We start from the raw sequence: 283,708 nt of genomic DNA, 5'->3' as shown, positions 1-283,708 counted from the left end.
AGAATCAAAAGGGCCAACCATGAAAAGAACATATGCATATTGCTAGTAGTTTCAAAGGCATAGAAAAAAAACAGAGAGGCAAGCAGTAGAGTATAACAAAGCAAGAGCAAAACAAGCCAGGTTTCTTGAAGCCAATCGAAAAGAGAGAAAAAAATACACCACAAACACATCCAAAAAAAAGCAAGAAAAAGACAACAATAAACCTTCCAACCCATAGAGACTTACACTCAGCAACAGAGTAAGAAAAACAAGTCATAATATCAACAAAGCAACTATCCAACCAAAAACAAAAGTCTAGAAGAGCTCAATAAAGTTGTTGATAATAGATGCATAACACAAATTATGGTGCAAATACAACAAAGAGTGGAAAAAGGAACAAACCAAAAAACCAAAGCCAAGAGAGCAACATATAAAGTTTAAAGCGTAATGGAATGCAAGAAAAGGAAAAAATAAAGCTGGGCACCCTGCAAGCAACAAAAGAAACATATGCAAATTCCAAAATAAAATGACATTACACCTTTGTTAGGTCTTGCAGAAAGAACAAACATTAATGTAGAGGTTGTGCATGAAATGCACTGTGTTAGAAATGTTCAAAACAACCAAGCAAAAGGCCAGTATAAAAATCAGCTAACCTCAGTAGAAGTAAATAAAGTAACACCTAAAAAAATCCAATAGAAACTATCTAAACATAGATAACAAATGAGGTGATGGAGAAAAAAATATGATTAAACTGATGGTGCAATAATCGATGGCCAAAGAGAAACAAAAAAAATTAAAAATAAATTAGAAACCTCAAAACTTATCCCCAAGAAAAATCCTTCTCACAATGGCTCTCAAGAACTGACAATGTCACCACCTAAGAAACAATAGAGAAAAATCCAAAAACAACCCTCAAGAAAAAGTCCATCACATGCAGTGAGACAATGATAGGCATAATAAAATCACATGCTGAGAGTGTAAATCATAGTCTTAAACAAATATGATGTTATTCATGAAACAAATCACAACAGCTTTGCCAATGTTTAATAGAGATCCAATGTGAGGGAAAATGGGTGTTATTAATAATGTCATTGTCTCATTCATCTAATGCATAATGATTCGTAATTGACAGTAATAAAAGAGACAAAGCCAAAGAGAAGCTCTCCTTACAGCCCAACAAACTTGAGAAAACAGATGAAGAAAAGCCAGCCAAACCAGTCCTCACGTAGGATAGAAAAAAATAGCAGAGAAGCCAGGCCAATCTCCAATAAACTCAGCTGAACAACACCTTCCATGATGCTTAAAAGAACCCAAAAGTTGCAACACCCAACCCAGCTGTGTGAATCTTGAGAGAAACTGACCATGAAATGCAGAGACTGATCATCAAAAAAATACATTGAAAGGGTATGTTGACTCAAGGGACTATTCCAATCCATATCCCATGAATCTTGATGAACAAGATGTTTTATAGTGATTTACCTTTTCTGATAATAATATTATTTGACATACGTGAAAGGTCAAAAGATATTATATTTTTAGATTTGTCTATGATCAGATATACCAAACCCTCACATACTTCCTCCCTCTCTTAGAGAAAAACTAAACAAGTTCAACATTTTCCAACTTAAGTTTGGATTATTCAAATCTACAAACAATAGGTGTTATATTGTTGTCACCTATGTATTTACTGATGACGATGAACCGAAACTTATGGAGCCATCAACAATTCAACAACAAAACTGCTTGTAGCTCTATCTCACAATCATAAGAGAGCCCAACTACTCCACAACAAGTAAAACAAATAGCTCTTCTTCCATCATACACTCCACCAACAACCTCTCCCCTCAAGGGCGGAGCCTTTCACAAGGCTTAGGTGGGCTGTAGCCGAGGTAGGGGAAAAAAATATTCGAATGCTTGAATATTTATAATTATATTTTTTAAAACATTCTGAGTTCTTGAACATACCTTGTAATTGTCCTTTTTCACACCATATTTTCATATGCAAGGACATACTCTGATTAAATCATAATATAGTTTCAATTAGATTGCCAGATCACATGGCTACCACTTTTATGTTGCCAACATAACTCAAAACCCATTATTATTCTCCTCCATGAAATCAAAGGGAGTTTTTTTTTTTGTTTTTTCTAGCCACGATGTGGTAGGCATGTTACCAATCAAATGCCAAGCTAGGACTGCAACCTGCAACTTCAATGTATCATTGAAAGGCTTACCTTTAGAGTGAAGTATTGATTATTTTTTAAAATATTTCTTATTTAAAAATATATTAAAATAATATTTTTTTTATTTTTAAAAATTATTTTTGATATTAATATAGTATTGAAAAATATCAAAAAATAATTAAAAATATATTTTTAAAATATAAAAACAATGTGCTCTTAACTAAGACAGACAGGGGCATGAAATGGACTACAAGCTCTACTTCTCAGAGATTATCCTTATGCATAATATATACATTGCTTTGCTCATCGACTACAACTGGCATTAGTTGCAGTATCTGGAAATGAGATTTCTATTTGGTTATTTTTGTCAAAATTAACAATCATTATCAATCTTATTAGTGCTTCTCCCAAACATCATATCGAGTTACATGATGCTTAGGCTATAGAAATTGCACATATGGTAGCTACTAGAGAATGTGAAACTGGTATAGGGGCTAATCAAATCGGTAATTTACATCGAAGTGGAACTACTTGTTGGAGCTCTTATTTTGATTATATTTACAGCTTAATAGATATGTGTGGTACAACTATTATTGTGCTTGAAAGTATGGTTCAAGAAGGATCTTTCAACTCTATACGTGGAGAAACTTGTAGTTGTTTGATTGTGATGAAATCTTTTGAATTTATATTCATCTTATATTTGATGCATAAAATAATAGGGATTACTGATTTACTTTGTCGAGATTTGTAGCAAAAATCTCTTGACATCTTAAATGCAATGGATCTTGTATCAACTACTAAAGCATTGCTTTGAATTTTAAGAGATGCCAAATTTGATATTCTCCTTGCAAATGTGCAATCTGTTTGCACAAAATATGAGATTGACATACTACATATGAATGCTTTGTATAAAAAGGCTAGAGGTCATTCATGTCAACAAGGTTCAGTGACAGTTTATCAGCATTATCATTATGATATATTTTACTCAACAATAGATTTTCAATTGGAAGAATTAAATTCTAAATTCAGTGATGAAACAATGGAAGTCCTCGTACTTAGCTCTACTTTAGAACCTAAGGATAATTTTAAGTAATTTAAAGCTGATGCTATTTACAAGCGTTTGCTGAGAAGTTTTATCCTGAAGATTTCAATGAATAAAAGATGTATTGTTTGAGATCTCAGATAAAACATTATTAGATTGATGTGATTCATTATGAGAGATTTCAGAATATGTCTACCATTTCTGAATTATGTCAAGGATTAGCTTAAACAAATAAGTCGCAACACTATCATTCGATTGACAGGTTGATTTGTCTTGTTTTGACTTTGCTTGTTTCCACTGCCATTACAGAGCAGATATTTTCGGCTATGAAACATGTTAAAACTATACTTCTCAATAAAATGGAAGAGGTATTTTTAGTAGATTCTATGATGATTTACATTGAACGAGAGCTTGTAGATGAATTATATTCTACAAAATATCAAAGGGTGCAACTTTAAAAGTGTAATTTATTTTATTTTTATTTTGAATTTTATGTACTTTAAATTTTTTTATATTTTGTGTTATGTATTTAAATTAAAATTTTATTGCTAACTTGATAAATTTATATATCCGAGTTAATGATTGATTTTTAAAAATAATTTATGTGCATTTATATCATAGTCCAGGATAGGAAAAATTCCTGGCTCCACCTCTATCTCCCCTGCTTTCAATATCTTACCATGACAACCACATTAAACTTGTAAAAAGGACACTGACCTTTCGATCAGATTCCAAATAAAGGTATTTCTTCTTCATCATAACATCTTAGTCAAATTTTACACCTTTTCTGACTATTTAAACTATAACATCTATATACTGTGTTTTCCCTTTCACTGTTCTTCATTCATCTTAACCAACAATTTATTGCAGTAGATTATAATCCTCTTTTCTTCTTCTATACTTTTAATGTTCTTTAACATGTATCAATAATCAAAATTCAGATAATCTCAACTCACATTCATGCACAAATCACCAAACCAAGTTATATCACCATTTTACAACTTTAAAAGTTCTAAAATATCTATAGTTTTTTATATAATCATTTTTATTGATTGAGTGTTGATATTCTTTGAACTGGGAGGATATATACTTCATGTTTTTTAATAGCTTTTTTATATATATATATATCTTCATAAAAACAAGTTTTCTTTTTACTATGCCTCTTCCCTTTTTTGTTTCTTCTGGATCTGTCCCTGCATTTGAAAGTCAGAGAAGCTAAAATGTTTTTGATATTTAATGTCATGTTGTTAGACCTTGCAATGAGACAAGGCTATAAAGACCTTGCTAACTTTATAAAAGAATCAATCAAGTTTAAACTTATTAGAAAAATGTGTAACAAGTTCTTGCTAATGATATAGCAGAGATTTCATGGGTTGAAACTAGGCCATTTATTAGGGGGACAAAAAATAGAAAGACAACACTGACATGGTAAAGTTATCATTAATTAACATTCTTTTATTCTTATTTTTGTAGTGAAAATCTTTAGGAGATAAATATCAGTCCTCTTCCACTTGAGTAGTAGCAAGACACTAGCAGGAACATCTTTACCAGCAACTACTGAAAAAAATAATCCTAACAAAGAAACAGAAATGTTTCACACCCCTTTAAGAATAAGTAATCAGATTTCAAGAACATTCAATGTGTTGTATACTTTGTTCTTTTGACAAGAACTCATTCACCATCTACTCGACACCATTAAAAAAAAAAAGTTTCAAAATTAACCTACCACTCATAATTCTAAAATAAAATAAAAAAAAAAACCTAGCCAATTCAACAAATATACAATATTTGTGCTTTATATAAATACAACAATACTCGATAATTGTTCTTTTACGTATCACAAAAAATTAAACCTGCTAGGTTTCTTATTCTAAAACTACTTCACATAGTATACTTGACTTTTGCTTTTTGGTTACACGGTTAATGAATCCAAAGACTCCTCTGGCCTTTTACAAGGACACCAACCTACTAGACTTAATGAGCATTTGGAAATGCGGTCTAACTCAGATTTTTAAAAAAGTTAATTTTTTTGTTGTTAAAAATTATTATTTTTCATGTTTTTGGATCGTTTTGATATGCTGATCTCAAAAATAATTTTTTTTAAAAAAAACACACATTTTGATAATTTTTTAGTAAAAAGCACTTTGAAAAACAACTGCAACCACACTCCTAAGTAACCCTTGATCTACGAAGGGCTTTTGGTGAGTTTGTGTTTTTCTTTTGTCATTTGTTAATAGAAAAAAAAATCCATTTATCCTTAGGACAACTAGCAACTCTTAGAACCATTATTTTCAGACCCGGTTCGGTCCAAGACTCAGGTTCCTGGTTTTGACGGGATTACCAAGTCAATTTTTTTTATAATCAAAACGATATCATTTTAGTAAAAAAAAAAAAAATCAACGGATTGCAACCGGGTTTTTAACCGGGTCAACCAGGTCACATCGAGTTTTTTCTTCCTCTATTTTTTCTTCAAACTGGCCCAGTTCCAACCTCAGGTCGGCCAGGTTTAGAGTCGATCCATCAGGCCGAGCTGGATTTCAAAATTATGCTTAGAACTTCTTGTGTTTTTTATATTAACAAAAACTCTAAAATGTTTTCTAATGATAACATTGTCCTTTAAAATATATGTTATTTACACAACCACTTTACATGTTTCAAAATACAATCTCTTAGCCCGCACGCAGTGCCTGTAACCATTATTTGGAGGCTAAAAAGAAAAAACACTTATACCTGTTTTTTTGCACAATAAATAATGTTTTTTTTTTGTAAGAGAGTACTTGAGAAGTCTTATATTTACCATAATAACATAGCCCACTTTGAATATATACCTCGATTATATGTTTCGTTTATTATTTGGTGGCTCTAGACAATCCTTAGGGGTCGTAGAGACCAAGGAGACTCCTATTTAATTCTCTGACAATCTTCAGATGGAAGCGTCCATGCACGTCTTCCATGACCAGGCACAGGTTTGGTCTCCATCAAAAATTATAACACAACTACAAGCTGTTTCGTATTAACGTTACATTTATAGAAAATGGAGGCATGTGATAACAACAAATCAAAGACAGCCCTTTCCACTGCACATGATTGGAATCTCATTGAACATGTTTGTCATCTTTACAATGTTTTATATATTCATTGAGCTTGTAGAATATTCAATAAATCTCGAGAATTAATTATAGTGTATGAAAATTGACCCGAATACTTTGAATTATTAAAAAAAAAAAACATTTCCGGGCCTTCTTGAGATCTGTGTTGTGTGCAACACTATAGTCTTGCATGATAGATGTTTTTTTTTTAAATTAATGTTTTTAAATGTTTTTAAAATGTCTTAATTCGTTAATATTAAAAATAAATTATTAAATTATTAAATCCACATCTAATTACTAATTACTGGTGCAGTAATTACTTTGCTCTCGGATATCAAACCATGCCAAAGTATTTTAAAGGCATGGAACTTTCAAGGACATGAGATCGTTTGTTTCGTTATCGTCTTCTTGGAAGACTTGTGTGTGTTTGTATCATGTTTTTAGAATAATATAATATAATATATATTTTATTTATTTATTTGGGAGAGCCTCAATTTAGTCCTTAATTACTTCATTTGAGCTCTTAACCTTTTTTTTTCCTCTTTTCTTCAATAATCAATATAAACAATGTCGACATTCAAGAACAGGGATTTGAAGAGGATAAAAACGAATCCAACATCGCTTAACTTCTGCTTCTATTGGTTAAAATTTCCCAACGTTAAATAACATACTAGAGTAAAGTATTATCATACATATATATAAAAGATTTTAGCCTAGTTATAATACACGAGGACTCGAGGGGGTTTTGCTAGTGAAGAAAACCAGTTTTTTTTAAATAATATTATCTTAAATATTTTTTATTTTTATAAAAACTTGAATTTACCTGTATGAACTACCAACCACCAACTACCATCCAGAAAATCTGAGTTATGAGGTTGATGTACAGGAAGGAATTTTTCATGAATTTTTCACTATAAAAAACTGACTTGGAAATAGTTTGACGTGACACGCAAGAGTGTCAAAAATCATGCATCTTTAATTAGGTTTGTGTTTGCATTAATCGATTTGTTTTTTCATTCTGCGAGTATTTCACATTGTGGTTGGAAAATATTTTAAAAAAAAACTTAAAATTTTTATTTGTTTTAAATTAATATATTTTTTTATGTTTTTAGTAAATTTTATGTTTTATATTAAAAATATTTTTTAAAAATAAAAAAAAATAGAATTTTAATATATTTTAAAATAAAAAAGAATAATTAACACAATCCAAGCACTGTCAAATCCATTATGGGCAGTTGAAAAGGACCTGGACTAGGACTTCTCAGCTGAATTAGATGCATAAAAGAGACTTGCATCAAATTCTGGGACAAATCATTAATGTCGACGTCGATCTAGACGGTGACCGTGCGGTTTTTTTCAATGTTCTTTTATCAGTTTTTTTTGGTTGGAAAATAATATTTTTTTAAAAATAAATTTTAAGAAAAATAAATTCCAAAAAAGTATTTTTCAATATTTGATAGTGTAATAAAAAATAAGTTGAAAAACACTTTTTCTAGTGTTTGGTTATGTCATTAAAAATGAGCTGAAAATAACTTATTAATATTTTATTTTTCTCAAGTTTATTGAAATAATAAGGAACAAATCTTACAAATTAAAAAGTTGAATGAGAATGAAATTGAAAAAAAAATATATATAATTTCATAAATTATCTCAAATAAAATAAATAATAATCAAAATAATAGAGATTAAATCTAAAAAATTAAAAAAAATTAAAGATGAAGAAATTAAAATAATAATAATCAACATTTCATAAATTATTTCAAATAAAATAAGTAACAATCAAAAGAATGAGAATCAAATTTGATAGATAAAAAATTTCAATAAAAAAATGATAAGGAAAAAGCAAAATAGCAATTATAAAAATAAGAACCAAAATTAATATAAAAATAAAATTTTAAGAGATGAAATTAAAAAATAAATATTCAAAACAAAATATATATATATATATAGCAATCAAAAGTTTGAGAATCAAATTTGATATAATCAGAAAATAATGATATTTTTAAAATTTTCACAACTTCCGGAAAGTGTTTTCCCCTCAAATTTTTCAGGAAAACACTTTCCTGAAAACCAAGCCAAATTTTTCTTTTACTGGAAAGTGTTTTTTATTGACTAACTTTTCTAATGGCAACAAACACAAGAAAGTTTGGAAAGTGATTTTCCGGAAACCACTTTCCGGAAAAACAAAACACAGCTAAAGGGAAAAAAAAATACTTTCCTGAAAACCAAACCAAATTTTTCTTTGACTGAAATTGACTAGAAAATATTTTACTTTGACTAGAAAGTATTTTCCGTTGACTAACTTTTTTAATGACAAACAAACACAGGAAAGTTTATAAAATGGTTTCTCGGAACTACTTTTCAGGAAACAAACATGGCCTTAATTTTTTTTACTTAAAATAATCTTTTTATTTTTAATTTCAATACATTAAAGTTATAAAAAAAATACTAAAAAAACCAATTCAATATTTTTTCTACCTGCCCTGGGAACGGGAAGCCATCTTCTGCGTCTCTTAAAGCACCTCGCATATTAAATTATTGCGTATTATTTAGGAAGTATTATTTTTAGCATAGCTCGGTAATTGTGATTATTCTTTTTCATATCTAAAATTAGAGGAGAGCTTCCATCTATAATACCCGAAAAGGAAGTCAAAGATCAGTGGCGGCTGTTTCACCCAAAGAGGTAAAAAATCTGGTTTATCTGCCAGATGCAATGCCTGAAACATGATCAAGGCTCTGCCCAGCAGTCTTGTAGCAGAGCAAAAGAAACCACTACAGCCAGATCCAAAGATGAAAATCATGTTCCCCGCGACGGGGAGAATTATAATAATGGGATCATGGAACCAAAAAGGGTGGCCGTCAATTACCATAAAAGACAAAGCAGGCGCAGCAATGGCCGGAATGGTAAAACAGCTAGCCTTTTGCTGTGAATTCGAGGTTCGATCATATTGAGGAATGTATACTGGTTTGATGCAAGGTAACATCTCCACCATTAATTCCAACACGAAGAATTAATCTTTAGAAACCTCCCCGTGATTCGTGTAGATGCAAACAGTGAGTTCATCTTTAGAAACCTCCCCGTGATCAGTGTAGATGCAAACAGTGAGTTCATCTTTAGAAACCTCCCCGTGATCAGTGTAGATGCAAACAGTGAGTTCATCTTTAGAAACTTGGTCGCGTATGAAATATCATCGCATGCTAGCACCTGGGCAGGCTCTCCTCCCCGTTTCAAATGGAATATTTATGCAAATGTTACTGCTGTAAGATGAAGGTTTGATATGAAGTAGGATATATATTTCTCGATTAGATAAGATTGAATCAACAAGGAAAAGAGATGTTCTTGGTGGTGGGTATAAACTCAGTGTAGTCCCACCATGTCTTTTTCAGAAGAAGCAAGACCCTCCTTATTTGATGATGATGATGATGATCCAGCATCAAAAGAAGCCATGGAGTCATTAACTTCAACAGAACCCCTTGAAGAAACAAACAACCATGACTGGCAATCAAGAGGAAGAAGGAGAGTACTGTGGGGCTCTTTTTATAATTTAAATTAATTAATAATAATTTGGACTTTCCAAATTCTGCCCGTAATAACACAAGACAATAGTACCATCAGCCATGCAGGTTACGAGCGAAGTGAACACCAAACACACCCTTAGATTTGGGAAATCATGTAGCTATTTAATTATGAATTTTTTTTTCTGTAGCAGTTTTTTATTTCGTTTTTTTTTTCTGCCTTAGCCCTTTTTTTCCCTTTTTTTTTCTTTTGTTTTTTTTCTGGAGGACTTTTGTTCTTCTTAAACGCGTGGGGAAATGTAGCTTCCCCACGCCTTTTAATTATACTGTTAAAATAATAAATGAATTTAATGCCTTGATAAGTTTTTTTTAAAAATTTTTTACATATTTTCTTTTTTTTAGAATTATTTTTGTTGATTTTTTTTTTGCTATTGAGCTGGTTTGAAATTTTAGTTTTTTGGTTTTTTGTAGCTTTCCCCGCGTGTTTTTTTCTCGCTTTTTTTTACATGTTTTTTTTTTTCATTTTTTTCACCCAAAATTGAATTTTTTTTTAAACGTTTTCCTAGTCCTTTTATGATTTTGTGTTCGTTATTTAGTTTTTCCTTCTTTTTCAGTTATTGAAGTGATTAGTTGTCCGGAATTGAGTTGTTTTTCCAAAAATAATCGTTTTTTCAAGTCAAGAATTTCAATTACGAACAAAAAACACTACAAAATACATGTGTGCTTAACTCGAGTACTCCAAATGGAGAAAGCCACCTATAAAATATAAGAATATAAAACCTTCAAGAGTAATATTATAATATACAGAGACCTCTAGATCCAGAGGACCACTCTTTTAGCACCTATACACAATTAATGGCAGTTCCAAAATTCAATTCATCCTATCTTCCAAGTTAAAAATGCGTGAAGAAGAGACATAAAGAAAAAAAAAAAAGAATAAAAAGAGGGTTTAATGACGCTTTAATGGTTTCAATTTTTGACAAACACTAGATGAAACTTTTATAAAAAGGCTAAAAAAAAAAATTAAAAATGTAAAGATTAAATAAAATAATAATATATGATAATTTGGGATCAAAAAATAAAATTGAAAACAAATAAGATTTTTATAAAAAAGTTAGGGAAAAAATAAAACATGAAGTTAAATATAATATTATAAAAATATATATATATAACAACCTATAATTCTTAGGACGAAAGAGAGACAAGAAGAAGAAAAAAAAAAAAAAAAGGCCTCCCAACAATAAACCATCTCATTTCCATCAACATGAGCCATGCTATCAGGAAGAATATGCGACGTACGGTGCATCTAAAAACACATAAAAAGGGTATTTTCTGCCATTGGAAGTACCATTCTTTTTTCAATTAAAAAAATAAAATACCTACCAAAACAGAATGATAATCTTGCTTTAAAGGATCTTAGATTTACTCGGCAATATTGAACTTAAATGCAAAAACAGAGTATCAAACTGCTTCTTACACCACCCAATAGCGATAACACACAGAGCATCCGACATTAAAATTCTTACCTGCCTGAAAAAACGCCGTTGTCCTCCTTCCCAATATAAAGCTACCTAGCTAGCTGAGCCATTGCTACAAATACCATCCATCACACAAATATATCCCACCCTACTCTTCTCCCTCCGTCTGCCCTTGCTCCTCCGCCACCTCCCTCCATTGTTTTCTCCTCTTCAAACATGGTTTCTTGCAGGGAGGATCCAAATTTGGTCTATGACATTAAACTATTATCTGCTGCGCCGGGTCGTCTTACTGGTTCGGACGTGATTCACGAGCTCAGTGGCATGGACTTGGCCATGAAGCTTTCCTATCTAAAAGGTGTCTACTTTTTTAACAGCCAAGCATGCCAAGGATTGACCATCATGCAAATTAAGGGAAGCATGTTTTACTGGCTTAACGACTACTACACAGTTTGTGGCCGCTTCCAGCGAACGGAGGCCGGACGGCCATACATGAAATGTAATGACTGTGGTGTAAGGATTGTAGAGGCTCGGTGCAGCAAGACTGTCGATGAATGGCTAGAAACAAGGGATTGCTCTCTTGACAATCTTCTTATTTACCATTCACCTATCGGTCCTGAATTATTTTTCTCTCCTTCGCTTTACATGCAGGTAATTAATGTTTAACTCGTTTAATTATGTTAATCATGTTCATTTATCTCTTTATTTATTTATTATTTGGAATTGTGCTTAAGAAAAACGATCATTAATGTTATTTTTTAATAGACAAACAACACTAAATTCATCATTTATTTTTGTTCAATTTTGATTTGAGCTTTTTCTAAATATATTTCTTTAATATTTCAGTTTTTATTTGATCTTTTTAAAAAATAGTAATTAAGTGCTTTTTAATATATATATATATGAGCAAAAGCTCTTGGATTCTGGCTATGATTCCATGAGGTATACCTCATGGAAGTTATTGTGATTACCCAATTATATAATTATATAGTTTTTTGGTCTTCTAAGGTCTTTTCTTGTTTAAGGTAACCAAGTTCAAATGTGGAGGAATGTCCTTGGGCATAAGCTGGGCCCATATAATTGGAGATGTGTATTCAGCTTCAGAGTGCCTCAACTCCTGGGGCCAATTCCTGGCTGGTCTTAAGTCGTATGGGCCTTTGAAACTCACAAAATCACCCACTGGGCTTGCACATTCCAGGAGCCCATCTGTGGGTACCAAGGAACCCGTTTCTCTGAAACGGGTCGACCCGGTTGGTGACCTCTGGGTAACTGCCAATAACTGCCAAATGGAAACATTTTCATTCCATTTATCTGCTTCACAAGTATCTCAATTACACTCAAGAATCAGGGGTCAGAGTGGAATTGCCAAGATCCCGTTTTTCGAGTCGCTATGTGCTATAATGTGGCAATGCATAGCCAAAGCTAAAGATGGGCTCGAGCCTAAAGTTGTCACCCTCTGCAAGAAAGATCCCAGCAACCCTAAAGATGGGATTTTGAGCAACAGTCAAATTATAAGTTCAGTCAAGGCAGATTCCTCAGTTGTGGACGCAGATTTGAAAGAACTGGCCACGTTGCTGGTTGATCAAGCGACAGAGGAGAATAGCCAAATTGAAGAGGCGGTGGAAAAGGATAATGGAGTGTTTGATTACGTTGTGTACGGTGCAAATTTGACACTTGTGGATTTAGAAGAGGCTAATTTTTATGGACTGGAATGGAACGGACATAAACCAGAAGCTGTGCACTATAGCATCCAAGGTGTTGGAGATGAAGGAGCTGTTATGGTGCTTCCATGGCCGAAAGATTCAGGCACGGATGGCAACATTGGAAGGATCGTGGTGGTAACCCTGCCTGAAAATGAGGTGGTGAAGCTCAGATTTGAGCTGCGAAAAAATGGTCTGATTCTTGAAGATGACTACAAGGCTGATTAAAATATTGCCTGAAATCAGTAGTACTGTACTGTGTAGTAGTAGTGTTCAAGCTTTAGTTTATTAGGACCTGCATATTGTCTACTAATGCTATGCTTTGTCTCTCCAAATATAAATAAAATACGTAAAAAATTTACTTGGGTACTTTTGTTTTCTGAAAAATAATAAAATTATTTTTTAAATTTTCATGTGTTTGTTTATTATTAGAAAAGTTGGTTAACAGAAAACACTTTTCAGTTAAAGAAAAATTTAGCTTGATTTTCAGGAAAGTGTTTTTATTTTATTTTGGGTGGAAAACACTTTCTGAAAATTGTGAAAAATTTAAAAATGTCATATTATTTGTTAATTATATCAAATTTGATCTTCAAATTTTTTATTTCTATATATATTTTGTTTAAAATATTTGTTTTTCAATTTCATCCCTTAGAATTTAATTTTTATATTAATTTTGGTCCTCATTTTTGTAATGTTATTTGCTTTTTCCTTATCATTTTTTAATTGAAACTTTTTATCTATCAATTTGGTTCTCATTCTTTCCATTGTTACTTATTTTATTTGAAATAATTTATGAAATGTTAATTATTATTATTTTAATTTTTTTTAATTTTTTTATTTTTTAGATTTGATCTCTATTGTTTTGATTATTATTTATTTTATATGAAATAATTTATGAAATTATTATTTTTTTCAATTTTATTCTTATTCAATTTTTTTAATTTGTAAGATTTTTTCCTTATTATTTTAATAAACTTGAAAAAAATAAAACATTAATAAGTTATTTTTCAACTCATTTTTTCATAAGATAACAACACTAGAAAGTATTTTCTAACTTATTTTTTATTACACTATTAAATATTAAAATTTAATTCTTTTTTTTTTTAAATTTACTTTCTAAAAATAATTATTTTCTAGGAAAAACACACGAATCAGTAGAAAGTCTCGAAGTACTCAAGTTCATGTATCAGTAACTCCCTCGTCTTTTAGCTGGAATTAAGAGCTTTACGAGGATTACCCTCATGGATTAGGTTAAGGCAAGATCATTTTCTTGAGCTGGACTGTAACCCATCAAATTTGTTAAAGGCAATCCACCATCTTCAATCTCCATAATTTCTTAGTGGATTTTCTTTGAAAAATAATCATGCCTGCTTCCTCCAAGAAAATCAAAAAGGATAAATTAACAACTAGCTCAGTGATAAGAGCTTGGAATCAAGAGGTTTGCTCCCTCTGTGATCTCGGGTTCGAGCCCTGAATTGCTCATATGATGGCAACTGGAGATTAGTCGAGGTGCACACAAGCTGGTCCGGACACCCACGTTAAACTAAAAAAAAAAAAAAAAAAAAAGGATAAATTGACTTTATGGAAATATCTAGTGCAATTATTACGATTAACCACACGTCATGAAGCAACAAGCCTTCCGCACGCTGTTTGATACCACGGGTATATTTTAAAGTGTTTTTTAAGGTGACCGTATATTATTTTAATATTAATATATTAAAATAATAAAAAATAATTTTAAGACGAGAAAACAACTGCGCCTATGATGCAATCAACAGGAGAATGAAAGCACGGCACTCGCACAATAATTAATGATTATGTTAGTGTCTTGTGTCGTGTCTCTTTGAAAAAGTGTCAACCCATCATGAGCATATGCGAGCAATAAATTATAATGTTTTCATATATTATTAATTTAGAGTGTCAATCCCTCACCCAATGAATTGATTTATGACTTGATAACTCAAGCACTCAACTGGCCAAGCAAAACTTGAACATGATAAACTTAAGATTAAGAGCTAGCTTTACGTGTTAGATTTTGAATTTATATTTTAATAATTAAAGAGCTAGCTTTACGTGTTAGTATTTTTTTAAATAACATCATATTAAAAAAAATAAACTTGAATACACATAAAATCACGATAAATTGCATTGTTCTAGAAACGTAATTAATAAACTAAGTTGTAGCAACAAATGTTTAATGGGAAGACGCTATTATTGCGTAATTATCTACAATACAACTCATTAAGTATGCTTTTTTTTTTGTAATTAATTTTTTAACTATGTTTAAAAAGAATTTTAAAGGGCAACAAAACCCCGTCTTACTTTAGACTGCCAGCTACAAAACAACTCAACAAATGTTTGAAAAACACAAAGAAAGAAAGGAAAAGGTCTAAAGACTCGGCGTCGAATGGAATATGCCATATTTCATAGATAGATATTTGTTTAGATTGACTCGGTAACTTATTGATTAAAGTTTAGAGGACAGTGTATTTTATTTTAAAATATATTAAAATAATATTGTTTTTATGTTTTTAAAATTATTTTTTATATCACTATATTAAAATGATCTGAAAACATAAAAGATATATTAATTTAAAAAAAATTAAAATTTTTTAAAATCACTTTCTAACCACAATGCCCAACACTACATTAATCCGAAGTTAAATTTATTTATAAACTGAATAGAAATTTAATATGATAAATAAGGATGATTTGATAGATTAATTTGTAATATAATAAACTTAGATAAAACTTGATGAGGTTAATTTAAAAATATATATACTAATGGAGAAATTATTTGTTTATTTTATTTTTAATTTTTTTATCGTGGGCAACATATTTCATTAAAAAAAAAAAAAGGCATGGTTTTTGAGGTAATCTTGTCAAGCCCGAGTGCATGCAGCAACCTGAATATTAGTTTCCAATCAGAGAGAGAATCAAAAGGCATTTTAGATTCCTAGAAAGGATAATGTATCATGGAAGAGATGGCATGCTGATCTAGGTTGAATCAGTAAATGGGTCCCACTGTCGGCCCGAGGCTTGTTCTACAACTTGCCTTGAACATGTTGGGGCTTCTCTTTCCACCAAGTAGCTCAGATGTTTCAATCATGGCTTCCAACAATGGCCCACAAATCAACTCCAACCGCACCTACTTCAACTACATGTATAATCTTTTTTCTTTGGATTTGTTTTGGTGATTAAAGTATTATAATGGTTGTTTTTTAAAAGATTTTTTATTTAAAAATATATTAAAATAATAATATTTTAAAAAATATTTATTTTTTATATTAGCATATCAAAATAATTTAAAAATAAAAAAAAATTTAAATTTTACCAACTCCTATTTAAAATACAATACTAAACAGTGTTTAACTACCATAAAAACAAAAAATTTCGTATGACCCTAGCATTTCAAAGGAAAAGGGAAAATTTAAGACTTGGGTCATCAAGCCGGCCATGTTGAACAATTCCAAGTAATTTAGACTAAACTTAAAATGTAAGAAATTGACACATGCTAATTTGATGAAAAATATATATATATATATATAACAAATAAAAGGTCTCAAGTGAACTAACAATCAACTTGGATCAACAAATCAAACACATGATCTAAAACATGAAACATAGATAACCTCATAAATAAAAAAGCAAATACAAATGCCAACTAAAAAAATATTTGAAAATAAATGCTTTAAAAAAAAAATCAAAGTTAACTCGGGTTAATCTTTTAGATTGATAACCCGAGTCATGAGACCAAGGTGACAATGTTAAAAACTCGAAAAAATAAAGAAACAAGATTATTAATCAAACAAATATTGAGGGATGAAATTCAAAATTAAAATCAATAAAAAAACAATGCAAAACAAAACAAATAACAATTAAAATAATTACAAATAAATTTGACATAAAAATCAACTAAAATTAAACGTTTAGGGAAAAATTAAATGAAAATAAATACTAAGGAATGAAATTGAAAAAAAAAAAACAAATTGGCGTCAAACCAAATTGAGCCACTATACACACACTATTTAAAAAGAAAAAGGATGCCGAGACAAATCAAATAATATGATGTACATACGATAAAAATCATTATAATTAGCTTCATGCATCGCTTGAAGGCGGCTGATGCATGAAAAGCTCGACATTTGTTTTTTTATTTGATGGAAAAACAAAAATGCTTTTAAAAATAAACAATAATAACAACAACTAAAAAACCATTATAAAATTACAACCAAGCTTTTAAAACCAAGATTAAAAAATTAAATGTTAAGGGTAATGGAGTAACTAAATTGTTCATTGTAAAATACAATTACTATAAAACCCCTGAACCAAAGTTCTTATTTTTAACTTTTAATGTAAATACAGTAATTGCACTGTTATGATAAAAAAAAAAATTATATATATATATATATATATATATATAAAACATTGTTGCCCCAAATAAATATAGAATATCAAATTAATCATTTTACCCCTCAGAGAAGCTCATCTGAATTTTCAACCAAGGGTGAAAGAGTAACTCCACGATTATCTCCACATTAATCTTCCGACGACGAGGTTTAGGTTCTGTTTAATATTTTATTTTATTTACTAAGCGATCCTTATTTGAAACTTTTTTTATCCTTTTTTTTTAAAATTACATTTTAGTCGTAATAAAAAACTTTTTGCAATGATAAATCCTTGTATGACTACAATATTTTATTTGATACTTGTAATGTGACGAATCATTAAAATTGCAACAGTCCATTACATTAAAGCTTGAAAATTACACAACCAAATATAGAAATATTATTAATCATAGATTCACATGATTAATTGCATCTAAGATAAGTGTGAACTCGGTCAAAGGGAACCAGCAGGACTTCAGATAAGGATGCGGATCACTCTCCGGAGTCCGGCCAACATATATTTATCTATACCACTAATTATATATAAAATTAAATTTCCGAGGAAATCCGGGAGAAAGAATGGAAAACAAGTAATAAATCGAAGGAGCAACACGGAAGAAAACACTGAATCAAGATTCTTTGCCTATAATTTTTGCTAAGAAGAAAACACGAATAATATGTAGCCTCCAATGAAAGACAAGCTCAAGCTTCACCCATCCATGCATTTCAAAAGCATTCTCCACGAAACATTACAGCCATCATGTTTACATGAACTTCAGCACGCAGCAGACACAAAACACCAGAGAAATTAAAAGATAGGGGAAGGAGTAATGAAGTGAAAGAGAGATGCTTCAAAACTTAATATATTTCAGACACTAATTCTAGCTTCAGCGGCGGAGATAACACCAGTGAGCTTTATGTACATCGTAAAATGGGCAGTAAGTCATGGAAACAACTCTACAATTTCCGATCTCAGGTAACTGTTTGGTTAGCTGATATAACTTTATTGCTGCTTATGGCAATGCTAACCAGAAAGTTCTTGAATAAGCATCTTAATAAAGACAAGTATGGACTGAGTGTAACAAAACCTATCTAAAGTTCTTCAGGTAATCCTTCCCTGCGCCTCCTCATTCGAGCTGCCCATGACATGCTGCCGCCGCCGGCATCCTTGTTCATGCTTCTTCTCTTCAGCTCTGATAGCTGAGACTGCCAGCAATTCTTCCATTCACTTCTCCCTTCCATTTCCTGCTTGTGAAAAAAAACCCAGTAAACAACGAGTGATAGCATAGAACGACAGCCTAATTAGTACTTTATTACATCAGTGCCCAGTATCCGATGTACAGCTTCACTATCTACCAAAATCAAAGCGATCTAACCTTATTAAGATTCCAAATGTTTATTCAATCAAACAATGAAATTGAAGCACTTAAATACAAAAACAGAAATTCTCACGAGGATGGTAGTTGAGTGAAGATCTAAACAGAAAAGGATTGAAGAAATCTAAACTTAATTCTCTGATTCTTTACCAATCAATACTTTGTGAGAGTTTCTACTAAACTTTGTCAGCAACAACAATTGATTAAACACAGAAACAACATAATTTTAAAGTTCCCTCCTTTCTTATAGGCCAACAAGCACAAGCAACCCATAGTTAGACAAAAAAAAAAAAAACGCCATGAACCCAATCTGACAACATTTTTTTCCAAAAAGAAATCAATTTACCAAGATTGAACACGCCAAATTAGCCCCAAAAGAACCGATAATCTATCAAAAAAATTAAAAAGAAAAAGAAAATAAAAACCCCAGAGAATTCAAAAGGAAGAGAAAAAAAAATACTAACACGTACCCACTTCAAACCAGACCATAACAAAAAAAAAAAAAAAATCACTCTGAAATTTAAAAACCAAAAACCCACATCAAAATTATAACCAAAAATAATAATAAAAAAATACACAAAACTAACTGCATGCACAGATAAAATAAATATAAGAAAGAAAAAACTATACCTCGTCATTTTGATATGGATAACGTCTCCTAGCAGAGAAAGCTAAATGAAGACCTCTAGCCATATCACGATCATAAATCTCTTTCATTCTTGGATCCGATAAGGTCTCATAAGCCTCTTGAACCCGAATAAACCTCCGAGTATACTCTTCGACCCGACCCGGAGGTGAAACATCTGGATGGTACTTTCTTGCCAATTGCTTGTACGCTTGTTTTATCTCAGGAAATGTCCCGGTTTCGGGTATGCCCAGTAACTCATACAAGGTCATCTGACCCAATTCTGTGGTGATTTTTGCATTGATTGTGGTTTTGGTTTTGAATGACCCAATTGGGATTCTTGTAACGGGTTTAAACCGTAGAATTGGGCTCGACTCAGGCTTCAATGGTGATGGATAGAAGCGAGCGGCTTCGCTTCCTGGGATCATTAATCCATAGCAACGCATCTCTCTCTCCTACAAGCCTGTGTTTTGATATTTTACAAGAGAGATAGATTGTGGGTGGGTTTTTTATAGGTGAGTTTTATTTATTTATTATTATTATTTAAAAGGTTTTTTGGAGTAAATTATAACTTAGTCCCACTAGTCTAGTAAAAGGAACATAAGTCCTTCTGTTCTTAAAATTATATATTTAATATCTAATTTTCAATTATAATTTTAATTTAGTCGCTACTTTAGCTTCAAACTCTTCTCCAATTTGTTTTATCTTTTCAGAAATTGTTGCACACACTTGGCATCCCACTCCCCACTTTCAAATAAACATAGAATCCATCGCCACTATTATTTAGAGATTATACGAGAGTTCAAGATATAATACTTGGTATAATGAATCATTTCTCGTGCGCTATGAAAAATATAGATATGTTAATGGATTTCATTTGTTTTTATTTTTTAAATAATGTTATTTTCTATGTTAATTATAAATTAGTCTTTTTATATATAAAAATAATAATCTATTTTTTCTTCTTTGATCAAACTTCCTCAATTTGTCTACTTTTCTCTTTGTATTATTCTGTTTTTTTTTTTAAAAAAAAATTGAAATTAATAAAAAATACTAACTATATAGTTTTTGAAACCCAAAAGGACTCCCAACGGTTTGAGTTTTGCTTATGTTTGGAAATACTTAACATACAGTGGGCTCATGCATTGTATGTTTGTTGTATGGTATAAAGATTAAAAAAAAATGGATATTAAAAAATGAAACATTAAATTTAATGTGTAGATATGAACTTAATAAAAGAAAACCGATAGTGCCACCAACCTAAAAGGCTGTTTGCTAAATTGTGTTTCATGAATTTTTTTTATTTAAAAATAATTTTTTTATATTTTTATATATTGATGCTAAAAATAATTTAATTTAATTTTTTTTAATGTTTGCACATTGAATTGAAATAACAAGAACTTGCGTCGTCAAAAAAATATATTGTGTAACACGGGCACCCATAGTTAATTATTGGTTTAAATATTAAAATAAAGCTTATAGAATACAAATTGATGTGTCATATGATAAGCAGTGAAATACAAATTTGGAATATATTAAATAATTATTAAATCAAGTTAAAGTCTTATATGATTTGCATTGTCCACATAGCATAGACCTGTAAACCCTTTGGCCGTGTTTAGAAAGATTTTGGAGCCAGTAATTTAACCTCTTTTAATATAAATAAAATATGACAAAAGAAAACAACTACTGGTTAATCAAATGAAAAGTGATGAGCAACAATGTTGCGTGATAGCATTAAAGACCTAAAAAGTAAGAACTAGTTAATAAACATCTCTCCTTATTTGAATTAAGAAGAAAAATGTGAGTCATTACTTTCTACCATTACAACACATATATCTCCCCCCATCTTCTCTCTCTCTCTCTCTCTCTCTCTCTCTCTCTCTCTCTCTCTCTATATATATATATATATATATATATATATATATATATATATATATATTAAAAAGGATCAATATCAATTACAACAATATGATAATAGCAGATTACCAGCAAATTTTTGTAAAGATTGAATCCTAAGATTTCACTCTTCTTTATGCTTAAAATCTTAGCTACAGATGATTCAACACCCCCTAGTAATCGACAGGATTGTGATGCAACAGAATAAACCTGACAATATATAGTGTTTTAGTAAGCAAGTCAGCTAGATGGTCTTCATAAAAAGGAAACCTAAAGTTTCTTTTGAAGGACTTGGTGATTGGCAAAATAAAAAGCAATCTCAATGTATTTAGTTCTAACATGAAACACTAGATTATGATATATATGTGGCTATGATATTACCATGCCAAAATTTTGAATAGCTAGTTAATGTAATGTGTTGATCATGAGGTAAGGACTGGATCCATTGAATCCCAGTTGTTGTGTTTAAAAGGGCTTTGTATTCTAACTCAGTGCTACTACGAGCCATTGTCTGTTGTTATTTATAACTCCATGAAATGAGATTACAGCCATGAAAATTACAATATGCATCAACACTTATGTGATTGTCACTATCACCTGCCTAGTCTGCATCACTGAATCCATGAAGGGATTGTTTTGTTTATAGTGTAAGACCAAATGAAATTGTATGTTCATGATATCAAAGAATTATGTTCACTACTTTATGATGAGTATCCTTTAGTTGGTACATGAATTTACTAGCACAATAAACATTGTATTCAATATCTAGACTTGTAAATCCAAGATAATAGGGGGCTCCAACAATACTTTTGTAGAACGAAGGATCGTTGTAGTCATATTTGAATAAATAAGTGTTCGTAGACATGGGTGTTGCACATGATTTGGCCTTGTCCATGTTAACTTTCCTAAACAAGTTTATAATGTACTTTATTTGAGTAAGTAGTATATTTGGACCATGATATAAAGTTTCCACACCAAGAAAGAAGGATATAAGTCCTAAATCCTTTGTTGGAAAGACCATAGACAACATGAAAAGCAGTTGATCAATGACTATTGTGTTAGAGCCAGTAATAATGATATCATCGATATAAAAAAGAATGATGATATGAACTGTCTCGTGATGAAGAATGTATAGAGAGGCATCAACTTTAGAACTTACAAAACCCATAGTAATGACTTGATTTGTGAGTCTTGAAAACCAAGCTCTTGGGGCTTGCCAAAGACCATAAAGACTTCTTTTTAATTTATAAACATGATTGAATGAACTTTTATAGCTGTTTCGTATAAACATCTTCATGAAGAAATTCATGAAAAAAGGCATTATAAATGTTTAGCTGATGTAATTGTCATTGGTTGGATACTACAAGAGAGATAACCAAGCAAATTGTGCTTGGTTTAACTATTGGACTGGGTGTGTTTGTATAATCAACACCTTTTTCTTTATGGAAGCCTTTTGCAATAAGACGTGCCTTCAAATGCTTAATGCTTCTATTTATTCATCTTTTAACCCAAAAAAACTACTTGTTATCAACAAGATTATGATCTTGGTATGGTGGAACCAAGTCCCGGGTACCATTCTGAATGAGAGCATTGAACTTATTTATCATCATCTCATGCCAATGAGGATATTTTAAGGCTTTTGTGTTGCAAGTGGGTTCATAAGAAATGAAGGTTGTTTCATTAATAAGTACCTGACATATCCAACATAAGGTGTCTTTGGTTTAAGACTATTGGTTTGGGACCTTATGGTTATTCTACATGAAGTATAAATTATTGTGGTACTAGAAGTAGAACTTTGTGGGTCAACAACAAGAGATGAGTTTGAGGGAGCATGAAGCTTTGTAGTGTTTGTAACATCTACAAGATCACGTGTTATGGTTAAGTTATTTGGTAATTGATCAAATATATTAGGTGTTGCTCTAGGTGGAGAAAGTACAGTACTTGCATAATCAATTATAAAATACGTGTGTGTAGAACTTATAAATAATGGTAGGTAAAGTATGTCTGACAAGGAAGGGTAATTGGAGGAATCAAGTTTTGCATATGAAAATAGTGATTCATAAAAGACTATATGTCTAGAAACATTGATTTTTCATGTAGATAAGTCAAAACATTTATAAAACCTTGTTATGAGAAACTATAACCAACAAATATGAAATTTTAAAATAAAATTAATTTTATGATGATTGTATGGTTGTAGATTAGGCCAACAAGCACAACAAAAAACACACATGAAATAATAATTTGGTTTTTTTTATGTTAGGCCTTTTCAAAAGATGATTAATTCATCAAGACTTTTATAGGTAATCGATTGATAATGCATGTTGTTATTTGAAATACATCTTTCTAATATTGTTGTGAATGACTTGAGTGTGCTAATAAAGCATAACCTATTTTAATAATTTGACAATGATGTCTTTTAACAAAACCTATTTGTTCATAAGTATAAGGGCACGCAATATGATGATTAATTCTACAAGATTTGAAGTAATTCCTCATACAATAAAATTTATCACCCTAATTAGTTTGAATTGTTTTAATTTTGATATCAAAATATCTTTCAACATACTTTTAAATTAAAGAAAAATATTTTCAACTCTAGATAATGTGTTTAAATGGAAAAAGCCAAATGAACTTGGTGTAATAATCTAATAAGCACATATAGTAGTTGGATTTATAACTAGAAGTAACTACACTAGGTCTCATACTTCTGAAAAAATTTGTTGTAAAGGTTTGGTGGCATGATGAATAGACTTTTAAAAATGATAAATTATGGCTTTTAGCCCTTTCACAAATAGGGTAAAATCAACATGAATTTTATTTAAGTTCAATACTTGATTGGAAATATAAAATGAAACATGTTTTAATCTACAATGTCAATAAAAAAAACTAGAATACGAACACTAATGAATGCAAAACAAGAAAGTTATTGGAGAAGCTGTGAAAAGCAACACACCCCATATTTGGTGTGACCTTTATACATGACGTTCCCCAAGTAGTCCTTAATAATTGAGAAAGTGTCATGAAATTTAAAGTAAACATGATTATTATGAGTAAATTTTTTAATTGAGATCAGATTTTTTGTTATTTGAGGTGCGACAAGAGTGTTTTCAAGAATAAAAGATTTGGAAAAGGTTGATTAAGAGGTAATATCAATATGAGCGGTAAATAATCTTAAACCTTTACTAAATTGAATTTGATTAATGTCAATGTACTCTTTATCATGAATATAAAAGTTGTTGATATTGTTTGTTAGATGGTGTGTTGCTCCTAAATCAGGGTGTCATTATTAGGCAGATGAATGAGGTTGTGAATGAGCAGAAAGATGAGCTTGTGCATTGTAACGAGAAGGTGGTAGCTAGAAGAAAGGATAATAATTTTTATAGCATGTAGATGCACTATGTCCAGACTTGCTCATAACCGACTCTAGGTTGTAGAATTATAGGGTGAAACAATACCTCTTCCAAAACTATAAGATTAGTTGTTAGAATGATGCCCCCTACCATTTATTGAAAGGAAAAAAAATCCTCACTGCCATAATTTTCATAGGCGGATAAATGTTGAAAAGATATGGGTAAGCAGTGAGTAGTGTTGCATACATGCATCACAATTAAGTAACATAGAATAAACCTTTTTTTAATGTAAGTGAATCATCACGGGTAGATATTAAAGTTATAAGACAGTCATACTTTGGTCATAAACCATCAAGAATGTATGTGACGATATCATTAGATTTTAGAGGTTGTCTAGTAATGGCAAGGTTATCTGCAAGTTGTTTAATATTCATGAAATATTTAGTTATTGTCTTAATGGTTTTGCAGGATGTAAAGAGTTTAGACCATGTATAGATTGTTTGAGCTTTCGATTGAGATGAAAAGCAGTAGTAATGACCTGTTATACCTCGTAAGAAGTAGAGTAGTTGGCAATTGATTAGTACTTAAAAGTGCATGTTTATCAAGGTTTTATATCATCATTTTGCACTTGAAGTATCAATAACTCCTTAACTAAAGTATGTTTTATAATAACAAGTTTTGATATTATAAGATACCTTAATTTATGGTAAAATGCTCATTTTTAAATGCAGGACTATCACATAAATAAAAAGGATTGATTGATGAGTTTAAGCATTGAAAGTTAAAGGACAAAGAGATGGCCAAACTTAGAAAAGAGATGTCGGTGCAGTCCAAACCGGAACAGTGCTCGGTAATTGGATCATATCTGGAGCTCTAGATCTCGGATTTAGGTCCATTTTATATGGATGGAAAGGTAAAACATAGGCCTACAACTTTCATTTGGACACCAAGATCTAAGAAGGCCGTTTTCAAGTCCAAAATATAGGAACAACGAAGAAGTCCGAAGCTGTCCTGCAGCCCAGACACTATTTAGTGTTCAGCCCATATCTTGAGTTCTAGAAGTCCAAATGACCTCATCTTTTTTTTGTTGGAAAGCTGAGACAATTTCCTAGAACATTCCTGAGGATTCTGAGCAAATTATGATGTTAGCAATGACGTCTTGTTCAGACAAGAAGATAAGGATTGTTATCAAGTCAAGATATGGCCACCCACTCATCAATTAGTCAACAAAATCAATAGTTCCAAATTTTGGCCTATAAAAGGAGGCACTTACCATGTATTGAGGCATCTTGGTGTTCAGATCAAGATCATGCTCTTGCTTTCTCTCTTTGTATTGCTTATGTCTTGCTTTCATTAATATCAAGTTTATGCACTTCATTTCCTTTCCTTTGTCTAGTTAACTTCTTTCTCATTTATGTTCTTGTCTTGCTCATTTATGTTTCTTTCTTTTATTATGTCTAGCTAAGTTAATTATGTCAAGGTGAAAAGGGTACACTAATGGTGTAAGAACAAGTATAATATAAACTTAACATGGACCTTAACGTTGGATACTAACATGTTTTATATTTGTTATCTTGTTCACTTTAATACTTTGCTTGTTAAATGGTTAATCTAGATTTATGTTGTGTAACACTTGGTACAACAAATACTTGGCACTTTCATAGCCCATACTGTATGGTTTAACCGACACCTGAGCTATGAAAGGAACTTGATTTGTTGTTAACATAAGTTATAATCATGAATGCCTGCCAACATTTACAAGTATTAGCTTTATTCGAATAAGATAATTAATGTAATCATGTTAACAATTTATAATCTGATTGGAACCTCCTTTATGTGTGGTTTCCAATTGAGTAATAAGAGTTTATATTATACTTGTTTGAAGTACCATTAGTGGATCCTCTAACCTTGACATTTGTTTTTTATCATTGTTTAATCCTTACGTTAATCTTTTATCTCAAAGTTCTCATTAATTTCTTCATCTTCTGTTATTATTATTATTATCATTGTTATTATTATTATTATTTACATTCTGTTTATATTATATAATATATATCTTTGATCTTTTCATAAAGTCAGTATATAGGCTGGAAACCTGTGACCCGATCTTTAGATCATTCTCAGGTATAACAACGCCACGTACTGAGTATTATTATTGTTGTTGTTGTTGTTGTTGTTGTTGTTGTTGTTGTCTTGTTATTTATAATTTATACAATTAACCTTTCTGTGGTTCGACCCCGGTCTTGCCGGGTTATTTATTACTTCGACACTCCTGCACTTGGAAGAGACATCAAGCTTTTGGTCGTGTCAAGTTTTTGGCGCCGTTGCCGGGGAGGTAAATTCTTGTATAAATTATAATATTTAATTTATTTTCTCTTTTCACTTTTCATTTTATCTATTTTTGTTTCCTTTGTTTTGTTTTGTTTCTTTTTCTTCTATTTTCTTTTCTTGCTTTTATTCTCTTCTTACACGTGCATGAGAGTTTGGTCACGTACATTAAGTGGTAGACTTTGTAGGGTATCCTCATCATTTTCAGAAAATATGGCCGAAGAAGATAATCAATCACTTCATAATGAGAATAATGAGAATAACCGTATGAGAACACTTAGAGACCACATGAATCCCACAAGAACAAGTGCACCCTCATGCATAGTTTTCCCTCCTGATGCATCTCATTTTAATTTTAAGCCAGGCATTATTCAACTTTTACCATCTTTTCATGGCTTAGACTTAGAAAATCCATACTTGCATTTAAGGGAATTTGAGGAGGTCTGTAATACCTATAATGACTCAAATTGTAGCATGAACACCATTCGATTAAAGCTTTTTCCTTTTTCATTAAAAGATAAAGCTAAAACATGGCTACAAAATTTAAGACCAGGATCCATTCGTGCTTGGGATGATATGCAACAACAATTTTTAAAGAAGTTTTTTCCATCTCACAGAACAAACTCTTTCAAAAGACAAATCATCACTTTCACTCAAAAACCAGGAGAAACATTTTACCAATGTTGGGATAGGTATCGAGATTTGCTTAATACTTGCCCACATCATGGTTTTGAAACATGGAGATTGGTTTCACATTTTTATGAAGGTTTAACACCTAGAGATAGGCAAATGGTTGAATTGATGTGCAATGGAACTTTCGAAGACAAAGACCCTAATGAAGCAATGGAGTACCTAGACTTGCTAGCCGAAAATGCTCAAAATTGGGACACCACAGGTACTTATGAGGCACCAAGTAAAACTCAACCTCATACATCTAGTGGAGGTATGCACAACCTTAGGGAAGATCATGACCTTCAAGCCAAGTTTGCATCTTTAGCTAGAAAAGTCAAGGCACTAGAATTGAAAAAGAGTGGTCAATTAAAATCTGTTCAAGACATTGTATGTCAAATCTGTGAAACAAAGGAGCACTCAACAAATGATTGTCCAACTTTGCCTTCTTTCAAGGAATGCCTCCATGAACAAGCCCATGCTTTAAACAGTTTCCAAAGGCCCAACCATAACCCATACTCGCAAACATATAACCCTGGTTGGAGAAATCACCCAAATTTTAGTTGGAAGAGTGATAGCAACAATGCACAAACTTCACATCCACCGTTTCAAGCACACCATAATTTCCAAAATTCTCATGGATATGCACCTCCTTATGCTCCACCTCCTAGAAGAAATCTTGAGGACACATTGCATGCATTCATTGAAAAGCAGGAGACAATCAACACTCAACTTGCTCAAAGCATGACAGATTTTAAAGATGCTCTTGCAAAATTAACATCTGCTCTCAGTTTCCAAGAGAAAGGTAAGTTTCCTTCTCAACCACAGCAAAATCCAAAGGGGCAATACAATGCAAATGCAAGTGGTTCTGGAAGCCAACACATGGATCAAGTCAAATCAGTCATCACTCTTCGTAGTGGTAAGGTTATTGAAAAACCCATTCTTGAACCTTGTGAGAAAGATGATGAGTCTATCTCTGAGGGTAAGGAAGGGGTTGAACCTGAACATTACAAAGAGAAGGCTGATTCCTCGCCAGCACTTCCATTTCCTCATGCCATGACCAAACAAAGGAAAGTCAATCACAACTCTGAAATCTTTGAAATTTTCAAACAGGTAAGGATCAATATACCTTTGTTGGATGCTATTAAACAGGTTCCTTCATATGCTAAATTTTTGAAAGATTTGTGCACTGTGAAGAGAAAAACTGAATGTGAAAAAGAAAAGCCTTTTTAGCCGAACAAGCAAGTGCCATTCTTCAAAACAATAATGCTTTGAAATATAAAGACCCTGGTTGTCCTACAATTTCTTGCTTTATTGGAGAACATAAAATTGAAAGAGCCTTACTTGATCTTGGAGCTAGTGTGAATTTACTTCCATATTCAGTTTTTCAAAGTCTCAATCTAGGTGAGTTAAAACCAACTTCTGTAACTCTTTTACTCGCCGATAGATCTGTAAAAGTGCCTAGAGGAATAATTGAAGATGTGTTAGTACAAGTCGATAAATTCATTTATCCTGTGGATTTTATTGTCTTGGACACGCAACCTGTTGAAGCATGTAATTCATTTCCTATTATTTTAGGACGTCCGTTTCTTGCAACTTCTAATGCATTGATTAATTGTAGGAATGGACTCATGAAGTTATCTTTTGGAAACATGACATTAGAGATGAATATTTTTCAACGTTTGCAAGCAGCCTGGAGATGATAATGATTTACAAGAAGTAAATCATATTGAAGAATTAGTTCATGATCAACTTGAATCTACTTTGAGTAAAAATGAGTTGGATGAATATGAAGATTTGCAAATGATTTATTCTCAGGAAGAAATCACGGATGAAAAAGGCATCGAAAATATTGATGCCGATCTTTTGTCAAGAGTGACAACAGATTTTGATATCTGACATCACACCAATCGATGATTACTTTCCTGAAGAATCCTTACTTTCTCTCAGTTCAATGCCTTGGTTTGCTAAAAATATCAATTTTCTTGCAACAGGAGATTTGCCAGCTCACTGGAGTACCGAAGACAAAGGAAAGTTTTTGAACGAAGTGAAGAACTTTTACTTAGATGACCCTTACTTATTCAAAAATTGTCCTGATCAAATATTTCAAAAATGCATTCCCGACAATGAGGTAAGTAATGTCATTAAAACTTTGTCATTCTGAAGCATGTGGGAGTCAATTCTCATCAAGAGAGACGACTGCAAAAAATCTTACAAAATGGATTTTATTGGCTCACCATGTTCAAGGACACACATGCATTCTGCAAAACTTGTGAAAATTGTCAAAAAGTTGATACTGGTCAAAAAGTTTTGCTTTATAATTCTCAACTCCATTTATTTCCTGAAAAACTAAGATCAAGATGGAGCGGTCCATTTATTTTGAAACATGTGTATCCTTATGGGGCCCTTGATATTGAGAATCCAAAGAATGACAATGTTTTGAAGGTAAATGAACATCGTTTAAAAGCTTACTTTGATGAGTTTCCTAGTGAAAATGAATCCATTGGTTTGAATAATCTTATTGATAAAGGTTGATTATTTTGTTTTTCTCACTTTTTTTTTTTGTTGCTTTTTAGTGTGACTTTTGTTTGCTAGTCTCTCACCCCGGTCAAATGGCGGATAACGGTACTCCGTGACTCTTAAGTCGGTTCTTTTAGTTTCCCAAATAACTGATATTTGTATATATTTTTACAATTCTCTGCTCTTTCTCCCTTCTTTGAATATTTTCCCCAATTCTAATTTTAAAATGGACACCACTCTTGAAAAGTTGAAAAGGTATTTTCCCGCTCTGCCTCAGAATGCGATTACAAAAATTTACCGTGCTAGGTGTGCAAGATTGAGGTTGTTAATGAATCATGGAATTCCTGAAGATATCCGTTGGTTAATTGAAGCAAAGGTTCGATTATCAGGTGAGTCCTCCAATTCTTTCATTTCACACATGCCTGGAACAGGTAAAAGCACTTTTGCAAAGAAACGTCGTGCAAAACGACTGAAAGTCTGTCATCGATGTGCCAGATGGACTTGTAATGCGACATGTCGTTCTTTAGGAATGGTATCTGTAAACCGTGAAGATAAAATACAATTCATTAAGGATGGCCTGAGTAAGGGGTCTTTAGATAATCTTTTATTGACCCTTGAGACGCATCCTAGTGGAGATGTGCATCGTGTAATTCATGATTTATGGCCACAATTCCATAAAGAACATGATCGACTTAGTCTTGGGAATCTGACTAAAAAAGACCCTGTTTGCCAGTTTTTTAAGAAAAACTGGATGGGAAGCCTATCCCCGACCCATAGAGGGCGTTTAAGCCGTTCTTGGACGTAAAACCAAGGGAAGATGTGAGCCACAATCACAAACTACCTGTACATACACATGCTTTTTCAAAATAAATAATTAATAAAGAGAGAGAGAGAGAGAGAGAGTTTGTGAGACTACAGCTGGCCTACATATAGGTGGTATGATTGCATTTTCAATTTTCATCTATAAATCCTTCTCTTCCTTCCCTTCATTTCTACTCATCCCATACATTCATCAAATATAGAAGTGTGTAGAAATGGCAGGTTCCTCAAGTCATCACATAAAAAATATTTGTGTTTTCGGTGGATCCAGTTCTGGAAAAGAAAAAGAGTTTTTAGAATCAGCAAATCATCTTGGTCGGGTACTGGCTGAGAGAAAGATTCATTTAGTGTATGGGGGAGGCAGCCTTGGGTTAATGGGAGGTGTGTCAATGGCTGCATTTTTAGGAGGCAGTCAAGTTTTGGGGGTTGTCCCCAAAGCTTTAGCAACTGGGGACATCATTGGAAAAACAATTGGAGAGGAACTACAGGTCCCAACAATGTCTGACCGACTGAATACCATGTTTAACCATGCTGATGCCTTCATTGCCTTACCAGGTGGTCTGGGCACATTGGAAGAGATCTTTCATATTTCATCTTGGGCCCAACTGCACATTCACCATAAACCTATAGGTTTGTTAAATGTTAATGGTTTTTATGATAAGTTGTTGTCTTTCCTTGATCAAGCTGTGGAACAAGAATTTCTAACATCTTCGGCACGACGAATCATAATCTCTGCTGCTACTGCTGAACAATTGATTGACCAACTACAATCTTTCATCCCTGTCATTGATCCCTGCATGAGTCGTCTAGATTGGTCAACTAAGGAAAGCCGTAAAAAGCTTAGATTAGATTTGAGCCTTCATCTGTGAAAACTTGTGTCTTTTGGTTTTATTAATAGCATATTATTTTGTTTTGTTACTTCTTATGTTTGTTTAAGTGTATTTCAGGTTTGTCATTGTTCGTTGTTTCAGGTGATGTCTTCTATACTCTATCTTTCTACCTTCGAACATTGAGGACAATGTCTCGTTTTGGTTGGGGGGAGACGGTAGTCTTTCAAAAAAAAAAAAAAAAAAACTAACTTGCTAACTGTTTTTGCTATTATTAAAACCATTTGACAAAATTGTTATTAGGATGGCAGAGTATGGAATCAATTTTATTGACTCTAGAGACGCATCTTAGTAAGTTTCATTACCAAGGTCTATCATAATACTTCTTGAAATATTCAGGTTTACAAACTCTCACATTGTTATCACTTGATTCTGCTCATATACTCATTTAACAAGTATTATTAAACCTTCATTTTCACACACACACTTTAACATATGATTGTGGGTTGCACATTGGATTATTACAGTAATTATGTTCTTTTGTTGAAGGTAAACAACTAAGGGTAAAGGATAGTATATAATTTGCAAAAAAAAAAAAAAAAAAAAAAAAAAAGAAGAAGAAGAAGAAAAAGAAAAAAAAAAGATAGTATTGATGATAATAAAACGTGGATAAGTTTGGTTTCGTAGCCTCCATAACCTAAGCAATTAAGCCCGAAGGGGTGTTTTAACACCTAATACCCTAAAGTCAACTGACTTGGGAGCTATTGGCCCAAAGCTTGTTACATGGGTTAAGGAGAAAAGCTTAAGGGAATCAAACATTGCACTATCTACGTATTAGTATCTGCAACCCGAGTTGTTAAGCTCGTAGGGGTGTCTCAACACCTAATGCCCTAAGACCAACTGGTCTGGGAGTTACATGGGTTAAAGATACATTGTGTTTTAAGTTGTATGTGTATATAAATAAAAAGAAAAAAAAAATAATCCCAACCCAAGGAAGTTCACCTTAAACATTTGAACATAATATTGTTTTCTTCCAACAAAAGCCCCATCATCTATGTTTTCATTGAGCACACAAAAAGAAGGTTTATTAATATCTTGTTTAAGAAGTATGAAGTAGGAATATAAATTTAATGAGAGTTTGTTTATCTGGATAGATTGATGGAAGTTGAATGATGAATGCCTTGCTTTGTGGAACTTGCAAATTGTTTCTCTATTTTAACGCTTTAGATTACTAGGGACTAGTAATAAGCTGGTTGGGGGGTGTGATTAGTACTTAAAAGTGCATGTTTATCAAGGTTTTATATCATCATTTTGCACTTGAAGTATCAATAACTCCTTAACTAAAGTATGTTTTATAATAACAAGTTTGATATTATAAGATACCTTAATTTATGGTAAATGCTCATTTTAAATGCAGGACTATCACATAAATAAAAGGATTGATTGATGAGTTTAAGCATTGAAAGTTAAAGGACAAAGAGATGGCCAAACTTAGAAAAGAGATGTCGGTGCAGTCCAAACCGGAACAGTGCTCGGTAATTGGATCATATCTGGAGCTCTAGATCTCGGATTTAGGTCCATTTTATATGGATGGAAAGGTAAAACATAGGCCTACAACTTTCATTTGGACACCAAGATCTAAGAAGGCCGTTTTCAAGTTCAAAATATAGGAACAACGAAGAAGTCCGAAGCTGTCCTGCAGCCCAGACACTATTTAGTGTTCAGCCCATATCTTGAGTTCTAGAAGTCCAAATGACCTCATCTTTTTTTTGTTGGAAAGCTGAGACAATTTCCTAGAACATTCCTGAGGATTCTGAGCAAATTATGATGTTAGCAATGACGTCTTGTTCAGACAAGAAGATAAGGATTGTTATCAAGTCAAGATATGGCCACCCACTCATCAATTAGTCAACAAATCAATAGTTCCAAATTTTGGCCTATAAAAGGAGGCACTTACCATGTATTGAGGCATCTTGGTGTTCAGATCAAGATCATGCTCTTGCTTTCTCTCTTTGTATTGCTTATGTCTTGCTTTCATTAATATCAAGTTTATGCACTTCATTTCCTTTCCTTTGTCTAGTTAACTTCTTTCTCATTTATGTTCTTGTCTTGCTCATTTATGTTTCTTTCTTTTATTATGTCTAGCTAAGTTAATTATGTCAAGGTGAAAAGGGTACACTAATGGTGTAAGAACAAGTATAATATAAACTTAACATGGACCTTAACGTTGGATACTAACATGTTTTATATTTGTTATCTTGTTCACTTTAATACTTTGCTTGTTAAATGGTTAATCTAGATTTATGTTGTGTAACACTTGGTACAACAAATACTTGGCACTTTCATAGCCCATACTGTATGGTTTAACCGACACCTGAGCTATGAAAGGAACTTGATTTGTTGTTAACATAAGTTATAATCATGAATGCCTGCCAACATTTACAAGTATTAGCTTTATTCGAATAAGATAATTAATGTAATCATGTTAACAATTTATAATCTGATTGGAACCTCCTTTATGTGTGGTTTCCAATTGAGTAATAAGAGTTTATATTATACTTGTTTGAAGTACCATTAGTGGATCCTCTAACCTTGACATTTGTTTTTATCATTGTTTAATCCTTACGTTAATCTTTTATCTCAAAGTTCTCATTAATTTCTTCATCTTCTGTTATTATTATTATTATCATTGTTATTATTATTATTATTTACATTCTGTTTATATTTATATAATATATATCTTTGATCTTTTCATAAAGTCAGTATATAGGCTGGAAACCTGTGACCCGATCTTTAGATCATTCTCAGGTATAAACAACGCCACGTACTGAGTATTATTATTGTTGTTGTTGTTGTTGTTGTTGTTGTTGTTGTTGTCTTGTTATTTATAATTTATACAATTAACCTCTCTGTGGTTCGACCCCGGTCTTGCCGGGTTATTTATTACTTCGACACTCCTGCACTTGGGAAGAGACATCAAGCTTTTGGTCGTGTCAGCAATCTATGTAAAAACTTCATCATTTAGTGATGCATTGAGACAACTCAAGATTAAATTGTCCTAAGTTTCCTAAATATCAAATAATGGATTAGAGGATTGTGTTCCATTAGCAATAGTGATTTTGTTTTATGGTTGTTTAAGTGTATCATCTACATAGCCAAAAACCTTTTTGACCTTATGGGACCATGGTATCTTTCCAAACAAGATAATTTTAACAATTAAGTTTAGTGATTTTAAGGGATAAGTGGGATTGTAAAGAGGGAGTTAGTTTGTTTGAGCGCCAGATGATGTTAGGGTTGACATGATGAAGAAAAAGATATTGACGTTGATCTATGACTCTTATATCATATAAAATCTTATACAAAGTGATATAATGAAGATTTTCTCTTGTTACTTTCTAATATTACGATGGTATGTATATGTGTGTGTATTATACAAGAGATCAATATCAGTTACAACAATATAATGAATCAGATTTCAGTAAAGATCGAGTATAAGATTTCAATCTTCTTTTTTATGCATGATTATTATTTAAAAATGCATTTTTATCAAGGTTTTATATCATCATTTTACACTTAAAGTATCATTAACTCATTAACTAAAGTATGTTTTATAATAACAAGTCTGATAATATAAGATAGCTTTAATTTATGGTAAATGCTCATTTTAAATGCAGACATATCTCACAATTCAAAGGATTGATTTGTATGATTAATTATTGAAAGTGAAAGGATAAAGAAAAAGCTAAGCTTAGAAAAGAGATGCTCATTCAATTCAAATTGGAACATTATTCAGTCATTGGGCCATATCTAGAGCTATACATCTTAGATTTCAGTTTGGTTTATATGGCTAGAAAGCTAAGACATAGGCCTAAAACATTCATAAGAGTCCAAGACTCAATTCTGCCAATTGGAAGTCTAAATCTTAGCATCAAAAGAGAAGTCTGAATCTGTCCTGCAGCCCAGACACTGTTCAACCCCTATCTCGAGTTCTATTAACCCAAATGACCTTATTCTTATTTTGTTGGAAAGCTGAGATAATTTTCCAAAACTTTCATGAAGACTATCTATTCAAATTCTGATGTTAGTAATGACGTTTACTGCAAACATAAAGATAAGGATTGTTAGCAAGTCAAAAGGTGGCCACCCACTCAACAATTAGTCATCAAATCAATAGTTCTGAATTTTGGCCTATAAAAGGAGGCATTTGCCATGCATTTAGGCATCTTGGTTGTTTAGATCAAGATCTTGCTCTTGCTCTCTTTCTTTATATTTTGTAATGTTCAAGTTTTATTCCATATTATATTTTCCTTAATCTCTTGTTTATGCTTTTCATTTCCTTTACTATACTTATATAATTATGTTCTTATCTTGTTTATCTATGTTTCTCTTATTCATTATGTTTATCTAAGTTTATTATGTAAATGTGAAAAGGTTTCATTAATGGTGCTAGAATAGGTATAATATAAACTCAATATGGACTTCAATGTTTATATCCAAGAAAGTTTGTTATTAACATTTCTTATATTTTTATCTTAGTAATTCTTAATATCTTGCTTGTTAAATGGTAATCTAGATTTGTGTTTTATAATACTTGGTACAACAAATGCTTGGCACTTTCATAGCCAACCGTATGGTATAACCTACACCTGTGCTATGAAAGGAACTTGATTTGTTGTTAACATAAGTTAACATCATGAATTCCTGATTTAAAAGTTTGGTGTTGTTTAAATAAGATAATTAATATGATCATGTTAATAATTTATAATAAGCTATTAATGACAAATCATCCGATTGGAACCTCCTTTGTGTATGGTTTCTAGTTGAGTAATAAAAAAAGTTTATATTATACTTATTTGAAATACTATTAGTAGATCCTCTAACCTTGACAACTATTTTTATCATTGTTTAATCTTCACATGAATCTTACATCTTAAAATCCTCTTTAACTCATCATCACCATCATCATCTTGTTGTTGTTGTTGTTGTTTATAATTTATATAGTTAACCTCCATGTGGTTCAACCCTGATTTTGCCGGGTTATTTATTACTTTGACACTCCTGCACTTGGGAGAAGACATCAACTCTTTAATCGTGTCAAGTTTTTGGCGTCATTACTGGGGAGGTAAGTTTATTTATAAACTATTTTTTTTCACTTTTATTGTTTTTCTATTTTTTTTTCTTTGTTTCTTCTTTTTCTTTCCTTCTACATTTGCATGAGAATTTGGTCATGTACATTAAGTGGTATAACCTACACCTGTGATATGAAAATACCAAGTATTTGTTATACCAAGTGTTATACAACACAAATCTAGATTAACCATTTAACAAGCAATGTATTAAGAATTAATAAATAAAAATGATAAGACATGTTAATAGCAAGTTGTTTAGGATATAAGCATTGAAGTCTTGACATAATAAACTTAGCTAGACATAATAAAGAAAAGAAACATAAATAAACAAGATAAAAATATAAATAAGATATAAGTTAACTAAATATAGTAAAGGAAATGAAAAGCATACACATAAAATGAAAATAAAGATTACAAAATACAAAGAAAGACAGTGATCTTGATCTGAACATCAAGATGCCTAAATGTATGGCAAATGCAGCCTTTTATAGGCCAAATTTCGGAACTATTGATTTGATGACTAATTGTTGAATGGGTGGCTACCTCTTGACTTAGTAACAATCCTTATGTTATTATTTGTAGAAAACATCATCGCTAACATCAAAATTTGAACAAATAGTCTCATGAAAATTCTGGAAAATTGTCTCAGCTTTCCAGCAAAACAAGAATGAGGTCATTTGGACTTCTAGAACTCGAGATATAGGCTAAACACTGAAAAGTGTCTAGGCTGCAGGACAAATTCAGACTTCTCTTTTGATGCTAAGATTTGGACTTCCAAATGGCAGAATTGAGTATTGAACTCTACATGAATGTTTTAAGCCTATGTCTAAGCTTTCTAGCCATATAAATCAAATTGAAATCCAAGATCTATAGCTCCAGATATGACCCAATGATTGAACAGTGTTCCAGTTTGAATTGAATCAGCATCTCTTTGTCTTTTTAATTTCAGTAGTTAAACTCATCAATCAATCCTTTGATTTATGTGATAGGTCTACATTTAAAATGAACATTTATCATAAATTAAAGATATCTTATATTATCACTTGTTATTATAAAACATGCTCTAGTTAAGAAGTTATTAATACTTCAAGTGCAAAATGATGATATAAAACCTTAATAAAAATGCACTTTTAAGTTCTAATCAGAGAGAGAGAGAGAGAGACTCCAGCTAGCCTACATATTTGTGGTATTTTCAAGTTCTCATCTATAAAGTCTTTTCTTCCTTCCCTTCATTTTTATTCAACCCATACATTCAACATATATAAAAGTGTGTAGAAATGGCAAGTTCCTCATGTTATCAAATAAAAAATATTTATGTTTTTGATGGATCCAGTCCTGGAAAAGAAAATGAGTTTTTAGAATCAGCAAATCATCTTGGTCAGCTACTAGCTAAGAGAAAGATTCATTTAGTGTATGGAGGGGCAACCTTGGGTTAATGGGGATGTGTCAAAAGCTGTATTTTTAGGAGGCAGACGAGTTTTGGAGGTCGTCCCCAAAACTTTAGCAAAAGAGAACATCATAAGAAAAACAATTAGAGAGGAACCACAGGTCCCCACAAAGTCTGATTGAATAAATACAATGTTTAACCATACTGACCCTTTTATTGCCTTACCAGGTAAGTTGGGCATATTGAAAAAGATCTTTTGTCGATTCTATTCAACTAATTTTGTTTTTCTTTGTATTCTTATTTTTTATGAAATTTTTTATTGTTAAAAATCTTTTGTTGATTCTATTTAACTAATTTTGTTAAATCCTATAATACTTGTCTAAAATTTATAAGTTGACTCCAGACAAATTAATTTTTAAAATCTAATAAGTTGAATTAAAAAATATATTAAATTAAAACAAAAAAATCGATTTAAACATGATAAGTTAAACTTTAAAAATTATTAAAAAAAATTAATTTGATTTGATTAAATAATCTAATAACCAAATTTTTTATTTGAAAAAATAAAAAAAAAGGTTTTCAAACCGGTATGACGGAAGCTTTTCAATAAAGCAGTGGGAGCCATGCAACAAGAAAGTCACCTTAATTAATTTCTGTTGTCTAACACGAGAGAGGCGAGTCAATATAAATGATAGATAAAGTTATTTATCACTTGACCAAATATTAGAACATGGGGCGGAGAAAGTTTTCTCCACGTGGTACGATGGGCGGTTTAAAATTATAATAACGGTAATGATTTAAAATATTTTTTATTTAAAAATATATTAAAATAATTTTTTTATTTTTTTAAAAATTATTTATAATATTAACATATCAAAATAATCTAAATATATAAAAAATATATATTTTAAACAAGAATAATTTTAAAAATACAGTTTCACCCTTATTCCTAAACATCTTGAAAATTATAGCTCATATTTTCACGTTATAACTTGAAAAATAGTCATGTTAAATATCATATTTATTACCATAAAATATAATTTTTTAGAGTAAATTTTAATAAAAATATATATATTCAAATGATTTATTTTAATTTTATTTTTCTCATTAGTATTTCAAAGTTATAAAAAAATTTGAAAATTATGTATTAAAACAAACACTACCTGTCTTCCACTTATATTAATCTAATTATTTATTATAGCCTAATTATTTTTTATTTCAAACTTTTGTCAAACTATATAATTATATATTTAGATTGGTTTTGCTTTTTAGTTTTAAAAAGGCTTTTGAAATAAATAAATAAATAAACATTTGTTTCAAGTTTTGTTTTTGTATTTTATCATTTTAATTTGTTGATGTCAAAAATAATTTTTAAAAAATAAAATATATATTATTTTAATACATTTTCAAATAAAAAACACTTTAAAAAATAACCAGCATGTACTCCCAAATACCCCCCCTTAATTGATATTGATATCTCCTCCATTCAAAAAAAATTTGACCTCTTTGATGTAATAAAAAAAAACTGAAAAACTTATATTTATTATGATAAAAATAAGAAAATTAGTTTTCTTGTTGCTGTAAAGGGAAATTGTTGATCATAAGCATGGTTATGCAAATAAGAAATAAATTATGGAAAATTGAAGTTTAGATTGTCATTTGTATAAGCACACATTCTTTAATATTTTTAATAAAATAAAAATAAAAATATCAATTGGAAAGAAATCATTTAACACAGGCTGCATGTAATTGACTAAATTTATAAAATTTGAAATTACAATTGAATAATCAACACAGACATAAAGATTTTTTTTCAAAAAAGGATTTCGCCAAATAAAGTCATTTTTTTAATTAGGACTAATTTAATATTTTATTCCCTTTTAACTTAATTAAGACTCTTCTAAGCCTTTTGAAACCTATAATATGTAGGTATTCTATTTATAATGAAGTTTCGATGACTAAGATTTGCATAATTGTTTTTTTTCTGAATGGTGGATGCTCATAATATACATAACATCATATGCATTGATCTGAATTTAAGATCATTGGCCTTATTATTTTTTTAGGGCAATTAAAATTATGCATGAAATAAAGAGGATGGATAATTATTTATTCATTTATTTAAATAATTATTTGATCTTGCATAATCCTATATAATCCTATTAGTTGAATCGAGATAGGTTAATCTGAGAAATTTATGTCTAAAATATAATCAATCTAGATTTTAAGTTATTTTGAGAAAGAACTCTTACATGATAAATTTCAGTTGTAATATGATTAACTAAGCTAGCTTGAATTGTAATGTAGTTAATTATTTTAATAAAAATGATTAGTTGAAGATGATTTAGTAATTTAATAACTATTTTTTTTATAAAAAAAAAAAAAAAGAAGATAAGTTTTCAAACAGGCATAAAGAGGCGGCGAGTCGGTACAAATTATAGAAAAACTTGTATATCACATGGCCAGTGATTAGAACATACAGTGGAGGACCTACTTTCCTTTTCATGCTTTAGAAATGAATTCGGGCTGGGAGTGCTTTTTAAAAAATTTTGAAAATTTTTTATTTTTTATTTTGCTTTAAATTAATATGTTTTTGATATTTTTAAATCATTTTGATGTGAAATAATTTTTAAAAAATAAAAAAATATTATTAACATATTTTTTTAAATAAAAAATATTTTTAAAAAACAATTACAATTATATTTTCAAACATCATCGGATACGCTTGGAGATTTGTCATGTCACACCGATCTCGACATGGCTATATGATTCCAGCTCAGTCGACATGATTTTATATTCAGTAGTTCGCTCCACGGCTCCATTCCCTCGCTAGCAGGATGCCAGCAGTGATGCAGCTGGGAGGTGGGGCTGAAAAGTACACAGCTGGGTCATGAGTTGGCTAGTTGAATCACCGGAGTTTTACCAGGTTAATTCTTATCTTGTTTTTAATATTTTTTAATGTTAGTGTTTAGAGTAATTTTAATATATCTTAATTAATTCTATGAACCTTGAAATTATTTACCATGTAAATTTTTAATAATTTTAAAAAAATTCAAACTCATAATAATTAAAAAACAAATAAAAAACCTAACAAGTTAATATATCTCAAAGCCCTGCAACTTGCCACCTTCACCGTTCAAAAAGAGAGGGGGCAAAAAACTTCTTGCTAGCCCACCAAGGCCTTGTGCTCTTGAAAATAATGTCGTTGTTTTTTACGAAGAAAATGATGTTTTTGAAAGGGGAAAAGGGGACAGATTTAGCGAGTGAGCCAATATAGAGAAACAAGATGAGTAAAAAAAATAAAAAAAAAATTGTTAACCCTCTGCACTGAAAGGTCAAGTCAGCTTTAATTTTTCAAGAAAATGATTCCATGTCTATCTTATAGGCTTATTATTATTTTGAAAGCGTTTGGAAATATAAACTAATCATATTTTAAAAAAAAAATTAATTATTTTTTTTATATTTTGAATCATTTTTAATGTGCTAATCTTAAAAATATTTTAAAAAAATATATATATTATTTTAATATATTTTAACATAAAAAACACTTTAAAATACAATAATAACCACACTCCTAAATATATCCTTTTAATAGCCTCAGGTTTTAGTGAATCAAATATAATAATTATAAGTAGAAATTACTGGCATATATAAAATAATTCATCCTATCCAATCTGACTCGTCAAATCTTGTCTCTGCCTGCTGTTTTCTTGGTGTAGGTTTGTGATTGCTATAGAGGGCATCCAAATTATCCTCCGTATTTCCAACGATTGGCCTGGGCTCACATAAACTACTCTCCTGCAATATATTCATTTTCACTTTCAATTGTGCTTCAGATTTATAAATCTTATTAATTAAATCCGAAACGTTTCCTATATCTTTTAATCATATCCTTTTATCCAGGGTCAATATTTTCGTATAGTTTTCATTTAAAAAATAACCACATTAAATTTTTTAAACCAAGTAAAAGAAGCTGTTGAGAGAGAAAAAATCAACTATCTTTCTTATTTTTATTTGAATCAGTTCGATCGATTTATTTGGTTTCAACCTTCTAAAATTAAAACATGACCAAACCGAATTGTTTTTAAATCTTTCTAATTGATTTTTTTTTCATATTTTTTTTTTTGTTTTCTCGATTTTCAATTAGCTTTGAAACGTTTTTCAAAAACTAATTCAAACGTTCTCAAGCAAGTTTCTTTGTTATAATGTTCATCAATATTACTGTCAAGGTCTTACCAAACCTAATCTTTATCTTTAGAAAGACCTCTGATTACAAGGTCATGTTAAGGGGGGGGTGGGCCTTGGGAGAGCTACAGAGTATAATAATATAACACACAGTCAGGTTCAGCTGGCCATGTTTGGTGCTTAACCTGGATCATTACAGTGAAACGAAAGAGAGTTTTCGAAAAAGACTGCAATGACCCGTTTGGTACCCTTCTCTTTCTGTAGACACTTTAGTTCTGCCTTCACTCTATTCACCCTCCTCAAAATTGGAGGAATTAGGCCTTTATTTGTGATACTGCACCTTTTTTTCTTAAAAAAAAAAAAAAATTCTAGCGGTTTGGGTGATTCACCCACTCCGACACACCTCAAACTGTCCAATACCTGCCTCTAAACACAACTCAATATATTTTTTCAAGTTCGAAAGAATCACACACCACCTACTTGCATGCACACCTTGTGCACTACAAAATTTCTGTGTAGGAATGGCACTCACCTGCATACCTACTCGTGCAGAACGGAAGCACCCAACCTCTTCGAGCGTGCTTGATATTGTGATAGCGATTGCTTTTCAAATAGCTTTTCGTGCTGAAATACATGCCAATAATATTTTTTTATTTTTTAAAAATTATTTTTAACATCAGCACATCAAAACGATTCAAAAGGTACAAACCGCACTTAATTTTAGCAAAAAATTAAAATTTACTAAAACACAGGTTGCAACGCAGAAACAAACGGTCCCTTCATCAATAGCACAATAACGAGCACTACAAATCAATGATGAGAATCAACCTCTCCACCAGCAATATTTATTTCCTTCTGCTTATAATAAGATCGTTCTTCATCATTATTTTACGCATCACAAAGTATTTGCAACATCACTTTCCACGTTTCATGTTTCATGAGGTAAGATGACGGAAAAAAAGTATATAAATACTTCTAGTCACCAGATAAGACATTTAAGGTAAATTCACGTCATTTAAATTTATTCAAGAGCTTCACACTAGTTCATTCAATAATCACAAACTCATCATTATCTTCATTATATTTCTCTTTTCTGTACATTATTTATCTTTTATATTTACTAAAACATTTTTTATTTCAACAAGGAGCTTGTTTTCTAGGGACAACGAAAACTAGAGGAAAAAAATTCGTCGCCCTTTTTTAGCCAAGTGAATTAATGTGTCCTAAGAAAGAATTTGTCGCCCTTTTTTAGCCAAGTGTTTTAATGGTAAATGCACATTTACAAGTAAATCCCTGACATTTCCCCTCTAAATTTTGCATTATTTTCTGGTCCCTCGTAATGAATAGAGTTGGTTAAACATGTCTCCTTCAGTGCAGATAAGGCAGTGGAACACGACCCGGAAGAAGGCAATGCTTGTTGATAGCTTGATGCTGCTCCACTCTTTTGCTTTGGCATTGCCATACAAGGGAGAGATGGCTTGGAAGAGACAAGCATCGGTGAAGCTTTATCATGAGACAGAACCCATCCTGACAGATGAATAGAAATTACCTGTAAAAAAGAAATCTGCATTCCGCCAAAAAATTTAGTCAGCCAATCTGCTCACGCACAACACTGTGCAACTGCCGCTATGCATCCAAGCAACTCTGGTTTCACTTGACCTCAAAAACAGCTTCACTAACGCAGACACACCTTTGGAAGGAGGAAAGAAAGGGAGGAGAAGAGGAGGAGGAAGAAGAAGAAGAAGGAAAAGGAATAAGGCACCAGGTTTTAAAACATATTATTACAGTTACACAAGTATTGACTTCAGACAGGTGCATCCAATTGAGTTATCAACAACAGTCCCAAAATTCCATGACTGGTGGAAGGCTTAACAGATAGGTGGTCTCTACTGACTGCATACCTTCATTTACATCAGTAAATATCAACAATCCTGTCATTGATCTCGGCAGCTCCAATGGAAACATCACATATAACCTGCATGTATTTGGGGTATGACCGCCCACCACACCATCAAACATAAATAAATGCTTAACCTATTATCAACCTATCTACCACATACACTATAAGTTCACACCTTGAACAATGATGAAAGGAGATGAAAACTGTAAATGGAAATAGCATTAAATCATGTAGGTTGGGTATGAACACCAGAACTACAGTAAGGTTTCATTTTATCATTCGCCGGTCATGCTTATGATCCAAAAAACACTAATATAGCAGGTTCACTAGTTAAATGCCACAGCAATTATGTAATAAGACATTACTTTATACCACTCCATCAAAGGACCTAAGACCAAAGATGTATATGAAATCATATATATATATATATATATATATATATATCACGCAAAATTTAAAAGAAGCAAGAAGAAAGATAACTGAGAATAGATATAATTCCTCAAATAAACATTTTTATCAAAAAAAAAAGTCCACAGTTAGCAATAGAGGTAGTAATAGTCCAACATACATCTAGCAGTAATAGAAGCTTGCTAGAAAGATTGAATGGTTGATGCAGATGACAGCAGAACACCGTTTGAAACATATAATCCTTATCATGAGTCAGCTCGGGCCTTAAAGACTCTAGTTCCAACATGTTACAAGTGAACCTGCAAAAGATAAACAAACACAAAGTGCTCATATTTACGAGGAGCCAAAGCTGGCAGAAAAATCCAACAACCAAAGAACATTTTAAAAATCTTCTATAAGAATCGCCCATCATGCAAGCAAAGGCTGATTCTGCAGGATTTAAGTTCATGCATCTCTGCGAGCTTCTCAGATTGGATCTTCTCAGATTGAAGCATGGCACAAGCACAGCCGCCTATGAAATACAGCTTCTCTACCTAGCCTTCTAGGCTCTGCTGTCTGTCCTCAAGAATTAACCTCGGTTCTCTAACGGTCTTCAAATTCTGTAAACCAGGCAAACGATCTAAGCTAATTAAAGGTCAACAACAACATTGAAATTTTTTTTTTTTTCTCACAATGGTAATCATTACCATTCCAGTTCAGCTGGGGGATGCTCAGCTTTCAGTAACAATGGTTCTTCATTGCTTAAATTCAGCACACATATGCCCCCCATTACCATGTCTTCCACCTGTTCCTTTGAATCACAATCTTTACATTTATCTTTGTCTGTAAAACAATTTTCTTCCTCATTGGCATCTTCTGTTTTGTCCAATGTATGCTCATGACGAATTTCATTTTCTTCTCTTTTTATCTCCTCATCATTTGAGTGGCGCTTGTGTTCTGCGGATTTTGATCTAGAGTGCCTCCTACGTTTTGATTTATTTTCCTCTGAACTTCTTGGAGATCTGATATGTTTATCTTCAGCTGATACTGACCTTCGTCTACTGCAGTGCTTAGACTTTTCATCTTTATTTTCATCTATCCTGTGATTGGAACGCCGCTTGCCTTCTGGAGATATTGGCCTGGAGTGCCGTCTGTGCTTTGACTTGCTCTCATCCCTACCTTTTGGGGATGACCTACTTCTTCTGTGATGATTTGACTCAGCAGATATTGACCTAGACCGCACTCTATCTCGATGCTTTGTTTTTTTATCCCTGCTTTCATTTCCTCTCTCCTTGTAACAGTGCCTATCATCAACAGATTTTGACCTGGACCTCCTATCACGATGCTTCAGCCTCCTATCCTCAGTTTTGTCCACTTTCTCATAATGGCGTTTAACTTCCACAGATTTTGACCTGGACCGGCTTCTGTGATTCAATTCATCTTCATCTGAACTTCTATGGGATGGCCTCCTGCCATGGTGTTTAAGCTCCACAGATAATGACCTAGATCTCCTCTCGTGTTGCTTTGACTTTTTATCTAGGATTTCATTCACTCTGTCATTGGACTCTTCCACAGATTTAGACCTAGAGCGTGAGTGCCTTCTGTATCTAAGTTTGCTATCTGAGATATTCCTTCGGGATAACCGACGTCCCCCATGACTCCTAGGTGATCTTGAACCACTGTCTGCTGCTTTTCTTGATCTTTGAACTGAGCTTTCTTGGCGACGTTTTGGCGAGCCTGAATCATCTCTGTAGGACTTTCTTGTTTGAGGGCTTGCACTCCTGCTTCTACTTCTCCTTGAAACAGGTGAATGACGACCACGTGATCTATCCGAATCCTGCCTTCTCATTCTATCAACAATATCTCTACTATCTCTATATGATCGCCTTCCATAGTTATACCTTGAGTGATAGCGAAATCTCAAGGGAGACCTGGATCTACGGTCTCTATTGCGGCGAGATGGAGGTGAGTAAGAAGGTGACTTCAACCTTCTTTGATAATTAATTGGTGATCTGGACTTGGATCTAGACCTTGCTCGAGGTGGGGATGGTGACCTGCAAGAGGCAGTAAACTCATCAGTGGAGAAAAAAATCATGGAATATATCCTTCAAGTTTTAATTAGGGTTACCTAGTTTGTTTATCAAGCAAATTGAAAACAATCATCACACACAATCATCAAACGATTCTCATAATTCCATGCTTAAGTGAAAAAAGATACAAAGGTTTGCGTTTATTAACAAAAACCTAAACAAGAAGGAGAAGTTGTTAATGTAGCTCCAGGAACACATCACTATTCATGGAAATCATGATTTGATGAAATTGCCCCTAGCCCAAAAAGCCTTCACACTAAACATTGGAGGCAATGTGGTCTTTCACTGTGATATAATTGTTGCAGGGTTAGGTTAGTAAATTCATTTTTTTGCATGGTAAATTTACTAATTACCCCTACAATAAAAAAAAATACAATGCCTTTCAATCAGGAGGGTTATAGTCTTTTCAATTATTTTTGAAATAGTTAAATTACTTTGCTAATCATGAAGACATAATCAACATAACTCTCTCATAAGGATTTTTGTCTCCTTTATCATTGGTTTTATTGTTAATTTGAAGGTTACTCAAGGGCATTATTGTAGTTGATGATCATATATTAAATATTTATTAAAAATAAATCATATGCACGCTCTAGTGAATGGATAGCCATTGTGCCCTTTGAGCGGCACGTGTGGGCTTGTCCAACCACTAAACACCAATTTCCATGATGGGGTGGCACGTGCACTAAAGGTGCCTCTGGTTTGGCATATGCAACAACCATTTATTTTTATTTTTATTTTTATTTTTCTCTTTCTCTTTCTCTTTCTCTTTCTCTTTCTCTTCCTCTAGTTTGACATCAACCCCTACAAAAAATCATACCAACCCTTACAATTTATGTTTCTTTCACACTTGGTCATTGTTATTTTATTACTATTTTTTAAAATTTTGAATAATCTATTAAATAACAAATGTTTTTCAATTTCACCCATTGTTTTTTTATTGCAATTTACTTTGCTTGGGATTATTTTTTGGATTGTTTTTCTTTTATAATTTCATCTTTCTTAGGTTTTTTTTTCTATTAATTTTTTTCCCTATTTTTTTTATTGCTATCTTTTTTGCTTTGACAAGTTTTTTATATTGATATTTTTTACATGATTTCATCCTTCAAAATTAAATTGATTAGGGGTTAAGCTTCTTGATTGAACCCGAGTCCAGGATTTCACAAGTTGTGAATTTTGTAGAAATTACTCAGGATTAGAACAGATTTAAAAGGATCACTCGGGCTTACTTGATTTTTCCTCTTTTTTTAAGCTTTATGTTTTCTTATTTTCATCTTTTTTTCTTCTTTGTTATTTTGTACAGTTTGCATTATATGAGGTTAGTCTCAAGTTCATGACCAGAGTTATTGATTTCAAAATTTAACGCGGGTTGACCTTTTTTTGTCCTTTATAAAAATTGATTTATTATAATTTCATCCTTCAACATTTTATTTATTAGAAATTAGTCTTCATACTTTTTTTCCTTTTCTTTCTATTAGGTTATCTCGGTCTTGTGTCTATGGTCACGAGGTTAGTAGGTTAATTCGAGTTAGCTCATGTTTTTTTCCATTGCTTTTTTTGAATTGAAGTTCTCTTTTTATTTTCATCCTTCATCATTAAGCTTGTCATTAGGTTGTTAGATAATTAAACTTCATTATTCTATTCAGTTTGCTTTTAAACACAGTTACTCTAGTATCATGACCGAGTCAAGGATTTTGCATCTTGACCTGAGTGGGCTCGAATTGAGTTTTTTCAACCTTTTTTTACTTATATTTTCTTCTTGATTTTCATCCTCCAACATTTTATTTGCTAGAGATGGAGCACCAACTTTCTCATTTTTATTTTTCTTTCTATTAAGTTATCATGTTCTCATTTGATTTATTAGGAAAATTGATCTTTGAACTTTTTTTCCTACTTTTCTTTCTACAAGGTTATCTCAATCTTATATTCACGATCGCAGAATTTGCGAGCTAACTTGGTTTAACTAGTTTTTTTGTTTCTTTTTTTTTTAATTTTTTTTTCAATTTTGTCCTTCAACATTAGATTGTTTGATTCTCTAAATGGGCTTAGGTTGAGTTCTTTTTATTATTTTTTTTGTTGTTATTTTTTTTTCAATTTCTTTATTATGGTTGCCTTTTTTATTCATATTGTTTAAATTACCAATTGAACTGACTCGTGTCTTGGATTTATTTTCCTTGGCATTTTTTTTAACATCAGAAAAAAAATTGATTGGCCTGCGACAGAGTGCAAGCCACTAATCTAGTTAAATAACTATTGCAATAGCAATTGATAAGCAACCAATTGGTCCTTCATCAACTCAAGCAACTTAGTTCTGACAAAAGATTTCATGAAGGCTAATGGATAAGGATATGGATACGGATATGGATGGAGAGAAAGAAAGAAAGCCATGGTAGTACAAGATCATACTAAGACAACCTTGTGCTCCTTTCTTGTACCATGTATCTCAAATAAAAAAGAGAAAGGAGAGGGAGAACCATAGCAAATAAAAACAACAGGTAATCTAACTCATGAACCTCATATGGAAGACTCGTTGCAGTATTTATGTATTCAAAATCTTAATGTAAGGCAAAACCAAAGAATATTGATACAAACTATCAACAAATTATCATCGTTGACCTACTTTAAAAGAAAGCAAGAGACAGGGTGACGTACTTGGTTTCTGCTTTTGTTTCCTCTTCTCCAATGATAAGCCCATCAGCTTTTAACTTCTTACTTATTTCTGCAGCTCTAGCTGCTGCTAACTCTGTTGCAGACTTCATTGATGCAGCTTTGTTAGCTGCCTGCTGCGCAGTCATAGTTTGTTGCATAATCAAAGCCTGTTGAAATTGCATCTGTTGCATGGCAACAGCTTGCTGCATCATCATCGGTAGAGAAGATGAAGCAAGTGAAGAATTCGAAAGAGGTTTCTGAGGAAGAGATTTAGCCATCTCAACATTCAAAGGCCGACCCCCAACATCCATGTTGTTCAAGGCCAAAGCAGCAGTTGCTTCTTCAGGTTTCGAGTATTCTATGTAAGCAGAGTGTTTTGAATCGGCAATGGCACATTCAACAACTGTGCCACAAAAACTAAACAGCTGTTTCAGCTGTTCCACTGTCAGAAGCGGGCTGAGATTACTAACATGGAGTGTTTTCTTCAGTGCATCCTCCTTCCGAGCTTTGTCAGGCGAGCCTGGCAAGAGGATAAATGCTCAGCAGTAAGAACTTTGGACAAAAATGAAAGGAAAAAAAATACTTAAACCAAAGCACGGCATAAGTAAAATCAATAACTTAAGTAATGGGAAAGAAAAGGATCCATAAAAGCTATCTGATACATGCATGAGCAGCTAATAAGAAGAAAAAAAAAAGGATACCAGATGAATCTTTGGCTGACTGAGCTTGTGCTTGCACCTGAGCAGCATGAGCTTGAAGAGCTTTGGCAGCAACAATAGCCTGAGCAGCAGCCATTGCAGCTGCCGAAGGCGCCATAGGCGCATGACTAAGAGTCCCCATTGTAGTTGTTGGGGCTAACAAAGTCATGAGTAAACTGTGTGGAGGGTGGCCCAACTTGCAATCCATTTTTGCACACCGGCCATAGAGGTACTCTCGACAAACTTCCCCAAGTGATGCTCCAACTCCAGGCAAAATCGCACCACCTGAAGCACCTGAAGCAATGCCTGGAGTCATTCCTAGGAATGCAGGGAATGCCCCTGAAACACTGGCTGAGTAATTTGGCATGTTGGGCATGGTCTGATTCACAAGGTTTGGAAACGTAGTTGTAGGAGCCATACCCAGCAAACCTCCAGTTGAAGTGCCTGTTAACATGACAACAATTTAATACCTAAAAGTGTTAAAGAAGAATAGAACGAATAAATGTACAAAGAACAAGTCGGAGACAATTTGAGGATAAATTGGATGGTGAGGAAACACGACTGATACAAACAGTTTTCCTCGATCTCAAAATTATTAGAGACCGTTTAACCATGAAAATCATCCTCAATTAACTTTTCTTACTTTAACAAACCACAAAAGAAAATATCCCCATAATTCCTACACTTCCATGCAAAAGAAATTGCACATGCCCATATGCATAAATAAACCAAATAAAGATAGGTAACAAACATCAGGAACACATTATCATAATTGATTAACAGTTAAGATTTTCAAAATTTTCCAAAGTATCAAAACAGTATGACTCCAGTTTAAACTAACCCCCTCCCCCAAAACGTACAAAAGGATCAAGACACCACATACTCAAAAAATTGCAGAAATGAACAACAAGAACAAACAACACCGAGAATAGCCCATATGTTAGTGCCATCTACATGCTGCCGATAAGGGTGTTGAAATGATAGACAAATACCTATAAACAAACTCATTACTGCAATCAACATTACCAGGCACTGTATAACTAACAAAAAAAACACAAAATTCCATAGCCGTAAATATATACACCTGCACTGAAGAACACAGGGAAAGGACTCCCCATAATAGCTTTCCCATTACACTCAATAGTAACCATATAATTCCCTCTTTTCGGCACCACATACGAAACCGTGTAAGTCCCGTCTCCCATATCCTTCACAACCCCATCCTGCTCCGTTCCCCCAACTCCCACTCCTGGCGAAACCCTAACCCTAATCACCGCGCCTCCGTTCGGGACTTTCCTCCCGTCCGCATCCTTAGTAACAACCACAAACGTAGCTGGTGCACACGCGGTCCCACCAGCAATGCCAGCACCTGCCGCCGTGCACTTCCCGGGGTCAACTGGTCCCACTGGCTTATTAGCCAAATCTTTCTCCGCGTCTTCCTCCTCGGAATCCGAATCGACAGCTTTTTCACCCTTATCTGATAATACTTTGAATGTCGCGTCGAATGCGGCTTTTGCTGCCGCGGTGTTTTCTGCCTCGCTTTTTAGTTTCGCTTCCTCTGCTTGCTTCATCCATATTGGTTTGGCAGCTGAATTATTGGTGGTGGTGACGGCGGCAGTAGTGGTTGTGGAGTTGTTTCGATCCGTCATCGTAAGACCCTAATTTTGCCTGGAGGCGAGAATTTGGGTTTTTTAGGGACCGATTGGTGATAGCGTTGATGAGAGCAAGGGGAAAGGGAAAGTTAGTAGTTGTTGTTTTTTATCTTGGAAGAGAACTAGATATTTACCCACTTTACGCCGCAGTTCCGATAACATCCTTTTTTTTATTTTATTTGATGTTAATTGATGCATTTATATTTTTAAAAGGAAAAAAATAATGTTAAATAAAAAAATAAAATGTTTAGTAGTAAAAAAAATAAAAATAAAAAATATTGTTAATTTATTAAGTTTGGTTTCAAGTCATTTGATCAAAATTAAAAAAAAAATAAAATTCAATTTTAAACTAATAAAATGTTGAATAATAAAATTAAAAAAAATAAATTAAATATATAAAATGATAAAAAATATATATATATAACAATTATAAACCATAAAAAAGCTTGAGTTTGCTAAGTCAACTTGTCAATCCATGAGTTAAATTATGAAATCAAAATAACTAGATATATAAAAATAAAAAAAATAAAAAAACTCACAAGACCCGTTTTAAAAAACCAATGTTGAATTATTAAACAAGAAAATATAAGTCCAAAAAAAAAGATGTCAACCCTTTGTTGTGGATCATTTGATTATAAACATCACATATAAAAATATCATCTAGGTCAATTTTTTATATATCAAAATATTAAAATTTTAATTTTAAAAAAAATCAATAAAACAAAAAGATCCAAAAAAAACTGTAATTAAAAGTCAAAAAAAAATATATGAGCCCACATTGGTTAACCTATCAAACACGCGTATCGGGTCATGACATTAAAATAACCCTGTAAAATAGAAAAAAAAAACATCGATTATAGTTTTTAAAAAATCAACGTCAAATAATGAAATTAAAAAAAATAATGTGAACTCGTGCTAACTTGCATAACTTGTGACCCGAGTCATTTTGATCATAAGCATCAAAAAATAAATAAAGAAACATGAAGCTTACATCTTAACAAGTAAAATGGCAAAATATGAAATTGAAAAAAAAATCAATCATAAAAAAAATATTTTAAATAAAAAAAATGAGAATTAAAATAATGAAAATCAAATTTTTAAAAAGAGAGATAGAAAGAAAAGGGGATGGATAATTTCGAATTGAATGGTTAAATTGAAAAAAAAAATAAACTTCGCAAGAAGAATGAGGAAATAAATTAAAAAATATATATATAATAGATTAAAAATCTTGATTAAATGATGAAATTAAAAAATAATTAAAAATTTACAAAAGAGAAAAAAAAATTCAGGAGCAAATTTGAAAAAACTAAAAATTAAAAAATTAGATTGAAGAATGAATCTAAAAAAAAAAAAAATTTGCTAAAAAACCAAGAACAAAGAAATAAAAATAAAAAGAATGGAATTATTACTTGGATATCCCAAACTAAAGGACTACCCTCAAATTTTAAATGCCAAGTGTGGATTTGGAGGGAGGAGAAAAGCCTGGGGGGGTCTTGACGCCAAACTCCATGGCCTTTGGCCACACACACCACCTCTATGAGGAGGCAATGCTAAGAATAATCAAACATCGCCATATAAAGCAACGTTTGACCATTGATAGGCTCCACACGCATTGATATGTCCAAAGTATGCATAAACAACTTCTTTCAATGATATTCTTATATATTTAAATTACATAATTGCCCATGCACATAACCTAAAAATTACAAAAAATTTGAGCACAAATATAAGAATGTCCCTTAACATAAATTTTAGAAAATCCAAACCTAATAGCATGAACGTGATTCTACTACTCATAAAATGGAAGAAAAAAAAAACGTTTGATTTTATAAGGGTGCGAGAGTGGAATTTTAAATATAAGGGTGTAAGGGTTATTTTACTGTGCATCATAAAATAAAAAAGATGTTATTGCCCTTTTAATTTTTTTTTATAACAAGTAGAATATTTTGAAATTACTAAATTACTCCCAACAACAATCGTTTTTTGGTTTTGTTTTCAAGGGCAAAATAGATTTTTTATCCTAAAGTTTGAATAAGCCATTCATTTCATTCACCTTTTCACTTTGGTGTCATGCTTTTCGATCTTGTCCTTCCTTGTCAATCTTATCAGGTAAATCTATTAAATATCTATGTAAATAGGTAAAAAAAGAGTCATTGACAATATTAGAATCGAAACTAAAAAAAATAAAAGGATAGATATATGTTAAGATATTTGATATTGTAATATGAGATATTCACCTTGTTGTGTCTATTAAATTTGTTTTTTTAAATTATTTTTCATTCAATCAAACAACAATATAAATAAAAACACGCATGAAGCTTATTTAATAAAATACCATGTAAGGTGGCACATTATGATTTTTTTAAAATTTTAAAATACGAAGTTCGTGCATATAAAATATAAAAAACAATTTAGACGAATCAAAATAATATCTTGAAAAGTTAAATATACATAAAACATTTTAGGAAAACTCAATCAAAAATGCTAAATAATCAAAATAAAAAAATCACAAATGAGGAATATTAACTAAAACATAAATTTAAACATTATTTTTAAAAATACATATGAAAAAAGGTATCAATTAAAATAAAAATCAAAATTAGAATAGGAAAATAGAAAAAAGACATTAATAGTCTAGGTGATGCAGAAGCATTTAAAAAAAAAACAACTTTAGTTACAAGCCTGATCAAGTTTAATGTTCGTTCTATTTGAATTAAATGATAAAAAAGGCAACAATAATAAAAAGGATAATTTTTTTTATAAGAACAAAGTTCACAATGGCTTGGGGAAAAATTCTTGTAGGTATTAAATTGAATAAAAAAAAGTAAAAGAACAACAATTTAAGTTAACATGGTAGATATATATCTGTGTAATGGGGGGAAACTAACCACAATTGACCTGTAAAACTTATGTCCTAATTCATGAGACTATGATAACCTAATAGAAAAGAAATTGAAGATAATCATATAATTATATTAAAAAAAAATTACGTAGAATGATGAAATTGAAAAAGAAAATAAACATAAAAAGGTACAAATCCGCATTAATTTTTCAAACTCATAACCTAGATCATTAGATCATAAATGTCATAAATGGAAAAACACGAAGCCTAATCCTTAAGAAAACAAATATTGAAAGATGAAACAAAGAAAAAATCAATCACATAAAATGATATAAAACAAACAATTTTAATTAAAAGAACGAGGGTGAAAATTGAAATAAAAAATAAATTAGAGGGAAACAAAATTTTTATAAGTGGAGGGTTGAATTGGAAAAAAAATAACTTTAATAGAAGGAAAATAAAATACAAAAAATGAGGTCCAAATTAAAAAAATCAATACACCATAAGCTTTGATTAAATAATAAAATTAAAAATCAATAAAACTTTAATAAAAAAGGACCAATTAAAAAACACTAAAAATAAAAGAATAAAGACTGAATTAAAAAAATAATAAATGAAAAATAGTAATTAAGGAATTAAATTGAAAACAAGCAAAATTTTTATAAAAATTCAATAAATTAAGTTAAAAATAAAAAAACAAGAATTAAAACTAAAACAATAAAATATACTTTTTCAAGGAGGAAAAAGAAGAAAAGAAATGAAAAACAAATACAAGCGATAAAATAAACATCTTTTACCACCATGCCAAAAGTACTTTTATTATTCATTTAAAAGTGAAATTACCACAAAACCCTTGGGCAAAAAGTTGTTTTTGTTTTTGTTTTTTTATGTGAAAGGTTATTTTAGCAATTCTTATGTACAAAAAACTGCATAAAAAATCTGTACCTAATGAGTTTTTAAAAGATATTTGTGTCCTTTAAAAATATAAAAATACCCCAGCCTTTTTTTAGAGGGGTAAAATAGAAAACATTGCGAATATAATTTTTAAACCTAGTTTGATATAAGGGTAATATTCTGGGTTTTAACGAGGTCACTTAGGTTGATTTTTTTTAAAAAATTAAAATGACTTCATTTTAATTAAAAAATAAAAAATCAATAAATTGAAACCAGATTTTTAATTAGGTTTTGCCGAGTCAATCGGATGACATCAAGTTTTTATTTTTTAATTTTTTTTCCAACTCAATCTGGATTTATCTTCAAGATGACTAGGTTCCAAGTTAACCTTGGACTGAATTTCAAATCTATAATCTTGAAATCACACCGTGCACATCCTCTATTTTTCCCACACGTTTAACGTTTCTTTTGTTAATATAATTATATTTGAAGAGTGGAAAAAGGAAGGCACAACCATTGTGTCCACCGAGACAATCACTTTTTGTGAAAGGTTGGATTTTAAAATTTGAAAATGATAAAAACCTCTTTCAAATGTAAGAAAACATTACATAAATCTTATTTTATATTTATAGTACTCTTAATTACTATTAAGAAACATAAATGTAGAAAGAGAATAAAAAGGGGACACGATTATAAAATTACTATTTCGGTTTCTCTAACCAGTCCAGCCCAGACAATTAACCCAGCCCAATATCAAGACCAAGCCTAAGCCCAAGAAAAGCCCATCAAAACAAAATATAAATACTTCAAATTATTTATATATTTTCAATCTAACCGCTAGTGCTCAACTGTTTTACACTTCTTTCTTAAACCCTAACAACTAAATTGGTAAAACCCTGATACCTCTGCAACAATTCACAGGGCAGACAGTCTCACCACGCAAATTTGAACCGTTCACAGGCAGGCAGTCTCACCATGGCGACGCCGTCTCATGCTCGGGCGGTTAAGTCGCTCAACAAATCCCCGGGTCTCCATGGCCGCCGTTTTGTAGTAAGGCTTTCGCTCTCTCTCCCCACAACGCACGATCTCAATAATTTTTTTTTACTTAGTTTCTTCATCTTTTCGGTTCTTAATGTGATTTATTCCTTTTTTCTTGATATTGTTTTTAAATTTCTGTTGTTGCAGTTCAAGACATTCTCACAGAGAATTGAAGAAATTGAAATTGATGTTTATTCAAGTCTTAATAAAATTAAGTCTGCCCCATCAGAGGGCTCCACTTTTCTGCGGGACTGCCTTATCGAATTTAGGGTATGCGACCCGACCTCGTGTTTGCTAGTTTCTTTTTATATATATTTTTTTAATTTTTCTTTCGGAAGTTTGCTTTTAGAAAGATGAGTGCGGTGAGTGGGGAGCTGTGTAATTAGTGGAATTATGATTTTTGTCTTGAAACATTCGTATAGAGAAGCAATTCTACTTATAGTTTGTGTCATCACAATTCAGGAATTAAATACAGCAGAAGATTTCATCTCATTTTACGAGGAGATGATGCCCTTTGTGCAAACATTACCTTTGGTGATATTACACAAAGAAACCATTTTTTCGCAACTTCTTTCTAGATTACAAGTGAAAGCACGGCTATCAGTTGAAGCGATTCTCAGGTATAAAGCAAACCTGTTTTATTGAATTGTTATATGTTTTTTCATATATAAAAAGCCTAATTGAAGTTTGTAAATGCTACCAAGGAAAAAAAAATGCTTTCAGATTTTTTTTATGAATTTTACCGTGGGTGTTAGATTCTGCCTTTTGGTTGTGGTGTAATTTTTCTCAAGGAAGAAAATGCTATCAAATGCGTGTTAAGTTTTTTTACTTGGAAATATAGTAATGTTTATTTACTATCTTCCACATGGGGATTACTGGTGAGTTAGTACTAAGGCATTGTTAATGGGTCCGGTTATTATTTGTGAGGGATGTAGGTTGTATGTAGGTGGTGTTATACTGGGGTGTATCTGCAGATAGTAATTGTAAAATCCAAAATATGCGGGAATAATGCTTACTGACTTTTACTCAAGTCTTACTTAGCTGGTCATTTCCCGCTAAGTTTTTGATATAAATGTGTGTTTGTAGTCAAAGATACCCACTCTGTAACAGGAAGGAAATTAGCTCATTCGTTGTTGTTCAAAAGAATGTCCTACTTCTTTTCAGAAATAGAAGATGATCAATTATGGAGTAGGTCAAACAAGCTTTCTCAGCTTCTCAATTATGGTTGTTCCACATTCCATGCTGTTGTTTAAAATGATTATTTAATCATGCGACCTGCCATTAAATCTTTGAGTAATTTGGAAACCAGTTCCATGGAGAAAAGAACTGTCCAAATTCTAATTTTATTTTTATTTCTTTGAACTTTGACCTTCTTTTCTTCTACTTTATGCAGTCTGAAATAAAATAATCCTTTTTTATGTACAGGTTGATTGCAGCTTTATGTAGGGATCTTCCTGATGACTTTGTCTCGTGAGTTCCTGCCCTTTATTTCTATCTGTCCTTGATTTCCTGTCTTCGATAATCAGAATTAGGCTTCACATATTATGAAACATACCAACCCTTGCAATAAAAAAAAGAAAAGAAACTGGTGAAAGGATGGTCTAATGTTGTACATTTATGAAGGATGCCGAAGCAGTTGAACAATACAAACTTAGGTGATGAATTTTCCACCCACCTCTCTTGCACAAGAAACAATAAAAATGCCTTTATTGTGATGCAATGTTGAGAATGAAGAGTTGCGCTATGCATTGGGTAGACGAGGCAAAGGATAAAGTTGGTTATCATGCACTAAGATTTTTGTTAGGTGGAATATCTTATTAGAGAGAATTGATTGTCTTTTTCCTTTTCTTTTGTGCGTTTGGGGGGGGGGGGGTAGCATTGAAAGATGTATTAAAATCATATATCTATGTCTTCTGCCTTTTGCTCTCCTTTTCCACTGCATTTAAAGTCTCTGGTTATTTCCTCAGGCTAGTATGTATTTTACACTTTGAAGTTAGGTCTTGCTTTGTGTATTTTCATTTAATAGCTTCCTATATGCTTTAGTTGTGAAAACATCTAGCACTCTTTAATTGATTATCTGTAACCAAAATTATGTTGCAGCGTTACTTGATTTGTATGTTTTCGGCCATGACGAGTACAAGTTGATTAATCTCTGGTGCTCAGTCGCTTCTTAAACTTTTATCTCTAAGCTCTCTTAGCTTTCTCCCCTCTAGTTTTCTACCTTTTTGGGTATTTGGATAGCCAAAGAAGGCTTTAAATGGCCACATATTATACTAATTTTTCCCCTTGTTTTAGTGGAATAGAGCTGCAGATTGCTAAATAGATCCCCATTTAATTTTGATTGTTTGTTTTGCCTTAGTGGACACCCACTGTTTTCCATCTTTATACGTTGTTTAGTCATGTCTGTTGTATGATTTGTTACATGTGCATATTTTTTGTCTACCTAGCTTTCTACCGAGGATTGTTGATTCATTGGTGTCTCTCCTCAAAAGTGGTGCTGATAGGGAGCCAGATATCATCGAGCAGGTCTAGCCTTGGTTTCTTTGTAGTTAATTTGTGAGTTCCATTTTTATAGGACTATCTAGCTTGACATTTATCCCTAAACATTTGATCTTTGTTTTGCAGATTTTCGTGGCATGGTCATATATTCTGATGTATTTGCAAAAATCACTTTTGGAAAACAATAGGCTTGTAGATGTGCTCAAGTGAGTACCATTTTTGCTATTTTGATTTGTTCTGGTAAATGAAGAGCTTGTAGTTATTTTGCAGGAATTTTTGTTGTTTTGTTGGCGGATAAAAAACCAATCTTATTGTGAGGAACTTTTGATGCTGAGCATTGACAAATTTCAGGAAACTAGACTGGAGATTTTAAGTGTATTTCTTGTGCGAGTGTGTTTCTTATATGTTTAACATTATTTTTTGGCAGGCTAACAGTAAAATTAAGATATTACCCTAAGGAGTATGTCCAAGAATTTATGGCAGCAACAACATCATTATTGCTGAGAAATGCTTCTGAGGGGCAGCTTAGGAAAGGTATACCCTACTGTAATTTATTGAACCAGTCCCTTGCATGATCAATCTGTTTCTATTTTCCAATCTTAATGAAAAAGGATAAGAAAATCCCTGTCTTACATGTTTATAAGCAAAGTGTGATTCTCCTGTTTACACATGATGCATTACTGAATTCATTTTTCCATTTTGTTCAAGCGTTATTTTTTATTTTTCACTGAACAAATTGTTCTCTGGCAGATTGTCTGCTTTATATCTTTTGTCACAAACTCAATTAAAGCCTAAAATCCTAGTTGAAGACCAACTACTGTGTAAACTTGCAGAATCTTGGCTGATCTTTTATCATTTTGCAAAATAACAAATCTATGGGCTGAGAACACCAAATACTCCTTTCCTATTGCCATTTGGACTTTGGACAATTATGGATGGGCACTGATTATACTTAGAAGCTCAATAAGGAATGAATTGTATATTTATCAGTAGATCAATCTACTTGGGACATGGTACGATAACTTAATTTTTTTGGAAAGAAAAGTTTTTATTGCATGATTTTCTGACGTGGTTATGGAGGGTATGTGGTAGAGAAGGATGTTTCTGTGCTCTTTCTCATCATCTTTTTTATTTTCTTGTTCTTCCTTTGATCAAAACTTGGTTGAGGTAAAGGCTGCGTATAAATGTATTTGTGTTTATGATTTAAAAAGATTGTTGTTTATTTTTGTTTTTTGAGGACAACTATTGTCTTTTTTTGTATCTTTATTTTTTCCTAACTCTTTTAAAATCTTATTCTTTGTTTAAAAGGAATTGGAAAAAAAGTAATTGCATTCTGTTTTTAGGTTCCAGCTCATTAGTTATGAGTAAATGAACTCAAATTCTTGGCCTGGTGGTTCTTTGGACTCTCTTGTGTTGAATTTGAGTTCCTATTAAACTTAATGATGTGAATATCTATTTACAGGTATTGCAAAGGTCATTCTTGAGGTTGTCAAGAAACCATTACCTGTGAAAAATTATGGCGCCAGCACTTTGCTTTATTTTGTTATGAGAGGAACCATGTCAAGGCCTTATTCAAGACCGGATCGAGTACTGCAGCAGTTGACAAGCCAAAAAATATTCAGCATTGGTGATGAGTGTGATCAAGGCAAGTTCTTACACTAAGACATGGTCTGATATTGATCATTTATGGCTCTATTTCTTACCATTTTATTGCTTCTTTCTAAACCACTAAGATATAAACTTGAAGTTCTTTGATTTCAAGTTTTAAAGGTGAAAGAGAAAAGAAACGCCCCCCCCCCCCCCAATTGAAATTTATAAGCCATCTTGCACATCATTCGTGGAAATCTTGCTTCAGTTACCAGCTGATTTGTGTTTTGAGAAAATCAGTCCAGATATCAAAGAGTTATGCTCTATGGTTTATTAAATTACATCACACAAGAAATTTTTTCTCCTGAAGAATTTGACATTACAGTTATTCTTTTCATGTGGTTTCATTCTTTTATGCTTCCCATGTAGTTAATTAGCACCAAATGTCTGTGCACCTCTAGAAATGTCTCTGCCTCACATTTACCGAGACACAAGAAAAAGCATACTCCGAGGTTAGATGTTACGTGTTTGTATTTGTTCCTTCGTGTGTGTGTGCATGTTTATATATACACATCTCTGATAGGGGAGAGGATGGTTCAAGGGGCTAGGACTTGTGAGAAAATATTAATGTTTTTTCTTCAATGACAGAAGTCATATCCTCTGAAGTATTCTTCAAAACTCGATGGAGAATCAGATATCCTTAAGGAAAATAAACCAAAACAAAGAAAAGGAATAAAGGAGCTTAATGCTTCTGAATATCAGTTAGTGATTAAGGAAACACCCATAAAAGCACCTGAAGCATGGCACTTCAGGGGAGAAGGAAACCTATCCTATCCCATAACAATTGTCTGGTAGTGTTCTGGTTCCTCAAAGCTCCAGCATTTCTCTCTAATTAAGTGCACCAAATGACAGCTTTGGTGGTGCAAAACCATAATCTTTTAACTCTTCCCTCCTCCCAAAACCCACAGACAACAAAAAGTCCAATAATCAATTTACCCGTTCATTGATGATAATTTTTTTGGGCACCACTGTCCAGATGAAGGCTTGACTTTGGTGGGAACATTGACTGTGAAATAAAGATTACTTTAGGAATGTCAAAATGGGAATAACATTGGTTCCTTCAGACAGTGATCTGTGGCAATACTAACAATCAATTAACCCGTTCATTTATATCCAAGCCAAAAGAAAAAGGACAATTAATTTCGTTTATTTTTTTTACATCAGAGCTATATTCTGTAGTAAACTAGTTTTCAGTTTTCTTGTAGGGATCAAAATAATATTGGATTTACAAGAGCAGGATTACACATTTAATTAAAACCATAAGATTGATTTAAAGGTGCTACTTATGATGGTCATCTTTTTGACTTCTCATCTTTTGATCCAAAGTAGCACAAGTCAGCTGCCTCCAAGAGAAAAAAAATTGAAGCGCAAGGTTCTGATGGATTGAGCTGTATGAAGATTGGTTGAAATTTTAAGATACACCCTGATATCTAAACTTTTCATTTAGTGGTAATTCTGACCTGCAATGCATATTCTTCTTCCCTTAATTAATTTTTCTGTGGTAGTTTGATGCTTTGATATTTCTTCATTTTAATGGATGATCTCCTAAACTGGTGGTGCTTTCGTGTGCTCCCACAAATTTTCTTTTTGTCTGAATGTCACTGATGGGGAGAGAAAGACAGCAATGGGAATTATTATTTGACTATTTAGGAACTTTAATTGTCCCATCTCAATTTGCAGGCTCTAACACTGTTGATGAAGTTCTAACTACAACCCTTCAACGTTTATGTGAGGAGCTAGAACCAAAGGAATTAGATTTTTTATGGAATAGCCTATATCAGAAAATAGACTACTATGCAATCAATGATCACTTGCCGTATCTAAGTCGCTTTTTGTCACTGCTTATATCAAGCACCCAAATTAATGATGGCCACAAAGTTTCTGGTAAGTGATAATTTTGGTAAAGGTTATCGATTCCTTAATTGACCCACTAAGTTGTTATCTGCACTTGTTTTCATATAACTCTTGCATTGTGATCTTAAACTGCCTCGATGTTGAACAGATTACCAATCTATGCTTGAATGTGTGAAAAACCTTTTTGAGAGGTTTATCATTCCTTGTGTTGCTTTGAAGGGAGAAAACCATTTCTCTGAAGTTATTGATAAGGTTCTACAATTATTGCTATGCACTCTTGATGGGCTCAAGAGTTCCAATGATATGGCTACCATCTCGCATTGTTTGTTGCAATGGGCTCCTGCATTCAAGTTGAGGAATTCAAGGTATTGTCTGCCATGAAATAGTTTAATTTTTTGTGTCATCCATATAGTCCCTGTGTTCCTTTTCTACTGGCTTATGTTTGGGCTTGGGTTTTCAGCATTTTGACCTTCTTAAGTGAGCTAATGAAGAGAGACCCGTGCATACTATATGAATTCAGAGCTAATATCTTGAGGTAAGATTCATATTTACAGTTGATTTTGGGATGCCCCCAGTGGTCTGTAGTTCGAATGCACAGTCTCTGACATTTTCTTTTGGGTTTTCAGTGCGATGAATGATTTAATAGAAACCTCACAGAAAGAGATTGTATTTCTGCTTTTGACTTTCTGTGAGAAACTGCAAATGGATCCTCTTAGATCCAACTTTTTAGATGGTTCACCTGAAGGACGATATTCAAGGATTACTGGTTTTCTGCAACAGACAGTGCGCTTCTGGCTGGCTGTGATTGATAATATCGTTAATGGAAATGGCTCAGTTACTCCTATTGAAAGGGGTGAGTTGACTCTGCTGTGGCAAGTTGTCTGCTGCTATCCTTACATGATGGACCTTCAAGAAATTCCATCCTTGTTAATGGATCTGATAGACGCACTTGATCGGCTTTTTATAATTGAGGCTGGTAAAACTCTTATCTCTATGTTTCAAGCTTAATGAACTTTTAAGTTCCTGCCATGCTTTGCTACATTTATTTTCAAGAACGGGTTGTATATGTTATACTTGCATTCTATTGAGCCTGACCTTCGTTTGAGTCCTGCACTGAGAGTTTCTTTTTATGTTATTGATCAAATGTCAAAAGTGTGTTTGGTGTGATATTTCTTGTTATTTATGAATACATTATTTTCCTGATTGAGTTTGTAGCTTAGTATTATGAAAAGCCTTTTCTCTTTGTTGCAAATGGCATTTACTGCTCTAAAGATCAAAGGAAGCTGTTTTAATATCATAGTCCTATATACACATTTTTGACTGCTGGATAAAGCATGTTATCTTTTATCCAAAGGAGGTAATGTAGTAGGCAATATTGTGAAGTTATAAAATATTTTGAAATAAAACTATTAAATGTGATCTCAAAAGTTATCATTGTTGTTGAGCATACAGATCCAACAAGTTTAGGCAGCTAGGCAGCCACAAAGAATCTCTTGCTTCAGTGTCTGTTTTTGCTACAAATTCTGCTTCATGCATGTTTTATCAATCTGTAATTCTGTACTGCCCAATTATACAAGAAAGGTATAATTGTGCATGACCCTACATAAGTTAAGACATGAGCTCTAAGGAATCAAATTTGTGCTGGTTAGCGGGAGAGACAGTGGAACTGTTAATATCCAGCTGTTTCTTGATTCTTAAAGATAGCAAATTGCTTTTCAGCGTGCATTTTTATCCATTTTCAGCCAGGAAATTGAAGCTAGAATGAAGAGCATTAAATGGAGGTGGTTGTTAAAATGTTGTAACTAATTGGCATAATATGCTTGTCAGCTTGTTTCATCATGTATATTTTCTTTTGCGTGAATCTAGGTTATTTATATTATTTTCTTTCAGAAAATATTGCAGGTTTTCCTAAACATACTTGGCAAAGCTTAATTGGTGCTTCTTTAAGTTCCTATTACAAATGCAGTAAAAAGTTTGAGCTTGAAGAAACAAGCAAAGTTCTGCGTCTTGCAAAAACGTACAAGTCATCCTCGCAAGTATTGTCTGCTGTTGCTGATTATTTGGACCATGTGCATGGGTAGGTTGATTTGTTTGATATTTGTTTTTCTTTTCTAAGTCACCGTTCTACTTGGATCTTGAATACCTATTGTTTGTTTGAAAACTGTGCACTTCTATGACATTTTGCTATCATTAATATTTTAGGTCACCACTGGAAGCAGACACCAGCCATAAAACATATCATCCCGAGTTTGAAGGGAAGAAGGCTGTGGATGCATTTGATGTATTTGCTGATAATTTGTGCAATCCTGACAAGGGGATTCGCGCTCCGACTCTAAGAATTTTGTGTCACTATGAACCTCAAGGTTGTCAAATGTCAGCTATAGACCAGCCACCTGAGAAGAAAATGAAAACAGAATTTTCTGAGACATGCCCCGAGGATAGTCAGAGCATTGATGTATGTATATCTAAGGTCTTGCCACTCATTATTTGACTACCTGCTCTAATTCTCTGGCAACTGCTGTTTGAACTTACAGGTTCTTCAACTTCTTCTCTCGATTGAAGCAACTACACTTTCAATATCTACCAGTAGGAAAGTTGTCCTATTGATCTCTAGAATACAGATGGGGCTTTCTGCTGGAAGAATAGCTGAGGCTTATATACCCATTTTGTTGAGTGGAATGATTGGCATCTTCCATAACCGTTTTAGTTATCAATGGGCTTCGGCATCTGAATGCCTCGCAGTTCTAATTGGCAAGCATGTTGCCCTTGCATGGGACAAATTTGTTTGTTATCTTGAGCATTGCCAATCTGTATTTCATATGTTTCATGATAAACCTGGAGGAAGTGCTGAATTGTCTGACCAGTCCAGTGGTATGTGATATGATTTTCTCTTTTATGCTTATTTATAAATGCTTTTTCCCTGTGTTTATTAATCCTTATTTTCCCTTTAAGAAAACACTTGTCCTCAAGGGGAAAATCCAGTGGTAAGTAATGTATTTTGTAGCCCAAAATTGTGTTATCCCAAGGCCCGTTGGTCTCTCGGTGAACCAAAAAGGAATTGTATTGATAGATGTTTATCTTAACTCCTGTGTCATACGATGCCCTTGGTTAGGGCTTTCAACTTGTCAGTGGTGCAGGTTTTTCCCTTTTCTATTGTGAGTTTCTTTTCAGTTGTCAGAACAGGATATGCTGGTTCTTTTATAGCTCATATGTTTCTGGGTAATACCCCTGGTGTATTTTATCCTTGATTTACCTAGTAAAATGGAAAAATAGAATTTTTTTTTACAATGATAAGACAGGTGATTATTGAGCCTAGTCCTCTTGCTAATTTTGTAGTTATGTTATCACTCTGAAAATCTGATAATTCTCTTGCTTATTCTCAGACTTGGCTGAGTGTTCATTTGTCACTCCTGTATCTGATAGCACACCATGTGCCACTGTTCTATCTTCATTGCTTCAAACTCTGCAAAAAATTCCCTCTGTTGCTGAATCTCGTTCTCGACAAATAATACCTTTGTTCTTGAAGTTTTTGGGCTACAACAATAATGATCTTGCTAGGTAGGTACATTTTCTTGTCGTTCTCTTGTGTAGGGAGGATCATTGTTTTTGGTTTGGATGACAAATTGCAAACTTTACAACATGATTGTTTCTGCATGTGAATTTGCAAGTGCAGTGTGGGATTATTCAATCCAGTTACTTGCAAAGGTAAGGAGTGGAAGGGCATCCTCAAAGAATGGTTAAACTTGCTGAAACTTATGAGGAACTCTAAGGCCTTCTACAAAAATCAGTTTGTAAAAGATGTTCTGCAAACAAGGTTGGTGCAGTTCTAGGGGATGCTTTGTTGTTATACTTACCTTTCCTTTTCTTTTTTAATATTGATTGTTTGAGCTCTTCAAAAACTGCTTGGTTGTTTTTACCAGGCTCATTGATGAAGATGATGTTCATATACAAACGAGTGTCCTAGATTGCCTCTTAACCTGGAAAGATGATTTCTTGCTCCAATATGAACAACATTTGAGAAACTTGATCAGTTTAAACCATTTAAGAGAAGAACTAATAACATGGAATTTAAGCAGAGAATCTGCAGTCATTGAAGAGGGTCACAGAGCCAATCTTGTGCCTTTTGTTATTCTCCTCCTGATGCCAAAAGTGCGAAAACTGAAGATGCTTGCCTCTCGAAAGGTATGTCCTATTTCAAGAGCTTCCACATTGATCTAGCAACTTCATGGCACCTGTCTGATTTTGAATGCGGTCTCTTATATCATTGAATGTTGCATATCTTCTCTTCATGCAGCACACAAGTATAAATCAACGAAAGGTGGTTCTTCGGTTCATAGCTCAACTCGATGTTGGCGAGTTAACTCTTTTCTTCGTGTCATTATTAAAGCCCTTGCATATTTTACCGGAGGGAGTTGATAGCGCTGCAATTTTTTTTTGGAATTTATGCAAGAGTTCTGTTGATGAGTTTCAAACCTCTAATATCTTGAAGCATTTCACCATGGAAAAAATAATGGCCCTTTCTTGGAAGCAGAGGACTGGCTTTCTGCATGTTGTGGAAGATATTCTTGGAGTTTTTGATGAATCACGCACCAGACCTTTTCTGGATCTATTAATGGGATGTGTGGTTCGGTTATTGGGAAGCTGCACTGCAAGTCTTGATGCTGTGAAAGATGCATCTTCTGTAGTTGAAGATAATACTAGTGACAACCAGAAATTGCATGAGAACAACAATGCGATATTAAATCAAGTAGCGGTAATGTTTAAATGTCCCGATTATAGTGAATTCTTGCTGTTTATGTCAAGATTTTAGTTAATTTTGGTTTGTACACGCCTGCTTGTCTTGTTTTTTCACACTAAATGAAAACAGCAGACTGATAGTAAATTATGCACCCAAAATTAAGAAAACTGGAGAAGTGATCCTTTTTATTCATCATTTACTTATTGATTGCAAAATGGTACCCTGATCTTCCCTTCTCACTCTCCCTTCCATTCTAGATGTTACAACTTGCCTTGCTTTGATTACTGTCATTGTACATTTTCTTGGCACAAACTCACCAAAAAGCTAATTCCATGTCATTAGAAGATCACAATAGTTCTTTTTTATTTTTAGCATTCAGTTGTCTTTCAATGTATGGTCGTTTATGATTAAAATTTTTCCTATGTGCAGAGAAGCACGGCTGTGAAGCAGTTTAAGGATATGCGGTCTTTATGCCTAAGAATTGTTTCCCTTGTTTTGAACAAGTATGATGATCATGATTTTGGCGACGAATTCTGGGAATTGTTCTTCAAATCAGTGAAACCTTTAATTGACAGTTTCAAGCAGGAGGGTTCTAGTAGTGAGAAACCAAGTTCATTGTTTTCATGCTTTTTGGCGATGAGTAGAAGTTCCCATCTTGTACCACTTCTGTTCAGAGAAAAGAATCTTGCTCCTAATATTTTTTCAATATTAACTATCCCAACAGCTTCCGAGGCTATTATATCTTGTGTTCTAAAGTTCATTGAGAATCTGTTGAATCTTGAAGATGATTTGGATGATGAAGACAATGCTGCACAAAAACTTCTACTTCTGAACCTTGATGAACTCATCAACAGCTTGCACCATCTCTTTCAAAGTGATAAAGCAACCAAGAGGTATTAATTATGCACTTTAAATAATTTGCATGTATTTGACTATTTTCCCATTCAGGAAGAAATATACGAGAAACTCAAATTAATGGTTAGTTTTGCTTGCCTTGCATTCCGTATGCTTTCATAAAGGATGCTTCCATGCAGCTTAAGTTAAATACATTTTCCAGAACTACTCTATTCTGCATGTATTGAGAAACAGCAATGATTAATGATTTGTTTTTTTTGTGCGCACGCGCATGCCTAAGTCAATGTGAGATCACTTTATCATGAAGATAATTCTCTAATAAATTTTTTTTCTTTTTGGAATTGGTATGTTTACCAAGTAATGCTATCTGTTGCCACCTTTGTTGGTCTTGTTATGATACATTAATTTCTAGCTTCATGGTCTTTCTATTTGAAAATGGAATGGTGTCATTTTCAAAATGTGTTTGTTTTCTTTCATTTGTGTATCAGTAATAAGATATGCTAGTTAAGTGCCCCTCTTTGTCCTCCATTGGCTAGATATCCGGGAGAGATTCAAATTAGAATTTTCAAATTCCTATCGAAGTATATAAAGGATCAATTGCCAGCAAGGCAGCTAGTGGATATCTTGCTTTCATCATTAGCAATGAGATATAAAGATTCAGGTGAGAGTATCCCCTAAGTTTAAGTATTGATTCTATTTAACTTCTACCTGGATATTTTATATTATACAAATGGTCATTGCAGATGTTTGCATTGAATATTTGCAAGTAGTTCGGGACATTATTCCAGTAGTAGGAAGTGAGAGTGGTTCAAAAATTCTTAAAGCAGTCTCTCCACTCCTTACTTCTGTTGGACTTGATGTGCGGTTGCCTATTTGTGATCTTCTTGATGCTCTTGCTAAAAGTGATCCTTCTTTCCTCTTTGTGGTAATAATTGTCTTCTGAGTACTTTTCATGCGGTTATTACTGTTAGAGGAACTTCTGCTTTCTGTGCTTGAACTCTGATTATATTGACTTAATGCAGGCAAAGCTTCTCCATGAATTGAATGCAACCTCTGCCGCTGAGATGGGTGGCCTTGATTATGATACAGTTTTCAAAGCTTATGAAAAAGTTGGTGTTGGTTTATTCCATACTATCCCAGCAGATCAAGCATTAGTTATTTTGTCGCATTGTGTGTACGATATGTCATCAGTTGACATAACTTTAAGGCACAGTGCTTATAGTTCATTGCTCTCATTTGTTGAATTTTCCTCTGCAATTCTTTGTGGAGAAGATCAAAATCAACCAGTGATAACAAACTGTGAAGGTTGTTGGACAAGGGCATCTATTCAGCGCACAATAAATAAGTTTCTTTTGAAATATATGGGCAATGCAATGAAGGCAAGAAGTTCAGTTAGAAAGGTATGACAAGACTTTCAGCCTGGTTGTGTGAATTGGATTCATTTTAACCTGTGCTTTATAATAGAATTTATGTGAACTTATTGGCTCAGCTGGTGGAAAGCAGATCTCCCGTAGAACTTTCGAAGCATGGAATTTCATTATCATGTTACTTATTTCATTATTTCAACTGTTCCTTTTTAAATTCTCTTTCTTCCATAAAAAGGTCCTGTTCAAAAATATCATTTTTTTAGGAGAATTGACTATATACTATGACCAGTGACCACTGCTTAACTTGTATATATTTCTAACTTTCCCCTTCATAAAAGTTGGTATTTGAATCCTAAGATTATTGTGCAGAAATGTAGGCTGGGAATAGGCAGATCGTAGAAAATTGAAAACCCATTCTGTCTTTTCAAGGGAAAAATGGAAAGGTGGACTTACAGGATAGAGTGAGGTTATTTTTGTATTGTCATGATTGTTGTACTGAATTGGCATCTTCTCAGGAATGGATTGAATTGTTGCGAGATATGGTGTTGAAACTTCCAAAGGTGGCGAAGTTTAGTTCATTCAAAGCTCTGTGCTCTGAAGATGCTGAAGTAGATTTTTTCAATAATATTATTCATTTACAGGTAAATTCTTTTCCCTTATAGGATGTATACGAGTTACATTTATTAAATGTGACATCATTTTTATCTTTTAATATGTCCGTATGTGTTATAAACTGGCATTTCTTTTGAACGTCTTTTTTAATACCCAGTTCATGATTTCATAAAATGGTGCATTGAGAAATGTTTTATTGCTGTATTTTCTTTTCTTATATTTAATGCGATGAGAAATGTGTTAATTACTATAGCTGTTCTTACCTGTACCAGATTTTTTAATAGTATTGGGTAATGAAATCACTTTTACACAAGAGCGTAGAGAATTTCTGTGTCTGAAGTCATTTCTCTGTTTCTTCATGAGAGTTACAAGCCTTACAATTTCTTCATTATTGCAGAAGCACATGAGATGAGAGCAAGGGCTCTGTTGTGTTTTAAAACTGTCCGTGTCTAAAGTCATTTCTTTGTTTCTTAGAGCCTTACAATTTCTTCATTATTGCAGAAGCGCATGATAGCAAGGGCTCTGTTGCGTTTTAAAACTGTTATCAGTGAAAGTACCGCATCAGAGGTAGTTATCTTAATTGCTTATGTTATACTTAAAATATTTCTCCATGTAACTTAATCTCAGTGTACTTTATCTTCCAGGACATCTTAAATAAAATATTTGTCCCTCTCTTCTTCAATATGTTGCTTGAAGAACAAGGAGGAAAAGGAGAGCATATCAAATCTGCATGTTTGGAAGCTCTTGCCTCAATTTCTGCTCTCATGGGATGGAAGTCATATTATAACTTATTGATTAGGTGCTTTCAAGAAATGAATGTGCATCTAGACAAGCAGAAGATTTTGTTGCGCCTAATTTGCTCTATCTTGGACCAGTTTCATTTTTCACAAATTTGTTCAAGCCAAGAAGTCAAAGACCCTCCTGACAGCAGTTTAGCTGACACCTCTGATAGTTGTTCTATGGATGTATCGCGCAAATGTGTTGGTGGTACTTCTTCAGCCATGGTACACAAAAACAGTACTTCTGTTGGGCTTTCTGAAATACTGGCATGCCTCCATAAAACTGTGCTCCCGAAGATACAAAAATTAATGGACTCTGATTCTGACAAGGTCAATGCGAACATTAGCGTGGCAGCACTAAAAGTTCTAAAGTTGCTTCCGGGGGACACAATCGATTCACAACTTCCAAGTATCATTCATCGCATCGCAAACCAATTAAAAAGTCGGATGGAAAGCATCCGCGATGAAGCTAGGCTTGCTTTGTCTGCTTGTTTAAAAGAACTTGGGCTGGAATATTTGCAGTTCATCATCAGGGTTCTACGAGCTACCTTGAAGAGAGGATATGAACTCCATGTATTGGGATACAGTCTCAACTTTATCTTGTCAAAGTTTCTATCAGGTCCTGTCTGTGGGAAGTTGGATTATTGTTTGCAAGATCTTCTTTCTGCTGTAGAGAATGACATTCTTGGAGATGTTGCTGAAGAGAAAGAGGTGGAAAAGCTTGCTTCCAAAATGAAAGAAACTAGGAAGCAAAAGTCATTTGAAACCTTGAAAATGATTGCACAAAACATAACATTCAAAACCCATGCTTTGAAACTTCTTTCACCTGTCACAACTCACATGCTGAAGCATCTGACACCAAAGGTGAAACCTAAATTGGAAAATATGCTAAATCAGATAGCGGCTGGCATTGAGCATAATCCATCAGCTGATCAGACTGACCTATTCATTTTCATATATGGCCTCATTGAAGATTGGATCAAAGAAGAAAATGGTTCTTTCAAGAATTCTTCCAGTGCAGTAGCAAAATTACACAGTAGAGGTGATGTGAGTCAGAAAACAGTTTCTTCAGGCCGAGTTGTTGGCACTAAATCAGTGTGCTCACATCTTATTGCTGTTTTTGCTCTTCGATTATTCCAAAACTGTATAAAGAGAGTGAAATTGGATAACAATGCTGAGCAGCTTTTATCAATGCTGGATCCATTTGTTGAACTGCTAGGCAATTGCTTGAGTTCTAATTATGAAGATATTTTATCCGCTTCCCTTACATGCCTTACTCCACTGGTAAGACTGCCGTTGCCATCCCTTGCATCCCAGGCTGATAGAATAAAGGTGACATTGTTGGATATTGCCCAAAGTTCTGTAAACGCTAGCAGTCCTTTGATGCAATCATGCCTACGATTGTTAATTGCACTTCTGTGGAGTACTAATGTTACCCTTTCCTCAGAACAATTGCATCTGCTAATTGAATTTCCACTTTTCGTTGATCTGGAAAGGAATCCTTCTTTCATCGCCCTCTCACTCCTAAAAGCAATTGTGAATCGGAAGCTAGTTGTTCCCCAGATGTATGATTTGGCTATTCGAGTTGCAGAACTGATGGTCACAAGCCAAGTGGAGTCGATTCGTAAGAAATGCAGTCAGATCCTGTTGAAATTCCTACTTCATTACCGTCTTTCAAAGAAAAACTTGCAACAACATTTAGATTTTCTGCTCAATAATTTAAGGCATGTGTCTCTTGGATTCAAATTTTACCATCATGTTCTACATCTCTCTACTTATATGTATGTATCTATATTTTTCAAAGAATGACTCGGCTCTTAATGCAGCTATGAGCATTCAACTGGAAGAGAAGCTGCACTTGAAATGCTTCATGCAATAATTATCAAATGTGGAAAAATCAATATCGAAGAATTCAATTCTCAAGAAGGATCTCAGAAGAAGTTTTTGGAGAAACATGGACAATCTTTATTTATACATTTGGTCCAGTGCTTGGCGAACGATAGTGATAATAAAGTTCGGTTGATGACCGGTGCAGTTATAAAGCTTCTCATTCGACATATAAGCTCAGATGGATTTCATTCCATTATGGACTTCATTCTATCTTGGTACATGGATGAGAAGCAGAACCTGCAAAGTCTCGGTGCTCAGGTAAATTTTTATGGATTTTTTTTTCTGTTGCAAATACATGAAAGTTACTGATGCAGTCAATGAAAGAAGTATTTTGGTCCCACCATTAATAATGTAATTTCATTGATTTAGAATTTATATGTCGTGTAAAACATACTTGTTTTTGGGTCATGTAATACACAATGTCAGGGTTATGTTTTCTTAGGATTTATTTCCTATTTTGATTGAAATCTTTGGGGTTTTGACATGCTTTGTTTGAGCACACATGTTATGTAGTTTGTGGAGACCATTGATTGATGAACAAAAATATCATCAATTCAAATTATTATGTTCTTTTGCATTTGAAGAACCCTAGTTTCTCTTGGAGTAGAAGTGCTTCTTGTGAATATCAAGGGCTTTGCCTAGTGGATTCTAATTTTTTTATCCTACTTATCCTTCTCTCCCTCTGGTTCTACATCATAGATTGTGTGATCATGCCTTGTTTTTCACTAAACGCATGCACTGAAGGCAAAAATGATACTCTAGGAAAGTGGGTGGGATGTTGCCCCTGCAAATGCTGTTTTCTCCTTCAAATTTCGTGCTCTCTGGTTATATTATTTTAACTGATCATAATGAGCGAGGTTATACTGTTTATAACAGGTTTAGATTCTTGGTTCAAGTGTGTTCCATTTTTTTCAGTATTTTTCTGTCTCAGCATGTTCCATTTTCTAATGGGTTCCAAATTTTTTTCGGTACAGACCATGGGGTTACCTGTTGAGATTTGTTTAGACATGAAGGAAGAAGTTGAGCGCATGAAGGGAGAAGTGAAGGGCATGAAGGAAGAAGTAGAGGACATGTTGGATAAAATTGGGGTCTTGACTAGAAAAGCTGAGGCCATGAAGAAGGAAATTGAGGACAAGTCTAAAAGAATTGAGGGCATGGAGGAAGAAGTTGAGGTTTTGGCTAAAACAGACAAGGTTATGAAGGAAGACATTGAGGATAAGAAGAAAAATGTTAAGGACAAGTCTGCAAAAATTGAGGGCATAGAAAGAAAAATTGAGGTCACAAAGAAAAAAATTGAGGTTTTGAAAAAAAGCTTGGAAAAGTACATTCATAGTGCATTGCCAGTGAGCAAAAAAATCTTGCAGTCTGCTGTAAAAGTTGTTGCTAGTGAGCCTCTACTAGATCATTCTGATGCAGCCATTCCTTTCTGGAAAGAGGCGTATTACTCACTGGTTATGCTAGAGAAGATTCTAAACTGTTTCCATGATCTATGCTTTGAAATGGACCTTGAGGTATGGACAAACAAATTCCTCTATTGAGTTGCTTTAGTTGTTTGATCTTTTAGTTTCCATTATTATAGGTTTTTGGTAATGCTGGTAGTGTTTTGCTTCTTTTAAAGCTACTGGGCAATGCTGGTGGTTTTTCCTCTATAATTTGCTAACTTCTGTTTCTTGGGTGTATGGGGTTGTCCCCACTACTTATTTCCAGGATATATGGGAAGCAATATGTGAGTTGCTCTTGCATCCTCACACATGGTTGCGCAACGTTTCAAGTCGTCTTGTTGCTTTTTACTTTGCCAGTGCAAACAAGTCCATCAAGCAAAACCATGAGAAGTCATTGGGAATGTTTTTCCTTATGAGGCCAAGTAGAGTGTTTATGATAGCTGTCTCCCTCTGCTGCCAGCTGGAAACAGAAGTTATTGATGATGCCATGAGCAACCTGATCACACATAATCTTGCCACTGCAAGTTTTGCGACACATATTTTGATGGGAAGAATGGAATGCGTTGATCCTTGTAAATTCTGGTCCGCCCTTGATCAACATGAACAAGGGCAATTTCTTGAGGCTTTCCAGCTGCTTGATACAAGAAAAGGAAGAGGCATGCTTTTACATGTGATCTCTGGTGTACGTCGCCATGACAATGTGAATCAGTCTGATAATCTTCAGTATTTTCTAGTCTCTAACTTGCTTAAAAAAATGGGAGATATTGCTCTTCTAAAGGATGCTATTCAGGTTGGTCCAGGGAAAAGTTCTATTTTAATTTATAAGCTTGATTTGGATGCTTCTGATATTTGCACCTGCTTGAAATTTCTTTTCTGATTTTGGAGATTTCTATTTTGCTCTTCTGCCCCTCAAGTAATTGTTTTGAATGTCTAATAATCCACAGATGGAAACTGTCTTCAATTGTTTTAAAGAGTTTGTGGCTCATTTCTCGAAGGAAGAAAAAGAGTTTGCAGCTCACATCAATCAGGATGACTGCCAACATTATGCATTTGACATGCTGCTGCCCTTATATAAAGTTTGCGAAGGGTTTGCTGGAAAAGTTGTCCCAGGTTAGTTTGATATTTCACTTTTTGTTAGCATTTTCTGAGAGCAGAGGTGAATAATGCTGTTGTAGTATTCCCTTAATTGCTGAGAAAAATCTTTAGGTCTAATTTAATCGAGTTTTAGAAAATCATATAAATGTCTTCCAAAAGTCACACGATTCTCCATTTAAGTCAATGTATGATGCTGGTTATTTATCTTCTTATTGTTCTTTATTTGGTATTAATTATCTTGTATTTTATTTTATTTTTAAAAACTGACATGCATTTCATGCCTTCTAGCCAAACGTCCATATCCAAGAAGAGTAACCACTGTTACAGAATTGTTTTCATTATTATCTTTTCCAGTTTTTGTTTGAACCCGAAGTCAAAGTATGAACTTGAAACCTTCCTAGTTTTATGACATGTTTGAAGGCCATCTCAAAATTTCTTTGTTCATGTGTTGGACTCTATTTTCTCAGCTGTGTACTTTGCACCATAAAGCTGTATTCAGGTTATATTTGGTTGATTGCCAAGCAGTCAGTTTCCATCATTATTATGGAAATAGCTGCAAAAGAAATTATCCTGCTGTTTTGAACTCTATTTCAAATGTATTCTTTTGTTCATAAATTTTTATTATGCCTTTGGGGAATGGGGACTGATATTTTCTCTATTTTTGTTTCTTCTAGAGCCTTCTTTTTAAGCTAGAAAAGCTATAATTGGAAAGTACAACTGTGTTGGAAAGAATATCCATATTTTTAGAAATAATCTAACAAATACTTTGAAATGAAAAAAATTATGGTCTCTCCAAACACTCTTCATATCACCATTGTTGAGATCTATCTGCTGCGGGTATCAATCATGAAGATGTCCGTTTCACCAACACTGGTGGGTTGTCTGAACTTATCTAACAAGAGAAGAATTTTGGTTGTGTTTCTTTAAATTATAATAATGTGGTGTGTTTTCTTGAACTTATACTCAACTGTGCTGAAATTTCTTTTTTCCTGACTGCCTCGTTTGTATTTCATGATACTTGTCATGGAGATTTGACAAGAATTGGCTGGCTTGTCTTCCAGATAATTTGAAGCAGTTAGCGCAAGAGGTTTGTGATCGCATACGAAAAGTTATAGGCATGGAGAGTTTTGTACAGGTTTATAGCAACATACGAACGAATATCAAGGTAAGGAGGGAAAAGAGGAAGCGGGAGGGAAAAGTCATGGCTGTTACTAACCCTGTGCGGCATGCCAAGAGGAAGCTACAGGTTGCAGCTAAGAATCGTGCCCACAAGAAAAGGAAGATAATGACAACGAAAATGAAAATGGGAAGATGGATGCGTTAAGAGCTGAAGCTCATCTTAAATGGCCACAGTTATGGCATTAGATGGATACCTTGCCTGGGTGTGATGTTTTCTCACTCCAGCCTTGCCTTGGCTGGCCCGGGTTTCCCACCGCTCTTATTTCGACCGTAGCAGGGCCGTGGCCGGGTTACCTCACCAACCAGTTTTGCTGTAGACATAGAAGAGAGCATGAGGCATCGGAATGGGGAGATTCTTGACATGATGCTTGGACCGAGTTTTGTGGTTTCTGTCCAGGCTGCTGCAGCTTTGTGATCCTCTAGGTGCTACATGAAATATTCAATCACTGTAATATATCTCAATTCGAAAACCTGGCTTTTCCTTGTTCAAAGGTATATGTATAACTCTTAAAGGTAACCTGGAGCTACCGCGTGTCCTATACTTTAGGGTGTGCGCCTCTCGCAAGGGTCTCTGAATCATTGTAAGGATCACAACAGAAGAAATGAAAGATTCTAAAACTATGGTTTGAGAAGATTGAAAGATTCAATGGGTTCCAGTTGGCTGGATGCTATTTTCTAATTTGCCGTTTGGAACTGCACATTGTTTCTTTAAATTTTGATTATTTTTTTTGTTTTAATATTTTTGGACCTGGTGTTAAAAATCATTATTTAAAAATAAAAAAATATTATTTTAATATATATATTTTTTTAAAAATAAAAATTTAACCGTTCTCAACTTGTAAAAAGAAAAACTCTGGTAATGGGCTAGAGATATTGGGCCAAGAAGCTTAGGATCTGCAGTTCAAATTAATTTCATACAAGATTCTCGTTTTCAAAGAAAAAAGACGGGTATTTGTGTCCGCATAAATATGAAAATAAACATACGATAGAAAATATCTGAAAGCCGTGGAAGATAAATTATTTCTCTTTAAACGATGAATTCAATGGCATGGGAAAACTAAATAGCAGAGTGACTTGTAAACTTTCTTTTTGAGAATGAATTAAATCTTAATAATTATCTCCAAATTAATAAAAGTTTTAAAATATAGTAATTAAACCTGACCAATATATCTAGTCGTGTTTAAATGTCATTTTTTTTTTCAAATTTATTTTTAAAAACAAAAAATTTTTTAATAACATGAGAATTGTGTAAAATATGGCAACTACGATTTATAATAATCAAGATTGTAAATTATTTTGTAACTATGAGAGGTTGTATCTCATTGATCAAGTTCTAAATTTACTTCTGTTACTAGTTGGAATCTTATAAATCTTAGGAGCTACTGGAGATTTATATGATCGTTAATTTTAGAATTCCTGGGATTAATTAAGGTGTGCATAAGTTAGCCTGGATACCTACGCTAATAATAATAAAAAGATTGTAAACTGTTTTTCATCAATAAATCGAAATCTTGACATTGTTAAGGTTTTTTTTTTCCTCTCTCTCAGGATTTTTCATTCAATATTAGAATTTAGAAAAGAATTCCTTGTCGTATTTTGGTGGAGGTTTTAGTTTTTAATTTCTTATTCTGTTATGATTTTGTAGATTTTCCTAAATAAAGATTTCCTTAAACAATGACTTCTAAGCCACATATTATTATTATACAAGGAGACCTATGCTCATTATTTCCACTGCCGACCTCCTTAGCACACAGCAAGGTCTATGCTAAACAACTATATTTTTCTTATTTTTGTAAGTTTATTATTTACAAGCTTTCGCTATGGTTTTGTTTGTCGAATTTTCTTTATATAAGCTGCTATTATTTCTTTATTTACTGTTTTCTTTTGGTAGAACCTGCATCATGTTAATTGTCGTCTCCTCATGAGTTAGGTTTTAAACATTAGGTTCAAGGGAAGAACTTACTAACACCAATTAGCACAAGCTATAAATCTAGAAATTAATTTTTTTAAAAATCATTAATATACTCTAATCAGCAAATAAAAAAAAAAAAAAAAAGAAGAAGAAGAAGAAGAGAAACAAAATAAATAATAATAAATTTAAGTTGTAAAATGTTGTTCCAACTCCTCCTTCGAAAGAGAAAAGAGAGCGCAGGACTCGGAGCATATCTTCAATTGTAGAGTTGTATTTTTAACAATCCATCTAAGGATTTTTTTTGCAAACCCTTAAGCCTCCATTTTCCAACACACACACACGCAATTAATATTCCTTGCTTTTATTTTTTTCTTTTCCCTCTTTATTGCTTGTTTTGTAGGGTAAAGCACCAAAATGAACCTTCGAAAAACCTAATAAACAAAGAAAAGAAAAGGAATCATCATCACCATTAAGAAAAACCATAATTTCATGCATGTGACAATGGAGATGGGACTTTTTTAGCCCCATCAATGTCTGCAGCGTGCGAAGAAAGTTCAGGTACATTTTGTCATTACCTGTTACACATATTTATTTAATGGGGTGCACCCCAAGATCCTAGGATTGCCATATGTTGTTACAATCCATGTTAGATAGATCATGTCAATGTCATATGCTGTTTTTTTAATGACTTGAATGTCTTAGGTTTGAATCAGAACTTTCTTGCTAGACCTGGACTCGTCGATACACGTGCAAGATTTTGTATCCAGGTTTTATTAATATTTTAGAATTATGTTTTTTCTTCTTGATAATTTGTTTGTGGAAATGCAGGAACCCGAATTTGACACCGATCTTGGCCTGCACGCAAACATATATTCCGAATATTAGTTGGCTCCGATTCTGTTTTTGATCAATGGGGATATCTCCTGACAATGTTCATGGACTTGTCTTGGCTGTCTCTTCAAGCGTTTTTATCGGGTCTAGCTTTATTGTAAAGAAGAAAGGTCTTCTTAAATCTGGGAATAACGGAACCAGAGCAGGCTTGTTTCTTCTTCCTGATTAATATAATTTGTTTTTGAAAGATACTGCGCTTTTCAGTTTGAATTAGAAAATATAATTGAAGCAATATCTTTTTAGTTGATTTTGCTTTCACAATGTGATCAGGTGCAGGAGGGCATTCGTACTTGTATGAACCTTGGTGGTGGGCTGGAATGATTGTTAGTGAGTTTTACTTCCTTTATTTTGTTGATAGTCTTCGTTTTTCTGATAGAGTTTTGATGATTTATGAACATGAATTGTCATCTGTAACACACATGTATTTTTTTTTTCGCGATTTTGAACTTGCTGCAATTTTCGAAAATATTTCTAGCTTTTCCAATCAATTCATTACAAAAGATAGCAGAAAAGGGAGATTGTATTTCCTAGCAGTTGATTCTTTAACCCTGGATTACTGATTCTACTGCAACAGAATGAAAGAAAGGAAGTTTGAATGGCCTTGCATCCATAATATGATGCCGAAATGTCAAGTTACCCTTAATTGTATTGCAAATTGCAAAAGAAAGACATAAAGATTCCTGCTTTAAAAGCTTTGAGAGAAGATGATTACAAAGCCTGGGCATTGTGAAGCGTTACTTTCAAAGTAAAAGGTCAAATTGGCAGCAACAAAATGCAAGGATACACATGATGATTTATTAGATGTGTCCAGTGGATCTAATCGATTACTAAGAATGTTCAGGGTAAAGTTACTGGTTTTGCTGGGGTAACTGTTCTCAGGCTAGCTAGCTACTTCAGTTTCAGGGAGGTAGTTGACTAGTTTCCCTACTTTGTATGTAGTTTGCTATGAGTTCGATTTGCTATTATGGAACTTGGAGGTCAGGCCTTGAACTGGTTATGGGTGGAGAATTAACCATATTCCTGCTGGGAGGAGATGAAGCCAAGCTTAAGCACAATCATTTGACTTAAGACCGAAATGAGCTTTATGGCCAATCAACTAATCTGAAGTAAGGGGATATAACAGTAACAGAGTAGACAGACAAATCTGACTGGATGAAAATCAGTTGCAGGGAATTTGGAGATCCTTTCTTAAATTTGGAACCAGGGTTGAACTTATGGATAGATGGTGATTCATCCTTAATTTTGCTAAGTCCTTCCATGTTCCATTTAGCTATGAATATTGAAAAGAATATAAAACAAGCAAGCTCTTGAAGGTTTTCATCTTGAGATGGGCAAGAAGCAGTTGGAAAGTCAGCAAAGGACCTAAAGGTAGTGGAGAAACAAGCTGAACAGCACCATTGCTATAAGATTCTTGCCTCTTGAGTCTTGCTGAAAACCGCATGATTATTCATAGAAATTCCATTATAATTTAACATACAATGAAACCAAGGACGTCTTTGGAAGATGCTATCTCACAACTGTTGTCTTCTGGTTTGAAGTGACAGGAAAACACAAAGGGTGAATGTCTCTGCTAAATTTTTTCAATGATTTTCATGCGACCTGAAAGATCATCATAGTTATTTAACTCGAGAAGAAAAAAAGAACGAAAAAAGATAGAATGGAGACGATCAGTGTGTGGTATAAGAAAATGATAGCTATTTTTGAAACCCTCAAGTTTTTGGCAGGGAGGTGGTCAATGATATTTCATGTTAGAGATTCATGACTCAATGTTGTTTCATCTGTTTTATTGCCTCATGATTATGCATGGGATGCTTGCCCGGGTTGTGTATTCTGTTCTATTACCTATTGATTTCGAACAGAACTACTATGTTTTCCAATTGCTTTAAGGGATATGATGATATTTGGAATCTCCTCTTTATTTATTTTTGTGTTGATATATAGCTTTTTTACAGTGATAGTCGGAGAAATAGCTAATTTTGCAGCCTATGCATTTGCTCCTGCAATTCTTGTAACCCCATTGGGAGCATTAAGTATTATTTTCAGGTATGGTATATTTTACTACCTCAGTAGTGAATTCAAGAGAACTTTTCCCTTGGCCTTTGCATTATTTAAGCATGTATTTGTAGATTTAAAAATAGTTGTAAGTAATTATATAGATGTATTTGTGCGTGAAGGGGGGTTGGGGTGCAAGCTTACCAATGGCTGGTGTAGGTATTTTCTGATTAAAACATCATTCTGCAGTGCAGTGCTAGCTCATTTCATCTTGAAGGAGAAACTGCACATCTTTGGTGTCCTTGGATGTGTTCTTTGTGTGGTGGGATCGACAAGTATTGTTTTACATGCTCCGCAGGAGAGAGCTATTGAATCTGTCAAGGAAGTATGGCACCTTGCTACAGAGCCAGGTATTGGTGATGTTATCCTTAATCCTCAAGCTGCATGCTTTGAATTCTTTTGGATTTATGCTGAAGGATAAAATGAAATAAGATAACAGGAAAAAAAAAACACTCTCTTGACATAGCCTGCACAATTCATCATTTCTGAATCCTTCAGTTTTATCAATCTAAACACTTTCTGTTTTTAACAGGTTTTCTTGTCTACAGTGGAGTAGTTCTGGTTGTGGTTTCTGTCCTCATTTTCCGATTTGCACCACTTTATGGTCAAAAAAATATGATTGTTTATGTCGGAATTTGCTCTCTCATGGGATCTATTACGGTCGGTTCATTATCTTTGAAGGTTGTACTAACAGTGGAAGTTCTGTTCTTATTGATAAACCCTTGATATTTATCTGCAGGTTATGAGTGTCAAAGCCCTGGGAATTGCCTTAAAGCTGACATTTTCAGGATCGAACCAATTCATCTACTACCAGACATGGCTTTTCACTATAGTTGTGGTTTTTGCTTGCCTTTTGCAGATCAACTACTTGAACAAGGTAAACTTCAGAAACTACGGAGCTTGAATCCGTGTGCTTCTTCCTCTTCTGTTGCGCAATATACTTTTATGTTGTTGAAGTGAATTATTTTAACTACATTACGTTTCGAGGAGCGCAATCCTTCCATATGAATTGAAACTACTACGCATATAAGAATCATTGAATCTCCGAGCTGCGTAATTTTTCGTTCTCTAAATCTGCAGTGTTTTGCAGGCACTGGACACCTTTAATACTGCAGTTATATCTCCAGTCTACTATGTTATGTTTACCAGTCTGACAATCCTTGCCAGCATGATCATGTTTAAGGTACTAGTATTTTAATGATCTAGCTTCCACATTTGTTGCCACACAACTCCTTGCCAGCTGACAAAAACACATTGTTTGATCATGTTAACATACTAGTTTTATCGGATTTCGTCGGATTTGAAGGTGTCTAATCTGTTCCATTCCTCTTATCTGTGGTGACAATACAGGAATGGGACTCACAAAATGCATCACAGATTGTAACTGAAGTGTGTGGTTTTATCACAATCTTATCTGGGACCTTTCTCCTTCATAGAACAAAGGACATGGGAAATGCTCCAAATAGTAAATCTTCACCCGAAACTCCCGTATCCACAAAGGAAAATTCCACCACAAGTGCAAATACTGAAGAGCAACAAATGGCTATATTTTAAGCACTGCCATGGCCAACCTTTCCGCTCTTTGGAAAAATTCTTATCTTCCAAATGTAAGGTCAAGCTAGCTAACAAGAAAGAGGGCATGCATTTTTCAACTGAGATCAATGTGCATGCTATTAACAACATGCACGGATACAGCTATTTATGCTTAATGGTAGCTCTTTTTTGTTTTTTTTTTTTTTTTTTGTTTTGGTTGCTTTTCTTGAAGAGATTAGTAGTATCAAGGATGTGAATATTGTTGTGTAAAGCTGATTACTGTTTTGGGGCAATATTTTCAGATCTATAAAGATCAGCTAACATAGATTTGTTTCAATTTTCTCTTCTTGTTTCTTCTGAAGTTCTATTGAAATGATAACATCATGTTTCAATCTATTTTTCTCTAAAAATAGAAAAAAAAATGATGTTCAATCCTTTCAAGGATAATTGAGGTCAATTGACGTCAGCTATCTTGCCCTATCCTTCTCAGGATTATTTTACATCGGTAATTAATTTTCGGTCAGGCAAAAAATGATTAGAGATCTTGCAGAAGACAATGAAAAAAGTGCAGATTATAACTTAGTCCTTGTAATTTATGAAAAATTAGTTAATGGATCCTTATTGTATAATAAATAAATAAATAAATAGTCCTTGTAATTTCATAATAGCCTTTCTACTAATTTATTGCGGTTTAAACGTAATATTTCCTCATCTCCAATTTGTGGTGGTTGTATCTAGAAGGACAACGATGAAGACATTTTACATTGTATTAGAGATTGTGTTTTTGCCAAGAGTATTTGGCCTGGATTAGATATCACAAACCGATAAGGGTCTCGTGTTTTGATGTGGTATAGAGGGTTCAAAGATTTGCCTTATCAAACATTTCCTTGTTATTCTTGTTTGGTCTCTAATGAATTTAAAGGAAGAACATTTTAGCTTTTGGGGATGAGTATTTAGGGGATAACTAGTTATTACGTCAAATTTATTTTCTAAAAACTATGTGTTGTGATGCTTGGAATAATTCAAAGATGATGCATAGACACTTCACTACTGTCTCATGGTGTAAGCCTGAATTTTTTTTTTTTATAAAACTAGATGTGGATGATAGCTCTCTTAGGAATCCGAAGAGGATTGAATTTGGAGGTCTCTTAAGAAATTCTGAAGGGAGATGGTTGATGGGTTTTACGAGGGTTTTGTTTTATGGGGGTTTTGGGGTTCTAATCTACTTCCAAAACTGCAAGCAATTAAAATATAGTTTATTGGTGGCATGAGATGAGGTTTTAGAAAGGTCATATACAATTCTGATTTTACAGATATTATTCGAGTGATTCATGATGATTTTAACAAGTATCATTTATTCAAAGTTATTATTTTTTACATCAAAGAACTCCTGATATGAAATTGAAAAGTTCATTTGTTTTATACTTTGAGAGAAGCTAAGTCATGTGCTGACTATATAGCTAAGCTTGCAACTAAAATTAACTCTGATTTATATATCTAGGAGAATCCTCCTCAAAGAATTTATCCTTAATTGTTTGTTGATTCTGAATTTATTTTAGAGAGTCCTAATTTTTTTTTTCTTTCAATTGCACCCAAAATAATAATCTTAGACCACCTATTTCCCCTTTACTTATTCTATTTTTTTTTAAAACATATTGAAAGTCACACAATTTGTTTTAGAGAGAGAGAAGATTATAACCATTTTACCTACTTTTTTTTCACATCATTATTTTACATAGAAGAGTAGTAATATATGACATTATTTTTTTTCTACTTAAAGATGGCATCTCTTAAGTGAAATAAAACATAAAGGACTAAAAATTAAACTTTTTATAAGCTAAGGATGATATATGTAGTTTTCTTCGTTTATTGGACACTAATAATGTCCTTGATCGACCAATTTACCACCACCGTTTATCCTTAAAAGATGCATAAAAACATTACCGTTTATATGGTTTTTATATGTACTTTAGTCCTAGACAAAAATGAAGTCCCTTTCACTTGAAAAACACTATATTTTGTACTCTTTCTCACATATTCCTTCACTTCCTCTCTCAAATTTCCCTAGAAAATCACCCTCCAGAAAGCTTACAAGAAACCCATCTTTGCAATACGCAGTTCAAGGTAAGCACTGTTAGTTACTATGCCTTTTGAAGCTTAGTTTGTTGTTTTCTTGATCTGGGTAGATTTGTTTGGTTGATGTTAGACGGTTTTTTATATGATAGTCTAAGGATTTTGATTGAGTTAAGAAGTGTTAGTGGTGATTCTTCTATAGGTTTTGGTAGTTTTGTAAATATTTTGGTTCATCTAATAATGCCACAAAAAAGAAAGAAATGGACAGAAGTAGAAGAGAAAACCCTAATTGAGAAATATGGAGAGATGGTCTCTGATGGGACCCTTGTAAAAATCAAAACTAGAAAGAAGAAATATAAACCAATTGCTTTGCATGTGAATTCTACACTTCATATTCGTGATCCGATTGCTTACCCTTGGCAATGGACATGGAAAGATGTGTCTACTAAGGTGCAAAACATGAGGCACCAATACTTGCTTGTTAAGTAAAAGACTAAGAAACCTGAGTTTTCATCAATGGATAATTCAGGTTGTGGTGGTGGAGAGTGTAGTGGCAAAGGGGATAAGTTTGATTGGTTGGAAGGGCTTACACATTAGTCGAATTGTAATGATTTGATGGGAGTCTTGAATGAGGATAGGGAGAATGGTGGGGGTTTGTTAGGGGGTGTCAAGGGAATGGAGATGGCAGAGTTTGGCCAATTAGGTAATTCGACAGATGGGGATTTTGCTGGGATTGATGGGGGTGAGAATGGGGTGTTGGGTTTGGGGTTTGATTATGAAGGGGAAGAGGCAGAGAAGAATTGTAATGGTAATGATCGGGTGAGAGACGATGGAGATGATGGTTTTATGTATGAAGAAGTGGAGCCAAATGTGTCTAATTTGAGGAAAATAAGGAAGGCACTAAAAGGATTCCAGAAAAAGGGTGTTTGATTTCTATCAAACCAGTTGGTGCAGTTGAGGGACATGAAGGCTTGGTTTGAGCAACGTGAGCTAGAGAGAGAGCGTGAGAGGTAAGGAATAGAGAATGTCCTAGTGGAGAAGGAGCAAGAATAGGAATGAAAGTTGGAAGAAAGGGAAAAGAAGAGGGAAAAGATGGAAAAGGATAGGGAAAAGTTAACAAGGTAGAGGATTAAATAATGGGAAGTTATGAAGAAGGATAACGAAGAAAGGGAAAGAAGAAAATAGGAGGAGTTGATTCAAGAGAGGGAATGTGAAGATATGATGAATAAGAAGAGGTCAGAATGGAAGAAGAGTGATTAGTATTTTAAAGTGTATTTTTATTAAGGTTTTATATCATCATTTTACACTTGAAGTATCAATAACTCCTTAACTAAAGCATGTTTTATAATAACATATCTAATAATATAAGATACCTTTAATTTATGGTAAATGTTCATCTAAAACGCATGCCTATCACATCAATGAAAGGATTGATTGATAAGTTTAAGTACTGAAATTGAAAGGACAAAGAGAGGGTCAAACTTGGAAAAGAGATACTGGTTCAGTCCAAACTGGAACACTGTTCGGTCATTGGGTCATATATGGAGCTATAGATCTTGGATTTAGGTCTGATTTATATGGATGAAAATATAAGACATAGGCCTAAAACTTTCATGTGGAGTCCAATATTTAAAAAGGCCATTTTCAAGTCCAAATTATAGCAACAACGAAGAAGTCCAAATTTGTCCTGCAATCCAGACACCGTTTAGTGTTCAGTTCATATTTTGAGTTCTAGAAGTCCAAATGACCTCAATTGTTTTTCCTGGAAAGTTGAGACAATTTTCTAGAACTTTCATGAGTACAACTGGTTCAAATTTGAACGCTATCAATGATGTTTTGTTCAGACAAGAAGATAAAGATTGTTATCAAGTCAAGATGTGGCTACTCACTCAACAATTAGTCATCAAATCAATAGTTTCAAATTTTGGCCTATAAAAGGAGGCATTTGCCATGCATTTAGACATCTTGGTTGTTTAGATCAAGGTCATTCTCTTTATTTCTTTATTTATATTTTTATAATATTTAAGTTTTATTTCATGTTATATTTTTCTTAATATCTTGTTTATGCTTTTCATTTCCTTTACTATACTTAGGTTCTTATGTTGTTTATTTATGTTTATCTTCTTTATTATATTTAGCTAAGTTTATTATGTCAAGGTGAAAAGGTTTCACTAATGGTGTTAGAATAGGTATAATATAAACTCAACATGGACTTCAATATTTATATCCAAGAAAGCTTGTTATTAACATATCTTATCTTTTTATCTTACTAATTCTTAATACCTTGCTTGTTAAATGGTTAATCTAGATTTGTGTTGTATAACACTTGGTATAACAAATACTTGACACTTTTACAGCCAACTGTATGATATAACCTACACATGTGTTATGAAAAGAACTTGATTTGTTGTTAACATAATTAGCATCATGAATTCCTGATAATATTTAAAAGTTTGGTGTTACTTAAATAAGATAATTAATATAATCATGTTAACAATTTATAATGAGTTATTAATGATAAATCATCCGATTGGAACCTCATTTGTGTGTGGTTTCCAGTTGAGTAATGAAAAGAGTTTATATTATACTTGTTTGAAATATCATTAGTGGATCCTCTAACCTTGCTATTTGTTTTTATCATTGTTTAATCCTCACATTAATCAAACATGTCAAAGTCCTTATTATTATTATTATTATTATTATTATTATTATTATTATTATTATTTATAATTTATATAGTGAACCTTCCTGTGGTTCGACCCCGGTCTTGCCGGGTTATTTATTATCTCGACACTCTTACATTTGAAAAAAAACATCAATCTTTTGGTTGTGTCAAAGAGGATTGATGAGATGTTAAGTCAGCACCGAGCATAAATAGGGCAGTTCCAGACTCATATTCTTCATGAGCAACAAAACCTTACTGGCTAGTTGCTTAGGATTGTTTCACAATGGACTGCTCCAACTAGGCTCGCTGATCATAATAGGGCTAGCAACCATTATCTTTCACAAATGATGCATAATTTGCACCATGTAAATGGTATAGTTCATGGGGACAGTAGGGTTGATGGAGATACTCAGGATGATCAATTTATTGTTGATGGATGAGTCCTTTTTTGTAAAACCATTATCGTCGTGTTGAGCTGGGATAACAATGGAATGTCTCTGCATTTTTACCTTAGTAACAATTGTAAAGGTTAGATTGGCTACTCATTTTGTCATGTTCTTTTGATTGAGATGATTGTATATTTATCATTTTGTGTTCATATCTACAAAGATATGGTTCTTATTTGGTAGTGTATCAATTACACCATAGACACATTTCATTGTCACTCTGATATTAGTTACCTTTCGGCTCTTGCAGTATATCTACTGACATTTCATGCTAGAACTCTAGCCAGTGGATTTAAAATTGGATTGCAGTGGGATAAATAGGCCAAAATAAGAGACTTCAATGAAGCCAAGATCCAATCTATAAGATAATTGTAGTTATCTATTGTAACTATATTGATTCAGTGTTTAACAAGACTTGGCATCTTAAACTCCCCCTCAACTTTTCCCGAATCAACTGATCATCTCTTGCATGTCTCTGTTTGACACATGACACCAGTTTTCTTGACCTATCCTCATCTGTTTCCTGCTTCTTTCAAACGGGATAGTTATAATTAGGTAAACTAATTTTTAAGCTCTTTCAATTAGATACATAGGCTTTAATTTAGTTCGAACCTAAATATTCATTCTCGATTATAAGTCTCAAATCTTTATATTTTATTGACTTGATCCAAATGTTCCAAACAATTCTTAATCAAGTCTTTTTATTAATGTTTCTCAGTATTTTCCTCGATATAAATTGATAAAAGTATTTCTTGAAGTCAATACACACATGTTGGTGCGTGACAAACCTAAATATGTATGTATTAAAACTATCATTTATTGAACAATAATGCATAAGAATATGTATTATACCTAAAATTTGTAAGGCCCAAAGTTCCAACAAATTTGTTTAAATAGATAAATGTTTTTCCAATTGAAAACTATTGTAAAAAGGAAAACAGTTATAAAAAATAAGTATGTGAACTCATAATAGTAGGAATTGACAATATGAAGCATCACAAGGAACGAGGAACATAACAAGGGATCATGGATGTTAAGCCGAAACATGGGTCAGCTTTCTATCACATCTCAAGTGTTGAATTCCCGAGTGATACCGTCTCGGTTTGCAAGTATAATGCAAGTTTTCTTTCAAATCTTGCTATTTATTAAAGTCCACAATCTTTATTTTCGTTACTTGCCTGTTGCTTAATTCCAAAATTGGTAGCAAGAACGTAGACTTTGATTGCAATAAAGCTTGGAGAATATAGATTGCTAGTTCAGAGTGATCCCAACTACTAAAACTAGTCTATATATAAAAAGGTAAACACAAAACAAAGAGGAGGAGGAGTTTGCCCCCTATAGCATGAGGTTGTTCGATTGGACTTTGAGTGGAATATTAATATTATCCTGCAACCCAACGAAGATACAGCATGAGGCCCAGCAACTATCCACCAGTGAGTCCAGTAAACATGAGGTCTAATGCCTGCAATTATACAAGAAAAGATGCAATGATCAGTAAGTTTTGACAGAAGATTGTGTTTCAGTTCTAGCACTTTACCGAGGCGGCGTTGTACGTTTTTTGTTTCCTTGGCGTAGTGATTGAAAGCTAAATGTTGTAAAGTTTGCGGACGATGTGCTTGCATCATTTATTCATTACAGATCATGGCAGTATTAAATTACAGAATTACATTCTATATGTTACTAAAATAACAAACTTTCACCAACATTTCCTTGAAAAAAATCCCAAATCATTGTGGCACTGTCCTAACTGAAGAGGCCTGTTGTTGATCGTGCACAACATCTTCATCCTCGTTTTCTCCTGAGATCTCCTCAAGTGATTTTCCCTTTGCTTCTGGTACCAATAGAGTGAACAAGACCCCTAAGAAGTTGACCCCACCTAGCACCATAAGTGATTTCTTAACACCAATACCAGGAGGGTAACCAGCATCAGTCTCTGTAGGGTTTGTGCTTTGTGCAGCATACAAGAATCCAAACGCACCTACAATAGCCCCAGCCTTTCCGGCCGCCGCTGATATACCATGACAGGTTGATCTAAGCCTTGCAGGGAAAATCTCTGCTGGCACAACGAATGTGGTGGCGTTGGGTCCAAAATTTGCGAAGAAAAAGGTCAGCGAGTACATGACCAGGAAGCCAATGCGATTAGACTTATTTTTCCAGTGATGATAAGGGATCGCAAGAGCGAACATGAACACGGTCATGAAGAAGAATCCCATTAGTTGAATGGCAAACCTTCCTATATAATCAATCAGAGCTACCGTGAACCAATACCCTGGAACTGTACCACATAATGCTATAAGAGTTTGTGCTCTTGCAACCAGATACACTTCATGTATAGCATTCATGGTTTTCGCAGGTGGAATCCATCCAATTGAGGTGAAGATATCCTTCTGGAAAAGATTTGAACTATAATAGCCTATGTCTAACAAGAACCAGCAAACGCTGGTTCCGAGCAAATGAAGTCCATGGCGACGGGCGAATTTCTTGGTGAAAAGGCCGAATGATTTGGATGACTCGTGCTCCACCTTGTTCTCTTCAGCCAAGAGATCCACTTGCAATACCTTAGACATGTCTGAAGCTGCCTGCTTAGCATTCTTGGCAACAAGGGCTGTATAACGAGCAGTCTCCGGCATCTTCATTCGCCAGTAGTAGGTCATGGCTGCAGGCACCGATCCAAACATCAAAATGATGCGCCACACATAGTCTGCTTCAGGCACAGTTGATGCCACTGGATTAGTTTCATACGAAGGGGCATGGTATGCATGGTCAAATGCAGTTGACACAGTGAGAGCAACAATTCCCCCGGTTAAAATTCCAAATCCTTGCATGGCAAACACCGCGGCGATGAATGCTCCGCGAGTTCTTTTGTTGGCATATTCGGACATGATGGTGGCGGAGAGGGGGTAGTCACCACCGATGCCAAAACCAAGCCAAAACCTGAAGAAACAAAGCGTGGCCATGACACCCTTTGCAGAATGTCCAAAGGAAAGTCCTGAGGCAATAGAGCAGATAACCATGAGCATGAGGGTCAATCCATAAACACGTTTTCGGCCTAATTTATCTCCAAGCCAACCAAAGAAGAGCTGGCCAGCTAAAGTTCCACAAAATGCAACACCATTCACTGCAGCTGCAACATTCGGAGGCAAATTGCCTGGTTTTTCTGCACCTTCAACATGGTAGTATATACGACCGAGCAATTTGGTGACAAGCGAAATGGAAAATAGGTCATACGCATCTGTGAAAAAACCCATCCCAGCAATTATAATTGCAGTGAAATGATACCACTGTGTCTTTGCCACATCAAGTGCATTAAGCACTCCCAACTGGTTTCCAGCCATCGTCAGATTTCTCAATTTGCAGCACTACCCGACTAGTCTACCTTGAACAATTCTACGATTATGTCCTGTAAATCAACAAAGATTAACATGAGGTAATAGGATATTAGTGGAGAATTCGTATTATTTTATGAACATCTAGCTTTTTAAGAAACAAGAAATCTAACTCAAGACCATAAACTAGTGATCATTAAATGGTCAAGACTCTTATGTTTTGTTACTTAAGTAAGGATGCAACTTTCAGACTTCAAGATTCACTAAAACTTATTGCCACTGCTCCAAAAAAACTACCAAAACACGAATAAGGAAAGCCCTAGCCAGAGCATCATTAGAAACAGAGTCCATTACAGAATTTATCAGGCTAGAGGAAGAGACTTGCCTCTTGGATTGAAGAAACAGGAAAAAGGAAGTTGAAGAGCTAGAGAGTGGAGAGACAGAGAAGTGAATATTTTGAGTGACCCCAGTAGAAAACAATGAGCTCCTATAGCAATTTATCATGTGAACCTGCTCAATGCAGACCAGGATAAACTCCGGCATCTCAGAGCATATACCTTAGTCTTCTAATATTTATTTTCTTAGCCAAGTCAAATCTGTCACATTTCAGATTTCAAATCTTTCTAATATCTGTTGCCATCCATTCAAAGATGGACAGCTGAACATGAAAAACGGTAACCTATCAACATTAAAAGATATGTGGTTCAGAGGTATGCTCCTAAAAAATTCTCAAAACTGTGTCAAGTGTCAAGTGATGATTCAAGCCAGTCGACATTGAAGTGATTAACTGGTGATTCTTTAAGCGGGAATCTCCTTAGCTGGCCATGCTTTTCTTGTTTCTCTGCAGTTTTTCCAGTCTTACACGCTAGTTTAAGGAATCTATGGGGACACGCATGCAGTTATTCATTAATGCTGAAAGGCACATTAACAAAACCTAATTCTCGTTTGAAAAACAGTGTTCATTTAGAGTGAAAATATTGTTAATAGCGTGATGTTGATTTTACCCCACACAATCAAAATCTTAAAACTAATTATTAGGAGTAATAAATTCTTTTTACATGATCCATTAATCATTACTAAATTCATTGAGGGTAAATCACTCCACTCGTATTTAGAGAAATGGTATGAATATTTGATAAAGGATGTTAAAATTAATATAATAAGATATATTATTAAAATTTTATTTATTTAAAATAAAAATATCATACTATTTCTATGTTTAAATACTAAATAAAAAAATTAAAATGTTTTGCACGCCTCTACTTTCCGCCCCTGGATAAGGTTACAGCAGGAGACAACCTCAGGGGGAAAGTCATATAGCAAGCATGTAATCTTCCTCGTAAGCAATGTCAATACCTGAGAAAAAAGTTAAAGCATGCCCATGCACTTAACATCTCACAAGAAGACGATGAACACTTCTCCAAGCAATCACGAAGAAAGTATAACAAGCAAATAAAGTTATGGTCAAGTTTTATTTATTTATTTATTTTAAAAAAATCTCAGATTCAAACAAACATTTCCTGGTCCAACTTGATAAGATGGCTCACGGATTATTATTTTTTGCATGATAAAGACATTATTGGCATTTATTACATACATTAATTATTGATAGGTGTTTCAAATTACGCATCAAGTGGTCAAAAAAATAAAATTAAATTAAATTAAAAGAGGTTCCACGTACCCATCTTGTAACACATCTTGGTTATTTTTTCAAACATTAGCCCTTTAATCAATAAAATCCGTAGTCTGCTTGGGATGTCGCAACCGACAAGTCGTTCTCTCCCCACCCATAAGTCATTCTGCTTTCTAGTTTCTAGTTTCTACCCCAACATGGGCCATTATTTTCTCAGCCGACATGTCTTTCCGTCCGACTGAAAAGTCAACCTGCTCAAGCTGACACGTCGTTCCGTCTCAAATCAGCATGTCTTCCATAATTTGCCCTTGTATGTCAGGCTAACATCAAATTCATGGAAGCAATGACCAAATCCACCAAGGAAACGATGTTAACTCTTTCATTTCTTGAGTTATTATCAGAGACTTATTGTGCGTGTTGACTAGGTGATTCCCAGTATTTCAAGAACAACATTGTCAGTCCTTTGCTGCTAACTTTTGGGGCTAGGAAATATTCCACCATGTTAGCATGTGTTCCGTATTGTATTATGATAATTTTTGTAGTTATTATATAAAAAAATAGATTTTAAAAAAAAATATAACTTGTAAACTTATTTTTAATCAAGGAGAGAGTTTTTAATGAAATTTATATAAAATTACGGTGTATGTTGATTAGGTTCCAGGATATGATTTATATTATTTTTTAATACACCCCCTCAAATGAGTTTTTTGGGTTTGAAATTTGTACAAGCTCAGAGTACCTTGTGTTTGATTTTTTTTATCAAATAAATAGGAATGATAAGATTTGAACTCGTGACTACTTGATCATTAAGACTCTGATACTATATCATAGAACCATTCTAATCCAAAAATTTAAATTTTTAGTTAATATTTCATAATATAATTTATATTATTCTAACATGACATATCATGGCATTCTTTTAACTTCAGGGTCTCCTTCCTTGTCACTCACTGAAACCACTAACTTCCCATTTTTCTCTACAGGTTCTACCTAACTCAACTTTATTGCTATAATCTGATACGGTTGCCTTTGGCCTTTGTGTGATGCCGGCGTACTGTTGAATGGCTGCAGTGGTTGATACTTGGTACTCCGGTGTAAGTACTTCAGAGAAAAAAAGAAGGACGAGATTATATATCTTGGTTAGGTAGAAATTAAATCAAATCCCATGATTTTCACGATTGTGGAAAGAAATAAAAGGAGAAACTCAAGCAAATATAAATTAATAATGCTCATTTATGTGAAGATATTAATAATGTTCCTAGTTTATTGTTTCAAATTTGGATCATGAGCATCCATTGTGGTGACCTACTCATAGCTCTTCTTTTTTACTTTTAATGGGAGGTCCAGCAGGTTTTGGGCTACACAACAGTAGTAATTCTCTTTGTTATAAACCTCTGTTACGATGCAATATTATGCATAAAACAGACAAGAAACTAGTCAATCTATCAGCATTGCATACATACAGTGTAGATACGAAATAACAGTGGTACTTGAAATAAACTAATTACAATAGGATGGAAAAAATGTAACGAAAACGTGCATAGAAATGAAAGAAGAAACAGCTTGATCTGTAGCTTTATTTTGCTGATTTATGTTCTTTAACATTCTAGATTTATCCTAGAGAAACAAGGCTTTCTGTATATACAGCAGAATCATACATGGGATCCCTACTGTTTTTCACACTTAATAACTTTGTTGCATCTTCAACTGGGTCGTAAAGCTGCAATGTCCCTGGACATCCATGATGGTCCATTAGAACTCCTTTCTTCGTCAAGCACATTTCTGTTGAGAAATAATCCATATATAATCTGTCAAAAGGAATAGCATACCGTCTTCTCCAAGATGTCTTGACTCCATATTCACTTGTTATCCATGCCTCGAAGTAGCTTTCATCAGGATGTAGTTTGCCAAAAATGCACAAGCAATTTCCTGAGATGCTCAAAACAGCTGTACAAAAATGGCTCGGAAGTGGTACGAACCCCATGAACTTCTCTTGTGCTACGTCAAGCGAGAAAATAACATCCACGTCATGATCAGCACCTGTTTCTTGCTTCCCTAACCAATGCAAAGCCCCGTTCCAAAATACTCCTGCACATCCTTCCAAGGTGATACCAGAATGGATGCCTTGGATTCTTCTCCATGAATTGGTTTTGAGGGTGAAGACTTCAGGCGCCATAATTTGGTGAGAACCATTGGCAGTAGTTAAGCAGGCAATTACTAATTTGTAATCGTCGATGGTTGAATCATAACCAAGTCCAGTAAGGAAACCATCTTTCTGCACAGAAGAACTTGGTTTTGGCAATTTCTTGGACTCTCTAGTAGATGGATTCCATAAAAACATATCGTGAACGTCACCTCCATTACGTATACATACTAAACCATCACAAGATCCCTGGATCGATGCAAAAGCGAAGGATTCAGTACGACTTGCTGCGCTAGGATAAGGAAGCTCCATTACTGCATTAACATCATCACCATCACTAGCTGCTTCAAAGTCTACAGAACTATAAAGAGGCTCGGCCGCAACAAGGAGCCTTTGGCGGTTAATATTGTTGCCTTCAATTGCCCGTTTGAGATGCAACTTGACGAATCGAGGGTCGGAGATTAACGACTGCCATGGCTTGCACACACACTTGAATCTAACAAGAGACTTGACCGGCAAGTAGGTGAGGATATCAACAATAATGTCTTGGGGGAGTTTTGACATGGCTATTCAACTTGATTTTGGTTTCTCTAGCTGTTGTTGGAGGAGAAAGAATTAGTATAAGAAATGATTTTCAGCTGTGAGGTAAGATAGAAGCTTCACGTTTCCTATGTATTTACCATTTCATTATTGACCTGGTCATGTCTTGAGTGGGCTGGTATAAATGGAAACCACAGAAGGAGACTAGAAAATTTGTCTGCTTCACCTACAAATGAGCCTCTTCCATTTTCCTGAGACTAATATTCGTCGAACAGGTCATCAGAGCTGGACCAATACAATGAAGAGTATCCCTGTTCCCGGAAATGATAATTGTTACAGAATGAACGACTTCCATTTCCATGGCCTTCTTCTAAGTTATAGCATTAGGCTAGTGGTTGGTTGAATAAGTCATCGGTGCCGGACCAAAAAGTGAACTAACTGTTACAGAATACAAGTATTTACATAATATATATCAGATGATTGACTAATATAGCCAGGCTTTGAAAGCATCCTAGTACTGTGCTTGATCGATAGTATAGCTGAAGTTATGTTTTAAAGTGTTTTTTTGTTTATGTCCACGCTTATATTAGCTGTAGAAAAATTGACAAGTAGAGCGCCATGACTCGAACGCTTGTTTTATATATATATATATATATATATATATATATATATATATATATATATATTTATTTATTTAGTTTCACTCCTCATCATTTAGTTTATTTAATATTTATATTAAATTTGGTTCTGATTATTTTAATTGATATTATTTTATTTTTTTTCCTTTTTTTCTAATGAATTTTGTTTTTAATGTTATCCCTCAATATTTAATTTCAAATTATTTTTAAATCAAATTTAGTCCTGATTTTTTTTATTAATATTTTTTTTATTTTATATTTTTATTGCATTTTTTTCTCCATTTTATCCCTTGGTATTTGTTGATATAGGATTTTATTGCATTATTTTTTAGGGTTTACTTTGTATGGGGTTGGTCTCATACTCATAATAAAATTCATTGATTTCAAAGATTAATACGAATTGATTTTGATTATTTTTTAGGTTTTTTTAAAAAAAATTAATTTTTTTTTAACATTTAATTTATTAAAAATTGATCTTTTTATTTTTTATTTTCACTTTCTTGTGCATAAGATAAAGGAGTAACAAGTTAATTAGGGTTGTCTCGAATTTTTTTTATATCTTTTTATTATAGTTTTACTCTTCACTATTAAATTATTTAATAATTAAACTATTGAATTTGCTGGGCTTCAAAATAGCTTTCCATGCGGTCGTTGATTGTCAAATAAGCAGATAAAAGATAATTCGGAGGAATTGGAAGTGGCAAAACCTTCATGAATTTCTCTTCTGCTATATTAAAAGAAACAATCATATCCACTCCAGCATGGCCACTCTCTCGCATCCCCAGTCAATGCAAGGCCCGTCCAAAAATATACCTCGACGGTGTCCTCCCATGCTAATACCAGAATAGATGCCTTGAATTATTCTCCATGTATTGGCTTTTAGTGTAAAGATTTCAAGCATAATTGGGACTCTATAGTAGCTGGAACACTAAGCCATTACAAGATCCCAGAAACAACCCGACAGCGAAGGAGTTATTATGACTTAGTAAATTAAGACAACGAAGCTCCACTACTGCATCATCATCATCACCATCAGTCCTAGCCACTTCGAAGCCTACAGAATGAAGAGGTTTGGTTGCAACGAGGAGCCTTCTGCAGTTAATGTTGTAGTTTTCATTTGCCCTTTTGAGATTTAACTTAGCAAATTGAGGATCACAGGTTATTAATTGCCACGCTTGAATCGTGCTAGAGACTTAACTGGTACGCAGGAGAGCATATCAACAATGATACCATGAGGGAGTTTCAACATGGCTTTTCAACTTGATTTCGATTTTTCAATTGCTATTTGAGGAACTTATATGATACACAAAGGTTTTACTTGTAGATTTTTTTTTTTTTGGAAAGTTTTGTTTATCGTTTGATGGTGGAAAAAAAATAATTATGTCTAATGCCATCATGTACAATGGCTATAATGGAAAGAAGTAAGAACGGAGGGGTCTTGGATCCTCTTCTCAACATTATATCTGAAAATTAGGTGATGCTGCTAGAGCCCAATGTCTTTGTAGAAGATGAGGCTACCTCCATCCAAATTGTTCCCTCCATGTAATTAGAGGTTTTGGCTAGAGCATGTGCTCCTTAATTGCAATGTCTAGTTGTCTGCTAACAGACACCAAGAACATAGCTTGAAGCTAGAAGCAAAATGTCACTCACAGTGCTACCAAGGCAGGTGTAATGACTCGTAGACCAGCATTCTTAGCGAAAACAAGACTATAAAGAATTTTCCTCTCCAGATTCGAAAGTGGTAATATTTTCGTAAACAAGTTAGATTTGGCATGTAATCAGAATTAAGAGCGCAAGTAATTACAAATCTACTCGATTCATAGACAGGGAACTTTCAAAAATTGGATCCATGAGGTCATAGGAAATCTTTGCATAGCAAAATGAAAGTTCCAAACAACCAGCCTCATGTAAATCCTGCTGCCATGTAGAGGGTGGGATATTTGGCTTTACCCAAAAGCAAAGTACCCTGATTCGTAGTAACTAGTTAAGCTACAGCGAAGAGATCCAAGAAATACAAGCATAAAACGATTAGTATTGCTGGGGAACATTCTTATATTTGACTAGAAGTGCAGTCCCTTGCCCAATGCCCTGGCTTACCACATTTGTAACAAGTACCAGATGAACCAGAAGCTGCTCCAAATGTAGCAGGAGAATCAGACGTGGACATGCCACAATCTTTTGCCCAGTGGCCTTCCTTGCCACATTTGAAACAGGAAGATCCGGTTCTTGCACCAAGGCTTTTGTTGCTGGAGTCATTCATGTTGAAGTAGACCTTGGGAGCACTAGCTTGAAGACCAGCTGACGCAGTATTATCATCACACCATTTGAAGAAACCACAACCTCCCTGCAAAGCAACCAAAAGCACATGACTATCAGATAAAGCTGCATCTGTCTACAGCATTCCAATTCACTTGTTCCAGTAGGGGGGGGGGGGTCATGTCATCGAACCACCAAATGGCAAAATGAGAAACGTTGACTATAATTTACAGCATGTATAGTCTATCTCAAGCATGCATAATTCAGAAAAAAATTATAATGAAACAGAGAGGATCTGTTTCTCGGGGTGCCTTTTTCACCAACAACCATCTCTGTCAAATGTTTCACACATGAACTCCAGTAAACAATTTCCCAAAAATAGAAAACTTACACAGTCAAGAATCCATAGCCAAAGAAATTCCAATGCTTTCATTTATGTTAATCGCATTTATGAAATATGCCATCGAGCTCTTAGAATTGTCAGCTAACAGTTCGTGCCATATAATGGTTATCTGACCTGTAAACTTCTTTGAAATTGACATCAAATTAACCTTTTCCAACAGGTCACAATCACAAGTTCACTTGACTCCAATTTTAATGTATACTTTTCTTCTTATCCACGGGCACTGAAATGCACTTCATCGTTATGACCTCACAGGGGAAAAAGATATAGAACTATGGCTTTCCATTGAATTAGAACAGAAAAAATAAAGACCATAAAGGACAATTAAAGGGTGCTTTGAGATTTCTTTGCAGTAAAAGGGGAAAGATAAGACATGAAGCGGTTATAATACCTGCACATATAGCATATGATACACAAACAATGGTCACATTTTTCACTGCAAATACTTCACTATTCACTACGAAACAACCGTGAAAATTCACAAAATAAATCGTATTCCACAATAACTATAAACACTCGCTTCAAAATCCCTTCGATATTTATCATTCTCAACAAGCCACAACCATAAGTTCACTGCCTACAACAACAACAATGCCTCCATTGCTTATTATGCACATTCGGAGCAATGCATCTGTTACCCCCATCTACTGAATCGCAGCCACATCAACCACTAAACCTAATATATATACTCATATCTACCACTAACAAATGTTTATTTGATTATTTTTCACCTGCATCTTTTCCATCATATACTCTTCTAACATTCAAACCTTCCTTGTCCTTCAACTCTCTCTGTTAAGGCTCACAACAGTAAAGAAGAAATCCAAGACACGAAGCAGTTCACATTTGTAGACAATTAAAATTATAGCACAGAATCCACATTTGCACCAACCATGACCTTCTTTCCATTATGAAACAACCCTGAAGCATGGACCATGGTTATAAGAGCTGCCCAGGGTCCAACCCAATCTAGGGCTTGAGTCTTTAGTTGACCAGGTCAAACCACGGACAGAAGGTTTCAAAAAAATCAAACAATAAAATCCCAATTCCAGAATACAACTGGATAATTTAAAAACACCCAAAAATCTTCCATATGAAGAAAATTAGGTACCTACCTGATTTTCAGGACATTTATAGAATTGCTTCCCATTATTGTCCCCTTTTCTAGATGTCAAAATCAAGCAAGACCCAGCTCCACATGAACATTGAAGCTCAGGAAACACAGAATTAGACAAAGTCCCATGGCTCCCACCCCCACCGAACCCACCACCATTATTTTCCGCTGGAGATTCATCACACCATTGAAAAAATCCACAACCCCCACTTTCCTACACAGAAGCAAAAACAAAGAAAACTCCTCAGTTTTAACGCGCACGAATGTAATACACGCACGGTCAGGATACGAATCTTTACCTGTCTTTGAGGGCATTTGTAGAAATCCCGCCCGCGGTTCCTTTCAGTATTAGCAGTAAAAACATTACAAACACCCAACCCACAAGGACACACCTTCTCGGGAACCACTGCCCCGCTGCCACCGCCACCGCGAGCATTGTAATCAGGAGGAGGGAGTTTGGAAGAACCAACGGTTTTGATTCGCTGTTGCCATAAAGTACTTTTACTTCCTTTTAAAGCTGCCATGTAGTCCCCTTCATTTTTGTATTCGTCCTTCACTTTGATCGTCGTCGTCGTGGTATTGGTGTTCTCTTGGTTTTCGTTGAAACCTACGGTGGTGATTTTGCGGCGTTTGATGTTGGAAGCGGAGAGAGCTTCCAACTCAGCTTGGGCAACTTGTGAAAGGAAATCATCGTCGTCTGTGTCTTCCATTTCGATTACTGTCGTTTCTCTTTTGGATTTCATTTGAAGGCTCTCTCTCTCTCTCTCTCTGAATTTGTGTTCTGCCTTTCTGAGTTTTGTTTGACTCTTTTTCCCTCTTTATTTTACTCTGGAGTGAAATTTTAAAAACATTTTTCTTTTTCCCGCCTGTGATTTTTTAAGGATAGTAAAAGAGTGTGTGTTTAGTTTTTATAGTTGTGATTTGAAAAAAAATATTTTATAAAAAATATTTTTAGTTAAAATTAATTTAATATTTATATATATTTGGTTAAATTTAAAGTTGAATAAAAAATAATTTAATATATTTAATTAAAAAATTACTTTTAAATTGAGGTTATATATATATATATTTGTGTTCTGCCTCTATTTGGCTCTTTATCCTTTTTACTCTGGAGTGAAATTTTAAAAACATCTTTCTTTTTCCTACTTCGTGATTTTTTAGGAAAGTAAGAGAGATTGGTATTCTGATAGCTTTTGTGGTTATTGGAAAAAAGTTATTTTATAAAAAATACTTTTAGTTGAAGTTGGTTTGATATTTATATATGTTTGGTTAAAAATATGATTGAATTTGAGGTTGAACAAAAAGTAGTCTAATGTATTTGATTAAAAAATTACTTTCAAATTAAGGTTATAAAATATATATATATATATTGATGATGTTTTTAATTTAAATATTATAGATTTAATTATTGTTATTACATAATGAAATAAATAATACTTTATATAAAATATTTGTTATTGTTCAATTAAACTATCTACAATTTCATCATGTATGAAATACATCCGACAATGCTACAGTTTTCTTGGTTTCTTAAGTGTGCAACAACATTAAGTAAAATATAATCAGGAATAAAATTGGAATGATGATCAAATTCTGCAAATGTTATGTCATCAATAAAACACAATTAAAAATAAAAACTCAAAATTTTTTTTACTAGGTCAGACCCGATTCAATGCATTTAGCTTTGAACCGGACTCGGTTCGACCGGAATCATGCACCACTATTCACATAAACAGTGATGCATGTCTCTACTATGCACTTAAAAGTGAATAATGGAGCATGTCTCCACTATTCACTTGTAAGTGAACAGTGGAGCATGTCTCCAGAGCTCCACACTGAAAGCAGCATTGTGCTGCTTTCAGTGACCTATGTTTTTTAACGCAGGAATTGTTGGGTCTCACGTGATTGAATTTAGTTTTCAGTTGTTACCAAACATGTGTTTTTCGTGGTTGGCTTCAAACGCAGAAGCAACCACAAAAACAAACGGCATCTAAGTAGAGGGATGGTTCATGTAGTGGCAATGACAATCATGTTATGAGATTCAAACAACAAAATAAAAACAATCGGACTTTAGTATATTTTAGGGATGAGATTATGGTTTGAGTGCTTCCTCAATTTTGGAGTGTTTGAAATAGTGTTAAATGTTTCTTTTTGCTTAAAAATATTTGACAAAAAAAAAAACCTTGAATTGATTTAGGTTAGCCTATCCAACTTGCAGTCCAAACCTTAAGTTATAATGAGCTTAATAACTTTAAAAATATTACAAACACTCTAAAAGACATGGGAAAAATATTATTTCTCATGCCACAGTTCAACTAGAGACAAATCATTGTGGATTGCAATTGTGATTTTTTTTTTTATCCCTTTTATTTTTTTCTAATTGCACCTTTATAGACCCAAAATAATGGCCAATTAAAGCATATTTATTAAGGAATGACAAGATTCAAAGGCAAGGAGCTAAACTGAAAAAGGTAGTAAGAAGAGGTAGTTTTAAAAAACTTGGGGTTAAATGTTCACTATAGTCCTCCAACTTTTTAGATTATGAATTTCCAATCCCTAAAAAATTATGAAATTCATTTTTTTATCTAAAACTTTGTTTTCTTTATTTTATAGTTCCAAGTTTAAGAGAGGAGAGAGAAAGTGGTTGCATTTCGATGGTAGAGAAAAAAAAAAGTCTTAGTTAGGACCAATTCAGGGCAAAAAAAAAAAGTGATTTTGCTGTCAATGAGTTCCTTTTAATAGAGAGAGTTTATCTTAGGTGTAATTTGCCTGAAATGATAAATTCAAGCCTGTAATATTTGAAACAAATAAAGAAAGGTTTAATAATAAATGACAACAATACCTTTACCATTTATAGAGTAAGTTTTAGGTATAAATGATTGAAGGACACTTTGGTAATTTGTCTAAAAATTGGTAAATATAAATAGGAAGAGAAAAAAAAAAGAAGATCATATTTGAAGAGAGAAAACCGAGAGTGAGAAAGAAGAAGAAGAAGAAGAAGAAGAAAAGATAAAGAAAGGAGAAGAGGGTTAAGAGAAAATAAGTTTAAAAGGTAAGATTTATACTTTGATGTGTATAATTATTGTTATTAATTAAGATTACAAATTTATTAAGATTTAGGGTTTTAGAGTTTATATTTTGGGTTATATTGATGAGCTGATTGAAATATTATGGATCAATTATTATGGGTAATGGTTTAATTGGTTGGTTATTAGATGATTTTGTTACGATTCATGATTTTAAGAATAATTGGTATAATTGATGTATTGGGTGTAAGAAATTGTGAAAAGACCCTTGCTAGAAATATTGGATATAAGTGTCTTGAGGTTGAGGGTGATAAAGTTTCAGTTTGGTCCCCTATTTTTTTAAAAAAATTACATTTTAGTCCTTAAATTTTAGAAAATTTACAAATTGATCCTTATAGCAAAATTCAAGATTTTGTACAGGATTTAGGATAAAATATGGGTAACATTTCAGTATAGTTATGGATTTATGATATTTTTATTTTGGTCCTCTAATTTGACAAATTACAATTTGATCCCTACAATCATGAGAATTTCATATTAGTCCTTAGATGTAATCTAAGTTTTTCAGATTGGTTTTGAAGAATAGTTGAGGTTTGTTAGTGAATTAGTATCAAGTTTTATGATTTGTTTTCTTTTAAATTAAATTTCGGGAAACTGTTTGATTTTTTGCTTTTTTGGAAGAAAAAAAAACAGTTTGATTCCTAAATGTATAAGGTTACAAGTTAGATTCTAAGTTGAGTGTATTAAATTGAATTTACATTCCTTTCAAGTTTATTATGAATATGTGCTTTTTTGTATTAAGATGTTCTTAATATTCCATCTACTGAACATCAGTAGAATTTTTTTCAGTACTTGTTTATGTGTTTGTTTTGCTTTTGAGTCAAGTGAGTGGATAATATTCCACATGTATAAGAAATAGTATAAATATTTGAATTGTTAGTATGAAATGGATCATGTTTCTTGATAATATGTATGCTGATTATTATTCTTTGTTATGATAAAGCATGATCATTTGTTAAATCTAAATTCTGGATATGAGATATGTGTATGTTTGATTTGATAGCTTCTTATTTGATTAATACCATAAGTTAATCCTTGAGATATAATTTTATTAGTTTGGTTATGATATGACCTCTTGATATGTTAGTTAGAATACACATGCTAACATGGTAGTGTTAGTCTTTATGTATATTGTATATGAACCCTAGTTGGTTAGAGGAGTCAGCAACTTGTGCAAAATGATCATCCTACAATTGGAGTCATATGCTCATTGCATTTTGATATTCTAATGAAACTTACCTTATGATATTCCTTGTTATGGCTTGGTTGTGAAACTTTATTGTAAGAGCCTAAAGTTAAATTTATATATGTTTCTCTTTGTTGTTATCTACTCATTGAGTTATTGAACTCAACCTCTCATTATTTATTCTTTTTAGATGTATAGTTTAGCTAACAAGTCATTTTTGTTGGACTTTAAAACCTACTATTTTATTATAATTAATGTTATTCTGTGATGTCTAGTTAGAACTCTATAATTATGATATTTATATCAACTCTTGTATTAAGATGTTGATTTATATTATGGACTTTAATTATGATATCAGAAGTTGTGTAAACTCTGGTTTGTTTAAATGATAAAAGTTTATATGTAAGTTTGAGATCGTATAGGTATGGAAACCTAGAAGGGAGCCTTACTTATATGTCTGTCATGGATCTGGGAATCAAGTTGCAATAAATTTGGTATTAAAGCATTAGGTTAAAAAAAACAATAATTAATTTCATAATATGTATAGCATTGGGACTCATATTGTTTTGTTCGTTATCTTTGAAATTCTGAATTCTCATCAAACATATATTTTTTTGCTTTTTGAATTTTATGATAGATATGCTTTCATGTAATTCTATGATAATTATTATGTTATTTTTCTAGCATGAATTAGGTGCTTTCACTTCTTATAGGAAACATTGAGAAATAAACAAATAGTTAGTACTAGTGGAGTAGATGATGATCAGGACGATGCCTTTATTGTGCAGTTGCTAATTACAAGGCAGATGAGGAAAGCAGGTGCACTTGTACCTTAACATGTTGGGGAGGTACCTCCATTAGTAGAGAAGGAGCCTCTGGAGTTAGAAGAGGAGAATTTGGTTGATGAAATAAGTGGAGGAGTAGTTAACCCCAAATACCTTACAGAATTCTAGCAACTTAGTTAGTTTATGTGGATCCATATAAAGTTTACTATGGAAAGAGATTGAAGAAGAGATAGAGATGTACCATCATCATCCTACACCGTTTAGAGATTCAATGTGTTGTTGAATGACTTTATAAAGTTAACACCCCATACCTTTACTAGGATCGATAGATAGCTCAGAGGTTCCTAGATAACATATAGCAACGGTGTGAAGCTTTGGGATGTATAAACCATCAGGTTATAAGTTTAGCATCGTTTAAATTGGAGCCATCAGGTTATAAGTTTAGCATCGTTTAAATTGGAAGGAGATGTGGCCATCTCTTGGTTTGAATCTAAAAAGAAAGCGAGGCAAGTAGAGGCTCAATTGACATGGAAGGAATTTAACACCATGTTTTTTAGACATATCTTTTCCTCAGAGTGTTAGGGATTCTATATTCTACAAGTTTGAAAGGTTATCTTAAAGGAGCATGACAATAGATAAGTATAATTTGAAGTTTACTCAACTGTTAAGGTATGTTAAGCATCTTCAACCCATTGAGGAGTGGAAAGGTTCGTTTGAGGGCCTAAATCCTTAAGGTATATGGTGATGGTATCTCAAGTGTTTTCATCCTACTCTTCAATAATTGATAGCATCAGGTTGATTAAGGCATGTGAATTAGAGGATATGGTTGCAAGCCAATTTAAGAGGCCCGAAGAAAATGGCTAGTTTTTAGACAACAAGGATTAAGTGCAAGCCTGTTTGAGGGAAAAAGTGGTTGTTAAGGCTTATATGTTTTGAGGAGTTTTAGACAAAGATCTTTACTTAATGGCTCAAACAGTCAGAATGGTAATAATTGTGCTCATAACTATAATCATAGTTCAGTTCATAATGCACCTTGTAGCTTTTTTGTTCCATCTCGAGACAGTTCTTCATGTCAACATCGTGGAGGAAGCCATACTAGTATATAGTGCCACAAGAGGATTATGGCTTTTTTCGATTATAGTTAGATAAGTTATAAGATTCAGAAGTACTAAAGGAGATAGTCATCAGCTTTAGGAACATTTGTTTAGTTTAGCCTTTTATTCAGGAACCATCAATGAGCTAGTATGTGGCTCATAGTGGTAGATGATTTGGTGGTTGTGGTCAGAGAGGTCGAGGTATAAGTGATAGAGTCTAAAAACAACAAGGTCAGGGGCATATCAAAGTCTTTTCCTTGACTCAGTAGAATGCTCAGGTATCTAACATAATTGTTTCATGAATTCTTCTTATTTGCTCTTTTAAAGCAAAATTTTTATTTGTTAAAGAAGCAACTCATTCTTTTATGTCCCTGTATTTCACTGTGAGATTAGATAGACAACCAACTCTATTAGGATCCCTCATTTCAGTTTTTACCCATTTAGATGAATCAATATTAATGGAATATGTGTATCCGGATTGTGGAATAGAGATTGAAGATTAGATTTTTATAGGAGATATAAATGTCTTTGATATGGTTGATTTTGATGTGATTTTGAGAATTGGCTGATTGACAAAGCATAAGGCCTCGGTCAAGTGTTGGGGTAAGAAAATGGTGTTCTATTAGATAAAAAAAAGAAGCTAGGTTAGTGTTTTAGGGAGACAAGATTACATCTTCATCGATTATGGTAGATGTATGAAGTTCTCTAGTTAAACTAAGTCACTATAGTCAGGGAGTTCATTGATGTCTTTCTCAATGACTTACCTAGATTACCTTTATATAAAGAGATTGAGTTTAACATTTATTTGGTTTCAAGTACCGGACCAATATCAATGACACCATATAGAATGGTGTTAGTAGAGTTGAGGGAGCTAACGGAACAAGTACAATATTTGTTTAATAAGGAGTTCATACAGCTGAGTGTCTCTTTGGGAGCGCTAGTATTGTTTATCAAGAAAAAGGATGGATCATTGAGATTATGTATAGATTATAGGCAATTGAATTGGGTAACAGTTCAAAATTGATACTCACTCCCTCACTGAGTTGTTGAACTCAACTTCTCATTTTTATTTTTATTTTATCATTTTTAAGCATATAGTTTTGTTAGCATGTCATTTTTGTTAGACTTTATAACCTGCCCTTTTATTGTAATTAATGTTATTTTATTATGTTTAGTTAAAGCTCTATAATTTCGATATTTATATTAACTCTTATCTTAAGATGTTGATTTATATTATAGACTTTAAGTATGGTATCAAAAGCTGCATAGAACTCTAGTTTATTTAAATGGTAAACGTTTGTACCTAAGTTTTAGTTCTTATAGGTATGTAAACTTGGAGAAGAACATTATTTGTGTGTCGATCATGGATTTGAGAATCAAGTCGTGACATAGTGCAAAAACAATTTTAGTTTCGGGTTGATTATGGGTTTTGAAGCTAATTTTTGGGTTGTTAGAGGCTATGAATATATTTTACAAGGTGTTTTTTAGGTGAAAATATGGCTGAAAACATATTTTTCTAGGTCTAAAATAGCATAGCCAGATTTTCCAGGAACTATAGGTCACCGGAATCTAGGCAAGGCAGTTAACGTGCTGCTTACTATTTTGTTTTTCAAAAATTAAAAGTGAACAACGTATTGTCTGTCGCCCTTAAGAAAATTTTTTAAAAAGGCTAGGACTGCTCACCTGGGCCTTTTTCTATAGGCCTAGGAGCTCTGAGCCATCCAGATCTAAAAGCTTGGTCCTTTTTTTCCTTTTTTTTTCTCTTTTTATCTATTACAAATTGATTTGTTTAACTCTTCTTGCTTATATTTTTTTTTTAATTTTATCATTTAATATTTGATTAAATATTAATTAAGCAACATAATTTATTTCAGTTTGATTTTTTTCCAATCATCTCAATATTTGGTTAATTCTCAATTTTATAAGTTTCTATTTTAGATAAAAAAATATAATATTGTTGAACCCAATTGAACCCTGACTAAGGTCACGGTTTAACAAGTTAACTTCGGCTAAATAGGGATCGGGCTTCATAATTATTTTTTATTATATAAATAGTTTTCGGTTTATTTAATTAGATGCATGTATAAAATTTTTGAATTCCGCTTGGGATTTTTTATATACAAAAACACATCGTAAAAGCTTGCATATATAATTTTTTTAAGAAAAACAATATTCAACCCGTAGTAAAGCACATGTCAAATAGCTAGTTATAAGTTACTCGGTGATTTTAGATGTTTTGGTCTAATAACATTAAAAATTGATGTTGTAATGATTTTTTTATGAAAACACACATGAAATTCAACTTGGACAATTGGGTCCTAATGTTTAGTCTATTAGATAACAAAAGTCTCCCTTATCCCTATTTAAGTTAATTTTGAGTTTTAAACACAAGGGATAAATTTAATTTTTATAACTATTTTCTCATGGAATCCCTCCATTCATAATTAAGCTATTTTTTTGTTAATGGAGTTTATGATATTTAAAGAAATATTCCACTTGAAATTATTACAATCAAGTCATAAATAATAGAGATGATAATTTAATCTGAATGCAATGGATATTGACCTGAGTGAGTAAGTTTTTTATGGATATTTACTTTACCTTATGAGTAATTGATAAGGTACGGATATTGTCAAACTTGATAAAAAAAACCCGACTCAAACCTAACCCAATATAAGATATATTTACCTTTTAAAAAAGACTAGCATAAAAGGGTTTTTTGGTCTTTTTATTTTTTTTCTCAAAACACAAAAATGACCTAATTACTCTTAAAAACAAAAAGTTTAAGCTTTATAAAGGGCTTTGTTGGCTTTTATTTTTTTTTAATGTAAAACCATAGATTTATCCTTGAAATTTTTTTAAAAAAAAATTAAGTTGTTATCTTAAGGTCATTTTCATCCTTTTCTTTTGTTGTTTTTCATTATTATTAGTTTTAGTTAGGGTAAATTTGGTAACTTAACAAATATGAATATTATTAAAAAAAAAAAAAAAAACGTGATTGACATGAGGCCAACGTCCATGCTTTTTAGGCAGTGATCGGGGCACTGTCCAGTTGCCAAACACTACCATCTACAATGACGTTTAGAAGATATCAACGACCTCTCTATGATAAGGTGGCATGTGTGTCCAACAATAAATCGGCTTGACTAAGATGGGATTTTTTTCCTCTTGTTTTATCTCTTCTCTTTGATTTTCTTGATGAACCTTTAAAGTTTCAAGGGGATCCCTTTATTTATTTTTTCATTGGGATTTGATCTCAATTCTTTTTATTACAATTTGTTTTATATGAAATAATATATCAAATTAGAATTTGTTTTCAATTTAACCCTTTTTTAGTTTTTTCACATGTCAGGTTTGATCCTTATTCTTTTAATTACTATTTGTTTTATTTGAGATTTTTTTTTTTTGCAATTTCACCCTCTTTTGTTTTTTTATATCATATTCAATCCCTATTCTTTTGATTGTTATTTTTTTAATTGATTTTTTTTAAAAAAAATTGATATTTTCTTTCCGGTTTCATCATTCAACATTAAATTGGTTAAGTGTTAAGCTTTTTTGTTGATACAAGACTAAAATTTCACATGTTGTGAATTTAAAAGATTGAATCCAAGTTTAAAAGATTCATCAGATTTGCTTGTTTTTTTTTTCTTTTTTAAAATAATATTTTTCAACTTTATTCTTTATCATTTATTTAATTAGGAGATTAGGATTGTATTTTTTAAGTTGTTTTCTTTTGAAATTTTTCATTGATTTTTAAAATGATACAAAGTATATCACCCTTTAATATTGGATTGTTTAGTAATTAACCTTCATAGTTTTATTCAATTTTCTTTTGATGGGATTACCCCAGCATCACAACCTAGTTATAGATCTTACATGTTAACTCAAGTGGACTCAAGTCTTAGTTTTATTTGACCTTTTTGTACTATATTTTTTTTCTTCGATTTAGTCCTTTAATATTTTGTATGTTGCAAACTGAGCTTTAAATGTTTTTCATTTTATTTTCTATGAAGTTATCACATTCTCATTTAATTATTTTTTTCGTTATCAGAAAAGATCCTTCAACATTTGATTTTTTTTAAATCAATTTTTTTATTTTAATTTTATTTTTTAGCGTTTGATTGATTAGGAATCGGTATTCATTATTTTTTTCTAGTTTTATTTATATGAGGTTATCTCAATCTTATACTCGTGATCACAAGGTTAACATGTTTGCCTAGTTTAACTGAAATTTTTTTTGTGTTTTTTTTTTAATTTCACCATTTGGCATTGAGTTGTTTGGTGATTGAACTTAATGATTTTATTCAATTTATTTTCAATAGGGTTACCTTGATGTCATAACCAAGTTATATATTTAGCATGCTAACTCGAATGGGCTCAAGTCGAGTTTTTTTTTTTTTTAATTTAATTTTTTCACTTTATTTACCATTTGTATTTTTCTTCAAGTATTAAATTAATCAAGCTTATTAAACTATATTGATTCAATAACCCGAGTCTTAATTATTATTTTTCTTGATTTTTAAGTATTGCCTTGATATTTTTTATATTTTTTAAAAAAAATCAACTTGTGGCGCATGGTGCGAGCACCTATATAATATAGACTAAAATAGAAATTATAAATTACAAAACTTCCCTCTATGGTTTGTAGGCTTTGCCAACCCCCTCGAAGGTTTTGCTTTGAAAACTACCTATCATCTTTCTTAATTAGAATAAACAAATTCCTATTTAATCCTAATATGTAATAATTTTGGTGTTCTCTAATCTATGTGATGTACTTTATAGTATTTTTTAAATTTTTTTTGTTGATCTAAGTTTATTTTAAAAAAACTTGGCCTTAAAAGGTTTCTAAAATCAAATTTAACTCCTATATTTTTAGCCTCCAAGTATCAAGCACACTTCCTAACTTCTTTGGGCCAACCCCTCAAGTGTTAGGTGGATGCTTGGACAACCCCAACACCATGCACACATCCTCATGCCTTTTTAGGTCTTTAAACTTTAACCTAGTCTTGCAAGTCTAGACTTTCCCTACTTATAACCTAAACCCAACACCTAGCCCCGACTTATGACCTCACCTAACCCAACACCTAACCTTTTAAATTTGACTGACCGAGGCTTTTTAACCTAGATCTTATCCCCTTAACCTATCATATTTTTATCACATTAATATACATGTAAAAAATATTTGTATAAGAAATATTCATCATTTATTAATACATGTATAAAACATATTTACTTTTTATTAATGTTATCATTGAAAGTTTATAATTTTTTCTTATCAACATGTGCACTATTAAGTATTAACAAATAAATTGTTTTTAAGGATCTGATACTTCTTTTGTATATTTATTATATTTTCTATAAAAATATTAACTTAAACATTAAGGGTCCCTAAATCCACCAAATAAAATTGTTTTACAGGTACAAGGATTATTATATCAAGCTATTATAAAAACACTATTCCCGAACATCTTAGATTTTAGAGCATGATCTAACCTATATGTCCTTGTCGCCAAACATGCCACATGTACTGTGAATAAAAAAGATCATTTCAAGTATTATCACCATTACAACAAACTCCTGAGAATACAAAATGAGACCAGATCGAAGACTCAAGAACACATGAAATGGTGTTTTGCAAACCTAGACAGAAATTAAAAATAAATAATGTAGGTTGAGCAAACATACAAGGAAAGGAAACAGTATCAAGAATCATGGATCCAAGATAGCATGATTCTTGAGTGCCAAAGTATATGATCAAGCAAAACTTCGGCATGTTGTTCACGAAAAATGAAAGATGAAACGCAAAGCGTGCTTGTGAAAACCATCATAAGTGAAATTGAGCATATATTCATATATGGAAGCTTGTGTCGGAGAGGATATCGTTTTGTTAAAATCCACAACGATTTCTGAAGAGACTTGACACACTTCTACAGGCATGTTTATGGCTTCAAGTTATATCTGAGCAAACACCCGGCGGTCCATGCATTATTAGGTCTCCAAATAGTGCAGTGGTAGTCATACGCTAGAAGTACCATCTGAATGCAGTTCCAAGTGCATTTGTTCTACAAGAATTTTTTCAACAGAGTCTACAAAGCTTGACAAGTTCTGCCGCGTGTGTACATCCAAGGAGTTCGCCGCTTCCTATGATTGAAAATTACACAACCAACGGAAAATCAGCGAAAACCCTATGAATATACACCCATATATAACTTGCTGAATACGTGCACCCAATATGTTCAAACAAACCTGAACCTTTCAAAGATTACTTCTACACCACCACCACCATCACCATTATTAAAAGCACTTGTCAATAGCCTACTATTAGCATGCTTATGAGTCTTATCTATACATAGATCTTCAATCAAATTGCAATCAATCAGAAACACGACTATGTTCTGATTAGCATAAAAAGCAAAACTAAAAAAAGATTAAAGAATGCATGACAAGATGTAGGTAGAAATGTGAAAATTGACTGACTTGGGGAAGTAATACAGATATCAAATTAAGAGTTAGGTGAAAAAGGCACTATACTTGTAAGAGATCAAAATTTCTGAACATACGAGACCATTTTATTCATCCAAAAAAATATTGAAGAGCAAGAAACAAAATGCCCACCTCTTTCATCCCAAAAAAGAATAGAAAAACGAGGAAGTAGACAAAAATGCTCACCTCAACCTTGCAGAGAAAGCCCAATGAAATTTCCTTTGCATGGTGATTTGAGTTCTTGAGAGATACCAATTTCAATGGGGAATTTGTTATGGGCCAACCCTGAGAAACTTCCATAAAAGCATCAACACCCCCAACCATATGAGCAACTATTATTTCATCTCTGTCCAAGTATTCAATGGATTGCCTGCAATTCAAATTTAGTTATTCTAAACCTGCAAATGCTTTGACGAATTTGTTCTCACATCTGAGATTATTTCAGAACCTCAAGTTCTAATAACTTTTGCTCAAGCACAGCACTCTCACCTGGATGTACTTGCACTCCTTGCCACCAATCGTCTCAAAGTAGACTGAATAATTCTATCTTGAGCTTTTCTTACAAACCACTCCAGTGAAGAGCTTGTCTCCATCAATGCCAAGTGCAAAAACATTTGCCTGTGACATTGCAAGACTATGTTTCAATGAACCTAAAGGAAAATCTCACAGAAAATAACACAAAAATATTCTCATATAAGACTCCGTGAGTTTGTTCTTCAAGTAACATATCAAGTTTAAGGTAAGATGGATAAGAAATCTTCACTCCATCTTCCAAGAATATGTAATCAGCATCAAAAGGGAAAAGAGGAAGAAAAAAGAAACCTTCAACATTAAAAAGTGAGAAATACCAAACAGTACAAACCTGAAAGACTTTGCAGCATCAACAATGTCTCCTATATATATGTCATTGGGAAACATCTGAGTGAAAACAATAAGTTAAGAAGAGCATCATAAGATCATCCAATGATTGATCAACCTATGAAAATCAATATGGCATGGTAGCAGGCATTTGAAAGGAGTAAGATCCTAAAGCCAGGTTGCTACACAGCATTTAGAAGCGCATGAAAATCCATGCTCAGGTCCTTTGCATTCTTTACAGGTGAGATGTTTGAGTTTTTGGTCCATGCCTGTTAGCCTTAACTCGTTTCCAAATGTCATTAAATTACATATCTGAAATCTATTCACTTGCTCAATTCAGATTAAGTTTTATGAAGCTAAAATTTAAGTTCCATATTTTAACTAGACTACGAAAAAAGACTGGTATGCTTTCAGTTCATACTAATTTTTTCCACAGATTATCTCAGAATATAAAGTTCTTTAGACTGCACATTAACACTTTACTGACAGAAATGCAACTGGCACGGTCAACTTTCTGTCTAGTTCAAAAACTTTGATACGAGATGCATTTCATCTATCCCGTATTTCAGTTCTATTACTCAACTCATGTCATATCAAACTTATCCAAAAGCCAGAATATGGTAGCTGAAAGAATCAAAAGTTAAACTACAAAACATAAACAAAATCCAAAAAGTGGCAAGAAATGTAACAAGTGAGGGGAATGTGGAGGAAACTAAACTAACTTTGACAAATACAAAACATAGACTATCTTGGCCATTCCATACCTCTTGCCTATTCACATGAGATTTAACGAGTTTGAATGCCAAAATGAAAAATTGAGAGAGAAGGAGAGTAGAATCAACAATAAGGATGGTATAGCCTTGCATAAATACTGTACAATTGAATGTAGTTCAAATCTTCCTTTATTTGCTATTTTCTATTATTCTGTAACTGGATCTACTTGGGAACACATTCTGTTGCATCAATTGCTAATAAGGCTGTAGCTTCTTGTTACGCAGTTATGATATCTTCCTATCTGCTGAAACATTTTTACTGAATTGATTGTGCAAACATAAAGCATACAAATAAGTAATTCAGATGCCTAGGACACCCCTAAATTACCTAGCCATCACATGTCACGGTAAAGGATGGACAGCCAGCCTCACAAACATTGGAGACCATATAACACCCAAAAACCATTTGGGCAACCCAGTAAGTCCAGTGTAAAATGTTCCATAGCTGAAAAAGTACCCATTGTGATACATTTATATTTTAGCATGATCTCGTTTATGGTGATTAGATTTCTTAGACCAAACCATTAGCTCACCACATATCATTCAGTTTACATTGTAATGCTAAAAAACTTTTAGCATCAATGTGTTATCTAAGATTCCTTTTCTTTTCCTTCTTTGGGAAACAAGATGCATAGGAAGAATAAGGAAAGACAATTCATAATTTTGGAGAGATTTTAGTTACTCATACCTCAACATTCTTAATCTCCATACTTCCATTGGTAACTTCTATGAGAAATTCATGGTTTATTTCATATTGCACATTAGTTTCTTCAATCTTCTGTAGGAACAACACATCTTGTTTTGGAATATAAGTCCGCAATGACAATCTAATGCAGGTTCCATCAAATTCAATGACTTTCAGACCCGACAATACATCTTCAATTTGTTCTATGGCATCATACCTGACAACAATGAAAAGAGAAGCTTATACATGACATGTGCAGAAAAAAAAAATCTAAGCAAATAAGTAAAGTCTAAACCAATAGAGTTACCATTTGCATACAGAATCAAGATCCTGCATGGACTTCAAAATCCTTTTGCTTTCCTCAATCTGATTATCGAGCTTCAAAATCTGAAATGCAAGCAGACATACTCATGAAATGCTATCAATGAATAGTTGCTCAAGGAAATGAATTCAAGGTTTAAAAAAAAAAGTAAGATAATTGGTGAGTGAAACAGGAAAGACTGGTATTGCATTTTGAAGTTCTAAGGTTCATCACCATTGAAACTCATAACTGAAATATAAGGGGAAGAATCCCAATAGCATTTGCTGGTGCTAAGTCAATCAGGCATGATACAGAAACCAGTTGATTCATTTTCAGAACCTCATATTTTAGTAATTACACAAATGCATTAGTCTGTCCATGTAATCTCAGCTATTATAATTCTCAAGTTGCAAACAAGGATAAACTTAAGAATCAAGTTATCAATACCTCAAACTTGCTTTCTTCATTTGTGTTTATCAAATTTGATTGATTTTCTCCACTTGAAAAGTGCTCCATCTGTTCATCTTCTTTTTCTTTCTCTCGATCCTACCAAAAGGTGGGGGTAAAAATGAGATACTAAGGGTTGTGATTAGTTCCTCAGATAATCTGAAAAATGAAGTGATAGAAGACATGGAATTACACAGTAAGACTGTTGCTGAAGAAACTTGTTTAACACCATCAAGGATAATGTTTCACTTACACAGTCAGAGTTGCAGTGAATTTTTGTCATTCCCCCCCTAGTCTTTAGATTTAATTTCACCTTTTCTGGTACATGATATCCACTAATTTCCACAAAAGTCCAAACTATCCATTCAAAAAAGAATAGAAAATCCCACATAATAAGGAAGACTAATTTATTTATTAACCAGACAAGATTTACTCTACAATTAGTTGTGTAGAAAACCCCATTGTATCATCGAAAATTTTATGTCATCAAACATTTTGCAGTCATTATCGTGGCCTTTACCTCCATAAAATTAAGCATAAGCACACAATCCACAACATTATTATCAGCGAATCTTTTCTCCGCAAACAAAAAGAAAGCACATAACAATAAAAGTCACTAGTTTCACAACAAGCACTTGTAAAGTATCAAAAAGTCTAAATTCAAATCAATTCAACAAAAACCTATCAATTGCTTTCATTTCCATTAAATCAGGCATAAAAATATAAAAAAAAAAAATCTAGCTCAAAGATTTCCAAATTACCCGCTGTGAAGAAATTAAATCCAACGAACACTTCATCCATTCAAGATCACTCTCTAGTTCACTAGAATCTGCAAAAAATCACAAATAATCTCAGTTTCTCTAATATTTTAAACTTGTTATAAATGTATTTCAAAATATAAATATCATAAATTTTTTACCTTCCATATATGTTCTATTGAGCGACTCAATTTCATTAGAGATCTTTGCACTCTCAGCCTCTGCCGCTTCAAGCTCCTCTTTCAAGTGTGCTAAGTATGCATCTACACCAACAAATTTCCTAGTTAAAAATCAAATAATCACGAGCCATTTTTTAAAAAAAAGAAGTAATAATAAAAAATAAAACAATGCGATTAAAATAAAATAAAAATACACGGAGAAATAGAGAATTACCCAAATCTTCAATGCCTAGGAAACTGAAATCGGAGTACTCGGTTACGGTTTGACTCACTTTGCTCTGTACGAAGAAAACGATCACATTTGAAACAACAAATCAAAAGGAAAAAAAGAAACATAGGCATAAGAAATAAATAAAATCCATATAAATAAACAGGATTGGACAGGGAAAGTGGAGAGAATTACAAAATTACCACTAGTTGATGAGCGGAATCTTTCATTAATTCATCAGAATCAGAAGAGTTTATTTCGGAGAAACTATCTGCATTGCAATCTCTGTAGATTTCTTCAAGTTCATTTATTCGACTGGAAAAAAAAAAAGAAAACAGTTTTCTATTTTTATTTTGAATTTGAATTTATATACACACAAAATACAAGATAGAGAGAGAGACCTGCGAATTGTGTTTAGATTGAGAGATTCTTGTGTTGTTGAGGGAGAGATTTCCATTTTTTGTTTCTCTCTCTAAAAAATCACGACACTCCCGCTCTTGAGAGGTTCTCCTGTTGAGACTTGAGAATTGAGACTTGAGAGAGTAGGTAGGGTAGTGTAGTGGTTTTATTTTTGAAGGGAAATCAAAACTTGGCGAACAAATTGGCATTTAATAATAACAGGCATACGGATTCGAAAAAATATATCTGAATTATTAATTCATTAAGTCAAATCATTGGAAATGTAATTATATGAACTTAGATCTTATCAAATTAATGTAAGTAGAAATTTGATTTACATTAAATTTTTATTTTTAAAATTTTAAAATTTTTATTTGTTTTTATTTTTTTAAAAGCACTTTTAAAAAAATTTAAGATTTTTTTATTTTTTCTTTACTTTTAATTAATATTTTTATATATTTTCAGATCATTTTAATGTGGTAACATTAAAAAATAATTTTTAAAAATAAAAAAATATATATTTTAATATATTTTAAAATAAAAAAAAAATAAAAAATAGACACAAGAACTTAACAATTATGATAATATATATAGTCTATGTTTAGGTTGCATGTAGAGTATATTTTTTAAAAGTATTTTTTAATTACTTTTTATTTGAAAATTTTTAATTTAATTTTTTTATAATTTTGTTGGGTTAATGGAAAAGAAATAATAAAATATTATTTTAATATAAGAATATTTTAAAAAAAATTGGTAAAAGCAAATGGTAATGATTTCCATCATTATAAAATAGGCATTGCCGTATTGAGTTGGTCCTATGAACTTATGAACTGTAATCTCGACTAAAAAGAGTATTAATTTTGTTCCAATATGATGATGATATTAAAGGTTTTCTAAAAGCAAACGGTAATGATGGCCCATCTTTATAAGACCCACACCCTGCCTGCATCACAAGAATGCTGTTGTGGCCTGGCATTATACAGCTGACAGCTCAATTTAGGATTTTACGAATATTCGAAAATTTATTAAAAAAAATATATATCAGTAGTGAATTTAAATGAAAATATGATAGAGAAAGCCCGAAAAAAGAAAAACAAATAATGATAATAACAGCGTGTTAGTTTTAGCATTTAAACAAAACCAAGAAATAATTCAAAAAAATCTAAACCAGATTGGCGTCGCCCGGACTCGAACCGGAGACCTTCAGTGTGTTAGACTGACGTGATAACCAACTACACCACGACACCGCTTGTTAACTTTTTTTGGTAGTATATTATTGTTTGACTTCACAACTGGTAGAATAGTTTTTAAGCATGTCAACTTGGCAAATATTTTTATATCTGAAGGAATGTGCTGCATTGATGCTGACGTATGTCAGAGAGGGGAAAGGGGAGTGTAGGAATAACAAGCTATTGATTAGATGGCTTGCATTTTTCCTCTACTCAATGCAAAAAATCTATGCTCGAGGTTTTTTTTGTTTTTATTTTTTAAAAGTATTTTTAAAAAGAAATAAAAAAAAATGTATTGCTGAACAATAAAAATGAAATGAAATATTGCTGAACAATCAAATGAAATTAAAGAAATCTTGTTGAAACTTGTAAGAATTCCCCATTTAAGTCCATCTATGGCGCCAAGGTGCTTTTTCATGTTCAACCTTGAGAAAGTAACACGTGGTTATCGCATGCTCATCTATCAAGAAGAGAGATCGATGAGACTATAGGTATACAAAAATTATAATAGAAAATGGGGTGTGTGTTAGAAACTATGTAAATCAATGGCAATGGAGGGAGAAAGTTTCTAATGATGGCTTTGAAGAAAGCAAGTATTAACCAGGCATAATTTTTATGGATAGATATAGAGGAGTAATGCTTAGGATGCCCATTTTTGTTCAAAAATTAAATTGATGTATGATGTTTTTATTATTATTATTGTGTGTGTGTCCATGCCAGCTTGTTTGTACCTCAACTAATCTCATAAACTCTAAAGTTAACGACCATATAAGTTTTCAATGGCAATCATATAAGCAATTACAGGGCTCGAACTTGAGACCACACAGGAAACAAACTTCTTAATCCCAAACTCTTATCATTAGGTCATCTTCTAAATAGTTTGTCTGATGTTATTTTGACTACATATTATAGGGGTTGCTATTATGGTTGCGTAATATCCCTTATTTAAAACAGTTTAGCATCAGTATTCGTCCATTGTTATGGGGTTGGACTAATTTTTTATGTGTAAATAATGATATAAAAGTATTGACATGGAGTAGGAAAATAAATTAATTTTGATCAACTCGAGTTAGCATAATAAATCTGTAACTATGGTAATCAGGGTCAAGCTAACCTAAGTTAGCATCTCACTAAATTGCAGCCTAGATAATAAGATAATAATAACTCAATAAAAAAATAAAAAGATTATAAAGGTTTTTTTTTTAAAAAAAAAAAAGAGATCGTGTTAACTTTTTAAACTTGTAACTTGGGTTATTAGACCTGAAGCATCCCATCTGGAAAAACCATGAAATCCAATTCCTAATTAATCAAATATTAAATGATAAAATTGAACAAATAATCTCAATTATACAAAAGAATTTAAAAAATATAAATTAAAAGAATGATGAACAAATATTAAAGTTCAATTCTCATTTTATATTTGATTGAAGAGTGAAATTAAAAAAGAAAAAATTAATTTAGCAAAAGGACAAAAAAATCAAAAGAATGAGGATCAAAATTGATATAAAAAATAAAAACAATGTTTTGATTGAAGGATGAAATTGAAAAGAATAATAATTTTTATAAAAGAGGCCAAGAAAAAAAATAAAAATCAAAACAATGAGGGCCAAATTGAAAAACATAACACCGTCCAATTTAAATTGAAATGATGAAATTTAAAAACCAATAAAACTTTATAAAAGGGCCAGTGAAAAAAAAAAAAAAATGAGAGGTGGTGCGTGGGGCGTTGGCGCCTCCCACGTGCCACCGGGTGTCATACACATGCTTATCCTTTTTTATATATTTATATTTAGCTAAATACCAAATCATCCTTGATCTAGAATGTTAATATTGAAAAAACCTTTGGGAAATGACAAAAAAACCCTATGAGACCAGTTTTGATTATTTTAACTTTCATAGATATTTTGGTCGTTTCACCCTATTTTGTATTTTTTTTTTTTTTTTTTTTACATATTATCAAATATATGAAATTTCTCATCTTCTTACATGATAATAATAATAAAAAAAATCATTTTTAAAATTTAAATTCCTCATGACGATAGTATTGAAAATTTTACTTTTAAAAAAATTTCAGTCTTTTCAATATGCTATGAGCAGATATATGAGATATCGGAGCTGTTAAACTAGCATAAAGTGCATCCATTTTCTGTAATGTTTTTAGCATTTAAGATCTCCAAGGGCCAATGCATATTTTGCTATCTCTTATAAAATATCGACGTGCTTGTTCCAATATATCGCCATGTTACTATTTTCACCTTGTTCTCTCCCTCCATGTTTTCCCCTTGTGTCAAGCATTGTGCCTTCTCCCTCCCATGTATGTATCCATGCTTGTTGACTCCTGCAGCACCAAGCATTCCAACAAACCCTTTACCTTCTATTGTCTCCCTCTTTATTGATCTAATATTTGAGGCATCTACTTTTGCAACGAAATCATTTTTTCTAAAGCTTTTTATAAAATAATATAAAATCATATATATTATATCTCACCTGCCTAACAATTTAAGGTATTGAATTAAATTGATTTTTTAACATGATATCAGAGTTTTGATTATCAAATAATCACGAGTTCGAATCTCATCACTCCATCATGCATTGTGGGTCTGTGTAAGTTTCAAGTCTAAAAAACTTTCACTTGTTTGGATGTGTTAGAAAATAATATAAAATTATATTTTGAGATCTCAACTAGCAGCTTAAATTATTAAATTGGATTAATTCTTTACAAACTTTAACTATTTTTTTTTGTTATTGCTTTTATTTAACCTCTCCCTAAGCCCCCTAGAAGGATTTCTTACCCTTCTTTTTTGTCTGGATAGCTTAAAAAGAGAATGGAAGCATATAAATTATCTTTATTTGGACAGCAAAGGTGAAGGGAAGTTAACATCTCTTTTAGTTTTTCTTTTTCCAGTACATCAGACGGAAGCCAAGCGGTCATGCACCAGCCCATGTGAAAAGGGTGGGATTGGTCTAAAGTAAGCATCCTGCTTAAAGTGTCATTTGAGCGTGTAAATCTCGAGTTCTTTGCTAAAATGCATTCACTTTTCAAACGTGAGATGGGAGAATAGAAGACATTAAAAGCAAGAGCATGAAGTCTCATTTGAGAGACAAGGGAAGCAAAAGTCGTAAAGAGGAAGAGAGTAAAGCAAACTAAATTTGAGGAAATATCTTTAAAATCCAAAATCCAAAATTTAGTCTATCAGTGCCTTTAAAAGCAATAATTATTATAGGTGAAGAAGTTGATTTCAAGAAACATGAAATAAAATTAGTTTGGTGACCGCATAAAAACATAGAATAGAGCCACCCTTGACCACTTGAAGAGATATCTTAAACTTGAAAGAGTAGGGATAGCACTCCTAAAACTCCACACACACAAATGTAACAAGTGAAGAATTGTGAGTCTCACAATTAACAAATGATTTTTTTAGAATGAAAAAAAAAAAAAACAAAGAAAGAAAAAAGAATTGCCATATGTATGAAACTTTTGTATAATTTGTTAGCATATATAGTAAATTTTTAAATTTATATTTATAGCTGAATCATACAAATGTGATAAACTTAACAGAAAAAAAAAAAAAAAAAAAAAAAAGGTGCCCTTGTCCTCGTGGAAAAATTCAAGGGAACCCATTGGAATCACCTCCTTGATGGAAGCATCCATGAAGACCTTGACACTGGTGACCTAGTCAGGCTTGGCATGATCTTCCATGAGGTCAGGAATGACACCATCAAGCAGGACTAGGGAAAGTGACCCACCAAATCCTCTCAACGATAACTACTCCACACCGGAAAAAGATTATTTCTTATCAGAGCTGAACTTCTCCACCCACTCTGATTTGAAGGGTGAAAGACTTTTGGCCCAAAAGAAGGATGAACATAAGCTTCTGTTAGTGCACTCTCTGCCATTGAGAACCATACCTAGTAGAAGCAGTCAATTCAGAATGGACAAAAATACTCGATGAAGGGGGCTCCGGAGGACCATCTGTGCTCCTGCAGACATCAATAATTTCTCCGGAGTTAAGACTGAGCTGCATTGCAAATGGTTGTTCACCGGAATTTTTTACAGTGATCCACCGGAAGTGATGAGCTCCAACCTGAACCATTGGGAACAATGCCTCATAACCACCAAGCACAAACATTCAAAAGTGTGGTGCCTTGAGATATCCAATTACCCCGTACAAATTCATCTGCTTCCACTATATCCATCTCCTTGATCTCTGACAGCGACTGCTTGCCACTGCCCAATAACCCTGTCCTTCTATTTCCAGTTTCAGCCTCTTCAGAGTGATTGTCATGTCCAATGAATGAATCCTTCTGACGTTTCAAACGAGCATGGAGTATATCCCGGCAAGGAATTTCAATCTGAGAAGCACTGGAGTCATTTGTCAGTACAACTAGTTTGCATGTATAGAACTTCCTGCTGCAAAGCCCAAACTAGTATCACCAATGCTAATATTTTCAGCTGATTTCTGGTGAAACAATCCCGGGAGGCAGAACATGGATGAACTTGTATTTTCACCCGTAGTCATACAAACAAGTTATAGCATCATAACATCATTAAAGAATTAACCATGAAGCACATGGATTAAGACATCCATGTGTAGTAAACTATTTATGCTTTGGCTGAAGCTCCACCATGGCCGATTATTATGCTGTATTCAACATAAACTCAGCTCATAAAAGACCACTATTGCAATTGGATGCATAGTAAACGGCCCCTTGTGTAAATATATCGAACCTAGATTTTGGTACATAGTCAAGTCCTCTCAAACAATACGATTTCCACAGAACAATCGGATGATCCTACTCAGATACAGTACAGTTATTGCCTAAAATTTTCTCACGTGCCCTTGTTGAAATAAAGTGCTTTGTTTTGGTTACTGCCATCCGCGCAAAAAACGCATCACAAGAAGTACATCTTGGTCATATCTCATTTTAAACGTCTGATCTTCTTTGTTGAATCTATAATGCTTTGGCCTATTTCCTGGTGTTTGAACTTCAACAGTTTGTCAAGCTGACAGGCAGCCTCGGGGAAGCAATCCTCCTTCAAGCAAACTTCCGAACAAAGGCCAAAGAGAACCATGTTGATGTCTTCCTCAAGCTGAAGGCTAAACAGGTGGTTGAAGACCTGAAGATGAATAGCAGGATAAGACTCGGAAAATAGCAAATTTCTGAAACAGTGAAAACAAATAGTATTTTGTAATACAATACAAAGCCAACTCGGGAAGAAAGAGGGGGAAGGGAGAGACAATGCCGCATGGTAGAAGAGAAAATGAGTATGAAATGTCCACACACAGGCACATTGAACATTTAAGAGGATACCACGTTAGCCCTTCAATACAAGCATATCCCCGATCTCATATCCACCTATGTATGAGCACACCTTATACTATTATAAACCATCTTAGCCAGATCAGGGTGGCCACAACTATTCTTCTCTACTCTAGAACAGTCTAGACTCCGGAAACAATGAAAAATGCATTCAGCTGCTAGAAACAAGTCCTTAGGACATAGACACGAAAATATTCTACAAAGAATGAAATATGAAAATCTTCCTCAATGAATGAAATATGAAAATCTTCCTCACCGCTTTCATCCTTGAAATAATCGTATCTTTAACAGCTGGGGACCTTGAAACCAAATTGACAATGAAGAGACCTTGCTCAGAAAGGGTATCTTTTACAGTCAAAAGAAAAGGCTCTTCCACAAAATCTGCAGCTGGACAGGCCATTCCTGAGCTGTCCAGGTAAAAAGATGAAATTAAAAAGAGCACAAGATCCTAGAGCATGCAATGACAATTGCTTAACTGACATATTCAAATGCAACGAATTACAATATTTAAACTTACCTCGAGTCTGAAGAGTCCACGTCAATGATAAGTATGTCAACTCTAGGTCTTCCTCTTCCCTCTGTGTAAGACACACTGCCACTTTCATCAGGAGAAGGCTTTTTACTTCCAGAAGCATCCTCAATTCCATGGATTGCAGGCAATCCATCAGCCACAGCAAAGCTTTTTACCTCTCTAACAAACCTTATCCCATCAGCAATGTGTACCTACAATGATATAGCAAAATCATCACTTGAACGATGATATATCTTCTCTATTTTTGCATGTCAAGAAATCCAGGAGTATAGTCATCAGTTCTTTTAGTCATCGCCAATTTTTCAAAAAACAATAAATAAATTTATGCTTTAATGATTAAATTGGACAAGTTTTATAGTACAGAGTGGCTCTAGATAATTGTAAATCATTGATGCTCTCACAATTCTCATCAGATCCTGCAATGTTTGGTTTCTTTAGTAACAATAGTTTGTGATGCCATACCACTGCTCCATTATAGATTTGAAGAGATCGATTAAGGATTGGCAAAACCAGCTCAAGTCCGTTAGTTTTAGTTCAAACAGAACAGATGGTGCAGATCTTAAATTTCAAGTCTTGCCAATCAAAATAAAATACAGAAAATCAAAACAATTTCAAATGCAGGAGGGCAGCAAGAGAAAGATCACAAAGAGGGGAGATCACCCAAGGAAAGATCGAACTGAGTATACACAAAAAGTAACAGAGAAGGCAGAACTTATAAGAAGAGTCTAAATTACCTTCAAACGTTCATCTTCTGCAAAACCAAAGTAATCCCTTGCAAGACTAAGTACCACAGCATCCAACTCCACCACCTGTGGATCACATGATTTGTCAAACCAATCCCGTCAAGTGATGATCTCAAAGAATGATGTCTATTATTGTTCCACCTTTCCCCTTCTGAGATGAATGGGAATATTTTTAAATCATACAATTACCTCAATCTGCAAAGAAGGCATGCATCCATGGAGAAACATGGGAAGTAAGCCAGCTCCAAGACCGATGATAACAGCATTAACCTGAAAATAAAATGCCACTAAACTTAAGCAGTCTCAAGGGCAATCACCATAATCTCACACAGGAAACATGAAATATCTCAGATAAGCTCTCTTATGCAGGAATAACAGTAGGTATATTTAATTTCAGAACCACCCGTTTGGTTGAATAAATCATTTGTCAAACATAAGAGATCATGGATGGTTTGAGAAAAACAGTTTTCCCTTTTTTCACTTCAAACTGAATTATTAGAACATAGGATCATTTCAGGAAAAAAAGAAGAAGAAGAAATTGAGAGAAGAACTGTAACACATACTGTTTTACCAGTCGATTCCACACTTTCCAAATAAGAAGACATCAACGTAAAGCCAGAAACGATTCCCATATGATAAGAACTGGCCATATAATCATGATATACCTTCAGTATCTTGCTTGATGCTACAATATTAAGAAGAGCAACATCAAAGAGAAAAAAAAATAAACAGAAAAATAAACATGGAAAACAAGCCAGTTCTTTATCAGGACAATGAAATGCAAGAGAAATAGCCATGAAACATATTGAATATGGTGAAGACAGCATATATAATTTAAAATGAAGTTAAGAGAGCATCCGTCTTCCTTATTCTGGCTCTGACAGCATTAAGAAGACCAATTTGGAAAAGAAATCATATAATAAAAAGGTTAGAGGTTTTAAATGCAAGGTTTGTCATTCACTTATTTTGAAATAGAAGGCGCTTTATCTAAAGAAAACTTGTCACGGGAGTCACACTTCAAGGTAAAATAATTTGAACAAAACCAACTAGGATTAGAATTACATGAGACAAAAGAACAAATACAATCTGTTAAATAAGATTGATAAAAGCAAACCCAAGTTAGCCAAAAGGCATAGCAGATTCTAAAATTGAAGCAGAAGTAACAGATATGAGTTATTACCATCATTCCGTTTCTGGCTTCCCTTTTTCTTCGATTTGGAAGAACTAGTTTTCTTCTTCTCTTCAACAATTTTATGAGAAGATTCATCCCTTGTAAGAAGAGCTTCAGACTGAATAAGACCCTCTGCTCTTTGGAAAACAAGGCGGCGGAATATCAAATCGCTAGATGGAAAAGGACGACTGACATCATCAGCAACATTTTCATAAACCACGTCTTCAACAATTATTGACCCAGTTAATGAAGATATAACCTACAGAACGTAGGCAAGGTTGAACTTGATGAGTCTACAATGGTTAATATGTCATTGAGCATATATCAAGCATTTCTCGAGTTATGTTCTTCACTTGAGTTGGTAAAAATGGGCGACCAAATTAACCTAAACATCATTCCCGTTCTTCTTCATAACAAATTATCCTCATTCTCTCTAGAGAACTCTTTTCTCTCTATCCCAGGCATACCCCCATCGTGACCTCTCCCTCTATCACCCACCACCACCCACAACTAGAGACCAGGCCCACCATCAAGTCTCTCTAGACCTTCTCCTTGGAAAACCCAAAAACTATTCTCCGTAATAAAATATCCTTTTCTCTAACCATGCAGACACATCTCCACAACTCTGCTACCACTCTTTCAACCACCAACCCAAATCGCCACTTCTTTATCTATGAGAGAAGAAAAGCAAGTACCAGATGGTCTTATAAAGAGCACGTGTCGCTCCACCTACAACTTGTGCTTTTAAATGGATATTCAAGCATATTAACAGACCAAATCGTTGTGTTATATCTCATTGCTATTATCGGGCTGCTTGCCAAGCCCATTTTGTTTACAGCCATTATTTATGCAATAGGTTGTGTTATTGTGTTCAAGCAAGATCCAGGGAATGCATTTTAAGAAGCTGGTAAAGGATAAGCAATCCTGTATCACGTTTGCATAAAGCTTGGTGATGGTTTCTACAATGTATAACCTTTCCACTTAGTCTCTTAAAGTTCTAGGTTAGAATCCTAGTCCAATTTTTTTTTCATTAATTCCTCTCTCACTCTAAAAGGATGAAATGATTATTTAATTTTGGAAAACTTGTCTTTTAATGACATAAATTATATGAGATACTCTGGATCATCAAGGTACAAACCATGATAACTGAAATGAATATGCAGGGTGGGTTTTATACTTACATGAACAAATAAATTAAGAAAATCTACCAGTGGAGCTGATCATAGAGAGAGACTACGTAATAACTTTTCCTCCATTATTTACATTGGAATTTCGTTTCTTTTTTTTTTTCCTTTGTTTTGGAAAACAGCTAAAACCAAGTAAGAAGGTATTTAACTCACAAATGCCAGTTGCATGCGTTATCATGACCAAATAGAAAATGAAATAACATTATAACAGACATACAAACCTTATGCACAGTTTTTCGTTCTTTGATTCCATCACCTGCCATCATGAAACTGCAGACATGATGTTAAATTCAAGTGAGAAAGATCACAATTCATTGAATACATAATGACCTCCACACAAAAGGTTAATAGTTCTCCAGGAAAAAAAAAAAGGTTTGCAGAACAATAACAGTTCATTATAAGTTGTAAACAAAAACAAAGCTTTCTTTTTCTCATGGCAGCAAAGTCATTAAAAGAAGAAAATTATGAGTAGCATACGGAATTTGTGCTGAATTGTCATCTTTTCCAGGTGCCAACTGTTTAACCAGAGGAGATAAATCCTTCTGAAGAAAATCCACGAGTTAAGTATTTGTACAAATAACTTGAAATAATTAAAGAGTAGACATCTCAAAAGATATGCCTCTTTGAAAAATAGAACTGAAAAGAAGTACCTGAATATCATCCATGCTAGCATTATTGTGGCTACTGTCCATTATAATCTTCATTCAAAACAAAAAATTTTGGTTAGAAGTTGTAGTTCCACAAATTTCATTGGACCTATATCTTCAAGATAATCACAACTCTGATGCTAAGAAGCTACCATTATTAAACGAGCTGCCTTTGAGCTTTCAACAACTAGCCACTGTCCTTCTTCTGAAGTGAAGAGCCATTCATGAGCTCGAGTCTGAAATCCCACATTCAGTTAAGTATTGCAAATAGAAAACAGCAATTGCCCAAATTGTGTTTGATTACTGAAGCTGAAACAAAATGAATTTAACACTAATGACATCCAAATTTTTAACAGTAATGACAGCCTACATCACATGCATGCACTAATCTCTGCACTACCATGTTTGCATGAAAATCACATAGAAAAAGAAATAAAAGAAATGGTAGAAGAAATTAAGATGAATAAATATGAAGATTAATACGTGGAAGCTTATTTCTGTAAGCCAAGCAATGATTTGCTTCTTTTTCTGTGTCCAAATTTTAATCAGCCCATCTACCCACCCAATAATCTCTTAATGACCAGTTTAAAAAAGGCACGGGGAAGCATACCCCTGAAAAATGTTTCCACTTATGAAAGTAAGAAATGTCAAAACAATTGAAAAATGAGGGGAGGAGAAGTTACATCCCTGTCCAGTTTGATGGGTGTTTAGACCATTCTAGCTGGTAATGATTTACTAAGGGAGAATTCCTATTACTCTTTAGAGAACATTGCTTGGTTGCAATGGTATGATGTTCTGAGTTTGCAACCACAAGAATGCAGCTTAGAATTCTGAGAACTCTGTACAAGTACTGAGATGTAAGATGTTTAAGATTGTCACCAAAGTCTCCCTTCCAGACCCCAATGCAACAGGACCTTATCTCGGCAATGAGTTTAGGACTACCATGATTCAGCTTGAATCTAAGGAAACATATTTCCCAAATTGACAACATGACTGTTTTGAGAAATATAAACAGGAAATGTATATGTATTGTTAGCCGACAATGTGGACCAATAATTGCTCAAAGTAGGTTCCGCCAATAGATGGCGGCATACATGTACCATTACCAAGATAAGAATGGAACATTAAGCCACAAAGCAGTCATTTCCTTTTACTTTCTTTCTTTTTCTTTTTCTTTTTTTTTTTTTTTTGACAAGGGCATTACAGAATTTTCTCCTAGAGAAGCAACCAAGCTGCATACTTTCAGATTAATAAACCAATAATTATAGTTTCCATGAAATGCATCCAAACAATATACTATTCAGCGTACCTTTGGCACAATGAAAACCCCACAATGATAAGTGAATTGGCTAGAGCTTTCCTTGGCATCAAGAACTATGGCTTTGTAACTAAAATGGGAGTCGCCATTCCCCCCCAAAGTAAGCTGAAAACGACGACCTAGGCTAAGCTTTGACAAGTCACCTTTAGCTCCAATTAGCAGATCTTCAAGAGAGTACAGTATATCAGGACCAATGGAATATTCTTTACGAATTTGATTCTCATTTTCGAGGGCTTCATGTAGACCAAAAGCCTAAAAAGCAGCAGCAACTATTGTCATACATCCATGAGATTTTTCTACCAGGAATTACACACAAAGTACGAAAAAAGATATACGAAGCTTACAATAAAGGCAAACTATAAGTATAAATATTCACTCACTAATACCATTTCAATTCAAGACTTAAGCCATAAGTCTTAGCCCTCTTTAAAATCTAACAAAGTCCATTCTGTAAATCTTATCTGCTCTATATTATTGTCATTGGAACCTATCATGTATCAAAAAAAAAAATACAAGGAAGCCACTTTATGATACCTGATTTCCAATACAATCAAGAGAAGAGTGATCAAACAATGCCGTTATCAAGTGCAAAGCACTAGAATTCTCTTTCTCAGCAACAACCATAAATGTACGCAGATCAGGCTTACTAGAAGATTTCTGGGGTATAGCCTGAACACTCATTTTCCACCCAAACCGGAACTTAGAGAAAAGCAAAGCTGAAAAAGGCAATGTTAAGATGTAGCCTTAGAACTGAGACACATCCACATAAACAGCAAATAAAATAAGAGAGCAAATGGATACCTAGAACATGAGATTCTGCAAGCGTCAGGCAAATAAACTTCCCTTCAAAATTCAACACTCTTTTCACCTGTTAATAAAATTTACTAGCGAGTTTAGTTTTCTCCAAAAAATGAAAATACACATAAAACAAATGTATGTACAAAGTTGAAGTTCAAGAAACCTCTGATAAATACTGGTTTCCCAGCTTCGGGCCAAGTTCTGGCTCCATCAAAGCATCCAATCCCCCTTTATCAAGGACAACATCAAAGCTCTCATCTGCCAACTGTAAACATTGTGATCAAATTTAGTGAACTAAAGAGGAGACCAGCAACCTAAACAACGACAACATTAAAAAGAGAACGACAGGCCATTGGAACCATACCTGCATTTGAGTCATGTCCATGACACGCCACCGCATACCAGGCCGATCCCTCACATTCTTTCTCAACATATCAGAAATCACAACTTTCGAGAAATCAATATTCGTTATCTCCTTAAACCCTGCATCATACAAATTCTCTGACAGCTTCGAATTCCCGCAACCCGGAACCAGGATTTTCAGCAGCGGAGAAGAAGAAGAAGAAGAAGAAGAAGAAGAAGAAGAAGAAGAATGGTTTTCATCATTTCCGGCGAGAAGAGAGAGAAGGGGATGGTGGAGCTCAGTCCACTCAGCGTACCACTCGAAGGAGTCATCAGTGCCTCTGATAGTGAAGAATTTGTCCCAGTTTTCTTTGCTTGTGAAGTCTCCTAGTGTTGTTAAAAGTTCCTCTGTTGAAGCTTTCGATGATTGTTTGTCTTTTTTCCCCATTTCGTGAGGCTTTGATTTCTCTGTCTCTGCCTGGTTTGTTCGTGGAGTTTTTGATTTCTCGAGTTTTCAGTAGGGTTTTTGAAGGAGGGTTTTGGTATTGGGCTACATGGTATAATGGGCTTCTTGTACCATATGTATTCTGGGCTTTTAAAGACTTTGGTTTCACCCAACTCAAGTTTCATTGGACTATCGCTTACAAAGTCAACCGTACCTTTTCAGGTTGAATGCAAAGCTATTTAAGGGCGGTTTAGAATTGTATTTAAAAAAAAATTTTTTTATAAATAATTTTTTATATTTTAAATTGTTTTGATGTGTAAATGTTACAAATAATTTTTTAAAAAATATTATTTTAATATATTTTTTGATAAATTTAAAAATTAACTAATATTGTAAACACCTCATTTTAATTGCTTGATTTAAGACTTGTGTTATTGATTGGATAGGGTTAATCAGGTCTATTAAAATAATATTATTTATTATACATATATAACTTTCAAATAATTGTTGAGCATGAGAGACATGTAATACACTTGTATCATATTATATAGCATCCAGCATATTGACATATTTTGGACGTGGGACAAATGAAATGCCATTTTTTTCTAGTAGCAAGTGGAACTCTAAATTCTATTTAGCTGTAACTTTTTTTAGTTGGTAGATGCTAAAGGCTGGGAGGCAACAAAGAAAGGGGAATATATATATATATATGCCATCGTGAGAAAGAGTGTAGGTGGAAGATGCCATATTGGCCATTGAGGCTTAATATAAAGAATCAAGATGGAAATGGCGAATCTTAATTGTATAAAAAAAAGTGTTTATTTGGAAGTGTAATTGTAATTGTTTTTTAATATGTTTTTTCATTGAAAATTATATTAAAATAAAATATTTTTTTTATTTTAAAAAAATTATTTTTAATATTAGCATATTAAAATAATTTAAAAAATACCAAAAAAATTATTAATTTGAAGCAAATAAAAAAATTAAAAATTTATTATTTTTTTAAAAAATATTTTTGAAAAACACAAAAATAAATAGGCCATATTAATGAACTGTGGGCAACCAGTATTTCGCTAATAAAAAAACATTAATATTGATAATATTTTAAGTTGCAGTGTGTAATTGCTAAAACAATATTTTTTTAGGGTGTTTTTTTTTTAAAAAAAATAAAGATAACATTTACTTGAATTAACCCTAACTAACTCGTGAACTTTATCCCGAACTAGATTGGCTTCCTTTTACAAAATAGCCGAAAATAAGATATTTGATCCTATACTTAAAGCATCTATATCACTTTCTTACCATCACAAAGAAAAGGATACCTAAAATTCAAAGCATCTATATAACTTTTTCACGACCACACTGAAACATACCAAATACTTCAAGAAACTGTGAAAACACTGCAATGTTCTTATAATCAAATTGCTTTATATATATATATATATATATCTTGCAAGTTTTGTCCAGCAAATGAATGTACCAAAATCATCCCAAAGAAAGGCTAGTGCGATATATGCACATGAACCCACTATCCGACGAGTAACAAAACTAGGCACCACTCCGAGTTCTTCTTCTCTAGCTCTCACACTCCACTATCAAGGCTCTTCCTTTTATGCATGAAAGCTGAAATCCAACCCAAATACATAAAAGATGTTTCTCAGCTTATTTGGGAAGGCATGCGTGGCTTGCATTAAAAGGGGTGGTCCAAACAAGACTTCCCTGTAAAATCAGCTGATTTAGTCAAGAATCTAAGTCGATTTCTTGACTCGGTCGACTCGGCTTTCAACCCTTTTAACTTTTTTATAAAAAAATTTATCAAAATAATACTGTTCTGATATCATGTTTTACAACTATGTGCAATCTGTGTGAAGCGTTATCGAAGTGAGATAAACACTGGACTGTCCAGGAGGCGCTCACATGTGCTTTGTTTGGATATAGAATCAGAAAATTATAAATAATTGCATGGAGTTGCTGTACAGGGCGCAAGATTCTAACCTGGAAAGGTACTTGTGTGATATTTAAGGCAGAGATATTGACGAGATAAAGTATGGTTGATTGTGGTTTCTAGGGGTTGGGATGATGGTTCTTCTGCCACATACTTTTGCATCAACTTGAGGTAGATAGATCGATAAAGAGATGCTGTCACATGCTCAAGCATAGTGCCTCCATTTTTATTAATTCTACCTCGATCCAGTGTTACCGGCTTCTGCGTCTAATCCACTTTATAGGTTTAGGAAATCGAAATATAGAGAGAAACTAGTTCATTGCACACGGGTTCCATAAAAAAAAAAAATCCCAACATGAAAAAAATATATTTAAATTACATGTAACTATTCCATATTATTATTAAATTTGATCTAGTCGATTAACCTTAAAATCTAACAATTCAATTTCTTACTAAACCCGAATTTAAAATCAACCTATGTGAGAGTTGTCTTCACAAGACCTGATTGACTTGATGGGTCCTAAAGTAACCCAAATAATCGGTAATAAAGCATGGTTCGACTTTAATAAAAATCCAGAACAACGTCTTTTTTATTTTAATATTATGATGGTAGTTTATTGAATCAACATGGGTTTTGTGATTTAACCTATTAAACTCATGATCCAGATCATATATTCACTACATTTAACAAATTTCTTTGTTTTTTCGAGAAATTATTTTTTCCGTAATAATATGATAATAAAAATAGACACTTATAAAATTAAACATCAATCAAATATCATGATATTTGTTCGTGATTGCGATGCCTTCATAAAAAACAAATTGAGATAAATTATAAGGATTAATTCAAAACTAAATATTAAATGATGAAATTGAAAAAAAAAACCCAAAAAGGATTCAATCGTAAGAAAAATTTAGGGCCCATGGTTATTGATTTGAATAGGATTCAATAATCTCAGTTAATTTACTAGTATGATTAAAAAAACCAATAAAAAGTAAATAACCAATAAAAAAAAAGCACTTGACAATATTATGAAAAAAAAAACCCTCTAAATATTATTAAAAGATCTTAAGAATCTTATTTGATAACAAAATAAAAATTAAATGAAAATGAGATGATTTCTAATAAAAAAAAAAATAAAAAAAAAAATATTGAAGCTCAATTACTAGGTAAATCAAATATTGTAAGAACGAATTAAAAAATATTCAATTCTAAAAAAGAAAAAATTCCTGAACTTGAGTCAGCATGCCAAATATTCCCAACATGAGGTCGGATAACCCATATAGAAAAAAAAAACCATGAAGGTTTTTAAGGAAACTAATTGATGAAAAGAAAACATTTAGATCCTAGTTATTTCACAATGCCAGCAAAACATAAAAAGATCAAAACACCTCTAGATTTTAATTTTAATTTTTTTTTATTTTTAAGAGTATTTAAATCATTTTACCATGTGTATAAAATGGTAAAAAAAAATCCTTGTCCCTAATTAATATAAAAATGACAAATAGTTTCAATGGAAAAAACAAAATTAGTGATTTTGTTTGAAAATGATAAAATAATTATTTATAATATGTTCTTGAATTAAAGATTTATAAAACTCATATTAGAAAAACAAACTCAATTTGGGACCCGCTGTGTGAGTTCATTTTGTCTCTATATGCTGTAATTTGTCAGAATGACTAGAGAGCAAGATTGTTCACGCAAGTACAAATTCAGGTCAAATAACGACAAGGAACATATCATTGGGCACTAAATACGATGACATTTATTAATACAAGATGGATGTCTTCCTAAATCCTAATGGCAACAGTTTTTCGTTATAATGCTTCTACCTGGAATTTCAGGATTGCTCAAAATTGTAACATTTTTTTTTAATTTCTTCCTCTTTTTTTTTTTTTTAACCCATACTAAAAAAAAAATAATCTTAAAATAGCACAATTATAAAAATAAAATTAAAAAATTACATATTTTAACAAGTTACGTTACTAAAATCACCATAATTATTTAAATTTATGCCTTTTAAAGTAGAACAACCATAAAAAAAAAACAAATTACCATATCATTTATATAAATATAATAGTGTTTGAAATTGTACTAGTAATTATTTTTAAAGTTTTTTTTTTGAAAATATGTTAAAATAATATATTTTTTTTTATTTTTAAAATTTAAAACGATTTAAAATTATAAAAAATAATTTAAAATAAAAAATAAAAAATTTTGAAAAAACATTTTTTAAATAAAAAAACACACTCGTAATGATTTATAAACACATGTAGCGTTTCGACCCCATCCATGTCATTTCCCCTTGACCGATGCTATCAAGCAGATTGATAATGACATTGCAAACATTTATTGTCAACGAAGCCTGGTTGTAACTGTAGTTGTACATATGCCTGTGGGCTGCCATGGAAAGATTTCTGAGTTAACCTGTGATCTGACTAATATATTTTGTATATTACACATGTAAGGAGAAGTTTAATTTCTTAATTTTTTGTATCTGATTTATTTTGATTGATTTATGATACAATTATGCCTCTTGAAATAGGAAAAATAATAATAATTATTATTATATAGGCAATGTAAGCACCCTCACAATAAATAGTAATTTTATATATATATATATATTTAATACCAGCGTATTAAGAATTATTAAAATTACCTAATTTAATATTTTTTTAAAATAAAAAACAGATTAAACTAAAAAAAATTTACAGGAAGCCAAGCTAAGCAGGAAACCTGTTATGGAAGGATGAAAAGGCAGTAAGCTCGCATTGGGAAGCGGACAACCTTGGGAAAGGAAACCTGCCAATCATCCTCTTACACAGGTGTGAAGTTTACACTTTCATCACTTCAACTATCCTTGTACACGTGTCCTCTTTCCGACCCCACTCCACACAATCCTCCCTCTCCTTCCTTTCTCCCCTCCATTTTTCACCCTCACGGATACACACAGTACAGTCCTACCCTTGCTACAAGTCCTCCTCTCTCAAACAACGGATATCTGCATGACCCTTATTTTCTTGAATCAAGGAAACACTTAAGAGATATTCAAGAAACCTAGAAAGGCAGCCCTTTTGTTAATTTCTTCGTGTATATTCAGTTTGATTTCTGCAAGTGAATTCGATATTGAAACCCTTTGCTTTCTTCTTGTTCTATTGAGTGCTACTCTATCACAGACCAATGTGAAAAAGAAAAAAAGAAGAAAAAAAGAAAGAAAAGAAAACCCTTTTGTTATCATTACCAAGATATCATACTTTTGTGACTCCGTTTGTCAGGATTGTGACAAGAGGTAAAAGAAAGAAGAAGAGTGGGGTTATTTCTGTGAAACAATGCCTGGAAATGAGTGGATAAATGGATACCTGGAAGCAATATTGAATAGTGGAGGAGGAGCAGGTGCAATTGAAGAACACAAGCCAGCACCAACTGTGAATTTAAGAGAAACAGGGCATTTTAATCCAACAAAGTATTTTGTTGAGGAGGTTGTTACAGGAGTTGATGAGACTGATTTACATAGAACTTGGATAAAAGTTGTTGCCACTCGCAACACCAGGGAACGCAGTTCCAGGCTCGAAAACATGTGTTGGCGTATTTGGCACCTCACTCGCAAGAAGAAGCAGGTCACTCTCTTATACGTGTTTGGGTTGATTTACATAGAGAGATATGGAATTGTGTTTGTGTGTTGTGTAATCGGGTCACTGTCAAGAAATCTTGGTTCTCGAAGAGCCCCTATAACTGGCTCAGTTGCCATTTTGTGTGGATCTTTCTTTTAGGGGTGTTGATCAAGAAGTTGATTCATATAAATATAACTGTAGCTCAAAATTATGAACATAACCAGTGTACTTAATCACGGGAGGACTGGATCAATGATGTGTGTTTATGCTTGTCATAGCGTGTGTTCTTGAATGGTTGACCGTGTCCTGGCTGTCTTGTTTGTTAAAAGCACAGCCATATTCCATATTTTGGTTCCCCTGCTTCATTCTGTGTAGTTTTCTTCTCTAATCAACCTGACATAACTGCATGCTACCATGTTTTTGATCTAATTCCTTGTGTGTGAATTTTTTGGAGGGGAATTCTAGTTTTTTGTCCTCTACGTGTGGGATCGTGTGGTCCTGTTCTGGTCCTTGAACTCAGCTGCCATGCTGCTGAAACAAGTCTGAGAATAATGTCATTTAACTTTTTAATATGATAAATTTGTATCAAGACTGAAATTTCATGTTTATGATGTGAATAGTTGGAGTGGGAGGAGCTACAGCGGTTGGCGAATCGGAGATGGGAAAGGGAGCAAGGACGTCGGGATGCAACCGAAGACATGTCTGAGGATTTATCAGAAGGAGAGAAAGGAGATGGGTTGGGGGAGCTGGCACAAAGCGAGACGCCAAGGAAAAAGTTCCAGAGAAGCCTTTCCAACCCGGAAGTGTGGTCGGATGATAAGAAGGAAAAGAAACTCTATATTGTCCTTATCAGGTATGGTGCTTTCTAGCACGTTAGTCATGCCCGAGTCTATGAATTTGAGCTAAATAGCTGTTCGAACACAATATAGCACACTATTCTATTTTTATGTTGTCGTTTTTAATCTTCAATGCGAAGTAATTTATCTCCTAGAGTGCAATGGGAGACAGATAGATTTAGGAACGATTACTTCTGATGTCACTACAAATCATTGCCCAGCTTGAAATGTCTTTTATCTTTCTGTTTAATGGTCTGCCAAGGTACAAGGGGGGATGGAGGAATGGGAATTCTTTACAAGGATTTGCTTGCTTTTTTTTTTTTTTTTTGTGTTTTTCTTTAATTGTTTTTGACATGAAGAGTTGCTTGCTATTTTTCCGTTCATAAGTTCTTAAATCTTAATTCTACATTCATGCTGAAAGGCCAATTAGACTCTCTCTTTCTACATTTCTTTGACTATCCAATGGAGTTCATTAACGTGACATCTTTACGAGCAGTATACATGGTTTGGTCCGAGGAGAAAATATGGAGCTTGGTCGAGATTCTGACACTGGTGGACAGGTAAATGCTTCATTTTGATACAAATGAAGGATAATCTTCTAGTTGTTAACGTATCCTTTCTCCATTTCATCGTGTCTTACACTTTTATAAACAATTTCTCAGGTCAAATATGTGGTGGAACTTGCTCGTGCACTTGCTAGAATGCCTGGAGTGTACAGGGTAGATCTTTTTACTCGCCAGATCTCCTCCCCTGAAGTTGATTGGAGCTATGGAGAACCAACAGAGATGCTATCTTCAGGCCTTGAAGATGATGATGGCAATGAGGTGGGAGAGAGCAGTGGGGCATATATTGTCAGGATTCCCTTTGGTCCACGCGATAAGTATCTCCAAAAAGAATTACTGTGGCCCTATATTCAAGAATTTGTAGATGGAGCTCTTAGTCACATTCTTAATATGTCAAAAGTTTTGGGTGAACAAATTGGAGGAGGCCAGCCTGTGTGGCCTTATGTAATTCATGGCCATTATGCTGATGCAGGTGATAGTGCTGCTCTTTTATCAGGTGCTTTGAATGTTCCTATGGTTTTAACGGGACATTCGCTTGGGAGAAACAAGCTGGAACAGCTTCTTAAACAGGGGCGACAATCAAAGGAGGACATTAATTCAACATATAAAATAATGCGGAGGATAGAAGGAGAAGAGCTTTCACTTGATGCTGCAGAACTTGTAATCACAAGTACCAGACAAGAGATTGATGAGCAATGGGGACTTTATGATGGGTTTGATGTCAAGCTTGAGAAAGTTTTGCGAGCTCGTGCTAGACGTCGTGTCAATTGCCATGGCCGTTACATGCCAAGAATGGTGGTAAGGAAGTGTTTGTAGGTTTTTTTTTTAGACATTTTATTACTAACTGCTAAGCTCATGCCTAATCACTTGTCTATGAGTTAAGAGAAAATAGAAATATGGGAGGCAAGATTGAAATTGTACAAAATTGTACTTTGATATCTTTTACAGCTTTAAGGAATGTAAGTGTTATTTAGTTCCCTAGTGCATTTAACTTGGCTTTCAATCTTCTTACTGGAAAAGCAAACAAATATAACTAAAAATAGTCTAAATTCACAACGAATGATTCATTTGGACCTCCCAAGAAAATACTGATGCAAAATCTCTTTTCAGGTTATTCCTCCAGGCATGGACTTCAGCAGTGTTGTGGTTCAAGAAGATGCACCTGAGGTCGATGGGGAGCTTGCAACACTCATCAGCAGTATTGATGGTTCTTCCCCGAAAGCAATTCCACCAATATGGTCTGAAGTGAGTGTCATCTTGTGTTTTCCTTGTTGTTTTTCATGATCATGAATACAACTATTTCTGCCTGATGGCTAACATCCCCTGACAGATCATGCGGTTCCTTACAAATCCCCATAAGCCGATGATTTTGGCCTTATCAAGGCCTGATCCAAAGAAGAATATTACAACTCTTTTGAAGGCCTTTGGAGAGTGCCGCCCATTAAGAGAGCTTGCCAATCTTGTAAGTCCTTGTATGTGGATTATTACTAGATACTCAATTTGTTTGTTTGATGACATGGGATGATAGCACTCGAGAACTAATATACTCTCGTGCAGACACTGATTATGGGAAACAGGGATGATATAGAGGAGATGACTGGTGGAAATGCAAGTGTGCTCACGACGGTGTTGAAGATGATCGACAAGTATGATCTTTATGGGCTGGTCGCCTATCCAAAACATCACAAGCAAGCTGATGTTCCAGAAATATATCGGCTTGCTGCCAAAACAAAGGTTCATTGGCAATGTTTTCAAAAATTACACCTGTGTGATTTTTTCATGATTAATTAGCTAAGCAATTGGATATTGTCAGGGGGTTTTCATAAATCCAGCATTGGTCGAGCCTTTTGGCCTTACCTTGATTGAGGTTGGTTTTGATTACTTGTTTCCTTCATTACCTACCTTCCTTTACTTGAGGAAATGAAATTGATCAATTCATGTTTGAACTGATGCAGGCAGCAGCTCACGGGCTTCCAATGGTGGCTACTAAAAATGGCGGACCAGTTGACATCCACCAGGTATAAGGGATTCTGTGCAGATATTTAAATTTCTCCTCTCCTCCTGTTTCCTCAGTTGTTAAGAAGATGCAAGTCATGCAATGGTAACTTGATTATGGAAAATGTACTTTTGTTTCTTATTTCCTGTTTTGGTTGTAGGCACTGAACAACGGTCTGCTTGTTGACCCTCATGATCAGCAAGCTATTGCTGATGCACTGCTTAAGTTGGTGTCCGAAAAGAACTTATGGGCTCTCTGCAGGAAGAATGGCTTGAAGAATATACACCTGTTCTCATGGCCTGAACACTGCCGGACGTACCTGACCAGGGTAGCGGCCTGCCGGATGAGGCATCCACAATGGCAAACTGATACCCCAGAGGATGAGATAGCTGCAGAAGAGTCATCTCTCAATGATTCGCTCAAGGATGTGCAGGATATGTCCCTCAGGCTGTCAATTGATGGAGACAAACCTTCTCTGAATGGATCTCTTGACCATTCAGCTATGTCTTCCGGGGACCCTGCACTGCAAGATCAAGTACAACGGGTCCTAAACAAGATAAAGAAACCAGAATCTGAGCCAGTAGTTTCTGAAGGTGCAAGGCATGAGGCTGTTGCAAGCAAATATCCCATGCTGAGGCGGCGACGCAGATTGATTGTTATAGCTCTTGACTGCTATGACAGCAACGGATTTCCTGAAATGAAAATGATTCAGATTGTGCAAGATATAATTAAAGCTGTTCGGTCAGACTCGCTATTTGCGAGAGTGACAGGACTTGCTCTATCAACAGCTATGTCATTAACAGAAACAACAGAGTTCTTGACATCAGCAAAGATTCACGCAAATGAGTTTGACGCGTTGATTTGTAACAGTGGGGGCGAAGTATATTATCCCGGTACTTGCACTCAAGTAGATGGAAAGCTTGTTCGAGATCCAGATTATGCAGCTCATATAGACTACCGTTGGGGCTGCGATGGCCTCAAGAAAACCATTTGGAAGTTGATGAATACAACTGAAGGTGGGAAACAATCTGATGAGTCTTCCAACCCCATCGAGGAAGACAAAAAATCCAGGAATGCCCATTGCATAGCATACCTTGTAAAGGATCGCAGTAAGGTGATGAAGATATTAATTAATGCATCTGCTGGAAGTTCAAGAAGCAGTTTCTTATATATTTTCTTTCTATAGGCATATTTTCATACTAATTTGCTTTTTTCAGGTCAAGAGAGTGGATGATTTGAGGCAGAAGCTTAGGATGCGAGGTCTCCGTTGTCATCTAATGTATTGTAGGAACTCAACAAGATTGCAAATTATTCCACACCTTGCATCACGCGCCCAAGCACTCAGGTACTATCATATATTCTAAACTCAGGAATGCATTAACAATCATTCTGATCCCTTCCTACATGCTACAATTTTATGCACAACCAATCCTTCTTCTTCAGTCCCATGGACTGAATGCAGAACTGCCGCCATACAGGCACCCTCATAAGGACCTTATAGCACCGGGACATAATTCTTCAGTATGTTGAGAACATTGATTTCCATAACTCTCTGTGATTATTAGGTACCTTTTCGTTCGCTGGAGATTGAATGTTGCCAATATGTTTGTGATTCTTGGTGAAAATGGAGATACCGATTACGAGGAAATGATATCTGGTGCTCATAAGACGATAATACTGAAAGATGTGGTGACAAAGGGTTCTGAAGACTTGCTAAGAGCCACAGACCTAAGAGATGACATTGTTCCCAAGGAGAGTCCCCTGATTGCTTATTTGAGTGGAAAAGCAACGGCTAGCGAGATCGCTGATGTTCTGAAGCAAGTGTCGAAAGCTTCTGCTGGGATGTGAGATAGTACTGTAATATTGGAGCAAAATTATCATTGTATTCCCTTAACCCTTCCCCTGTCTCAAGATTCAAACTCCTCCCTCCTGGAGCATTTTTCTAGTTTTGGTTTTGAACACGAACGCAGCTAGATAATGACTCCTACTGTGGCAGAAATTCTCTCTTGTTATGTGGATAATATGGTCTACACGGTCTAGACAGCTGGCCGGCAGGTATTATATTCCTGACAGGATTCCCAGGTACTGTATCAAAAAGCAAGAGTTGGGTTTTTTCTCAAGTGTCTTCTGAGCTATTTTTGTCCAAAAAACCACGATTTTTTTTTTTATATAAAAAAATACAGGAAACAAATTTTAATCCCAACTTCTTCTGTGGACAAGAACCTTGGATCTTGCGTGCAAGGCCACTGTGTCGAAATCAGCTACTCCTACAAAGCAAACTGCACTAAAACTTGGAACGTTTAAATTATTATATTACTCTAAAAGGAAAAAAGAAAAGAAAAGGTCGTCCAATCCTCTTCAGTCTAAGTGTAATCACAGTGGAAATGAAAAAAGGAAAACTGGATTCTTTCTTTCCACTCTCATATAAAGTGGCCTCCTTGTACAGTAATATATAATAAGCTGTTTGGTTTTTGTTTAGGAGCCTTTTTTACTTATAAATATATTAATAATAACTTTGAATTTTTTTATTTAAAAAAAAATAACATTAATAAATTATTTCCAGAAAGGAAAGTGTTTTCCAGTTCATTTTCCGGAAAATTTTTTCTGATGTTGAGTACCTAATCCGTCAGCAATGCGACCGTGTCAGCTTCCTTTGTGTGCCCTCCAAGTCAGCACCTGACCAAGGCCGTATATGGGCCAGCAGCAGTCCACGGACGGTTACAAACTTCCAATTTGCAAATCCAGAAGACCCAACCAAAAGCTCCACTCCCCTTCCCATGGCACATTGACATAACCCCTTTGGCAAAGACCCTTCTAAACTCTGTTTCGCGGCCGTTGCATACCCGTAATTTCTTCAAAATCGACCGTAAAATTTTAACTGACGCCACCCTACTGATGTTAGCTTACTCTTGCAGCAATCACCCGCCTGCCAATCTTTGATTCTGATTCTCCTGTGCTTTTAAAAACCCCAAATCGCCAACGCAGAATCCAATTTTCTCTCTCTCTAAAATCCTCACCAACTGCTGCTGCAGCAGCAGCTAAGCTACTGTAACTATGGAAGATCTCAATCGGACGGCCCCGAAGCTCCCTATCCCGGGAAAGCGAAACATACTGATAACCAGTGCCTTGCCTTATGTCAATAACGTCCCTCATCTCGGGAACATCATCGGATGTGAGTCATTTTCATTTTAAGGAATTTATCTCATCTTTTTCTTCTGATTTTGGTGTCGTTTTGGTTGGTTAGGTGTGTTGAGTGCTGATGTTTTTGCTCGATACTGTCGTCTTCGAGGATATAACGCGATTTATATTTGTGGAACTGACGAGTATGGGACTGCGACTGAGACTAAAGCCATAGAGGAGAATTCCACTCCTAAACAAATTTGTGACAAGTAATTTTCTTTCTTTTTTTAAAAGTTTCCTTTTCTTTTAAATTGAATAAGTTATTTTTTACGTATTTGCTGAATTGTTGTTTTGTTGTAAATTTTAAATTGGTTGTGTATTCATAGGTATCATGCGATTCATAGGGAGGTTTATAAATGGTTTAATATAAGTTTTGATGAATTTGGACGTACGTCGAGTCCGCAGCAAACGGAAATTTGTCAAGCAATTTTTAAGAAATTGTTAGATAATAACTGGCTTTCGGAGAACTCAATGCAACAGGTATAGTCTCATGAGTAATGGCTTATTTCACTGTTTTGTTTGGATGTGTTGTTGTCTAGTTCAGTGCTCTGTCTCTGTTTCAGCTCAATTTTGCTGTTTGGTGGTTGATCGATTGATGTGCTTAACTGTTATCATGATACAGCTGTACTGTGATACATGCGAAAGATTCTTAGCTGATCGGCTTGTGGAAGGTAATTGTCCAACGGAAGGATGTAATTATGATTCTGCACGAGGAGATCAGTGTGAAAATTGTGGAAAGCTTTTGAATCCTACAGAGTTAATAAATCCCAGGTGCAAGGTGTGAGATTGATCTCTCTCTGCTTTTTTTAGAGAATTCATTGTGTATAATTTCAGCTATATCTTAGTTTCTGGTAATTCTTAGTCACATGGTTGTATATTCATCCAGAGTTGGAATAATTTGGGCTGAAATGTATTGCATAATGTAGTAAATAGGCTAAATGTCTTGAAGGCCATTTTACTGCCAAACTTATTACATGACACTCGCTAGTTATGGCCATGTTTTCCCTGGGTAATGTCCTAAATAAGAAGTCAGCGAATAAGTGATCATCGACAGTTGTGCCTCTTCCATGTATACATATAGCAATAATTTTGTAAGACTCTGCTGATTTCTTGTTGTATTTACTTATATTTTCCGATCTGATATGTGAACAGCAATGTAAAAACACACCACGAATCCGTGATACAAGTCACTTGTTTCTTGAGCTTCCTCTGCTGAAGGATAAATTAGTAAACTATATCGAGAGCACATCTGTAGCTGGGGGCTGGAGCCAAAATGCTATTCAAACAACAAATGCATGGCTTAAAGAAGGATTAAAACCACGATGCATTACTAGGGATCTGAAGTGGGGTGTTCCCGTTCCACTTGAAGAATTTAAGGACAAGGTTAGAAATCTTGTTTTGTATCATTTCCATTTTATCCTATTCAAAGCCTGTTAAAAAGATGTGATTTAAAAAAAAAAAATCATGCTGAATCTCCTTCTTCTATTATTTCATCAAACTAATATACACATAACTGTTCTGTTAGGTTTTCATGTTGTAACTTCAGATTGTGTTATTGGTAGGTGTTCTATGTTTGGTTTGATGCTCCTATTGGATATGTCTCCATTACTTCTTGCTACACTCCTGATTGGGAGAAGTGGTGGAAGAATCCAGAGAATGTCGAGCTGTATCAGTTTATGGGAAAAGACAATGTGCCATTCCACACTGTAAGTGTATTGTCCTTTAGAATTTTTGGCCTGCACATTGAAGTTATTATTATCTCCATTCTTATATTTTGATCTTGTGCAATTTTCTATTTGCATTATTTGTATAATGAGATTTCCTTTTTGCCTGAAATTTCCTGTGTCTGAGTGATTTTAGGGCAGATTTGATGTGATTGTTATATTTTCTTTCTTCTGTTTGGTTTTACTTGATGCCTGATGGGCTTTCCATTGCTCATGCTTCGATGTTTCTTTTTTGGTTGCTATTTTATGTTGAGCTCCAAAATTGCTGTCCATATGTATGGTTTGCCTTGTGATAATGTTGTAAAGTTTCATTTCTTCAAATGTGTATGCATTTCTCTTTCCAGGTGATGTTTCCATCTACGCTTCTTGGAACAGGTGAAAATTGGACTTTGATGAAGACTATAAGTGTAACTGAATACTTAAATTATGAAGCAGGTTTGTCAGCTGTGTTATTGACTTAATTTAGCCAATATGCAATGCTTGGTGAATTTTCATGCATTCAAATGATAACTGATTGGATAACCTTTTGCTTACAAACAAGCTGCCTTTTGCTTTTGACCATTTTGAATTTTCTAATTTTATCTGGCTGGCTAATGCAGGAAAGTTTTCCAAGAGTAAAGGTGTAGGAGTGTTTGGTAATGATGCAAAAGATACAAATATTCCTGTAGAAGTTTGGAGATATTATTTGCTAACCAATAGGCCTGAGGTAATCCTCTTGTTGCTGATAATGCTTTCATTCTGCAGCTGAATAGTTCATCATGCAACAGGAAAGTGCTAATTTGATGTGTCTGTGTTGATTAGGTGTCTGACACACTATTTACATGGTCTGATTTGCAAGCAAAAAGTAACAGTGAGTTGCTGAATAATTTGGGAAACTTTATTAACCGAGTTCTGAGCTTTCTTGCTAAACCTCCAGGTAGATCAGCTGTGTGAAATTCCATATTAAGTTTCTTAATCGTTTGTTGTTCAGCTAAATTTGTTTCTTGACAAGTACATCAGAATGACAATTTTTTTGTTGGTGGGAGAGCTGAATTGTAGATTTCTATAGCCAATAGCAGGATATTTATTTGTTTGGTTTTAATTATAATTATTAGAACTCTTATCATTTGAGTTTTAATAGTTTTTCCATCCCTTGCAATTGTGGTGTGTTGCTATTGTTTGAGCTTTGGTGGTGCTTGTGAAGTGGCATTTTTTTTCTAAGAACCGTCTCCTCACTGTTTTAGATATACTTGAAGCTTCATTGAGCAGCTGTGTGTTTCTCTTTCATTTTCTTTTGAAAGTCTTTACAAAGATTGATGGTTCTTGGAGTTTGTGGGAGGGTAATTTATCCCTCTAATATGCTTGATACCCTTTTGGACTCCATTTGTGTTTCCTTGAAGCATGCAAGCCAAAACACTGTTGGGACATGGTGCACTGCATCACATTAGTCCCAAACTGATCCTCTAGGAACATGAAGGATTGTAAATTCTTGTAGTGGTTTTTGTATTTTATCACTTTCCACTAATTTTTTATGGATTTTTTTTGGGCGTAACAAAGCACCAGCACTGTATCCTCAGACCATAGTGACCGTCTGTTTTGATCTACAGGTTCAGGATATGGTTCTGTTATTCCAGATGCTCCAGGGGCAGACTCTCATCCCCTGACAAATAAATTGGCTGAAGAAGTTGGTAAATATGTGGACCAATACCTGGAAGCCATGGAAAAGGTATCCGTCAATCATTGTTTTGCAGGATGGTTGCATGTAACTAGCATCATTCTTACACCCCTGTTTGTAATTTTCTAGGTTAAATTAAAGCAAGGATTGAAAACTGCAATGAGCATTTCTAGTGAGGGAAATGCATATCTGCAAGTAAGCCTGGAATGTTTTTGATCGCATGGATTCAAAAGTTTCATTAGTTGTGTTTTCTAATGTTTCTGTTCTTCGAGATGAGAACTGATTTCTGTTCCATTTCCCTGTAGGAAAGCCAATTCTGGAGGCTTTACAAGGAAGACCAACCTTCTTGTTCTATAGTTGTAAAGACTTCATTGGGTCTAGTATATCTTCTCGCATGTTTGTTAGAACCTTTCATGCCATCTTTCTCTGTTGAGGTATCTTGGCTACCTTATTCATCTATACTCAGCACTCATGTGAATCTATTTTATTGTTTTTATGTGCTGAGACATTTTTTTTTTTTAAATTGGATATAAGGTCTTCAAGCAGCTTAATTTGTCCCCTGAACAAGCTTCACTATGTGATGAGAAAGGTGATATGGATAAGGCAAAAAGACCTTGGGAGATCCTACCTGCTGGGCACAAGATTGGGACACCAGAGCCTTTGTTCAAGGAACTGGTATAATATGTTATGTCACATATGGTTATGTGCATGTGTGCGTCTGGGTGTTGGTTTGATTTTGCTGGTGTTTGCATGTGTGTGTTTGTGCTTTGATGCTGATGGAGATGGTGGTGAAGATCAGCATAATTTTACCTTTTCTTTGGGCCTACAACTAATTTAAGTAACTTCATTTTCATATAGAAAATAGAAGAAGTGGAGGACTACAGGAAGAAATTTGCTGGAAGTCAGGCTGACAGACTTGAGCGGGAAGAAGTTGAAAAAGCATCTAAGCTTGCTGAGGAACTGAAGAAAAAAGCTACAGGTTTTGATCTGCTTGCAGCCATTGTGCTCGTATGATTAGTTCTGATGGTTGCTAATTTGAACCAAGTCATTTATGGTGGTTAAAAAAATACATGTTCTTATCAACCTGAGTGTTTGCACCTGCTTATGATCACTGTCGGGAAGTTTATTTCCATATTATTAACCAAACTTAATGCAACAGTTGGTGGGAAGAAGCAGCAGGCCAAAAAACCTGCTGGTGAAGCCAAATCAAGGGGCGCTGTTGAACCAGAAATCTCCATCACAAGACTTGATATTCGTGTTGGCCTAATAAAGAAAGCTCAGAAGCATCCTGATGCTGATTCCCTGTATGTGGAAGAAATCGACTTGGGTGAAGGAGACTGTAGAACGGTTGTAAGTGGACTTGTCAAGTATATACCTCTTGAGGAGATGCAGGTATAAATCTCTGTCACCATAGCTCTTAATAATAGGATGCTTTTTTATGTTTAGAAAATGCCACTCGGTATACTAGGTTGTTGATTATTGTGATCATTTGGCAGAATCGGAAGGTCTGCATCCTTTGCAACCTAAAGCCTGCAAATATGAGGGGCATCAAGTCAGAGGCTATGGTTCTTGCTGCTTCCAGTAGTGACCACACCAAGGTAAGCAAACCGATCACTACCTTTCGAATTGTCATTGCATCATATATACACTTTCCTGAGGTCACATTTCCAAGTATGAAATCATTCTAACCTTCATAATGGACTTGTAATACGAACTATTAACCTATGACCAAAAGCGGGACACGGATCTAACTGATGAAATGTTTTTTAATTGCTGGTCTAATTTTACCATTTCTGGTGGTCTGGTAGGTCGAATTGGTTGATCCACCCCAATCTGCGGTTGTTGGAGAGAGAGTGACATTCCCAGGGTTTGAAGGTGAACCTGACGATGTCCTAAACCCTAAGAAGAAAGTCTGGGAGACACTACAGGTGGATCTGCAAACTAACAGTGACCTGGTAGCCTGCTACAAAGATATTCCACTAACCACATCTGCTGGTGTGTGCAAGGTTGCAACCATTAGCAATGGTTCCATCAGGTAAGATAGGTCCAGCTCTTGACTACTGATAAGTCAGGATAAAGCCTCAGTTTTTTTCTCCTTGTTTCTCTTAGTGGTTGCTATTACCACTTTAACATTTCGTGTAAAAATGACTTCGCCTCATAGTGAACTGCAAAAAAAAATGCTGTAGGAAGCATGGAAAGTGTTCCATGTTTTTGTTTATTTGCTGGGCGGTTGAATGCCACAGAAAATATTGGAGAGCAGTTGAGCGGATGGTCTCCTCTAAAATTGAAGGTCCCATGCTTAACCGCTTATTTACTCGATAATTAATCATTTATATGTAAAAGGGACTCCTCTGCATGGATTTTTGTCAAAAGGTTGGGAGGGAAATTTGTATCTCCACGGAATTTCTTTTCCCACTGGATGAAAAAATTTGGATATTTGTTTGCAAATAAATAAAGGGTTGCCCTATTTAAAGATAATTTATTCAATTTCTTTAAATACATAAGGTTTCTCGACTAATTTGAAGATGTCTCTTACCTGTCTATAGAAGAAAATATTATACGATTAAATCCCATATTAGCTCATAGTTTAGCCTCCAAAAATTATGAAGTTATTAACCATGACAACACGGAACAGGATCATATACTAAGTTTTTAGTGTGTTTGAGATTGTAGTAGTAATTATTGTTTAAAAGTGTGTTTTGTTTAAAAAATATATTAAAATAATATTTTTTTTATTTTTAAATAATCTACCCAAACACGTTTTGGTGATTGTTTAGATTAATAAATTAAACCGTTAAAGCACCGCCAACAAAACATTTTTAACAAGCATAGATATGAGTTTAGATTTCCGATTAATAGGGTGTGTAAATGCATGCTCTTACTCGTAGAGACTCTTGGTCCCTCCTAATGGTATAATTTTTTAAAGAAATTAAATGAAGTACAAAATGAGTTTCTAAAAGCAGTCCACGTTGCAAATTGTCTCCCAATCCACGGCAAAAGAAATAGGAAAACGACAACTTTTTCTTAGTTTAGATTCTTTATAATAATATAATAAAATGAGGCACGTGTGCAACACGGACATCCAACCTAGGACAATAAAAAGAAGCAAGGTAAAGTTTCTCTACCAAAACAATCCCAACCGCTCAAAATACTAATCCAACGAATCCATCGCCTTACAAGTGTTGTCAAAACAGTCGTTTCTAAAATAAAACCATTTTCTCCACGCGCTCAGCACAGTCACTATGAAAGCCCTAAACCGTTCCCGAATTGGCATCGGGCAGCACTGGTCCGTTTTGCTTTAGCCCTGTGCTGTTTGTTGTTATTATTATTATTATTCGAAGAAGAAAGAAAGAACTGTAGAATAGATCTGATTTTTACGAAGGTTATTATTATTGTTATTTTTTTACTCCACTTATTATGAATTTCCCTCTTCCCTTAGCAATGTAGCAGAAGAATAGCCAAGTTTGGATATAGTTTTTTATTTATTATTATTTCAATTTGTTTAGGTTTTTTTAGAAGGTTGAGAGAATTATAGAAAATAAGTAAATAGTGTGGATCGAGTAGTACAATGCATAATTTAGTGATTCGGATTTCTTTTTATGTAATGATTCGGACAGAATTGGAAGTACATTGATTTCTCTTTTGTTAAGGGTTTTTTTTTTCGTTGTACATTATTGATTCGGCTTGGCTTGGCTTAGGGTAGGATGTGTTTTCTCCATTGAATGAACACTATGCATAGTGTATTGCCTTTGAATAATTAGTTGTTTATATATGTATGTATACATATGGTAGTGAATAGTTAAGTAAAAAAACTAAGGAGATGAATGCTATGAAGATTAGACTTTAATGCCTCCGTTTTAGTTGTTATTATGTCATGATAGTGTTTATCGAATCGAATAACAGATAAGTAACTCTGTTTTCAAAGCATTTGCAAATCTGGTAACTTCTCCCTTTTTGTTGTGTTACGGTTGTTTCATTGCTCAGTTTGTGATTTTGTATGCGAAAATTTCTTTTCTTGATTATAGAGAATTGCATTGCTGTAATATCTTGAAGCAATAAAGGTAACTTTGAGAAGCACAATGGTAGTCAGTGTGGTTGTACTTCAAACCATTGATACTTTTTTATGCTTTACTTATTTGAAATTCTGGACTTGTTTTTAGTGGATTTGAATTTCTTCTGTTTAATTCTAATTTAGGAAGAGTTACCATGTAGTATGAGATCACACTTGGATTTTGACATATTGGAAACCTTGAAACATCGGAAAACAGATGGAACCTTATCCTGAAAATTTTCTTTCTTTTTCGTGAATGCAACCTTTGCCCCGAGTTGCTAGTTTCAACTATGTTTGATTGGTAAATAGCTCATTTGGTGTCCAGTACTTTGTAAGTTTACTTAACTTTAGGACCTTTTTTTTCTAAGATTGTCTTGGTTTTGAATGCTTTAAAGTTGCCTTCATAGTTTGCAAATCGTTGTGAGATGTTCTATATTTAATTATTTTCCATATATTTGTATTACTGTTGCCATGCCCATCAATTTTACAAAGAATTTAATATGCAAACTACCTTGGAACTTTTATCTTCATAAATTGATTAAAGATCCATGTAATTATTCCTATTTTGTCTGGTTATAGTGTATGGATTCAGTATCAGTATCGCTTAATAGGATGCTTTCTAGTTCTGTTATTACTACTGAATTGGCTATAGATGTTGATCCCTATTTTTGTAGGCCATTAAAATGAAAAGAAATAGGTTTTTAGGCTTGAGAGAGAAAGGAAACTTACAATTATGTATTTATGGTAAACTGAGAGAAGAGAGGGCACCTCATGAGTAAGGGGTTATTAGGGACAAGATCTTTTTTTTTTTTTCAGTGTTTTCTTCCTCTTCTTTTTTGTTTTTCATTCCAAGGTTCATTGTCTCATCTTTTTATAACAAAATAATGCAGGTTATGATCCCTTCAATATTCTAGCAGAAAGTTTATCAGTTGAATTATCTTACACTTCGTGCATATACATCGAAGAATGGCTGAAGCAATATCGAGCTTTTGGGGACCTGTAACATCTGCAGAGTGGTGTGAAAAAAATTATGTCTATTCATCTTATATTGCTGAATTTTTCAACACTGTTTCAAATATCCCAGGCATTCTCTTGGCACTCATCGGCCTTATAAATGCTTTAAGACAACGGTTTGAGAAGAGGTTTAACGTACTTCACATATCTAATATGATACTTGCCATTAGAAGTATGCTATACCATGCCATTCTGCAACGCATGTAAGTACACTTGTGTATTCTCCTATCTTGTTCATCATTTTCTTCTAAAAACTTTTTCACTAATTTCTTGGGTGGTTAGCAGCTCCTATGTGTTTCCCTTGGAACTAATTGGTGTGTAGTTAGAACTTAGAAGTATGTCTTGTTTTAGCTGGATTATATTCATAAAAAGCTCTGGCTTTGAATTTATGGCATACAATACTGTAAGATGTTAGACTGTTTCATGCACAAAAAATTGTTCTAGGTGTTTATGTCTCTGCATAAGTTGATTTAAGTTCCCATTTAATCTTTTTAACCTTTTGGGCCTTTTAAAGAGAAAATATACAATCCTCTGCCTAGGGGCTACTGTTGAAGGAGTGCATTTGTAAAAGGGCCCTTGAGCTTTCCTATCCCAAGCAAAAGAACAACAAGGATCAATCAATTAAAGCCCGTTGACTTTTACCCTTAAAGTTCTCACTCAATTTTTTTCATCAAGGGTGATCATATTATATATTGAATTTTTGGCCCCTTCATTTTATAGTTTTTTTTTTCTTTTTAACTATGTAAAGGAGCTAGCACATATACTTTGAGGCGGTTTGTGGAATGGAATTCAGATGAAAAGTTGGCTCTTTAAGTACTTTCAAAGAATTAGAACTCCAATTAACTGGATTTTTCTAGGTCGATGTGGGCCAACAGCTAGAAGTTGTAATTAGGCCCTAACTTATTGCTGGATGATAGTGTTTTATTTTCTGTAAAATTTATGCATGTTGTCATATCTTATTTTATTCACTTAATTGGCATTTGCAAATGAACGCCCCAGGATTGCAAAAGCATCGAAGTTCCTAATTTTTCCTGCATCTGCTTAAAAACAAATTATACTTTATTTGATAATCGGTTCATTGAATCTAGTCTACATCTATTTTCCTTATTCCAAAGCTTCAAGAGTAGGGTCTGGTAATATAGACTTCTAGTATGTGTTCCCCTATTGAAAATGCTGGGACTCGGGACCTGTATTTTTTTGTGTTGTAACTCATTCCCAAATCATGTGAACTTGCATGACACTGTGTTGGATGTGTTGTTTGGTGGTGTCCTCATCATGTTGATTAAGTTGTTAGTATTCTTAATTTATCTTCAGGCAGCAGCAAGGTGATGAAACACCCATGGTTTGGGAAATGCTTTTGTATTTCTACATCCTCTACTCACCAGATTGGCACTACCGAAGTGTGATGCCCACCTTCTTGTTCCTTTATGGAGCTGCATTTGCGATTTTCCATGCACTGGTCCGTTTTGAAATTGGTTTCAAGGTGCATTACGTGATTCTTTGCCTTCTCTGTGTTCCCCGGATGTACAAATACTACATCTACACAAAAGATGCATCTGCAAAGCGGCTTGCAAAACTATATTTGGCTACCATATCCACAGGAAGTCTTTGTTGGCTTTTTGATCGCTTGTTCTGCAACAACATTTCTCAGTGGTACTTCAACCCCGAGGGGCATGCTTTATGGCATGTCTTGATGGGGTTCAATTCATATTTTTCAAACACGTTCCTGATGTTTTGGCGTGCTCAGCAGTTGGGTTGGAATCCAAAAGTTGCCCACTTCATGGGGGTTTTCCCATATGTGAAAATTCAAAAACCAAAGACCCACTGACAGGCGCTGCAAAGCAAACGGTGTCTTTCCTTTCCACCTCGTTTGGAGGCAGATATATGGTTTTGGAAGATTAACAACCCTTAGCAACACAATTCTTTTCTCCTTCAATTTTCTAAATGGTTGTAAATGATAGTTGAATATCTTGACATCATTAGTTGGATTTTGCCATCTTGGTTAATTTAAATTGTATAAGTAGTGGTTTTGCTCTGAAGAAAATTTGCTTGGAGTGTTCTCTAATTTTCCCGCATGTCAAAGTTCTTTCTTTTAGCCAAAAAATGTAAATTGGCTAATCTGTTAACCTTTAATCCTTGTCATCAAACACTGATTATGAGAAGCTTTTGGAAAGTTGTCAAATTCATAAACTTTTCTTCTGTTTTTTCTTGGCATGTACGCTATACACTAGAGGTTTTTTCTTTCCTTGCCTTATGTATTTTGGAGAAAGATTTCGTTTTCATTCAGTAAAATATGTTTTCTATTTTCTAGAAAAATAATAAAGAAACTAGAAGATTCTCTAAAAGTAAAGGAGCCGGTTAATTTGCAGGAGCAAGAGGAAGATGCAGCCATGGATGAATGTCGCATATAATATAATGCAACTTGGAGAGTGAGTTCGTTAAGAAGAGATGAGAATGGTCTCCAAATCTGAACCTGGAAAACCACTTAATGAAGAGGTCCAAGTTCAAAATTGACATGCTACCTTCCTCAGCCTCACTTTCAATGCAGGTTTAGGATCTCTGCCCCACTCCAAGTACAGATTCTTATGGCAATATCATCCTGGCAAAGAAGAAATGGAAGCAATCTATGCGTGAAACCAGTGGGTATAGTTATTGAACTTCTATAACAGTAGAAGGGATGCTGATAATCGCAAGGCCAACCACGCATTTGTTCAAACAGAAGAAAGTTGAGACCATGACAGTTAGCAGGCCATAATTCAAAGTGGTTTTGTAAATGGGAGTGGTGAGCTATATTTCCACTTTTCGGAGCAAGCAGGCATTTGCTGAAGATGACAAACTAACTTCGATTGCAACATGACCGAGCTACATCAATAAGGAAGTTCCAAGTTCCAATTGAACAAAGCTCGAGTTATTTCTTGGTCAAATTTTAAGTTCCAAACTCATTTATCCAGAAGCAGCAAACAGATGCAAAATTTGAAAACATGAGGAATCAAATTTGTGTGCCGTCAACCATGACTTCCAGTATCTTCTTCTCCAATTCACGGCCATCAATCCAGTTTGAACTTTGTCGGTGTAAGAGTTCGTGCTTCACTTTCTTCTTCTCTTCCTGCCTCTTTTCTTTCACCCTCCAATTCTCAAGCTTCTCTGCTCTTTCTTTCAACTGCATAGAACAGATCAAACCACATCAGTAATGCATTGAAAGGCAGCTTGTCGATTCAAACCTTTGACAATGTCCACATGGTATTTAAGAACTATACGCCCTTAAAAAACAAGTGCATTCACATGCAAACACAACTATACACGGGCACAAGCTGAAAAACTCAGCATTGTACGTGCATACAGAAAAATTTCAATCAAATCCCTTCAACCTCCACAGATTGATAGTGTCATTGAATTGAAAGCCAATGCAATTCATGCAACCTTCATAGTTTACAAAAATTTAACTTCAAAGATCAGACAACATTGTACAATTACTTAATAGTATAGTAGCATAAAAAATGAATATCCAAGTAGAATGTGTAAGACATTCAGGAATGAATATCTGGTTTTATGGAATCTTTACAGTTTCAAAAATGCACTCTATCACCACAAATCTGCATTCGTGTGTATACCTGCAAGCATCTCCACCGTTCCACAGCCAAATTGATCAAAGTCCTTAACCTGGCTTGCATAGTTCTAGCCTGTAAACGTACTACCTAGACTATCTCCTGTTTACCATCACTACTACTGCTTTTGATGCCATCAACCAATTAAAGCGTGCAGCTTAAGACCATCATAAAAACACATTTTGTCTGAAAACCCAACATAACTCAAACCTCTGAAACCCTAATCAACAATAACAATTAAAAAATAAACACAGAAAGATCAGGTTTTTCCTTAAGATGACATCAAATGCTCCACATTTGCTACCAATACCCTGAAAAAAACCCTAAAAACACCAAACAATCTTAATCAAAACAATTTTTTTATTCAATTCCTTTCCCAACCCATCAATAAAAAGAACCCATTATTTCTTTTACAGATTCAATCGATAGTTAAACATCAAAATACACAGTTTCCATTTTTTTTCGAAAGGGCATTCCGAGAATCTATTATTTACTTGAATCTTCGAAAAAATCAATAATAAAAAATTAAAAACACGAATATTACCAGAAGCTTTCGAAACTCCTCTTGTTCAATCTTCCTCTCTTCAGCTCTGACTTTAGCAGCTTCAGCTTTCAATTTCTTCCTCTCTTCATTAGCAACTCGAATAGCTTCTTTTCTAGCCTCTTCTTTCCTTTGTTTCTCTATACGCAAAGCTTCGACTTCCACTATATATTCCTTTCTCAATACTTTCACTTGCTTTCCATATTCTCTTCTTAATCTAGCTAGTTTTGCCTCTGCTTCTTTTGGGGTTTTTGGTGTCTCCCAGCTTCCAATAAAGGAGTCTGGTTCTAAAAATTTGTGGGTATTTTGATGGTTGTTTTTTGGTGTGGCGTTTGTGCAGAACAAACGACGGGTAGTGCGGAGTAAGGAGCGAGAAGCGGCGGTGGCCATTTCTGAGAGAGAGGGAGAGCGAGAGTCGGGGTTTCAGAAATTTTAGAGAGGAAAGATTGAAGGGTATTTGGTAAATGGGCTGGGCTTGAGATTAGGCCATGTACACATAAGTAGAGAGTGCTCGGCCTATTTGAGTTTTTTTTCTTTTTATTTCAAGAATTAGAAAAATAAGCAGTAGTACGTTTTGGTCTTTGAAATTGGATTTTCCTAAATTATACCTTAAAAGCATATGATAACTAACAAAAACTACTAAATGGTAGGTAGGTTTAATTGTTCATATAAACAATTAACCAAGTTAATATATTTTTAAAATGTTTTATGATATTTTTGTTTTATAACTCAGTCGGTTAGTACATCACTTGTTATACTTTTAAAAAACAAAATGATGGGAAATTGATATAAAAAAGAAAAAAAAAATACTAGCTAGATGTGTAGCCTACCTTAGGGTTTTTTTGGGGGTAACAAATCTAATTGCATTGGGTCACTCAAGACTATATGTCTAAACTCTTTTTTTATGGTTTTTGAGTTTTGTTGACCTTTTTTTTTATTATTTTTTAGTTTTATTTTTTTAATATTAGGTTTTTATTGAATTTTTATGCTAATATATTGGGTTTATTGTAAATTGATTTTTTTTTTTTTTCTCATATAGTAAAATAAAAAATACTAGTTCATTCTAATAGAGTTCATAATTCAAGTTACAAGTTTGACTTGTTAACTAAAGTTTGACTTGTTAACTAAAGTTAACCTACTAATTTTTTTTATTTTTAAACTTGTCTAGCCAACATGATTAAGGTGAACAACCCCTTATAATTTAATTTATAATTCGGGTTAAGTAAATAATTCAATTGTAGGTCTTAAAATTTAAACTTTTATATAATATCTAATGATAATATCTAAAAGTTTTTTAATATCTAGATATTATTTTTTTTCAAAACAACGGATTTACCCCTAAGAAATATATAATGACAAATAAACTGTAAAAAAATCATTTTAACACAAGGCTAGTTGGTTTGATTTTTTTCTTAGGAAAACCTTAATTTTACTATTCCATGTAAAGGTTTAGCCACACCTTTTAAATTTTGTAATATATTTAACATTTCTCATTATCTGGTTATAAATTTACTGTATTCATCATTTCAGAATTGCATGAAATAGTTCAACAAACATATCCCCTGTAGGTTTATGACTTGGATGGCTCAAGTTTGAACCAACTCATGTTAAGCTATATTAATCTAAAACAATATAGTTTTAAGATTTTTTTAAATAAAAATTAAAATGGATAGCTCCCACCTAGTTTGTTACAAACCCAGCTTGGACCAAGTCTTGAGTTCCAGGTGGGGATTGTAACCAAGTTGAAAAAAAAACTCGTCACTGGAACCTTTTAAAATATAAATAAATGTCCGAGTGATAATTTGAGTATTAAAATTTCCAAAAAAAAAAAAAGGGAGCGTAGAGAAGACACCAGAGCATTCACGGTACTGCTGTAAAATGAGGTTAACGATGATCAACCGATGACCTATAAAGTGTAAATGTGACCGACTGTTCACTTGGAATTCATACGTAATAATATCATTCACTATCATGGAATTCGAATATTTCCACTGTTGAATCACTGTCACGGTACAAAATCTGTAAGGCCTTGTTGCTCGACAGATGAAACTTGTAATGACTACAGGGGAGGTTAATAACACTGCTGTCAGATGTAAAAAAGAAAACTATGTGCATAAGCCATCTCTACTGTGGTGAATACAACAATTTCCAGCTTTAGGTTTCAGCTTGGAAAACCTATAACCCTTCTCCAAATTATTGTTCCCCTGGCAATAGATTCTACTGCTCAATTATTTTCTCTGGCAATGACAAAATTGCAGAAACAATGCATTGATTCTATTGGAGGTAGTATTTTGTATCCCAAGTCCCAGCTATCTCAAGAAAACTTTGCAGACAAGCCTCAATCATTCGCTATCTCAAAATTTGTATCCTAGACAAAGGATCAGAAATCATGTCAACTTGGTGTTCAATGGTCACGAATCAAGTCAGCAGAGAAACATCCTCCCACGTCTCAGAGACAGTGGGCATCAGAACAACCAATCGGAGCTTCCCTGATTGGCATTGTCTTGCGGGATTTCTGAATGTTGTGACCCTAGCTTTATTATTACCTAAAAGTACATGAAGAATGCTAAAACATTCACCCTTTTCAACTGCAAAGTGCCACTCTCTAAATGATATTTCAAACCAGTTCTTCATAGAGGATCTTGTTGCTTTAACTTCAATGTACTCTTTACTACTTCCCACTTCTATAACCATGTCATAGGGTAACCCAGTCTCATTATCCTGATTAACCCACTTCACGACTTGACCAAATTTTTGATTCAAATGGTTGAAAGCAACTTGCTCACCTTCTCTCCCAGTAGCCATTGCTTGTATTGCATTAGCTGTCCCAGGACGAAGCTGATCTGTCCTGAATATTTTAGATGGACCCAATTCAGGGCCATTGAAATTAGGAGTCTGGGTGTCCACATTATCAGACTCTGGCAACTCATCTGCTTTGTTTTCAATGGTGAAATCCGCATTGTTCTTAGCTGGAACTACACTAACTGCTTCTGTGACAATCTCCTCATCATTTATGCTACATCGGCTGCTATGAAAATCTGGTGCAGTTTTCCAGTCTGCAGGTGGCCAATATGAACTGACACTGGCTTTCAACTTCAAGTTTGAGGGTTTCTGTTCGTTTATTGATGTTGGAGAAACATCTACATGAAGTGATTCCTCATTCGTTGTCAAAGACTGTGTTGAGGAGAGTAACCACAAAGATTCTTCGTCAGGAAGCTTTGACACCTTCTGGCTGTTCACAATGAAGAATTCCGTTTGCTCCTCTGTGGAGCCAGATTCAGCCATGGTTGTAATCATATGAAGGAAATTTGCCAAGTGCAATTCTGGAGTACCATCAAAGAATAAACGAGAAAGCTCCAAAAACAAAGCGTGTGTATCAGATTCCAACCTGGTGTACAAAGTATTACCCTGAAAAATTATAATTGAAAGGGTAAGGTCATAATAATTTTTTCCATTTCCAAAATCATGAAAGGGTAAGGGTCATTTAATGCGCAGAGGTCTTGTATATCCTCAAGATCTTGCATTTCAAAATTAACAACAAAGTTCCAATGAACTTTGGTAACTTGTTCAATCCTAATTTCACATGATTCTTGCCAGCAGTTTATCAGCACTAGTCAGCTGCACATAAATGAGAGAAATGAAATAAGTAGAATAAGCAATATGATTCCATACCTCCAAGAGACAGCTACATTGTTCTTGCCTCTTAGAAGCCAGGCGGCATTTTTTTATGGCATAGTGGTAGGATAACTTTTCAACAGCAATAACCTGCAGTTGCTTTAGATTATTGAATCCAGACTGCTTGAGTTTAGAGTATTTATCAGGGTGTGTGCTATATATGTAGCGCTGAGCATATGGAAGAGCCCAGTTAATCAATGAAGCTTTGAAGCTAGAGTCTGCTGGACCATCATATATTGCCTTGCGAGTTACAACCTGCATGAAGAAAAATGATGAAGACTTCCCCAAGTGGTTATTTATACAAGGGATTTTAGACTGGAACAATCCTGCAGCCCTGCCTTTGGTTTCACGCAGAACAAGAATCTAAAAATGCTTTCCCTCAAACCAAAAAAAAAAAAAAAAACTGTATTTTCAAAATCAGTTCCATTAGTGACAAAAGGAAACTAGCAATTACATACTATAATGATCAAATGAGTATAAACGGCACATCAATAAAAGAATGCCAATCACAATGCATAACTGTTATTCGAACCACTTGAGATTCAGTTCAATTAGAAATTATTTATGCTTTCATAAGTTGGTGTATACTGTATAGTGTATAGCACACTATCTGAAAAATAAGTAGGTGGATACCTCGTAAAGACAACCATTATATGCATACATGATGTTTGAAGAAATGGCAAAACTTTAAATAAAACATTCTGAGCAATCACATAGAAATTGGTGAGAATATTACGGAGAGAGTCCTAACATAACATGCAAAATCATTGGTAAGTTAGAATTTTATAATTAATTGATTTCATGAACATTTTGCAGTACTCTTTTGGTGAGTCAACATGTTCATTTAACTGGCATAACTAAGGTGTCAGTTTACAAGTTTCCATCAAAGATTGTGATAATAATTCAACTGACAAGGCAGAGGCAGGCAGGGAAGGAGTGCTTACCTCTGAGAGAGCAGGTATCCCCAATTTTTGCAGGAGGAGAGACACTTTAGTTTGAAGCATCTCTTGCTCACTGCCACTCAGATTGCCAAAGTACAAGAATTCTATATTATTGAAATTCTTAAATATCTTCCTCAAGTTTTTATCATCGGACCAGCATACCAGACCAAAAGATGGGTCCAAAGAAACCCATTTATCTTGTGCTGTAGGCAGTACAGTATAATCCAATTTTGTCAGACATTCTTTCAAGTGAATGATTTCTTCTGTACTTAGAGATCCAGATTCCAGTCCCTCAGTCCACATCAACAAGACTTTGAAAACCTATGACACGAAAAAGAAACCTTAGATTGCCACACAACACGATCAGTTTAAGGTCAAATTATTTTTCAAGTTGGGAACTTACAGCACTAGCAGCTTGTGAAGGCAAAACAGCAGTTGATAACTGCAGTAAAATATCAAGATAGCTATGGCAAGTAGGGATTTCAGATACTCCGCACTCATTAACAAAAAAGTCATGAAGGCCTGGATAAACATTGCACAATATCTTGCTTAACAGGCACTGAATAACACTTGTTGACCCGCCCTGAGAATGGATCTTTTTTAATCGGTCCATAGAGCCAGTTGGATCATGCCAATATACATCTTCAGCAGACAAAAATACACCAGGTAACAAATCCTTGTGATTAGAGCCAGATTTACTAGGAACGAAAATAAATGGTCCTGAACGGAATGCCTCTGAAACTTTGTTCCTTGAAGAAGATATTTCATCCCAGATAAATGAGTAGAATTTTGACATTTGTGCTATGCTGTAGAGGAAAAAATGTCAGTTGTCATTTAAATGAGTAAGATCAAAGAAAAAGCTAACAAACAGCACACAGAAAATGGAATAAACAATGTAGCAAATATGGAAAAGATAGCTGGATTTTAAATGTAGAGATAGGCAAGAAAATAAAGATACAGTTGACTTAATAAGGATATATTCAGAATCGAGCAGAATGACAAAATGAGGTTTTACAGACTCCCAATTAGTGAGTTGAATTTACAAATCCACAAAATCCATAAGAGATTGAAATCTTTGTGTGCACCATTTAGCATTGTAAGTACACATAATAATGATAAATATCATGTCTTACACAACTCATGAGCCACGTGTCCATCTAGCACAACAAAAGTACAGCAGTACCTGGCCTTGAAAGTGGTTTCAGATTTTCTCCATGCTTTTATAATTTCCAGAACATCATCAATAGTGACTTCAGTCTTCAGGCCAAGCTCACTCAATAACTTTCTACTTCTCACCTGTTACAAAAGGAATATAGTGGTGCAAATTAGATTAAGAAGATGCAGCCACAGTATATAATGTTTCAGAAAGCATATCAGCTCAACTAAACCAAGAACTGCAAGTTGTCACATTTGACAACTGCGGATGTTTATTCCAATCTACTATGAGCATTCACCTAACGAGGAGGTGTCTACTTTAAACCATCTCACAAGCGAAAAACACCCACCCTACCCCTGTCTCCCCTACCCCCACCCATCCCTGTCTCCCTTTCCCTTTTTGGGGCAGGAAATAAAACAAAACAAACAAAGAGCACTACGTAAGGGACTAATATTTGCAGAAACACAGATTTCATATGGAATCTGATAATGACAAAATTTCACTGTATATAGCTATCTCACAAACATGTGCACCTGTGACCATCTATTTTGTTTTGATGTCACTTTATGATACCCATCAATTGCAAAACCTTTGATAAATGCTATTCCTTTACTGCCCCTTGGTGTTATAATCAATGCAATGAAAAGAGGAAAAATTAAAAGAAAACAGTTTATTTATAATTCTACTTCCTATAAACAATTGCAGGTAATATTGGGCTTAAAGTGGGAGGGACAACTATTATAAACTATGACTCCATTTGCTAGTCATGAACATCGACCTAACCTTTGGAAGAGCATATGGCGCAGAAGCACCAAGGATAGAGCGTACTGCATCACAATCATAGAATAAATCTTTAGGGTAGTGAAGTTCATTGTCCATGCTAGAAACTACCCACTGAAAGTCACAGATTTTGCTTATAAAGGAAGACTTGAAGGATCTCCCATTATCACTGGACTTTAAATCATAGTAAATGGTAGCTTTGTCACTAAAGTTATCATCCCATAGCGTGTCAAGGACCTCCAAGAGATATTTACAGCGTTCTCCATCACCACTTGTGGACAGAATAAACAATAGATGTGCCAGCTCACTGGATTCCCAATCTTTTGCTGTTGATCCAGGGGAAATCAGGTCTGTATCCCATGCCATATTATTGGGAACACTATGACATAAATCAGCAACACTCTTTTCAATCTGAATAACTCGCACAAAGTCTGCAACGCCAATTTCCTGCAAAAATTCCCTCCACTTGGTCAATCCATTTGAGAGGGATTTGTTAGCTGGATGATTCAGATAGCTGATATCAACCTCATGCCATCTCATTTCCGCTATATTAATTAATTCATTCACATCAATAGGATTCCCAAATTCTCTGCTGAAATGAATTGATGTCTCAACAGGCCTTCTATATCCATGATTTGTCAATATATAAGCTTTATTTTGTAACTCATAGATAATGTGCTTCCTCTCAGCACAACAATTAGGGCAGCCAGATTGTAGGTGGATCATTATAAAGCAGAGATAATCTATCATTAGATCCTTGTCCCTATCAGTGATTCGGTCATCAGAGATAGCTTGCAAAATATGAACCTTAATAATTTCATGTGCAGACAGCTCTTGCACACCAATTCTATGAAGCATCCTAGCAGCATTGTCAACTGAAGTCTCATCGACAGCTGATGCAGAAAGAAGGGCTGGATTTACAATCTGAAGTTTGGCATTCAATTTTGGAAAAGCCTCAAGTCTGTGCACACGATCAAACCCAGTGCTTAAGGTATCAGAGTGTAACCAAATTGTACTAACATCCACTGAGCTATACGTTCCATCTGAAAGGGGAATAAATGGAATATTTTGAAGTTTATCTATAAGATCAGTTTGCCCAGAAGATCGAGATAGCATTGCATAGAGGGTGTTTAGCCAAGACGATAGCCAACCCAAGCCCATCAACTTTAAGCCATTCTCTGTGCGACATAAATGGGTCATAAATTTAATTAATGTTTCAGGCCCATACTCCATGATACCCAGTGCCCTTGCAAGTGAATCAGACAAAACTATATTCTTGTCCAAGAATCCAAGTCCAAGGTACTCTTGAAGCAATCTATCAGGTAGAACATTCCGAGACTGCATATCCCAACCTCTCAGAACACTGCAAGGAGGAACCATTTTACTCATGTCTCCTTCAATAAGCAGGCAGCTTGTTCTTCGTAATTCTAAAATAATTGCTTTAGGAAGGCCAGAAAAGAAACCATGCACCTCCCCGACAAGTGGAACAAAGCTCATATAAGTGGCCACAGCTTTGCCTGGATTCTCCCTAAAACAAGAAAGAGCACAAAAAGATCTCTCTGCACTAACAAACAAACCAGGAAACTTGGTCAACAACCATTCATTCCAAGGATTATTCTTGTCCACTTCCTCTCTTGATGAAGGTAGAATAAAATCGCCTTGAAGAATAAATTTCAGACCATAAGTTCTTAGAGGAAGAAAAGCAAAAACAGGCTGTTGGTCCAAACGTGGATTATACTCCCCATTATCTGACTCCTCGAGCGTAAATGCTATGGCAATTTCAGTTCCTTGCACTTTAGGACGACTAGCATGTGCCTCCAACTTCTGAGATGCTACAAGCCATGACATTTTATCTTTCCCACATGAAACCTTTACAATACCATCTTCCAAAATTTCTTTCCGCATGACGATGACTGAATCATTGAGCATGTTTCGGAACATGATACATTGGAGGCGCTGAAGGAAAAGCAGCAAAGAAGGATGAAGATCTGAAAACATCTTTGTTGCAGTATCTTCTGATTTTGACCGGAAAGGAAGCACAATACAAGTATTCCAACTGTTAATATTCATTTGATCAGGGTGCATAGACACCAGCTGACTGAAAAAGTTGATATCACAAGGAGGCACAACAGTTGGCAAAACAAAACCAATCTGACCCTCGCCTATGTCAAACTTGATATGAAATCCATTGGAATGAATCTCTGGACAATCTGTGATCTACATAAAGACCAAATGACATCAAAAAGGAAAATTATTAATAGATATAATATAGCCTATCTATAAATGCCCTTGTGTGATCTTAAATCTTATCACAATCACAAGTTCATTTTCTTTGTAAAAAAGGAGAGGCAACTATGATCAATCAAGTAACATTTTATTCTTGTCTATTTGAAAAAATTCAAAATACATAACCAAACCTCCGTGCTTTTATGTGAATTGCCATTTAAGGTGCTATATTTGAAGTCCAAATAAAAAACTTGTTTCATTCCATTTATTATAGTGATCAAGTATAAGGTTCATCAACAAGAAAGTGACTGGAACATCCTAGCAAGCAACAAGTCTTTGTTGGAAGGGACAATCATATGGCCATAGTAACAGAGACAAGTCTCTAAGATATTTTGTAATTTCAACATACAGTGACGATGCCTTGTACTAAGAAATTTTTTATTATATTGAAAGAATTTGCAGAGACAAATTATCAAATAAAACACCCTTTAACAAACTTTTAGATTAAGGAACTGCCAAGTTTTGTGTTTCCTTATTTGTACATCATAAAAGAAAGATGCTGAAAAACTATATAGAGAATAAGATTGCTAGCTAAATAACTTGGTTCACTCCCAAGTTCCAACTCCCCATTGTCCCTGATGCAAGTTCTTATGATCAAAGTGGCAGTATTGAAGGCAAAGACAAGCAGAAGGGCATGATGAGGTTTGACAGAGATCAAGCCCGTTCCAGTAAAGGGATACACTCTATGGAGGCTACACTTCCAGTAGTACACGTTGGCAATAAGGAGAAATTTGCATCCAATAAATGAAGATAATCTTGTATTTCCAAGTGGCAGTAGAAGCTAATTGTAACTGTCATTGTTCTTATCTTGAATTAGTAGTTATATATTAAATAACCATCAAATGTAACTCTTATTTATTGTAGAATATTATGTCTGGTAGTTCATTTGTAATGAAAACCTCTTTTGTATTTGGTGTGATTCCAATATGAGAGTGATTCTCTTGAGTGGTGTGAGGCTACTTGTTTCCTATTCCTTGTAAATCTTGTTATTTGCAATAAAGTTATTAGAATTCTTTCTCTGTCAATACTTTTTTTCTGCTGTCTTTCATACCGTGTTCATTAGTTTACACAAATTGTTCCCTTCCTTAATATCGTTTGACATTAGTCCCATAGGGCATTTGGTCCCTGGCACTACTTATAAATGAATTTTTCATTTGAGACTGATGGAGAGATGGTTGGGAGCACAGATGAATATAGCAGTGCTAAAGAAGCATACCCGAAATACTGATTTGAAGCCAATTCCTTTCTGCCCTATGTATCCACCACCAGATCCTTTCTTGGTTGAATTTCCAACATCACAAAGAGCTCTGATATTTTGAGCAGAAAAGCCTCGCTCATTATTCAAAACAATAATACCTGATTCTTGAAGGATGAATGTCAGAGTAGGTTCCACGTTTTCAGGATATATGTTATCATCAGCATTTTGAACCTGAACAATGCTTAGCAGTTAGAATGATGGCGTTTAACAGTAAAATGAAACCTTAGGGTTAGAAACAATACTCAGAACAAACACTCCATCCCTGATTAGATTTACTTACAAGCTCAAGAAGAAAATGTGAATCTTGTGAATATAGTTCCTGGGACAGACAATGAAGAGCTCTCCCTAGACGTGCATGCTGCTTCTTCAACATGCTGCTCTCTGTATTGAAAAGATTTGCATCCAGACCAAATTCTTCTTTCCTGATTGATTCAATTACCATGGCTGCATCCTTGTGTTGGTCAAGGTCAGATGATTGTTCTAAGCTACCACTGATAGTTTCAATACTGGAAACTACAGCATCATCAATTGTGCATCTAACTTGAGTACAAGTTGCATATTGTACATCTTCTCTCAGAGTCACATTTTCTGTGCTTATCTCAGACCTCACAGTTTCCAAGCATGATGACCCAGAAGATACAGACAAGTCAGTGGTACTATTAGAACAAAATGCATGGTAATCTTCAATCCACTCTACTATGCCGATAGATAATCCTATTTCATGAAGCATCAGGCGTTCGTTTTGGTTGCATTCATACAAAATCACTGAAGAAGCTTCTTTTATTACAGATTGCATCCCTGAGAGCAAAACATCAGCTGCAAAACCATGAAATTCTGCAGGCATAAAACCAAGACAATCAAGGACGAACCTTGACGCAAAATGTAATGCCTGGTTGATTTTAAATGATTTTTTTTGCAATTCAACAGTCAAGTTATTAGAAGCAAATCCAATTGCCTTTCCATGCAAAAAACATTTCCTGCTGTCCTCTACTTCCATATTTTCAGAATGATTCTTCAAAATGACTTCAAAGGCATGGCAAGCATAACATTTTAGAAGGGACAAAGGAACATGGTTCTCCCCCCCAGCTAATGAGAGCAAGGATAACAGTTTCACTGCTGTTTGAAAAGATGATCTCTGAAGTGCAGCTTCCAGGAAAGAATCTGCAGTAGCAGATTGATCAATTCTGATCACCTTGCCATCCTTTGTAACCAAACACATCAATTCTTTATCATTGACCTCACTCAACAACCATCCTACAAGAGGGCCAAGGGAGGAAGCAAATTTGAGGTCCCAATGCGACCATGAGTTCAGGTCAGACAGCATCGGTGCTCTAACCAAAACTTCAATTGCATCTTTAGATGTAACGGAATTAAATGCTGCCACTAAGTTGTCACCCTTGTTTCTCACTTCATTGGTTTCCAACTTGTCTTTCTTAAGAGGCAATGAGTCTCCAATATGATGCATTCCTGACAACGTAGCAGAAAATAGGACACATTTTGAAATTACTTTGTTCTTATACTTCTCCACAAGTTGTTGAAAATCTTCTATAGAACCATTTTCCATAATGTTAAAACTAAGTAGTGGAAATTGTCTTGTAAGCAGTGCAGCAACCATCTGTTTGGTAATAGTTTCATTCTCCCACAGACTATATGAAGCTTGGGACACTAGTACCATCAACTGATGCTGGAGCATCGAGACCTCCAAAGTAGACTTTCCACATCTATCACCAGACAAGAGATTCTGTAATTTAGCAGGAAATAGAGAGGCATGGTTTTCCAGGAAAACAAAAAACTCCCCATGACCAAGGGACTTGAATTCCTTAACACCAAATTGGTCTGCTAGCCACAGCTCACAACTGGACAGCTTCCTCAATGAAATGAGTTTGTTTTCCAGAACTGATTTACCATTGCTCTGATACTCATTATCAAGCTCATAATGCCTAGTAATTTTCCCAATTATTTCTTCAACTGGGACACCTGTGAGATCCATTAACCACATATATTTGATTACATGGATACAAATTGTTCCAAAATGATACAAAAAGAAACTCAAACGAAACATAGAACTTAGCAAGATAGATCAATTGCGGCACCTGAGAGATCTGCTAATCAGCTACTACTTTTGATTATATGGATAGATTATTCAAAGCAAACATATAAAACAAACTCAGAACTAAATCAATAATTACATGGAACTTAGAAAGATAGGACCCAAACATTATTCCTAGTTTTTCCAGAAAGGCATGGTACACCAATAAAAAAAAACGTAGCATTCCACTACAGGTGGGCACTACTGGCACAATTTTTTATGTGAAACATCTAAATTGCCCGTCATAAACATACTGATTTCTCTCATTAATATTCATAAAATCAAATGACAATTTTGACATTTCTTTTGAAAAGGCTGTGCCAATAGTCTTACAGGTGAACTAATAGGATCAGCCTTCAACCTCACTGACTCTCGAGATGTATTTGAACTGAAAATTGATGTGATGAATGGTAATTGCACCAAAAGGAAAGGAGAAACAAGACACAAAAGAACACTTGCAGTATAACAATAAAATTCAGCACAGCCTATTTGCAAAGTTAGCATCACTCACTGTGTGTTTGCTGTAAGCGCTCACAGGCCACTGGTGCCTGCTTTTCACCTGGTTCAGTATCAATGCATCCGTATTCATAACAGTTTCCAGAAAGGGTGTTAGCTGACTCAGGTTGACTTGCGACTTGGAAAGTATCATAAATGCTATCCCACATTCCACACTTGATAGATGCAACCTGCAAAATTAATAAAATTGCTTCACTCTGGAATAAAGAACCAAAGTCGATGTTCACTAGATACACAAAGCCCTCATAAGGGTTGATAAAGATCAAAGTCTACTACAGCAGAAGAACAAACAATGTTCACTGAAAATGAAAAGGCTTCATAATCCAAAATCTTTTTTTGACAAAATGCCAAAGTACTGCCAGGGCTATGGTAGCTGGAAACAACCACAACCCAATCAGATATGGAAACAAAAACTTTTAAATACCTTCTTGAGAAGAAAAGTAAATGAGACAACTTGTCAATATAAAAATTTAATAGACAATAATTAACTTACAGCTACATTGAGCATCCCGTTAAATGGGTAGGATGAAAATATGCATTTGAATCTTCTCATGCATCGATTAGTTCGCTTGCGAACAGCTTTCTTGCTTTCTGGTGGTTTGTAGTACTGAAGCATTCTCTCAAGAATCTAAAAGTACAAAAGCATACCCACTGAGAAGCGCAACTTATATTAAAATGACTTTTACATGTAACATTCAAGTTTAAATAATTACAAGATAGAAATGAAGTATAATCATTTCTGAAGCATCTAATGCATTAAAAAGGCAAGAGAGGAATACCAGAACCACTAGGCAACACTACAAGTGTGCGCTACATATAATCCTGGTAATAAAATCCAAATAAAATAGAATCCTAGTAATGCTAGTAACAATAAAATCATGGATAACATTTGAATTTCAAAATAAAGTTCTGAAATAATGTAAAATTTCCTAATCAATGAAGTTACAAACAAACTAAAAATGGTCCTTGTACACTTTCAGTCTTGCATCAAGAAAAATTACATGTTTTATTTGTGGACACTACCACCCTGCTTCTTTCAAGCAAGGAACTCATGACTTAATGATTCCAGAAATTTCCTGCAACAAGCAGTCCACATTTTCAAAATATTAGGGACTATAAAATCTTGTTTCTTTCAGTTTGAACTGAAACACATGGTTCTCAAGACTGCATCTCTTCCACCAAAGAAATAACGCAACAATAAAAATAGAGGACACTGGACAATATTACATTCATTTGCTCTCTTGCTTAATCCAACTATTTGCTATTGGTTCAGTTAAATAAAGATTTTGAGGTTAAAGGGCAACCCTAAAAATTAAACTTAAAAGCTCTAGACTTCATTTCTTTATGGGTTTATGGGTCACCTTAAATTAAACTGTCTCAGTTATTCTTAATGTTTAGCCAACGGCCAAAATTTTCTTAGTCTTTATGTAAACCATTAGCAAAGACAACTTGACAAGACAAGGTACAAAACCTCTAACAACTTATTAAACCAGATTTCATCATTAAGCCATTTGAACTGCAAAAAGTACAGTCTAGTAGACTGGGATGCTAGTTTGATGATAAGTCAAGCACATGGCGAAGATATCTTCTTCAAAAAAGAAGGTATATTACCAGTGTGACATTCACATTTCAACCAGAACTAATTAAAATTCCTTGAAACTCCAACCCAGCATTGAAACAAGTCAACCCTGCTGACATGTAAGATTCCTAATGAACTTCAAGATCAACTAAATCATCAGCAGAGATCCAAGTGTTGTTATCAACAGAATGGACATAAACAAATTAAGAAACATTTAACATAAACACAGAAGGAGCACTAATGGAAAGTATAAGTAATGATATACAAAACACAGACACCTTTGTTCTAGTTGGAGAATCTTTCAAGTCGAGTTTCATCATACCTCTGCCACAGTGTAATCCTTACATGCCTCCTTCCAGGTGGTGATAAAGGCCCCCAGGTCGTTGCTTGATAGTGAGATATCATCTTCACTTGGTGTAACAAACTCTTCAGTCTTGTCAAAATTATCAATAGGATGAGCATGTTTCTTATTGCTTCTGAGCAATTTTGAAGGCACAGACACATTCCAACTTGCATCTTCAAGTTTTCTTTTCTTAAAAAATGACCTGTTACTCTCTTTAGGCCTTGAGCTACCACAATCAGGGGAAAATTGGCTACCCGTTTCACCTTTCAGCCCTAGGCGTGACATCTCTTCAGTTGCAGAAGGGTAAGGACAGCTACTCACCCGATCAGAACTGCTGATAGCCTGTGCTGAAGACCTTAAGTGGCTGCCTACATTATTGTTGGTCATTTCATCTTCATTCTTTCCATCATCACTTTTTTCATCTTCAGAGCTTGATGAAACAAATCTGATGTGTTTACCACAGAAACCATAGTTTTCCTGGGAAAATGATTTAATACGCTCGCTTACAGCAGAAAAACGTTCTTCCAGTCGCTCCTTCTCTAAGGAAAAACGCCCTTCATGCCTCTGAGATCGTACTCGAGGTCCACTTGCTCTTGCCTCTTGGCATTTCTTTAATGATCCATTCCTTGCTAATGTCTCTCGGCATTTCTTTTGCGTTGAATTTTCAGATGCTTTAGCTTCTCGAATAAAAGAAATATGTGTCCTGTTGCCACAAATTTAGCATATACATATGTTCATGTATGTTTGTAAGTTTGTGTGTGTGTGTGTAGCCACACACAAAAAAATAGCATAAGAAAGAGACACAGCCCTTACTCATTGCAATGCAATTAGAAATAATAATTGGAAGAAGGTCAAATAGAAAAAATACAAAATGACAAAAATTGAACATAATTCATGAATACACACCCCAAGCTTTGAACACGCACGCCCAGCATTTCTGGTCCCTTAACTGGATAATTCTTTGCAAGAAAAAGCAGAAATTCATCAACAATAATAACTTTCTTCTGACATGTGTCCATAAACTCACTAAGCCAAAGAATTATTTCCTCACTGGTTATCTTGAAAACTTCTGTACAAGCATCAGGTTTCATCGAAAAATAATGCAATACCAGTGGGTGTCTCATCAACGGCCCCAATCCCAGCTCTTCAAAGTTTTCAATACCCTCGTTCTTGCATAGTGCCACTTCCAAATCATAAATTGATGTAATTCTTCGTACCCCAACAAAGCAATGTATAAAAGCATTTATCTAAATAACACAAAATCAAACAACAGAAATAAACAGCATTAACAACAACAATTTAGGAGGGAAAAAAAAAAGAGCTATACACTTTTGTTAGGTAATTACTGAATATTAAGAAACTTGAAAATCATGTCTTTTTTAAAAAAAAAAAAAGAAGAAGAAGAAGGATAAAACACACTTTTGCTTTGTAATTATTAGTCATTAATTACCAATTTATAAGAAATTTAAACATTATAAAATTGAAAAGAAAAAAACTCACTTTTCTATGTAATTACTGATTGATGGTGAAAAATTTGAAAACCGCGACAAAAAAAAACTGATGACTAGCAAGCTACTAATTAGAGAGAAGTTAAAAAATCATGATTTAAAAATATAAAAAAAAACAGTCTTGCTTTGTAATGACTTGTTACCAATCACTAATTGCTAAGAAAATTAAACATCTTCATAAATTATTATTTAAAAAAAAAAAAAAGGTGAAACACAATTCTACTACGAAAATACTAGCTAAGCTATTACACTAATTAGTAAGTACTGATTACCTTGCTCTCAGTGACCATAAGCCGGAAAAGAGCAGGAACCTCTTGCATTTTAAACCCTAAAGAGTCCCATGACTCAGCTTGAAAATTCACTAACACGGACTGTGAAACTTTCCATGCAGAAACATTCTCTTCTGAGTCGGAAAGATCTTCCCGTGCTTTCTCTACTGCTCTATCAATTCTCTCTAATTGTAGCTCTTTATTGCTTTGTTTCACTTTCTTTTTAGGGTTTTGTGGAAACTTAGGCAGGTTTTGTTGTAGTGTTGCTGGCTCTTGTTGCTGCTCTTGTTGTTCTGGTGGAGGTGGCGGTGGTGCTCCTGGTGGCGGCGGCTCTTGAAGCTGTTGTTGACGATATTGTATTTGTTGTTGTGGAGGGAGAAAAAAGTTAGGGTTTTGGATTGGGAAATTAGGGTTTTGCATTGGGAAGTTTTGTTGGAGTAAAGCATTGGTGAAGGTATGGAGAAAAAAATTTGGGTCTTGGAGAGGGACAAAATTCGGATTGAAAGTAAGAAGTTCTGTTGGTAGTTCTTGTTGTAGTGGATGTCGTTGTGGTGGTTGCCCGCGGCCGCCGGGCCGGTGGGGAGGACGGTGGCCGTGCATTGGGAGAGAGAGAGAGAGACAACGAAGCTTAAGAGGCGCGGTGAAGGAAAGTATATGGTGGGGTGGCGGTTTGGGGTTTTGTTGCTTGAGTGGCAGTGCAGGACGTTGGTTATGGAAGTTTAAATCGACGGTTGAAAATGATCCAAGTCAGCAAATTTTTTATATTTTTTAAAAACTAGTTTTGTTCGGGTGGGAAACACTATGGTAGGGTTCTGGCATGTCCCTGTACTGGTGGCCCGTGCTAAGCCTCAGCCAACTCAATTTTTTTCCCATGTAAAAAAAAAATTAAGGTGTCGCTCTCATTTTTATAAAAGCAGAAAAAAAATCATCAAAACTCAAGTCTTTAATTTAAATTGGTTCAATAAATATCATAATTTAATAATATAATTAATGAAAATAAATAAACAAAAATACAAAATTATTAATTTTAAAAAACTTATACTTGACAATATTGTGAAAAGATATCTTTCTAATATTTGATAACAAAAAAAAAATTAAATGAGAACATGGTATTTTCATAAAAATAAACTAAAAAAATATAAAGTTTAATTTTCAGCAAATCAAATATTGAAGTAGAAAATTAAAAAAAAATCAAATTAAAATAATAACAACAAAAAAAAACCTAGGTCACTCCATTCAACCTGCCAAATACACGACCTAATTGTTAGATCATGATAACCTCATAAACAATAAATTGAATAAAATAATGGTGTTCAAATCTCAAACAACTTAATATTAAAAGATATGGCCGCCAGACCCACGCAACTTAGATTTGGCATTGCCGATAAATCTAAGACGCTTGGGTTTGGTATGATTGTCAGGGCTAAGCGCTTGGATCATGTCAGTCCTAAGCATTGACTTAAAAAAATATATAGTTAAAAAAAAAAAGAGAGAGAGAAGATAAAATTTCTATTGAAGAAATGACTAATTCATAAACATAAAAATAAACTATTTCAATAGAAAGATATGATTTGATTTTTTAGATTTAAAAAGTTAAATTAGATTATTGTGATGATTTATTGTCTATAAATTATTTATACTTCATTTATAAATAATTTTTAGGCCAACATTACTAGGTTTGGGGTCTGACAAACATGTCTAACCCGAGTTTACTTGAATAACAACAACAATATACTAATAAAACAAATAATAATAAAACAACAATAATATACTAATAAAACAAATAACAACAACAATAATTGTAATAATAAAAGATAGAATTTATATTGAAGGAATAACAAATTCATAAACATAAAAAAAAAAAAAAACTATTTCAATGTGAAGATATGATTTGAATTTTTAGATCTAAAATGGTAAATTACATTTTTATGATGATTTATTGTTTATAAATTATTTATACGTTGTTTATAAATAATTTGTAGATCCATGTTACTTGGGTCTGACAAACATATTTGACCCAAGTTTGCTTGAATAATAAGAACAACAACAATAATAACAACAACAATAATCATAACAATAACAACTATACCAAATCCAAGTGCCTTAAGTCTGGCAAACCATGTTAAACCCAAGGTGTTTGGGTCCGACAACCATGTCCGGCACAAGTTTAGTTGGATCTGAAAACATGCTAGACCAAAGTTATTTGAGCTTATACTTAGAAATTGAAAAAACTTGAATACTCTTGTGGAAGAAAGCTCACATCAAAATCAAACTAATAACCTATAACAGAGGAGTGACTGATGATACAATCTCATTAGTTATTTTCTAAATCTATAGTTAAGGACCCAATTTTAAAGAGAGAGATAAATAGAAAAAATCACATTTGAACCTATTAAAAATAATAAAAATATCTTTATCTAGGAATAATTTTTTTATAAAAAAACAATTTCTTTTCCATTTTGTTATCATTTTTATATCTATTTATCTTTTATTGAGTATGCATTTTTTTTTGTTTTAACCTGGGTATCCTCGCACCCTTTTAAAAGATGAGACTAGTCTCATTCGGGGTTTATAGCTACCCCTCTCAATAAATGCGCTTCCTAGGAATCGAACTTGTGTTCTCACCCTTATAGAGATATAGCACTACCTTAATTGTTAAACCAACACTTCATTGGTTATTGGGTATGCATTGACAATAACTCACTAAATAACATAATTATTTTTGTCAATAGCCATTTAGACATGTTAAAGCGGTGTGAACGACAATTTATTCAAAAAAAAAAGGTCTTAATTATCCTACTATGATTGCCTCATCACATTTTTATTTATGGATATATAATTTTTTTTCAAATCTATCCTCTATGCATTCTAGATTTTATAATACAACCTATGATGTTTTGTGTTCCTTTATGGTTTTCATTTAAACTTTTTAAAACCCTAAATTTTATGAATAATGCTAAATATTAACAAAAAGCTTTAAAAATATGCATGCATTAGTACATTACAGGATTAATAAGGATCCTATAACAAAGAAAAGAAAATAAATAAGAATCATAATAGAATATGACATCACAGGAATGGACTTTATGTTAAAGTAATAACTTATCTTTCTTAACTTCTTGATCATTTTTTATTGATTGAATTAATTGATAATGAATGTGATTAACTTTTATATATAATTATGGTTGATATTATTGTGATTTTGTTTTCCCTATAAAATCATATGTCTATTTTGATGAGAATTTTAACAAAGTTAATGATTTGATAAATGAGGAATTAATTGAAAATATTAAGGGTCAAATTATATTTAATATAAAATATAATGACAAAAAAATCCTATTTGAGTACTTTTTTTGTAAGCAAAACAAATATAAGAACCAAAATGTATACTAAAGAATATGTGTTAAATTTTAATGGTGTTAGTTACATTAATTGACAAATAAAGAGACATGATTAATAACAAAAATATAATGTAAAAAGATGATTTTAAAATTAAAAAAAAATAGTAAAAACAACCTTCTAAACATAAAAAAGTATAGGAATGTAAACAATCATTAACAAAAAGAATCAAACACCATTTAAGATGGAAATAAAAGGAAACAAAATAAGATCATTTTATGTGTGTGTGTTAAGGTTAATTTGTTGTTATTAGTATAAAGTTATTCGGAAATTATTTAACCTTGACTTTAGTTAATTAACTTGTGTTAGAAAAAAAAAATATATAATCAGATGAAAAGGTGATTAAGATGAACAAGTGTAAAGGTAAGATGTGTTGGTTTTTTATATGTATATGACTGAAAGTTCTAGAGATATATGAATGGGTGAAAAATAGAAAAGAAAATAAATTACAATGTTTTATCTATATTATTTCATATTATCATGCAAAAAATTACAGGCCTATTTTCTTCCTTAAAAACTAATATTTTATGTTTCTTTGACCACACATGAACTAGTAATTCAGTTAACAGAAGTGGTATAAGAGAAGTTGATTTGCAAGAGATAGCCAAGGCAAGCAATGTGAACTGAAGTTCTATACAACCTCCTCTGTTTACATGAGAAAATTATGAATTTTAGAGCATAAAGACAAAGATTTTGCATATTTCACTTAATTTACGAGAGATGATAGAGACTAAATTTAAATAGCTTAATTAAATAGACAACTTACCTGCATCACAAATCAAAGATTTATCTAAGTAAGGATTTATCTAAGTTAATCATTCAAGAACTTATGGGTACCATGAAGCCATTTGAAAAAAAACTAGTACAATGGTCTAAAAATTTTGTTAAGAATGCATTTTAATCTAAGCATGCTCTTAGTAATCAAAACCAAGACAAAGGGTTTTCAAGTAAAGTAAGAGAAGTTTTGAGTCATTTGGAGGAGGTAAACAAACTGGTAGAGGTAGAGGTAGAGCTAAAAGTGAAAGTTTCAGAGGGAGAGACATATTTAATTTTACAAGTAAATGAAGTTTTGATAGTAAACTAACCTAAGACAACTCTTCATAAAGATGTTTTCATCGTGACAAGCCAAGACATGTTGCTAAAGATTGCTGGTAAAAAGAAAGAACTCAATGTTTTAATTGCAAATGATTTTGGTCATATATCTAAAAATTGTAGAATGAAAAAGAAGCAACAAACAAGTTATTCAGAAGAGAAGGGAAATGAAAAAAGTTTGTTTTATGCTTGTCAAAGTGCATTAAAACATAAAAAATAATCAATAGCTTATTAACAGTGTCTGCAATAACCACATAACAACAAATACAATCATTTTTTGTCATTTAGACAATAATATCAAGTTTAGAATGAAATTTGGTAATGGAGATTTAATTGAAGTAAATGGTTTGGGTGCAATTGAAGTTCAAACAAAAAAGAAGAAAAAGGTGATGTGTGACATCTCGCAAGTTCCACAAGCTGATCGTAATTTTGTAAGTGTTGGACAACTTATGAAGTATGGGTATACATTGTATTTTGAAGATGATTATTGCACCATTTATGACAAAGGTGTGTCAAGAAGAGTATTAAGATAAGTTAAAATGGTGAATATGTGTTTTCCTCTTAACTTGAAACATATAAATAGTATGTCAATGAACATAAAATAAAAAGATAGCTCATGACTTTGCCATAAAAAACTTGGTCATTTGAACTTCATCAACCTTAAGTGTAATATCCTTTAATTTCAAATCAAGTTAATACTTCATAATAAGTCATGGTTAATTGAAAACTAGGATAATTCTTTTTTTATACATAACCACATTCTTTTCCAATGTAGTATCGATTCTTAAAATAAATTGGTACTTTACTAAAATTCTTATCGAAATTTCAGCAAACTTCCCTTTTATATCTTAGATATATCAAATTATCAATAATCACCTGTACATTTCTAAAACAATTTCTCAATTCTTGATCCAACCATCCTAAATCATTTCTTTTACCATAACATGACAATCATATAATTGTTATCATCATCAACTCAGCATAATCAATCCTCCTGATAATCCAAAATAATATCATATAAAGTTATCAAGATATTACGTATAACAATACATATTAGAAATGTTCTTACTGATTGAGTAAATCCATTCAAAATTGAACTATCTAGGATACATATCAACAAATGATAAGTTAATTTACATACCATTCAAATTACTTTACGTAACCAATTATACAATATACAAATTCCATTACATAAGGCTAAACAATAATAATATAACCATAAGCTACCACTCCCGACAAATCCATGATGAACTTGAAATAAAAAAATAAAAATTGAAATGTATCTATTTGTCAATACAACATTAAGATACTTGTAGAACTTAATCAAAGTGTTTTCTTAATTCCTTTTAAACTCAACAATTAATCATGTAGTCAATGTCTTCAAAATCAACTCAATCTCGATTGATCCCTTCTTGATATTCTTACTCTAACTATCCCTCCTGGTAAGTACCATTGAACCTGATTATCCAATTTAATTATTCATAGATTCATTTATTCCTTACAAACATCAACTAGTCCAGCCATCCTTTATAGATGCCTGTATATCCATCTAACTCATCTTCTCATACCCTCTATACTATTAATACTCAAAATATAATTTTTCATTTTAGAGATTTGTAGTTACAAAATTCATGAAATTCTTATAACAATACAAACTATATAGCACCTTCTTGGAATATATAAATGCCTAGTTACTCTCGACTGCTGCATCCCGCCAACTTCTGTAACCTCTCCTACATTAACAAGGCCAAGACTATCATAACCTAAGAATTCATTATCAGGATTCTATTTAGATTCTTATGTAGTTTCACATTGACAACCCAATTAAATAGGATTCATATGATTAATGCACATTCTATAAGGTTTAAATAGTGCAAATACTCTAATCATTTTCATTTGCTATTATGCAACATGTGACTTTGCTTAAACATGTAATTTAACATACAAGCTTTTACTTTCATGCATTCATAATCTCTCAACGGTCTAATACCTTTCATTTTTTGCCTTCATATCAATTTCCTCACTTAATATACACAGGCTATCATTACGACCCTCAATTTTCCATGTACTTTTTTTTTCCCAAATCTACTTAACTTTCACATTATGTACTAATATCACTACCAAGTTTTTCCTTTCATGTAAGTTACCCATAATGACTTCCATCACATTACCATTGGGTTAAGCTATCATCTGTTAGACCAGTTACACTTTATTATATATCATTCATCCACATAACGGGGGTTATGATATCCCTAACCTCCACTCAAATGATTAATTAGATAAAATAATATCGATCATCAGTTATCATTAATGCCATTAGTCTCCACATCATGAGATATTAATCAAACAATGTTGATGATCAGTAATCATTGATGCCATTAATCTCCACATCATGATAGATTAATAAAAAATGTGAGTCATCAGTAATCATCGATGCCATTAGTCTCCACACAATGACAAACTAATCAAACAATATTGGTCATCAGTAATCACTAATACCATTAGTCTCCACATGGTGGTAACTAATCAAACTTTTCTTCTAAACCACACATACCAAGTTCTCTACACGTTCTTGGTAACATACCCAACACATTATTTCATTTCAACCGAAGTCCTATTCATTTATCATAACACCTTCACTAGGTTACCCTAATCCAAAACTTTACATACTCACCTAATTCTTTACCCAATACCTCCTTATAATTTAAACTTATATAATTTATTTATCATGAATCCAAACATAAATCATGATATTGTATTTTTATTATCCATATAGAATACCAAACACAACTATTCCTCTCTTTATATTCACTTCTACAACCAAGTGCAATACTACCCGTTCAAAATGCCTAATTTTTTACTACCAAACGGGATGTTTCACTAATGAATTCTAATATCAATATTTTGAATAAACAATTTCACTTCATCAAGTATGCATACATTTTTTATTCTATAAATAGATACATTTTACTCTTTCACTAACACAGTTTATCTATACATTTTCTATTACAACCTTTATCATCAAGTTCTGACTTTTCACATTAAACACCCGTGCAAGTATTTTCTTCCAATAATATTTAAAATTTCTAAGAGTCAAGATGTTGGATACTTGTTGCTTGAGTATGCCCAGCGCCTCCTGCTCGTTGACCCATTCAAATGCTCTCTTGCATCAATATGATTTTCAACTTGTTATTGTCTTATCCAGACACAAGCATAGCCCGGACATATCAAAAGAAATCATCCAACACTAATTCAAATTCATTTATTTATTCTTAATCCAAAATCATTCGTTTAATTCTTTTATGACATTTCTTCCAAATTTCTTTACTCTCATACTTTGAAATTCATGTCTAAGCAAAAACTATACATTTATAATCAATCATCCAACTTTTCTAAATATTTATGCATGCTAACCCAAAGCTTTTATATATATAAATATATATTCATCTCTTTAAATCTTTATCGAATTTATTTGTAAACATATATCACACACTCATTTATCTAAAAGAACACAATTTCTCTTCTAACTTTCATTATAATCCAAAGGTGTCAAAGTTTAAGACATGCCAAAATCTCCACCGTAATCAAATGCAAAAGTTTCTTTCAATTACAAATCATCATTAATACTTCCACACATAATACATATTTATAATTAAATAAGCAATTCATGAAATCTCTAGATTTTCAACCTTTTTCTCCTCAATGGCCGACAATAATTATATTCGTAACATTAAGTTCTCTTTTAATTCTTTGTTAAACTTCATTCCATAACATCGCAAAAGCATACAAAAATCACACTTTCAATAAGTTGTCACACTTTTTAATTCTTTCCCCAAAAATTCCTTATTTAGCCAAGATTCTCATTAATTAACCATATTGTTCTTTTTAAAATTTTTCATAAAATTATAATTCATATCAATCTCAAAATATCTCTTATAGTACAACCTAGCATAATTCTTATGTCAAATTAGAACAACAATTTAATTCCTTCTTTTCTCAATCTTGGCTTGAAACACACACATCAAGAGTGGTATGATTTTTATTTCAAATAATCGTTAATACATCATCATGAATTAATTTAACACAGCTAAACATACATATATAAAAATCCACAATTCTCTCAATTTCCACCATTGTGGTCGGTTCTTAGTATCTCTTTGATATTAAGTTTTATTTCAATTCCCGTTATAATTTTGCATCCATTACCACTTATTGTAACCCAATTGATCCAACTAACATTCAATTTGCATTTTGCCTAAATTTTCTCAAGAACCCTAGCTTAAAATTCATAAATTTTAGCGTCAATTATATTTGTCTTCATCTAAACTTGTATATTTAGGTTTAGAACTCCTTACCCAATAATAAAATGAGTTTTGAATGATAACTGATTAGTATTTAAAAGTGCATTTTTATCATCATTTTGCACTTGAAGTATCAATAACTCCTTAACTAGAGCATGTTTTATAAGAATAAGTCTGATAATATAAGATACATTTAATTTATGATAAATGCTCATTTTAAATGCAGGTACATCTCACAATTCAAATGATTGATTGTTGTGATTAACTATTGGAAGTGAAAGGACAAAGAAAAGGCTAAGCTTAGGAAGGAGATGCCGATTCAATTCAAATTCGAACACTGTTCAGTCATTGGGTCATATCTGGAGCTATAGATCTTGGATTTCAGTTTGGTTTATATGGCTAGAAAGATAAGAAATAGACCTACAACTTTCATGAATAGGGAAAGACCCGAATCTTCCTTTTTCAAATTCAAAGTTTGGCCATAAAAGACAAGTCATAATTTGTCTTGCAATCCAGCCCAAACACTGCTTATAATTTTACCCATATCTGAAGTTCTAAAAGGCCAAATGATGTGAAATTGGTAGGTGGAAGGAAAAGACAATTTCCAATAACTTTCATGTAGAACATATGCTTAAATTTTGATGGTAGCAATGACATTTCATCAAGACAAGAGCTTGAGGGCTTCCACCACGTCCACCAGCAGCACTACTTAGTATTTTAGACATATCTCAAGCTGTAGTGATCTAAATGCTCTGAAATTTGGTAAGTGGAAGGAAAAGATAATTTCCAACAACTTTTATGCAGAACATTTTGCTAAATTCTGATTGCATCAATATCATTTCATCCAGCCACAATGCTTAAATGCTTGTTCTCCACCAATAGTTGGCCACTACATCAATAATCAATTAGCAAATGAATAGTTTCGAATATTAGCTTATAAAAAGAGGCATTTGCCATTCATTTAGACATGTTGTTTTTCATATCAAGATCATGTTCTTGCTCTCTCTCTCTCTATATTTTTGTAATGCTTAAGTTTTGCTTTTATTAATCTCTTGTTCATGCTTTTCATTTCCTTTATTATACTTAGTTAACTTATATCATGTTTATATTCTTATATTGTTTATTTATGTTTTTTTTATTCATAATGTCTAGCTAAGTTAATTATGTCAAGGTGAAAAGGTTTCACTAATGGTGTTAGGATAAGTATAATATAAACTCAATATGGACTTTAATACTTACATCCTAAACAACTTGCTATTAACATGTCTTATCATTTTTATCTTATTAATTCTTAATACCTTGCTTGTTAAATGGTTAATATAGATTTGTGTTGTATAACACTTGGTACATCAAATACTTGATCCTTCATAGTCTTCGGCCGACATCGTTGTTATGAGATGAACTTGATTTATTGTCAACATAAGTTAGCATCATGAATACCTGATAAATTTACAAGTATGGTGTTACATAAATAAGATGATTAATATGATCATGTTGATAATTTATAAAGAGTTTATATGTTACTTATTTCTAATACTATTAATGGATCCTATAACCTTCACATTTGTTTTTATTATTGTTTAATCTTCACATTTATCTTGCATCTCAGACTCCTCTTTAACTCATCATCATCACCACCACCATTATCATCATTGTTGTTGTTGTTGTTGTTGTTGTTTATAATTTATATAGTTCACCTCCCTGTGGTTCGACCCCGGTCTTGCCGAGTTATTTATTACTTTAACACTCCTGCACTTGGGATAAGACATCAACTCTTTGATCATGTCACTAACCAGTTGAAATTTTCCCATTCCTCTTCCTTCTCCCTCCAATTTTTTGTGCCTCTCTCTCTAGGATTCCTTTTTCTCTCACTTGATTTTCTCTTGATTCTTGTGATTGATAGGTTCAAACACTAATCTTTTTTTTTTTAGCCTCAAAACTTGAATTCTGTCAAGTTTGTTTTTGGTGTAAAAAATACAAGGAAGCAAGAAACTCTTCTTTTTGTTTTCTTTCCAGCATAACTGGTTGTTATAAAAAGAGGAAGGAGCTTGGATTTATAATTTATCCACTTATTTATGAAAAGGCCATTAATAAGTTTATATTTTATTTTTTGTTTGACTGTCAACAATCTTATATGATCTTTTTGAACTTCAATTGCCTTAAAATTCTAACCTAAGATAACATAATGTATTAGGAAACTCCTTGTAAAATTTCATATTGTTCAACAGTTGGATTAAGAGTGGTGCATTATAACATAAAACTAGGTAGTTGGTGATTTTACGCCAAATAATCCAAATGTTCTTTTTCAATCCTTATATGGGAAATATTAATCATTCCACTAAATCCTTGGCAGCATTTTATTTTTTTCAAAACATATTTATTTTAAATTATTCTTTTATCCATCAAAACTTATTAATGGTTTTGCTGACATTATGAATTTTGTACCCTAAAATTCATAAATCTCTTTTCAACTTTAAAAATACCCTTAAATTTATTTATGAAGGCCATCCATTCCATTGCTTGTCACATTTATTATTACTTCCATCATTTTTTATATTTATATTTTTAAACTTAACACATTAACATTTTAATTTTAATTCCTAACATTAAGGTCATCTGTTTAATTCAAATATTCAATTTACTATCTTCTCATAGTATTTACTTCACTATCCTCGTGAATTTTTATATAAGGATCTATATTTTATATTTATTATTATTATCACCATTTATTCATTTCTTTTCATACTAAGTTTCCATTACTCATCGAGGTCTTATTACTTTGATCTCATGTTTATACAAGGGTTTCCATTAAGTTGCTCCAGCAAAAAAAATATAATACATGGACTTCCATTTATTGAAGAGAATGATGGTGTTCATGAAGGTTATGCACTTAGAAAACATTATTAACAACCTTTTTCTAAAAGAGTAGCATGGAGAGATAAAGAAAAGCTTAATTTGGTGTATGTGAATGTCTGTGGTCCTATACAAACTCCTTTAAATTCACTAAATAGGCATTTCACCCACTTCATTGATTATTATAGTATAATAACTTAGGTGTACTTTATGAGGCATAAATCTAAAAATTTTAACGTATTGAAAAAGTTTAAAGCATTTGTTTTTTTTTTGGAATAAAGCATTTGTTGAAAAGCAAAGTAGCTATAAGATAAAAGTTTTGAGAAGTGATTGTGGAAAGAACTATATGTCAGGTGAATTTGACAAATTTTATAAAGAAGAATGTGTGCAAAGATAGTTGATAATTGGTTATACTTCACAATAAAATGGGGTATCTGAGAGGAAAAATAAAATAGTGATGAAAATGGCTAAATCTATGTTGTTTAAGAAGGGTCTTCTAAGAAGTTTTTGGGCTAAAGTTATAAATACAACAATTTATTTAATCAATATATGTCTAATAAAAGCCATAAATAATCGAACACCATTTGAAGCTTGGAGTTCAAGGAAACCTTTGATGAATCATCTAAAAGTGTTTGGATGTGTGTGTTATGCTCAGGTTTCAAAGGAGAAAAGGTACAAAATAAAAGAAACTAGTGTTAGATACATATTTCTTGGCTATAGCTCTATGTCTAAAGGCTACAAGCTATATAATTTGAAAACTAAAAAAGTTATTGTCAACAAAGATGTGTTGTTTGATGAAAAAACATAAGGAAAAATTGAAGGTGATGGTGATTCAACTTGTGGTTTAAAGCAAAAATCAGTTTAAGAAGAAAAAACTGAAGGGAAAAAAAAGTATCTAGATCCTAGAACAAATGCATCATGATCTTCTAGCTCAACTTTAAAGAAGATGAGAAGTTTATATGAGGTGTATGTAATGTGCAAGTTTTATATTGTTGAACCAAAGAATTTGAAAGAAATTAACAAGTAGAAACATTGGAGAATAGCTATAAAGGGGGGAATAAAGATGATTTAGTAGAACAAAATGTGGGTGTTGGTTGGTAAGAAAAAAGACAAAGAAGTGATTGGTGTGAAATAGATTTATAAGGTGAAGCACAATTAAGATGGTTTTGTGCAAAAGAACAAGATAAGATTGATAGTTAATGGTTATTCTTAATAGCATGAAATTTATTTCAATAAAAATTTTACTCTTTTAGCTTGTTTGGATACTGTTAGAATACTCATTGCATTTGCAACTCATAAGGGTTGGTTGTTATATCAACTTGATGTAAAGTCAGCCTTTTGAAATTGAGGCTTAAAAAAATAAGTTTATATAGTGCAACCGTAAGGTTATTTTGTTAGTGGGAAAAAAATATAAGGTTTTTTTGCTTAAGAATGCATTATATAGGCTGAAACAAACTCTGAAAGCTTGGTACAACCAAATTGATAGTTACTTCATTTAGCACAGGTTTGAAAGAAGCAAAAGTGAACCTACTTTTTATGTAAAGAAACAAGGAGAGAATGATGTTTTTATTGTTGCATTATGTATTGATGATTTAATGATTACAAGTAATAATGGAAGATGCATTTAACACCTTATGAAAAAAATGATGAGAACATATGCGATGAATAATATAGGGCTACTACATTATTTTTTAAGCATTAAGGTTTACCAAGATGATGGAGTTGTCTTTATTTGTCAGAAAAAGTTTGTTGAAAGAATTCTTAGAATGTTTAACTGCAAACCCATTGATGTACCTTTGTTGGTGAATGAAAAATTGATAAAAATGATGGAGAAAAGAAGATGAATGATATTTTTTTTATAGAAAGTTTGGTTGGGGATGTATTGTATTTAACAGCTACAAGGCAAGATTTAATATTTGCAATAAGTTTGCTTTTTTGTTTCATAAATTCTCTAAGTCACTTTCAAAAAAGAGAAGGTAAACCTACCTTGTATGTGAAGAAACAATAAAAGAATGATGTTCTTATTGTTACATTATATGTTGATGATTTAATGATTACAAGTAATAATGAAAGATGGATTGAATATTTTAAGAAAGAAATTATGAAGAGATATAAGATAAATGATATGAGGTTGTTTTAGGTAGTGAGGTTTACCAAAATGATGGAGGTGTTTTTATTTCTTAGAAGAAGTTTGCTGAAAGAATTCTAAAAAAGAAAATTAGAATATTTTGATGCAAACTTATTGATGTATCTTTGGTGGTGAATGAAAAGTTAATGAAAGATGATGGAGAAAATAAGATGAATGTTACTTTTTATAGAAGTCTGGTTGAGAATCTATTGTATTTAACAGCTAAAAGACTAGATATAATGTTTGTAACAATTTTGCTTTTTAGGTTCATGAATTCTCCTAGTCATTTTCATCTTGAAGTTGCTAAAAAGATGCTTAGATACATTTAAGACACTATAGAGCATGTACTCAGATTTGATAAAGTTTCTCAGCTAAAGTTGATTAGATTTTATGACAGTGATTGAGATGGATGTGTTGATATGTAAAGTACTTCAGACTATGCTTTTTTCTCTTGATTTAGATGTGTTTTCCTAGTATTCAAAGAAAGGCTTAATTATCTACTTGAAGCTGAATATGCTACGGCTAGTTTAGCTACTCAACAGCTATTTGATAAAGAAGAATTATAAAGGATGTAAGTGAAAAGCAAGAAGAGCCAACAATATTGTTTTGTGATAATAAATTGGCTATAACAATGACAAGAAATCCAATTTTTCATATTAGAACAAAACACATTGCACTTAAACGTCTTTTTTTATGAAGTAATTAAGGAAGGAGAGGTTGATATGGATTTCTGGAAATTAAATGATCAAGTGGCTGATATCATTACAAAAACATTGTCAAATAATAAATTTTAAAAGTTAAAAAATACACTAGGAGTTCAAGTTTAGCATATTAAAAAGGATAATATTAAGGTTCATATGTTGTGATAAGTATAAAGTTATTGTGACGGCTATTTAACTTTAAATTTAGTTAGTTAACTTGTTTTTGAAATAAAGTAAATATAGTTAGAATAAAAGGTGATTAAGATAAAAGTGTAAGGCTAAGATGTGTTGGTTTTTTGCATGTATATGGCTGAAAGATGCATGAATGAGTGAAAATAGAAAAGAAAAGAAAAGAAGTTAAAACTGTTTTATCTCTTTGTTCATGCTATTCTGCAGAAAATTAAAACCTGTTTTCTTCCTTGAAGACTGCAATTTTTTATGTTGTTTTGACCACACAAAAACTAATAATTTAGCCAACAACATGGTAGTTTTTATATACATTTCTGTAGATTTCTCTCAGGGAACATTATTGGTTTGGTGAATCAATTAAGATTTCATCTGCCAATTCTTTGGCCAATTTTTCAGCACGATCATCTTGTCCGCCAGCGAAACTGTAGACTCGAAATGCTAACTGAAAAACTCTCCAAAGCATTTTAACGCTTTCTTTAGTTTTCTGATCAGGTTTAGCCATAGTTTCTTGATTTTCAACTGCTGCTTTTGATTCTCTCCTCTCCTGCAAGAGAGGCCAACATTGATGACATTAGAGAACTCTCCAATACATTAGTTGCTTTGGCCGTGAGGCCCGTGACATAATCGCATTACAGGACTTACCTTGAGTGCTAGCTCCATGCAGTTGGAAGAAAGATTCACCATTGATTCTCTAATCTTGGTGACTATGTGGAATTCAAAGTCAATGTTATGGCTCTTAAATTTTTTGGATTCTTCGTCCTTGCTTCGTTCAAATGCATCCAGCTCTAATTTGATCTTGTGCAGAGAGAAAAGGTAAGCAGTAGTTATGAAGAGACGTTGCATCATTTAAATTTGGACATAGTTTTACCTTACTCAAATATTTCTCAATCTTGTCCAAAAGCTGTCCCAAGGGAGGTACTACCTCCCAATTCTTCAACGTAGTGACTATCGTGTCGAATTTTGAGTACAGTGCAGCTGCTGTTCTTAATGTTTCCAACTTCTTCGAGGGAAAACCTTCAAACTTGGCAAGCACCTGCACATTTATGGTGTTCATGACTGAGAAGTGAAATTCTGAATGTTAACAACTGGAATTGCTGGTGGAGTGGATTACAGAAGCTATGTTCTATTGACCTGTGATTCATCAGTTAGGAATTGAAGAATGGATTCTACATTGCTTTGAAACTTGAGCAGCTTTATCATGTCCTTTGTCTGAAAAGAATTGATGTCTGCCTTCAACTCTATGATGGATTTTGAATATTTCTTAATATCTTCTTCAACTTGCTGGAAGTACGTTGATCTAGACTACCAAAAAGATTAAAAAAAAAAATTATCCTTAGCTAACATTTTCGAGTTTTGTTACACTGAAATCTATTGAACTATATTCTGTTCAGCGCTAAATATCATTAGAAGCAAACCTTTTTGTCATTTCTGCTAGTGAAGCAGCCAATCCTTCCTTGCCACCCTTAGAACCTCCAAGCTGCACCTTTCTTACATTCGTTGTCTTAACAGTTAGACTAGATCCTTCCATCTTGCTCCTGAGATCACGAAACAGGTTCGGCATCTGGGTGGATCTCTTTAGTTTGGTAGTGGGTCTTGTCTGAAACAGGGACTTACCAGCACCAAATTGGGGCGGTGGAGGAGGTGAAGGCCCCTTTTTGAGCAGCATGGTGTCTGGTGCCGATCCTTTCGAAGGCATCATTGGTGGTGGAGGTGGGGCAGGGACATTGTCGAGCGGCATGCCATTTGGTGTATTTGGTGTTGATCCTTTTGAAGGCATTACTGGTGGAGGAGGTGGAGGAGGAGGACCCTTTCTGAGTGGCATTGCATTTGGTATTGACCCTTTCGAAGGCACTAAAGGCGGTGGAGGAGGTGGAGGAGGAGGACCCTTTCTGAGTGGCATTGCATTTGGTACTGACCCTTTCGAAGGCACTAAAGGCGGTGGAGGAGGTGGAGGGCCCTTTTCTAGTGGCAAGGAATTTGGTGCTGATCCTTTCGAAGGCATAGTTGGTAATGGAGATGGGGCAGGAACATTTTTGGGCGGCATGCCATTTGGTGCCGATCCTTTCAAAGACATTGCTGGTGGTGGTGGTGGTGGAGGTGGAGGAGGTCCCTTTTTGAGTGGCATTGCATCTGGTACTGATCCTTTTGAAGGCATTACTGGTGGTAGTGTCGATTGCGCCATTTCTTTGGAGATATTGGCTGGTGGTGGAGGAGCCCTTGGAATTCCTGTTCGACCAGGTTTGTCATCCGGTGTCTTGATGGAATTCTCATCCATAATAGAAGCTACACCCTTCGTGTTTTTGCTTGTGGGAACTTTGCTATTTGGCTTCTGTGCCTCAATACTTTCGTTCTTTTGCATCAAGTGGCTATATTTTTTAACACCCTGGTCTCCAAGAGACTGGGGACGTGATGGAGGCCCCGAAACATCAGTTGCAGCAGCAGGAGAAACAAGCTTGCTGGGATAAGAAGAGGACTGCTTTAACGTGCTAGCCAATGAGCCATAATCGTTCTCCAGCTCTTCATCTTCCAGGATGTCAAATAGTTCTCTTGCTACCTTAATCATGTAATCAAACGTTGCGAACGCTACATCAACTTCAATAACATAAGATTATAAATTTAACTACCAATATCAGGAAAATAGGAATTAAAATGGCCTAACAAGACCTTAGGGAAAGAAACTGCATACCAAGCTGTGCCCCATTGGTGTTCTTGATTTTACCAGTCTTATCATATCTGAATCTGACCATCCATGAATCTCTAATATATGTCAACGCCTTGCAGAAATGTGCCACTCTCTATAAAACAGAGTACTATCAGTAGCTCATAAAACAGTTGCATCTGCGAATCAACCAAAAATTTAAAGCATGGCATTTGTCTGCTGGCTTTGAGGCAAACCTTGTCTACAGGTGTCCCTTTGATTACTGAAATAGGTATGTTCGGCAAGGCTTCTGGGTACAGCTTGTGAAGATCCTCCATTCTAACCGCCAACTGCAAGAAAATATAGCTAAAGTCAAAACCTCCAGGCCATTAGTTCACAAGAAACAAAAGAATCCTGCCACAGCACATTGCAATAAAACAAGTCAAAGTGTACTTAATTACAGGGACATCTGAAATCTCCTTGATTCGAACGGATATTGCAGAAACAGCCTGCTGTTTATCTCACATCTCACAATGGCCAAACTGATCACCGGGTGATCAGCCACCGGTTTAGGGTACTTCTTCTAGCTACTCCCTGTTAGCTCTGACAAATAAGCACAAATCTGTCCGAAACACACAAGTCTCCTTTGACTAATAAACCTTCAAAAATTTTCTTTCTTACCAAGAAACTCAACGTCTACAGTGACTAAGAGAAGTAGGAACCAGCTATGAATCAAACTGTGTCAACCTTCCTTGTGTTATACGTGCCTATTGCTGGCTAACTACGCATGAGCAACATGGGATGCAGACCAAAAACAACATAGTAAAAGCTAAGGAACAGAAGTTCAAGGAGGACATGAAGTGTGTCTTGTCTTTGTCGATGTTCATGTCAGTTTGCGAAGAAGGCAAGGCGTGCCAGTTAAGGAAAGCAATACTAGTCAACACAATTGGGCGGACAAAATAGGCTGAGAACACAGATCATATCAACACGTCATGGGGAGACAATTAATTAACTTTCCCGAGTCAAGGACGCGTTCTAGTTTCCTGCATCCCCTGTAATTTTTGGGAAGACATTTCCTTAAAAAAAATTGAAGAAAGAATTCATAAAATGATTATATAAATAATTAATTTTTAGAGAATGAAGCACCTGTGAGTTCTGTGAAAAGGTATAATTAATGAATTTAGTAGAGACAATGGACCAGGTCTGTTATTTCTAGACTATAGACATAAAGCTAATCCCATGGCAGCCATTAAACTTTCAGATGTCTATGACTACTTAATTTCATTAGATATCAAATGCGGCCGGGGGTCCGGCCAAGAAAACGGGTTCGACTTAAATTATACGAGGTCGACTTAGATCAGTCTTGAAAAAATTAAAAAATATATTTAAAATTTTAATATTTCATATAAAAAAAATTAAAAAATAATCGATGTAAATATAGGATATACATGTTATAAATAATAAAGATTAAAAGATTATTTCAAAAAAAACATTTTTATCCTACATTAAAAAAGATACAATTTTATTTTTTAAAGTTGAAGTATTTAAACAAAAAAATAATTTATCCCCATTAAAAAAAACATAATTTTTTTCTTGTGAACATAGAGTATATATACTAAAGGGCTTCAAATCACATTAAAAAAATAAAATATTTTTTTAATATTTATATAGTGAACTTTGAAATGGGTTAATAACTAACTAAAAAATATGAAGATAAAAAAAAATATCGGCTAGAAGAAAAAACACATTTTAAAAAAATATATCTCTACTTAGCTTTGTCTAGTCATCCAGGTTTCGAGTAGACCAAGTGGGTTGAATGGTTTCCTCTGGACCCATTGCTGGCCCAAGCTTTGAATGAAATAAACTCGATCAAAATTCTAGATCCTAGGTTGACTTGTTAAGCCGAACCAAGCTAGGTCTAATAGCTATGCTTAATTTTGGGATAAATCCCTCTTATCAAAATACATTTATAGGAATTCAGATAAATATTTGATAATTGTTGATAGGTGATAGGTGAAAACTGATATGATAATATATTTAGTGTATATAAAAAAAAATCTAAATAGTACTTTTAAAACATTATTTATCATGATAATTAGCAATTGACTAAATAGTATTCCATTCATTTTTTTTTATATAGTTTAATTTGAATAACAATGACATCCTTTTTTTTTTCATAGATCAACCTTTGTGAGCAATCCAACAAGTCGCGTTAAGGATGGTTCATCTAACATTATAGTTGTTAGACTTGATTTAATAAATAAATAAAATCTTGGTTTCTAAATTATCTAGTTAATATATGATTTAATGACAAAGATGTTTTCATAATATATATTCTTCTTTTGAAAATAATAAGGGTTTTTGTTATTTTATTTTTTTTCTATAATTTTAAAATATTTTTAATCTAATTTGTTCAACGAGAAAAACTTAAAAGTTGCTTTATTATATGAAAATCTTAATGGAATTTTATTGTACATATGAAACAGTGAAGTTCTTTTTTTCCATTTAATTCACCCTCCATTATTTTTTTAATTTCTCTCCTTTTATTTATTTCAATTTTGTTCTCTTTTGTTTCATAATTTCATCCTCAAATATTCCTTTAACAATTTGGATTATTTTCAGACCGACCAAGTTGATCAGATCATATCAAAATAATCTCACACAATTTAATTTTAAATTTAGGCTAAACAAGTAGTTTAGTCAAGAGGTTTTTTTTCTCAATTTATCCTTAGGATTTTTTTACTAGTCAGCTAAGTTGTCTTGAATCAGTTAAATCAACTAGATCACAACAGACCAACTCTCATAAGATTTAATGTTAAACTCATACTAGAAAATGAATCGAAGTAAAATGTTTTTAAAGTTGAGTCATTAGATCGTATTTAATAATAATATATTTTTTTTCATGTTCAAAAAAATATTTGATCTGATCCCTAGCACAATATAGGCATGTAAACTAGTAAAAACACCATTTATTTACTTATGCTTTGCCGCAGGCCCAATATTTCTTTCTCAAACAAAAAAATTGCATATATATGGCTTTTTCAACTTGTTTTTATACATAAAAATATTATAAGTGTAGATTGAAAAACTCATACATAAAATCAAATAAATTGAGAATTATTTGTATTAATAAATAGAAAAAAAATCATTAACAATAAGTAAAAATAAAACTAAAAATATCAAGAGACATGTATAGATCAAGATATTTAATATCATAATATATAATATTTATCCAGTTTGTGCTTATTGAAATTTTTTTAATAAAAATATTTTTTTACTCAATCAAATGATAATAAAAATAGACACACACATTAAATTGATTGAATAAAATAAAATAAAAATATTATGTAAGGCTACATATATTAAAAATATTATCTAAAAATAAAAAAATTATTTTCAAAAATAAATTTATTTGTACAAAAGAATAAAAAAAAATATAGATGAAACATAATAATCTTTTTAAAATTTAAATACACATAACACCATTAAAAAAGTCTTTATCCAAAAAAGGTTAAATAAGAAAAAAAAAATCAAAGAGGAGGGATAATAATTGAAACATAAATTTAAAAATTATTTTATAAAAAAATAAAAAAATATGAGTTAAAAAAATAATATTAGAAAAAAAAAAAAAAAGCTTAGGTGTTATAGCTTAACTCGTCAAACTATTATTCAGGTCATGGACTCAACTGGATTAAAAAATTAAAAAAAATAGATGAATCATAATATTTTTTTCAAAATCTAAATACAACATAACACAATTAAAAAAGTCTTTATCCAAAAAAGGTTAAATAAAAAAAATCATAGAGGAGGGATAATAATTGAAACATAAATTTAAAATTATTTTATAAAAAAAATATATGAATTAAAAAAATAATATTAGAAAACAAAACAAGAAGAAGAAGAAGCGTGGGTGTTATGGCTTAACTCATGAAACCTGTTATTCGAATTATGAACTCAACTGGATTCAATAATTTTTTTTTTTTAAATTTATATTTAACCTAAACATATAAAAAAGAAACAAATGAGGGGGGGGGAAAAAAAAAAAACAGCCCAAGCTCACAAGCTTAAGGCTTGGTGAGCCTATGTCCATCGTAATGAAAACCTAATAGCATATGTGGGCCTTCATGCTCAGCCCGTAGACCTCAGCTTGGTTTTTTTTTAAAAAAAAATTAGTGGATATCCTATCATTCTTCTTCTATTTTGTTTTTTGAAAAAAAAAAAAAGTGATGTGTCGCTGTCTGTTAAGGCCAACGATGTCTTATCTAAAAGTTTAGATTTCAACTAACGCTGTAGTAGCATGTAGTATAAATTAAGGCAATGTTTATTTTACTAAAAAAAACCTAATTAAGACATTTCAACCTAAAAATACCTTGCCAACATCGTAAGAGCACCAAAAACCAATCCATCAACTCAAAATACTCAAAAGAGATCCATAAACCTCAAAATTAAATCAGGTTAGTTTGGGCTTCCTCAACTTAGATCTATATTTTCAAGCAACATTGAATCTCTAAACAATCACCATTAAGCTCATTTCATCGCATGAAACCTATGAACACCCAGAACAACCAATTTAGTGGTGCAAATGGTGTGAACAACAACTTTCTCTTAAATAACTGCAATTCAAACATCTCTCTCTAATTAAAGACTAAAAATTAATACAAATGAACTTTTTGTACCAAAAGTAATTTTTAAAATTTAAAGAGAATTAAATTGTATAAATAAAATTATTTTTAAAGATTGAGGACCTAAGTGTATATGTTACAAAATCTCTAGCCCATGTTTTTTTTTTTATTTATCTTTTTTCTTCAATTTCATCATTGCCTAATAAAGCAAAAGCAAATGGCCTTCAATTTGGATTAAATCGCATAAAATAAAACTTTGAGGATTAACATGAATTATTAGAAAAAGAATAATAAGTCTCCACTAAACAATTCCCCATCTACTGTAAACCCCCCATATCTTTTAGTGTTTTCTTGACATACATTTCATATTGTAGATCAAATATTTTTTTTTTCTCTTAAAATAAGTGTATGAAGACTTTTATGATGTGTTTTTATTGTTAAAAAAAATTATAAGTGCAAATAAAAAATTGTATGTATACATGTAATCAAATAAATTGAAAACTATATGTATTATTATTATTATTATTATTATTATTATTATTATTATATATAAAACTATAAAAATCAAGTAGATTAAGATATTTAATCTCATAAGAAAAGATATTTACCCGGATTTTATTTGCTAAATTTATTTATTAAAATAATTTTTTAATTCAATCAAATGATTATATAAATAGACACACATATTAAATTGATTGAATAAAATAAAAAAAAATTATATAAGGCTGATCATATTAGAAATATTATATGAATGTAAATAATTTTTAATTTTAAAAAATACAATTCATCTATATAAAAAGACTAAAAAAAAATATAGAAAAATTAGAAAAATCTCTTAAAAAATTAACACACACAAAATAATATAAAAAGAAAACTAAATAAAAAAAAAAGTTAAATAAGCAACAAAAAAAATCACAAATGAGTGATATTAATTGAAATATAAATTTAAAAATTATTAAAAAAATATACATATTAAAAAAGTATCAATTAAAAAAACAATAACCTGGTGTTATATATATATATAACTAACGAGGGCAAAAAATGAGCCTATTGCATTCTGGGCTTAAATTGATATTTTTTTATTTTATTTTTTTAAATGATAAATGATTTATTGTTTATTTTTTAAAAAAAATAATATAGTTGACTTGTCGTTCACGAGCCTATGATCTAATTATCATAGTGATTGTAGGAAAAACGAGCATGTATTTGCACCAAAAACTCCAATTTTAACGTTTTCAACCCAATAAAAACTCACCAACACCATTAAAGCACTACAAAGTAACTCTTTAATACAAAAATAGTTTTCAAGAACTTGAAATCAAATCAACTTATATTTATCTTTCTCAACTTAAATTTGTGTTTAAGTAATAATGAGAATATAAAACACAACCATCAAACTTATCTCATTGCATGGGACTAGTGAACCTCTTGAATAATATTTTCTCTTTTATTAGATGAATCTAGTGACCCATTTCTTTTCGTTCTTCTCTCTAAATAGGACTAAAAATAGTACAAATAAATTTTTATATCAAAAGTGATTTTTTTTAAAATTTAAAGAGATCTAAATTATATAAATTGTATTATTTTTAAGTATTGAGGACCGGAAATATATTTTTCTTAAAATCCCTAGCATACAATCCAATGTATTGTGTCTTTTTTTTTTGTTTTTTTTTTTTTATCTGATTCTATCATTGTATAAGAAATTAAAAGTAATTGCCTTTAATTAAAATCAAATCATCCTAAATAAAATTTTAAAAACCAAAATAAATTATTAAAAATAAATAGTAAATCCATGTTATTTTATGAGTGCCTGTATAGTACTCGTTTGGTGTTAAACAACTCATACATGATATTGTAACAACAACACCAATAATAATAATAATACACTGGGTTTGCACAAATTAGTCGTGGTGTGCATAAATAAAATAATAATAATAATAATACACATAAAACAAATAAATGTAGTCTGAAAGTACAGGTAATACAAGGATTTAAATTTAAAATGAAATCTAAAAATACACGACGTCGTAGCACATACAGTCTCAGTCTCAGCTATACAACAGCGGCCGCCAAACTATTAGCGGTAAAAGAGAGGAGCTCTGTCTCTGCTGAATCAATGAATTCACATTTCTCTTATAATTAAAAAAAAAAACACAAAAATCAAAGTATCTGATCTCCATTTCTCCTTCAAATCCAATCAAATGAGAAGGTAAATACACATAAAATACATTACTCGATTGATCTTCTTCGATTTCTAAAAACTATTGTTTGATTTGATTTTCTGAATTTGGAAGAAGATTAGGACACCACAGGCAACACGGAAAGCAAGGAGGAGTAGGAGGAAGAGGATTATTATGGAAACTATTGATAGCAGTTTTTGTTGTTCTCTTGATCTGCACTCTTTCTTTACTCTTTTCCGCTACTATTACTGCAACTAACGGATCCAACGCTCCATCTGAGGTTCGCTACACTTATTTCCCATTTCTCAAATATTCTTTTTTTATTTTATTGATAAGAAAATTGGTTTATATTAGTTTTATGCAATTTAGAAATTTTTATTTTTATTTTTCATTGCGATTTGATTAGTGAATTGATAGAATGCTGCTGTTTTTTTTTTTTTTTTGCGTCATTGAGAAATTTTATTTGACGAATATGTTTTCAGTATTGATTTAGGCAAAATGTTAGTGTTTGAAACTGTAAATATTAGGTGAATATAGAGTATTGATTATTTTCTTTTCTTTTTTGAGATTCTTTTTTTTTTGCTTCGATTTAGTGATTTTAAATTTTTTTTTTTGGTATCTGATTTTTTTTTTGGGATATGTTACTAAGATAAATGTAGAAAAACTATGGGAAAGTGCGAATTCGGGTGGTTGGAGGCCATCATCTTCTCCACGAACTGATTGGCCATGTACGTGCTCTTCATTTTTGTTTTTAAAAATCTTCTGATAATAATGTAAGTTTGTGCTGACGATATGTTTTTCTTGTTATATTGCGGCAGCTCCTCCAAAGGAGACCAAGGGATATCTTCGTGTTCGCTGTAATGGTGGTTTGAATCAGCAAAGAAGTGCGGTTTGTAATCTGTTCTTGCCCAAGTCTCTTAACTTGCAGTACTATATCTTTTTGTGCGTATCTTCCAAGCTGGTTTTTTTTTTTAAATGTATGTTTGGGGCAAGCTTGAAAAAATCTACTTCTATGGTTATTCAGTGTGTCAGGAAGTGGTGGAAGGAAAAAAAAATTATCCTTACAAAAAAGGAGTGTTTTTGTTTTTTATCAGAATGGCAGGTTTCGAAAAAATCACATGTTAAATGCAATCAAGTTAGGATTTATGATGTGAGGCCTGTTTTAAGGGATTTATTTGAAAAAACTAAATACTTCCTTCGCTGTTGTAGATTTGTAATGCTGTTCTTGCTGCAAGAATCATGAACGCTACACTTGTTTTGCCTGAGTTGGATGCAAACTCCTTCTGGCATGATGACAGGTATCTGTTTTAAGGGCATTCTTTCTTGAATTTATTTGTAATATATACCCATTTGTTCCTTATATCTAGTAATTTTGAAACTTTTTAAGTTGAATCTATTAATGCGATCATTAAAGAAAGAATCTTGAAGGGACCTGACCTGGTAGATAGCTGTAATTCAGAAAGCAACTATGCCAATTTCCACACATCACTTAATTTTGATAGCTTTTTTTTTCCTACTTCGGCATCTCCCTTGTAATTTGTATACTCCTCTGTACTGGGGTTGTCATTTCTTTGTAGTATGTACTATTGTTGCTTATCAAGGGAAGACAGACAGAGGGAGAGGGAGAGGGAGTGATGGCTTCTTTGATGTTGAACATTTATGACGTTGGGACCTGAGCTTTTTCTACAATGCCATCATTCTTATACCTTGACAGGATTTACAAAGCAATTTTTCTGTTGATTCATTTTATCAACTGCTTGAGACATATTATTGTGTTGAGTGTATAATTTTTGTAATTCTAATGGATCTGACAAATTATCTTTACCATGTACAGTGGATTCCATGGCATCTATGACGTTGAACATTTTATCCTTTCACTGAGATTTGATTTACGGATTGTGGAAAGAATACCAGAAATTCGTAAAAATGGGAAAACTAAAAAGATAAAGGCTTTTCAGGTAATTGCATTAGAATGTCATTCCATTTCATCTGTGAAGTTATGTGCCTGGGAATTTTTTAAGTTATTGGAAAGCCCTCAAAATATCAAAAACGTTTGTCCTTAAATTTTCTCCCTTGCTGCAGCTGCGCCCCCCAAGAGATGCTCCTATTAGTTGGTATACAACTGAAGCTCTGGAGAAAATGGAGGAACATGGAGCCATCTATCTAACTCCATTTTCACATCGTTTAGCTGAAGAAATTGACAACCCCGAGTACCAGCGGTTGAGGTGCAGAGTTAACTATCATGCTCTAAGATTTAAACCACACATTATGAAGTTAAGCGAGTCAATAGTTGATAAACTACGTTCTCAAGGTCACTTCATGGCAATTCACCTTCGTTTTGAGATGGACATGCTGGCATTTGCCGGGTAAATGCTCAGCTATTTATTTTACTGTATTTGTTGACTTAATCAGTGCAAACTGCAAACATGTATTTTTAGAGGGGTTTGACCTACATGCATTGGCTTGTCCTGTAATTTATAGAGCATTTTCTCTTATTATAAGGGAGATTTATAGGGGCATTATTATTATTTTCTCCTACTAACACAAGTACATCTAGACACGCTTGTGTTGTACTTTAGTGAATTGAGGAGCACACAGTGATGATGATTTTTTTCTGCAAACCAGATAACTGAACTTAGATGCACAGATCAAAAAATTTTGTGCAGATACCTGACCATTTTCTTGGAATCTTGTAACTGCTAATATAAAGGGACCTTCTGTAGTTTTCCTTTCAATTTGTGATTATTTTCCATAGAAGTGTTCTTTCTGGTGTTCTTGCACTGAGAGATTTGCTTAGGCCCATGGATTTTATGTGGAGATTCTATTCTTTCTTTATGAACTATTCTTACAACCCCATCATGGTCTTGATCAACCACATCATCTACATTCTACCCCTATGTTATTCTTTGAGTTTCATACTGTTGATGAACCCTTCTACTAATTTAGATTCAGTGCAGTCCTCCTACTATCTACATCACATCTTTACATTCATATATCTTAAAGATCTTCCTTTACACATCTTCAGCTGCCTAATATGGGATTGATTTGCAGAATTAATTGGAAGACATTTCAGATATAAAAAACATAATGATGCCATTCTGAATTCTGATTGCTGTGGAAATGAATGAATTGCAGGTGCTTTGATATATTTAGCCCTGCAGAGCAAAAAATATTGAAGAAGTATCGGATGGAAAATTTTGCCAAGAAAACACTCATTTATAAAGAAAGAAGGGCGATTGGAAAATGTCCACTTACTCCAGAAGAGGTGATTTTTTGTTCGAATCTGCATGCATTTATTTGTTTGTTTGCTATCAACTCTGCCAGCTACCACATATGAATAATTAATAATATTATAATGCCTCTGAATCTGTGCAGGTTGGTCTTCTTTTACGTGCAATGGGGTTCAACAATTCCACCAGGATGTACCTAGCAGCTGGTGAACTGTTTGGTGGAGAGCACTTTATGAAACCATTTAGGGCCCTTTTCCCTCACCTTGAAAATCACAGTTCTGTGGATTCTAGTGAGGAGCTAGCCGCAAATGCTCGGGGATTGATAGGCTCTGCTGTGGATTACATGGTTTGTCTTCTTGCTGACATATTTATACCAACTTATGATGGGCCAAGCAACTTTGCCAACAATCTCTTGGGTCACCGCCTGTATTATGGCTTTCGAACAAATATAAGACCTGACAGGAAAGGTCTTGCCCCAGTTTTTTCTGCTCGAGAAGAGGGACAGACAGCTGGTTTTGAAGAAGCAGTTAGACGTGTCATGCTTAAAACAAACTTTGGAGGCCCTCACAAACGGATCTCACCTGAATCATTTTATACGAATTCTTGGCCTGAATGTTTCTGTCAAATGGAAACACAGAATCCTGATGATAAATGCCCATCAGAGAATGTCATGCAAATTTTGCATAGCCAGTTAGAGAGTGAAAACATGGACTCGGAAATATACAACCAATCAGATTCAGTAGTTTCTTTGGCAGAAAGATAAGAATCGTCTGGTATATTTTTAGTTGTTAGTTACTCTTTCCCCAGTACGGAACACTGTACAACAAATTTTAACTAGGGGTTCTCTCAACTATATAGGGTCTTTCAGGTAATTTTATATCTCAGATTAATATCTTCTGTTGCATTGAACTGTCTAAAAAATTAACTGTTGAGCTTAATCCCATCGTCTTTTATCTGCTCAGGCAACTTCTTGGATGATAGATAAATTATGCCGATTATTTTAGTTTTAGTTTGATTTTTTTTCGTTCTTATATATTAACCATACATCCTATTTTTCATGATCTCAGACATCAGATGATAGCTTATACTTGGTTCCACTCTGCTGAAAGATCATCTTATGAATCCATGTAAACTCCATTGGATGTTCCAGGTTCATGCTACTTGGGTTTGGGTTACATTGATTCATTACAGAGGAAGAAGGCACATTATCAACCAATATCTTCGTCAATCACATGGGTCCGATAGATTTCTGCAGCTTGTATTTTTGTGACTTGCACTTGCTAATACACTGGAAGGTATCTGATTTATTGCATACAACATGTTTCTTGCAGAGAGTAATTAGAGTCTATATCCATCTAACCATGCTTCCAAAAGACATTGTTGTGTTGAGGCTTTAGCATAAACGGAACAAATTTACCTTTAGATTCACATACTTATTATGTCAAAATCGATCTAGTAACTATGCAGTTTGAAATGTCATGCTCCTCGCCTTACTGGATTAGTGAACTGGCACCAACTTAAATGGAACCTCAATCTCTTCATGGTGATAATCTAGCATTAAGGGCATTACCATACATGTGGGTTAGCCTACCCGAATACTGTAGGCGTTGATGCTATCTTCCACCCTTTCCCCTGTAGAAAAAGCTTCACCTACCCGTGGAGGGGAGATAAAAAGGTTAACTGGATCGAGTAAACACCCCCCCCCCAAAAAAAAAAAAAAAAAAATCCAGGTTTTGCATTGAGTAGATTTTAGTCTCTTTGTAGCATTTCTAAGGTTCATCAGTTGTTCATGGCATTGCCATGCTTGCATGAAGTGTGTCAAACACTTGATTGCATGGATGCGGTGCCAGTAAAGTGGACAGCAGAATTATCTGGGAAAACATTGCGTCCATCTGTGTGCTTACAAAAGAGGTTTGAGTGAAGATCGGCAGGTCCTAAACATGCAAGTTCGTGTAAAACGATGAGGCAATGTATTCTCAGTTCAAAGTGAAACCTAGCGAGTTCAAGCCAATAACATCTTTTGACGGAAAATAACAGGAGAAATGATGCCCGTTGAGCTTGGTGTCCGCTTCTCGTGTCAGTAAAAACCCAACAGCATCTATATTCTGCCAATGACATTTCTGTATTTATGCCAAATCTAAAGAACACGAGACCTACAAATTGCCAAATACAGAAAATAGCTCTCTACCACCACCTTAATAAATCTAGAATACAAAATGAACAAGAGAAAATCCCTGCTTCACAATGACAATCAATGCAAGTGACAGAGGAGCATCTCACCTTAAAGTTCAACCAACATTTACATAAAGTCATTTACAAACACAAAATTCTCAGACACAAAACCGAGAAACGGTAACAAAATAACAGGAATGTGACTAAAGAGAATTAGCGTGATGGTTGACCACGCAATTTGTTTGCGACATATAGCAAATGACTAATGTTTGTTGGGGGATAGTTCTGGAGTAGCTTGAGAATAGAAGTGAAATCCCCTGCTAGTAGACGCCTCCTAATGAGAATCAGCATTGCACAACATACCCTAAGCAACGTCTCCTGCAAAAAAAAAAAAATAAAAATAAAGGGGTTAATTTGTTGGCTTTGACAATGTTCGTCATCCTAAATTTTGATCAAAACTAACAGGCTGACAATGCTCATCATTCTAAGATTTTGAGCAAAAGTAACAGGGGAAATGATCCGTTGTGTTCCACTATATCACCTATGCAATATCACTACTACTAATTAACCATCTGTGTCAGAGTTCACACCATCTAAACTGACCAAAACACACAGTAGTGCTAGTAAAAGGCTCTGTAACCAATGATGAATTTCCACTTCTCTCACCCATGTCATATAAGACCCTCTTCAACATAAATAGTGTACAATCACTTCAGTCCAATATTGAACAGGCTTGTAGCCAACAGGTGGAACCATAAGGGAGCCATTTTTCCAAAAGTATGCCATCCTGCAGCATTTACACAATCCATTTCATGATTTTCTACCAGAACAATTTCAGCTCAATGTGAAAGGATCCAAAAGTTCCATTACTTTTCCAGCCATAGAGATACAGATGTTCATCAAAGTACTTAGCTAGACTATGATATAAAGAGGAGCCCTAGGGATAATAGAGGTGTAAAGAGTTTATACCCTGTAATTAGGTCCTTGGGAGGGTGGCATCCTTGTTCTACTTATCAAAAACACCTTCAGGGAAAAGAATAGAGAGGAAATGAATTTTACCTGAGGACCCTCAGGGTCACTTAAAAGTGTGTCCCAAATGTGAAGACTATCTGCGAAATTGAACTCCTGAGTCAAGAGCAGAGTAATCCACCGAAATGCGTAAAACTGGGGGTTGACCTGTTGTTTTTAGACAAAAAGAAGCAAGCATTTCAGAAGAATTATTTGACCAAAAGATAAAGCATACACCATAACTAATCTATTGTTCAAATAAATGTTGCTTAAGGTTTAAAAATTTATGAAAGCTGATGCGAGTTATGAGCACAAACCCAACTTATACCATTTCAAAAAAACTACCTGAAATTCATGTCAATTATTTTCATCTTGAATATCAAAGAAACTATTGTTTCATAATTATATTAGAATACAAAATCATCCATATGTGACAAACAATGTCTTGGCAACTGAATATATATACATTCTGATAGTGTCTTACTTTGGTTGTGATCTCAAGATGACGCCAAAGCTCTTCATCATGCTCCTTCAGAAGCTGTGACAATCTTGTAATAGTTGATCGAATTCCCACAACACTGTTGTCTAGTTGCTGACAGAAATGATCCCGAAATCCACTCAACAGCTCAACAAAGCAGAAAAATGTGTCTGCTTCTGCGCAGGCCTGCAGGACTTGAATAAACAAAATGAAACCTAAAAGCATAACTAAAACATGACATAAAATGGTTACACCAAATCACAGGATCAATGATGATAGTGGATATGATGTACACTCTTATTATTATGCATCTGTCTTGGTCTAACAATTCATTGGTGGCACAAGATAATGCATTGACATATTAACACCTATCAAATCTTCATTTATTTAGTTAACTTCGTTTTGCTCTCTGGAGATAGCAGTGGCATTGATGCATTAAATTATGTGTCTCGAAATAACACTGACATTGATGAATTAAATTATGGAGACTCTCTGCATCCACCACTTCCACAAAGTGCACAAAGAATTCAATAATAAAATATCTTTCTGACAAAGAAGAAAGCAACAGCATGAGCTTACCGCCATTTCCTCATCAGGGTCATTTTTTAATATGTAGAATAGTGGTGCCAAAATTTCATTCATCCCTTGAACATATCGTATACCCGGATTTAACTTTGCAAATACAGTCAGTATGGTTCTCAAAGCATCCTGAAGATGAGAGGCACAAATAAGTCCGCAAAACAGATTTTAGGTCAATACAAATAAAAAAAATGAAAAAAAAACAAAAACAAAAACAAGAGTACACCTGATTAGATTTTGCAAGAGATGAGTCCCCAGAAAAGAAGTGCAGGTCTGGATGAGTGCGTTTCACATCTCGATCAATCTGCTCTATGATCTCTGAGTCCTGCAAAATGCCAAGGTTGGAGATGGATATTTTAGACAGACAGTGCAAATATCCTGTGAATATTAGTATGTTGTTTTGCAACAGCAAAGAGTGTTTGAAATTTCACTTCAAGTAGACAAAAATATCATGGACATGGGCAACAAGCTATCATCCCTACACATATCAGGTCGCGTGCACAAACTTCATACTTGCAAAAACTAAGTTATAGCAACCAAGGGCATTCAATATACATGACCTCTTGCTGTCATGATGCGGAATGAGGCTAAATCATATTCCCAGGACATCTCGAATAAGAATGAGTAAGGCATTATCAATTTTACTTCAGTATTTGTTTAACATTTTTCTGGTCAAAGTTCCAAACCAATACCTAACCAGTTCAAACCCATTACTTCCACTGGAGAGAAAATTTCCGTTTCCTCGAGACTTCATTTTCTCTTTCAAATTCTCTAAAAAAGAAGCTACATACAGATTGGTTTTGCCATACCACATCTCATTATATTTTAACTGACTGCAAAGTTTCTAAACCCAGAAAGAGGGGAGAAAAACTGACTGAAAAGTTTTAGAGATTTTAAACATAGAGAAATGGAAGTAACAACTGTTGGTAGGCTTGCACAATAGTACACAATATCCAAAGTCTAAAGTATCTGTGCCATGAACCAGTTGATTTCATACCTGAAAGAATTGATTCCAAACGCTGCTCTTACCAAGGCTCAAAGGATGCTCCCCATGAGTTATCTCTGATCTTGAGAGTACACAACGGCTTTCAGATTTTCCATTGTCATTGTTGAGAACAGTGGTTTTCTCCAACCTCCTTGCTATTTCTGACTAACCAGCCACAAAAAATTTCAAAATCCCAGAAACTTTGACAAGAATTAAAACATTAAACTGAAAGCAGCAGCACATCCTCCTTGTAGCAAAAAGGACTTCACTAGTCCACTAGCCCACACTGGTATCCTACTTATGAGAGCCCAAGCTAATCTAGCTCACATAGTTACATTTCATGAAAGCATAAAACCGGGATGGAATTTAACTTATTTTTGCAGCATCTTCATAATTTAACATTTCCCAATGCTGTAAAAAATGTGAGGACTTTCAAGAAAACCCATTTATTTAAGATGTTAAAACCAAAAGAAAACACCAACAAAAACCCAGCAACAAATCGGATAACAATCACGCTGTATTATATTTTATAACCTTTACAATCGTTTTAATTCCCCATTAAATGACTAACTAAATAAAGCATTAAAATCCATGTCATGTGACTTACAGGATTCATCAAAAGCTCCTCTTTAAAATGCTTGTACTGAGATCTCTTCTTGGCCAATTCAGACGACCAAAGTGAACGATCAGGTGCCAAATACCCCAACAAGAGCTGCCACACACAATCAATAAGCTTAAATCCAGACCATCCCATTGCCCCAAATCAACATGCAAGACATCCACTCCATTCAACAAAGTAAGGAGAGAATAATACTTCAACGGCCTCTAGGCGTCAAATTTCATCTCTCTTGAAACCCCAAATCTCTACATTTCTAATTTTTCAAACCAAACTCACCATAAGCTTGGAAAATCAGATTTTCAAGTTCGACCCATTACTACAGTACATTCATCTCAGAAAACACTTCTTTTACTAAAAAAAAATAAATTAAAATCCAGTTTTCTTCAAAAAAAAAAAAAAACCCAAAATCTCTAGTTTCTTTCGGATTCTCTCAACAACCCCAAAAAAAATATTTATAAAACAAATACAAATTTATTACCTTCCAAACCGTGGAACGAATACCAGCACCATCAGGTATCCCTTGAGAAGCAATTCTTCTCAATTGCCCCATATTTATCACCTTCTTTGACAGCTGCAACCACAAAAACGACACAGCTTTAAACAGAAATTTCAAAAATTAAAATTAAAAAAAAAATGAAGAAAAAGAAAACTTGAAGTGACCTCAGTCAAAAGCAGAGCCTGCTTAGAAATATCATCTGCAGAGCTCTCATTATCATCAACATTTCGAATATCATTATTAGTAATAATTATTTTATTGTTAATAATATTATCATCACTATAATTATTATTAATAATAATATTGTTGTTGTCGTCGTCGTCGTCGTCAACGATGCTGCTTTTCGAAAGCTTATCTTTAATCTCAGGTTTTTGAGGATGATGATGATTATGCTGATGACGCGGTGGCTGCTGTTGTTTCTCGTCTCTGATAGCCGCAGGAGGTAGCGGTGGATCGATTGGGGATTCGATGGGTGGAGAGGTGGTGGTGGTGGGTGAGTGGCGGTCGAAGATATTGGCGTCGGTGGTGGAGGAGGAGGAGGCGGAAGGAGTGGCGGACCAGAGAGAGCTGTTGAGCCAATCTGGTACTTTTTTCTTCACCATTTTTATTCAAAAATGGATAGATTTTTTAACTGATTTTTACAAAAATAAAATAAAACAAAGGATTAATTGATTGATTGATGGTATGGTTAGTGAGGGTGGATGGGCGCTTCTTCTTTCTTGCGAGGAAGGGGGTGAAATGGGTTTGATGGAGTGACAGCACGGGTAGGGAAGGGTTGTGAAGGAGCGATGGAAGAAGTCCACCTTCATACATGCTTTTTTCTTTTATCATTTTTATTTTCAAATCTTCTTTTTTAACAAAGGGTCCTTTTTAAGTGTCTGATTTCTTTTTTAAAATTTTAATTAATTATTTATTAATAATAATATAATTAAATTTTTGTTTGGGAACCTGTAAATTTTTTTTTAATTTTAAATATTTTTTATTAAAAAATTATTACTATATATTTTAAAATTATTTTAATGTTCTAATTTTAAAAATAATTTTTAAAAAATAAAATAATATAATTTTAAATAAAAAATATTTTAAATCATAATTATTATCCCATTATAGATAACAAGATTTTCCACAAGAAAATATAGGTATTAATATATCAAGTTTAAAGTGTCTTTTCTTAATAAATTAGACACGGACAAATCCATTGCGTGTTTTTTTTGTTTTGTTAGGGTTTTTTTTTTCAACTTTTTGTTGAATTAAAAAAAAAAAAAAAAACCATCAGCTCAGCTATTTACTGTGGCTTCTGAGAGCGAATACAATGGATTGGAACAGGTCTTTTCACGTGAGGGGTTCTGGTCTGTTGGCTCTCGGTTGTGGGTGCATCTATGGCCTTGGGAGCGGTGGCTCTGTGCTATCTTGGCTTCATGGATCCGGTTTGAATCTAGAAGGAATTAGGAGAAGCCCCTCTCGTAGTTGCATGACCTTGTAGAAAATGCCCTTAAAAATGGAGAGATTTTGAAAGTAAATCATACCATCTCGACAAAAAAAAAGAAAAAGAAAAATCATACACCGAGGCTTGTAGTCCAACGGTGGCAAGGGTTTCCTTGTCTCTGCATCATGGGTTCAAGCCTCAGCGTGTACGTATATCATCCCCGCAGTATTTTACATGTTCACTAGGGTTTGCAGGATGTTTAGTGAGCGTGAGATTAGTCGTGATACGCGCAAGCTAGCCCGGACACCCACGTAAATAAAAAAAAAAAATCATTGATACAGAAAAAAAACAGCATCCTTGCAATCATGGATACATGATAGCCTTGGGTTCATTGTGCGTCTACTCATGCAAACCAACATACCCTCCAAGACAAATGGTAGGCTACCGTGACCCCATGATTCAGCACTCTCGGATTTTAGCTCTTGTTTTGACAACATTTTCAGGGTCCCTTTGCTTTGCATGATTGCCTCAGGCACATGAGGGGGGGTACCTCGATCTTGCTCTCTAGTCTATGCGTGCATTCAAGCGATGATGGATGGTAGTTCAGTTTCTGTGTTGTCTCTTTTTAAGGCATTAATCATGTCAAATACAAAAGTAGGCATGCCCTTCTGGACCTTGATATTCCTCTCCCGCGTTGTCATGCTGTGACGGGACACACTGAATCATGATCTGTTCATGAGGTCTTGTAACTCAAAAGAACGTCCTTTTTTTCTTTTCTTTGAATAGTTACTTTGATAAATATGTTATCAATACCACGCACAAATGAAGAGTGTGATGACAGTAACCAGGAACCCTTGAACCATATTGCTAACTAGCTAGAAAATCTGAGAGCTATTGACGAGACAATTTGCTGTTTTAGCTGCTAATATGGTCAGATTAATGAAGTCCTGTTCCAGCTTTAATCCTCGCTCCCCATCGTTCAGCCTCCATGCATTAGTTGCTTCATCCAAATGGCTGAACCAAACAACCATAGATGTCCCAAAGCAATCCTCCAGTAATAGAGGAACCCAGCTTCCCCATTGAGGATGCCATCTAGAATCATTATCATGCGAGGAACAGTTCCACCAATAAACCTCAGATTTCTTACAGCTGGTGTCTTAGATCTCAGGGGATGTGCAAGCATGCCATGCCGTCTGCTCCTGAATCATGTCAAAATGCAACCCAAGCCATCCTTATCTTACCTCAGATTTCTGACAGCCGGTGTCTTAGATATCAGGGGATGTGATGTTTACAGATGAGCTTGTAGATCTATTGCCATAGAAGTGAGACTATGTCATAGAGGCATGATGTTGGGTTCATATGGTTTGGGGTCCTATATCAAGCAAGAGATAGTATTGCAGTAATATCAAAAACAAGTATGAAAAAGACTAGAATGCTGAGTTATCGAAAATTGAACAGAGATGAATATGCAAGTAAATTTGCTATACAAGGCCTGGATCGCGTACCATTTTACCAGTGATCTCTACATGAACAAGATCCATCCTTGAAATGATGGAATCGCTTCATATCTCTCAATATGATCTCCCTTTGACTCATCTTACTAACATATTTCATCAAAGAATGGCAATCCCCACATACTTGAAGATTTTTCACAATCCTAATAGTCATCCCAGGAGAAGTACAAATGAGCGCAAAAGCAAGTGCGAACTTCTCACCATGACTTCCCAACACATCGTCTTTTTCTTCTTGTTCCATATTATGAAGTACCCACTCGGTTCCAGGTATGTATCCTTGTTTCACTGCACCTGCCGTTATTTCTTCTAATTTCAGACATATCGCTTTGGCATCCTTGTGATCATGATCACCAGATACAAAGCGATGCACTTGACCCTCCACCTCAATGTAACTCCATCCACTATTTTTGTGAACACCTCTATTCTGTATCAGAACTCTTACTCTCTCCGCATCTTCCCATTGGCCTAGAGCAGCAAAAGCATTTGACAAGATGTAGTTCCCAGTATGTGTAGGTTCAAGCTTCAGGAGTTTATTTAAAGCAAATTTTGCCATTTTGGTTTTTTTGTGAGCCCTACAAGCACAAAAGAGTGCTCCCCATATCACAAAATCAGGATTCATTGGCATGCGTTCAATGAATCTGAGGGCTTCTTTAAGCTGACCAGACCTACCTAGCATGTCAACAATCAATGTATAGTGTTTCATAGAGGGTTCAATGCAGTAATCAAGCCTCATGCTATCGAAGAAGTTAAGTCCAACATCTACTTGGCCAGAATGCTTGCAAGCAGTTAATAAGGCAAGAAATACAACCTCGTCTGGTTTTATACCTGCAAATATGACAAACTCAAGTTTTCGAGAATTGCAAAACAATTGAACGGGATTAAAGTAAACTGGTAAAAAAAAAAAAAAAGAGGTAAACTGAATGGAATTGCACCAAAAAAAATTCACACCTGCAAACATCATCTGTTTAAAGCATGCAATCGCTTGCTCAGAATGTCCATGGATTGCCCAACCCCATATCATAACAGTCCATGTACGAATACTCTTCTGTTTTGTCTCTACAAACACCTCACTTGCAGACTCAATATTCCCACATTTGGCATACATATCTACCAAGGCAGTCCCAAGTGCTTCAGTCAAATGGAGACCATTATCCTTGATATATTTATGTATCCGTAACCCAGCTTCAAGGGCACCAATCTTTGCACAGGCAGAAAGAGCAGAAACAATGGTGAAAGCATTCGGCCTCACCCCTTCCTCCAACATTTTAGAAAACATTGACAGCGCCTTCTCACTATCTCCATTCCGCGAAAAACCATCAACCATTGTGGTCCAAGAAACCACATTCTTCTCTGGCATTTGATCAAAAAGCTCCATAGCTCGATCCATATCCCCATTTTTTGCAAATCCGTCAATCAAAGTACTCCAAGACACATTCTCCTTCTTTGGCATGGCCTTAAAAAGCTTCACAGCCTTCTTCATACTCCCAGCCTTACAACAGCCCTTAATCAACACATTCCACAACAACGCACTGCTCCCACTATCAAATCTCTCAGGGCTTTCATCAAACACTTTGAAAGCCGACCCCAATTTCTCAACTTTTACATACATATCAACCAAAGAAACTCTTACAAATGAATCGAGTTCAATCCCACACCTCAAAACCATACAATGAATAGCCATACCAAGCTCTGTTAAGAACAAACCCGCCATAGATTTAAGCACAAACGGATATGTAAGCCGGTCAGGCCTAATGCCAGACCTTAACATTAGCCTAAAATGAAAAATGGCATTGAAAAAATGAGAATTTGTGGTAAGTCCACGAATTAATGCATTGAATGTAAACAAATTCTTGGGTTTATGGTGGTTAAAAACTGCGAGCGAGTGGTTGATGGATTTGCGCAAAGAAGAGGAAGAGATTAGCTGGGTGGTAATTAGGCTGCTTGAAGAGAGGTTGTGGATGATGATTTGGGCGTGGATTTGGTGGAGTTGGAGAATTGTTTTGGAGCCGTGAATGAGAGAGATGATATGGGCTTCTGTGGGTGGAGTCGGTGGAATAAAAAGGGCAGAAAGTGAGCTCTTTGGTTTGTTTTTTGATGTCTTGGAAATGGTTGTGGTGGTTTCTAGTGGATTTGGAGAGGGAAGTGGTGCATTTGAGGAGGAGGAAGTTGTGGGTTTTCTAGTCTTTGAAGCGGTGGTGGTGGTGGGGGTAGTGGAGGAGGAGGAGGAGGTTGTGGTTTTGGTTTTGGTGGGAGAGGAAGTTGGTTTAAACAAGGCATGGAGTGATTTCATCGCTAGAGAAAGTACGGAGGCTAACGGCCTGATAAATAATTTATAACTAGATGGGCTACGTTACGTGGCAGCTCGGATTAATTGTTTTCTATAATAAATAAAAATATTTAGATGATGATAAAATCAATTTAGTTTAACTTTGTCAATAAGAAAATGAAATCAAGATAAATAAATAAATAAAATTACAAAGTTTAAAGTTCAATAATCAAATAATAAATAATAAAAGTAAAAACAATCAATATTAAAAAAAAATACATTAAGTAAAAAACTTAAGTCAACTTGTGTTAAGTTTAGTAACCCGCCAAATGTGATATTAGATCAGGATTCAAAAAAAAAAATTAAAAATAAGTTTTAAAAAAAGATCTAGTCAATTTGACTAACTATCAATCTAAGATATAAAATATAGATAATCTCATAAAAAAAAAAAAAAAAAACAAATCACAAAACTTAATATTCAATAATTTAAAGTCAAATGATAAAAATAAAAAAAGGATTTCACAAAAATATTGAACATAAGATGGGTTAATCTTCAAAACCTGTGAACTGAACTATGAGTAGAAGGCGGACACAAAAGAATTATGAAGTAAAATTATCAATCATAAATAAAATAAAAATCAAAACAATAAAGAGTAAATCTTGTGCAAAAAATAATTGAAAGAAAATAATTAAGGATCAAATTGAAAAATAAAATAAATGAAGAAAATGATTAAAAAACAAGTAATAAATAAAATGAGGACCAAAATTAGAAACAAAATAAAATGAAATAAAATGGTGAAGTACAAAATTGAAACAAATCAAGTAAATAATAAAAAACAATAGCAATAAAAAAATAAAGATCATATTTGATACAAAAATAAAATAAGGATAAAATTGATTTAAAAAAAACATTAGAATAAAAAAAAATCAAAAGAATGAGAACCAAATTTAATATAAATACAAACTAGAGGATACAAATTAATTTTTAAAGGATCGAAGCGAATACGAATACCAAGACTCAGGAAAGAGAAAAGATAGGGAAGAGAAAAAACTTCATTGTTGTATTGTTGTCGAATCATCATAAATATGATTACATCCACCTCCACAGTACGCTTCGGGCAACATAGCTGTTGATAGTTTTTGGTCACCATAAGACTCCTCACACGCCTCTAGAATAGTGTGGGGGACGATCACGTGCTAACATTTGCAACACACATGTCAGCCCTTTATTGATTTATTAATATTTAAATTATTTAAATTATTAAACAACCTATAAGAGCATATGAATATTACAAAAATATATATATATTTTAAAGACAAAAATGTCCACCCAAGCCAACCTTATATTTTTTTTATTCTAAGGTTATATTTGTCATCTCACTATACAAAAACTATGGAAAGACTAAAAAAACCCCTCTCATCAAGGTCAATAACTTTTAGATCTTAAGCATATTTATGAGTATGTTTGGTATTGCAGGTAGCTGTTGTGGTTGTGGTTTAAAAAAAAAATTGTTTTATAAAAAGTACTTTTAGTTGAGGTTGATTTGAAAAAATAGGTGTTTTGGTTAAAACTGTGATTGAAGTTGAGGTTTAAGAAAAAGAAGTTTAATGTGTTTGGTTAAGAATGCTTTTGAAATTGAGGTTATAAAATAATTTTTTGAAAAATATATTAATATTGATGGTTTTAAATTTAAATATTGTAAAATTAATTACTCCTATTACATAATAAAAAAATAATATTTTATATAAAATATTTTTTATTATTCCATTAAACTATTTATAATTCCATTACGTACAAAATTCATTCGATAAGAACAACAATTTTCATAATTTTTTGAGCGTGTAATAAAATTAGATAAAATATTATCAGATATAAAATTGATATTACTGTGCAAGTGAATTTAATTCACTCTATACTAGTTTTTCGAGAAAAAAAATATTGTTCATATCGTGAATGAATTTAATTCTTTAAACTAGTTTTTTTAAAAAAAAAATTAATACAATTAACACTCTTTAACTTAAAAATAAAAAATAATAATAAAAAAAAAAACTGCGGACAGTGCAAGTGAATTGCATTGTTCACATGAACAGTGCAATTCACTCGTGAACAGTGCAGTGAAGTGCACTATTCGTTACTTTTTATCCGCTACAGTGCACACAAAGCAGGTTTTCGTTGCTTTCCCTTTCCAGCGTTTTAAACGCAAAAATCGAGTGGGCCCCATGCACAGTAAACTGATTTTTTTAATTATCCAAACGGCTACAGACTGCGTTTTAAATAAAACGCTTGTTACTATAGAAAGAAAGAAAGAAAGAAACCTTGGACAGAAGGCCAATTTTTTTGCTTTCAATATATCATTTTATTATACAAAAAAATGGAAAAGACCAAAAAAAAGAAAGAAAAAAAGAAACCTTGGATAGAAAGCCAATTTTTTTGCTTTCAAGGACAATGATGTAATTTTATTGTGAATAAAAAAATAAATTGATTGAATTGTCCTTAATCAATTTACAAATGACTTTTAGATCCTCAAAAAAAGATTATTTTACCTCATAAGTTAGGCATTTATTTTGTGTTGAGAATGCTAAAAAAAACAATTCACTGAGCTAATTCATAATGAGTCACCTCACGTGCTAGAGTACATTTCTAGTTATTTGACCCGTGCTCCATATTTTTTTACCTTGATAAAAAAAAAAAAAAAAAAACAATTGCAAATGTAGGCTTTTTCAATGTATATTTGTACATAAAAAAAATTAATGTAAATTAAAAATATTATGCATACATATAATTAAATAAATCAAGAATTATATGTGTTTTTAAACATAAATAAAAGTTATTAATAATGACTAAAAATAAAACTAAATAAATTAAGAGACATGTATAAATCAAGATATTTAATCTTACAAGATGAGATATTTACTCAGCTATGTTTATTAATTTGTTTAAATTGATTTGATATAAAAAACAGACACGCATGTTAAATTGATTAAATAAAAAGTGAAAACAATGTGACTAAAAATAAAATTCTTGCATACAAAAGATAAAAATAAATAAATTATTGATGATCTAGAATACTCTTTTCAAAAATTAAATATGCACAACACCATAAAAATAAAAAAATAAAAAAAAGCAATCTCTATCCAAAAAATATTAAATAAGAAAAAATATCACAAATAAGAGATATTAATCAAAATTTAAATTTAAAAATGATATTGAAAAAAAATATCAATTAAAAAAAAAAAGCAATATAAAAAACAATAGCCCAAGTGTTGTGGCTTAACAAGTTAAATCTATAACCCAGAGCATGAACTTAACTTAGTTCAGTAATTTTTCCCTTTAAATTTATATTTGACCTTAAAAAAAAAAAAGATTGCAAAAAATACTCGAACTTGTGGGCCTATGACCTAACGCACTTGAGCCACTACAATGAAAAGCCCAAGAGCATTACTGAGCCTCCAAGCCCCATATTTTTAACATCTTAAAGGGGCCGATAAATCTACCCTTATTTTTTTGAAAACAATAAGTAGATGACAAGTTGTCCACCAGGCAGATAACGAGTTGTTTGCAAACCTAGATTCCAACTACCATAACAACGTCTGGAAAATAAGGGCAATGACTCTTTCAGCCAAAAAACCTGATTGTTTTTGCAACAGCTATTTCAACCCAAAAACATATCACCAACACCCTTATAACATCAAAAAATCATTCCATCAACACCAAATACCCAAAAAAGACCTAAAAATCCGAAATTAAACCGAGTTAGTTTTGATTTAGATATGTTTTTTCATGCAACATTAAGGTTCCAAACAACCATCATGATGCCTTTCTCATCTCATGAAACCCTTGGGCAACAAGAAAACGTATTTTGATGGGCGAAAATGTAGTGAACAATGACTCTCTCTCATCATCAGAATTCAACAACCCCTCTCTCTCATCATCAGAATTCAACAACCCCTCTCTCTCTCCTCTTGCTAACTGGGAAAAAAAAATAACATAAATAAACTTATGTGTCAAAAGTGATTTTTTAAAATTTAAAGGAACTTAAATTGTATAAATTGCATGCTTTTTAAAGATCGAGGATCTAGGTGTATTTTTCATGTAATCCCTGGCACACTACTCGTGTTTGGTTTCTTTTTTATGTTGATCATTTTTCTTTTAATTTTATCATTGACTAAGAATTTAGAAGTAATTGGACTTTAATTAGGATCGTAGAAAATAAAATTGAGGATCAAAATAAATTATTAAAAAACAAGCTGAGTGTATGAGCAGTGGACAACTACAGTAAAACCTTCGTACCTTTTAATGTATTCTATAATCTATAATAATATTTGATCTCTTTTGGTGTTTTTAATAATTATTAAGGGCAGCTTTGAATGAAGTGAGAGAAATTCGTACTATTATTTTTTACAGCAAACAGAGACGACAACATGCACTCAGTATCTCTATTTTATTTATATCTTGCATATTATCTATTGCATAAAAAAATTATGCATTTATATCTTATTTATTATTTAATATAAAATAAAATAATAATATATATTTAATTATGCATAAATATTTCAAGAAAAACAAATTATATATATATCAAATAAGGTAAGTAATAAAAAGTTATATCCATTTATATCATTCAATTTGATATCCATCGAGCTGAGATCAAATTATCATCCCCAACAGTAAACGTTGGGATGTAAATTGATGAGAATGGGTAACGCCTGCTTGATTTAATAGCAGAGACTTTTGGGCTCCGTTTGTTTGCAGGAAAGTGAATTTCCTTTTGAAAAGTGAATTTTAGGAAAATGAATTTCTGGAAAAGTGAATTTCCGAGGAAAATATTTTCGATGTTTGGTAGTGTTATGGAAAAATGAACTGGAAAATATTTTCCAGTGTTTAGGTTATGTCATGGAAAATGAGCTGGAAAATAACTTATTAATATTTTATTTTTCTCAAGTTTATTAAAATAATGAGGAACAAATCTTACAAATTAAAAAGTTGAATGAGAATGAAATTGAAAAAAAATATATAATTTCATAAATTATCTCAAATAAAACAAATAATAATCAAAATAACAGGGATCAAATCTAAAAAATTAAAAAAAAATGAAAAATAAAGAAATTAAAATAATAATAATCAACATTTCATAAATTATTTCAAATAAAATAAGTAACAATCAAAAGAATGAGGATCAAATTTGATAAATAAAAAATTTCAATAAAAAAATGATAAGAAAAAAGCAAATAGCAATTATAAAAATAAGGACCAAAGTTAATATAAAAATAAAATTTTAAGAGATGAAATTGAAAAATAAATATTCAAAACAAAATATATATAGCAATCAAAAGTTTGAGGATCAAATTTGAATATAATCAGCAAATAATAACATTTCTAAATTTTTCACAATTTCCAGAAAGTGTTTTCCCCTCAAATTTTTCAGGAAAACACTTTCCTGAAAAAACAAGCCAAATTTTCCTTTTACTAGAAAGTGTTTTCCATTGACCAACTTTCCTACCGGAAAACAAACATAAGAAAGTTTGGAAAGTGATTTCCCGGAAACCACTTTCCGGAAAACAAACATAGCTAAAAGGAAAACACTTTCCTGAAAACCAAGTCAATTTTTTTTTTTTACTAAAATTGACTGGAAAGTGTTTTCCGTTAACCGGAAAGTGTTTTTCGTTGACTAGAAAGTGTTTTCCGTTGATCAAAAATTATTTTTTGTTGACCAACTTTCCTAATGACAAACAAACACAGGAAAATTTTAAAAAATTAATTTTTCAAAAATTATTTTTTCAGAAAACCCTAATGAAAATAAAAGGAGAGAGACTTTTGATTTTCCACTCTCAAGTTCGATGTCAGTGCTTGGGATTTCAGAGGACAATGATTTGATCGATTCATTAATTGTTCATATTTGAATCATGTTTACAGGCGAGATTGACGGCAAATGGCAATTTTTTTTTTATTTTTTTTTATCATGTTCATAAAAATTCCTTGAGCATCAACTCCAATACAGATACAATAAGATCCGATTTATATTGTGGATATAAAGTGAGTTTTGAGCAGCCGCAAAAGCTGCTTTCCAATTCAATAACCAAACAAATGTTGGGAAAATGGCCGCCTGCAACTAGTCTCCAATTCTTTTCATCACGGAGTTAGGATGAGACCTTGTGCATTACTAGGATAAATCGAAGTGATTCTTTCTTTTCAGGGTAAAAATCCTCCTGTCTTTTGGGAAAAACCAGCACCGACGTTTCGGGGATGGTTCTTGTAGATTTAGGAAGAAGGAAAAGCATACCATGAATGCCTTCTCTGCGGCCCCCAATTCTGTTTTTCCACCAACATCCTTACTGCCAAATTCCCTATGCAAAGCTTAGGGATTGCACTCAGGTTCGTAGTTTTCCTAATGCATTTAGAAGCTAAAGACAGATTGCAAACAAAAAACATAACAAGTTCTATGAGCAAAAGACACTATAAATATAAACTTTAAATTCACAAGTTTGTTTTTTTAAAATAATAATATTAAAATCTATCTCTTTAGAAAATCTACAAGGTCTTAAATAAAACAAAAACATTATCTCAACTAGAAAATAAAAATAAAGAAAGCATAAAACTCAAAAGAAAAAAAATCCAAAAATAACAAAAAAAAATCACAAAAATTATCAAAACCAAAAATAAAATTTTTAAAATCTAAAATCTCGATATGAAAATAACCTCAAAAAAATCCAATAATTAGATCAAAATTTATGAATTTTTTTAAATTATTATTTTAGTCTAGCGCATTTGAATCTTTTCTTGAACCTTCTTGAACCTAAACTTATTCCACTAGTACATAAATATATTCACTAGACTTATCTATATAATTTATCTAAGATAATTCTTTTTTTAGCTATAACAAACTTACACTTAACTACTCAGAATCACAATCACTTGTCGTAATATTATTGCAAGCCCGACTTCATCACTTTCATTAGAATTAACTTCCTAACAAATAATAATTTTTACTTTCACCCTTCCTTGCAGCCTCGGATGGGCAGTCCTGGTTCATTCAAGAGCGCAGCAGCAAGAGTCACAGCATGGAGCTTGGATGCCATGACTGGTTAACGGTCAACTTTTCGACAGGAAACTGGCTTCTTTCCCCTCTTTAGGAATAGACATCAATCGAAGAACCGAAACAAATCGCTGTTCCGAAGAATATTCTTGTTGAAAACATGGAAATAAACATGTTGTGAATCAAAGAAACAGGTTTGAAGGACATCCAGCTCCAGTTGATTTAGGAGAAGATCAACCCGAACTAATTGATGTCCCAGTTCATAAAAAGCTAATAAATGGTATGGCACAACAAAGAGCTTAATCCACAACAGCATAATTTCTTTTTTCAGAAAATAAAAGGAAAAGTAACAGTAAAAGTATTTGAACAATTAGTTATTTATAACAACAAAAATCATTAACGCATTCCAACTTAAAGGACTCCAAAGAATGGATTATTTATTGCAGAGGTCAGCTCAGACCCAGCTGAGTTCAGCACTGCCATGTCCACCTTATCCCTGGCAAGAAAAAGGAATTCATCTCCTTCAATTTTCTCAAACCCACACAGCTCAAGAAATCCAATGCCTCCTTGGAGTGAACCGACTCTATCCTGTTTCATGGAAATGTACAGTGACAGCAAATTAAGAAGCAAGAAAGCAATTAGCAAGGGGCCTAAGAGTTCATGCTCCGTGTGAAGGCCAAATTGGATGCAGAAGTTGATTGATCATATCAAATGATACAATAATGAAACATAATTGTGAGAATAGGTGCTAACAATAATCAATCCAGTGGTGAGCAGTAATTACAATTGGAGCGAGCATTAAAATGATAGGCATATTTCCTCAATATAATTTAGCATGAGAATTTGCATACCTGGAAGGTTTGATTATTGAGTCTTATTTTTCTGAACTTCTCCTCACTAGGGTTTTTGGCAACATTCCCAATGTAAGTTAGGAGAGTCTGGAACGCTCTCTTCACTTTAGCATCATCATCCTAACCTCAAAAAAGCAAATGAAGTGAGGCTACAAAATCTAGTTTAAGGTAGTATACAACTTTAACAGTGCTAAACAAATTTAAAAGACGCTAATGAGGAACAGTGAGAGAAATTCTGAAGGAGATGTAGAATTTGAAGAATCAAAGAATGCATGAATTATTTGAAAGCATCATGTTTACATGTAGGAATATCTTGCAATCAATATCAGTAAGATGTGATAATAGATTTTCGTTTCCATGAGTATGAACAAGATGGGTGCAAGTTTTTTGGCCAAGGAGTCCGTATACGATCCACAGTTTAGGATTCACTACCATCAATCTATTTATTTGTTTTTCTATACAAATGTGTACCAGTGGAAGTTAAAGCTGGGGCTACAAAGGCCTGGTTTTTCACCATGTGGAATGGCAAGACTTCAGTGATCTTTCTGTCGCTTTTCAATTCTTAATTAAATTTCACAATATGTATTTAAAGATCAGCAAATTCCCCACTATCATCTCTTAAGTTACACTGTTTTCTATCTTTGTACATAATTTTTAGCTTTAAGCATAACTTACCTTGGATTTTTTGCATAGCATTGATCGTTCTTTGGTCAGTGAAAATTCTTAGATTTGGTAGAAAATGTAGTTTACTCTTCATTATCCTCTTTCCTCTATCTAGTCCTCTAGGGGTTTGTTTCTCCTATTATCCTCTTTCCTCTCTCATTCCTTCTTAGTCATTTTATTTTTTTATTTAATTAACTCAACTTTACAGGGTCAAATCCTTGTAACACATAAGATTAACAGAAAAGGGAGGAAGGATAAATAAAGTTGAATTGAAAGATAAAGCAAACCACACAGCATGTATACATAATAGGCTACTAAAACAAAACAAAACAGAATAATTAACCAATTGTACGTCATGTTTCTGGACTGTGATAATGAAAGATCTGGAGTAGATCTGTGTTTACCTTGTGACTCTGCTTAAGAGATCGCAAGCATTCTCTCATTTGTTCTTGCTTAGTGGCAGGCCTAACAGGCAGCATGCTCTGCAAAAACATTTGTAAAATACATTAAGAACATATTCTGAATGACTACATCAAGCCCATTTTTATTCCTCGTACCTTTTTCTCCTCCACCACAGGTGCAGAAGGTTTTACAGTTGCAGGATCTTCTGGTGGCAATCCTAACTTCCTTCTTCTTTCTGCCTGTGAGGCACCCAACTCCAGTTAGAAATAAACTAACAACAAATGGAATTATTCGAAATACAAACTTGAATAACAAATGGGCACACAGTAAACTGGAAAGGGCATTTTTAAAAAAAAAAAAAATACAACTCTATACCATCAACCAAATGACATCTAGCAATGTCTTGCCTTTTCCTTTTCATAAAACTTTGAGATGTGCTCTTTTCCTTTTAAAAATGTTTCAAGTTGATATATTAGAAACATATACAAATCAAAAAAAGAACAAGATCAAACTCACACAAATAGTTTAACTACTAATGCAATTTTGGGGAGAAAGAAAAATGGAATAGAACAGTAGTAACCTTGTCTTCTTCCAATTTCTGACGAATTTTTTCCCTAGCCCTCTTCTCTTCATCTTTCTCTGCCTTCCGCAAGGCCATCAATCTGAGAAGGAATTCGTTTTTCATTCGATTGTAGCAACAGGAAAGGGCACTTTTTTGGTACACAAATAAAAAAAAAATACTGAAGAGCACCAAAATAGTGCAAGTTTGCAACCATGTACAAAACGAGAAACTCATTTACAAGAAAGTGAATCTACAAAACCATTCTACAAAGGGATACATAAGACCATATCAAACACAAGGTGCGAGTACGGTGAAATACAACAGAAGAGTAAAGGCAGATGAAGACAAACCGCTTTCTTTCATTTTGTTCTTCAATTCGCTTTGCTTCAAGGAGTTCCTTGCCAATTCGAATCCTCTCCTGTAAAATTGGTTTCCAAAAACACATTGCGAAAATATAGCAGATAGATCAATCAAGGCAAGAGTTTAGATACCAAGCTAATACTTGGGACTACATAACATATCTTCATAAACATGTTTGCAAGTATCAGAATGATGTGTCAAAGATTCCACATTTAGAAAGTGAAAGTTAACTGAAAATTACACAGCATGAAGTTTAAGGAAACTGCACAACACTGATGCCCTAGGTAACAATTCCTAATAGAGCATGCACTCAAATGATGATTGATCCCGTCACTGCCAGTGGGGACAAATGAGGACATGCTTTAAAAACAAACAAAAAGATAATACAAATGCATAATTTTGAGATTACAAGTTGATATAAGAGAGAGTCATAAAGAAAATCAAGAAGCACCTTTTCCTTTTCTCTTTCTGTTTTCTTCTCTTCCTCCTCTTTCTTCTTGCGTGCACGTTCCCTTAAAATTATTTACAAGAAAGATAAACATGTGATAAACATATGATACACAAGCAGACACATAGCAAACCTAAAAGCCACCCAAGAAATTCAATTCAATTTTAGTCCTTGAAAGAAAAGCATTTGAAGATACCTTCAGCAATGACATTATGCGGCTTTCCTTCAAGATGTTCAGAGCATAAAAGATAAGATTAAAAAACTAATTCCATAAAAGCAAATATCCCGATAAAGGCAACATAAATGCACACAATCACATGAAATTGAAGCACGCAGCAAGGACCTTTGCATCCATGGCATTGTCCAAGCAATAAATATCCTTTGAACAATCAAGGTCTTGATTTATCAAAATCAAAATTGATCCAGTTAGGCAAACACCAGTTAGTAACCCATAATCCTCTTAGAAGATATAGATCTGAGAGACCCCAAATGGACCAAATTAGTTTCCAGACTATAAGATTTCCTTAGCACCTGAAAATTCTAGGAGCTTTGCCACCCCTCTTAGAAACTACTTCTAAAAGCCATGTTTTACTGAATTGAGCAGATCAACCAATAAAACCAAAGGCTGAATAAGAAACAAAATTGCATTGTAAGGCCTGGGTAAATTAACTAGAAAAGTTTAAACTCATAACCTATCCTAAACCCAACTCATTTTTCAACTGAACCACGACTCAGTAGCCTGCTGCAGCAGGTAAAAACAAAAAACAGTATACTCGTTATCTAGAACCACTGGCCACGTAGCAATCACAAAATGAAGACAGTGAAGCTTAGATATGCATTTTAAAACACCATACCTTAGTTCTTGTGCTTTTTGCTTCATTTCTTCTGGTGTCAAAGAAGGTTTAGGAGCCTCTACTTTGGAGTTGATAGATACCTGAGCAGACAAGCAGGTCAATAAATCAGAAGAACAAACAATTTAGTCAGCAAAAGCAATAAAGAAACTTATTCTCAGATCAATAAAAGGACAATGCATGAATGGAAATATGCAGTTATGCTAGTGAAAAAGAATGTCAAACCATGGGCATTTCATCTATGTCTGGGTCATTCTCATGCTCAACTACCCAATTTACAGCAGCCTCAAGACTGGCATTACCTGAAAGAAAAGAAAAGCCAACACTCAGAAAACTGCATATGCTTTATCATTTGCCTATAATCAAGATAATGACACAGTAAGCACACTATCAGAGGCCAAAATATAACATGCTAACAAAATTCAGCCTCGCAGATGCCCTATGACACAGATTCTAATATCTGATAAGCAAAGGTAAAAAATGACAACAAATAACATCACCAGAATAATGCAGTGCCCTCGTTGCCCTAGCTGTTGGGAAACCCATTGCTTCCAGTTCATCAAGAATTTTTTTGTCAACCTCTGGAGCAACCATTTCTAGAGAACAAATAGCAAGTGTATTAAGCAACCATAATTACAAAAGAAGGGAATGTCTTACAATGATCAATCTCAAGTAAACAAAGAACAAGAATAACAAGATTACAAAAGAATTTTTGTAATTACAAGAATACAAAGAACAAGAATAACAAGATTTTGACAAGGGTCGATACCAATTTTCCACTACCAATAAGAACAAGATAGCTCATTCATGATCCTCCACTAAACCTAAGGTCATTTCTTAAGCTACCAGCAAAACGAAAATAGGTAAAAAAAACAAAGAAAAGGACCACCATTTTTTTCCTATTTTCCTAAATAACAGAATGAAAAATAATTCAAGGGGGTGCATGGAACCTTAAAACAACATGTGCAAGAAATAGAGAGCCAAATAAATAAAATAGAACTGCAAAACTAAAATCTATAAATAGCTATTCTACAAACAAATGTGAATTGAAAGCATAAAAGACAAGAAAGAGCAAACAGGGATTTAACAAATGGCTACCTTAACAGCAATTTAGTGTTACAACAAGAACCAAGTCAGGCAAGATGATTTTGAAGGCACATGTTGTTGCACTTAAAACTCATAAAATAACAGCAAAAACACTCCACAAACAACAAAACCACAAAACAATCATTGAATCGTCCAGCAACTCTACCTACTAATTACCACACAAAAACATGACAATCAATCAAGCACACTATTCATAAAGTTCATCACGGTCAGCAAATCATACCTTCAGGCTGGCTAGTGGTGCTTGCATCAGCAGCAGCAGGCTCATCAATATCCATTGCTGCTGCCTTCGGAACCTCTAAGCTTATCGGTTTTGTCACCTCAGCAGTCTTATCCGCAAACTCAGTATGGCCAGTTCTCTTCGTATGCAAATCACTTTCCTTCATCACAACATAAAACCAAAACCCAAACAATCACCACAAATATTCAAAACGATAGTGTTTTTTCCCCAGAATAATAAAAAAAACTAGGTCTCAAACTGCTCATTATAACAATAAATTTCCAAATTACAAGCCAAATTTAAAGATTTGCAAGCAAATAAAACCCAAAATAATATTAAAAAAAAATTAGGCCTTAAACTACTCATTATAACTATAAATTTTCAATCTTTTTAATCTTTAATATTCAAATCAGATAAAACAAACTAGAGGGTAAAAAAATAATCAGAATTGGAACCATAAAATTCAAGCAAAGGGAAAATTGGAAGCAACATATATAAAAACAGCATTCCAAATGCATCAAAATCCACAATTCACAAAACTAAGGTTCGGAAAGACAAAGTGAATAATAAATAGAGGGTTTCATTACTGTTTTGGATCGGCAGGGTTTGCCGCAAGTAGCGCAGACGAGATTGAGGACGGCTTCAGTGGATTCAGAGAAATTGGAATGAGAGGTCAGCTCGGCGTGATCTTGTGCCTCTTGGACGGACTTCAATAGGGCCCCACAGTCCCCGCACTTCAATGACACTCCCGCCATTGATTTCGGTTTTGATTGATCGGTGAATCGATCAGAGAGAGAGAGAGATGGTACCGCTCTGTAGTGTAAATTGGTCTCTTTCCCTGGTGGAGCTTCTTTTTTAACTTTAACTTTACTTGTTGGCTAGGCTAGTGTTAGCTTAGGAGAAACGTAGTTTTATAGTATTACAGCTGGTTTGTTTTCAAGTTTTAAATTTTATATATATATATATTTGAATAATTTTAAATGTTTGATGTCAGGGATAATTATTTTAAAAAAATATATTATTTTGATATATATTTTTAAATAAAAAATTATAAATAATAACTGCAATTACAATTATAATATTAGATAGGCTTTTAAGGGGGTTTTCAACTAGAGTTTTAAAAAAATTAAAATTAGATTTTTTTTTTAGTGTTTTAAAATTATTTTGATGTATTGATATCAAAAAAAATTAAAAAATATTATTTTGATACATTTTCAAGAGAAAAATAATTTGAAAAACAATTGTTATCACTATTCTAAATTATAAAAAAATAAATAAAAGGACTCAATTTTTTCTTGTAGCATGTGAAAAGAAACATTGTGAATTTAAGCAACACATTGATCATTTTGTCCTTCAATACACCGAACAATTGTATTGGTTGTAGGGTGGAGTTGTTTTTTTTAGAGGTCAAAATGTCACTTTTCAATTAATCAAGATAATTTAGTAAATGTTTTACTTTTTTATATGCAGTGAAATTACTTCGTCACACTTGAAAGCTAAGAAAATAGGCCTTTTATCTTTATATATATTTTCAACTTTATTTGCACAATTAAAGGAGTTAAAGGACGATAATACTCTTAGAAACTCAAAAGTTTTGGCCTTGCATAGAAGGATTTTTCTTTATCTTTGTGTATATTTTTTTTTACAGTAAAATAGCATGTTTAGCCTTTAACTTTCAAAAATCTAAGTCCGACAAGAGAGGGCATTTTCATCTTTGCGACATGTTTTTTTTTTGTAATATTAGGATGCTCTTAAGAGCTTTTTATTAATTTCAATTATCCAAATATTAATAAATCAACATACAAGGTGAATGTGTGCTATGTACAAATCAACGCATTATCATCCCTCCTGCCAAATGAGAGGTGCGAACGTATTATGATGGCCAAATTCCATTGATCATCATGTCATCCAACGTGTTAGATGGCAACACTACTGTTGGTGTAACATGTTTGGCCTGGTTGGTGGCAGTTTGATGATGGTAAAAGTTTTTTCTCCTCTTATTCTTTTCTCTTTTATATACATTGCTTTTCGAATTAAGCCTTTAAAAAATTAGATGTGTTATCCGGATTGTATTTATTTTAAAACTGGTCCTTATTTTTTTTTTTTTTATTTGTTTTGATTTCAATGCTTCTTAAATTTTTTTTTATGTTTCAATTTATCCCTCTGTATTTTATTTAATAGAATTTTTGTATCCACTTTAGTCCTTATTCTTTTATTGCTATTTCTTTTATCTTTTGCATTAATTTTTTTTATTTTATCCTTTAGAATTTATTTTCATTTTGTGTTTTGTTTATAATTTTGGTCCTCATTTTTTATTACTCTTTTTTTTATCATTTTCTTCATTTATTTTTTTTTTCAATTTAATCCCTAAGTATTTTCTTTTGATTATTTTTTTGTGCATGATTTAATCCTCATTGTTTTAATTTTTTTTATTTTTTTTTTAAGATTGAGAAATTTGCTTCGTTATTTTTTCATGTTTGTCTTTTATAATCATAACCTGATTCACTAGTTTCAATGATTAGCCTGGTTTAAGTTCAGTTTTTTTTTAAATCCTTTTAAAAATTTGATTTTTTTTTAATTTTGATTATTTAACACTAACTTATAGGGCCTTGAGCTTCATGATCTGTTTTTTTTTTTTTTTTTTTTTTTTGTGAAGTTTATCCCTATCTCATATCTTAAGTCGCGAGTTATTAAAATTAAGTTGAGTTGACGGTCAGTATTATTTTCCATGCTCTTTTTCTATGATGTGGAGCCATTTATTTTTTTCTTTTTTTAAATACACTTACAACACTCGGTCATCATTTTTTACACTAAAAAAAATCAGGTTAGCCCACAACAAAGCACGAGCAAGCTATCTATTACCCTCTAATTCAACCTAAACACCTTTGTGATTAACCAAGCCAATCCATGTTTTGATAAAAGCCTCAAAACATCTCTTTGAAGAATAATCCAATTTTTTCTACTACTCTAGGCAAGGACAATTCTTGAGTTAATGGGTCACCCAAAATAAGCTAGGTCCAAAACATTAGCTATAATTGTTACTTCCTTTACTTTTAAATTTGAGTAAGAAAAAAATATTTAAATTTTTTTAAATGCATTATATCAATATAAGAGATACATTTATTTTTTAGTCAAAACTTGAAGAAATTGTTCTTTTAAAAAAATAAAGATGCACTCCTAAAATGGTGTGTAAAATTATAAATAGAAGTAGTTTTGATTAACACCCGTACTAATTTGAGGACATCCTAAACAGTTAAATAGTGAAAAACAAGGCGTGTTGCTTTTTGTCAATATAAGGAAATTATTTATTTTGAGTTTGGGTCCGTGGAGCTCTTTTGTCCTCGGTCCCTTTGAAATGGATAGATTTGAATCCATGTGGATGATGATATATTGTTTTAATAAATTATGTGAAGCATCATCAGTTTGGGTAAACAATACTTTATATTCTAGAGTAAATTCCAGTTTTTTTTGCTTTTTAAAAATGCGGTTATGATTATTTTTTAAAATATTTTTCATGTTAAAATATATCAAAATAATATTATTTTTTTAAAAAATTATTTTTAAAATTACCGTATCAAAATAATTTAAATCATACAAAAAACTTAATTTTTATTTTTATTTTTAAAAATTCTAGTAAAACCGCGTTTCCATAAGCTCTGGAAAAAAAAAGAAGTTTAAAATTTTAGATTTAAAAAACCTAATTTTAAACCCTTTTTCACCCAGAAATACCCAAAAAAATCCTAAAAATCCCCAAAACCTTTATTTTCAATAATAAAAAAAAACCTTTGATCACTCAAAAAACAAAAAAAAAAATCAAATCAAATAAAAAAAATCTTTGCAGACTTCAATTTATTTTTTCTAAGATAGTTAAAGGACAAAACCATCTCTATCTGGCTCCATTTTGTATGGCCAGCTATAATATTTCTTTGTCCTCTTAATTTTTTATGATAACTTTCTTTTTTATCTAAACTTAAAGAACAAAACGTGATGTAAGTAAAGTTAAGGATTAAAATGGACAAATCTAAAACTATAGGGATAAACATGAAAAAACTTAAAACTTCATGGACCGGATTATAATAAACCTAAAATCACAAAGACATATATAATAAAACTAAGAACATCATGAACCAGCTTGGCAAGGCACTGTAGCTGTGGTGTTCTACCATACAAACATGGATAATATATATATATATATATATATATATATCAAGTTAATATTAATTTAAAAAACTATATAAAAAATATTAAATAAAAAAATATATATTAAGCATCTTGGATCAGGTAGCCATGTTAGACCCTAATAAATCGGGTCTGATAATCATTTCAAACCTTGCCAAACCCAATTTATTCTAACACGGAAGGTTACGAATAATAACAATAATAATAATAATCATACTAATAACACTAAAAATCACAACAACAATACTACTATTAATAATAACAATGATAAGAATAAGAATAATTATACTAATAACAACAATAATCATAACAACAACAACACTAAAAATAATAATAAAAATAATAATCATGCTAATAACAATAACAATAATAACAACAACAATAATAACAACAATCATGCCAAACTCAAGGTGTTTGAGTCTAACAATCATACGTGACCCGAGTTTAATTTGATTTGACAACATGTCTGACTCATATTAATAGGGTCAGACAACCATGTTAAACTCAAGTTGCCTAGGTCTGGTATCAAATACGGTTGTTAAACCCAAGCAAACAACAAAATAATAAAAAAAGATAATTGTGCACTTTAGTTGTTAGGAAAGAGAAAAAAAAAATTACAAACAATTGATCACTGGTACAATCTAACAATGATATATTTACACACGTCATATCACGTGCAAGAGGACATAACCGCACATCTATTTAGATAGCTGATGACCATATTTGACTATCGAGAAGCACATCTTTTTTAATGGTGTGGGCACCGCCCATTTGCTAGGGTGTATAAAACAAATGCCGGTAACTTTTCAATACAAAAATATAAAAAATATAAAAATACTAAAACATCCCAATAAAATTCTCTTAATTATATAATGTCCTAATATAATTTCACTGTTATAATCTCTAATAATCTATATCTAAAATCAAGGTTGTCAATTCCGTTTCGGTAGGTGTTTTGTTTTTTCAATTGAAACGAAATGTTTCAGTTTTGGAGTGTTTCGGCGTGCCGTTTCGGGATTGTACTGTTCACACACACACACACACACACACATATATATATATATATATATATATATATATATATATATTCCACGAACATAATTCAAATTCAAGATAAATTAATTATAAATTATGCAATACAAACATAATGCCAAACAAATATAATTTCAAAATTTAAAATATTTTTAAATAGTAAAGATTAAATAGATCTTTAACTTAAAGTAATATAAACCATATATATTAATGATAAAACTAATTTTAAAAAATTAATATCATTGTTAATGAAAATAGTAATAATAAGTTTCAATATTATTATTAATATCATTGCTATTGAAAATAATAATAAAAAAAGTTTTTTATAATCGGGTGGTTTAATTAATGAAATTGAGCAATGTTCAATTTGATTCAATAATTTTTTGGCCGAAACGGAACATGCGAAATGAAATCGGAACGTTTCGGCCGGAATTTGGCCGAAAAATCCGGAACGGGCCGAGATTTAAAATGAGATGAAATTTGTTCCGTTTTATTTTGTTTTTTGAATTAATATGAAATATTTTGACCATTCCAAACGGAACGGAATGAAATTGACAACCTTGTCGAAAACTATAATAAAATCCCAAGGCCGCATTTAGCTTTCGTACGTCTACTCACTACAAAGCTGAAAGCCTGGCCGTGTAAAATCTGGTGATAATATATAACATCAAGTGCCTTATCCAGGCCCAGCACATCATCTATCCATCCAGCTCACATTGTTTCATCAGTGCAAGTGTTTCTTTGATATTATGGTTAAAATATTGTTTGCCTAATTTTTTTTTCAATGCAGCACAGTAAATTTTGTTCAGAGAAAATATCATATTTTAAAAATTATTTTTTAAAATAAAATAATTTAAAAAAGGTATATTTATTTGTGATTTTATTTTAAAAAAAAACGTGACAAAAGCAATTCCTTCATCCTCTCAAGTCTCTGTAAAAAAAAAAAAAATCAACTAAATAAATTATATTCAAAGAGCTCACTGTAATTCATAAAGTAAGAATTTGTATGACCCAAATAAATTGTAAATGAAATACTATATAGAATATAATTATAAGCATTTGATTATTAGTTTGCAAATACACACATGTAAAAAATATATATTTTTGAATTTTTATTTGATGTAATTACAATGATCACACGTGTAAAGAAAAGAAAAAGAATAATGTTTAATAATTTACTTTTCAAAGTGTTTTTTAATTAAAAATATATTAAAATAATATATTTTTATTTTTAAAAAATTATTTTTGAAAAGATAAACTAAAAATATTAAAAATATATATCAATTTAAAATTAAAAAAATATAATATAATTTTTTTCAAAAATATTTTTAAAATACAAAGGAAGCATGCCGTGAAAGACTAAAAGTGGAGGTCAAACAGCAGCCGAGTCTGCTTTGAAAAAGGTATATTTCAAAGAAGTTTCTGTCTCCTTTGTTGAAAAGGTAAACATTGCAAGCATAAGAGTCCTTATCCATATAGGACAAGGAGATTCTAAGACTATTTACGTAAGATTCTAAGACTATTGCAAACATCCTCTGTAAATCATTCCCTTCTTTGTTTTTCGAGAAAGATGAAGCAAAACGGAGATTTGAGTCATGGTGATTGTTCTGACCCTTCCAAAACCTACATCAGAGCACTAAAAGCTAGGTTTCATGACCAGCCTGAGAAATTCGATAGCTTTTACGAGGTCATGATTGACATCATGGCTCAAAGAGTCCGGCCTGACGGCCCCGGAGGCTTACCTGACGACGCCCCAGCACGACTGAAGGCAATTCTTGAAGGTCACAACGACCTCATTTATGGGCTCAACTTTTTCTTGCCTCCTTCTCACCGAGTCAGCCTTGATGATGGGGTGAAGATTGAGCCGGTCACGGCGGAGGGAGCAGTATTATCTGCATTTCAAGATGCTAAGGATTTAATAAAGGAAGCGAAGATGCGAGGCGAGAAGGTCTATGAAGCTTTCAAGGAGACTCTGCTGTCGACAAGCCAGAAGAGAAGCTTCGATGATGTCTGCAGTGATGTTGTTGAGCTGTTCATTGACGATCCTGATTTGCTAGAGAGGTTTCGACAATTCATGCCTGTTTATGAACCAACTCCGCTGGCATCTTATGCTCCAAATTCCCAGATTCCTATGAATATTAATTAATTGTTCATCCTCAAAGATTTGTATGTTCTTTCGTAATTTGATGGCCTTTATTAGATGGTAAAAGATTAGGTCAAGGATTAATTATTCTTAACATTGATTTGAGAAATTACAATTTATTGGTTTTTCTCCCGTATGTCTTAGACATGTTCCTCTCTCTCTCTCTCTCCCCCTCTCCCTCTCCCTCTCCCTCTCCCTCTCTAGCTATGGAACGTTTCAATTGATCATTTTCTTTCCTCGTGGAAGCTATCCTCAAAACGTCTATGATTCCACAGAGAACCCGTTGCTGTCACGGCGGCCGTGCAAGAAACACTGCAAGAAAGTAGAAGTCAAAACTTTGATTAACCTTTGCTCAGCTGGAGCACAAACAGAGAAATAGAATAGAAAAGGCAGCGGCCAGCAAAGGCACAATCCAAGTTGCTTCAAGCATCGGTGGGAAAAAGAAAGTAATTGACTCGAAAATCGCGTTTGTTTGTTGAGTGAAATTTTTTTATAATTTTATATTGTTTTAATATGTTTATTTTAAAATAAAATTTTAAAAAAATAAAAAATATTATTTTATATCAAGCCCTGTTATTACTGTTAATTAAATAATTTATTATTATATTTTAAATAAATCTTGATATAAAAATTTAGCGGTGGGAAACATAAATTTTTACGGTTCCCTTTATTCTAGAAGATGATGGAATTAATTGAATATATATTTTAATTTTTTATTTATTATTTGAATTGATTAATTAAATTTGATAGTAATATGAGTGAAATAAAGTACTTTCTAGATTTACAATAAGAAAAACTAGACTTATTTCTTTCTTTCTTTCTTTTTTCTCATGTACAGCAGCAAATAAACATAAGAAGCTAAAATCATTTGTTTTAAAATTGATTAATTCGAGGGCTAAAAAAATAATTTTACTTTTACTATCATCTAAATAATATATATTAATTGTAATACTAATGAATAATATATATAAAAAATGAGTGGATGGTTAGAAACACATAAAAAAACAAAAAAAACAAAAAATAAGATTATCCAAAATAAAATAAGGTATTTGAAAGTGTGATATGAATTATTTTTTAAAGTGCTTTTTATTCCAAAACACATTAAAATAAATTTTTTATTTTTTAAAAATTATTTTTTACATTAGCACATCAAAATGGTCTAAAAACATAAAAAAACATGGTAATTTAAAGTAAAAAAATAAATAATTTTTTTTTAAAAAAAACATTTTTCAATCACAATACCAAGCACTTAAGGCCTCATGACCAACCCGAGACCCAACCCAAAAACACATCCCAACAAGAAACTGAAACGACCCTAGAAAGAACCGTTCTATACATAAGTTGCCAGTGTCCTGATGCTCGTAGAGTTGCAAGAAGCTCAGAATTCCAGGACCCCTATGGTTTGCTTATATATATATACACACACATTCTTATTGAGATTAAAACAAAAGACGGATTCTGTTTCTTCCGTTTTTCACTTGGTTAAATCGTTGAGAGGGTGAAAGAGATGGAGACACAGAGGTATTATTATGGCGAATCCAAAACCTATATCAAGGAACTAAGAGCCAGGTTCCAAGACCAGCCAGAAAAATTAATTAGCTTTTACAGGGTCATGAAAGATGTCATGGCTCTAACAGATGAGCTTTCAGGGAGGATAGAAAACGTATCTGATGATGTCTTGGCAAGAGTGAGGGAGATTCTTGAAGGTCATTGTGACCTGATACATGGGTTCAACTTATTTTTGCCGCCCTCGCGTCGATTTAGCCTTGATGACGATGACGATGACGATGACGATGACGATGAAGATGAGACAGTAGAGGTAGAGGATAAGGATAAGGAGGAAGCTGCGGCTGTTTTAGCAGAGAAAACAATGCTGTTACAGAATTTTATAGACAAGCAGAGGACGCGTGGCGGAAAGGTCTGGGATGATCATGTGAAGGTTTTAAGACAGTTAAAGGACAGGAGGGATCTCTATAAAGTTATTGTCCCGCTGTGTGGAGACGATACTGATTTACTAGAGGGTTTTTATAGATTCGTGCGAGCTTCTGAAACAACTTCAGGAGCATCTCGTGATCCAAACTCTCAAGATAAAGATGTGACCAACGGCAGAAAAGTTACAATTCAGACCGGCGAGCAGCAGCAGGAGCAGCCTGAAAAGATTGATCAGGTGGGTGTAGAGAAAGGTGCGGAAAGAAATATTGTCAAGAAGGCAGGAAGATACGGGGAGAAAGCATATGACAGGGTGGTCATAAAAAAGCTCCGGCAGGATGGACTCTGCTTGTTCGAGAAGGTTCGGAAGAGGCTATCATGTGAGAACAGCTATTATAAATTCTTAAAGTCGATTTTCTACTACACCAATCGAATGATTCAAAAGGATGAATGGAAAGAAAGGATAGCTGCTGTGATTGGAAAGCATCCTGATCTCATGGATGAGTTCCAGCGTTATGTTGCAGACTCTGAGAATGTTCATGTATCCAGGAAAAAAGATGAGGAAGAGGATGAAGGGCAGAAGATTGAAACAAGGGGATGCAAACAAAGGGACAAAAAGAATGGGAAGTATCTCTATACGTCAAATCGAGAACTTGATCTCTCTCAGTGCATAAGGTGTACCCCTAGTTATCTGTATCTTCCAAAAGACTATCGTGATCCTCCTAAACACAACAGAATGCAGCCCGAATTGCAGGAGTTGAATGATCGATTATTGTTGGCGCCTCCAGGAACTGAGGACTTCTTCTCCAGGAACATCGACGAGAACGAGGAAATCTTGTTTGAATGTGAAGATAATAGACATGAGATGGACATGCTAATTGGCTGGTTTAGCTCAGCTGTTGAATACGCAGATGAATTGGAAAAAGGCATCCCTCATGACAAATTCAAAAAAGGGAATCGGGATATCTTTTTAAGATGTCTCGAACGTTTATATGATGATCAGGGTCTTGATTTACTCCGCAAATTCAACGAAGATCCTCAACGTGCACTGCCTGTTCTAAAAGTTCGTTTGGAGCAAAAACTGAAGGAGCTGAGAGATTATCATGATGAGCTTCGAGAGAATTGGCGCAATGTATATGCTAGAAATTAGTATAAATCATTAGGTAGCCATGATAGTTCAACAAGAAATTATTGTAAATAGTTTTGTTTTTCAACTCTCCAGGTTAGGTGGATTGTATTTTTGCTGCTGGATTTCTTATAAATTTTCATCTTATCTTCATCCTGTAGAAAGTATGCACCCCCTGGAAACTAGGTAGATAAGCACTTCCGATTTTTCAATCTCTATGCAGACAAATATATCCTCAAAAACTGCCTAATATGCACTGCGTCTCCATTTCATAGTGTATTTGACAGTATAATAGTGATTACTTTTCAAATAATTTTTCGTATTGAAATGCATATTAATAATGTTTTTTTATTTTTTAAACATTATTTTTGACATCAGCACATCAAAACGATCAAAAATATAAAAATCGTATTAAATTTTAGCAGAAAAAAAATTTAAATTTTTTAAAAACACGGTTTCAATAATGTTCCCAAACGGTTTTTAATAGCTCAAGGCTGTCTTTGCTTGCATTTGATAGTCATTGAGCTCTCTGTGTCAGCATCATTAAATTGGGCAGTAGAGACTAGAAATTGGCTCAGCCAGAGTAGCATAGGCAATCTCATTATTGATGATATGAAAACCGCGTGGCAGAGAAATTTGATAAGCAACTAACCATCCACTTGCAGCTGCTGGGACACTAAAATTTCTTAGCATTGCATTTAAATCATTTTTCATGGTATTGATTGAGAGGTTTTGCTCCATCTTCATCGCAGGTTGCTTGATCCAATTATCAAAGGCTTCTTCACACCTGCCTCTATTTTTTACATAAAATTCCAAGTCAACTAGCTGGTGCTTTTTCTTCATTTCCTCCTCTTTTTGTCGCTATCACCTCTCCTGTTGAATTGCAAATCTATCTCCCAGTGCTTGTCTTGATGACCATACTTGCTGTTGGGCAGATTACAAGTGGCTGCAACTCCTATAAAATTAGAGATGTGTGGAGAAACCAAGCAAACAGCTCAAGAAGAAGCATCTATTCAGCTTTAATAGCATTTACTGCAAGGCTTCACAAGGATCTGGCGATGGTGAGATTGAATACCATCATGGAGTTTCTTGCGGAAGAGTTCCAGTAGAAAAAATCCATTTCACAGCTGATTTGCGTTGTCCTACTGTGCTGTGTGCAATAGGAGCAAAGGCTCAAGAGAAAGATCTGGATATAAAGAGACCATTTTCAATCACTAAACAAGATGTTGAAGCGAGTTCAACATGATTTGGTGATTCCAAGGGCTGCTCATGCTGGTGTAACCATGGGTGAGAACTGGTATACTGTTAGTAATGGAGATAACAAAAATGGTTTCCCAGAAACCCTTGTATTAAATATGTGAAAGCTAATTTAGTCAGAATCGACAAGTGTTGAGGAAAGAGATCCACTTCCTAGCCAGGTTAAGTGCCTTCCTCAAGACTAGTTAAATAATTACATAAGTATAAAACAATATAAAAGATTGAGAATAGTTCACTCGTCACAAGGCTCAGGTCCTTGGAATGGAATCCATGCTCAATTATTTAATATAATAAAACTCAATTATCACACTTTTTTTTTAAAAAAAACGAAATATCTTTTGATCCCAATCTAAAAATAAGCATTTACATTTTCATTGTTCATGAGGAATTGTTTAGTGTAGGTTGCTAGAGTAACTAGGGATAAAAGATTACACTTGAATAAAAACAAAATGCAAAAAATGACTGATACGAACGTATATACGTAAACTTCTGACAAGCAAGACACATCAGTGCAAACTCTAGAGCCTATCTACATCAACTTCATTTGAGGACTCATGCAGCAACTTTCCTTGTGAAAGCAGTGCATCTCTGCGAATAAACCTCAGCTCAACAATGGAGCAATCTACTTCTGAAGTATCAAGAACCGAGGTTTCATAAAGTTCTGGAAGATGTGGATTGGCCAGGTTATGGATCTTTCTGATCCCACGCTTCTTGTTCTTGATCTTTTTCTCTGAGAAAATGCCCTTCACCTGGGCTGCTTCCCTCCTCTTTGAAGTGTTGGAAGCTGGCATCATCCCATTCATTTGGAGATACTTCTCAATGTCAAGCATATCACGAGGAAGTTCAATTCCTCGAAAGAGCTTTCTAAGGTCATCATCCACCTTAATGATCGACTTGGGATCATATGGGGAGGCAATATAATCCTTCGAATCGAAGTTTGATAGCACCCGAATCTGTCCTGCAGGTTTTAAAGCCTGGAAAAAGAATGATTTTCAGAAATCTGACTGTGAAGAATTATACCCATGACATTCTGCTATGAACTTTGCTTAGTACCGCTTCTTATTCTGGTGTCAATGCTTCCCTTGTCTGTAATCATTCAGAAATAAATTTGCCACAAGAATCTAATGCTCATCAGTTTGTCCTCCAAAAGGGTAGAATATCTCTTCATAACATTCAAAATTTCACAAGAAGTTGTAAGGAAATAGAAAGCAAGAGACAAGAAAAATGCTGTCGTACACCTCTATTCCGGCCAGCTTCATGAACATCAAGCAATTTCTTTTTCTGGGCTGGACAATAATGCACCAAAAGGTGCCGCCTGATGGATTGATTTTTTTTCTTTTTAGTCCTCCCTTGATTGATTTCATGTCAATAAAAACATTTTTATTACAAACTTGATTGATTTCATGTCTTATAAACATGACAAAATGTTTTGTTCATGACTTGTTTGGTTGTGGGGATGAGAATAACAAAACGTAGAAAATGTGGAATTTACTCTTGTAATGTCTGTCTCCTAGTTTAGATCATTTTTTTCCCTTTTTTTAAAAGGTTATTTTTTTTCCAATCGGTAGAAGGCATTATAATTTTAATTAAAAAATTATACATTCATCAGTTACCTTTGTATTATTTATATCTAGAATTTGGAATATTAGATGAAAAACGTTTTCTATTTCTCCACGTTGTGCCAAGACAATTTGAATGATGAATAAAAAACTAATTAATTTGACTAAAACAATTTTAAAATAATATATATTATTTTAATATTAAAATTATAACATATTAGATCAATCTAGATTTAACTATTTGAACACGCAATCTTGATCATAAAACCATGATAACCTCATATAAAATAAATTAAAATGAATTATGAAGCATAATTCTCAATCAAATTAATATTAAAAGATGAAATTAAAAAAACATTAATTAAAAAAATATCTAAAAAACAAACCGATTTAACCCGGGTTAATCCACTAAATATGTGACCTAAGTTATAAGACCATGTTAACTTCATAAAAAATCAAATCCAAAAATAATATGAAAACTAATTCCTAGTCGATCAAATATTGAATGATAAAATTAAAAAAAAATAAATTATAAAAAAACCAACCCGATTTAAATCATTAGACCCATAACAAATGGTATGACATCGAGATAACTTTATATAAATAAAACACACAAAAAAAAAAAAACAATCTAAGTTAACCTTGGTTAACCCACCAAATTCACGACTTGGGTCAAGAGGCTAAAATAACCATGTACAAAGCAAATTGAAATAAATTATAAAACATAATTTCTAATTAATCTAATATTAAAAGATAAAATTAAAAAAAAAATCAATTTAAAAAGTTACCTGGATCAACCCGGATTAACTCGTCAAACTCGTGATTAGGATAATGAAATCGGAATAATCTCATATAAAGCAAACCAAAATAAATAAATAAGCCTAATTTTCAATTAATAAAATATTGAAGGGTAAAATTAAAAAAAAATCAATTAAAAAAAAGAAAAACAACCGAGTCACTTGATTAACTTGCAAAAATCCATGACTTAAGTCTTGAGGCTTAAATGACTCCATGAAAAGTAAAAAAAAAATAAAAAATCATGAAGAACAATCCTTAGCAAACCAAATGTTGAAGGATAAAATTGAAAAAAAAAGAAGAGGTTAATCCGCTAAACCCACAATCTAGATCATGAGGTTATGATAATCTCGTAGAAAGTATATTAAAATAAATCATAAAATTCAATACTCAATAAATCAAATATTGATAGATGAAATTAAAATTTTAAAAATATTAATTAGAAAAAAAGAAAGAAAAGAAAAGAAAGTGCCATTGAAATGAATAGTGCCTTGTGGGGTGATCTATAATAAAAACACCATATTTTTTTAGTGCCTATTTGAAAACGCTTTTGGTTCTGCTTTTTTTTGGATTGCTATTAAACCCGGCTCGAGGGTTGACCTGACCATAGGGTCAGGTCCCAAGTCTAATGGGTTGACCTTTAAAGAAAAGCAGAATTAGAAGCAAGTCACACAAGTTGACTCAAGTCAATCCAAAAAAATTTAAAAAAAAATATTTGAGGTTTTAGTATATTATATGAAAAAAATTAAGAAATAATTAATGTGGATGCCAAGATGTATGTTTTAAATAATAAAGTTTAAAAGATTATTTCAAAATATTTTTTTTATCATGCATCAAAAATATATTATCTTCTCCTTTTAAGTTGAAATATTTAAACAAAAAAGATTTCTTATTACACGTTGGAAAAACACAACTTTCTTCTTGTGAGTGTATATATATATATATATATATATATATATATATATATATATATATATATCCAATCCCATATTAAAATAAAATAAAACTATCTTCTTGTGTTTATATAGTGAACTTTAATATGAGTTAGTGATCAACAAGGAAAGGGTAATTGGCTCATTTGTATAAGGTTGGACCGAGCAAGAAAAAAACCTCTGATTACTCCCCGTGTGAGGCAACGCTTATACTTTATGAACCTTTTGTTTTTGGTCCTTAAACTAAAACCATCAATTCAACTCTTCTGCAAAAAAATTCTACTAGACACTACTTTGTCATGTGGAACATCTTTGGAAAAATATGTAAGGCCGTGAATTGATTTTTTTATTGGTTGAGAAAAAAAAATACTTGTTAAAAAAAAATGTCAATCTAGGTTTGTTCCAACAAAGTATGTGAGGCTAGGTTTTTGTGAATTGATTTTTTGTTTGTGGAAAAAATTATTTTGGTTCGGGAAACACCTACACAAGCAAATATCTTTCATCTTTAGAAAAAATACATTAGGTTTGTTATTTGTATATTAATTTTTGGTTTCCTTTTTTTTTTAAAAAAAGGTCCATTGTGGGTTGCATCGGGTTCCTCGAGTTGCTGGTTTACTTAGCAGGCCGCCCGAGTCTTTCTGAGTCAACTACTTACCCAAGTTTGGCTTTTTTCCAACCTAGCCAAGACACTAGGTTGCTCAAATCCCAATTTATCCTCTCATGTCAACCCCAATCTAATAACTATATTTATTTGGCAGGGCACATGTCAAAAACATTAATGCCCCATTTATTTGATGGAAAATAGTTTTTTACTGAAAAGTGGTTTTGTAGAAAATAAATTCCTAAAAAGTGAATTATTTTTTGATGTTTGGTAGTGTTATGGAAAATACTTTCTAGTGTTTGATTATATCATGAAAAAATAAGTTGGAAAATAACTTATTAATATTTTTTTTTCAAGTTTATTAAAATAATAAGAAGCAAATCTTACAAATTCAAAAGTTGAATAAGAATGAAATTGAAAAAAAAAAACAAATCTAATTTCATAAATTATCTCAAGTAAAATAAATAACAATAAAAATAATAGAGATTAAATCTAACATATAAAAGAATTAAAAGATGATGAAATAATAATAATAATAATAATAATAATAATAATTTCATAAATTATTTCAAATAAAATAAGTAATAATCAAAAGAATGGGAACCAAATTTGATAGATAAAAAATTTCAATTAAAAAAATAATAAGAGAAAAACAAATAACAATTATAAAAATAAAGATAAAAGTTAATATAAAAATCAAATCAAATCAAATCAAATTCTAGGAGTGAAATTAAAAAAAAAATTCAAAACAAAATATATAACAATTAAAAGTTTGAGGATCAAATTTATTATAATCAATAAATAATATAAAATTTATAAATTTTTCATATATTCTGGAAAATGTTTTCCATCCAAAATAAAAAAAAAAATACTTTCCTGAAAATCAAACCATATTTTTTTTAATTGGACAATATTTTTTATTAATTAATTTTTTTATTAGCAAACAAATATATAAAAATTTAAAAAAATAATTTTTAGAAAGCCAAAAAGCATCGAAATGATGCTCATGACCAAAAAGAAGCATGCCCAAACTATCACTTAATTTGTAATATATTTAAATCAACGAGATTGGGAAATTTAATTTGAAGATGCATACAAAAGTAGAATATATTATATGTATTTTTTTTTATTATAATGATTAGTTTTTTTTAAATTTATATCAATCAATCAATAATAAATTGAAAAATCGAATAATAGCAAAAAAAGATTTATATAATTCAAGCATGTCCCATAAAATAATTTATAGAAATTTGAAAATAAATAAAAAATCATAAAAGGCCAACCACAAATAAAATAAAATGGATGGAGTTACTTACTTATTTTCTCTCATTTAAAATTACAACGTACAATAACTGTTACGAACTGGTAAGTAAACGATTGCAAACTGGTACGTAGTTTACTTATTACTTCGTAAAATTAAAAGCTACGGTAACAAAACACCAACTCTCCCGCGCACAATTGCACACAAAAAATCAAACGCCACTCTCTCTCCCTCTCTCTCTCTGGCATTTCATTTCCACTCTGCAAAAAACCTAACCCCCCCAAATGGCATCAAATCCGGCAACTATAGAAGATCCCAGCCAAAACTCCAACACCGACGAGGAAACCATCGCTCTCAGGAAGAAACGGTCGCGGCGCGTGAGCTTCGCTGACCGCGAGATCACTTCCGTCCACATCTTCAAGCGCGACGATGAATACGAGACCCCTCCTGACCCCCCTTCCACGAAATCCCCCATATCCGACACAGACGATGAAGTTCGTGCTTTTTTCGGTGACCTCGCGGATAGCGATGATTCTAAAGAAATATCATCTCCCACTGGTGCCGATGATGACGATAACGATTATTCGATCAATTCCAGGAAGTCGTTTTTTCGGCCAGTCGAGTCGCCGTCTCCGGGAGGCAGCAGTATCGTTGGCTCTGCTTCTTGTAACGATGGTTTGTTCTATTTTTTATTAGTATTTGGTTGCAATTTTACTTGCTTTTTTTAGGTCATTGTTGTTTGAATAGTGAATAACAAATATTTTTGGGGAAAATGTTGAAGAATTTTTGTTGCCGTTACATTTTGTAGAGGACAACTTTTTTGGGCCTGTGTCAGCGAGTTTTATTAGAGCTGGAAGATTATCTGATTCTGGTGCATCGGATTGTAATCTTGATGTTACCATGGATTCGACTGCATTTTCAATGCATTACCGAAGTCTTGTGAGGTCAGTGTCTGGAGAAGAGTTTAAGACACCCACTGAGGTTCGTGTCGCTGCGGAAGAGAAAACACCTTCGAATATTACCACCCCTTCTGCTCCAGGGAGTTCCATGGTACTGACAAAAGATAAGAAGGTAACTTCGCAGAATGTTTCTGGTTTTGTGCAAGGTAGTGGGGGTAGAGATTCAAATGATATGAGTCTTGTGGGAGAAAACTTGAAGAGTTATGACTATGGGAAACTTTCTCCTGGTTTGGAAGCACTTTTATCAGAAGCTATGAAGGAGCCGCAAGCGACATCTGGTTTACTTTCTGATTCTAGTAATGTGAAATTGTTGGAGAGGAGTGAGGTTTCTATGTTTGATGAGAATAAGAGCAGTCGCATGGATAGAAAGGATTGCGAAGATAAAGTTGGCAAGTTTGACATGCTTGACATATCTACCAAGGGAGTATCTGTGGCCAGCATGGAATTGGAGGAGGCAAATGTCATTTCTGTGAGCACCAATGCTGGCCAGTGCAGCACTCCTGATAGAACTCAAGGTGTGGCAGTGGATGCATTCACTCATCACCAAGTACAAAGCCCTATTCAGCTGAGCAAAGTGCAAACTGCTGATCAGCTGGGTGGACTGCAAATGCCTAATCAGCTGAGCAAAATACAAACTCCCAATCAGATGAGCAAATTACAAACTCCTAATCAGATGATGCCTGTAAGATTTTTCTCTTGTGGGTTGGATCCTCCATTTCGGTGGTTCCTTCTTTTGTATGAATTCAATAAGTTAATCTGCATAGGCGGTCTTTTACAATTAGTGGCCTGGATTTGTTCTGTAAATTCTCTGCATGATCTTTTCATTTTGTCTTTAAGGGTTGAGATATGATTATGTGGGCATGGTTTTGTTCTGGACAACTCTTGGCTAACCATTTCTAGGTGTTTAGTTGGTGTTTCACAGATTGTGTTGACGTGGTTTCCCTATTGCATTTTCTCTAAGTGATCATGAAGATTCACAATTTTGCTCAACATTTACTGATATGCATTCTTGTCTTTTACAAAATGAAGATGGTTGTTTATGCACAGTTTTTGTTTTCCCTATTGTAGGTGAATAAGGACCACAGTAAAGCTGCAAATGCAATGTATGTGGAGTTGCCTGCTGCTAGTATCGGCATCACATCTAATATGGATACTCAAGTTCTGAAGCTCGATTCATAAAAAAAACATGAATCCAGACAACATTCAGCTGACATTCTTAAAGATCATTATTTTGAGGATAGAAGAAATCAATACAGCACTGATCATAATTCTGATCAACAACACAGTTCCATATCTTCTTTGTCTGCTAAAAGAAGGCAGGAGATATTTTTTGATGCTTCTAATTCCTGTAGACAATTATCATATGCGACACCTTCACCGAAACAACCAGATTCCTTTTTAAGCAAGGCAAACTTAAAAAGCAGTGGGATTCAGCCTTCTCCCCTTGTGTCTAGTTTGAAAGATAGAATTGAAATATCCAAACTCAGATTATCAAAGTTCATTTCTTCTGCAACTTCTTTCAATTCAGTGGTGGAAGAAAACAACAAAGCAGATAAAACTAGCAAACAGGTGGATTCCCCAGTTATGAACTTAGAAAAACGTTTCTCTAGCATTGACCCGAAGGACAGAGATCATGAGAGGTTAAGGTTAAGGAACATAGTTGGCTATGGTACTGTGGCTCCAAGTGATGTTGATAATTTGACTAACAGTGGAGGAACTCTAAGCCTTTCAGAAGATGGGGAATCTCTTATGCACATGTCTGCGTGTATTCTTTCCAAGGAGAGGGAAGTCGGACCACATATTTTGGCCAAGAAATCCGTGGACAGGACATCAGTTATCCCTGAATCCGCCTCCTCATCAGTGGAGATCAAAGTGGATTTCGCAAATCTTCTGAAAACAACCAAAGCATCTGATAATTTTGTTTCTCCTCCATTGAAGGTTTTGGATCAGGGGTTATCATCACCAATACAACATCAAGAAAGTCTCTCTGGCGACATGAAGCAGCAACTGACATTTGATGAACTTGTTAGCGGTGGCTCCAATCAAGACAAGAATTCAGTAGGTAATGTTTCCATCAGTGCCCATGCCACTGCAGTAACTGACAAATTGTTATCATGGTTTGCTGAAAGGAAACCACAATCTGGTTCACTTCTTGATATTAATTATTCGGAAGACAGTTCTCAAGTGAAATGGGTGGATGACAGGCAGAGTTATCTTCAGAATAAGCATAGTGCATCTAAATCTCCATTGAACTTCCAAACTCCTTTGAGGGAGAGGGATGCCTCAAATATTCATCCAGTAAGGCCAGACATGAATATCCCAATTGTTGCTCCTGACCTGAGACATTCTGAAGAGGAACTTCCTGGGGAAAGAAATGAATCTTCTCTGTACACTTCAGCTTCCGTCTACAGTCCTAAGAATGTAAATGGCTCGCCACCTAAGGTCATAGAGCTCTCTCTCTCTCCCCCTCCCCCTCCCTCCCTCTCTCTCTCTCACACACACAGACACAAACACGCTCACGTGGGACTCCATAATTTACGGACCCAGTTTCCTGCACAGGATATTCAGAGTTCTTCTGGTCGAAAAAGAAGAATTAGAGAATCAGTTCTTGAGGATGCAGAACATGCAGAAGAAATTGGGAGGATAAAAAGGAGCCCAGAAAATAGGAATGCGCATTCTGATATGGAGTCCATGCTGGAGTCTTATGAAAGCATCAATGATAGGGAGATGGTTATAGATGACTCGACAGTGAAACATTGGACTGATGTATGTATAGATGTTACTATTCCCTTATATTGTTGTACCTGCTTATGGTCAATTTGTCAATAGTTGAGGTACCATTTATCATAGGTGTGAATTCGGTCTTGCACCTTGTGGTTAGGCCCAATTTCACCTTTTATGTAGTGGTTTCTGCTGGGGTGTTTTCTTCCCAGTGGTTTGTTCCATTACTTTGTCCACAAAAGTTACTTTGTACTCTTTAACATTAAAGGCAGTATTTTTTTTTTTTGGTAGATTGACCATAGGAGAAACAGTAAATTTTACTGCCATAGAAGTATAAATGAATGGTAGACATGCATGATTTAATCAGAAAAACTAGGAGATTTTTTAAGAAAATCATTCCTTGATAGCAAATAGATAACGGAACAAACCCTTGAGGAGTGTTATGTTATTCAGAAGACACAAGGTGGCACAACACAAAAAAGGCAATGGCACTGGGGCCTTTTCTTTCTAGCTTGTTCCAATTTTAGTGTCTACAATACCACAAAGTAGTTTGGTATAATCTCACCCTTTATCTTTTGGATTCTCTCTAACTTTGTTTACACCTTGCAGATTTCACTAAAATTCTCGGGGGACACAAAACAGTTGCTCTCTCCATCAATTGATAAGCTAAATATTAAAGTGGTAATGTAGAATTCAAAACGTGATAGGCATTGGTGATACCCACATTTTTGCCTTTCTGCATATACCTATGTGATTATGTTTCTTTTCTTTTCTGTTTCATTATGTAGATTGGTGTGTTGCAAGATATTTTGGTTCACCTGCAGAAGGTTAAGAAGTTTGAGATGCTTTGTTCCCAAATTCAGCCTCAGGTATGCTTATTAAATTGACTCTGACATTTTATGGTTCTAATCGGTTCTTGGGATGGTAAAAAAAATCTAGCTCCATCATTTCTTCTTATGACAGTGATAACAAATCAAGCTAACCATTTGCCTGATAACACTGTTTTTCCATTGGTTCTACAGAAAACATGCGATCTGTCCAGTGAAGTTAGGAGTAAAAGGTGGCTACTCATCATGTTGTTAATATGTCATGGACGCGGATGGTCATTGGTTCTTATATTACTGGATGGCATGGTTTAGCATAACTGCTTACAATGTTGAGTGGATGTTGTTGCAGAATAGATGAAACAAGATCAGTGCTTTCCAAGTTAGTGTTTGAAAGGGCAAGACTACAATTAATGTCTGCCGAGCGTGAGAAACTGCTGGTATGTTTCCTCTTTTGTGTTTTCCATTCTTAGGGTATCCATATCCTTAATCCCCTGCCTGGTATCTTCCATGCAGAAAAGAGCACAGCAACTGAGCTCTGCAATTCAGGAATCCAAGATTTTGAAGTCCAACAGTATCTGGCATCCTTCTGTGCCTGGTGAAGTTGATGATAATCTTCAAAATTCATGCGTGGATAAAAATGGCAGAAAAATAGAGGTATAAAATCAATTTTAAGATATGCATTGATTTATATGCCCTTCAGCCCATGAAGTGCACTATTTATCACTTTTGTTTTGTTATTTCATTTCTGTATGCACCTGGTATTACCCAAAAGAAGAAAAGAAAATGAGAATGATCAAAGATTTGGTGCTCAAACAATGTTATGGAAATTTCTCATAGTATCTTATAACACAAACGAAGAGCTTTCCAAGGAATTAATGGGAACAACCTGCTTTCTGGAGATTTAAAATGTCAGTTTTTGGGTCTTTTAAGAACTTAGATAGCAAACATTGAATACTTTCCTCGTCAGTTGTCACCAGATGGTGAAAATTGTTCATAAGAATAATAACAAGATCCTGATCATAGCAAGTATTACAAAAATAGAACTTCCAAAATAACAAAATATCACAACTAATAAAATTGCAAATATTTTGAAAATTATTCTTGTTGTACCACACCATTCTCATCTGGATGGAGAAAATCCAATCCTCCAATTTAAAATGTTTGAGAAGTACCACAAGTTTGATTCTTTTATCCAAAGCTTGAAGTTGCACACACCCTTGAACTTGAGATTAATAGTCCTTGGACATGTTTGTAAACAATGATGGCTGTGGCAATTTATTTTTTTCAACCACTGCACCATTAAACTTGCATGGAATAATGAAGTCAATTTGATCAGACAACTTTCTCTTCTTCAACATACATCTTTAATGGTGGAACCTACATTCTCCAGCATAATATACCTGTTCTTCAACTTGATGGGTGTTTCTTCTTGATGCTCCTCATGACAAACTTGTTCTTTGTCAATACCATTCACCATGATATCATAGTTTTGATTTTGTTATTGAGCCAAAAACTTTCCAAGCATACTGTTTTGAGTATGTTGAGTCACATAAGCCAATGTCATTCTTATCTCAACCCTAAGCTGATACAGTCCACTTTCAAGATTTTCCAAATTTCTGGCACCCATGACACCCCCCCCCCGGGCCTTTTCTTATTCTGTTTTGTTAACTAAGATTTGTTTTTGTTTTCCAGAACTTCAATTATAATGCCTTAATTGGAAAAGAAAAAAAAAAGGACAACAAGAGCACTATAGAATTAGATAACATTAAACAGTGGCATCACGTCCTTCAAACAAAGGTCATTAAAATTTAATAGCACCTAGAGTTGAAATTGCAGCAGCAGAAGGTGTTTGTTTTTTGTTGCCTAGACTGCAGCGATGGTTTTTTTCTTTTTTGCTCAATGGTTCTTTCAGGGATGGGATCGAATATGGCTGCTGCCAAAATTGATGTAGGATAGATAAGGTAGAAAAGAAGATATATAAACCTCAAATCCATGAAGGAATTGTTGAATCCACAAGAGCAGATAAACAAAGAGGAAGATCCACCTCTTAAAGTGACCACACAAAGTCTTCATTTAACTGATGATGATATCTTATTATCATTCATGAACTGCCTTCAGATACAGTGCATGATGCTTTATATGCACACAAAAAAGCCCTAGAAGAGTACTGACTAAATAGGGAATAGAATCTTAATAATAATAAAGTCATAACAATAATAAAACCCTGTTACTGCAAATATTACTATAAGAGTACTTCCTAAATAATAGAAATACCTCAGGATTAATAAAATTAAAAATATCTTGAAAATTATTCTTCTTGTACCGCATCATAGTGGTTTGTCCCCTTTTGAGGCTATATGGTTAGTGCATGCCATTTTATAGGATAGATGTTTGCACTCCCTCTGTTCCATGAAAATAGTCCAATTTGATTAAAAAGATCACAGTCAGTCTTAGCAGAGTAATAGAATTTTATAAACTCATTTTATTACAAAGTGGATTGACAGAATTATGGAAATGCAGTGCAAACATTGAAAAATTATTTGAATATTCCATAATTTTTAAATCCATGGCTGAAATGACTTATAATTAATGTTTTAGTTAATTGCACGAGGAAAAATTATAAAAAATTGTGATTGGCCAAAAATCCAAATTGAACTTGCCCGATAGACTTGATTTGTACCCATTCTGATTGCGCATGTCAACTAAACTTCAAGTTTCTGAAGGAGATGCTCTTGTTATTGTCTGGCAGGATTCCAATGAGAAAGTAATCACAATGAGGCATGAATCTGAAGCTTTGGATAGGAATATAAAGAGTTTAACCAAATCTTTCCATAGTTACTGCAAAATGAAAGGCGAGCAAAGCTGTGGCGAGACTATTGCACTAGTTAATGATCATCTGAAGAGGAGAACCTCTTGCAGGTTCATACACAAGGATTTGCAGGTCTTTCAACTATTGTAATGACCTTTGTTACTGCTTGAATTTAAATATCTTATTTTATTGAGAGACAAATCCTGTCATCTATTTCCTCAGTTGTGGGAAGTTGAGGATCTGAGGAGCAGGAATGGTCAACTAAATATTGTCCTCAACTACCATGGCTTCATCAGCCAAAGGTTCCTTCTTTGCTGAAACTTTTCTCCTGGTTGAAAATCTGTGGTTGAGATATAAACTGCTCATATACTTGAGTGTGTTCTTTTGTTTTATGAAAAACAGGTTCACAATAGATGCTGTTCCGGCCCGTAGTATATCTATTGCAAACCAATTGAATCACACAACCATCATGAAGGTAATCAAGTCAAATTGTATTCTATATGTTCAATTAATTTTCAGCACTTATTCCTAAAAATGTTTCTTGTTCATTAGATCTTCCCTAATATGGATGCTTGTGTAGCATTTTCATATGCTCTAAATTCTGAGACTACTAAGAAGTATGCGGGCTCCAAAATTCTGGCTCAAGAAACACAAGTACGTCATGGTATTATTTGCATTCAATTCTTTTATATCCTGCATTGAGACTCTTTGGATGCTATTATGTCTTTTAGCTTACACGGAAACTTCCAATCTAATTACAGCTGAAATGTATGCCATGTGCACTTTCTGTGTTTAATTTTCTTTGTTTCCCATCTGGGTTATTCTTACAAGCAGTTGATGTTTTAAATCCTTAACTATTATTGTTGTGATGCAGGTTACCAGTTCACTATTGCGTAATCTACTAGATGTGACTGAGGAAGTACAGCAGGCACAAATAGAAATCAGAAATCTGGTTAAGACAAGCTTTTCTTCTCCATCTGGTATAAACAACCCCCCATGTTCATCTCCAATCCCTCTCCTATGTCTTCATTTACTTGTGGGTTTGGGATCTATAACCTGATCAAATGAATTATATTCTTAAGATGAAGGTTGTCTGCATTACATGTTGCAGCACTAAAATCAAATCTTGAGCTGTTAGGTTTACATTCATAGGATCAATATTGAATCTGAGTGTCGAATGACTTTCAGTCATTACTGCAGTTTGCCGTGAACAAGATCAATTTTGAACCTGGGTAAAGCCCTTTGAATCTTGATGATTGGTACAAGACAATAGAGTTGTGTTTGTGCAGTAATCAATGCCACCATACTTGGGATGGAAACATGCAAATCAATAAGCATTACATAGTGATGCACTCTTTGTTTTCTGTTAGTCCTGCTGCCTTACAAGGTGACTTGGTGATCATAGAAATGTTTACGTATTCAACACATGCATCCTGGTTTCCTATAATCCTCTAGTGATGATTATCTTATTTGTGTAAAATTTATTTAATAATTGATGCAGTTGATTCATTGAACCTCCTGCATCTGTGTGATTTCTTGATTGTTTATGCCTTTTGAACATGCCATAGAAGCATGTGCATTTAGTCTGCTCTGCTTGGGTATGGTATATTACATATTATTATTATTTTATTTTTTTTGCAGTTGAAAAGCTTGATCTGCTGCTTTGTTTCGTTGATTTTAACACTGGTTGGAAGGTGGTAGTGACTCTTGACATGGCATGTTTGAATCGGTAAACCTGCTTGTTCATTCCTTTTTCATGTTGAAAAGGTCTTGCAAACTTCAATGCACTTGCTTAATTATATTATTATAATTGATAATAGATATAGAATATTCTGTATGCAAAAATAAACAACATTTTTTTTTTTTATCTAGTTTTGCATTCCTACATGTTTAGTGGAGAATGCTTTCAGCTGTTTACTTTCTGCATGTCCCATCACCTTGTTGGTCTATTTACACAGTGTTGGTCTAGCATACAATCTTAAGTAGGTCCAAAGGGGGTTAGTCTGTATAGAGGCTTACCCTTCTGATTTTTGTATCAATTGCCTACTCCCAAAACTCAAAAGACGTCCCAGCTTGAAACCTTTACCATCATACCAGATCAAAGAAAGATGCTATAATTTTAGCATGCACTTGTTTACTTTAATCATGTGTGTGTATTATTCCTAGAAATAATTTACTAGTAAACCTGCATGTTATGTGAGCCCAATAATCTGACACGATTTCGGTTGGTTTGATCATTGTAGTTTTGTAATGTGATTCTTATGTGATGATTCTATTTATCATCAACAGGGACATCATAGGACTTATTGGCTAATCTGCTGAATACACTCGTTTGGATGTGTCAATCCTCCATGTAACAGGAATGTTAACTGTTAGAAAATTAATCATTTTATCAACCTTCTAATAATTGCAACCATTATCTTTGTGAGAGTGTTGTTGTTGATGTCCATGCTCATCTTGTTAAAGGCAAAATGAGAATTGTTGAAACACATCCCAACCAGGAGCTGAGCTTTGTTTCACAGTACGCATCATGATTGGGAATGCAAATCAGATTATTTACAAAAATAAAAAAAAGCAGATCATTTGAGTTGATTGTTGTGTAAATTTTAACCCAGCCTGTTTTAGGCATTTCCATTAAATTATTTTGTTGTGAAATGGTAAGGGCATCTGTCATTTCTTGTATTGGATTTATTTTTCACTACAAAGAAAGTTTCATAACAAATTATGCATTAACTTCAGCAATTGTAGGTAGTATTGGGAAAATAAATGAATCTAAATCATATACCACTTTGAGGATCTTGGACCTGTAACCTGTGGCCTACGATCACTACTTTCATATGCTGTCTTCATTTGTAACAATATTGCTACTCTTTACAGAGACATTTACTATGTCTAATGATTGCGTTGTCTGATGACATGGTTTTTGAAACAGTGGAGTTTATCCATTAGCAGCCATTCCATATGAGTTACAAGCTTCTACTAATGGAGCACACAAGTTGTTGCCCGAGTCACTCTCAGCTCAAGTAAAAGCTGCTGTTGATAATCTTAGAATCGGCTTTTCAAGGATTGTAAGGCTGTGCAAATGCATATCCCAGGTGATGCAATCCTTGAGCACTTGAATGCAGTGAAGGGTCCGTCTGTATTCTGTACTTGCTTTCTGGGTGTTCTGGTCAGTTTGCTGATTTTACTATCATATCATTCTGTACCTATAATCATTAGTAGAGATGTATTGTTCACGGTCATTTGGTGCAATATGGATGGAGTGAAACTTCAGAATATTTGCATCACTATCGCGCCCAGGCAACTTCTGCTGGGACAATATATGATCTTTGGTTTAGCTTCTCTTTGGTGTACAGTCAGGTTCCATTAGAGGAGTCTTTCTACCTGATATCTGCTGTGATGGGATAGGAAAGGATTCTGAGATGTATGTGCTCTTTATCTAGATGCGTGAACTTTTATTTTCTGTTTTTCAGAATCCTAGTTGCCTTAGGGGTGGAGATCTATTTAGTTCCATTCCTCTGAGATTGGCATCAATTTGTTATAATTTAGGCTGTGTTTTCCTTGCTAGTGAAAATCAGTGTCGTCACAACAAATGGACTTGTTGACTTATAGTTGCCTTCTTGTTGCAGTGAATTCTAGATGGCCCAAGAACTAGTTAATTAATCCCCTGACTGCTCGGTCAGCTGTTAAAAGACATAACATGGATATTCATGAGTGTGGGTTACTACCATTACCAAAACCTCCTTAAACCATGGTAATATGTGGAGCTTAACAGTAGATAGATTTTGTCAAGAAGTCTAATCCAAGTCTGTAAACAGAAAAATGTTGGAGTGATTAATAGGGTACTTGTAGAAGATTGGAGGAGATAACTTCACTTGTTGAGTTGTTGTTTGGTGCATGCATAGAACATGGCAAGAAATAGTTTGGTTGGACATCCTTATTTTTGTCCAACCTCTGCCTATAAAATACCTATTCTTTATTAAATTTCTATTGAAGAAGTCCATCTTTAATTATTTATTTGAGCTGCTTATCTTTTATAATTTATGTTATGGTGGCCTTGATGAGTTTCATCAATGGAGTGGTGAAGTAATTGTTGAGATTTGAGAAAACAAATTTATATAAAAACATATTGATAGTTTTTTTTTTCCTGGATTAGAGGTTTTTATACAAGGGGTATTGATAATTATCCCAATGCTATATAACACTGTCACCTTTTTCATCACAGTTCTATTAAATTTACTCAAGATATATAGTAAAGGTATAATATAAGAAAATATATATTATAATTAAAAGGTATTTATATAAAGGAGAAAATTAGAAATTAAACAAGTTTTCATAAAGGATTTTTCTTGAGAACGATAAAAAATAGAGAACAAAGGAAAGCCATTTGAACGAATTGTTTTTTTTAAATAATTTGGAGAGTACAATCAAACGTGAGCTTTTTTGGAGAGGGTTTTGTTTGAGAAATCTTTTGGGAGAAATTTGAAAAGTAGAGTTATGTGTCAAAAAATTATGACAACATTTGATCTTTCACGGTATAGAAATGAGATGTACATAAAAAAGTAGTTTTATAAAAAGTACTTTTAGTTGAGAAAAAATAGGTGTTTGGTTAAAACTGTGGTTGAAATTGAGGTTGAACAAAAAAGTAGTTTAATGTGTTTGGTTAAAAAAAATGCTTTTCAAATTGAGGTTATAAAATAATTAATATATATATATATATATATATTAATGATTTTTAATTTAAATATTGTAGATTTAACTACTGTTATTACATCATGAAATAAATAATATTAATATCAAATATTTTTTATTATTTCATTAAACTATATAAACTATATGTAATGTCATTACATACGAAATCTATCAAATAAAGACTATATTTTCATGGTTTCTTAAGTGCGCAACAACAAAAACTGATTTTTTAATTTATGTAGTGTTATTAAATAATAAAAATTGTGATATATTTATTATTGGAATTGCGATTAAATTCCATAAATACTATGTCATCATGCGATATATTTCTAATTTATGTAGTGTTATTAAATAATATTAAATACTAGTTTTTCGAGTAAAACACAATTTTTTAAAAAAATTACAATTTCATTACGTACAAAAGTTATTCGACAACTACAGTTTCCATGATTTTTGAGCGTGCAATAAAAATAGATAAAATATTATCATAAATAAAATTGAGATTACAGTACGAATAAATTTAATTCATCTTAAACTAATTTTTTTTTAAAAAATATATATATTGTTTACGATTAACTGAACTGGTTTTTTGGAGGAAAAAATAAACTTTGCTCACTGATTTTTTAAAAATAAATAAATAAATAAACTTTTTATACTTATTTAAAAAATAAAAATAAAAATGGTGACGGTGGAGCATGGCTCCACTGTTCATTGAACAGTGGAGCCATGCTCCACTGTTAGAAGAAAACGTCTTTTAACAGGGAGCCATGCTCCACTGTTTAGAAAAAAATGGATGAACAGTGGAGCCATGCTCCACTGTTCATCCATTTTTCCATTTCAAGAAGTAGCCGAGAGCTGCTTCTTGAGACCTGTGGTTGCACCACAGTTAATGGTGGGGTCCACCATTGAAAAACTGTGGTGCAAAGATTACCAAACAGAAACAATACTTATTTGAACGAATTGTTTTTTTTTAATAATTTGGAGAGTACAATCAAACGTGAGCTTTTTTGTTTTGTTTGAGAAATCTTTTGGGAGAAATTTGAAAAGTAGAGTTATGTGTCAAAAAATTATTGACAACATTTGATCTTTCACGCTTTCATTTTTTATTAATTACATAAAAAATGCAATCATGCAAATTGTACAAAATTGAAGATCACAAGGGTAAAATTGAACAGAATCGACGAACATTAATGAATAGATTTAAAATATAAAGATAAAGCTATGTAATAGCTCCCACATCCTTTACTCCTGGAATTTGAGTTGATCTCGATTAGCACTCGTCTTAGACTGCGTAGTCCTTGCAGGTCGATCAACAATAACTGATTGCTATTGATTTTGTGCAGCAGCTCCTTAACTCTGCAGTTTTTATAATATTACAATGACAATTTCTCTTTTTATGGCTTGTATCTCTACAATTAAAATATACTTTCCCTAAATACCTCCAACTGTGCCCTTTACCTCTACAAATTAACACTTAGCCGGTGTTGCCAAACAGTCTCCAAGGTATCTCAAGCTACATCTCCCACACAAGGGATACACAAGTCCCCTCTATTCAGAAGACCCCTTATAGCACTGGCTCTTTGTCGAGTTGAACCTCCCGAGGATCCCCCACTAGTAATCTGTCTGGAACCCTTGGATTCTCTACCTGTAGTAAAACTCCCCCTCTTTTGAAACTGTCTGGAAGACTGCTTGCTCTTCCCCTTCTTCGGAAGAGGAGGCCTGCCAATAGAGTCTATGTTGTAAATCTAGGAACTCATGTTCCTTTTCTTTTCTATGTTGCCATGAGTAGTATCTCTCCTTAAACTCCTCCCTGAAGTCTCTCCACATAAGTGCCTCCCCACCCTCGATCTCCTTTCTCTTATGGTTTTCCATTAGGAGTTGGCACTTTCAGTTAACAACTGGGTTGCACAATTAACTCGAGACTCCTTTGGCACTTGCATTTGAGTGATCACCTTTTTTACCTTCTTTAACCAATGCCCCACTACCTTAGCATCTTCTTCACCTGAGAAGGTCACATGACCCATATCTCTCATCCCCTTAACCTAATGCATCAAAGTGACTACCCTCTCTAGTCTAGGAGCTGAGCTTAATACTTCAGCTATCCCTACTGCAATAGCTTTCATAATCTATTCCAAAAAAGCAGGATCAAAGTATGGATTAGGCACAACTGCTAGCTTTAATGTGGAGTGCTACAATGTTTCACATTTGCCTTCTATTCCTTTTATGTGTTGCTTGAGCATATGGTTTTCTTTTTTCTTTTGTTTTTATTGTTATGATTTTTTAAAAAAACATTTGTTGATTTTATATTTTAATATTGGGATAGCTAAGAATATAGCTTTGTTAGTTATTTATTTTTTTATTTTATTTTTTTATGAGATTAACGTAGTTTGCGGATTTATCAAGATAATTCAAGTAGCCTTGATTTATGAGTTTGATGGGTTTTTTTTTTTTTTTTTTTTAAAATTGAACTTGACTTTTTATAGTCTATTTGTTTCTCATATAGTTAAAAAAAAAATAGTTTTAGAAAAAAAATATGTTATTAAACTTCATAAATTAACAAAAATCAAAGGGCGTGGAGAAACTATTGTTTCACCCACACCCATTGCATTGTGAATTACAATAATAATCCATAATGTGGTGTTTTTTTTTTCTTTTTTTTGTTATGATTTTTTTTTCAAATTTGTTTTTGTTGATTTCATATTTTAAAATTGAGAATTTGATGGTTGAGAATTTGATTTTGTAATTTGTTTCTTTTTATTTTTTCTTTATATGAGGTTAGCGTAGTTTGTAGGTTTACCAAGGTAATTCAGGTTGTTCTAGTTTATGGGTTTGATAGGTTGTCTTTCTTTTTATTTTTTAAATTGAACTTGAGTTTTTATAGTCTATTTTTTCCTCATATAGTTAAAAATAGTTTTAGAGAAAGGTTATGTTATTAAACTTTATAAAGTAACAAAAATTAAAAGGTATGCGGAAATCACTGTTCACCCACAACCATTGCTATTTTTTTTTCTCAAATTTGTTTTTGTCGATTTTATCTGTTAATATTGAGATAATTGAGAATTTAGCTTCATAATATGTTTATAAGATTAATGTGATTTGTGGATTTTCAGGGTAACCCAGGTTGTCTTTGGTTTACAAGTTTGGAGGGTTTTTTTTTTTTTTAAATGAACTTGACTTTTTTTATTGTCTATTTTTTCTCATATAGTTTAAAATAAATTAGTTTCAGAGAAAAAGTCATGTTATTAAACTTTATAAAGTCCATGAACTTCTTCACAAGTTTAGTTGATTGACCTGATTTGCGAGTCTGACAAGTTTAATTTTTTTTTTTTATTTCATTCTTAGAAATTGGGTTAATTGAGAATTCAGTTTCATAATTGGTTTTGTTTCGCCTTTTATGAGGTTATCGCAATCTAAAAACAAAATATCTTAGTATTGAGTTGATGTTTGATTTTGCAATTGTCTATTTTTTTAATATATAATTAAATAAAAATAGTTTTGAAAAAAAATTATAATCCCAATGGAGTCCATAACCTAGTTCATAGGTTCGACGTGCTAGCCTAGGTTACCCGATTCACATATTTGACGAGTTTATCCATCGACCGGATATTGTTTTTTTTTTTTTGGTATTTTAATTGTTTTTAATTAATTTATTTTTATTTTATCATTTAATATTGGATTGGTTGAGAAATAGATTATATGGTTGTTTGCTTTCTATAATGATAATTATCTCAAATAAATGTCTATTTTTAGATTGGTGCTCAATTTTGTAAGTATCAATTTTTATCACATAATTAAATAAAAATAATTTATAAAAAAAGTCATCAAATCCAATAGAGTTCATGACTCGGGTCGCGGGGAGACTAAGGTCGATCTAATCTGTCGTTGTCTCAATATTTAAAAAAAAATTGAAGTTTTTTTGTAAAGCTAACCCATGTTTTTACTGATCATAAAAGTTTTATTTGAACCCATGAAATCGATTGATTTAAGTCGAGTTAGCTCCCATGTGGTTTAATTGGGAATTCAGTTTCATAATTGGTTTCGTTTCGCTATTTATAAGGTTATTGCAATCTCAAAAAATACCTCAATATTGAGTTAGTATTCGATTTTGCGATTCTATTTTTGTTATTATATAGTTAAATAAAAAATAGTTTTTTTAAAAAATTATAATCCAGTGGAGTCCATAATCTGATTCATAGGGTTTGACATGCAAGTCCTAGGTTACTCAATTCATAGGTTTGACAAGTTTACCCATCGACCATATATATATATGGTTTATCTTTTTTTGTTTTTCAATTTTGTTCTTTAATATTGATTTGGTTAGGAAATAGTCTGTATAGTTTATTTTTGTTTGTTTTTTATAGGGTTATCACAATCTCAAATAAATATTTATTTTAGGGTTGATGTTTAATTTTACAAGAATATATTTTTATTATATAACTAGATAAAAAAAAAAAGTTTATAAAAAAAGTTATTAAACTGAATTAGAGTTCATGATCCAGGTCGCAAAGGATCGAAGTTAATCTAATCTATTGTTGTCTCGATATCTTTCTAAAAAGTTATTTTTTTAAAGTTTTTTTAAAAATTAAATTATATTTTTAGCGATTATTTGAGTTGTCTTTGGATTCATAAAATTAATCAATTTAAATCGGGTGAGCTTCTATATAGTTTAGAAAGATTAAGTTAGATAAAGAGCTGGTACGAGAGGTTACTATCGCTCTTAACATTCTTTTTTACATTTAAAAAAATTGATTTGACTGAATGGACCACGGGTTAATAGACCAGTAAGGAGTTATATTGGGTTGATTAAACAAAGATGAGCTCGAGGAATTTTGTCACTACTGATGGTGAAGGTGATATACCCATGTTGATTCAAGGAGCGGTGAGCCATAGAGTGAGCATGATTTCCCCAATTATCAACGATGAAAGGTAATTATTAAATAGTTTTTTGAAATTCATTTGCAAATAACAGTTATTGTAAAACTGTTCAGGTCTTCATGCATACTTTTAACTTGCAAATTGCATAGCAAGCAATGCCTCAAAGATGTTTGAGGTCTCTTGTTGGCAACAGATCACCACATTTTTCAAGTATTAAATTGGGAGTCCATTTATATCTTGCAGTGCTGAGTCTGTTTGACATTCCGAACCTCAAATAAGAAGCTGGGAGACTGGACAACAGGATGACGCAATCAACTCGGAGCTCAAAAAGAGACCCAAAGAGTTTCTGGTCGAATTGAGACAGCTTAATCTTCCATAAACATGGATATAATAATCAATGCATTCAGTTTTTCTTCCATTGTAGAATGTTTGGTTCAATGTCATTTACTAGTGATTTTGCTACATATATGTTGTGTTCTAAAACTACTAATGTTGCGGCTTAAAATGCCATGCTGAAGCAACCACAAACAGGATAAATTCAAGGGAAATAGAAGTTACAACCAAAATGCATATAGCTAGTTTAGTCCGATAAAAGCATATTCCAACGGCTTTCTCAAGCTGGTAACTCAAGCCTCACATTGTTTTTCCAACTGCAACACGAAAGTAAAATGTCATTTTCTATAATCATCAGCACAAGGCTGGAAGCTTTTCCTAAAGTTTAAAGACTAACCTCTGGAAATAATAATAGAAGAAGTCAGCATACAATAATGTCTGAACAGTTCCTGATATCCAAGCTGCGATGAAAAAGATAGCGATATATGAGTAAATTTTTTTTATAGGGATATGCCTCCAAATGCACATGTGACAGTACTGAGGATGACATACTTATCCAATGGACATAGTGTGGCTCTGTAAAGTAGCGATAAACCCAGTTTAATATGTACAATGCTCTGTATGCGCTGCAGCAAATAAGAGTAACAAGGTTAACAGGGGTTTTAAAGTGCAGCAAGTATGCAGAACATGAAGTTATAAACGTACTCAGCTTTCCTAGCAACACAAGAAAAATAAACAAAGAAACGACATTTACATATGACAACAATATGGCAATCAAGATTCAAAATTAAGGAAGAAAGAACACCCACTGTAACATACTAAAATACCTTATTGACCTACGATAAAAACAACAAAGATTATGCAATAAGAAATACCCTAGGAGAAAGACATATTGTCCTGTCAGGTTGTCAATATTTCTTGTCCTCTGCAACAGTACTAGTTGAGGAAGTATGGCAACAGCTTCCAGATACAAGGAGAATGTCCATGTTACCTGGAGAACCATATTTCAAGATACATCAAAGTCACAATACGGCCAATAAGAATAGCATAGGCCCAATCACTCTTAAAAGCATATGCATGCACACAGATGTATGTAGGTATATATGTCTGTATATGTGCATGCATCACATTGCTATTAACATCTTGGACAAACAATACATGAACTGAAGCATTCCAAATAATTAGATGGAAAGACATTGTTACCTCTCTAAAGGTAAATTTTTCATGTATTAGCAAGGCCAAAATTAGGCAGGGCAGCACAAGAAATAAATGCCGAAAGGTGTCATGGTCCTTGTCATAAGATCTCCGAACCAACTTGTGGCGTCGAATATACCAGACAATAGAGAATGAGCTTCCCAGGAATATCAATTTCATCACGGTATTATAAAATGAGACATAATGAGTGAATATGTCTAAGTAGCGAGTGGCAAAAACAAGAGCATAGAGTTCCTGAGTCTTGAGAGAAATGCCTGCAAATAACACAGGAAAGTCAAAAGTCTATGACTAACAATTTGAAAGAGAGAACTCCTACTTCACAGAGCTATTAAAAGGTCAAAAGAGGATGTGTCTGGTTGAATGAAAAGGCTCACGAACCCATTCGTTTGGCTATTAATTATGCAACACGATAATTTAGATGTGTGTTTGGGTGTGCATGACAACATGGGGCAAAACACTGTTACTTGCAAAATCCTGTTTTAAAAGCATGACCAACATAAAAAGCAACCTCTTTGGAAGAATTCCTCAGTCTAACCACACAAGCACAATCATGATCAAGCTAGCAAATGGCTCCAGGGAGTAGGTGACTTAATAACTCAACCCATCCACTCCTAGTGAAAACAAGAAAGCAAGAAAAACCATTTCAACTCATATTGCTTGTTCTGTCAGATGGTCCTCAACCAGCAATTTATTCCATCATAACCATTTCGAATCATATTGCTAGTTCTGTCAGATGGACCTCAACCAGCAATTTATTCCATCATAACAACCTACAATTAAAGCATAGTTCAGTTGCCAAACTCTGATATTTTTCCTAATTGATGTATCCCTCAAGAGGAAGAAGTTTCTTAACATCTTTTGCAATCTTATGTATGAAAACAAGAGAACAGGAGGACATACCAAACAAACATACCAACAATAACCAGCTATTTCATCGCTAAAACTAAGCAAAATTATGTGCAGAAATACAATGGAGTTAGAAATGTGGACTAAAACAAAATTCAATCAAAAGAAGGTTTGTTGCTCACTGTAGCAAAATAAAATGAACGTTATCACTGATAAGCAAAACTTCTTCCAACCATCACCTTCACCCTACTGCTTTCTAACCACACTGCAATTACCTGAATCAATATGTAATTCAGCCATGGCAATACATTTTAATGACCTCTCTTAAATCTCAAGCTATTCCAATCTGATGAACTTCTTTCTCTTTCACATTGAAATAAAAACCTCTCACTTCATTTCACTGTTTATCTCATATGCCATATCTTCTTCAACGACCCCTGCTATTACTAGATTCAGTCTAAGATTACACTCGGGGACGACATAGTCCCATGTCATCACAATTTCTCAATTGTTTCTAGTTACAGTTTTACTTGCATTGTAACCCTGAGTCCTATCATCCAAAAACTTTGCTAAATATTACATAAACATCAGGAAACAAAGTTCACAAACAGAACTTCTTTCAATTACGAAGCTCAAAGCATATTCCCTACGGAAAAGCTGTTTGCAATCGAGAGTTCATGCTAATACATTCTCTCTCTAATATACCCTACAAGGCTACACCTACACCACCAACATGATAAAAACTATTCATATTATCTAACCAACAGAAGACATAACCAAAAGAATTCATAAAACGCATTCAAATCAAGCACACTACTCCTCTCCTTATCTCTCTATTAACCAAAAAATGAACCCATTTTGAGTCAATAAAACCAAACAAAATCCCATTACTACTTTCACCTACAATAACCCATTTCACCGAAATATAAACCCATCTTGAAGAAAAAGCAGAAACCCATTTATCGTTTACAATAAAGATGCAAACTATATAGCAAAATACACACTTTAAAACAAACCCATTAACCAAAACACACCCCAAAACAGGAAAATCAAAACTTCTAATACATACCAGCACATGATTTGATGGTGTGGATCTTAAGGAGCAAAACAAGGACACTAGCCAGATGCGTCATGTCCCCTACTAATCTGAATATATTCATTATTTTTCTTTATATATATTTGTATATAAAGTAGTGGGGTTTTCTTTTTCTGGGTTTTGTTTGGATGAAACGGATAATGTTTTGTGTTCAAAGATCTGCTGCAGCTCCTGTTTTTTGCAGATCTCCGATTGCCTTACAAGAGAAAGAATTTTTTGGCCTTTTATTTTATTATCTAATTTAATTTCTTTTTTCTCCTTACTTGAATGATGGTAATATAATTTTAATGGGCCCAGGACTCTTACAAGTATGGGCCCAACATTGATGGGCCTTTGCCCTACTTAGATATGAGGCTCCTTGGTAGACAACATGTCGCATAAGTGGCATGTGAAGTTTTGTTCCAGTAACTTCTCTTTCGTGAATGGACGACAACTCAGTAATTATGATATGTTGCCAATAGACCTCATGGTCACGTAACCCTTATAAAGCCATACTTAGACACCGTTTGACATTATATTCCAAATGGTATTTTGTTTAAATTTTTTTTTTTTTTGCTAAAATTGAGTTCGGTTTTGGATTGTTTTGATGTGCTGATGTCAAAAATAATTTTTAAAAAATAAAAAAACATTATTGGCATGTATTTCGGCACGAAAAGCTATTTGAAAAGCAACCGCTACCACACTGTCAAACACGCTCTTAGTGTATGATTGGTTTAGAGGTGTAATTGTTTTTTTTTTTTTAAAAAAAAGATATAATTTTTTTAAAATACAAATTATATCTTATAAAAATAAATAATATATACTTTTTATATGAGTCTCATAAAAAAAACTAACTACACCTCTATCTTAAACACTCTTTTAGTTTTTTTTTTTTTTCACACAGTCAAATCATGTTTTTAAAATTTTTTAATTTATTTTTAGTTTAAAATTATATTTTTAGTATTTTTAGATTGTTTTAATATACTGATGTCAAGAATAAATTTTAAAAATAAAAAATATTTTTAATTTATTTTTAAGCAAAAAATATTTTGAAAAATATATTCTACCACACTCTCAAACAAATCCAAATCAAAAACTAAGTGATGCTCCAATGGACCTACTTACATGTTCTTAGCCTAATTTCTTTAAGTCTTAATCTTATGTTCCTCCAATTTTTTTCTCAATTTAGTTCACGTGGACGCTGTATAATACATTAGTATATTGATCCACACTCTGCAGCAGGTCAATATTAATTTTTTTTTAAATATAAAAAAATATTAAAAGCACAGAGAAAGTTTTAAGTGTCCTGAATCAAGCAGCCATGACAAACCCAAGTGTTTTGGGTGACAATTATGCCGACCTAAGCGACTTGGGCCTGACATCCAAGTAATTTAGGTTTTGCTTGTTTGTCAGCACCGAGTAAACGTGTGTTTAGCATAACTTTTTGAATTTAAAAATAATAAAACAATATTAAAATACTAAAATATCCCCCATCATTACAGAAAAATAAAAAACAACATGAAAGAACAAAAATAACACATACAAAGATTATTTTTTTATTTTTTCCAATGCCAAATATATATTTTAACTATTTAACAGTTTGTGAAATGTCAAAAAATTCCTTGACAACACGTCTTAATTTTGTTAAACTTAGAGGATAGAATAATATTTTTACTATGCAAATAATCATGAAAAGTTTATCATATCCCCCTTAAAACGTTTAATGACCAATAGACCTATGAAAAACATTGAAACACCCCCACAACTAGGGCTTCAATTTTTTCAAGCAAAAGGCAAAATAATAATTTAACTTTATGTGAAAAGACAACATTAGCCCCATCTCAAGCTCTTAGAGCTTGGAAAATCCATTATGAAAGTCTTCAATGGATTGTGTCTCAGTCCACAATACACTTATAGAGGGTTACCATACCCAGGCCACATGAGTCTAGCAGCTATGTTAGACCCGCGCCTGGGTTTGACACCAAACATGGTTGCAGATCCAAGTAGCTTGGGCCTGAAATTGTTGCCAGAACCAAGATGCTTGGGCGTGGTAACTATGCTAAACTCAAGCAAACAACAAATAAAGAGAGGATAATTGTGCATTTTAGTTGTTAAAAGAGAGAGAAAAAAGAAAAAACACAAACAATCGATCATTGACAACAATCCAACCATGGTATGTTAACACATGCCGCACCATATGAAAAAGGGTACGACTACGCATCTATTTGTACCCCGAAAGGCTAGATTTAGCCACTTGGAAGCGTCTCACGCGCCTTCTTTATAGTGCGGGTGTTGTTTACTCTCTGGGACATATGGAATACTTGCCAACAACTTTTTGATTAAAAAATAAAAAATACAACTTGAAAAATACTAAAACACCCCTCATGGTCCTCTTAATTATATAAAATATCCATGTAAAAATATCAAAATACCCCCAAAAGCAAAACTTTTTTTTTTTTTTGTCTTTTCTAAGGCTCAAAGTGTTATTTGATTGAATTTGAAAATTAAAAAATCCTGAATATTTTTATGGGGAAAGGCCAAAGAAATTTTATTCGCTTGCGAAAATATAAAAACTTGAAAGTGAAACTATTATTATAATCCACAATAAAAGATCTTTTAATCTATAATGATTTCCATACATCATTTAGCTTTTATTATAATATTCTTAATAACATTTATGGTAATGTTTTTTATCTAATTGTTTTTAGCTGCCACATAGTATATTTCTCTAAATTTTCTTTCACCGCGATTGTTACGCATGGTTGAAATGAGATTTGTATAGTGTTGATAGGAATGTGACTCCATGGTTGGTCGCTGCTTGGTATCCTCCTTTGGACAGCACATTCAAGGCCAATATAGAGAAGCAGAAAGTATGAGAGTGGAGATGGAGGACTTGCTGTCACGGCAGTTTTGCAGCATTTAAATGATCGTTTATATATATATACACTCAGTGAAGGCACTTACTGGAACACAAGTGTTAGTTTCTTTCCTTTTGCCTGTGTGCAAGACCTCATCAATTCTAGCTGATCATAAATATATCGAGTTGATCCATGTTGAAGGCCACAATTTGAAAAGAAAATGGCCTACGCATCTTTAAGCATTTCCTTGTCGATGATGTGAGGTTGCGAGTTAGGAGTTGGGTGCTCGAGGATAGATAGATAGATAGATTCATTGTATTCCAACTCTTATAGTATATTGTAATTGCATTGGCGTTCTGTTTTTAATATATCACAATATGTGGTTAGAAAATCATATGCTGGAGCAGATAAATTGTTTAAGTGGGATACAAGTTCCAGCTCAAGCAAGAAGATACCTAAAAGGGCTGCATTTGCCGGAGAATTGGGTGTTGCAACCCACCTCTACTTGATATAAGCCACTGTTTAATGGTAGCATTCAGGAAACAAAGATTATGGACTGGCTCCCATTGCAGGCAGGCAAGCCACCTTAGTACTTGTAGTGTTTGGCTGTTTGCTGGATGGTTTGGTTTTGGTATGGATAAAAAAATGGAAATCTAGTATCAGATTAGGAGCGGTCTTTCCTTCTGGGTAATGTATTTAGCTAAAAAATTAAACGCAACCAGCTCTGCTTTCGCCATATTGCAGCTCTGGCTTGGATGACTACATGGGCCGGAATGTGAATGAGAAAACAAGCAAAAGGCACAGAGGCAGTAAGGTTACAGTGACCATAAACCCTAAAGAAGCTTTAGAATTGTCCAGCAGTGGAGGCGTTCCAGGGTTCAGTCCGGTGGTGCCACCACTGGATGGCGGTGTTTGAAAGCTGGGGTTAGCGGCTGGTGTAGTGCTTGTAGTGGTACCAGTCCCTCCGGCAGTGCTGGAGATTCAAATTATTTATGCAGTTAGTCACTTGGACAACTTTCTTGAACTAAAATGAAAGACAGCATAGCGAACCAAGAGAATCCAAACAAACTCGCTGTGTCCTCTGACATGCATTGAGTTTGTTCACTTGAAAAAGATAACCTGAGTTGTCAGAATTGTATACTGTCTGTTATTTTCCCAATTATTTCTCCATTTGCACTGTTTTCTCAAATAGATTTTAGAAGTGTTCTAATTTGAAAACACTCTCCACGATTTACCTAACTAGTGTTAACTTAGCATCATTTCTCTTTCACAGAGTTCAGAAGCAATTCAAGTTTTAAGCATAGCATCAGATGCAGATACTTTATGTAACAGAAGTTCTGGCAGCTTTTCAAACATGGTCCAGCCTCTAATGAAGATGCAGGAGTAAAAACTCTCGAACACTGTAACTACTACTTAGCAGGTTACCAATGCCCTATGAAGGGCAACCTGGCCTGTCTGTAGACAGAATCATGCATCATGGGGCAGACAAATTTTGCACAATTACAGCTAACAGCTGAAAGAATCACTCTATTCCTAGGTGTTTGACTCACCCTCTTATCTCTAGGGTTCTGTCCAATGTATACAGTTGGACTCCAGGGCTAATCTAACTGTTCAAAACAATGAAGAGTATTGTCCCGTCAAAATATTTGACAGAGCCAGGGATTGGTAACAGTGTCTATTCGCCCTTACTTGCAAGAGGTGCATGAAGGAAATGAAATGTGCATAATAATGCGTACCATGCTCAAAAAACTATTTATGGATCTAATTTTTCTGATGTAGCTAAATAATAGAAAGAGCCCTTGACGTGAAGATGAAGTTATGCTTAATTATCAGATTGAATCCATTTATTTACTATATTTTTAGGCACTTAGATTTTGTATTAGTACTCTTTGCTCCTTTATGTTTGCTCACAAATCTGAAATCACCCATCCACCATGGCATGCTTTAGGAGGCACTGATGCCTCATGAACCTAAACAACAAATTACTCAAAACCCTATTTTGAGCATCTTAAGAACTAAAAAACTCATAAAATTCAAAAGAAAATATTCCGCAAAACAAGGGCCAAAGAAAGATCGGTCATATGACTCATACCTTACAGAAGATGGATACATACAAGATCCATAACCTACAGCACGAAAACCAAGAAAAGTCAAGCCACAATATATAAGAGGAAAAAAAGAAGAAGTGAGGGGGACTCAACTGGGATCGCTTTTTGAAGCACTAGCAGTGCCAGAGAAGTCACAAGAGCCAGGAGCCATGGCTTTCCTTTGAAAGTAACTATTGAATGCATAAGAAGCATGAGCCTGGATTGTGTTAGGCAAGAAACACAGCCCACTGGACTGTATTGGAGTACAGTCAGCACCAGAAGCACATGCATAGTCAAGTGCAGTTTGCAAGGCTTGGATACTTGCATCACTCCTTGCCACGCACCACGTCGCTTCCACTACCACCGCTGGCAAAAGGACTGCACTCCCAAGAATGTGAATTGCAAAGAAGACAGAGAACAGTTTGTCAGAGAGTACTTTTGCCATGGAAGAGACTAGCTAGAGTGCGTTACAGGGTGGTGGGTTCAGAGAATATGTGGTGTGTTTAGTTTGTAGAGCAAGGGAGAGATGGAGAAAGAGGAGAGTGGGAGCTTTTTCTTTGCTTCTTTTGGGCTTTTGCTTCTTTTTCTTTTTTGCTGTCTATTTGTATAAGAACATTTTGTTTTGAACGCTAGCTGTTGAAGGAATTTAATGTGGTAAGTAAATGAATATATCAATCATGAAATGCATCTAAAAAGTGGTATGAGAATCGAAGGTAGAGAGAGTCCATTTCACAATTTCTTGCCTTGGATTACAAGGCTGACCAGCATATGAGGGGAAAGATGGAAGGGTTTCAACGATACATAAGATTTGTCTAGAAGATACTCCAGGTGCAAAATGAAGGTCTTTAAGGCTCCAGCAAATATTAAAAAAAAAAAAAAAAAATTCGTCGCCTGAGAGATTCGAACTCTCGCGGGGAAACCCCATGTACTTAGCAGGCACACGCCTTAACCACTCGGCCAAAGCGACTTTGCTGATGTACGCAAGAGAAAGTAAATTAAATAATAATACTATTTAGACAAATTACATCCCTTTACTAGATAGAGTGATAGTTTTGTAGGCGAATGACCCCTTGCAGTTTAAAGACATTTCCTTGAAATCATGTCGTCTCTGGCAAAAATCAACTACATAAAACTAATTGGTCTTTCTGGTAAGACTAAAAAAATATGATTGGTCGATTGGGAGTTCAGAAAATCATTAGTATCGTGCTTTTTTTTTTTTTTTTTTTTTTCCTTTTTGTAGAGGAATTATTCACATTCTTTGTTGTTGTTGTTGTTTTTTTTTTAATAAAGCTACAAATGACACTTTTTTTTATTCCACTCACAAAGCTGCCAAGTTGTGCCATTCGCCCTTATCTCCCTCCAGGCACAATGAAAACAAGCTCTCTCTGAAGCTAACCTCAGTTCTGATCAATTCTTGCAGCCAGGCATAGCAATGTAATTGGTATTACATATAAATCCATAACTAGGCGAGGACTGCCTTCTACTAGACCAGCAATGAGGGGGGAAGAAGAAGACACCATCACATGCTACAAAGATTTAGCCAATATTGCAAAGAATCCAAATTATAGAAAATTGCTATGACGTGAAAGGGAGATAAGAGACTCGTAACATGATTCTTTTTTCCCCTCGAAAAGACATATCTAAGCTGATAATAGTACAGCAAACAATCAAAAGAATTACCAGGCCCAATATCCCAGAAAACATTCAGATTCTAGTAACTAGAAGTCCCTGGACAATGGGACACGAAAGAAAATGGAGAAATAATATTTTCTCATGATGTAATTTTATAATGTACGTATTAGAGCTAATTGCATGTCAAAAAATTGGGTATCAGGAGATGAGGTAATGGTTGTTGTACACTCTCACTTCTTCTCAAGTTCTGTTTCGCTCCCTCCCCTTGGGGGTTTGCTGTGTACCTCCAATTGAGGAATCACATGGAAAACAAATCAATTTGATATTTTCTCATAAAATAATAAATAAGCATCACAACGAAGAACTTCTTCCAGAGAAACCTCTTGCACATGGGCGTCACTGGCGCAATACCACACAGAACCCCCATGTTCTTTGTCAGCCTTGCCTTTGCCCCTTGCATCTCCCCTGACATATGCAATGTAGTGACCTCCCCTCATTGTTCCTGTATGCTCCACCACCCCAAGCAGTCGATAAACATAACTCGGTGTGTCAACACACCTGTAAATGCTCAATGATGTGACAATTGTAGTTAATTACATGACAATTTTCATTGCAAAACAAAGTTCGTGGGGAAAATTTAGTTCAGGAATCAAAGCAGGCATAAGAAACTCATTCATTCTCACAAATCCTGCATTTGAGATGTAACTAGAATTCACATTGAAATTCACTTTAGCCATTGAAAACACGATCGCCAAAACAAGTGCATATGTTAGACCCCCATGAGAAAAATAGCTCTATTTATAGCATATCTTAACATCACAAATACTCAACGAGATGAAAAAACAATGGGACTATGACATCAAATTATTTATAGTCAAATCAAAGATGGTTCTGAGTGATAGGCACCTGGGATCCATATAAGGTCTAAGATCAAGTACATCTCGGAAGTTAACATGGCCATTCAATTTACTTAAACGACCACGAGCATCTTGACTGAACCTCTTCAAATGAACCGTTAGAACAGGTGGTGCTTTATCAATAAGGACCCTCTTAGTTGCATCCCTCTTTACATTCAGTTTTTTTGAAGTTTTGTCCCCATCTTCATTTACATCTGATTCACAATTTCCAGAGAAGTTGGAGTCAGTCTGCTCATCTTTAGCCATGGTATATCCAGTACTGCTTGTCTCATCAACACTACAAGAATCAACAGGTGGACCACTCAAAGTTTCTCGATTACATGATTCATAGCAACCAGAACTATGTGATACATTCATCTCATATTTCCTTTCTTCACTTTGAGAAATAAATGGTTCCATCTCTGTCTGAACAATTTCAGCATGTATGAATTTTTTATTTGAGCAGCCATTATCTGAAACAAAGACTTCAGGTGTGGAGTTGCAAGGGTTATTAGGGATCACATCTCCATCCTCAAAGCTTCCGACCTCCGTGGAGCATGAGATGTTCTTGTCTAAACTCACTGAATCACTTTGTATTTGAGTCACATTTCCATTTATTGAAGCTTTTGGAGATATTTTAGATTGCTTGTTCTTTGCATCCAACCTTTGCTCTCTCAGGATATTTGAACAGTTCTCACATTCCCAAGCATTATCATTTGAGAGAAGTTCTGGCTTTATAAAATGGGCCAAACAACTCTCTAAAGACACTGGAGAATCAGAATCATCAACTTCATCCGGATCAGACTCACTGCTAATTCCTGCTATAAAATTTGGTAAAGCAACCTCATTACCTAATGAGGGCCCTGCAACAGGTGCTGCACAAACCTCAGGCTCATTGAACAAGTCACCAATGCCATCAAATTCCGCTTCATCTTGTCCGCAGCCCACAAAAGATGAGGCAGCCTCAGATTCTCCTTTCATAATCTCCCTGTCAGTTAAGCTCTCTTCTTTGTATGGAAGCAAAAGAACTTCCGAACTTTGAACCTGTAATGGAACCTCCTCTTCCCAAGGATTGACAGAAGAAGATTCTGGTTTTTTATTTGGCTCCCCATCAATTAAAGAAGCCTGGCAAGTCTCTGTCAAGTCATCATTGGGAATATTAACTTTGTCTCCACATTGCTGACCTGCTGCAAGAACATTGTTTTCTTTAGCAAAATCATGCTCTGATGTAGTTTCTGCTTCAATATAATCCATCCAAAAGTCATCACATGAACTTGCAATTTGCTCCATTGTAGTCTCAGCAGCTTGCTTACTATCAGATTCAACAACAGCAGCCAAATTCTGTGAAACTACACCACTTACATCGACTGCGGTGGTTGGGGCAGTGGAACCTGGTGCTGGAGTGTTATCTGAAGAAGCTACTGCGTTTTCTGTGAGAGGCACAGCTGACTGTGTTTGGCATGGAGAATCACTCTGGACTGATGGTTTTGAAACACTTTGAGCTGGCATTGAATCTGTATTTCTGTTAATCTTAGGCCGAACCTTTCCCCCTCTCTTTGGAGGCAGCTTCGTTTTCTTTGCTTGAGAGATCGGTTGGACTTTTTTAGTTGGAGGTTTCTTAGTTGGAACTGGAAGTGAGAGATCTAGAAATGGCTCGTGCACGGTTGAGGAGTGCCCGCATTCTACACAACAAACAGTGCTAGAAATCAGCCCCCCAAAAGCAGAATCCACAAATGTAGGACCATGTTTTGGAGGAATGCAATCTTCCTCAGAAGCATTTCTTCGCTTTCTAACAGTCAACTCTTCAGTAGACAGCCCATCAAGTAAGCAGCGCAGCAATTCATGACTATCTTGCTGCTGATACCCCCTAAATTGGGGAGCCTTGGAACAGACTGACCCAAAAAAGGATTTCGGATTGATTACATTCCTTAAACCAGTCTCAGCTTTTAGATCAGTGAATAGCTTCTTTAAAGAACTTGATAAAGGTCCAAAAGATGCCTCTTCACTTGAGAAGTAGTCACGCAAATTGTTCATAGCTAGAAGATTCTGCATGACTGAATTAAAGAAGCAAGTGTTCCCAAGATTAACCAAGCCTCTCACCACATGACCACTTCTTCCCTCTAAACCAATTGTCATGGTGCCTTCCGCATTAAGTTCACTAATAATACTGCCTCTTCCAAACCACACATCCTCAACATCTGCCGATGACTCTTTAGACGATTGCGCCTTGATCATCTTTACAACCTCAAACACTGCATCTTTTTTCTCGTCATTTTCCCCTGTTTTCTCAGCAGGAATTAGAGTATTGCATGGGAAGCACCATCGAAGTTGAGGGTTTTCCCATTGGAAGACCAAAGGATGGCGGTTCTGCTTGGAATGACGAACTGCATGGCTCTGAGAAGTTGTTGGCAAACCAATTCCTCCACATGCTAAATGCCCACATTCTAAACAAACCCAAATGGCTTTCGACTCTGACTTTGAATCAACCGAACTACTTCCTTTCTTCTTAACTTGTTTACCCTTCCCCTTAGCCCCCTTCCTATCACCAACAGCTTCTCGACAATCCTCACACCTAAAAGAATCTGAAGAACTAATTTTCTCTGACAATTTGTTTGCATCAAAACCCTTGTCAAAGTGAGGACACAATTTTCTCTCTTTCACTACTGTAACCCCATCAACATCTTCAACATTGAGATTTGTTTGTTGAGGCACACTCTTGGGAGAATGGCCAGCAACCCGCTTCTCCTTCTGCAGTGGCCGAGTCTTTTTCTTATTAGCCCTTTTCCCCATTGGTCCCTAAAAGCAATCCATTAAAATAAAAACATTGAACACTACCAAAACAAACCAACAATTCAAAGAACAACACCATAACAGTCAGCAACAGCCCAAATTGAACCAGACAACACTATAAAACCAATCCATCATACCACAGACAACTTGAATAACAATTTCAAACATCAAAGAACAGAAACAAAAAAGATAACTCTAAGAAAATAAACCAATAAGCAAAAAACAGCCATCCATCTAAATTCACTATCCACTAATAAAAATCCTAATTTTGAAGAGAACCCAGATGAGGATTTGGATTAAACAGTGCAAAGCAAGAATCTATTCGAGTAAAACATTACAAGTTAAACAAGAGCTAATAATACCAAGCCTAATCAAGTACAACTTAAAAGCTAAAACCCAGAAAAGAAAAGACAGATAGAGAAGTAGGGATTTACCTCAAAACCAGTAGAGGAAAACGAGGGACAGAGATTCAAATAATAAATTTTATTTTAGTAAATAATTGAGGGGTTCCTGAGGAAAATTGATTGGGATCCAATTGGAAAGAAGAGAGACAGAGTACGAAAGAGAAAGGGTTGTGTTTGGTGCACCTTTGGTCTTGTAGGAAAACTGTATTGCTGCTTGGTGTTTGCCTTGGCGCTGCAGGAAAACAAGAGGAGTTGAGGGTGAAAGTGAAAAAAACAGAGGTATTGGGGGGAAATCGAGAATGCTAGGGTTTACTTTTACCTTTAAAAAATAGGACTACAGTTTTTTTTTTTTTTTTAAAAAAAAAAAAACAATTATTGCAAGCATTTAAGCTATACTGTACTTCTGTTACCACATATTGTGTATACAGAGTACAGACTATCGACGTGGTTTTTTTTTTAAAAAAATAAATTACTCTATTTTAAATTAATATTTTTTATTTTATTTATCATTTCAGTATAATTAAAAATAAAATAAATATTATTCTAATATATTTCTTAAATTTCTTTTAAAAAAAACAGCTATTATCATAATATTACTATCTAGTTTATTTCATGCCCTGCGTTGCAGAATTGCACTACATTGCATAATTGAATGTTTTTTTCAATGTTAAAAAATGGTAATTGTTAACTTTTTTTAACCATCAATATTTTTTTATTGAAAAATAAATATTTTTTATGCATATTTCATAAAATAAAATAAAAATTATATATACTATTAAATGATAATAAATATGTTATTTTCAACTAAAAATTAATTCAAAAAAATAAAAATTAAGATATTATTTCTTATTAAAAAAGAGATGAATATTTGTTTTAGGCTAAAATTGAATCCCTAGATTTTTAATTGATTTAAATAAATTAAATTAAATTTTATATCCATTGACAAGAAAAGAAATTTTAAAAAAAATTGAGTGACAAAAATAATTTTTAAAAAAAAAATTATGGATAACTATTATAATCCATGATAAATTATGTTTTTTTTATATTGTATTTTTATCAATTTTTTATACATATTTTATCTCATATTGTTCATAATTTCAAATATTATTTCATAACTTACCCACGATTAATTTTTCAAAATCAAACTATAATTGTTAAATAAAAAGCAAAACAAAACTAATATATATATATATATATATATATGCGAGGGGAAGAAAAAAGTTTGGAGGACCCAATAAAAAAACAATGCAAATGAAAACAAAAATTGAGATAATACACTGTTTATATTAAGAATGTTTTTGACTCAAACTTTTTACTTGTTTCTTATAATATTTTTTACTAGTTTACTATTGACTATTAAAAAAAGATTTTAATTTTTTTAAAAAATAATAATTTAACTTTATTATTTTTTAACATTGAAATAATGATATATATTAGATAGATTCAAATTAATTTGAGTTAACTTATCAAATTTACAATCTGGATTATGGATTCTAATGAAATTGATAACATTTGTTTATTTTAATTATATGATTTAAAGAATAAAAATTAATTCAAAATCAATTCAATACTAGATGATGGAAAAAAAAAACTCAATGCTAAAGGTTTTTTCTTAAAAAAAAAAAAAAAAACCAGGTTAATCTAAGTAAACAAGCCTAAGTGACCCAATGTATCAGTGCCTTAAAAAAATCCACCACCATTAAATTTCTCCTGTGGAATGGAATTTGTTGACATCAAATTTGATTTTTTTTTTTACTATTATTATTGGTATAGTGACAACTAACTATTTTTCTTTTTTCTTTTTACTATTTTACAATAATTTTATCTCTTGTCTTTTTAACTTGAAAATTTAAAAATAAATAAAATAAATTTTTAAATCAAAATAAAATTTGTCATAAATTTAAAATGAACCGTGTATTTTCTATGTGTTTTAATTTTAAGGTTAATTTCATAATTAGAGCATGAAATGATACAATTGACAAAAAAAAATATTAAAAAAAAAAACCTATGAAAAAGTTTATTATTCATGTGAAAAGCTACGGAACTTATATTTTTTAGTTTTTGTTAATGTGTATAACAAATAAATCTAAAAGGATTTTATTGTACTTATATATAAAAAAATAAAGTTTAAAATACTTTTATAATGAATAACCTAATATAGAATTACCATCAATAAAGAACTATGATGCTAATGTAATCTGAGTTTTTTTAACAAAACAGACAAGGTGACTTATCATTAGATCAACACCGAGACTAAGCACGTGCGAAACATGACAAGTGGGTTTGCTTTTTTGTATTATAATATTTTATTACTCATAAACTGATAAACGAGTGCACGAGAAAGAAATTTATAGGGAATGTTAAATTGTTAAAAAAAAAAAATTATATTTGTTATGATTGAAAAGAAAAGAAAAAAAAACTATGCAGCTATGTAGGTTAACTCTTATTAATGATATTAAAATTTTATTTTAATATTATGATCATTAACTTAATCATTAATCATGTATTCTCTGACAACTTATATAATTATTAATTTCAGAGTTCATAAAATTACTTAAAGCATTTATAAATTGATTTGGACATCCATATTAATTAAAAAAAAATTATGTTTTTAAGAAGTTTGAGAGAGAGAGACTGAGAGAGTTAAATCTTTTGTAGATTTTATGTAATATGTGGACGGTAAAATTTATTTTTAATTCAAGAGATGAGACATTATTAACCCTTCTCCCTTTTAATAAATTGCCAATACTTTCTCTTTTCTCTTTTCTATATTTAAGAGCATGTCTGGTGTCTCCTTTTCTGTTTTTTACTATTTTAATTTAAAGCAAAATAGTGAAAATAAGTATCCGATGAACAACTTTATGTTCAGTTGCTTAGTTTTAAAAAGTGAGATGATTCTGTGTATAATACATAGTTGTTCATTGAATTCATTTGGTTTAATAGTAAAAGGATGAGACAGTCGTAATATATGATAAAGTCCTTTTCTAACATATAAAAAATTATTAAGATTATGAGAGTTTTCTAAAACAAAAAAAAAAAGTAGAAGATTCGGGTCATTAATTCAAGTTGGTTTAATAAACTCAATTAATTTAAAAAATATAAATAAAAAATGCAATGAAAATAAATAAACTAATAAAAAAACTGACAATGTAAATATAAATCCATGAAGCTTGTCAAAAGTGAATTAAATAATACCATGAAGCTTAGGTATTAAATAACTCAATATTGAAGAGTGAAATTAAAAAAAATTAATTAAAGAAAAAAACAATGAAAAAAAAAAAGATCTAAGTCATCTCAGATTAATTTGCTAACCCTGTGATCCTGACACATGATTGAGATAATCCCATAAAAAAAAATGAAAACCAATTCTTAATAATTCAAATAAAGAAAAAAATTAAAAAAATATATTAATTTTAAAAAATAACCTAAAAAATCAAAAATTAACACCTCATTAATATTTATAACATGTAATTCTAGTCATGAGCTTGGATAAACCCCATAAAAGGTGCACACATCAATAATTGTTTTTTTATAAAAATAAAATTTATTATTGTTAAAAGACCAATTCAGGCTAACTTATTAATCACAAAAAAAAAAATCCATTATAAAAATGCAAAAAAAATCCTTAGATGCATACTTGACAAATTTTATTTTTAAGAGTAATATTATTTTATTTTTATATTATATTTTAAAAATATAAAAAATCAAATAGCTACCTATCAACCTTTTAATAATTTTAGGATTGAATTACAGCATCTGAGCTGTGACAAAATCTAGATAACAATGATGTCCAAATAGGAACTTGAATTAAACCTTATAAATAGATTTACGAAACCATTTAAATTCTAAGACTTATCCCGGTAAATTAATTTCATATATATATATATATGAAGAATTCCAAATTCCAAAAAAATAACTACAGTACTATATGAGTTGAGATTAAGATCTTCTTTATGTCTTTTTTTTTTTATATATAAAATTAACTTATTCTGTTTATTCCTTTAACAAAATTCTTTTTTAATGATTTTTTAGGAAACAATTTGTGTAAATAGAGATATAAGGATTATACTAAAGATAATGTTTATTTTTGTGTTTCAAAAGAATTTAAAAAAGAATTTAAGATTTTTTATTTTTTTATTTGCTTCAAATAATTTTTTTGGTGATTTTAGATTGTTTTGATGTGTTAATCTCAAAAATAAATTCTAAAAAATAAAAAAAAATAATATTATTTCAATGTATTTCTAAATAAAATAATTTAAAAAACAATAACTATTACACTACCAAATATGCTATATATATTTTCCATTTCAATTCAAGGTTTAGTTTAACGTCTTAAATTCACGGTTATGATCTAATAGAATATGAAAACTTTAAAAGGGGTCTAACTGAATTAACCCTTCAATTTTTTAATCTCAATTAAATATAAATAAAAAATGCAATGAAAATAAATAAATTAACAACAAAGAACCGACAATATAAAAACAAATCCATAAAGCTTGTCAAAAATGAATTGAATAATACCATGAAGCTTAGTTATCAAATAACTCAATATTGAAAGGTAAAACTAAAAAAAATTAATTAAAAAAAAAAAGCAATGAAACAAAAGATTTAAGTCATCTCAGATTAACCTGTTAGCCCTGCGATCTTGACAGATGATTTAGATAATCTCATAAAAAAATAAAAAAAAATAAAAATCAATTCTTAATAACTCAAATGTTGAAGGAAAACATCAAAAAAAATATTAATTTAAAAAAATGACCTAAAAAACCAAAATTAACACCCCTTAACTTTTATAACCCGTGATTTTAGTCATGAGCCCGGATCAACCCCATAGAAGGTGCAAACATCAATAATTGTTTTTTTTATAAAAATAATATTTGTTATTGTTAAACGACCAATTGCTTCCAGCTAACTTATTAATCACTAAAAAAATCAGTTTCAAAATGCAAAAAAATATGCATACTTGATAAATTTTATTTTTAAGAGTAATATCATTTTTATATTATGTTTTAAAAATATAAAAAATCAAATAACTACCTATCAACCTTTTAATAACTTTACTTGTAAGGATTGAATGACAAAATCTGAGTTGTGACAAAATCCATACAACAATTATGTCCAAATGGGAACTTGAATTAAACCTTATAAATAGATTTACGAAATCATTTAAATTGTAAGACTTATCCCGATAAATTAATTTCTCTAATATATATATATATATATATATATATGAAGAATTCAAAACTCCAAAAAAGAACTACAGTACTTTATGAGTTGAGATTAAGATCCTCTTTATGTTTTTTTTTTTTTTAAATAAATTTAACTTATTCTGTTTATTTCTTTAACAATTTTTTTTTTTTTTTATGATTTCTTAGGATACAATTCGTGTCAATAGAGAGATAAATATTATACTAAGAGTATGTTTCTTTTTGTGTTTCAAAAGAGTTTTAGAAAAAAAATTAAGATTTTTTATTTTTGCTTTACTTCCAATTATTTATTTGATGGTTTTAGATTGTTTTGATGTGTTAATATCAAAAATAAATTCTAAAAAATAAAAAATAACATTATTTCAATATATTTCTAAATAAAAATAAATTAAAAAATAACAACTATCACAATACTAAATGCTATAAATATATATTTCCATTTTAATTCAAGGTCTGGTTTAAGAAAGTTTTGCAATTAAATCTTAGCCCTTAATTTAAATTCACGGAGATGATCTAATATAATATGAAAACTTTTAAAGGGGTCTAATTGAATTAACTCTTTAATCTAAGGGTGAAAACAAATTTCTAATTAAAGGGTCCATTTATTGTTATAGTATTTACTTTATTGTTATACAATATTTTTGCCACATCTTTTAGTTTTTTGTTAATTAATATCTACATAAATACCAAAAAACCCATAACAATTTTCCTATAAAGCATGAATATAATGTTAGGAACAAAAAAGGACTCAAGCTCAAATTCTACATGTACAATCACAATAAAGAGAGTGATAAAATTTTAGTATAGTGAAGTGAAGTTTTTCAATGTTCGTGAGAAGATAATATCCTAGCATATCTCTTTCTCTCTCTTCTCTTCTGTAAATTTAATTAATAAAAAAATGGGTTAATGAAAAGGTGTGATTTGAGGTGAAAAAAACTAAAAGAAAAATGAGGAAGATGTGATCAAGTAAAAGCAACATATAGTTGGGTTTTTTTTTGTAATTATACTTAAACCAAATGTTGTTATCCATTATTGGTTTCCCCATAAAAAAATGAAAAAAATACATATCAAAAAAATATATTTGGAAAGAATTAAAAGAAAAATAGGAGTGAGAAAAAGATGCTGGAAGTACTCCCATAAAATGGCTAGGAATTGGTTAAGGAGGTTTAGAAATATAAGAATTGAAATTTGACATTATATTTTTTACTAATGAGAGCCTTGTTAACAAAGAAAATTCAAATTGAGAAAGAAAAGTCCAAAATCAGATGTTTATGGACTCAATTAAATTTTATCTAAGGTTTAATTGAATTTATGGAGGGTTGGATTGCAAGAAAAATTGATTTTAAGTCAATTTAGGTTTTTATTGGAAGAAATTAAAGTTTTGGGGTCCAATTATAATTTTTAAAAGTTGATTTGTTAAAATCAGGGGCTTCATTGCATACGTATTGAAGTTTGATGGCCAATTAGGAATTTAATTGAAACAATCCGAAACCAAGGATCAAATTAGAAAAGGCACTAAACTCAACGGGTCTAATTACAATTTTCCGGGGCGCTTGATTACAAAATTACATAAACATTCAAGGATCAACTCAGAAATATTATTTAAAACTGCAAAACCGCGCCGTTTCGCTCAACTGTTCACTGTCTTCTTCAAAAGACATTACATTGCAGCTAGTGGAGAAATGTTTGCAGCAGCGAAGACGGTGATCAAGGGGCCATGTTCCGCGGCTGATATCTCTCCGGTCGTTACTCCATCCCTGCAAAGAAAACGCTTGCATCATCTGGCTATAAAAGCCAGAGGATATACTGCACAAAAGGAGGGGGGAAAACGGAAAGGAGAAAGACGAGATAGAGAGGGAGAGAAAGAGAACAGGGAGAATAAAAAAGAAAAAGAGGGAGACAAGAAGGAGAACTGGGAAACATAGGGAGATGATAATAGAGGAACATAAACAAGAAAAAAACCAACAACAACCAGCCTCCATCGTTCTATCCTTTGACCTTTGGAACCAGAGGCAAGGGAATAAAACCAAAGAAACAGAAGAAAAGGAAGAAAAACCAGAGAGAAAGTCCAGAATAATAAAAAGAACGCAAGACCAGAATTGTGATCATCATCTTCAATTCTTCCAGAAACCAGCCACTGCCATTCTCCATCACAACTGCACCAGCACTGCCAACGCCATCGTCAGCTCATCATCTTCTTCATCACAGCAGCCACGCCAAGAACCGCTGAGAGGGGAATACAGGGGAGAAAAACAGAAAGAAAAGGGAAGGGAAAAGACAAAGAGGAGAAGAACACAGGGGCTTCATCATTTCAAAAAAGGCAAAGAAAAACCAAAAGAAAAAAGACCCGGTGTTGATCGTCTTCTGTTGAGAAATGATCAATAACTGTCAGTAAAACTGTTAGCTAAATTTGTTAGAGCAGTTAGTTAGTTAAGTCAGGTAATTGGTTAGTGTTAGTTCAATAACAGAATCCATGATTCTCGGGGCAGCAGTTATTAATCACTCTGCATCCTGTAAAGGCTATATAAAGCCATATGATTGTTCATTCAAGTAATACAGTGGAGTATTCAGCAAGTGTTCTTGCATATCTTTCTTATTAAATTGGTATCAGAGCAAAATAAAGAAAGAAAAAGAGAAAGCTGCAGCAAGTGAAAGGAAAACTGTAATTGATTTTGCTGTAATTGAGTGTGTTGTTGTTCTTCTAAAACTTCACAACACAAAGGAGAGCAAAACTGAGAGATGGCAAATGACAACAACAACAATTTTATTCAACCATCCATACCACAGTTTGATGACCATTTTGATCACTGGAGCATGCTGATGGAGAATTTCTTGCGATCCAAGGAATTCTGGATCTTGATTGAGACGGGCTACACAGAACCAGAAGGAGCAAGTGTGACCGAAACTCAACGAAAGAAATTAGAGGAGTTAACTGAAAGATCTGAAAGTAAAAAACTACCTATTTCAGGCCATTGACAGAACTATACTTGAAACTGTTTTGGAGAAGAACACCTCTAAATAGATTTGGGACTCAATGAAGAGGAAATATGAAGGAAATGCAAGAGTGAAGCGGTCAATCCTCCAAACACTAAGGAAGGAGTTTGAAACACTGGAGATGAAAACTGGTGAGCATGTCACTGACTACTTTGTAAAAGTTATGACTGTAGCCAGCAAGATGAGAATCTATGGAGAGCAAATGCGAGATGTAACGATTGTGGAGAAAATTCTTCGATCTTTGACTGACAGATTCAACTACATAGTATATTCAATTGAAGAATCGAAAGACATTGATGTTCTCTCAATTGATGAGTTACAAAGCTCATTGATTGTACATGAACAAAAATTTCAGAAACACAGTATGGAAGAACAAGCTTTAAAAGTGACATATGAAGAAAGGTCATATGGAAGAGGTCAAGGCAGGCAACCTTTCAGAGGTGGAGGAAGAGGTAGAGGATGATATACTTTTGATAAAACCACTGTGGAATGTTATAGATGTCACAAGCTTGGCCATTTCCAGTATGAATGTCCCACAGTGAACAAGGAGGCAAATTATGCAGAACTGAATAATGAAGAAGAAATACTATTGATGTCTCATGTGGAACTATATGACATCAATCGAGAGGATGCATGATTTCTGGACTCTGGCTGCTCAAATCATATGTGTGGAGACAAGAATATGTTCTATGAGTTGAATGAAGAATTTAGACAACTGGTAAAGCTTGGGAATAATACACGGATGACAGTTCTTGGTAAAGGAAAAGTCAAATTACTCTTGAATGGCTTGCAGCACATGGTCACTGATGTCTTCTATGTGCCTGAACTGAAGAATAATCTCCTAAGCTTAGGCCAGCTACAAGAAAAGGGTATGGCAATTCTTATCAAATCAGGAACATGCAAAATCTATCATCCCATGAGGGGTCTGATCATTCAAACCAGGATGACAATCAACAGGATGTTTGTGCTAATAACAAAGGCTCAAGTTAAAGATGCCTCCTGTTTTCATACACATGCACAAGATCTGTCATATCTATGGCATTGCAGATATGGCCACCTCAGCCACAAAGGATTAAGAACCCTGCAATACAAGAAGATGGTGAGAGGACTACCACAACTTCCTGCATCAACTACAGAATGCACTGCTTGTATTACTGGCAAGCAGCACAGAGAACCTTTTCCTAAAAGAAGTCAATGGCGTGCATCACAGAGGTTACAACTTATTCATGCAGATATATGTGGTCCAATCACACCAACCTCAAACAGCAAGAAAAGGTATTTCTTATGCCTCATTGATGACTATAACAGGAAGGCCTAGGTCTATTTTTTAGCAGAAAAATCAGAAGCTCTCCAACATTTCCAGTACTTTAAGAAGCTTGTGGAAAAAGAAACTGGACAATAAATCAAGAGTATAAGAACAAATAGTGGTGGTGAATTCAACTCACTGGAATTCAATGAGTTCTGTTTGCAGAATGGCATCAAAAGACAGCTAACTACAGCCTACACTCCTCAGCATAATGGAGTGGCAGAGAGGAAGAATAGGACAGTGATGAACTTGGTAAGATCCATGCTGACAAAAAAAAAAGATTCCCAAGAGCTTCTGGGCCGAGGTAGTAAACTGGATTATATATGTTTTGAACAGATGCCCTACTAATGCTGTAAAAGACATGACTCCAGAAGAAGTATGGACTGGAATCAAGCCATCAGTTGAACACTTTAGAGTGTTTGGATGTATAGCTCATGTGTATATACCAAATGCAAGACGAACCAAACTGGAAGTCAAGAGTGTGTGCTGCATATTGTTGGGAGTAAGTGAAGAATCAAAGGGGTACAAATTGTATGATCCTGCAACAAAGAGAATTGTAACTAGCAGGGATATAATTTTTGAAGAAGATAAACACTGGGACTGGGATATCAGTCACAAGGAGGAGTTACAAATGGATTTAGAATAGGGAGGAGAAGGTGAAACTGATGGAGATAATGCAAACATCAGTAGAGATGCAGAGGCAATTGAGAACAATATTACAGACTCAGGAGCAGAGTCAGATTGGGATGGCACTGAAGGATCCAACATTGCTCCTATCAACACAATATATGAAGAAGGTGTCAATCTGAACACAAGGAGGGAGACAATTATGCCTAGCTGGATGAGAGACTATGTCTCTGGTGAAGGACTATCAGAAGAAGAAATAGAATTGAATATGGCAATTGTGACTTCTGATGACCCCGTGAGCTATGAAGAGGCAGTAAAAAGCTACAAATGGAGGAAGGCCATGGATGCTGAAATAGAGTCAATTCAGAAGAATGAGAAATGGAATCTAACTAAATTACTAGCTGGAACCAAGAAGATTGGGGTGAAATGGATATACAAGACCAAGTTAAATGAGACTGGCAAAGTGGATAAGTTCAAAGCCAGGTTAGTGGCTAAGGGTTATGTTCAACAACATGGTGTGGATTATACTGAAGTATTTGCTCCGGTGGCAAGAATGGACACTGTTCGGATGATCATTGCACTAACTGCTAGGAAAGGTTGGCCTATCTATCAATTAGATGTTAAGTCAGCCTTTCTGCATGGGGAATTGAGTGAGGAGTTGTTTGTAGAACAACCAAAAAGGTATGAGCAGAAAGGAAATGAGCACAAAGTTTACAAATTACACAAAGCACTATATGGATTAAAACAAGCCCCTCGAGCTTGGTTTAGTCGCATTGAAGCTTACTTCACTCATGAATGATTTCAAAAGTGCATTAGTGAACAAACATTATTTGTTAAACTAACCAGTGGAGGCAAAATTCTTATCGTGAGCATCTATGTGGATCAAGGTTGTTAAAATCGCGATTTTAACACGGCACGGAAAGCTGTTTATAAACTCGGATCGTAAAAACGAATCGTAAAATCGTAAAATCGTAAAGAATTTTAAAATACATAAAAAAAAATTCATGCTTTAAATAAAAATTCATACATAACAATTCATCTAATTAATTCAGTTCTATAATACTAAAATGGCATTAAATTCAGTCAAATTCAACAATTTTCAGTCTAATTTTCACCTTATTAATTCAATCCAATTAATTCTGAAACCAGAAAACTGAACCAGAAAGGAGAGTAAAAAGACCCTCTGCACTTTGTTGCGCAAACACAGCACAACATCAAGCGAAGTTGTTCCCTATTACTTCTGCTGATGAAGAAGGCACATAGCAAGATTGTTTTAACTTGCCGTCTCTCATCATGATGGATTGATATCAAAATCCAGATAACAAAACTAAAGGCTGATTGATTGATGGGTTTTGATCTTCAAAGAAAGTTAAGGCTTCTACACAATCTATAGCATCATAATCAGAATTAAAATTTAGTGACAGCTACAGAAATGGGAAATCAAACAAATTATACTTAGCCGCTTAAGCTTCCATGAGCAGTGAAGACTTGTAGCCCTTGGAAGAATGGCGTGCTCTGCTGCTTTTCGCTGTCGTGTTGTTGTTCTCTTGGTCGTGGACCCAAACAAGGGCTCAACCAGGCCATTGCCGCGAGGGAAAGCAAATCGTGCCCACGAAGCTTTTGCTCTTCTCCTCACTGTCTGATCATCTTGGGGTTTTTTGTTTTTACTCTAATCAATGGGAGCCCGAATCGCCGATGCTCCAAATTCTCTCTCTGCTGGTTCCACTCTCATCTTAAACCTTCAGTCCTCGAATCCTCCGATCTCGGTAAATTCATCAAGCCCCTCTTTTTCTGCTAGTCTCTCTCAGTCTTTTTCTTTCTTTCTTTTTTGGGTGTAAAATGAGGGGTAATAGTCCGTGACTGTGCAGGAATAATCCAATAGGCATCTGACAGCTGTCCAAGAGAGGGGATTTTGTTTCGGGGCTTTATTTTGTCAAAATCGTAAAATCGGTCCTGAAATCGCGATTTTGCGCGATTTTATCCGATTTTTGCGATTTTACTCGATTTCAACCCGATTTTACCCATTTTCGATTTTTTCAAGCGATTCAA

General features: G+C 33.4%; 27 protein-coding genes and 2 non-coding genes across 43 annotated transcripts; 11 read left to right on the top strand and 18 right to left on the bottom strand.

The window, feature by feature from the left end:
• The first annotated feature begins 11,247 nt into the window (after positions 1–11,247).
• On the top strand, positions 11,248–13,345 carry LOC118055217 (protein ECERIFERUM 26). Its single transcript, XM_035067042.2, has 2 exons — positions 11,248–11,935; positions 12,310–13,345. Exons 1-2 carry the CDS (start codon positions 11,504–11,506, stop codon positions 13,210–13,212), a joined length of 1,335 nt encoding a protein of 444 aa, XP_034922933.1. The 5' UTR covers positions 11,248–11,503; the 3' UTR covers positions 13,213–13,345.
• Positions 13,346–18,219: 4,874 nt separating this feature from the next.
• On the bottom strand, positions 18,220–19,871 carry LOC118055218 (chaperone protein dnaJ 20, chloroplastic). The gene is made up of 2 exons (XM_035067043.2): positions 19,379–19,871; positions 18,220–18,617 (listed from the first exon to the last, which is right to left on the bottom strand). The coding sequence occupies exons 1-2, from the start codon at positions 19,817–19,819 to the stop codon at positions 18,465–18,467; spliced, it is 594 nt and encodes a 197-aa protein (XP_034922934.1). The 5' UTR covers positions 19,820–19,871; the 3' UTR covers positions 18,220–18,464.
• A 23,791-nt stretch (positions 19,872–43,662) lies between these two features.
• On the bottom strand, positions 43,663–51,982 carry LOC118055219 (uncharacterized). 3 transcript variants are annotated; one of them, XR_004688627.2, is made up of 7 exons: positions 51,298–51,982; positions 50,217–50,657; positions 49,519–50,035; positions 45,484–46,830; positions 44,958–45,396; positions 44,391–44,464; positions 43,663–44,179 (listed from the first exon to the last, which is right to left on the bottom strand). XR_004688627.2 is itself a non-coding variant. In XM_035067044.2 (5 exons), coding segments are annotated over exons 1-5 (2,871 nt in total). In that variant the 5' UTR covers positions 51,863–51,982; the 3' UTR covers positions 44,882–45,395. The 3 variants fall into 3 exon arrangements, 1 of the variants encoding a protein (XP_034922935.1); XR_004688629.2 differs by having other exon boundaries at positions 43,663–44,053; XM_035067044.2 differs by lacking the exons at positions 43,663–44,179; positions 44,391–44,464 and having other exon boundaries at positions 44,882–45,396.
• Positions 51,983–56,447: 4,465 nt separating this feature from the next.
• Positions 56,448–77,335, top strand: LOC118055221 (uncharacterized). The gene is made up of 31 exons (XM_035067045.2): positions 56,448–56,651; positions 56,787–56,909; positions 57,102–57,259; positions 58,065–58,109; positions 59,087–59,165; positions 59,265–59,344; positions 59,566–59,672; positions 60,601–60,783; positions 62,466–62,669; positions 62,788–63,004; positions 63,100–63,174; positions 63,266–63,615; positions 64,530–64,716; positions 64,842–65,094; positions 65,174–65,510; positions 66,023–66,197; positions 66,313–66,453; positions 66,560–66,821; positions 66,934–67,392; positions 67,807–68,270; positions 68,769–68,893; positions 68,976–69,157; positions 69,255–69,632; positions 70,115–70,240; positions 70,713–70,778; positions 70,856–72,714; positions 72,817–73,138; positions 73,855–74,391; positions 74,588–75,112; positions 75,267–75,432; positions 76,479–77,335. Exons 1-31 carry the CDS (start codon positions 56,577–56,579, stop codon positions 76,739–76,741), a joined length of 8,523 nt encoding a protein of 2,840 aa, XP_034922936.1. The 5' UTR covers positions 56,448–56,576; the 3' UTR covers positions 76,742–77,335.
• A 1,433-nt stretch (positions 77,336–78,768) lies between these two features.
• LOC118055222 (probable magnesium transporter NIPA2) lies at positions 78,769–83,296 on the top strand. Its single transcript, XM_035067046.2, has 9 exons — positions 78,769–79,066; positions 79,337–79,545; positions 79,670–79,726; positions 81,352–81,442; positions 81,641–81,801; positions 81,984–82,111; positions 82,191–82,328; positions 82,542–82,634; positions 82,802–83,296. The coding sequence occupies exons 2-9, from the start codon at positions 79,419–79,421 to the stop codon at positions 83,003–83,005; spliced, it is 999 nt and encodes a 332-aa protein (XP_034922937.1). The 5' UTR covers positions 78,769–79,066; positions 79,337–79,418; the 3' UTR covers positions 83,006–83,296.
• Positions 83,297–89,758: 6,462 nt separating this feature from the next.
• On the bottom strand, positions 89,759–92,038 carry LOC118055223 (probable inorganic phosphate transporter 1-5). 2 transcript variants are annotated; one of them, XM_035067047.2, is made up of 2 exons: positions 91,880–92,038; positions 89,759–91,568 (listed from the first exon to the last, which is right to left on the bottom strand). In XM_035067047.2, the coding sequence occupies exon 2, from the start codon at positions 91,501–91,503 to the stop codon at positions 89,896–89,898; it is 1,608 nt and encodes a 535-aa protein (XP_034922938.1). In that variant the 5' UTR covers positions 91,504–91,568; positions 91,880–92,038; the 3' UTR covers positions 89,759–89,895. The 2 variants fall into 2 exon arrangements, with proteins under 2 accessions (XP_034922938.1, XP_073266079.1); XM_073409978.1 differs by lacking the exon at positions 91,880–92,038 and adding an exon at positions 91,722–91,831.
• Positions 92,039–94,674: 2,636 nt separating this feature from the next.
• On the bottom strand, positions 94,675–96,379 carry LOC118055224 (F-box/kelch-repeat protein At3g06240). The gene has a single exon (XM_035067049.2). The coding sequence runs from the start codon at positions 95,832–95,834 to the stop codon at positions 94,740–94,742; it is 1,095 nt and encodes a 364-aa protein (XP_034922940.1). The 5' UTR covers positions 95,835–96,379; the 3' UTR covers positions 94,675–94,739.
• A 1,866-nt stretch (positions 96,380–98,245) lies between these two features.
• Positions 98,246–101,008, bottom strand: LOC118055225 (uncharacterized). The gene is made up of 3 exons (XM_035067050.2): positions 100,521–101,008; positions 100,223–100,435; positions 98,246–98,792 (listed from the first exon to the last, which is right to left on the bottom strand). The coding sequence occupies exons 1-3, from the start codon at positions 100,962–100,964 to the stop codon at positions 98,499–98,501; spliced, it is 951 nt and encodes a 316-aa protein (XP_034922941.1). The 5' UTR covers positions 100,965–101,008; the 3' UTR covers positions 98,246–98,498.
• A 10,894-nt stretch (positions 101,009–111,902) lies between these two features.
• On the bottom strand, positions 111,903–117,633 carry LOC118055226 (uncharacterized). The gene is made up of 12 exons (XM_035067051.2): positions 117,466–117,633; positions 117,268–117,379; positions 117,071–117,134; positions 116,839–116,940; positions 116,681–116,748; positions 115,920–116,018; positions 115,479–115,558; positions 115,175–115,388; positions 113,718–113,773; positions 113,345–113,473; positions 113,042–113,225; positions 111,903–112,513 (listed from the first exon to the last, which is right to left on the bottom strand). The coding sequence occupies exons 1-12, from the start codon at positions 117,519–117,521 to the stop codon at positions 112,388–112,390; spliced, it is 1,290 nt and encodes a 429-aa protein (XP_034922942.1). The 5' UTR covers positions 117,522–117,633; the 3' UTR covers positions 111,903–112,387.
• A 1,003-nt stretch (positions 117,634–118,636) lies between these two features.
• Positions 118,637–118,710, bottom strand: TRNAV-AAC (transfer RNA valine (anticodon AAC)). Its single transcript has one exon. It is a non-coding gene; the product is annotated as a tRNA-Val (tRNA).
• Positions 118,711–123,586: 4,876 nt separating this feature from the next.
• Positions 123,587–131,302, bottom strand: LOC118055227 (uncharacterized). Its single transcript, XM_035067052.2, has 16 exons — positions 130,775–131,302; positions 130,574–130,675; positions 130,414–130,480; positions 130,147–130,328; positions 129,604–129,864; positions 128,447–128,530; positions 128,298–128,345; positions 128,125–128,189; positions 127,869–127,917; positions 126,470–126,719; positions 125,853–125,974; positions 125,479–125,559; positions 125,281–125,355; positions 124,532–124,737; positions 124,271–124,421; positions 123,587–123,811 (listed from the first exon to the last, which is right to left on the bottom strand). Exons 1-16 carry the CDS (start codon positions 131,198–131,200, stop codon positions 123,614–123,616), a joined length of 2,367 nt encoding a protein of 788 aa, XP_034922943.1. The 5' UTR covers positions 131,201–131,302; the 3' UTR covers positions 123,587–123,613.
• Positions 131,303–135,880: 4,578 nt separating this feature from the next.
• On the top strand, positions 135,881–142,269 carry LOC118055228 (probable sucrose-phosphate synthase 3). The gene is made up of 12 exons (XM_035067053.2): positions 135,881–136,760; positions 137,375–137,607; positions 138,087–138,150; positions 138,253–138,951; positions 139,264–139,398; positions 139,484–139,615; positions 139,711–139,887; positions 139,967–140,020; positions 140,109–140,171; positions 140,310–141,263; positions 141,367–141,494; positions 141,715–142,269. The coding sequence occupies exons 1-12, from the start codon at positions 136,473–136,475 to the stop codon at positions 141,995–141,997; spliced, it is 3,210 nt and encodes a 1,069-aa protein (XP_034922944.1). The 5' UTR covers positions 135,881–136,472; the 3' UTR covers positions 141,998–142,269.
• A 590-nt stretch (positions 142,270–142,859) lies between these two features.
• LOC118055229 (probable methionine--tRNA ligase) lies at positions 142,860–149,185 on the top strand. Its single transcript, XM_035067054.2, has 17 exons — positions 142,860–143,321; positions 143,394–143,538; positions 143,656–143,809; positions 143,952–144,107; positions 144,482–144,712; positions 144,892–145,035; positions 145,398–145,488; positions 145,653–145,759; positions 145,855–145,969; positions 146,640–146,758; positions 146,837–146,902; positions 147,013–147,141; positions 147,242–147,382; positions 147,566–147,686; positions 147,867–148,099; positions 148,204–148,305; positions 148,516–149,185. Exons 1-17 carry the CDS (start codon positions 143,204–143,206, stop codon positions 148,744–148,746), a joined length of 2,403 nt encoding a protein of 800 aa, XP_034922945.1. The 5' UTR covers positions 142,860–143,203; the 3' UTR covers positions 148,747–149,185.
• Positions 149,186–149,843: 658 nt separating this feature from the next.
• LOC118055230 (alkaline ceramidase) lies at positions 149,844–153,819 on the top strand. 3 transcript variants are annotated; one of them, XM_035067057.2, is made up of 3 exons: positions 149,844–149,993; positions 151,649–151,975; positions 153,087–153,819. In XM_035067057.2, exons 2-3 carry the CDS (start codon positions 151,725–151,727, stop codon positions 153,598–153,600), a joined length of 765 nt encoding a protein of 254 aa, XP_034922948.1. In that variant the 5' UTR covers positions 149,844–149,993; positions 151,649–151,724; the 3' UTR covers positions 153,601–153,819. The 3 variants fall into 3 exon arrangements, with proteins under 3 accessions (XP_034922948.1, XP_034922946.1, XP_034922947.1); XM_035067055.2 differs by having other exon boundaries at positions 149,935–150,089; XM_035067056.2 differs by lacking the exon at positions 149,844–149,993 and having other exon boundaries at positions 150,103–151,975.
• Positions 153,820–154,456: 637 nt separating this feature from the next.
• LOC118055232 (uncharacterized) lies at positions 154,457–156,365 on the bottom strand. Its single transcript, XM_035067058.2, has 2 exons — positions 155,922–156,365; positions 154,457–154,932 (listed from the first exon to the last, which is right to left on the bottom strand). Exons 1-2 carry the CDS (start codon positions 156,306–156,308, stop codon positions 154,762–154,764), a joined length of 558 nt encoding a protein of 185 aa, XP_034922949.1. The 5' UTR covers positions 156,309–156,365; the 3' UTR covers positions 154,457–154,761.
• Positions 156,366–157,861: 1,496 nt separating this feature from the next.
• On the bottom strand, positions 157,862–172,983 carry LOC118055233 (protein NO VEIN). 2 transcript variants are annotated; one of them, XM_035067060.2, is made up of 13 exons: positions 172,322–172,983; positions 171,448–171,788; positions 170,521–171,244; positions 169,113–169,247; positions 168,615–168,789; positions 166,295–167,991; positions 165,973–166,185; positions 162,474–164,687; positions 161,718–161,830; positions 160,938–161,340; positions 160,538–160,855; positions 159,591–159,848; positions 157,862–159,326 (listed from the first exon to the last, which is right to left on the bottom strand). In XM_035067060.2, exons 1-13 carry the CDS (start codon positions 172,916–172,918, stop codon positions 158,337–158,339), a joined length of 8,178 nt encoding a protein of 2,725 aa, XP_034922951.1. In that variant the 5' UTR covers positions 172,919–172,983; the 3' UTR covers positions 157,862–158,336. The 2 variants fall into 2 exon arrangements, with proteins under 2 accessions (XP_034922951.1, XP_073263345.1); XM_073407244.1 differs by lacking the exon at positions 172,322–172,983 and having other exon boundaries at positions 171,448–171,500; positions 171,593–171,701.
• A 14,107-nt stretch (positions 172,984–187,090) lies between these two features.
• LOC118055234 (uncharacterized) lies at positions 187,091–190,529 on the bottom strand. 6 transcript variants are annotated; one of them, XM_073411202.1, is made up of 9 exons: positions 190,081–190,527; positions 189,877–189,969; positions 189,668–189,776; positions 188,929–189,573; positions 188,397–188,850; positions 188,113–188,278; positions 187,850–188,014; positions 187,624–187,776; positions 187,091–187,525 (listed from the first exon to the last, which is right to left on the bottom strand). In XM_073411202.1, the coding sequence occupies exons 2-9, from the start codon at positions 189,955–189,957 to the stop codon at positions 187,319–187,321; spliced, it is 1,980 nt and encodes a 659-aa protein (XP_073267303.1). In that variant the 5' UTR covers positions 189,958–189,969; positions 190,081–190,527; the 3' UTR covers positions 187,091–187,318. The 6 variants fall into 6 exon arrangements, with proteins under 6 accessions (XP_073267303.1, XP_034922953.1, XP_034922952.1 ...); XM_035067062.2 differs by having other exon boundaries at positions 187,092–187,525; positions 188,397–189,573; positions 190,073–190,526; XM_035067061.2 differs by having other exon boundaries at positions 187,092–187,525; positions 188,397–189,573; positions 190,081–190,525.
• Positions 190,530–196,290: 5,761 nt separating this feature from the next.
• On the top strand, positions 196,291–202,224 carry LOC118055235 (O-fucosyltransferase 1). 3 transcript variants are annotated; one of them, XM_035067068.2, is made up of 10 exons: positions 196,291–196,450; positions 196,536–196,701; positions 197,071–197,149; positions 197,240–197,310; positions 197,631–197,719; positions 198,256–198,379; positions 198,504–198,787; positions 199,557–199,686; positions 199,797–200,519; positions 200,802–202,224. In XM_035067068.2, exons 1-9 carry the CDS (start codon positions 196,443–196,445, stop codon positions 200,412–200,414), a joined length of 1,569 nt encoding a protein of 522 aa, XP_034922959.1. In that variant the 5' UTR covers positions 196,291–196,442; the 3' UTR covers positions 200,415–200,519; positions 200,802–202,224. The 3 variants fall into 3 exon arrangements, with proteins under 3 accessions (XP_034922959.1, XP_034922958.1, XP_034922960.1); XM_035067067.2 differs by having other exon boundaries at positions 200,719–202,224; XM_035067069.2 differs by having other exon boundaries at positions 196,292–196,450; positions 196,539–196,701; positions 200,719–202,224.
• On the bottom strand, positions 201,903–206,790 carry LOC118055237 (uncharacterized). The gene is made up of 9 exons (XM_035067070.2): positions 206,153–206,790; positions 205,971–206,063; positions 205,481–205,585; positions 204,886–205,038; positions 204,115–204,213; positions 203,889–204,017; positions 203,316–203,495; positions 202,883–202,999; positions 201,903–202,201 (listed from the first exon to the last, which is right to left on the bottom strand). Exons 1-9 carry the CDS (start codon positions 206,588–206,590, stop codon positions 202,037–202,039), a joined length of 1,479 nt encoding a protein of 492 aa, XP_034922961.1. The 5' UTR covers positions 206,591–206,790; the 3' UTR covers positions 201,903–202,036.
• Positions 206,791–207,750: 960 nt separating this feature from the next.
• Positions 207,751–211,218, bottom strand: LOC118055238 (pentatricopeptide repeat-containing protein At1g04840). The gene is made up of 3 exons (XM_035067071.2): positions 209,877–211,218; positions 208,920–209,753; positions 207,751–208,786 (listed from the first exon to the last, which is right to left on the bottom strand). The coding sequence occupies exons 1-2, from the start codon at positions 211,216–211,218 to the stop codon at positions 208,924–208,926; spliced, it is 2,172 nt and encodes a 723-aa protein (XP_034922962.1). The 3' UTR covers positions 207,751–208,786; positions 208,920–208,923.
• A 7,309-nt stretch (positions 211,219–218,527) lies between these two features.
• Positions 218,528–224,587, bottom strand: LOC118055239 (uncharacterized). The gene is made up of 12 exons (XM_035067072.2): positions 224,280–224,587; positions 223,696–223,852; positions 222,866–222,961; positions 222,591–222,667; positions 222,369–222,448; positions 221,518–221,578; positions 221,057–221,124; positions 220,725–220,806; positions 220,300–220,383; positions 220,147–220,224; positions 219,080–219,199; positions 218,528–218,816 (listed from the first exon to the last, which is right to left on the bottom strand). The coding sequence occupies exons 1-12, from the start codon at positions 224,445–224,447 to the stop codon at positions 218,640–218,642; spliced, it is 1,248 nt and encodes a 415-aa protein (XP_034922963.1). The 5' UTR covers positions 224,448–224,587; the 3' UTR covers positions 218,528–218,639.
• A 5,763-nt stretch (positions 224,588–230,350) lies between these two features.
• LOC118055240 (paired amphipathic helix protein Sin3-like 1) lies at positions 230,351–231,180 on the top strand. Its single transcript, XM_035067074.2, has one exon. It carries the CDS (start codon positions 230,474–230,476, stop codon positions 231,047–231,049), a length of 576 nt encoding a protein of 191 aa, XP_034922965.1. The 5' UTR covers positions 230,351–230,473; the 3' UTR covers positions 231,050–231,180.
• Positions 231,181–232,553: 1,373 nt separating this feature from the next.
• LOC118055392 (paired amphipathic helix protein Sin3-like 2) lies at positions 232,554–234,125 on the top strand. The gene has a single exon (XM_035067288.1). It carries the CDS (start codon positions 232,554–232,556, stop codon positions 234,123–234,125), a length of 1,572 nt encoding a protein of 523 aa, XP_034923179.1.
• Positions 234,126–240,686: 6,561 nt separating this feature from the next.
• On the top strand, positions 240,687–242,674 carry LOC140954765 (uncharacterized). Its single transcript, XM_073405515.1, has 3 exons — positions 240,687–241,181; positions 241,315–242,147; positions 242,534–242,674. Exons 1-3 carry the CDS (start codon positions 240,791–240,793, stop codon positions 242,642–242,644), a joined length of 1,335 nt encoding a protein of 444 aa, XP_073261616.1. The 5' UTR covers positions 240,687–240,790; the 3' UTR covers positions 242,645–242,674.
• A 366-nt stretch (positions 242,675–243,040) lies between these two features.
• Positions 243,041–251,280, top strand: LOC118055241 (uncharacterized). Of its 2 annotated transcripts, XM_035067075.2 has the most exons (14): positions 243,041–243,907; positions 244,025–244,231; positions 244,796–244,867; positions 244,975–245,055; positions 245,209–245,246; positions 245,363–245,450; positions 245,527–245,667; positions 247,763–247,954; positions 248,045–248,124; positions 248,225–248,297; positions 248,375–248,476; positions 248,697–248,802; positions 249,464–249,551; positions 250,755–251,280. In XM_035067075.2, the coding sequence occupies exons 1-14, from the start codon at positions 243,050–243,052 to the stop codon at positions 250,939–250,941; spliced, it is 2,313 nt and encodes a 770-aa protein (XP_034922966.1). In that variant the 5' UTR covers positions 243,041–243,049; the 3' UTR covers positions 250,942–251,280. The 2 variants fall into 2 exon arrangements, 1 of the variants encoding a protein (XP_034922966.1); XR_012168272.1 differs by lacking the exon at positions 250,755–251,280 and having other exon boundaries at positions 248,375–248,486.
• Positions 251,281–257,760: 6,480 nt separating this feature from the next.
• LOC118055242 (ER lumen protein-retaining receptor) lies at positions 257,761–261,114 on the bottom strand. Its single transcript, XM_035067076.2, has 6 exons — positions 260,853–261,114; positions 258,926–259,191; positions 258,598–258,713; positions 258,275–258,348; positions 258,120–258,183; positions 257,761–258,039 (listed from the first exon to the last, which is right to left on the bottom strand). The coding sequence occupies exons 1-6, from the start codon at positions 260,941–260,943 to the stop codon at positions 258,003–258,005; spliced, it is 648 nt and encodes a 215-aa protein (XP_034922967.1). The 5' UTR covers positions 260,944–261,114; the 3' UTR covers positions 257,761–258,002.
• Positions 261,115–264,362: 3,248 nt separating this feature from the next.
• On the bottom strand, positions 264,363–266,468 carry LOC118055243 (PLASMODESMATA CALLOSE-BINDING PROTEIN 1). Its single transcript, XM_035067077.2, has 3 exons — positions 265,918–266,468; positions 265,809–265,842; positions 264,363–264,689 (listed from the first exon to the last, which is right to left on the bottom strand). Exons 1-3 carry the CDS (start codon positions 266,246–266,248, stop codon positions 264,476–264,478), a joined length of 579 nt encoding a protein of 192 aa, XP_034922968.1. The 5' UTR covers positions 266,249–266,468; the 3' UTR covers positions 264,363–264,475.
• A 220-nt stretch (positions 266,469–266,688) lies between these two features.
• TRNAS-GCU (transfer RNA serine (anticodon GCU)) lies at positions 266,689–266,770 on the bottom strand. The gene has a single exon. It is a non-coding gene; the product is annotated as a tRNA-Ser (tRNA).
• A 632-nt stretch (positions 266,771–267,402) lies between these two features.
• On the bottom strand, positions 267,403–271,831 carry LOC118055244 (ubiquitin carboxyl-terminal hydrolase 2). The gene is made up of 3 exons (XM_035067078.2): positions 271,556–271,831; positions 268,342–271,127; positions 267,403–267,993 (listed from the first exon to the last, which is right to left on the bottom strand). The coding sequence occupies exons 2-3, from the start codon at positions 271,119–271,121 to the stop codon at positions 267,750–267,752; spliced, it is 3,024 nt and encodes a 1,007-aa protein (XP_034922969.1). The 5' UTR covers positions 271,122–271,127; positions 271,556–271,831; the 3' UTR covers positions 267,403–267,749.
• Between the last annotated feature and the right edge of the window lie 11,877 nt (positions 271,832–283,708).

This window comes from Populus alba, chromosome 1 (genome assembly GCF_005239225.2).
Source record: "Populus alba chromosome 1, ASM523922v2, whole genome shotgun sequence".
NCBI lineage: Eukaryota > Viridiplantae > Streptophyta > Magnoliopsida > Malpighiales > Salicaceae > Populus > Populus alba.
This window is presented reverse-complemented; position numbering and strand designations above follow the sequence as displayed.

Excerpts from the sequence above, each read along its gene's own strand:
- LOC118055243 (XM_035067077.2), bottom strand. The coding sequence starts at position 266,248 with ATGGCAAAAGTACTCTCTGACAAACTGTTCTCTGTCTTCTTTGCAATT. Across the intron at positions 265,843-265,917 it reads TGCTTCAAAAAGCGATCCCA|GTTATGGATCTTGTATGTAT; the intron begins GTTGAGTCCCCC and ends TTCGTGCTGTAG. Across the intron at positions 264,690-265,808 it reads ATGTATCCATCTTCTGTAAG|CACTGCCGGAGGGACTGGTA; the intron begins GTATGAGTCATA and ends TTGAATCTCCAG.
- LOC118055237 (XM_035067070.2), bottom strand. The coding sequence starts at position 206,590 with ATGGTGAAGAAAAAAGTACCAGATTGGCTCAACAGCTCTCTCTGGTCC. Across the intron at positions 205,586-205,970 it reads TTCGTTCCACGGTTTGGAAG|CTCTTGTTGGGGTATTTGGC; the intron begins GTAATAAATTTG and ends TGTGTGTGGCAG. Across the intron at positions 205,039-205,480 it reads AGGAGCTTTTGATGAATCCT|TCAGAAATAGCAAGGAGGTT; the intron begins GTAAGTCACATG and ends GTGGCTGGTTAG.
- LOC118055234 (XM_035067062.2), bottom strand. The coding sequence starts at position 189,957 with ATGGAGGATCTTCACAAGCTGTACCCAGAAGCCTTGCCGAACATACCT. Across the intron at positions 189,574-189,667 it reads CACCAATGGGGCACAGCTTG|TTGATGTAGCGTTCGCAACG; the intron begins GTATGCAGTTTC and ends ATGTTATTGAAG. Across the intron at positions 188,015-188,112 it reads TCCTAACTGATGAATCACAG|GTGCTTGCCAAGTTTGAAGG; the intron begins GTCAATAGAACA and ends ATAAATGTGCAG.
- LOC118055240 (XM_035067074.2), top strand. The coding sequence starts at position 230,474 with ATGAAGCAAAACGGAGATTTGAGTCATGGTGATTGTTCTGACCCTTCC.
- LOC118055225 (XM_035067050.2), bottom strand. The coding sequence starts at position 100,964 with ATGAAATCCAAAAGAGAAACGACAGTAATCGAAATGGAAGACACAGAC. Across the intron at positions 100,436-100,520 it reads ACAAATGCCCTCAAAGACAG|GAAAGTGGGGGTTGTGGATT; the intron begins GTAAAGATTCGT and ends GCTTCTGTGTAG. Across the intron at positions 98,793-100,222 it reads ATAAATGTCCTGAAAATCAG|GGAGGTTGTGGTTTCTTCAA; the intron begins GTAGGTACCTAA and ends GTTGCTTTGCAG.
- LOC118055241 (XM_035067075.2), top strand. The coding sequence starts at position 243,050 with ATGAACTTAGAAAAACGTTTCTCTAGCATTGACCCGAAGGACAGAGAT. Across the intron at positions 244,868-244,974 it reads ATAAGCTAAATATTAAAGTG|ATTGGTGTGTTGCAAGATAT; the intron begins GTAATGTAGAAT and ends TTCATTATGTAG. Across the intron at positions 248,803-249,463 it reads AAGCTTTTCTTCTCCATCTG|TTGAAAAGCTTGATCTGCTG; the intron begins GTATAAACAACC and ends TTTTTTTTGCAG.
- LOC140954765 (XM_073405515.1), top strand. The coding sequence starts at position 240,791 with ATGGCATCAAATCCGGCAACTATAGAAGATCCCAGCCAAAACTCCAAC. Across the intron at positions 241,182-241,314 it reads CTCTGCTTCTTGTAACGATG|AGGACAACTTTTTTGGGCCT; the intron begins GTTTGTTCTATT and ends TACATTTTGTAG. Across the intron at positions 242,148-242,533 it reads CTCCTAATCAGATGATGCCT|GTGAATAAGGACCACAGTAA; the intron begins GTAAGATTTTTC and ends TCCCTATTGTAG.
- LOC118055238 (XM_035067071.2), bottom strand. The coding sequence starts at position 211,218 with ATGAAATCACTCCATGCCTTGTTTAAACCAACTTCCTCTCCCACCAAA. Across the intron at positions 209,754-209,876 it reads TAAACAGATGATGTTTGCAG|GTATAAAACCAGACGAGGTT; the intron begins GTGTGAATTTTT and ends TCATATTTGCAG.
- LOC118055228 (XM_035067053.2), top strand. The coding sequence starts at position 136,473 with ATGCCTGGAAATGAGTGGATAAATGGATACCTGGAAGCAATATTGAAT. Across the intron at positions 137,608-138,086 it reads CTCTATATTGTCCTTATCAG|TATACATGGTTTGGTCCGAG; the intron begins GTATGGTGCTTT and ends CTTTACGAGCAG. Across the intron at positions 139,888-139,966 it reads GGCTTGCTGCCAAAACAAAG|GGGGTTTTCATAAATCCAGC; the intron begins GTTCATTGGCAA and ends GGATATTGTCAG.
- LOC118055230 (XM_035067057.2), top strand. The coding sequence starts at position 151,725 with ATGGCTGAAGCAATATCGAGCTTTTGGGGACCTGTAACATCTGCAGAG. Across the intron at positions 151,976-153,086 it reads CATGCCATTCTGCAACGCAT|GCAGCAGCAAGGTGATGAAA; the intron begins GTAAGTACACTT and ends ATTTATCTTCAG.
- LOC118055242 (XM_035067076.2), bottom strand. The coding sequence starts at position 260,943 with ATGAATATATTCAGATTAGTAGGGGACATGACGCATCTGGCTAGTGTC. Across the intron at positions 258,714-258,925 it reads AAAAATTTACCTTTAGAGAG|GTAACATGGACATTCTCCTT; the intron begins GTAACAATGTCT and ends ATGGTTCTCCAG. Across the intron at positions 258,040-258,119 it reads TTCTATTATTATTTCCAGAG|TTGGAAAAACAATGTGAGGC; the intron begins GTTAGTCTTTAA and ends TTCGTGTTGCAG.
- LOC118055233 (XM_035067060.2), bottom strand. The coding sequence starts at position 172,918 with ATGCACGGCCACCGTCCTCCCCACCGGCCCGGCGGCCGCGGGCAACCA. Across the intron at positions 171,245-171,447 it reads GTGCGTGTTCAAAGCTTGGG|GACACATATTTCTTTTATTC; the intron begins GTGTGTATTCAT and ends TTGTGGCAACAG. Across the intron at positions 166,186-166,294 it reads CACATTTTCTTCTTGAGCTT|GTTCAAAATGCTGATGATAA; the intron begins GTAAGTAAATCT and ends AGCATTGTTCAG.
- LOC118055235 (XM_035067068.2), top strand. Across the intron at positions 197,150-197,239 it reads TCCACGAACTGATTGGCCAT|CTCCTCCAAAGGAGACCAAG; the intron begins GTACGTGCTCTT and ends ATATTGCGGCAG. Across the intron at positions 197,720-198,255 it reads TCCTTCTGGCATGATGACAG|TGGATTCCATGGCATCTATG; the intron begins GTATCTGTTTTA and ends TACCATGTACAG.
- LOC118055219 (XM_035067044.2), bottom strand. The coding sequence starts at position 51,862 with ATGACGGATCGAAACAACTCCACAACCACTACTGCCGCCGTCACCACC. Across the intron at positions 50,658-51,297 it reads CCCTGTGTTCTTCAGTGCAG|GCACTTCAACTGGAGGTTTG; the intron begins GTGTATATATTT and ends TCATGTTAACAG. Across the intron at positions 50,036-50,216 it reads GTCAGCCAAAGATTCATCTG|GCTCGCCTGACAAAGCTCGG; the intron begins GTATCCTTTTTT and ends TCCTCTTGCCAG.
- LOC118055223 (XM_035067047.2), bottom strand. The coding sequence starts at position 91,503 with ATGGCTGGAAACCAGTTGGGAGTGCTTAATGCACTTGATGTGGCAAAG.
- LOC118055221 (XM_035067045.2), top strand. The coding sequence starts at position 56,577 with ATGGCGACGCCGTCTCATGCTCGGGCGGTTAAGTCGCTCAACAAATCC. Across the intron at positions 63,616-64,529 it reads GCTTTTTATAATTGAGGCTG|AAAATATTGCAGGTTTTCCT; the intron begins GTAAAACTCTTA and ends ATTTTCTTTCAG. Across the intron at positions 66,822-66,933 it reads AGATGCTTGCCTCTCGAAAG|CACACAAGTATAAATCAACG; the intron begins GTATGTCCTATT and ends CTCTTCATGCAG.
- LOC118055226 (XM_035067051.2), bottom strand. The coding sequence starts at position 117,521 with ATGGAAATCTCTCCCTCAACAACACAAGAATCTCTCAATCTAAACACA. Across the intron at positions 117,380-117,465 it reads AATCTAAACACAATTCGCAG|TCGAATAAATGAACTTGAAG; the intron begins GTCTCTCTCTCT and ends TTTTTTTTCCAG. Across the intron at positions 115,559-115,919 it reads ATGAAGAAAGCAAGTTTGAG|ATTTTGAAGCTCGATAATCA; the intron begins GTATTGATAACT and ends CTTGCATTTCAG.
- LOC118055232 (XM_035067058.2), bottom strand. The coding sequence starts at position 156,308 with ATGGCCACCGCCGCTTCTCGCTCCTTACTCCGCACTACCCGTCGTTTG. Across the intron at positions 154,933-155,921 it reads AGGAGTTTCGAAAGCTTCTG|TTGAAAGAAAGAGCAGAGAA; the intron begins GTAATATTCGTG and ends TGTTCTATGCAG.
- LOC118055217 (XM_035067042.2), top strand. The coding sequence starts at position 11,504 with ATGGTTTCTTGCAGGGAGGATCCAAATTTGGTCTATGACATTAAACTA. Across the intron at positions 11,936-12,309 it reads CTCCTTCGCTTTACATGCAG|GTAACCAAGTTCAAATGTGG; the intron begins GTAATTAATGTT and ends TTCTTGTTTAAG.
- LOC118055222 (XM_035067046.2), top strand. The coding sequence starts at position 79,419 with ATGGGGATATCTCCTGACAATGTTCATGGACTTGTCTTGGCTGTCTCT. Across the intron at positions 81,802-81,983 it reads GCACCTTGCTACAGAGCCAG|GTTTTCTTGTCTACAGTGGA; the intron begins GTATTGGTGATG and ends TGTTTTTAACAG. Across the intron at positions 82,329-82,541 it reads AGATCAACTACTTGAACAAG|GCACTGGACACCTTTAATAC; the intron begins GTAAACTTCAGA and ends AGTGTTTTGCAG.
- LOC118055224 (XM_035067049.2), bottom strand. The coding sequence starts at position 95,834 with ATGTCAAAACTCCCCCAAGACATTATTGTTGATATCCTCACCTACTTG.
- LOC118055239 (XM_035067072.2), bottom strand. The coding sequence starts at position 224,447 with ATGGCGGGAGTGTCATTGAAGTGCGGGGACTGTGGGGCCCTATTGAAG. Across the intron at positions 223,853-224,279 it reads AACCCTGCCGATCCAAAACA|GAAAGTGATTTGCATACGAA; the intron begins GTAATGAAACCC and ends GTTGTGATGAAG. Across the intron at positions 219,200-220,146 it reads CTCTTAAGCAGAGTCACAAG|GATGATGATGCTAAAGTGAA; the intron begins GTAAACACAGAT and ends TTTTGAGGTTAG.
- LOC118055392 (XM_035067288.1), top strand. The coding sequence starts at position 232,554 with ATGGAGACACAGAGGTATTATTATGGCGAATCCAAAACCTATATCAAG.
- LOC118055218 (XM_035067043.2), bottom strand. The coding sequence starts at position 19,819 with ATGCGTTGCTATGGATTAATGATCCCAGGAAGCGAAGCCGCTCGCTTC. Across the intron at positions 18,618-19,378 it reads ATCCATATCAAAATGACGAG|GAAATGGAAGGGAGAAGTGA; the intron begins GTATAGTTTTTT and ends TTTCACAAGCAG.
- LOC118055227 (XM_035067052.2), bottom strand. The coding sequence starts at position 131,200 with ATGGGGAAAAAAGACAAACAATCATCGAAAGCTTCAACAGAGGAACTT. Across the intron at positions 128,190-128,297 it reads CTAGCATGGATGATATTCAG|AAGGATTTATCTCCTCTGGT; the intron begins GTACTTCTTTTC and ends GATTTTCTTCAG. Across the intron at positions 124,422-124,531 it reads GTGGACTCTTCAGACTCGAG|CTCAGGAATGGCCTGTCCAG; the intron begins GTAAGTTTAAAT and ends TTACCTGGACAG.
- LOC118055229 (XM_035067054.2), top strand. The coding sequence starts at position 143,204 with ATGGAAGATCTCAATCGGACGGCCCCGAAGCTCCCTATCCCGGGAAAG. Across the intron at positions 145,970-146,639 it reads CTTTCTTGCTAAACCTCCAG|GTTCAGGATATGGTTCTGTT; the intron begins GTAGATCAGCTG and ends TTTGATCTACAG. Across the intron at positions 146,759-146,836 it reads ACCTGGAAGCCATGGAAAAG|GTTAAATTAAAGCAAGGATT; the intron begins GTATCCGTCAAT and ends GTAATTTTCTAG.
- LOC118055244 (XM_035067078.2), bottom strand. The coding sequence starts at position 271,121 with ATGGGGAAAAGGGCTAATAAGAAAAAGACTCGGCCACTGCAGAAGGAG. Across the intron at positions 267,994-268,341 it reads AGACCTTATATGGATCCCAG|GTGTGTTGACACACCGAGTT; the intron begins GTGCCTATCACT and ends GAGCATTTACAG.